This window comes from Paralichthys olivaceus, chromosome 14 (genome assembly GCF_024713975.1).
Source record: "Paralichthys olivaceus isolate ysfri-2021 chromosome 14, ASM2471397v2, whole genome shotgun sequence".
Lineage (NCBI taxonomy): Eukaryota > Metazoa > Chordata > Actinopteri > Pleuronectiformes > Paralichthyidae > Paralichthys > Paralichthys olivaceus.
The window spans coordinates 19327410-19552500 of NC_091106.1; the positions used below are offsets into that span (position 1 = coordinate 19327410).

The 225091-nt window shown below is 41.4% G+C and overlaps 7 protein-coding genes and 1 long non-coding RNA gene across 31 annotated transcripts in view; 3 read left to right on the forward strand and 5 right to left on the reverse strand.

The window, feature by feature from the left end:
- Window positions 1-50738: 50738 nt before the first annotated feature.
- srbd1 (S1 RNA binding domain 1) lies at window positions 50739-94539 on the reverse strand. Its single transcript, XM_069538934.1, has 21 exons — window positions 94438-94539; window positions 93842-93906; window positions 92875-93253; window positions 92451-92690; window positions 92160-92326; window positions 91728-91845; window positions 91456-91594; window positions 91027-91123; window positions 90726-90912; window positions 85735-85838; window positions 84832-84939; window positions 84382-84539; window positions 83419-83509; window positions 83206-83313; window positions 71824-71915; window positions 69233-69315; window positions 60102-60208; window positions 58922-59089; window positions 58157-58306; window positions 53323-53507; window positions 50739-51622 (listed from the first exon to the last, which is right to left on the reverse strand). Exons 2-21 carry the CDS (start codon window positions 93904-93906, stop codon window positions 51330-51332), a joined length of 3039 nt encoding a protein of 1012 aa, XP_069395035.1. The 5' UTR covers window positions 94438-94539; the 3' UTR covers window positions 50739-51329.
- A 3745-nt stretch (window positions 94540-98284) lies between these two features.
- LOC138413665 (SLC35A4 upstream open reading frame protein-like) lies at window positions 98285-101484 on the reverse strand. The gene is made up of 3 exons (XM_069538936.1): window positions 101400-101484; window positions 100741-100839; window positions 98285-100624 (listed from the first exon to the last, which is right to left on the reverse strand). The coding sequence occupies exons 1-3, from the start codon at window positions 101412-101414 to the stop codon at window positions 100427-100429; spliced, it is 312 nt and encodes a 103-aa protein (XP_069395037.1). The 5' UTR covers window positions 101415-101484; the 3' UTR covers window positions 98285-100426.
- Window positions 101485-102196: 712 nt separating this feature from the next.
- On the forward strand, window positions 102197-147134 carry LOC109630212 (inactive phospholipase D5-like). 4 transcript variants are annotated; one of them, XM_069538809.1, is made up of 10 exons: window positions 102197-102608; window positions 130494-130630; window positions 136493-136679; window positions 139257-139365; window positions 139604-139731; window positions 140756-140953; window positions 142234-142370; window positions 142532-142697; window positions 142799-142889; window positions 143773-147134. In XM_069538809.1, exons 1-10 carry the CDS (start codon window positions 102603-102605, stop codon window positions 144321-144323), a joined length of 1710 nt encoding a protein of 569 aa, XP_069394910.1. In that variant the 5' UTR covers window positions 102197-102602; the 3' UTR covers window positions 144324-147134. The 4 variants fall into 4 exon arrangements, with proteins under 4 accessions (XP_069394910.1, XP_019943802.1, XP_069394911.1 ...); XM_020088243.2 differs by lacking the exon at window positions 102197-102608 and adding an exon at window positions 106354-106668; XM_069538810.1 differs by lacking the exon at window positions 102197-102608 and adding an exon at window positions 112499-113072 and having other exon boundaries at window positions 139551-139731.
- Window positions 143771-147706, reverse strand: LOC109630222 (uncharacterized). The gene is made up of 3 exons (XR_011246051.1): window positions 147588-147706; window positions 144246-144317; window positions 143771-143927 (listed from the first exon to the last, which is right to left on the reverse strand). It is a non-coding gene; the product is annotated as an uncharacterized lncRNA (long non-coding RNA).
- Window positions 147707-148031: 325 nt separating this feature from the next.
- Window positions 148032-156323, forward strand: cfap36 (cilia and flagella associated protein 36). Of its 6 annotated transcripts, XM_069538811.1 has the most exons (12): window positions 148032-148379; window positions 149440-149504; window positions 149585-149686; window positions 150157-150271; window positions 150360-150447; window positions 151842-152001; window positions 152223-152315; window positions 152837-152936; window positions 153188-153372; window positions 154104-154271; window positions 154824-154919; window positions 155431-155655. In XM_069538811.1, exons 1-12 carry the CDS (start codon window positions 148274-148276, stop codon window positions 155512-155514), a joined length of 1362 nt encoding a protein of 453 aa, XP_069394912.1. In that variant the 5' UTR covers window positions 148032-148273; the 3' UTR covers window positions 155515-155655. The 6 variants fall into 6 exon arrangements, with proteins under 6 accessions (XP_069394912.1, XP_069394913.1, XP_019942953.2 ...); XM_069538812.1 differs by lacking the exon at window positions 154824-154919 and having other exon boundaries at window positions 155431-156323; XM_020087394.2 differs by lacking the exon at window positions 152223-152315 and having other exon boundaries at window positions 155431-156323.
- A 580-nt stretch (window positions 156324-156903) lies between these two features.
- ppp4r3b (protein phosphatase 4, regulatory subunit 3B) lies at window positions 156904-166401 on the reverse strand. Of its 2 annotated transcripts, none has more exons than XM_069538477.1 (16): window positions 166348-166401; window positions 164714-164769; window positions 164143-164241; window positions 163433-164056; window positions 162729-162806; window positions 162457-162573; window positions 162238-162354; window positions 161750-161881; window positions 161367-161469; window positions 161245-161286; window positions 160566-160724; window positions 160230-160399; window positions 159981-160120; window positions 159475-159620; window positions 159249-159388; window positions 156904-158950 (listed from the first exon to the last, which is right to left on the reverse strand). In XM_069538477.1, the coding sequence occupies exons 1-16, from the start codon at window positions 166394-166396 to the stop codon at window positions 158846-158848; spliced, it is 2277 nt and encodes a 758-aa protein (XP_069394578.1). In that variant the 5' UTR covers window positions 166397-166401; the 3' UTR covers window positions 156904-158845. The 2 variants fall into 2 exon arrangements, with proteins under 2 accessions (XP_069394578.1, XP_019949287.1); XM_020093728.2 differs by lacking the exon at window positions 166348-166401 and adding an exon at window positions 165316-165760.
- Window positions 166402-166668: 267 nt separating this feature from the next.
- On the reverse strand, window positions 166669-173847 carry pnpt1 (polyribonucleotide nucleotidyltransferase 1, mitochondrial). Its single transcript, XM_020086680.2, has 28 exons — window positions 173616-173847; window positions 172815-172875; window positions 172644-172718; window positions 172368-172473; window positions 172241-172290; window positions 172077-172140; window positions 171937-171984; window positions 171717-171830; window positions 171335-171521; window positions 171165-171216; window positions 170927-170984; window positions 170699-170795; window positions 170503-170605; window positions 170277-170347; window positions 169921-169957; window positions 169760-169826; window positions 169562-169651; window positions 169392-169445; window positions 168873-168982; window positions 168678-168749; window positions 168511-168574; window positions 168322-168405; window positions 168166-168249; window positions 167931-168037; window positions 167778-167833; window positions 167588-167666; window positions 167462-167509; window positions 166669-167372 (listed from the first exon to the last, which is right to left on the reverse strand). Exons 1-28 carry the CDS (start codon window positions 173732-173734, stop codon window positions 167217-167219), a joined length of 2313 nt encoding a protein of 770 aa, XP_019942239.1. The 5' UTR covers window positions 173735-173847; the 3' UTR covers window positions 166669-167216.
- Window positions 173848-180921: 7074 nt separating this feature from the next.
- Window positions 180922-225091, forward strand: part of ccdc88ab (coiled-coil domain containing 88Ab) — a 56085-nt gene continuing 11915 nt past the window's right edge. For 13 of the 15 annotated variants that reach the window (XR_011246143.1, XR_011246144.1, XM_069539305.1 and 10 more), the window contains exons 1-26: window positions 180922-181534; window positions 181644-181744; window positions 191786-191894; window positions 202705-202774; window positions 208492-208550; window positions 209296-209379; window positions 209547-209687; window positions 210437-210609; window positions 214149-214230; window positions 214699-214857; window positions 215765-215911; window positions 216085-216229; window positions 216659-216828; window positions 218044-218181; window positions 219131-219314; window positions 219432-219562; window positions 219711-220004; window positions 220171-220353; window positions 220728-221006; window positions 221235-221359; window positions 221712-221850; window positions 222549-222725; window positions 222812-222973; window positions 223774-224051; window positions 224257-224400; window positions 224862-225048. Coding sequence is in view for 13 of the 15 variants with exons in the window: in XM_069539305.1 (XP_069395406.1) it covers window positions 181472-181534; window positions 181644-181744; window positions 191786-191894; window positions 202705-202774; window positions 208492-208550; window positions 209296-209379; window positions 209547-209687; window positions 210437-210609; window positions 214149-214230; window positions 214699-214857; window positions 215765-215911; window positions 216085-216229; window positions 216659-216828; window positions 218044-218181; window positions 219131-219314; window positions 219432-219562; window positions 219711-220004; window positions 220171-220353; window positions 220728-221006; window positions 221235-221359; window positions 221712-221850; window positions 222549-222725; window positions 222812-222973; window positions 223774-224051; window positions 224257-224400; window positions 224862-225048 (3924 nt within the window). In the remaining 2 variants the exon portion in view is untranslated. The remainder of the gene's footprint in view (window positions 181535-181643; window positions 181745-191785; window positions 191895-202704; window positions 202775-208491; window positions 208551-209295; window positions 209380-209546; window positions 209688-210436; window positions 210610-214148; window positions 214231-214698; window positions 214858-215764; window positions 215912-216084; window positions 216230-216658; window positions 216829-218043; window positions 218182-219130; window positions 219315-219431; window positions 219563-219710; window positions 220005-220170; window positions 220354-220727; window positions 221007-221234; window positions 221360-221711; window positions 221851-222548; window positions 222726-222811; window positions 222974-223773; window positions 224052-224256; window positions 224401-224861; window positions 225049-225091) is intronic. The other 2 variants (XM_069539313.1, XM_069539316.1) reach the window with 1 other exon arrangement.

Sequence of the window (225091 nt, forward strand, 5' to 3'; positions counted from 1 at the left end):
TTGTATGTGACCACGGTCTGAAGGTAAGCGTGTCTTTGTGTGTTGGTGAGGTGTCTTGTATCCGAGCCATTGTGATTATAGAGGGATGAATCTCTGGCAGGAAACCACACACACGACACTCTCAAAATCTCTGTCCTCACCATGGAGTGAAACACCATCCCTGCAAAGGGGTAGAGGTGTGTGTGTGTGTGTGTGTGTGTGTGTGTGTGTGTGTGTGTGTGTGTGTGTGTGTGTGTGTGTGTGTCAGAAAGACATGTTTCATGGAAAGCAACAAACTGTCTGAAGCCGTACGATCAGATTTTATTTGATTAATTCAACAATAAAAACGATCAAGAGACAAAAACATGTTTCTGATGAGTGTTTTTACTGACAGATACTGATCAGACCGTGGTTGTGTTCATGTTCAAGTGAACACATGTGTATGTTAGAGTGTGTGTGTGTTTGTATGTCACTGTCTGGGTCTATGTGTGTATGTGCTGAGTGACGGACGCAGCGGGGGTATCCATGACAGTGTGTCAGGCCTGTAAACCCAGACTGACCTGGTCTGCTATGGCCCTCCAGGTCCCTCAGCGCGCGCACACACACACACACACACACACACACACACACACACACACACACACACACACACACACACACACACACACACACACACACACTTCTGCAGATTCTTCTGCAAACCTTTGCTTATTCACCAATGTTTGGAAATTAAAACCATAAACATTTATTTTCCAAGGGGTTGTATAAAGGTTGTGTGTGTGTGGACACATCCAGCATCTCTAAAATATACTTGCCTATATCATTTATGTTTGTTTTTCAATACACCAAAGAGGAGAAGCTTTCCCAATTTAGTTGTATGCAGACATTACAATGGTCAATAATGGTTTTCTGGCAAACGCAGAAATGCAATTAATGTGACGATGAGCTGCCCGTGGTGCTGAATCATAACGTCAGGAGTTTATACATGAAAACTAATTAGATCAAAGTGTGTCATCTTCTAATATATGTGACAGTACAGGTAGTTACTTCAGGGTCTCAAGGTGTTAGTATGAAAACTGCAGAAATTCAACCTCACATACGTGCGCACATGTTTGCATAGGCGGTGTCGGTTTGTTCATAAGTGCCAATAAACAAGCTGGAGTCAGACAAAGTTCAAGTGGACATACTGTGCAGTGTTTCCAACCGCCGAGGCAAAAGCAGCAGAAAAGTTAAATCATCGTGGAACATGTGACCCACGCTCTGGTCTGACATAAAGGCTCATCTGTGTCTCTACTCAGGAAGAAGTTTAGAAAGTTCAGTCAGATGTTTGTTTGCGTCTGTTTGTGCCTGTTTGTGTGTACGTGCGTCCCCACAGCAACATGAGGATTGTTTGTGATATCAAAATGAAGGGCCTCTCAAACTAATAACCCGTGTGACTGTGAGTTTTTGTTGGCTGAAGAGAGGAACAGCAGTGGAGTGCAACATGAAGAGGAAAGATGAGTGAGAAAAATAACAGAGGAGGGTCCATTCATTAAGTGAAAAATAAGATTGCACCCGTCAAAGTTAATTTGCATCTGTGCTCAAGACAATTAATAGGCGATACACCGCTAAAGTGACAATACACAACGTGAACAGAATTACACCTGATGCACGGACCACAGGAGATGCACTTAATGTGACTGTAGATTACACGTTTGAGAAATCAAGACAAGGGAAAATGTGAAGTTCAGGTCAGGTTATCTGTCACTGCATGACAACACACCTGAGGAAATGAATGATTGGATCTGTCGTCTGTCAGTGAATGGTATTAAATTGAGTGGGATTATGTTTAACTCGGTCTGTCACACTGTCTTTCACACTCTGTGCACTGATGAGTGGCGGAAATTAGTCATAATCATAACACGGACAAGTCTCCAAGTTACTTTTGTGAAGGGACAGAGCGACATTCACCGGCAGCCGTGACACCGCTGAGCTGTAGTGTTGCGTTTTAAATGAATATACGTTTACTCAGTGTTTTTATAAACGACACAGACATGGGCAGCCGGTAGAATTCAGGTTTAGAGGACATTAAGATTTTAAAAGGGACAAAATGTACAAGGCTTCATCTGAGTTTTATTCTATTAAAGAGGCAAAGATGAGTCACACGGCTGCACTGGCTAAGTTAGAAAATCCTTATATTCCTTAATGACCACGAACATAAGCATATAGTTTACCTCTGTTTGAGAAAATAAAAGCCTGTTAAGAACTGCACTGACCAAGTGTTTTAGGAAACTATTAAAGCTTTCTAAAAAACATGAAACTAGATATCATGGTTTCTTTTTTTGTGCTTTAGATGATTTTTTTTGTCAGGGAATGGAAATGAAAATTGTTTATTAGCCTATTTTACAATTCAAATAAAGAGAAATGGTTTATATTGGTTTAACAAATAGAATTGACTTCAAAGTGCAGGATCAGCTCGAAGAGATGTGATTATATTATGGGCCAGAACTGATTTGGTTGTATCATCCAAGAAAAACCTACAGAATCTACAGGATCAAAGATTTGTTGTCAGTTAGGGAAAGACAACCTGTGTTATCCTTCAGAGAACCAGCTGAGGCCCTTTGGACACTGAAGTGACTGAAATTAGCAGAAAAGGGCTGAGATTTTTTTTTTATCCAGATGCTGTGACTTCCGCACAGGAAGTTATGTTACTATGAAACCTGGTGGAAGGATGCAGTCTGGGTCAGGGACGAAGAACCCATTGAACTTTGATGTGAATGCGGATCCAGGATTTATTTGACACTTACTTCAACAATTCACGATACGACACTTTTCAACATTCAACATTTCCCCAGGAAATAATTCATAGTTCTTGTTGAAAACAATCTGACAAATTTAAGGAACTGAGAATTTTGTTCAGTTTAATGGAATTTAAGGAAGCTTTGGGGCCTTGGTGGAAGTACGCACTCTACTGAATTGAATTGAATATACTGACCCTACAAGCTTTATTCCAATTGCGTGTACACATTTAACTCTGAACCTGTGGAAAACCACTGCTTAATATCACAGAGTGCATTCACATATGTATTTTTGTATGTGCGTGTGGGATGAGGAGTCGGAGCAAATGAAAGGCGGCGAGCAGAGTCGGGTTCAGTACAGGCCAGACCTCTAGCCCTAATCAGGTTACATGATTAATGAGGGAGGGAAATGGGCTCATGTTGTATTAAGAAAATGTGTGTTTGAACCCAAAGCGGTGGGTATCAGCAGCCTAATGCATCAGCCATCGACTGGACACCTGAGATCCACGGTCTGCTGCGCTGTTAGCTCGGTCCCAGAGGAGAGACGCTGCATCGATTCTCCTGAAACTCCCTCTCACTCACTTACTTTCTTCCTGTTTCTCTTTTTTGTCTCATTTTCTCATCTCTCTGTTTCTTATTTTTTATCCTCTCATGCCTCTTTATGCATTTCTCTCACACCTCGTCTGATTCATTTAATTACCACCATCTCTTTACACTCCGCTACTTTTTCTCAATCTGTCTCGCTCCTCTTTCCTTCCCTCCTTTCACCACCACACTAACATGCTCGCTGGGTTTGCACACACCGCACAATAGAATCAGTGTTTTCAGTGTCTGTGTGATTTAGGTTGGTTTCTGGCATCGGAGCAATGGCCAACACTCAGCCCTCGCAACCCAAACACTGAGCAGTCATTTAATCTCTGTGACTGGCCGCACCACAGGCTTGTCTGATATATTAGCTTGCGCTGCCTCATCCAATAAAGACTGTGCGGACTCAGTAAGTGTGTGAAACATATGGTGGTCGCAAGAACACCAGGTTTCTATGACCAGGCAGACGTTTAGTCATTATTCATGTCCCCAAGTTTCCACAAAAAAAACTTATTAGACTGTTTCTGTGTCAAAACAAGATTTACCTAGCGCAAACAACACAGTGACAGCTACAGCTCTGAGTCCTGGTGGGTAAAAGTAGCTGTTTTGTTAATGCTGGGAGCCAATTAGAGCCTCTGTGGTTGTTTGACTGTATCTTGACTCTCTCTGGGGAGGGGGACTTGTTATGTGCACAGAAGTTGTAGCACATACACAGGAGCTGATGAGTGATTAGTCTGGATTCAAACACAAACACAAGCTAAACCAGAGCCCGACTCGTTTTACCCTAAAACAATATTCACTTTTCTATCTTATCAACAGCAGCGACTGTGGTGCGCTAAATTGTAGTGTTGGATTAATCTACTTGATTCCTGGCTCTGTTGTGTTGAAGTGGCTGTAGTGAGGTGGAGTGGCTGTGGGGAGGAGAAGGCCCAAGTGTCACAGGGTGTACGGTAACAAAACGTGTCCTATTAAAGGCATCAGGTGTTTTTACTCAAAGTGAAAAGTAATAATGTTTAAACATAGAAATAATAATATGGATTGTAGCGCGGACACAAAGATGTTGACACAAGGATAAAGTTGAATTTTTCCTTGTTGTAGTGTTTCAGAGTTTCCTCCCTTGGTGATGGGAACTGATTTATGAATGATCAGAGTGCAGCCTGTGTTTGCTCTCCTCAACTGAACCATCATCTCCAATGAGATAGTTTACTCTGAAAAGTTCAGTTACTACAAAGGAGAAGTATGAGGCGTTCATTAAAACAAAATAACCCCAGGCTGGAGAAATCAAAGCAATAACGCAGACTGGATAAATAAATACATGAATGAAACGAAGATCGTGAAATCAAGTCAGAAAAATGGTGCAGAGACCACAAGCAACCCTGGAGATATGGAAACAAACCTGCAATATATAGACAAACGATTAGGGTACCATGTCATCAGTAAAGATGATTTATTGTTGCACGGCTTTAACCTGATGTACACACACGTGTGCACACATGTACGAGCAGTGTATATGTAAACACGCATGCAAACATGTGGACAAAAATGCATGCAGTGCAAATACAAGCAGGCACACACACACACACACACACACACACACACACACACACACACACACACACACACACACACACACACACTATGGATTCTGCAAAGACAGCAGGGAAAATATCTGTTTTGAAAGTATTACCAGTCATATTTTCATATTTCTTTCCCCCGCTGTTATAATTTTTCCCTGTCAAACAAATCAAAACACCGAGACCAAACGGAGGCTGGGGGAGCGACTCAGATTTTCCACTGTCAGGTTCACAAACGTGCTGCCTTTACAAACAGGCTCTGTGCGAGGAGACGTGACCTGTGTGTGTATTTGTACATCTCTACACTGCTACTATGTGTGTGTGTATGTGTGTGTATTAAATGGCCCGGCATTGATTTTTAGGTGAGTTTGAACTTCATCTTTATCTTTGTAATTATGTGACTTTTACTCTTTAAACAAAACATCAGTAAATAACAATTTTTAAAAGAAATTATATTTTTTCTCAAACAGGCCGAAATAATGCATTATTTTATTGTTTTAATTCTAACCATTTACTTGAATGTCACTTAACTCCTCGAATCAGAAGCTAATACCGACTGGATCCCAAATTATAAAACTAAGTTGTTAATACTGTGACATTGTCCTCCTTCTTTAATCATGATTGATGCTCAGTATAATGCTCAGTGAGTGTTTGTATGATGTAGGAGAAATGTAGTTTAGATTTCTTGACAAGTGATTGTGTCTGGGCCACAGATGTTTAACCGCTTCAATATTGGACTTCAGCTTTTATTCCATGTGGACGTTTTCAGTCCAATCGGTCACTGCAAAGGGAATATTTTCATTTAATGAAGTTAAGAATGCTGTGAATGAAATATTTGATGTTTAGGGTTCAGCAGATAAGATTTAATATTTGATTAATGTTTGTTTTAGTCCAAATAGTGTAATTCTTGCCAACAAGTAAGATGAAAAATCTAAATCCTTTGCACTGTATTGGTTTTTTACTCCACAAGCCTTCTGCCACGCTGGACTGAAACTAAATATATCATCGCAAAAGAACCTGGGATGATGAAGCAAGAGTCCATTTCATCGCCCAAACAGGATGGCCGGGGCGATCCGCTGCCTCCTAGTTACACTTCCCCTCGGAGCGCCATCCGTCATCAAAGGGTCAGGGGTGGGGAGATTCATCAAAACAGTTTGTGCAGTGTGAGGTACACAAAGGAGCCTCTCAGGATTAGAGATGGCCTGCTGTGTTTATGGCTGTCTACATTAAGACCTATCCCATCATCACCCGGGCCGGCTTGGTGTGAACTCATCAACCATTCCAATGGGCTGACACACATGCAGCACTCGCACTGCACTTTTCCTCCTCTGCAGCTTCGCACACGCCAGAGGGAAGGAAACAGTGATCAAGATTTACTTGAGTTACGCGTTTGAGTATCGCTACTCTCTGAGAACTTCATTTCATTTCTTTTTTTTTTCCTTTTTAGGTATTGACACCTTCTGAAGGCTCAGTGGACAGAAGTGGAGCAATAGCGAGAAAGATGAATGAGATTTGTTATGGTGCTTTAAATGTGGGACCTTATCCAGAAGATGGTCATTCAATTATAACATTCATTCACAAACTCAAAAATCAAAAACTCAAAAATAGTTGAAATAGTAAAAATAGTTCTTGTTTTCCCAGATGCTCTAATGTTTGTAATGGTTTTGTTTACAAGCCTCGTTCCACGCTGAATCAACGGAAAAAGTGCACAGACTAGAAATATAAATGTATTTAGTGTGAAAGCACAGACAAATGCATAAATCCCCAATGTGTTTGTCATGTTATTATCTACGTCAGCACAGTAGTGATGCTCTTGCTTATTAGTCTGGCCACATGTTACTCATCCACATGCTACAGTTGATGCCTAATTGTGTTTGACATGCTGTGATTGCTTTGCAGCCGGTGTGGAAGATGAACTAGATAGTACATTATTTCGTTTTTCAAATTTTCCCTTAACATGACGTCTCCCTGGGCTTGTGCAGTAAAGTCTAGAGTGAGAGTTACCAAAACTATCCTCATGATGAATTTGTGACACATTCTGCGCAGAGTTGAAAAATGTCTGCATTAATAAAATGGAGTGCATATATCTCCCATGTGCGTCTCTCTCTGGCCTAAAAATCATGCTGGCTCCATTAGCTGGTGTTTGGACACCTGTAGGGGCTCGGGGCTCAACAAGCAGAGCTGTCAACGAGGGGCTTTGGTAAATCGAGAGATTATCCAAACAGTGGGACACTAGCTAATAAAAACAAGCCCTCCGTTCACTGCATTAGTGCTGCATTAGTGCAGAGAGGACGATGAATGGGGACCCGGGGGTCTGAGTGATGCACGGTCCAAAGCTGTTAAAGGGATCTTCTGTAAATTATTAGTGATTTATTACAGGCTGTAGTTATTAGATCAGTCATTCGAGTGTTTCCTTGTTTGATGAATACTGTACATTGATGTCATATATTTAATCAGCTGATCTGTTAATGAGCTGGTTAATGAGGGTAAAGATCAAATGTGGTGGCAGAGGAATTAAACAAACTTGTGTTTGTTGTTTTTAGGTCCCGGCAATTTCAAATGTATCTTACTTCATGCAAAAATTTGGTAAATGTAGTTCTTATTCATTTTTTGCTGAATGGATTCATGTCTTTGTCATACTTGTATTCAGAATATTTCTGTAAATGAACAGAATCAGAATTAACCTAGTTGAAGTTGCTCCAAGTGGGATTTTTTAATTGGAACAAACATGTTTACATTTTAAATCACGCTGCAGTAAAAAGTGAGAAAATAAATCAGGAGATGACGAAATAATAATTAGGAAGCAGCTTGTTTTACGGTCGGCTGCGTTTGCAACATTTATGCTATTCGTGTGCCGGGCCAGAGAACACAGTGAGCACAGTATATTCTCTGCTGCCGTACAGCAGCCTCGCTCTGGGTGTGTACACCGGTCATGGGCATAAAACTTCAATTTCTGCCCATGACATTTATTAACTCCTACAAATACGACAGCTGCTGCTTTTTTTTTTCTCAAAGCACGGAAAATGAAATCATCTAATTTCCTTCACATAACCTTGGGTTTTTGTGAAGTTTCTCAGGGTGAATTAAGGGAAAGGTTTCAATGCATTAAATCATTTATTTACACAGTAAAATGTCTCGTTTTCCACCAGTGACCAACACAGTGTAGGTGCCTTAACACACTGTAATCCATTTATACACTCAGTTAATATATGGGCAAGGGGTTAAGGGTTTAATTTAAAGCAAATTAGATTGGCTACAATAAATCCGCTTCAAGTTTCTGACTAATATGCAGCCTTCTCACTGTCCTCACGTTTAATTCTTAAACAATCTGAGCATGTGTGTAATATGAAATGTCTCAAAATAAATGCTTGACGGGAATTTATTCATACATTCATTCAGAGGTTGGCAAATAATAACTTTGCATTTACTGTACAAGCAGTTTTAATGCCAATAACTGTTAGCGAGACAGCATAATGCCATTAGGGTATAATTGCTGGTCTCGGAGGTAGTAAGGACACTGCTGGCAATAACACTCGGAGAGAGGGAATTTGCCTTTTATTAAAAACTGCTTTGGTGACTGGGAGTAAATTCATTATCTGACTCTATTAGCTCAGCAGAGTGGGAATAAACTACTGAGGAGGCACCACCGAACACCTCAGGCAATTTGTTTGTGCATCCTCTATGTGTGTGTGTCTGTGAGAGAGAGAGAGAGTGTGTGTGTTGTTTTTTATCACAGCTCATAAACAACAGAGTCTCATCAGATTGACTGATATCAGTTACCTCAGCCGTGGCTTTGTTTTCACTGTGAAATCGGATTTTTTAAAACTGGAGATGACGACCACATTCGTCCTTGAAGAAAAATTTATCGCAAGAAACTGAAAGTCCATGCAACTCGTGTTTGTCATTAATAACTCTTTTTTTTTTTTTTTTTTTGCTGTAATCCTAATACATACAACATATGTGTGTATCTTTTGTATTGTCTACAGTTACACATACCATATGTTCAGATGCACACTCGCATACAGTGTGGCCCTCAGCAATCATTTATCACAGATACATATACAGTCATTTATATCAGGGGGAAACAGGCCGTCCGCGGCTCATCTTCTCCATCCTCCCATCCTGCTTGGATTTACAGCGCGGAGCCCATTTCAAGCCCTGCACATCCACTTATCTTGCACCACTTTACCCAGATCTCTGCCTCTACCAGCCTGTTCCTCCTTATAGCCCATAATAATCCCCCAAAAAGCCTCTCTGGATCCGTGTTTCCCAACTCTTGAGCGCAGAGACACAATGGCAGCTCAGCAAAACGAACGGGCAAGTAGAGGAGATCAGTCACTTTGATGAATGCGCTCACATCTGCTGGAGATTTCCTCTGCAGATAAAATGAACACTTACTGGTTTTTAGCATTTTTCTTCGCCGCAGGTTCAGAACATGTCTGGAAGACTGTATTGTTTCAGAGTAATGAAATGATGATTTTATGAATACTAACATAAAACAAGTTACTACTGATGTCTAACTGTAAGGTCACACACGCTCTTGTGTTAAAAGGTGCCGACACCTGCGCTCCCATTCTGTGGTTTGAAGTCAGTGACATCGTGCTGCTGTTACGCTCAAGTTCCACGTACATGCTAACAATCTACAGCGAATGTAAACTAAAGTCTCTACCGTCTAACAGCTTTTTACATCGGGTTGTTTCATCGCAACATCCGGTGCCACATAACCATCACTCAACCGTTTAACAACACTGCAGGCGGCACCATGCAATCCTTATCGCTACATCTCATGCCAACCGCAGACCTGATACAGGAACGAGGAATTACCACGCTTAATTTAACTTCATCACCATGTCTCCTCTTAACAACTTTTCCATCTTTCTTTTTTTTTCGACTGTGCCGCAGTCCAGAGGTGAGTGATTTGTTTGGTGTGGCTTTGGAGGTAGGAGCCTGCAGGGGTTTAGGGACCAGACTGTGTGGACCTATCAGGTTGCAGTATTGACTCGAGGTCTGCGATGAGATGTAAGAACTTAGAAGGAGAAAGAAAACGGCGGAATAAAATTTAGCCCGGCTGTTTGTGAGAGAAACAGAAAAATAAAAGAGTGTAAATATATATGACTATATTGTTCATTGTGTCTGCAGAATTAAATATTGAGGGATATGTAAAACATTTAAGATGAAAAGGGGAACAACATACTTATTTACTGTAATGGAGCTATAGCAACATGAGCCTGGAAAGCTTTATGGTTGTGACTGTTTGTGGCCAAAACAGAAATAAATCCTCTGATCAAGGTTTCTTGTTACTATCTATATATCATCACCCCAATCCAACAATATGAAATGGAGCCAGTTGTTTTGCATTTTAACTTAATTGGTTGAATTGTCCCTCTAATAACGGGAAGCTGCAGATGAAGGACAGTTGAGCATGAATATTTAGCAGATAACAAGAAAAGCTCAGAATCAGACGTTCGTCTACTTCCTGCAAAAATAAATATTCTGATGTAGATGAAAATAACTTAGATGTTAAAAATGACTTATATAAAAGTCTTGGAAATAGAAAAAATATGAATCTCACAATGTAAACTGAGTTAAATATAGAATATTAAAATTGCTGATGAAACCATTTGACTTGGGTAAATTATATTGCAAGGGCAAGGTGGGAAATACCCCGATTCATAATATTATTGAATACAAGTTTATTAAGATTGAATTATTTGGCTGCAGACAGCACAATCATTTCATTTGGATTTATATTTCTGCAACTTTATTAAACTGTAACCACTCAAAAAAGGACAAAATTCAATTCAGTCTGGTTCAGCCCTCTAGAAAAATAAATGATTGTGTAAAAAAATCACACACCTGAGTGCGTTAGAATTATTCAAAAATCAGTTTGTCTGAATGTTTAGTTTGTAGTAACACTGGTGAACGGATGCTGCAGCGGACAGAGGACATTTTATCTCTACTGTCCTGCTGCCGACTGTTTGGTGACACGTTGCTTCTCGGCTGTCGATGCCTCGGAGACCTGTTGAGCCAGATTTAAAACTTGCTGGTTTGCACAGCAGTTCCCCCCCCCCGCTGTGTTGAGCAGCTGGTTTGACCCCGATGCACAGTTGAGTCTCTCTCGCTCTAATGTTTTACATCTATGTGTCAAGCTCTCAACTTTAAACTGCCTCAAAAGAGAGAAATTCAAAGTCAGATTTGTAATTTATTTTTCACTCTCCCGTCTTTCAGGTTCAAGGGACAAGACTTTGTGAGGCGACTGCCTTCGACGTCGGGGGGCCGATCAGGAACAGATGGACGGGGTGATGACCCCCCCAGCAAGCGAGAGCTGCAGCGCAACTGCCGCTCAAAATCCCAGCGTGTGGATGTGTGCGAGCGCAGAGGAAGGAAGAAAATGGGAGGATGGGTGGGTTGGGGGGGGGGGATTATGTTATGGCTCTGAGGGTGCTACGGCAAACAGGGTCCCCATGATACGAGTGACTGACACTCCACCAACATCTGTTCCACAGAAAACACTCTCTCACTCTCACTGCTCCACTAACAAACTCCCTGACTCAGTCTCTGTCACACTCACACTCACACACAGAGTTAGATGATCTTTTCATTTTACAGTAAAGCCAAGAGGAATGGGGAAATTAGATTAGGGCAGAATAAGATACTCCACTTATGATGTGGCTCTTTGCAGGGTTCTCTGCGTTGTTGACAGAGGAGGCTGCAGACGGCACTGATGCCTTTACCCTTCTCTTCTCCTTCCTCCCCCACTACGTTACCCCCATGAACCTCCACTCCTCCACTCCTCGCTCCACGATCGGGTTTCTCTCTGTCCATCAGTGGCTTAAGGGGGAGGAGAAGCAGGGTTGTTCTGATCAATGGCAGGAAACCAGACGATGGGAAGGGAAGACATGAAATAGATAGGCCCCATAACCTGCCTACCTACCAGGATCCTGCAATCACTCCTCTCTGCGTCCATCTATTCCTACTTGTTTCTGTGATCCCATATGTAATTCTCTCTCTCTCTCACACACACAGAGTTGAAACACATTCCAGATACCACACATACAAACATGCATGTGACCACAAACAGGCTGCAAAACACACAGCAGCACCTAATTTCAGACTCTGATATGCCAACACACACACACACACACACACACACACACACACACACACACACACACACACACACACACACACACACACACACACACACACACACACACAAAGCATACATTGCTTTCCCTTTAGGCTGTAGTCTTACCTATTTACCTGCCCCTTGACTAATAATATACAAAATTAGAATATACTGTATATTTCTCCCAGCTCTATGCAAATCTCTAACATATTGCTTTCTGTCTCCAGAGAGCCGCACATTTCCACACATGAATATACTTAGAACAAAACACGCACACACACACACGCACACACACAGATATGTGTAATTAGGGCAGACAGAGACAATAGCTGTCTCGTTTGAGTTTATTAATTTGTGGTTTTGCTATTAGCTTTTACCGCCAAGCATTTTATGGCCGAAAACACCGCTGCTCATTCCTCGAGGCCCTTATTAGCAAAATGAGTATTTGCTGGTTATTTAAATCCATCCCTCTGGATCAAATTAGGCAGTATTAGATCCTGGCACAGTTATGAAACCAACACTGATAATACAATGGAAAAAGGTGGAGACTTCATTATATTGAAAGACTGGGCTGAACATGATCTGACTGCTTCATGTGTGAAATATTTATTGGAATCGTCTTTTCTTAACAGATGATGTGAATCGTCGCTGTTGCAAATTTTGACAGTGATGCATTGAGTTTGTCCTTATGTGCGTGTGTGTGTGTGTGTAGACGCATGTGTGCATGGGTACTAGTGTGTGTTTCTGATCTAGACGGTGCAGACTACTGAGCTTTCTTACCTTCACAGCTAACTCTTAACTCCTGTCAAAACAGAGCTTTAAATTGAATTAAGACTCCATGCTGCAGTCCCTGCTGAGCCCCCCCCCCCAACCAACGCCTAACACCCTACACTGCTGTGAAACACACACACACACACACACACACGCATGCTGTTCACAGAGCATTTATATTCAACAAAAATCAACTAAATCAAATTAAATTAAAACTAGATTAATGACAGCGAGTGAAACAAAGCATGATTTTCAACAATCGCTTGGACATAGTGGGTGGACACACACACACACACACACACTCGCAGAGGCACAACCAGAGAATATTTTAGGAGGATGAGGCCGGGTTCAGCCTTGAAACTCTGTAGCTGTTAATTCACTGCAGATGAAACAGACAGTGATACCTTTCCAGTGTCCATAATGCTGGAAGGACTATAGACTGAGGATGTGTGCTGCCGTTTTAAATGGTTAGTTGATCTGCAGCATGTGCACTGATGATATGTCCGGCAATCTTCCTGTTGTGAGGACGTCTAAAATACAAATAAGCTGCATTAATAAGTTCATCTCCATTTTGTATTGATTATTTATGTATTGACCACATTGGCATTGATATTTGACACTGCTGTTATATGGAAAATTCATTTCAGGGATAAAAGCAAAAACTGTTATTGTCAACTCTTTGTGCTTTTTTGTTGCGTTCGCAGAAAACCCATCACAGGCAGAATAAGAGCATCGCAAATATTGAATTACTTGCACGTAATGAAAAACACCCCAAAAATGTGAGTTGTTGCAGAGATAGCCAATAACTTATAATTTGTTGCACACCGAGCTGCTTTTTCAGTGTCTGTGTTTTGTCCTCTGCAGTTTAGTTCACGCAGAAGTGTCAATGTTCTGGGTTTCATCCAAAGACTACTCTCCGTTTTGTTCTGCCTGTTGTTGGCAGTTCAAGTTGCTCTATTAGAAATCATGTTAAAACAATATTGTCTAAGTGTGGGAGTCATTAATCATGAGGTTGACAAGAGCTCTGGACATTGTTGACAAGTAATGAGTGTGTTACTAACCTTTAATACATTTGGGCTGCTGTTAGTCAGGTGAATAATTAGTACATTGATGATGGTACAAAAATATGCTGTACAGCCTCAGCTCTGGTGATTATGTGTCATTACTCAAATAAAAGGCAGGAGTTTCATTTCAATTTTCACACTTTGAAAAATTGTATTTTCCCACATATTCCAATCTTTGTAGCAGCAGTAAGAAAAATACATATCTGTGTGATTGTGTTTCAGTATTGATTTCTTATTTAATGCTGTTGAACAACTAAAAACTAAACTGGGTTAAATATGTTTGCAAATTTTAGGTGAAGAGGGTTCAACTAATTAACTATCATGAATTAACTAAATATATTTATGCAGTAAAAAGTAGTAATGTGACAATAAATGTTCACACAAAAAACACATTCAGCAGCAAATCATTCATCTGGGCTAAATGTAGTTGTTAACACTGAACTTGCTCATTGTTAAAGTTTATTAAAAACCTTATTTATGGGGATTGGCATCGGCCGCATGAATTTATGAATGAGCTGTTCTCGTCTGGCTCACACAAATGACAGTTAAGTGGTGTGTGGGACGTAACCTTTGCTTGGGGAATGAGCAAAAGGTTACAGCAGCTTGTGCGAGTGTGTGCGAGTGTGTGCGAGTGTGTGCGAGTGTGTGCGAGTGTGTGCGAGTGTGTGCGGTAAGTATTGAGCAAAGGCCACTGCGATGCAACCGAACACCAGCTCTTTGTCTGGGCAGCCGCTCACCACAAAACGCTAACCAGAGTGTTTCATTTCTTTCCAAATGCAATTCTTTTCACAGTAAATATAATTTTCATTTGAAATGACCGTTACCTCCTAAAATCACATGAGCTTAAATGTCATAATAATGGATAATTAAGTGAATATTATTTTCAACATTCAACTGTTTTTCACCATGCTAATATTTTTATTTATATCCACCCCACACCGTAAGAAATGTTTTGGTTCCGATGTCAGCGGCTGTAATTTTAAAGTAGATTCTGTGTTAATGTGAAGCCGAGCTGGAGATACTAAATGTTTTTTATCACTAACAATAAAATTCACAGGTTTAATGAGCTTTACTGAGTTCACTGAATTTCCCCAGAGACAAAGGAACAACAGGATGTGAAGGTTAAGAGCAGAAAACCTCTCACCTCTTTTATACTGCTCGGACTTTCTTTTTTTTTTTTTTTTACACTTAATAAACCACCTGTCGTACGAACGATGAAAAAACAAACAGGTTAAAATCTAATATTTGTGTTTTCAGGGTGTGAAACTCTGATACTAAAAGAAGTGAGCGTTGCATTTAATCTTCACATGGAGTGTGTTACAAAAATGTTTGTGTGTGTGCGGCTGCTGGTGTGTGCATGCGTTTGCATATGTGTTTTCCGTCCCTCCAGAGACATGATAATTGTTTGTTGTGATATTGTAATGAAGCCCTCAGGCCCTCTTAAACTAATCAGCCTCTCTCCCTCTCTGTGTGCAGATAGATCGGTTGTCAGAGCCGTGGGCAGGACAGTGCAGCGGAGCGCAGCGTCTGCCTTTTGGCCTTTGCCTTGCGTGACACATTCCTGCCTAACACGTTAGCATGCAGCCCGCCTATCAATCAGCCACTCGCCCATTCCAGGCTCCAGCTGTTGTTCCTCGTCTCTCTCTAAATGTGATGATACACGAGCAACATTTCAAGGTAATAAAGCTCAGCAATTCTGCCAACAGTTAGGCCAGAGGTATTTGAAGGATTTTATACAATGAAACATGGAAATGTCATTTTGAGAAGCCAACCGGTTGCCAATTCAAAACATGTTCTGTCACGTCATTTGCCACAGTTACTAAAATATCAAATGATTATATGCTTTGTTATATATCCTCCTTTATTCGAGTCCTCTTCATACTACAGTACATAGCACATGAAGAGTAGTCAGGACGATAGAAGTGCACATATTGTCTCTTTTTCTTCACTGACACCTTCCTATGTCAGCTGAGTAAATAAAGTTTTAGAAGAAGGATTTTTGATTTCGGTTTATTGGCCTGTAAGGTCAACAGTTAGAGGTCAAACATCTACTTTAAGAAGTTTAAATTCAGGATAATATATGGAAGCAAGAAATTACCAAATTCGAGTCCTGTTAGATTTTCTGCATAAGAAAAATTAAACTGTAAAATCATTCTAATAAAACACAATATCAATAAAGAAATATAACAAATGCATCGTGTGTGTTTTCCCTGACATGGATCAATATTCTGCTACACAGTGAATTGTTGAGTACAGGTCAGGGGATCTGGGGATTGAGCTAGCATCAGTTTACAAAACAGATTAACCTCCAGAGAATGAAGTGAAAGTTACACAAACAACAGTAGTGTTAACTCACTCACTGTGGATCTGTGGCATGCACCCTGTGTGTGTGTGTGTGTGTGTGTGTGTGTGTGTGTGTGTGTGTGTGTGTGTGTGTGTGTGTGTGTGTGTGTGTGTGTGTGTGTGTGTGTGTGTGTGTGTGTGTGTGTGTGCAGTGCTCACGTCTGTCTGGATGATGATGATGATGGTGACCATGAATACGGTGATGATGATTGGTTAATTGCAGTCAGCTTGCAAGTGCAGTGTGTGTGTGATCACAGGTCGTAATGAAAAAGAAGTGGCCAGCGGTGGCTGTGAGAGGCATGTAACATGTTTAAATAGGGCAAAGTAGTGTTTGGAGAATTGGTAATTACTTGCATCCTTCTCTGGACTTAGGGACACTGACCAGATCTCACCCCCTCCAGACAGAGACACACACACACACACGCACACACACGCACACGCAGAGTAGTATTTTCAATAAATAATGCCGTCTATGTGTTATCATAAATGTGAGGTGACACCTTATCTACTTTAGAGAATAGCATTGGATCTACCAGTGCTCCTCCCTGCAGGGTCAAAGGTCACCAAAGATTGATTCCCATTGCCCTCTACTGGTTTGCTGCAGCACAACCTAAAACCTCTCCCACTTCAATAGAAACTACTGCAGCAACTTGAAAAAAACATCAATTTCTGGCCAAATAGCAGGTTGTGAATTAAACACAATTAGGAAAATGTTTGCATGAAGGTCAGAGGATTAAAAAACGAACATGTGCCTGTGACCATATTAGTTCTGTTCCAAAGCCTGACGCAAATTATAATCACCACAACATTAGGCTAAAAGAAAGTTTCCAATATTTTATCTGTTTTAAGTCAAGTCCACAGACTCTGGAGCTGCTTTATGAACGAATATTGCAAAACTGGACTTCAGATAAATATGCCTGATCTTTCATCAAGATCCAAACATTATTAAGTAAATGAAGGGAAATGTGAAGGAAAAACTCATTGTGGATCCACATCAAAATTGAATGAGTTCTTTCCTGACCCGTGCTGCATCCTTCTACCGAGTTTTGTGGAAATCCGTTCAGTTGTTTTTGTGTAATCTTGCTCAGAAACAAACCAACAAACAAAACATGAACTCCTCAGCAGAGGTAAGAGAGTTTAGACTAAACTACCAAAATAAAAGAAAGATGCCTCTTATTCTGCCTGATTTTGCCAGTTATGTAAAAAAAAAACTTAACGTGAGACGTTCCTGTGTGTGGGCATGTGCACGTGCACGTGCATGCATGTTTTGGGTGAGAAGGTCACAGGTGGCGCCAAACTCGATTCCAGATTGAGTGTTTAACTTGACTTTTGCGATGTCTCCCTTTTACCACTTCTGGCACTTAACGTGAGTGAGACATCAAGATGTGACCACAATACCACATTCTGCGTAAGAGGACCTTTTTCTCACTCATAATATTGACTCTGATAATGTTTTCATCACTGCACGGCAACGGCAGATCACATGAACAGCATTCTCGCACAAACCAAATACACAGCGGCTGCTACACGGGCGAAGGACAGAGCGACTAATGTTGCTCTTAACTTTTTTACCTCTGAATCAATAAAAGACGCTCTTTCACTTCTTCCTGAGTTGAGAAGCATGTGTGCGCTGTTCGCTCATCAGGACGAGCGCTCGTGCTCGGCTCTCAGAGGTCTATCGTTCTGAGTGTTTCAAGGAAATGGACATGAAAATATACAGAATTGGCCGTAATTATATGTGAAGGTTTATTTAAGTTTGAGGGTAACACGGAGGAAAAAAAAAGACGGACAGAAATCCAGATGAGGGGCTTGTGTGCGTGTTGAGCAGAGTGGGTTCAGCCTGTGTGAGTGTGCGTACTCGTCCATGTATGTGTGTCTATATTTCACATTGTGGCTTGATGATGTTGTCTGGGCCAATCTGCTGCAGTGAATGGTTTGAATTTACTAGCCCACGACAGTCAAATTGTCCTAATCACTAAGTAAATAGATACTTCCCCAAGCTATCAGGGCACATACACGCCGACAGAACTGCCCGAGAGGAGGCGGCGGGGTGAAAAAGGGGGAAACTTTCACGGTTAATTGTTGTTTTCCTTCTTATTCCAACATAAAAACACCCGGTGTAATTATTCATAAGTGCCACTTTGATTTGGGCAAATTTGTTTGAAAGAGGCTTAAGGTGTTTCGCCTGAGTTATTCCCTTACAGAGTTTGGGTTGTGCACGGAGGGTCTTGTGCTCGCAAGCGTTTTCATTTAAATTGAAGCTGAGAGCTGGGGGTCGGATAGAATTACACACCTTGTGCTCCTTTCTGAATGACTTGCGTCTAATCTAACCCAATCTGGCTTTCTGCAAACCTTATGGTGCTATATTTCTTTACATGCGTTAGGTCTTAAGATGGGATAACAACTGATGAAGATAATCCACTCAAGTGAATTAGATTGGTTAAAAAAAAAATGCTTTTAGCTGAAGCGAATCCGCCACCTCTTGTAAACATTTAATTAAAGTTTAAGGTGCATTGTGACCTGGAAGTGGAGTCAACTTCGATTTAAGAGCACAAAGAAATGTGCACACTCACAACACAGGAAATTTGCTGGGATAAGCAATTGCGACAAATAAAAAACAAGCTTCAACAGTCGATCAGGACCAGATTTTAGAGTTTTACCTTGACATTCTACAGTAAACATACAACACTGTGTGCTGATCAGTAATTTACACCATCCGCACTCATACATTTGCAAAATATGCCGATGTAAATACTGTGTACAGTCTTTGGAAATCAAGGTATGGACCAGTCTGTGTATCGTTTACCGGTGATTTGAACATCAGAGTGTAGCTGAGGCCAAGTCAGCAACCGTACACTGCAGTATAGAGTGTCTGTCATGCCTGGTTTACACTGGACTCATGTCTGGAACAGGAGAAGAGAGGATACTGTGACATACTGTGGACTGAAAAAGTGGAGCACGTCTCACATGTAGCGTCAGACGGGAAATTACAAAATATGCTACAGCTGACGCAAATCTGATGTTTGGTCAAATTGCCTTTGAACATTTAAAAGGAGGTGATACTTTGAGGTGATATTTAATTCTAATGCGATGAACAAAATGTCATTACATAAGGAAATATGAGCTAGAGGACCGTTACCATTGCATCATTTTTTTATTAATGTAAAATTAAACTATAAGTTGGCTGAATATCACAATATAATAAATCTAAAATGTCTTGTTTTGACTTCCACATGGTTTTTTTTCCCCATACTGTACATTTTGATTTGAGGATTCCCAAAGGGAAAAACTAAATCTGCCCCGGATCGTCTAGACACTAATGTATCAGATGTCCACATAACGTCTGCTTATAGGCGCTTCCAGTCTTCTTAACGTACCTAAAACGGCAGCCGTGAGCTTTACGGTCTCACATTAACGACCACGCCAAATACCACAGCCAGCGTTTAAACTGTAAACTGTAAATGAGGCAGCTCAGTGCGTCTGTGTGCAACAGAACTATACTAATAGCGTTTAAGCAGTTTGTAACAGAGACACAGGTTTTACTGCGTGTGTGAGCATGCGTGTTGAGAGTGTGTCTGTGTCTGTGTGTTTATGGGCTAATTAGGATTGGAGTTACACCATAATTAGTTTTGTGGCATTCCCACAGCACGGCGTATCACGTTACAGCTCATATGCATAATTAGGGAAAATAAACATCCAGGGCCTCGGCTGGCTGTTAAGAATCTTTCATCACTCTCACTGTTTCACCCTCTTTCTCGGCTCCCTCCTCTCTCTTGTCGTTTCTCCTGTTTTGTCTATCTCACACATTCAACACATCGTCTTTCCTTCCTTCCAGTTTTCCTGTGGTTAGTAAAGGTGAGAGGTGGAGTCTCTGTCCCATTTAGAGTAAAACACAGCTCTGCATCAACACACACACACACCCAAATGCACACATTTGAGTTTACACAAGGGTAAAGGGTATCTATAAAAGACAATGAAGACAGAAAGCAGTGTCCATAAAGGTCTGATTAAGGACTAATTCTGCAATTATGAAAATATAATATAATCCTACGGTTTTCTTCTCTGGTTCTGATTTAACTTTTGAATGAATAAACAATAAACTTAATTGTTGTGTCATTTTCAAAATCCTCATTATAAAGTGGTTTGTAATGGCAGCAAAATAAAATACACTAGTCATAAAATCAATAGTTTTAAAATGGAATAAATAAAAGGTGAGAAAAAACTGAATCTGGGGAATTCAAACTCAAATTAAATCAGGAAAGACTTTTTGGATCAAAGTATGTCTGAACACCTCGTCCACGCTGATTCAGAAAATTATCAAACAGATCTTCAGTGTAAAATGGAGCATTTGGGGAACGATGACATCACAGCCTACTCCCTCTGTTGCCTTGTGAAATGAGTGAACACCAAAACAACAACACAGTGGATATATATCGGTTTCTCTACGTTCGGTTATCACTGCTCGCTCTAATTACAAGTTTGCAGCCAAATTTAGCATCACTGCACCATATTACATTAGTCTCACATCATAATAACAGTGTTCTTCTCTGGTATTCGACGGAACGTGGATGTAGCCTTTATCGCCACCTACTGGCCCAGCATGCTTGTTTGAGTATTTTGTTTTTGTCTTCTCGTCTGGAGATATTTTTTAAAACGATGTTCATGTGGACTGGGACTTTAGAAAATATCTGTTCAAAGCAAATGTCGGCAGTAGTGTTGACAAGGCCTTAAGTGCAAAAGCCCTGTGGCCTTTTGGATTTCAGCTTGCCCCACTGGAACGGATAAAAAAAACCTAGTGAACCCTCTGAAAGGTCAGAGATGTTGCTTGGACAGAGACCAGAGAGACTCAGGTGCCTCCTGAGATCCTCCTGTGGCACCTGGACTTACACCGTCCAGATAAAAATAAGAGCTCGTTATATTTTTATGATACAAGTTCAAAAAATAAAGGTATAAATCATAAATCAAGCAGGATTTCAGTGGGAGTTACTTCTTATGGTTAAAATGTCTTCAAGGGAAAAATAAGTATTTTTCTTCTGAGCCGTTCAGTGTCTCTCAGTCAGCTCTTCTGAGCGTCACACTGTCCCCCGGGCATTTCTTTTTTTTCATACTGGCGCTCCAGAGCAGACACATGATGTCAATCCCACTATTTATTATGTTTATTTTGCTCTCTCACTTCATAACATACTGGAAATGTCAGCCTCAGTTTCTCGCTATGTGTCTCTTGGCTGAACATAAAAAGACGTGACAGCAAGGAGTCTATTTTCCGTGTGTGTGTCTGTGTATTACTGACAGATTTTTCTTTACACTTCATGCTGACATTGACATTAGCCATTTAGATCTGTGTGTATTTGTGTTTCTCCAGAATCACGAACCATGCACACTGCAGTTGTGTGTGTGTGTGTGTGTGTGTGTGTGTGTGTGTGTGTGTGTGTGTGTGTGTGTGTGTGTGTGTGTGTGTTTACAGATCTCTCTAATGAGAAATTATTGAGGTACAGCACTGAATCTTGTTTGAAACAGTCCATTAATTTTTCTAGGTTAGGTCCATATTTCAAAACTGGCTTTTGCTCGATGGTTGAAATCAAATATGGGAGCAAGTGAAAATGTACCCTCCACTTCTTATGTGTCCACTCATTAAAGTTGTGTTTACAAGGTTGATTTTAAAATAGTTGTGACCCGCAGGTGTTTATAAGGCAAGTTAAGCTTGGGAACATCTCAGAATTCACTACATGGCAACAAATGTGTTTCAGAGAGAAGAGGGTGGGAGAGAAGGAAAGGAAAGTAAAGGAAGAGAGCAATAAGGAGGAAAGTGAGAGTAGAGACCAGATGTCCAACTGGGACTGTTCTCTATGTGTGATCATATCTGATATGGATTTGTATTAAGCAGCGGGACATGATTTCCTCCTTGATATACAGATGCATACACATTTTTGTGTGGTGGCAGACGTGTAGAGAGCAGATGTTGAGAATATGCTGAACAATGGACTTGTTGATAATCAGCCTGCCATTAAACGTGCAGGGATTTACATGCATGTGCAGGCAAAAACTTGAGATGTCTACTCTTGAAGCCGTGTCGGAGGGGAGGGGATTAGCTCTCTTCTGTTGTGCACACACACTCACCCCTTCTAATCCATCTTACAGCCTCTGATTCTGCCAAAGTTGATACTTGAAACAAGATTATTTTGTAAGAAAGCTTTTTAAAATAACTACTTAATGTGTTGAAAACAGTTCTCCTAACTTTAAAACTAAACCAATAAATCTAAATGCATTTTAAGATACACTGAGATAAGATCACTGGAATAAACAACATGCAGCTTTAATCACACTATCATCCTTTTAAAACGTAGAATCTTAGATTCTGATTTGCTTACACTAAGAGGTATGGGGGTGTATATAATACGTTTTCAGGACAGTCCATTCAGTCGGGACTATTCCATCACAGAGGATGAATTGAACAGATCTGAAGTAGTTAATTAGAGCCAAGGTCACGTAAACACTGCCCGATAGAATGGATTTGATTTCCATCAAATTCACCAGGGACGGTGACATTTAAATCGACCGCTACGCACACACACGCATGCACGCACGCACACTTCAACACAGACATACAAACACAGGAGCACCTGTAAAAGCTGAGCATTAAAGTATAGTCATTACTTATTTCCACGGAGAACTGCAGAGGTAAAGAAAGAGAGAATGAAAGAAAGAGACAGAGAAAGAAACAGAGAAAGAAAGACAAACTCATTGCTAAGCCCATTTTGTTAAACAGCTGCATTTCCTCATGGCCCCGACTCAGCACATTTCCATCAACCATCTCTGCCAGACCACAACATGCTCCAACAGCAGACTTCAACACACACACACACACACACACACACACACACACACACACACACACACACACACACACACACACACACACACACACACACACACACAAAGTGCATTTGCGTAGATTAATGAAACGTCCTGCTGAACGAGGAAGATAATACCTAGCACTGTGAAATTGCTTGCAGACTGTGTGTGTGGGTGTGTGTGGGTGTGTGTGGGTGTGTGTTGGTGTGTGTTGGTGTGTATGTGTGTGTGTGTGTGTGTCAGAGGCGAGAACAGCATGTTTCATCTCAAACCGTGTTTCTCACTGCTACTACTCTCTCGCTCTCTCTCTTTCCTTGCAGCTCCCTTCGCTCGCCCTCGCTGGCCATTCATTTACACTTGTCAAGAGGTGGCCATTAAGCCCCAAAAGCCTGTGCAGAAATTTTATTACTAAACCATTTGTATCCCTGAAAGAAAAATAAATCCAACGTTCCCTGTGACTGCATTAGGGCCGATGTTTGGCGATTTGTTTAGGTTGATAACACTCACGGGCCCATGAGCCACTCAAACGCTGATGTGACTGGAAAATAACTCGGCTTTCTTTCTGTCTTCCTGAGCGGCCAAACAAGGGCCCTGGTCCGAATGTTAAACAGCTGGCTGTAACACAAAGTCATACTTTATTGGACTTCTATTAGCAGAACAAGACATCGAATGAAGAAAGAAGGAAAGACAGAAAGGTCTCAGTAAAGCAGTTGGACTCGCTCAGAGCACTCGTAAAAGCAAGTGGGCCCAATCAAAATGAATGGGGGGGTGAGGGGGGGTTAGCAGAGCAGATCTTGTCCCTGAAGAGTCCAACTGACTGCTGTGCTTGTCTGCTGATAAAGACCCATTTCCACTACCACCCACTATCATCTAACGTCTGGCTTTTGTCTACGATGGGAATGGATCTGATCTTCATTCACACCCGGGTTATTGTACTGGCTTCAGCTCCGATTGGCACTGGAAAAGGAGTCAATTGCCAGTCGAGACGCTACACTCTTTTTGCATGATGTTGTGACACCTTAGGAAGAAACGTGCAACAGCGATTTGTTTTCTTTGTTTCATGCAAGATGCGTCGAACACGACTCACTGGGGAAAATCAACAGAAAAGTCAGAGTCATCACCTTGGCGGGTTTGCCTGCATTTAAAAATCCTGTGTAAATGTGTAATTTTTGTTTTCTGTGCACATGCGTCTGTTGTCCTAGAATTCAAAATCCACTGAGGTGTTTAACCATTCAGCGTTTGACCAGAGAGCTACACATTCTTCCATCCCCTGTTTAACAACTTGAGCCTGATTTCCAGACCGCTTGTCTGGCTGTTTCATGGTCGCACTGATTTCATGACAGTATCCATACGCAGGCGCGGGCGGACTGGGGTTTTTGTCTTCCTGACATAGTAGCAATTGTGCAATGTGACGGCCTTGGAAAACTAATGGCTATTCACACGGAGCTGCCAAAATGAAACCCAAAGCGAGATGACTGGGGGAATGCTCCCACATCTCTTGTTAAATTGTCTCTGTCTGCTCATTCATTTGTGCAATTGTTTTTCCTCTTTTTCTTTCTTTTCTTCCTTCTTTCATTTGCTCTTGGCTCTCTCTCTCCCTCCCTCTCTCCACTGGGCTTTGTTTGAAGTCTGCTTCAGGCCAGTAAAGGGACTCCCCCATCCTTCCCGTGGCAGTATAAATGACAGCTAGTGAAACACGATACACTGGCCCACTGTAAAAAAAAAAAAAAAAGCCCCCGATAGCCGTGCCGCTCACTCTATTAATCAAATTCGCCATAATTGTCATGTGCAGATTTTTTTAAAGGTCACAGAGGGGAAACCATAAGTCGAACCTCTGAACCCGCAGCCCTGGGGTCAGAGTTTGTGTGTGTCGGTGTCTGAAAGTTTGTATATGGTCATGCTGTGTTAAGGAGCTGCGTTTGAGTCCTGGACAGAGCGTCTCCTGAGGGAGCCCATCGTCCACCCACTCTGTGTCTCAGTCTGCTTGTCTGTTTCAATGTCTCCCCCGTGTTAAATCTTCCCACACTTTCTGTCTGAACTTATCTCTCAGTCTCATCTCCACCAGAAGACTCATCCTTAATGTGGCACATGAGAACATTTTACAATAACAGTTGGTTTCATGTTTTGATCTATTTTTAAGAGCAGGAGGTGAGACAGTAAAAACCTTGTCCTCATGAAGGCTGATGATGCTGAACCAGAGGAGCTTCAGAGAGGACGTGGGCGGACAGCGAGTCGTTTCAGTCAATTAATGTCGTCTGTTTTTCCTGCGTGTTTTTTTTTTTTACTGTCTCCATACCTGCAACTAGCAACACAAGATTTGGACAAATTGTTTAAAGCACAAAGAAGGCTACACACTCTACAATGAAAAATAAAGTATAAAATATGTCCTCATTGATGTTTCGAAGTAAAAGGGTCACGATCCCACATTATAGTGGCTGCGTTGGTTTTAGATCAGTTCAGAGCTAAACTCCAGATTTTGACTCCGTGCCACTTAACAAATTTGACCATTCCTCATTTCCCAGCTCAACCTCGATTCCAAACCGACATGTGGCTCTTCAATCAGCTGGTCGGACGGTCGAGAGGGGCGGTGTATGATCTGTGAACCAATCAGAGCCAATCTGAATTGCTCTTGATTGCAACAACTGATGTTGTGCTATAACCCCTTGTTGTGAAACGGTCTCTGGACTCATTAACCAAGTGAAACATGTTGTGCACCTGTTGGATTCTGATGTTGAATGATGAGTGACGATGATGTGGGAAATCTGAGCACACATTTGTCAGCTGTCTTCATAGACAATGAAGAATAGAAGGGAAAATAAGAAGGCAGAGAGAATGACAATTAAATGAGAATATGAAACACAAGACGCCACCGATAAAGGATTTGTGGTTACGCTCTTTTTCTGCCACCATGGAATCCACCAGGTGAATGAGATATAAAGAGCTGACTCCCACTGGATAACCTGCATGACTTCACAACACTCAGTGAGCGTTTCACAGTGCAACAGACCATATTACAGCACCGGGCAAATATGCACTTTATCGCCTACTCAAGTCCTTTCTGCTCCATTTGGATTGACATAAATTGTGCAATATGCTAGTCTTGATTTCTGCTCCAGGCAGCCGGCTGCAGGGATGAGAGACCCAGACCGTGAGGTAACTTCACTGCAGAAATTCAATTCTGTTCATCTTGAAGCATTCGAATCGAGACTATGAGTCAATGCTGTCAATTCTCACCCATGCGCTACTGACCACATGTTTAACAAGGCGTTACAGTGATCCTGCAGGCACAAGTGTTTACCCAGAGCCCTGACCTTCTCGCACTGACACTTTCACTGCTGATATAAATACCACACACACACACACACACACACACACACACACACACACACACACACACACACACAGCAGAAAAGATGCAGGTAACTTAATCCTCATTGTCCTCCATTCTCTCCATTGGCTGACACCTGTCATATGTCCTTGCTCTCAACCAATCACATCCCACATCCTTAATGATAAAAGTTATTTTTAAACCAAGCACTTGTTGTTGAGAGGCCTTCTGTACAAATTGTGTAAGGTTGGGAGTGGGCTCATATTTGGTTGCAGTATATGCATGTGTGTGGTTTGAAACTGGATAGGTCAGAGAAGCCTGCGCTAATATATCCTGAAGAATGCTTATGACGAGGTGCTAACTCGCAGTGATTGCAACTGCTGGAGGCAGAGAGAGAAGGAGAGAGAGACATGGAGAACGCTCCAGTTTTATTTGGGAGACTGTGGAAAGGTCCCATCATGCTTCATGTTGACAGGACATCCGTCATATCGGAGTGATGCAACTGCCCTATAGGTTCCTCTGTCACGTGGCACTGCTCTAGTTACCGGATATATTTCATGTCGGAAAAATAGGTCAAACATTTGAACAGGCAGAGACGAACTTGATTTGAGAAACAGTCCATTTATATACTGAATTGAAATATCCATAGATCCTCTTCTCATAACTACATAAATTGAGAAAAAATAATTTGATGTGTTTCACACTTTGATTGCACGTCTGCAGTACTACAGAAGTTCCCCTTTAATTTATATAATGATCCTATACAGACAAACCAGTTATAGAAAACATGATAGCATCCTGAAGGTGTATATCAAGATAAACAAGAATATCCAGGAGAAAAATATGTACTTGGTGTCTAATATCATGATGAAGTGCTTTACAGCTGTAAAACTGGCCCTAAAACTTCCCAGCTCATTAACCAGTGTGTGCTGGGAATGTATCCACTCTCACTAACCTCACTGATGGGCTAACACACTCTGAAAGGTCCCTTACAGAGCAAGTAATTGAGGAAAAACCTCCATCGCAAAATGCTACCACTGTGTTAACCGCATGGAAAAGTGTGTGTGTGTACAGTTTGCCTGTGTGCACTTGCACCTGTGTGTGTTTGTGTGTGTGTAGCCAGCCAGCATGCACACTGAGCTGTGGTATTAAGTGTGGAATTTATGTAAAAGTTCTCATATTCAACAGTCACTTCCTTTTGATGTTCAAGCTCACTGTTTCCAAGCAGGATTTTTTTTTGCTCTGGAGAGAGAAACGCAGGGGGAGCGGTGGAGAAGAGGCGGAAAAGAAAAACAGAAATCATTTCATTTCTTTATGGAGCTTTCCGAAGGCAAAACCTCATCATAACCAACTTCTTGTTTCTCTAACCTTCGGTTAGGATACTGGTGTCTGGCTCCAGTGTTGGTCGTAAACCCTGCCTCATCCATGTTAGCAGATGGGACTAGGGACCTAATTAATGAATTAATCAAAGTACACATACAATCAATTTTATTGTCATTTTCCATCTTACCGCACTGATGTATGGAGAATAAGGCTTTCATTAGCTTTTTGATGCCATCTTTACTTCGTCTTTGGTTTAGAACGAGCAAACAAAGACACAAAATATGGTCTTGGTGGAAGGTATTTAAGAAATATGTGTATTAGTTGAACTCTAGTTCATGTTTATTGACAGAGCTAATGGAATCATGTTTATGTCTGTGCATGTTTATTTTTACGTGTCCGTTAAGTTTTCCGCTGCTCGCTTTGAGTGCGTTGTCTTTGGAGTGTCTAAGAACATGTCTGAATCCATCTGCATTTCATTGCATGTAACTGCAGGCATTCATGCTCGTGTCTGTTTATCGATATAGCTAATGGATTTTCTGCTGGCTCAAAGTTTGTTTGCTCAGTAATCCAATATGGCGGTCAGTTTATAAGGCGAGCCTTCTGAATAAAAGCATTACTCACGACTCTGTCTGACACAAGCATCGATGACCTGACATCCGTATCAGGTGGCAAGAGACAAGACGGGGGAGAGAGAGAGGCTATGATCGATAGACCACAGGAAGACACAGAAAAATGAGGGAAGGCAGATGAAAAGGAGAAAGAATAAGAAGAAAGAGGAGGGACTCTTAGGAGTGGTTTGTTTCTGTGAATGGAAAAGGGAGGTCTTGCACATCTGTTGATAATTCAAGATAATTCAAGAAGAACACACATATTCAAACTGCTCATTTAGTGTAGTTATCACTGAGAGAACGATCAGCAGACAAGACGGAAAGCTAGACTGGCAGCAGACAAAGTGTCAGTCACACAAACAAGGTATTCAGACTGAACCGAGCAGAGATACGCCTCCATCTCTATCTCTGTATGAAGTGAGTCACATCTCACCGTCTACGCTAAGACCTCCGCCTTCCCGCTAAGTCTCTGCCCTCGCCACATGAAAGGAGATTACATTTCTAAACCATGAAAAGGATTTACGTTGAGCCGACTGTAAAATGCTTCATGTCTGATGGAACGACTGGGAGTTTGAAAAAAAGCTCTTGTGGCATCGCAAATGGTGACTGAGAGGAAACCATTGCTGCCGAACAGCATCTGGATTTTTGCGCCAAAGCTGGAGAATGGCTACGGAGTAAGACTTCACTGGAGGTGTACGGACGGACATATACAACTATCTATACACTGACTGCTCATGTAACCAGTGCAGTGATATTTGTAAAGTCATCTGTATTATAGTCCAACATATATGTTTGTAGGGTTTTGACTAATATAGAAATTTGCTATGCCCCGTCCACCCAGTTACTGTTGCTTTTCATGTCAAGCTTTTTAATCTTTCATTGCTCATATACAGTCTACAACCACGAGAAAGACAAATACATGATATTGTGCTAAATGACATTATCTAAGTTGCATTTCACAGGACACACCCTCTCCAGCTGACGACCATGAGAAAGTTGCAGCCAGTTGATCCTTGAATTAAACTAATATTATAAATAAATATAATTAAATATCATTCCCTCTAATGTAACCCTGCATAGATGTTTAGCATAGACAATTACTGCCTTGAGGTTGTTTGCTTTTGCCAACCAATTAAATAGCAGTAAATAAGATTAAGACAGTTTTCCCTTTTGTTCCCTTGTACCGTTGAATAGTGAACAAAAATGATGTGAACTTAATGTGTTATGGCAAATGTTGCACTGTAAGTGGAGTTACTAGAGTGTAAATGTCCCCAAAAGACAAGACAGGCCATCATTACACTAAACTCAAAATAATGCAGTTAAGTTGATGCTGCTTAGGTTTGGAGTAGAAAGGACGACTGCTGGGTTTAATGCAACTGGCAAAGGAGAAATTCACTGCGAGTAATTTCTTTGAAAACAAAATGTTTTCAAAATGAATGATCAACAGGAAGGCTTCATTGTTATGGCCAAGTGAAGCAAAGGGTTGAGAGGACCAATAGGATAGTTTGAGAATTTATATGCAGAGTATGAATATAAATATTGATTATCAAGATTAAATGTATTGTTTTAGAGTAAAACAAAAGGACGGAGAGATGGATAGGATAGGTGGGATATGAGAACAAGAAAAGAAAAAGGGGGAAAATAAATTTTGATGAAAGGGATTATAGAGAGCACGGAATTGAATAAGAAAAGATTCAAACTGAGAAGAGAGCACAACATCAAGAAACAAAAGATTGACGACCTGTGAGGAATGCACATAAGTAAATAAGAACAGAGGAATCGAAGGGGAGATGCTCGGCTCAGATTTGGGTTAATATATCTGCAGACAAGGTGGTCTGGCCTGAGCCATGACACGTCACACTATGATTAGCTTCAGCATTTCACCGCTCTCTTCCCCCAGATTCTGCTCTGTCTCTCTCTGACTCAATCTGTCCTTGGCTCTTTTTTTTTTTTTTTTTTTAGCACCAGCACCAACCGTTCCCCTGCATTGTTCTCGGAAAGAAAGAAAAAACAAGGATGGATCGTCTTACCTTTTCAGGAAGACAAAAAAAAAAACCACACAGGCAGAACCTAAAACTTCCTAAAAACACAGGGGAGAAAAGGGGGGAGTGATGGCAGAAGGGCGGAGGGAGAAACATCTCTGATCATGATCACAATTATCTGATAAGGAAACTATTGTCACCACTTGAAATCATATAGATAAAGTAAAATTATGTAGGAAGAGGTGTGTACAGAACCTAAAATCATTTTTTAACAATCTCTCCCCCTCTCACGCACACACGCACGCACGCACGCACACACGCACGCACGCACACACACACTTTGGCATGCTGCCTCGTTCCAATCTTCTTCTGCCACACCGTGACAGCAGCGTGATTCATGACATTAATTACAACAGCTCGTACTAAACAATATTAACGACTTCTCACATTTCATTCCTCACGTCAGTCGCTCACAATGGAATTTCTCTGACCTGTCTGCAACACTGAGCATTTTCAAATGACTGCATCTCAGCCAAGGCTGCAGCAAGCTTTGTATTCACAAATTCATAAAACACAGTGTTCTATTGTCCTTTTCAAAGTGCAGAGGTCAGCACATTGGTTATAATTTCAGCATCCTGTGATTCCAGTAACACAGGACTTATACTGTCTTTCCCACAAGTTAATTTGTTTTGGAAAAGCACAATCGGCTTTTTCTCTTTCCCAAAAAACAAGTAAATAATAGTCATATCATTTAAACTGGGGGGGAATAAATAACAGCTCTGCTAAGAATTTTAACTTGAGTGATAAAATAACAAGTCACCACATGCTCTTGGTGTAGGGTATTTAAACAACGCCTTCATTTGAATGTTTAGAGTTCTTCTTTGTCCACTTGCATGATGTTTTTGGTGAAGAGTTCAGTCGCTGTCTCGCCCTGCCTCTGAGCCATGAGCTATATCAGAGGGACTTTACAGAAAGCTGAAACTTCTCTCTCTTTTCACACACACACACACACACACACACACACACACACACACACACACACACACACACACGATGGATGTTATCGTGATCAGGTATGTATGAGAAAAACGACACACACAGACTCACTTGCCCTCTAGATAAGGAGGTACAAGTTTCCAGATTTCTACTGCAGCCATATCCTGTTACTAATACTACCCTGTGCACGCACACACACACACACACGTGCACACACACACACAAACACACACAATGCCCTGGGGCACAGGAACATCAACTTCCACTGTGGGCCTCAGTTTCTCACCCTTTTGCTGTGTTTCACCTTTCCATCACCTCTTCCTTCACACTCTAACCTTTTCACACCTGTTCAGATATAACTGCAGAGGCAAAGACACATAGACGCAGGTGTGGAAACTGGCTGTTCACAGAATGTGCATGACTCAACAAACACAGAGGAAAAAGAAAGCTGGAGTGCCTGCTTATCTAAGACAATATACGGCAGTGCTTTGACGCACATTTAACGCAAGTCAAGCTGAATGCAAATATTAAATCATCACAACAAATTCTAAATTTAAAAAATTACCTTCTTCTCCAGGTTTAGGAAGAAATCTGAAAAATAGCATTGAGCAGCTTATTTTCTCACACAGCCTCAGAGGCTGCATTTTCCCCTCTGACACCAATAACAATTAACACATGACTGATTTACAGCTAACACATAAACCTGGGACAGGATCTGCAGCTTTCCAACATGACTCTAAATTGTTGGCACATGCATCACTGTCTGTCTGTCTGTCTGTCTGTCTGTCTCACAGTTCAGATGTAATAGGATGAAACCATAAGTGACAGTGAGGAGAGGGAAGAGATGAGCTCTTCACTCTTTCCCTCCCCTCCGTCTGCTTCGATTTATTCGGGAACAGGTGCGACTCACTTCCTCAACACCAGGTTCAGAGGTCACAGCCTCAAATGCAACCTCACGACAGGGATATGTGAATCTGACTCTGAAACTTTATATTTCCCTGCTCCTGTGACACACATCCTGGTCATCTGCATCCTTTCGACCGTCACTTCCATCTTCACTTTACACCAGTTATCTGTCTTGTAGCAGGTGAGGTCAGGTTCATACTTAACAATGAAACCGTATGTTGTCATTGTTAAGTTCATGTATTATAGAATAACTACCTGGTTTGACTTGAAGTAACCTGCACCACTGCTCTACTGAGTGACAAGACAATAAATCACATGAAGTTATTCACATTGAAGATTGGAAATCAGTGTTTTGGAGCATTTGACTTGCTTGAAATCTGTGGAAAGAAAATCTAAGAATACGACAAAGTTTGTTATTAGTGTTGTCAATGACAACACAACTAATGTGATTCAGATAGACAAACAAAATATTATCAGTTCCAATCAGATATGCCTGCTGGAAATACTTTCTGAAATAACTATTTCAAATCGATCAACAGATACAGATTAAAAAGATGTTACAACACAGCTGGTTTTCTATTTTCATTCCCATTAACCTATTTTCCTCCACACATCGTGCGTATCGCCTATCGATAGTGTCAACAAAGAGCTTAGCAGAAGCACCTGGATAACATGACAACCTGTCATCCTGCGCCCAAACCTCTGAACACAGAAATACACGCACGTATACACAACCCGGAGTGAGGTCTTGACATGCTCACTCAATGCCTTAAGAGTGAGATTAGATGGAGCCTATCGACAGTTCAAACACACACGCACGCAAACACACACACACGCACACGCATGCACACACACACACACACACACACACACGGTGAGCGGTTGGATGGACAGCTCCCACAGCACTAAATGGTAAACAGCAGGTTTTAGGTGACATGTCTGGAATGCAGAAAATGCTCTTTCATAATAAGCTGCTCTCTAACACTGCAGGGCAGGTCAATCTCTCTGTTTCTGTGACTGTGTGTGCATGCATGCGTGTGTGTGTGTTCGTGCACAAACTGATGCCAAACCTTTCAGTGTGAGCCAACTTGCCAACTTTATGTGTACGAGTGTGTGTTTAAGTGGTGGCTTTAGCATGATGAAGTGGTTTAAGCCGGTAGAGATTAGATGTGGGAACAGCTGAGCACATGCTGGCAAAATGGGCAACAAATTGAACCCGCACATGTGGTGCCACACATCCTCAATCTAGATAATGCATCTATACTTCAACTGCAACAGGAAATGTAATCGCTGGCTGCATCGTATTCAGAGGCAACATTTCTTTTGAACATTTATTAATGGCAGTGGAGTTCCCAGGAGGTGGTGGGTTGGATCACAAGCTCACACAGCGCACGATGACGACCACATGGCAGCAACAGAAACACGTTGGCTATGGTTACGCAAAGATTGTGATTTTTGCTGTATTTGAAGTCACTGTATTTTACGCAATGCTTTCAGTACTCATACAAAAAGTAATTTAGGGTAAAGTACAGTAAAAATTATTATAGGGATGATAATTAACTTATCATTATTATAATTATTATTATTATTATGTAGGAATGTGTGTGCACTTCCACACTCCCCCGACACATACAGCCTTCCTTTGTTACTTTAACTGAGGCACTTTAACAATTGTGCAATTCATGTTTGTTAATTAGAAAGACAAACTGGTGTGACTACATCTGTCAATTTCAATGGCCTGCAGTGCTTTGCTCCTTTTCACGTTGAGATCGAGACACAGATATCTAATTATATGAAAAAACTGACTCATGCCCTCTACTTCCTGCTTTTACCTGTTTTTCTGCCAGGTGTGTGTGTGTGTGTGTGTGTGTGTGTGTGTGTGTGTGTGTGTGTGTGTGTGTGTGTGTATGTGTGTATCTGTGTGTGTGTGTGTGTGTGTGTGTGTGTGTGTTACTTGAGTAGCGACATACTCAGCAGAATGTCACAGAGAGTTCATCCAACAAGAACAGGAGGAACTGCCAGGACTGTCATGTCTCAACAACTTTACAGGAAAGCTGACACACACACACACACACACACACACACACACACACACACACACACACACACACACACACACACACACACACACACAGAGAGAGAGGAAACAATGTCCTCTGTATTCAAGTCTGCATGTCAAATGTGGCAGATTTTTAGGCTTCAGTGAAAGGAGAGTGGCAGCAGGGACGAAAATTAGATTTGCACTGGGTAGCAGCATATGAGGGAAACAAAAAGCACCTCTGAATGTGTATCAAAAGTCTAGAAACCACATTTTATGTTCCTAAATCTATCCCCATCCTGTTTCCTTAATCTGATGATGTGTATAAACTGGCCTGAGAATGAATTGAAATAGAGAATCACATATATGAACAAAATATGAACTTCCCACACCTTCCTCAGGTCCCTGGAGGTTTGTGGAAGTCCCCTTATGAAAGCTGAGCCTGGATGGGTCTCTGGCCCAGAGAACGAAGCCCTGACCTATCAAAGGCCTTCTGTTTGGGAGTTAAAGACTCCAATTTCTGGGCCTCCCTGAAACGGGCTGCATGGTGGCAAGGGGAGAGGTTCCCGGAGCAGGGAGGTGCTAAGTGAAAGGGAGCCAAGCGAGAGCCTGGGGAGCGAGTAGACAGAGCTGCCTCGACTCATGCTTCCATCGCTGGGGAGAAGAGGAATGTCTGATGAGGGAGAGGAGGAGGAGACGGGGCCTTTGCAAGAGGGACGTGTGTGTTATTTGTAAAGCTGTGTGTGTGTGTGTGTGTGTACCTCGCAGACCCTGGAGACAAATCCATTCAGCACTTCATTCATTATACTCGTCATTCAGCTGTCACCATACTCTCACCTACAGGCATACGCGCAGACTATAACACACTGTCTCTGCCATCCAAGCGTTAACATAACTATGTACACGCAGCAGACACAGACATTAATATTGGTCCTTCAAACTGTTCTGTGTAAAACATGTCACTGATACAGTCAGAGTTACACACTTAAATTCCACTGGGACTTCTCAGGCACAGTGTAGAGTAGATAATTTATCCCACTGAGCCTGACAGAACATGCACCTTATGAATAGCATCAATATCTAAACATCATCCTCCAACAATCGATTAATCATTTTGTCTGTAAAACTGTAAAAATCATCCGCTCACATTTCTCTGTGTCTTGACCTAAATGATGTAGATATTTAATGAGACAAATGGTGAATTCGATGGGATGTTTCTAACAGTAGAGTGAAGAATATATAAGAAAAGGTTTGTCAGCTTGCGAAACCCGAAATAAGAAAAGACAGCAGATGATGTAACGCTGTCAAGACGCCTTGATTGCAGTGGAGGCAGAGATTTATAGACGTTTACCGTGTCAGCACTTGAAAAAAGATGGTGTGAACCACAGGTTGCATAATAGTGATTGTTACATCTGAATAACTCTGAATGTTGCTGCTCTCCCTGCCCCGTGTCCCTCTGTCAATCTAGCCTGAGATCCTCTGATTAGACCCTGTCGATATTTTTCGGTCAAGACTGACGACCAAAGGTTACTTTGCTGTCAGGGCCTTAAGGCTGTGGAGGAGTTCAGCTGAGGTACGTCACTGCCTGTTTTAAAAAAAAATTACTTTTACCATTAATTTAAAATGACGCCGTAAATTCCGGGTCTTTGATTTTAGATTAGTATTATATTGTTTGTTGTCTTTGATTTAAATGATATTGGATTATTTTGCTTGTTGTCTCTAATGTTTTGTATTGTGGTTTTTATGTGTCAAATTACTTAGTGACAGCTGTTTCGAAAGGTGCTATGCAAATAAAATTATAACTATTATCATTTAGCAAAGGGAAATGTTTTAAAAGTTAAATATATATTATATAAGTTAGTAGTTATTAAAATTCATTGTCATTTGATCCAAAAAGTCCATGCACATACATTCACACTTAGTTTTCTGTATGCTTCCCTATCTACAGTACCCACGATATCACATACAATATAAACATACTGTATTTTCAGTGCCAGACAAACATCTGCAAACATTGGTGCATATATCTAAACATTTATCTCAACATCTCACCCCACTCATCGTTACTTGCAGACAATAGAAGACGGAAGGAGGTGGAAGGATGGAGGAAAGGATGAGACTTTCCTGTAAAAATAAACGTGAAACAAAAACCCAGCGGGGGGGGGGGGTGTCAGGTTTCGTTGCTGTGACGACAGTGAACGTGAGGCAAAGGGTCGTCGTAACCGGAGCATTAATAAAATACACACACAGACATTTAGTTCAAAACCTTTTCAGAGAGTGTTTTTGAATCATTTTCCAAAACATGTCAGGAAGACAGCAACTCAGCACATGCAATCACACACATATGTAGGCTTAAACACATAAGCATGAATATACGGATTTATAGAAATACACAGAATCAGCAGAGGCCAGAGAAAGTTGAACAGAACACACCGTGGGACCACCACCCACACGAGCGGAAAACCGGACTGTCAACACAGACAGATACTCACAGATACTCACAGCTACACATGCTACACATACTACACATACCCACGCTCGTTAAATGTTTTGAGTCTTTCCTTGAGAGCTATACATCTTAATCCATGTCATATCCACAGTTAACGAGCTCATTCAGCTCTGGAGGAATGTAAAAATGTGACATGGTCGTTAAAGTCGGGTATCAGTAAGCCGTGTGTGTGTGGGTGTGATGAAAACATAACTCTGTTTCTCGTACTGTTTCCCCTTCACACTCGCCTTCTGTCTCACCTGAGCTAAAGGTCCTGGGAACAACATGCTCACTCCTGTGGTGAGTGACGGCTTATGGCCCTGAGGCAGCCAGCTCCACCTCCAGGTGAGGCCGGACCAGCTCCAGTTTCCATTAAACTCACCGCCCCCCCCCCCCCCCCCCCCCTCTCTCTCTTTTAAATCAAAGCTCTGCCACCTGACATAAAGAAAACAAAAACACAGAAGTGACGTAAACTGGAATAAATATAGCATGACATCACATGGGGAGTCAAACATGAGAAACTTATCAATGCATACATAAATCGATATGTTGTACAAGTACACAAAGAAAGACAGAAATACAGCAAATTATGTGTATCTTTGTTCTTGTGTGTGTGTTTACAGAGCCTCAGGTAGTGGGGTTTCTATTACAGTGAAGTTTCCTTTCCCAGGTGAAAAAGAGAGAGGCAGAGTAAAATCTTAGCCTCAGGAGGATACACCACAAGTCATAACCCCTCATGCCTTTACCACACACACACACACACACACACACACACACACACCAATTCAACTGTAATAAAATAATAACTGTAATGTGGGTTATCTTGTATTAGAGAAGTGCATCATTGTCACTCTCATTCCATGTATCTTATGTATTTTATATCTCTTGGCAAAAAAGGAAGCTTGGCTAACCTCCCAACACATCTCAGTTTCCTTTTTGTGTGTGTGTGTGTGTGTGTGTGTGTGTGTGTGTGTGTGTGTGTGTGTGTGTGGACTCTAGGATGTTCGCTGCAGCACATTGGCATTTAGATGAAAACAACAAATCATGACAACAAGGGTCACTTCAACTTTAGAACTGTACTTTAATGCCTCTACACTAGATATGTTATTACCTCATCCAGGTTATATTTTCACCACTGTCCATTCATCGCTTTGTTAAAGCTGCAGGGCAGATTTCCAGTAAACCTGTTGGAAGAATGGGACATGGGCCAAGAAAGAACCCATAAAGGTTTGACATGGATCCGGACAAATGAGCAAATGCAGTATTTTTTTATTTTGCTTTCTTTACCGAGCTTTTTTTTTGATACTTTCAGTTTTGCACGGTTCTTACTGAAGAAATATTCGGAGGACTTATAACTATGAGTGTGTGATCCAAATAAAGAAATCCAGATCTACAAGATTTCAATGTGTTTTCCTAATCACACTGCTGGGCCTTGAGGTATTGAGTGCTATTCTAGTTAGGTCATGCATTTTTACAGTTGGCTCATCATTAGATCAGAGGTTCCCAAACTTTTTGTACCACAGACTATTTATATATTTACGTTTTCTCTGTGGACTGTGCTCGAAACTCTCTCGCCAGGTCTTTGTTTCCGATTTAGAAACTTGAAAGACATTTCCTGGAAAAGATTTCACATTTTTCCTGCTTTTTGAACAAACTATTTCAATAAAAATACACTAACCATGTAGAGTCGTGAATCATTTTAGCTCTGCAATGTCTCTCCAAAAACGTTCATTGAGCAGTCTGGCTTCCAGCTGCATGGCTGTTATAAGTCAAAGCAAAAGGAAGGAAGGTCACCTACAATGAAAACAAGGGACTCAAGCTGTCTGTATATTTGTAACGGTGCAGTAGTGATTATTTAAGAACAGTATGTATTCATGTGTATGTAGGAGAGGGAGCAGGTGGAATTTGAAAAAGGTGCATTGACTGTCAGTGTGGATAAGAGCAGCATGTGGGGGGGCTGTGGCTGAATGAGGTTAAGGGTTCGACTGTGTCACAGCGTGTCACTTTTTTTGAGCCAATTAGTGACTCTTGATACAAATATGTAGAGCAGAGGTCGGAGGAACGCACACAGAACGAGCTGTGAGAAAATAAAACAAAGGGAGACAGGATTAATCTCTGCCATTTGAATAAAAGTGCCAAAAAATGAGGTCTGAAGAATGTGTAAAGTGAAACGGCCGAACCTCAAGCCATTCATTTCCTGCGGTATCTGGGTAAATATTATGAACTCCACTCTAGAATATGGAGCACACTATCCATCAAGGCTCACACAGGCCAAGTCTGAGTTCAGGTTTTACTCCACTATACCCCCATAATTAGTTTGGAGAATCATAAAGTCTATACACACACACAGTGTGTGTATGTGTGTGTGTGTGTGTGTGTGTGTGTGTGTGTGAGATACTGTTGTTTTGCCCCTGGCAAGTTGGCAAGTTGCAGAAACATATTGCATCATTCCAGGATACTGAGTTCCTGTAACTACAACAGAAAGGCAGAACACCAGCTCCTCATGTACATGAACACACACATAAAGATGAATATTCTTATATAGTTCATCATTCTCCAGCTCAGCGGGCGCTGAATGAAGTTTTAAGTTACACTCTTTATTTTTTTTTATTTTAAATGATTGATGCAGTTTTTTTGCCAAAGCACTTGACTAACTCGAATTCACAAAGACGACTGGTCCATAAAACAACATCTTCCCCTCCAGATGCACCTGTGGATGTGTGCACTGAAGTAACATAAGCTGGTGACACTTCAGAGTGGAAAAGATGTGAATCATCTGTTTCGTCAGTAAACATATTTTTCATTTCCTGTGCAGAACTGATGTCATTAAATGTGTAATGGAACACTGACGATTGCCCAAATGACAATTTAATTATTAATTTTCATATTCTCTTAAATTATTATAAGTTCCCCCAAATTAAAAAAAACCCCACATTTTTGCAGTGTTTCATACTGCAGGTAATCCTGTGGTCTACCAATGTCAAAACTTTAACAACTTATCAGACTACAGAGACTGATTCTCACGTAGCTCAGCTCTGTCCCCTCTCTGCGTGATATCATCTGTAGGAAATATATGACTGGTTATGTCTTAATCTTGCAATAAATTTCACCAGTGGAAACTGAGTCTACTTCTCCCCCTCTGGGATAATTCAGGTGTGTCACCAAGTCAGCGGCTGATCTGGGAACTCCATCACTGTCAGTTGTTCCACCAATTGCAATGTTGTAGATCCTTTTCATAGCAGAACAGCTGATTTGACACTTTTGCCATGTTACCAGATTTCAAAAAACATGGCAACCTATTGTTTTCACAAGGTTTCTGCAAATTTCAAGTTAATACTGAGACTATTAAAATACCTTTTTCAGACCAGGATGAATATAATATAAGACCAATTACAAGTACGACAGATATGAAGAGATATCAGAGTCACAGAATTACTTTAACTTCCCCATGATTGAAGAATAGGTGAAGTAGGCGAGTGAGACCAATTCTGACTGAAACCTTCCAAACTAAACATGTCACCAAAACATTTCTCATTACCAACATTTTTAAAGCGCAAACAGTAGTGTTATATTAAAGTTAACATAATTGAGACCTACCTAAACTATTTAAGACCTAGTGTATAATATTTTAACATCATATTTATAAAGTCTACAACTCTGATTATTAAATTATTTTTTGTTTGAAGTTGTTAAGTGACAAACATGTTGACCAAAGATACAAGAGTCAGCCAGTATTCAGGGGCAGAATGTTCTGTTCTGTTCTTGAGTTTGACGCTAAGCTCCTGCTATGTCATTGTCATATGTCATCAGCTGCCGTAGAAAAGAGACAAAGACGAGGAACCTGCAGACCAGTGCAAGAGTCAGACAGGGAGAGGTAACAGGATGGATTTCTCTCCTCCGTCCAACGCCTCCAACACGACCTGCCAGCTGGCCCGACAGATCCAGAGACTTCTGGGATAGATTTATGTGTAGCGGTGACTCTCAATTGGCCCCACATCGAGATGGCCTCTCACTAAAGCATTAATAATGATGGTTCCTGTTGGACTATGTATGCAGGATTCTGGCAGACTGCACGTCTGGCTTGTCCTCTCTAAGCTGTTCTCCATCAGTAATACCACACAAGCACAGGCAGACACAGAAGCACTCGCAGAGAACAACACACACACACTCACACACACACACACCACGTCCTTATTCCCACTTGGCTCAGGATGAACCGACCGCAACACACAAAGAGGCTCAGGAGAAAGAGCATGATGACTAAAACTGCTTCTCATCCATCTCTCCCTTTTCATCCCTCTCTCGCCTCTTTACTCACCCATCATAAATACCACTGGTGCAAGAAAGTCCATTTCCCCGTGTCCTCACACATGCACACTGTAATAGAGTCATTTCAATGCCTGTCTAAACAATCATTTTCATGTCTGAGCAGAGATGGTTGATACTCGGCTGAAATGTGCTCAATACACCCTGTGAGGGGAGCAAGTGGATTCTGGGGAAGTGTGTGTTTTGAAAAAATGTTTATCTGTCAGGGGCTGGATGGTTTGAAGCAACAGATTGTAAAGGTTTAGAAACAACGGCTAACAGGACAAGTTGAAAACTGTCCTCGGATTATCAGGATTTCAATAAATTATTATGAATCATGGAGGCTGCATGCACAGTACATGCATGAGAAGTTTATACTTCACACTAGCCATATTATACAGTTCTGCTCCTTAAAGGTCCAGTGTGTAAGATTTAGGTGAAAGGGATCTCTTGGCAGAAATTGAATGTAGAATAATCCTCATGATGTTTTCACTAGGCTCTTTATATTTAAATACTTTATATTTACATGGAGGGGACCCTCTCTACGGAGGCCGCCATGTTTTTTACATTAGTCCAGACTGGACAAACTAAACACCTTTTGAGTTTTTATTACAACTGAAGCTACCACAGGTTCTTTTTCATGTTTGGAAGGAGAGGGTGAGGTGAGGGGTGTTCAGCTGCAACATGTAACTTCAACACAAGATATAACTTCAATCACTAAATTCTACTCACTGTATCTTTAAAGAACAACACAATCACCCACAGGGAACTGAGAACTGTCACTGAGACTATAAGGAAAACCATTAACAACAGATCCTGTTCCACAGTCTGTTTGCGATAGAAATGGTGGGTGAAACAACAGTTAGAACAGAGCAACATGGCAAAAGGCTCAGATGTGAGATTCAGAATCATGTAATCATGTGTGTTCATGCAAGTAGATCTGTAACAAACAACGTGCACACGTGGGGCAGAAAGACAAAAGGAACACACATTAACTTGAAGAACTTGCTCATCAACCGTGATCCAACTTCTCATTTATATGACTTAGATGTTAAGACATGAGTCTGTTAAGCTTCTGCTCTAAAGCCATTTTAGTCCAATCCAGCAGAAACACACGTTAGTGCCACAGGCTGTTGATTTAAGTCGGATGCAAAACCATAATTTGCCTCATGTAAACATGTAGAAGTATCTACCATGTTACTATAGGCGACATCTACGTTGTGCACACAGAAATGCAATGTGATATAGCCTGTGTGCAAAGACATACACATATACCTACAGAATATACATAATATTAGTTGTCAAAGACTTTTAGCACAGACACACACACACAACGAAGCACACACAGACACAAAAATACATACAAAGACACTCTAGTGGTTTCCAGTGCAGTTGAAATACCATTATACAGTTAACTGTACATTACAAATGGGCTGCCAACTGTCTCTGGAGTATCACATGACCACCGACGGCTCCTATGATTGGCTGGCTGGCAGAACAGCACGAGTATCGGGTTTGCGATTGATTGGGTGACGTGCGGCAGAACAGATGGAACAGGGAGGAAGTTTATTCCCAGGAAACCACAGCAGACCAGTGGGTTTTTCCACAGGCAGGTGAGGTGGACACACAAACACACGCTAACAAGACAATTCCTGAACACACACCTCGCTCGCTCTCCCTCTGGCTCAGGCTCTTGCTGGCTCTCTCTCTCTCTCTCCAGCCCTCACAGGCCATTTGGTTTTGCATAGATCTTCATTATATTTAATTAGCTTCTCAGGTTTCACTGGAATGAAATCACATGTGTGTGAGTTGGAGGGTCGGTCTTTTCCTCTCCTGATCCCGCAGTCATTTTTAATCTGCCTAAGCGGTGCAATAAATTAACAAAAGAGAAAAAGCAGAATTGATACACACTTTTCCATGGCAGGATTTACATTGGCGTCAAAGTGAAAAATCTGACAGTATGTCTGCTTATCCCTGACGAGACTCGTGTTGTTTCTGGCTGAACATGGAAAACATCAAACACAGCTAAAGATGTTGATACGAACTATAAACGTCTTTAGGACAAGGCAAAAAAAATCCGACATATACGTTAGAACAACAAACATGTTGCCTGGAAGTTATAACTCAACCTACAGAATAACATTTCAGACACAAAGATATTCATACTATAGGGACAATGTGAATTTAAACTGGTGTCGACTGGATTTTAAGTTTGAAGTCTCACATGCAGCCCCGACAGATCATGTCAGGAGAATATACGGAGTTCAGTGCAGGTCTGAAAGCATCTGCAGTGAGTTATGAGAAACAAGTTTTGGCACTTGGCAAAGTACAAATCAATTGCCATAGACACGAAGGCCGTTTAAGAGAAGAGCAAAAATATATTTCAATTTCTTGATTTATTTCTACCTACTGTGAACATCAAGTGACTTTTTGCCTCTAGAGATACTGTAAACAATATAAGCTGTGAGAGCACACTTGACTAACAATGACGTTTTGGTGAACAGTACATTACACGAGGTTAATGGCTCGACAATATTTTCCTTGCATGTACGAGTGTATCATATTCGAGGGCAGACTTGGTTGGGAAACACTGCAGGAGGCAGACAAATTGCTGAAGAAGATGGCAGGCTGATGATTTTATTTACCAAAGAGCAATCTGAGCCAGGCAGCTGAAAATAGTCTCACCTCATTCCCTCTTGGTGAACTACAGTATATAGTATACATTTCAATATTTACTTTGAAAGAAAAAAAATGACTTAAAAGAAATTCAAACTGCATAGCTTCTCTTTCTTGGGTTCATTCCACATCAGTATTTTTCCTCTGCGGGGAAATAAATTGTTCAATATTTCTCCACCATTACACAGAACCCCAAATTGGGGGAAACATAAACAAAAAGCAACTGGAAATAGTCCCAAGGGCAAAGAGCTAAGCAAACTCTTTGAGAAATATTCCTTTTGCTGATGCTGATGATCCAGTTTTACTTCGGGTAAGAGCTGGAAATAGGTAAATGAATTGATCTTTTTTGAAAAGACTGTCACCATTAAACTCAAACAATCATATTCCCAAACTTTTTCCTCTGCAGTCGAGCCTCTCGTTCACAAGCAAACAGCTTTTTAAGTCACTAAAACAGGGAGTTTCTTCACTTTGCTCTGGCCCACTGTTGCTTTGTGTAATGAGCATTCACCACAAACAGCAACAATGTATATCCACCATTTTCTCTACGTTTGGTTAAAGGTCCAGTGTGCGAGATTTAAGTGAAAGGGATCTATTGGCAGAAACTGAGAACAAAATATTAGGGGGTATTCATCTGCAACACGCAACTTTACCACTAGATGTCGCTAAATTCTACACACTGAATCTTAAGCACTGCTATCGGTCTAATTACAAGTATGCAGCTAAATTTAGCATCACTGAAAAAGACTAATAACATTCACAGGCGTCTGGTCTCAAAATATTTCTCGGACCACAGCGTTCTTCTCTGGGATTTGACTGATTGCCTATGTAACTCTATCGCCACCTACTGGTCCGGTGTGCTTGTGTTCTTGTAGACGGAGATATTTTGTAAATCGAAGGTCATCAATCAGCATATCTCACTGTAAATGTCATGTTTTTTTTAAAGTTTAATTTAAGACAGGGACTTCTGTTGGCTGCCTGATAGTGGAGATGCTAGATTTCATAATAATGATGAAAAAGAAACGGTAGCCTATGTAATGAGGATCTGTTTTTTCAAAGGCTGATACCCAACCTGCTAAATAAGGTCAGTATCAGGACCAATACCAATCCAACATGTCAGATTTATCCTCATCCTGCTCTGTAAAAACTGTACAAGCACAGTCAACAACGAGATGCTGTTTAAGTAAGTGAAGTACTCTACCAATAATAAAATCTGAGGTGGTGAAGCTTTGGGCAGAGTCTGTGTGAGCAGGTGTATTATGTTACACTGAACACTTCGGCCATGAGTCAGATGAAACTAATACGCTTGTTGATTGAGGGTCGTTCTAGAAGTCAGATGCAAAAAGCCCCCCCCCCCCTCCTTCTGAACTTCTGCTGCACACAAACATACTCGATACTGAAAAGCAAGTTAAACATGCAGATACATCTCTCCATACAGTACATGGTTCCCTCAGAGTAACACAGTAAGATCCGTTCTGGGACAACAAGGCCTCTTCCTGCTCTCGGGTCATGACCGGGGTTGGTGGCTCGTAGTGATTGACAGCTGAGTGTTTGGGTTAGGCCGCCAACTCTGGGGAATTACCATGAGCGAAGCCTTTATACACATCCAGTTTATAACACTGGAGAGATCTCTCTCTCTCTCTTACACACACACACAGGCTCGAAATGTCAAAGCACAGAGACTCACACAAACACATAGTGTCCAGTCACTCCCCCTCCATCCTCCCTGCTGACACACACACGCACGCACGCACACACACACACACACACACACACATATATCACGTCGACACATCTCCTGTTCATCCAACAGGGAACAAAATCTGAGACCATTGCAACCTTGTGTCGGGGGGGAGGAAGGAAGTGTGAGTTTACAGGGGGAATTCACTTACTCTCAAAAACAGTTAAAGTTATGGAATATTTCCTCAGTTCCTACGTTTCGGGATATTTCCTCTAATTATGTTTTTTTTTTGCATTTTTATGGGAAACTGGGTGAAAAGTTATATTAATTACAGATATATATAAGGTAAGATAAGATAAAGATAATCCTTAATTAGTGCCACAGTGGGGAAATCAAGGGTACAAGGATTTGGCCACTATAATAATATGAAAACATGGTTTGGGAAGCTGCAATTATTGTGGTAATGAAAATGGACAGACACAGCACAACCCCAGTCACTACTTTCACCTAATTTTCAATTTCCATCTTAGTGTGACAAAATGTTGCATCATAACAATTAGCTTTTCAAGCTGCTACTGTATGAAGGGCCGTGTAACATCTCCAACCTGTGTCGACCCTCGGGGCAAAGACATGTGGAGTCCGTAGCAGCGGCAGTTGTTTGTTTAGCTGCGTATTTCAGCAAGCCATTAATACTGAGACCTAATAGTGCTGTCAGAAGCATTAACACACATGGGAGCAATTTCCTTAACACAGATTACACATGGATTTAGACGAGCAAAGTGGTGCTTCCTGGACATGGATTTAACCTGGACTTAAAATCTTAGGAGGTGTGTCGCACCTTTTAGGGGAAACACAGATAATAAATGTAGTGAAAGTGATTTTGTAAATTCCCAGTAGATTTATTTTTAATGCGCCTTTATCAGGAACACTTTAGGAAGACTCTGAAGAACGACTGATGGTAAATTAAGGACATTTTAACAGCTTCTGTAATTAGTTTATTTTAAATCCTACAGTTTTGTCAAATGCACGTTCCCATTATCTTTGAGTCTGAAATCGAGCTCAACAACATGAGTAAAAATCATAATCATTTTCTGAATGGACATTTTGATTATTATAATATTGTAATTGAATTTTCAGTCAGAAGAGAAAGCGATTGGGAAATTTACTTAAGGTCACTGTTATGCTCTATTGATCGAAAAAAACAAAACAAAAAGAAAAACACAAAAGAGTCTGAAACACTGGTGTTTAGGTTTTTCATTTCAATACTCACCAATCATACATCCTTCACACAGCAGGGGCAGTGCTGCTGATAGAACGTGATACTGTCCATCTGGACCTGCACTACAACTCGGGATCCAAGTCTTCCACAGACGTAGCACAGCGCCATCACCCTGCTGACTGGAGCAACTTCAGGTTTGATTTTGGAAATAATCTTTTTGTCCTTTTAAAACAAATCCTTGTATATTTTTGGCAGGTGAGTGGTGTCGAGGGTTTTGAGTCTCCGCTGCGATCCTGAGTGACAATGGGACAGTTTCTTGTCTGATTGTTTTCCTAAGCAATCATTGATTTTATTTTTGGTAGTGAATCTCATACTGGGCTGTTTTCATTTTAGTTTCCAGTTTGACACCTGCAAAATCCTCCTCCTTAATATTGTAGCATGACTCAAAACACTACCTTTCTCGCTTGGCTGCGAGTGCATCAGAACGGCAGATGCATACTGTTATCCTGACCAGCGATATCTGGTGTTCACACAGCAGCTGGATTTCATAGGACATTTTGTAAACCCCCACGGGTTTCTGTAGCAGAGCAGAATTCAGCACAGTGGGCAGCACGCTCAGATATAGTGGTACAGGAGGAGTACATTTGTGCACCAAATTCTTCCCAGATGTGCCGTCATGAGACTCTTATGAGATTAGATGCATTCCTTTTCAAGCGCCACACAGGTATAAAGTAGTTTTGTCCTATAGGAAGCCATCTTCACTTTTTGCACTTTGTGTAGGGGATTAATAATTCAGGAATAATGTTGATCTTTTTTCAGTCAACATTAAGATTTGTGGATTTAAATCGATATATTTGAGTTTGTAAAATTTGGTACCGCTTATTTGAATTATTTGAATGGGCCTTGTCGGAGGTGAGACAGTCATATATGTTTTTTTCAAATTGGTGGTGAAAGGGTTTTATTTCATTACCCAGAGAATCATATTTTCCCTACTATCAGTGTAAGAGGAGAGATTTTTTCTCTCTGCATTAGTGCGTCAGTGACTTTGTCGGGTGTTCTGGTGCGTGATGAAATATGTGAAATGTTGACGGAGAGACTGTGAGAAACGTAACAGACAGAGAGACAAAAACACATGTACTGTGTGATTGTCTCTGAGCCAGTGAATGAAATATACAGCCTGAAGAGTGTGCATGTGTGTGTGTGTGTGTGTGTGTGTGTGTGTGTGTGTCCTGGCACGTGTGAGGTGGTGTGTGGGCGTCGAGAGGGAAAGCTCATAAAACCCATGATCACACTGATGAGGTCACAGGGAGTGAAACCAGAGAAAGCCTTTCATTTCCTGTCTCATTCCATCCCTCGCTCCCTCTCTCTCTCCTACTTCCATTCATCCGTCTCTCCTCTGACCTCCTGCATATTCTTTACTCCTGCTTTTCTCCTGTGACACCAAATTCCAAAGTCTTTCTAACCGTCTGTTCTGGAAATTTTCAATGTGTGCCACCCAACACTGGAAAACTCAGCGTACAAAAGAGATTTGTTTTTTAAAACAACCAATGTTGAACCTTTAACAAATCAGACAATAGAAATTTGTCTTTCACAATAAAAGTCCTCTCGCTTGTCCTAAAACTCAGAGCGTTTATTAGTTACTATGGGTATTATTATCTTGTAGTCATAATAATAGAGATGTAAACAACTAAAGCTAAAACCTCAATCAACCACCAGATTATTTTGCTGGTTAAAATGTTTGGTCTTTAAATAGTCAGAAAATGCTTTTCACAATAAATCCAGAAAACTACAGTCTTCAACTGTCTTGTTATGTCCAACCAAAAGCAAAATACCTGAGGACACTACCACTCCTATGAAACACAGAAAATCTTCACCAATAATGAGCTGCAGCACCAATGTGATTTTTGGAATCACGTTTCAATGTACGTAGAAACCCTTGACTCACAAATACAGCTGTATTTCTTTCCGTTTTTTCCCCTCCTCTAAAAAGTTATTTCCAGGCAACATAACCACACACACTCTACTTGATTCATGTGAAGGGCATCAGAGCGGCACACAGAAACAGATGTTTGAAACGCAAACTGCAAGTTCGTCAGCACTGCAGGAAAACATAAAATAAGTTAAACAAGTAGATGAAGTAAAAGAAACTATCTGAAAGCACACATTTATTTCAGGTGGCCTGCACTGCAAAGCTTTGTGTTAGTACACACACAAGATTACAGAATAGTGTAAATCAATAGAGGGTTGGTTGTTGATTTCATGGAAGCTGCAGACAGTTTGACAACCATTGGGTTTGGCCAAAGTGAAATGCAGATTTGAGCCCGTCATCAAATGCTGAAAGTTGATGTGAGCACAATCTTGTGCAGCACTGTTGTTATAAATGTGTAAAGAACCAATACAATTTTTAGATACTATAGTATATCGTAGTAGCAGACGCAGCCCAGTGACAAGCACTGCAGCCTTCAGCGGTTGTTGAGTGTTACTCTTGTTTTTTTGACAGGCGGTCGGAGAAATCACAGATCAACAGAGAAAGATATATTCTCCACTCAACGCTGGCTTGGCAGGACACGCTTACTAGCTGTGAGAGCCATTCCCTCTGCTACTGTGTGGAAAAAAGTTAAGATGACTTTGTATCCACCTGCGTCTCCGTGGCTGGATCCCGGCGCAAAGAAGAAGATGAAGGAACAGAGCCCTGCATGACCACTCAGGATATTTTTCTTCGCTAACTTGACTTCTAACAGCCTGGGGACTTATGGAACAACAGCTGGCCAGATGTCTCATGAGTGAGTCTGTGACATTCATTTAGTAGCTTGCTTACCACCAATTTCCTTCACATTTCTCGAAAACCTCACGGCGCACCTGATCTCAATCCATAACACAACAGCAGAGAAACGGTGCAGCAGAGGACAACAGAGAACTACACCCGCAGCCGCTCTGCTTCTTATCACAGGCTCATTACTGGTCAGTGTTTGACAAAAACTCCAAGGGGCAGCAGTCGCTGGCTGCCAGATTGCCTCTCCCGTCCGTGCGCTCACGTTTAGAAGAGGGAGGAAAATTAAAGGTGGGAAAAACAGGAATGATGCTGAGGGAAGCTGTGTTTACTTGGACAAATCTGTGTGTTCCCGAAGAAAAGAAACCACTGGAAACATGAAAAAAAACAAGAGACGATGCCAAACTACGATGCATGAGATCAAAAGAAATAAGAGACAACAAAATGACAAAGGGAGTTAGCATCAGATAAAATCAGGCACCTTGATTACAAGATGAAATTCCTTTTTCTGAAAAATGACTACGTAGAGAAAGACAATGAAATAGAGGATGTGATTGAGTCTGTGTGTGTGTGTCTGTGTGTAGTTTTCTCAGATCATCTCTAAGCAAACTGCCACTTCTGATTAATCTCGGTTGAAAATCTCTGTTTGTGTCTACAATATATTCCATTTGTTTCCCCAAGGGGAGATACCAAAGCAGCAGCACAAGCAGTGATTAGGTATTCTGCATTCAGTATAAGGTTTAGCACAGGGGACCTCGGGCCTTCTCGGAACCATATTTTATGTTTTTTATTTATCTATTTTTATTTATTCCAGTTTCATGAGCACAAACAGATTGGATAATGTGGATGGGGAGTCTGGGATTAATTTTGAAGCAGCTGATTAGAGTGCATTTGTGTGTGTGTGTGTGTGTGTGTGTGTGTCCTGGGCTAATTGTGTCTGGGACCATGCCGAAAAAGCCTGGAGGCTTTGCAGCAGTCTGGAAGATAGAAACACACACTCCTCCTCCTCCTCCTCCTCTCCCCATCTCTGTGTATCCCCCCTACAGCCCACTCAATCTGTTTTTTCACATCTTCCTGATGTCTGCAAGAAAAACTTCACTTGTGTTTTCTCCCGTCTCTCCAGCACTTCACTAATCCGCTGTTGGTTCGACCACCGTTACTTATTTCCCTTATTTCGTTCCATCCTCCATCTTTTTCATAAAACTCCACCCATTCTCTCCATTGTTAATTAAATCACAACACTGAGTACAAAAGAAAAATAATAAAAGTAGGTATATAAGAAAGTGATTCATATGTTGAGTCGTTCGAATGTTTTGTTCAAGTTTCCACAATGACTGTGACATCTGCTTTGAATAACAAGACTCAAAATGTGTCTTTTTAATGAACCATTAACAGAACAAAACAAAATTCTTCTTGATCTATTAAAGCATGTAATAACGTCTACATACCATTTATTTTTGAAAAAATGATCAACTTTGAAGTTATTAGAACTGTTCTGCTAAAGTGCAAAATTAAATGGGTTTCATGGCATCTCAGCCTATTACACTGATCTGACCGACAGTGTGTGGACAGCTACCAGGACATTAGCCCTAAATTAAAGAATAAAGTTTAGTGTTAAATATCATAAAACAGTACATCACAAATGCACAGGTAGTAACTGAGAAAGAATGCAACCTGAGGAAATAACTTCAGGTTTCCAAGCCATGAACATGGCAACTGTTACTACTGTTTGAATTGAACTTAGAAACAGTCTTTAAATGAACCATTTTGCATAAAAAATACAAAAACTGCAGAATGATTATTGTCAGAACCAAAAATAACTGTCACTGTCATTGTCACTGTAATCATCATGAAGTCATTTGCTTTGCAGGTCCTTGTGTAATTCCCAGTCAAAAGTCAAATGCAGTTACATAATGTTAATGATGCATATGAATTTATTTATTCTAGAACCCTGATCAGGTCCAGGCCGATCCGTCCCCTCTGAGGGTCCACATCCAGGACCCGGACCTCCACCCGCTCTCCAGGTCCCAGAGCAAGGCTGCGGCGGCGCTGGCTGAGAGGCACCTTGTCCAGCGTGATGTTGCTCTTATGGATGAGGCCTGGGCGACCCACGCCAATATCTACAAAAGCCCCGAATAGAGCAGTGTTGTCCACTCGGCCCGTCAGCACCGCACCCACCCGCAGATCACTCATCGACACAATGCCCCTCTTAAAGTCCGCCTGCCCAAAATCTGGCAAAGAGAGACATCAAGAGAGAGAGTATCAAAAAGATGAGGGGGCTAGATGACACTGAGGCAGGAAGACCTATGACTAATTCAAGTATGAGCTGCAGCTTGCAGAAATGTTTGGGAAGAGAAACGGGAAATGTGGACGCACGAAAGTGGGGTGGGGGTGGGGGGGGATAGAAATGACAAACAGGTATAACATTTCAGGCGGTAACCAAATACTTGTGTCTACATACTTCTACGTTTCTCTGCATTCTCTCCTACCCTACTTTCCACTGGGCCCGCGCATGAGAGAACTTTTTCCTCTCTGTAGCATTAACACAAACAAGGAAGGCTCGCGCCCCAGGAAATAGTCCGGTCCAATTATCCTCCCCACAGCACTGATTTCATGCGGTAGTCTCGGCCCATCTGTTTACTCAGCTGAGCACCGGCTCGGAGGCCAAGCATAGTGTGCTGCAACCGAATAGGGCCAACCTGAGAATGAACCTCGAAGCTGCGTTCCTTAATTTTAAAAGGAGTTCGCTCGCACTCACTTGGTATCCATGCTGTACATTGTTCCTCTCCATATGAAACTGTGTGGAAACGGATAACACCTGATTCGCAACAGTATTTTTCCACTTTCCGTTTTTGACTTAAATGAAAAAATGTAAAACGGCCCTGTTCTATATAGATTAAGTCATTCTAAAATTATACTTCGAGAATCAGTGAGTACACAAGTGCACGTATACAGTTATAGTGACCAACTAAAAGTTTCTTATTTTCTTCTCACATATTTTCATCACCCTCTCAGTGTCTTATTTGTCAGACTTTTTGCATATAGCACCATTACTGTCAGACTTTTACTTTTACATCCTATTAAGATAAAATAAGCTTGTTGAATATAGCATACTGTATATTATACAATACATGGCTCTAAGCTAAATGCTTTTATATATTTTTTTTTTTTCCAGAAAGTAGACAGGGAAAAGAAAACAGAGTGAGGGATGTGACAAAAAATTTCAGAAAAAGAACCTGAGGCACAGCAACACCGCTGAAAATTGAAATGTTTGTGACTGTTTATGATTTTATTGCTATATTTATGTGTGCCCGGACTCAGGAGCATGTGATTAAGGAGAAAAACAGAGGTCTTTTGTGTATTTGTGTCTCTGTAAAGATATTCTGTCCAACAACGCTGTCTGCTGGACCCATCACACCCTGTCAGAAACACACTGCTGGTGTTGTCGGGCCACGGGGAGGAAGCCGCAGCACTGTCAGTTCCTATCAAGTTACACTGCCAAGATGTGCCTATTATAAGACAGGCACAAGGCGAGTCAGTGTGTGTGTTGTAACTAGCAAACCAGTCAGATACAAGTTTCTATCAGTCAGCAGGGACCTGCAAAGAACATTATGTCGGAAAGACGAGAGACTAAGAGAAGTTACTGTGGCTGCTAGGTTGCTTTCACTTTATGAGTGTCTATGAAATTTTATATGATGAAAAACACTGATAGTTTGAATGTGCAGAAGCAGAAAGCAACGTTGTTAAACTCTTCTCACAATCTCGTATATCAAACCATTACAAGACAATGTTACGTTAATGTTGAGTTTTCATCGGCGAATATGTTTTTTTTTTTCTCAAATGTTCATTATGTTCTTGTTTTTGTTTCTGTGTCACATAAAATGAGTTGAGGTCAGTTTTTGAGTGCTGCTGTGAATGGCAGGAGTCTTACTTTGTCGTATGTCAAACCCAGGGGGCTGCGTGAGGCCGTCGATGATGAGTTTGAGGGTCTCAGGTGTGGTGTCCAGTGTCCAGGCCAGTTCCTCGACACTGCTGGTCCTAACCTTGCTCTCCAAACACTGTCGCAGGCCTGCGGTGCCAATCTGGTCTGCGCTGCCGCCCACAAAGGACAGAAATCTACAGAGAGGGATGATAGGTGTGAAAATTATACTTTCAAATCCACACTAAAAAAAACACTTTAATTGTTTTTGGGGGCTACGGCATGTGCACCACATCTTTAAAGCATGCTTCATATAGTTTCTACATCAGCCAGTCCACAGTGGATGGTCCAGATACATTATGATTATATTGTTTAACACTTTGCCTGGAATATGGGCTCGGGTACGCATTCGTGGAATGCCATACCATCGCAGATCCTCATTTTAGTATAAATGGAACAGCAGGCATGAACGTACAAATGGAATGAGTACGCAACTCTCAGCTGACACACAACTCGGAAAGTATGGTCAACCCTCTACACTCTGCGGGAGAGAACTGGGCCTATGGGGGGTGTAGTCAGAGAAGGAAGGGGGAAGGGTATAAGGAAGGCGGAAAGTGATGACAGACTAAGAAGAATTATGAGGAAAAGAATAGTAGAAGAGTCCAAAAAAAGAAGAGGAGAGAAAAGCTAAGTAATAGGAAAGAGGGAAAGAAAAGTTAATGCAGGTAAAGTGAGAGGGGAAGGAGGGAGAGGTGTGAGAGTAATTACACACAATGTCAGGAGCTGCAGAGACCTGGCTTTCTGTTCTGAAAAACACACGGGCCAAAATACCCACATTTATTTTTACCCCCTAGTAAATCAGATAAATCCACAGTGGGCTGTAAACGCCCCAACACCTTGTCTCAGGAAAGTGCCTCCACTTTGCTGAGGTTGGACTGTTTGTCTGTCCGTCAACCGCTAGGAAAAAATCTCCTTACATTACTTTATTCTAGCAGGATGTTCCACCTCCATAATGTCTAGACGGTCAGTCAGGCTGCACCACTTAAAATTCACTGAGCCCGAGAATTAAATCCAAACTAATTAGCTGGTGGACAATCAAAACAGACTTGGTAATAAACTGGCAAGGGAGCCAGAGTTGCAAATATGGAAAAATGTAGGATGTGTGTTGAGTGCGTGTGTAATGTGCACTCTGTATAAATTATTTACAGTAGGCACTTTCCAGAGTTGGTGATAGATGTGATTGCATTTGCTTCTATGCATGCATTCATATGCACACCAGCTGGGTAGCGACCGTGATGGATGTCGCTCACTGGCAGCTTGACGCCAAGCAGACTCCGCAGCTGTCCCCCCCACCCCATGATGGACAGAACAGGTGGACACACACACAGGAACCTACACACAAAGTTGATTCATACAATGTGTTGTTCGGAGATGCTTATTTGGCAGTAGCTGGGACAGTGCGGATGTAACGCGACACGGCTTGTGTACAAACTATGTATGAGACAGCTGTGAGCGGAGAGGCCCCCTGCCAGCGAGGTTACCATCTCGCGTCGAGGAGAAGGAGACAAACAGAATCAATCCCTCAACACCAGCGAGCCAGATCGGTACAAAATAGTAGCTAAGTATGTGCCAGAAATGGCTCAGTAGTGAAGAAACAACACCTTTGGACCAAAATGGACGTCTGTCTAACACAAGGATCTTCCCTCCTGTGTCTCCCTGCAGGCTTCTCAGCTTTCCAACCAAATATATCTCTTTACAGGGAAAGAAATATTTGTGCCTTGGTGGCCTGGAGGTCTGAGACAGAAACCACATAACTCCTCTGAGTTTGTATCCAGCCTTGGACCTTTGTTTACAGTCATCCCTCTTCCTTTCTCTGACACTAAATATTTCCTGTCTCTCTACTTTCTCAAAAACTTGTAATATATATATTTACACACATAAATAAAATAAAGCTTGGAGACAGGAGGTTTAACATCACTAGCGTATAACATGTACTTCAGGAGGGTATTTTTCCTTCTACCAAGGTACAACAGACTTCAAGTTTATTTCTTAAATCGATAGACTTATCATACTACTGGAAATTTAGCAACTGTGTCTCGCAACAGGTTAAAATATTGTTAATATATGTTGAGGCAGAGAGTCTGGCTCTAAATCTTACAATGCTTTGTGGATGGTGGGTTATATTTTCAGGTGTGTGTGTGTGTGTGTGTGTGTGTGTGTGTGTGTGTGTGTGTGTGTGTGTGTGTTGCCCATCTCATTTTTCAGGACTGTATGTTAGTATTTAAGGGGTACCAGGGGTCTAGGGGCCCACACCACTGCTGGGTTCATACTCATATAATTACGACCAACACTGAGTGTGTACGTGTGTGTGTATGTGTGAATATGGGGTTGGGTGGGCTAGGATATAGATTTTATCCAGGCCCACATCAAGAACCTATCTTAATTGTATTATAAAGATATTGGGCCCCAACTGTTACATATCAGGGAAATATTCATCATGAGTGGACCCCCAGAGTAATACAATACACTTCATTGATATTTTGATGTGAAATATTCTGGATTGTGTTCCTCTGATTATTAACATTCTTTACAGAACATTTTCACTGTTAGATGTTGCAGATATGTTAAATTTAATCAAACAAATCATACCAGATCTGAAACAAAGGGGGACAAACTGTGCCTATGCCTTTGTTTCCCTGCTTGTGTGTGTGTGTGTGAGTGTGAGTGTGTGTGAGTGTGTGTGTGTGTGTGTGTGGTGGTATATGGTTACAAAGAGGAGATGATGTGTGGGCTGGGAGCAGTGATGGAGGATCCAGTTTCTCTAATGTGATGAACATGATATTCCTTATAAACCATAAAGACACACACACATACACACACATTCCTTCACAATCCTCACTCCAGACCTCCTGTCCTGAGCTGTTGTTCGTGAGGACGTGTGAAAAGCAACGAGACGTCCTCAAACCTAAAGCTCTATACCCAATTTGAGTTCTTCAGTTAAAGAGGTGTTAAATACAAGATGATTTACCAACTACTGACTGTACAGACAAAGATTAACTTTCAAAATGTAGAGTTAACAGAAAAAAATACGACTGGCATGACACTAAAATTGGTAGTGGAGTGGAAACCCCTTCAAATATTAAGTGCAATCTCTCTGCTCTGGCCACCACCTTCTAGATCCTAATGAACTCACCATTACAGCAACATTTTCAAACAGGTGAATCAAAGCCTAAACATCACAGCTGTAATCTGAGGACGTTGTGAAAAGACAGCACAAATCACACTCAACTACACACTCACCAAGTTCGATTGTCTTTTGTGCAGAGGCATGAAACACTCCCAGATTTCAAGTATCAGGTGATTCATATTCCATTGTATCAAAACTACACATGCTTTCAAAAGTCCTAGGAAGAGCAAGTGCTGACATGCAGGACTTTTCTCACCATCCAACGTCGTTAACATTTAAAGCGGAACATGACATACTGTAAAACCACAACACGTGCTTTGAGAAAAAAAATAAAACATATATATATATATATACACGTCTCTCAAATTCTGCAAGACCTTATAAAAATGAGACCATCACAAAATATGTGCATCGAGTGAGATATTCATCAGATATCAATCATTGAGTAAATTCCCAGACAGGGATTAGAGGCTAGTCAAAACAAATGATACAGCCCTCGACGACACAGGGTTAAGAGTTCTGGGCGGTAGGGAAAACTTAAAAGCTGAGAATGATAAGTAGAGTGGTGAGAAACAGGAGTAAGATTTAATTATGAAGTGGAAGTAGTGCCACCTACTTGACTAAATGTTGAAAATTTTATGAACAAATAAACCAGTTGAAAAGTGTTTTCTGTCACAAAATACAACTAAGGAGACTTGGAGTATAAAGTCATTTTCACTGTCCCTGATTGAATTGTATTAATACATTCCTACACTTATATATACGAATGTAAAAGTTGCATCAAGATTTCTCAAGATCTTTGATTAAAATAAAAAAACTGAAAATCAATCAGCAGTCAGTGGAACAAGACAGAGAATGAAAGAGGGAGTGAGAGATGGATAAAATCAAGACTGATGACTTCCCAGACAATAAGTTGTGTGAATAAGGTGTGTACATGTTCTGTGTGTGTGTGTAAAAGAGGACAAATATCAATAAAGAGAGATAAAGGAAGAGAGGGTGTTTTTCTTCTCTTATACTTAAGCCTTTGAACAACTCTACAAAACAGATGTACACACACAGATCGCTGAGCTGGAGCAACAATCGAGGGGCATGGGCAAAAACATGGTTTCGTACAAGCAGCATTGATCCATCTTCACATGTGCACATAGAGACACGTCCACCCACACACATGTACCGAGCCCATTAGAGCGATGCTTAGAACCACTAGTGTCAGAACTTATGTAGACTAAACACAGTTGAGTGACTACAGCTGTATAAGAGAAGGCCCGCCCTCTCTCTCTGTCCGTCAGTCCTGCTCTCACACACAGGACACAGAAGTCTCGGGTGGATGTTCAATGTGCTTTTGATATCAGCATCGGCAGCGCTAGCAATCATTTCTCACACAAGGACACACACAGAGGCGTACAAACACACACGTACAAAGCCAATGCCTCCTCTCTTATCCCATGTCTGTGTAAATCAAATCAGAGTCCTCCACCACTGTAACCAGCCCCATATGAGACGTTGTCAAAATCAACTCCATCTCAGCCCGAACACGCTCCGGCCGATGGGCTGGGTTGTGTGTGTGTGTGTGTGTGTGTGTGTGTGTGTGTGTGTGTGTGTGTGTGTGTGTGTGTGTGTGTGTGTGTATGTGTATGTGTGTGTTCATGTGTACTATACCTTTGTGCCACGTGGTACGACTCAGGGTGAATACAGGTCTGGTCCAGAGGGTTAAATGAGGTTGATACATTGACTGAGGTCTTTCCTTTGCCCCTCTTGGTCACTGGTTTCACTGGTACTGATGGTGCAGGGTGAGGTGAGGTTTTCAAACTGTTTGGAAAAGAAAGGGAGTTTAAATAAGAGGAAGTTCAAGTCTTAAATAGCTTGAATTTTAAAAAAGATCACCAAAAATAAAGTAGCTGAGGCATAGTTTCTAAAGAATTTCCTTGATTCTACCTCTCTCATCCCTCTTTTTTCATACAATGTAAATGTAACAAATTATTTTATTAATACTATGAAATTGTATTATGCAATGAAACTTGCTATGTTCTTTTTCTGTACCTCTGTTGCTCAGCGTAGCATGGACAGAGCTACATCTGCATTTCTGTGCAAACCTGTAATGCATAATGTCAATGAAACTGAACCTGTCTATAGCTTTTTACGTGCTGTTAATAATATTATCATAATAAACTATTATTTATATAGAACTTTTCTTAAGAGACTCATAAACCCCTTAACAGAACAAAAATGGAAATTAAAAGCAGAGCGATCAAAACAGGAGAAAGACATTCAGTTCATAAAACAGAAAACCAAACGTGTCACACATTTATAAAAGCGATGCAAAACAAAAACGTGATTAAAAGACACTAAGGATGTAGCCCGTCTGATCTCAGGGACCTGGGAATAATCATAATGTAGCCGTCATATATACACGTGAAGATGTACCTGTGTAGGGTTTGTGGGTTGATCCTAATGAAGCCGGCACACTGCTGGTAGGTCTTGGGCCCCATGCCCTTGACCAGTTTGAGCTGCTCCCTGTTGATGAAGGGACCCTTCTGCTCTCTCCACTCGGCTATATTTTTCGCCTGGCTCACATTCAGGCCTGCCACATGCCTGGGAGATAAAACAGACGGCAGATGCTACCATAAGAAAACACCACAGTGAAAACGTTAATTGAGGATAAACTAAAGTTTAGTGTCAAAATATCTACAAAATTACTAATAACACACAGCTCTGAAACGTTTGCTTCACACACTGTCCACACCAGATTTCTACAATACACAAACAAACAGAGTTAGCGGACCGTGACCTGGCACTTCAGGCGAATCTGGGCGAACAGTCACAAGAGACACACACGAGCCAATATTTAGTGAGTGTATTTGTCCAGTTTTGGCCGAGCAAAGACGAGAGGTGATTTGAAACTCAATTAGGTCGGCTCCGTTAATGTCCACGGTGACTCACTCATGCTAAAACACATCGCTATGTCAACACTCCACATAATACCTCAGTCATCAACATGTCTAAGTGTGTTTAATGTGTGTGTGAGTGTGTAGCATAACTTCTGGCAGGAGTGGAAAAAGCTCACTTGCAGAGCAGACAGGTAAACAGATGACCTGATGCCTGCCCTGCAGCCGATGCCAGCTCGTTCCACACTGTTTGTATGTGTATATCGAATGTGAGGACTTCCTGTGCTTGTCCTGTACATTTCATGGTAAATATGTGTGTGTACAGATGTTTGTAACTAAATGAATACATATATGTAAACGTTTCCTTCTCTGCATGCGCGTGTGTGTGTGTGTGTGTGTGTGTGTGTGTGTGTGTGTGTGTGCGTGAACCTTGCCCAATCCCCTCTGTTGATTCCAGTCAGCCTAATAAGTGAGGCCAGGGTGTGAGGCATTAGTCTAAACAGAAAGCTGGCGGGTCGTCTATATGTGCGTGCATTGAGAATGCGTCTGTGCCCAAGTGTGAATGAAGCGTTGCCATGTTGTGACTGCTGAGGGAAAGTATGCCAGAGGTCTGAGCCCTATTCATCTCACAATTAGTGTGAGGAGGAGAAGCTGCTCAGGTGTAACACCTGCACTTGCTTATGAGGACATAGATAAACACGTCTTTATACATTGCCTACCTCATCAGGGTCTCAGAGCAGATGTTGATGTCCACTCCCACAAAGCTCACACACTCCTGCACCACGCCGTCCAGCGCTGCCTTCAGAGCTCCGGCTGACACATCGTGCTACAAACACACATTTTCATTTTATTTAAAAGTGAGCTCACACACACTTAGCAACATGTAAATTATGAGAGGTGATTAAATATATATTAAATCTTTATTATATTCTTTTTTTCTCAATGCTCAACTATTTGTACACTACTACAGCAGTGTTGGCAAAAAACATAACACGCTGAGAGTTGACAGACAAGTAGTTCAGCAAGTAATAGAAAAAGACAGGAACCGTGAAAGCTGATTGACAGACAGAGGGAGCACAGAAAGAAAAAGAGGGTGAATGTTTAGTTTGGCAGAGTATCTCTCACTCTCTCTAACACAGTGTTCTCATTACTGTAGCTCACTGTCCGTGTCCATCAAGATACTACAGATGAACTCTTCGCACTTCTCAACCACCAGCCAATCAAACACTTATCAGGACATATTCTCTAAAGGAGCTAAATCCTTTTCCTGATAGGGAGGATGGATGAGATAAGAGGAGAGAGTGTACAAGTTTTTCATTCAATTGCAGTAATTATGAATATTACATTCCCTCCTTCTGAAGTTGGTTTGTTAAGTTGTAGGGCAACACAGATCAGAGAACAGAAAAGAACGGAAACTCAAAGGTCACAACATTTTTTTTGGCTACTGAAATATGATTTTGTTAAACTAGAAAATTTGGAAGACGAAATGTTTCTCAATACAATCAAGGCCATTTGAATTTTTCAATCTACTTAGTATGGAACCAATAATTGATAATATATATATATATATATATATATGTATATATATGTATATATATATATATATATATATATAAAGTTACAGGTCAAGAAATGATTTGTGTGAACATTAAAAGAGACAGTACTTCAAATAACCTTGATAAAAGATGATACACAGTTCTGCTGAGCCCGACTGGTGAGGATTACACAACACTCCCTGAGCTACACTACTGTTGTGTGTGTGTTTGTGTGAACCTGACCGGGACTATCATGGGTTGTGCTGTAACATGATCTCGCTCTGAACAAACCTTTACTTGTAAACAGATAACAAGCAAACGCACCCCTCTCTGTCAGCAATAACAGGACAATGGGACAGATGAGGACAGATGAGGACAGATGAGGACAGAGAAGCTCACATGTTACTGTAATGCAAAAATCACAATGCTCAATAAACTCTAACATTATACACAGATAAAAAGAAAATGAATAATGAATAACCACTCGGGACCCAAACTGGCTGCCTAGTAATATTATCCTGGAGAGTATAAAAGGTCTATGAACAAGCTCCTTCAAAATGTAAGTGCCAGAGGACTAATGACAACAGCTCCACTTCTATAAAAAAGAAAATACTGCTACTTTTAATTCAATATATCATCCACATGCTGTTGACATTTTTAAATGACTGGATCAACATACCATTTACTGCTTTATTTAATCAATATCAACTGTTGAACATGAGCTCAGGTTTCATTTTTGCTCATCCTGTTGGCAAGTTCTACCTTGAATGAACTTTAATTCTAGCATTAGCATATTAACAGTTTAAACCTCGCCTGCAGTGAGCAGGATGATAACTAATGCATCATTAAGAAGAGATGGGATAACAGATAAAGAGAGGAAGTAGTAACAGAGACAGCAAAGCAAAGCAAAGCAACCCTGGTGACTCCTTCTGTGACCTGCACACTGATTCTGGGTGAGAATCTTGACACTCAACAGCCGGAGGCATATGGGAGACAGTAAAATTTACTTTCCAAACAATAAGAAGTTCCCATTAAAGTTGGACTGAAAGATTTATGACTTCCGATGAGAACATATGGCAGAGGTGAGAGACGAAGGCAGAGAGAAGAAAGAAAGAGGAAATCACCTGTAATGTCACACCGGAGAATAATGCTTTCACGTGAGAAAGGTGTAGGTGTGTGAGGCAGCGTGAGTTTTAACCTGCAGTAAAGAATATGTTCTCAAATTCTTATTGAAACCTTATAGAGGTGGGAGCAGCACTAGAGGATTTCAGGTTTTGCGTTTGTTGACACAGAGGTGGCATGTGCACGACAGAACATCACTGAACCTCTTTATCGTCTTTATCGGTATTAATTTCAATCCAATTAAAAACTTGGTGGCAGAGGTGACGAACACCAACAACAACTGATTGCTGCACAATCCTTGCTCATCTGGAAACTGTTAAGGTTTATGAAGCACTTTTCTTTTAGCAAAGTCTTTTCAGTTGTGCATGTACCTCAACTGTTCACGACAAAGGACTGTAATGATTCTATAATGATTTGCTGAAAGACATAAGTTCCATGCCGTACGAGGTGAGTGGCAAAACCAAAACAGAGTGATGCCGACTTGAGACTGGCGTTGAAAAGTGTGTTTTTAGTATCATTTATTACCAAAACAAGGTAAATGTTAATAATGTAAAGATTATCTATGTGAGCTGGGCAATTACTAACTTGAATATGCTGCTAACTTCTACTAGCAGTGCTTTAATTTCCCTGAATTTTACAACCAACAGAAGCTCAAAGCTCTTGGATTTGGCTTTTATAAAACTAAAAAGATAAGTCATGGAAGAGCAAGTTGTCTTAGAGGTGTAAGAGGATTACTCAAATTCAAATCAAGAAGAAAAGAGGACAATCAGCCAAAAACAACAACAAACTATTTTGTGATGGGATCAGACCAGCCATTAGCCTGTCAACATGTTGACATTCTGACCCATTAGTACTCTGTACTCATTGCATGAGTAATACACACTCTTATGCAGGGTAACACCCATCATTGAACTTCATTTGAACTATCCACCTATTAAAGTTTTGTAACTGTGTCTTGCTACACACATGAAGACCTGCCAAACAACTAAAACACCACGGCTGTGCGCATGTCAAGCTGTCAAACAATCCATGTTTCTTAATTACATTTGACAACAAAAGTCAAAGGTCACAATGGTACAACACCCACAAACCTAAAACAGATTTTCAGATAAACATTATCACACATCATCAAACCATCATTAATCTTGACCTACAGACATTAGAACATCTTGCTACCCTATGACCAGACCTCTGCAAACATATCCCATCAACCTCGCCTGCAGATACAGGACCACTTTTACAACCACCTTCACTCTCTCTCATTCCGTGGTCCCACTGCCCGAACCCACAAACTCATCCACAACCAATGGACTGGATCCCTATGTGCGAAGGTCATGTTTGAATTGGCCAGAAAGCTCCTGAAGCCAGCCAACCAACACCCAAAGACAAAGTGTTTCTGTCTGCACCTCCAGCACTTAAATGCTGCAGTTACCACATGTCAGTCAGAGAAAGATGGAGCAAAAGAGAATGTTGAGAAAGAGAGAGCGGGTCCGAATGACAGAAAACCAAACAAGTCGCTGTGAGTAATTTCACAGAGAAAAAGAAAAACATGAACGTCCTTTTCTGTGATGCAGAAATACACACATACTGTATATGTAGGCAGTAAACACACGCTATGAACCTTTCACAGGGATATTGATATCGGCCTTTGCTTGCTGATGTGCATCAATATGAAAAATTGTATCTTACAGAATGAACGATGCATAAAAGACGTGCATTTAAGTTTACATTTAATGTAATGTTTCTACATATGTTTCTACATACTTGGTCGTATTTCTGTTTTCTTTTTATCCATAGTTATTTATACCAGTGTGTGTGTGTGGGTGGGTGGGTGTGTGTGTGCAGTATAAATGTGTTAAATACCAGCGTTAAATACAAGTTATAAATCAGCAGCTGAAAGTGATATGACAGTGAGGAGATGGATTTATGTTTGCAATGCTTAATGGCTATTTCTCTGCTTCCTGCCTACCAGACACATACACACACACACACACACACACACACACACATTACCTGAGGGACTGCAAATCACAACATGAGAAATTAACAGCTCAATAAGGCACAGGAAGTGCAAATGACAGGACTAAAATTACCAGGATTTATGAAGTTAAGTTAAAATCAGTCAAATACTCAATTACATGAAAAATTTAGCAATTTAGGCATTTTTTTATGACATAATAGTTACAGAAAAACTTTGTAAACCAAGATCAGCATTTTAACCACTGAAATACAAACATCCTTGCAAATAAACTGAGCACTCAAATTTGATCCATTGTTGAATCAGTAGACAAGTGGTATTTAACCTGTTTAAATCTATCATACAAGCATAATTACAAAGCCTGTCTCATCTCACCTCCCCACTCACCATTAAAAGACACAGGCAGACAGTGACATACCTAATCGAAATAATTAAAATAGTAGCAGATTATGTTTGGCAGCTCCTGCCACTGATCAAATTTGTAAGAGCTCGATTGTTTTTCCCACGCCTCAAATCTCGGAGGCAGAAACCATCAGTCACTGTCAACGCTCCATTTCTCACTCTCCTTCCTGTCTGCTCCTGTCTCCCCTGTAGGCACAACCATTCAGGAATGAAAGCATGCTCAAGCGCAGACACACACACAAATACACACACACACAAATACACACTCACACACACACAGGCCGTGGTGTGACTGTGACATCACTTGCACTGAATTAAAACGTCAATTCAGTCACAGTTTTGAACAAAGTCTCAATTTACTTCACTTGTTTTCTTGTGGTATCGGGTCAATCAAGTACCAATGAGATATATTTAATTATTTTAGAGGCAGACACTAATATATGGATGTCGGCCTGTGTCAGCCAACAACCACAGCACATAAATGCCAGAGATATGTACTTTTGGCTGACATTTAGTTTTGAAACCCTCAAATATCAATATTGTTATCAGTCTCAACTGATCCATGGCTCTAATAAACTTTGGTGGTTGCAGCAGCCAACATCTGCCTTATCCACTTTGAAATTACATAACATAGCATACAAATCTAATATTAGACCTTTGTATGCATTACACAAAAGAGCAATAAGCCACATGTGTTGAAACTTAAAGATTTAGCTGACTTGAAAATATTATTGGTTATGTGTTAAGCCAGAAATGGGCGCAACCTGAAAACCTAGAAAAGCTGTTATCAAAAAAATGCATTCTCTGGAGAATGATTGAAAATGTTCTTTTTTTTAAATAAAAAACTAATGAAACAGTGTAAACGTATTGAGTAATATTTGGTTTATACTGATTTAATGTAAAGCTGAAATGTTAAGTGACTGTTGAAAAGAAAGGAAATCAAAAAAAAGTGATGGCCATCCGTATTTTTGTTATATTATTTATATGAAAGGTTAATGTAAGATTGAAGAAAGCAGCAGAAGAAGAGTCATTGGGACGACGAGTGTGAAAACTCTTGTAAAGAATGGAGAGAGTTGTAAGAGTTGAGGGGAAGACTGACAGTTTCTTCAATATCCGGGTGGCAGGCAGTGTTTTCTTGCACAGCAGCAGTGTGTGTCTCTGTGTGTATTTTCCAGTAGTTAGTCTCACAGCCCTAGGGATCACTCAGCTGTCAACAGACCATAGCAACATGAAGGGCTGATTGACAGATGGAGGAGCAGTCCAAAAGCCACACCCACTAAGCATCTAATTATAAAAGGCTCCAGACTCCTGAAATGTTCTGAACTTTAAACACGATTAATCTCAAATCTTCACGAATATCAGCACAATTCTAATGTACAGGAAACCACAAATATTAGCAAATACTAAAAACATTGTCAATTCGAACAGACGTGTATCTGGCAAACTCCAACATGCAGCGAAACCTGTCCGTCAGTGGTGCTGCAGTGAGAACCAGAGTTCCCACACCAATAGTTACGTCCAATCTGAATTTAATGGGCCTCACCTTTTCAGCCCTCAGCTCATTTCCTCCTTTCTCTCAGAGCTGTCACTCACTCGGTCAGCAGAGGGAGATAGAAAGAGGGAGCATGCTGTGCCAACTGTCTAGAGTTACAGCTGCCCTTATGCTTTTTTGGGTCTAATGCCATTAAACTCTCAGAAAGCTCAAAACACCGTGACTCACACAAAAGAACACCAACGTGCATGAACGCACTTTTCTCACACAAGCACCAACACAAATATACACACACATGCAAGGACACACACTAAAAAAAAAAGGATGTGTGTTTGTGTGAACTCACATGTAGGTCAAAGAGATGTCCCATCTCATATCTGTCAGCACCCAGAGTTTATTTACCTGGTTATATTATCATTTGTTGACCTAGTCACATGATCTGAGAGCGGGAGGTGCAGAACCCCCGGCACCCCAGAGAGCCCAGTCAGGACATGATGAGAGAAACGGGCCTGTGACCTAACAGCCACACATGCATACGCACAACCACATGCACATGTTGACCTCCTCATTTTCTCAGATCTCCATTTTTCCCCCCCCTCACCCTTAAATCTCATCGTCATCCCTTTTCCTTTGACTTTTGTCACCCTCTGCTGTCCTTTCTCACCCCCCGTCTTTTCTTCTCCTCTCCCTCTCATCTCGAGTAGTTGTCCACTGAGGCTCTTTCTTTACGCTGCTGGATTCTTGTTCTTGTTAACACTGTAATGGATGCTCTGGCAGCCAACACCAACAAATGACAGTATTAAACACACCACAGAGTTTCAGCTGCTAAATGTTAAAAATATTTTGACACAGAGGGAAAAGTGCAAATTAATCTCAACCAGCGTATCTCTCATCTGTTGTACATGCTGTGAAAAAACTGATTTAGTGTACAAGAGTGTCCTCTATAATCTAGATGTAGATGATTTCCCCTCAGTCCATGGTAGAACCGACTGAATACCTCACAAGATTAAACCAACAAAAAAAGGAACAGTAATCATTTTCATAAGGGATTCATTTTTATCATAGATTTTCTTCCTTTTTAGATTAAGAAATTGAAAAAATAGATAAATAAATAAAATCCCAGTTTGAAACTTCAAACTTCTTGTTCAAAAGAAACAAGGAAACACTTTTCTATAATTTGCAATTTTTTAACAAAAACTGATTACATCCCTGCCAACTAAAAGTCTCTCAGCCTTCGAGCACATTAACTCGTCTCTCTCATCAGTTTCCAATGATTAAATAGCCTTGGCATCTGAGGAGAACAGCACTTCTTCACTGAAGGATTCATGGTCCCACCTTCTTCTTCTTCTTCTTGTCTTACTTGAGCCTGATCATGCTCCAGTTTTATCCAAGAAAAAGAATAAAAAAAGATGATTTATCAGATCTGGAAGCTTCGACTTGAACCTCACTATGGCTGCGTGTATAAGTAGCAGTCTGATAATATGACTATTGTTTTAGCTCTGCTGCTGAATTATGAGAGCCACTGCTGAAATTTCACGCTTCATTTATATTCACAAAGAAAATATAACCACCCCAACTTTGCTCACTGCTCGCAGCTGACTGGTGATATAATAAAACGAAGGGATCCTACTACACACTCACCGTGACATCCCCAGTTAGCAGTCGAACAAAGTGCCAATGCACGAGGGAGTGGCAGCAAATTGGGACTTTACTGAGCCTATTTCAAAAACCACTGTGATACCTCAAAAAACTTCATATCCATTACTCAAGTTAGGAAAATGATTAAACAGATTATGAACTGAATTACGTTGTAGAGAGAACTACTGAACCTTGTGCACACTCTGCAGCTACAATCCACAAATGACAGCACGTGATCAGGAGATGAATCTAACCAACCATCTAATTTATTCGTCACAAAATAAATACAAATCGTAATAAAATGTCTTTGCACAAGTTTTGAGAAATTAGGTGTCTTCTACAGCAGCAATCAATTAACACCCAAGTGATTTTAAAATGGTCTCTTTTTTTTTTACATTGTTCACATTAATTATTTATTCATTATTATTATTATTTCTCAATTTATTTATCTGAAGTGTACTGCCCATAACTGGAGAATGAAAAAGATGAGAAATTAGAACATTTGCTTGTAGAAACGATGTGAAAACTAATTAAAATGCTTAAATAAATAAATGTTTAATTTCTCAAAAACAACGCGAGTACAAATGTCTTTTTGCCTTTCCGATTAAAACAAAACCTTCAACTTCAAAGAGGTGCAAACTTAAACTTAACCGCTGCAACTTTGTCCCGTACACTGGTTCTGGTATTTATGCTCAACTACCTGTTTCATTCCTCAAAATGTTTTACTGTAGCTATGTGGGCATCCACAGCCAGAGTCAAAAACAATTCTCTGTTTGTTTTAAGCTATTCCTCCTCAATAGCTGATGTAAACAGTATGCACACTGACCTTATGCTCATCTTAACTTTCTCACACAACTACACAAACGCACACATGTGCAAAGTCAACATTGAGCTGACTGTTGTTTCATCTGCAGAAGCACATCTGAACACATGGAGCAGCACACAAGCAAAAACAAATGTCCAAACATACGTCATGCCTGAACTTTCATTAATTGAATTTGCTGTCAGCATGAACATCATCTGTTGACACAGGCCTTCGCCAAGTTTATCTACGTCCCCGCTCGCTGCGCTTCTCTCAACCTGTTCCACTTTTTCTCACGTTAAATCCTCTTAATCCTCTCTCACATTCACTTAATGCTTCGAGCCTCAGTTTCTGCCTGAAATAGAGAAGTCCCATCAAAAGTCTGAAAGAAGTCTCAGAAAAAAGACCAGGGTATAATAACTGCTTTGAATAAAAAGATCTTGCCAGTTTTAGTTTAGCTTTTTTAATTATTGTGTATATTATTTTAATTGAGGAAAAATCTCCTGCACACTGTCCAACTTGCAATCAGTGATTTATTTCAGCTATTTTGTCTCATTAAACAAAATTTAAGCAAAATATATTGGCAATTCTGCTAAAAAATATATAAATAAACAGCCTTGTCTGAAAACCTTATTTAGATTACCACAATTACAATGTGTTTTAAACTGTTAAATAAATGACAGAATAAAGAGAAAATGAAAAATACACATCAAATTGTACTTTTCATGGGTACATGTGTATTGTTGTACATGCTCTCACTCAAGCACACACTTGTCCGCTGCCCTCTTTACTCAAGTCTAAATCAAGATGCTCCACTGCCCAGGGACAAGAAGCTCTAAGCCACATAAGCATCTCAACAGAAAAAAACAATTCACAATTACCTGGTATGTTCCGATGCCTATGTGTTTAGGATCAATCTTCACAAGCTCAGCTAGTGGATCTTGGACACGTCTTCCAATGGACACTGTTGACAAACACACAGACAGAGAGAAGAAGAAGGGATTAGATTTTGTCTCAAGAGATTCTATATTTTGTGTCTTGATGAACTAAGTATCTGAATCTGAGATATTGAACATGCAAATCTATAATATTTATAATGACCAAATATGTAAATTGTCATGCAAATTATCAGGCTGGCCTGAGGGGAGGACAAACCTAATTGTCATCCCCCGCCCCCACCGGCTAATGGAGTCCCTGCACCTGTCATTTAGTTTCCTGATCGATGCTGGAAACATGAACCTTGAAAATCACTGATTTTGCCCACAACCGGGTACACGCAGCCAAATGTAGCGCCAGATAAACACACACATGGTCTGTATTGACCAAAATAAGGTTTGCTTTTAACGATGGAGTCTGTAAGGCTTCAGCCTGCTGCTGCACATGAAGCCAAATGTCTTTTCCATGAATATGCTGGCTGGGTCCAACGACAAGGAGAAAAATTACAAACAACCCGACTCTCTCTCTCACACACACACACACACACCATAATACATGACATCAGCCCTTAACACACACACAGGCACACACACACACAGTGAGGGGGGAGAACAACATAACCTAACAACTGTTCTCAAATCCCTGTAACAGACAAAGGATATGCAGCTGTGGGTGTGTTATTGCCATTATTTGCAATGTAGGAATATATTCTTTCCGCCATCCTTTCTGTGACGGGCCGTACGTATGTTTTATAAGTCTACATTTTGTGTCAGTGGTGGACACTGTAGCACGACGCATGAAACATGTCAGGCTTGGATCTCCGAGGCGGAACCGACAGACAAAGAGAATAAGGAGGATGGGATGTGATAGAGTAAGGGAGCATGTCTGGAATCAATGGCTTTCCTCTCCTCTCTCTCCTCTGGCTGCGGTGCGAGGCGGCTGCCTGAGATAATATTTAGACAGGGATGGAGTTTCAACCCTGGCCTTACTCAATGCACCACCAAAACTCTCCAGCACTCTTTCCATCTATTCCGTCTGAGAATCCCTCCCTCTGTCGCTGAGCAGAGCCGGAGTATAACTCCTCAGCGCTTATTGAAAGTTTATGAACCATATACAGCCCTGCATGAACAATGAAGAAATCAGTAATGGAGGAAGGAGGCATCGCTTTGAACAACGGGAAGAAGGTGACGTGCAGTGCTGTGGTGAGGCAGAGGTGAGGAAATGCTACCTGTAGCCACCAGGTGTCCCTAGATTTCCTAGTTCCATGCTTACAGTGTTGAATGGCAACTTGTGTAGACAGAGTCAGAAACACTCAAACGTCCACAAAGGCAAAAGAGATGCACACAAACACCGTCACAACATTCAAATCCGTAACAGCAGCATCCTGGCTCTTAATACCCATGCAAAGTCATTAGTCTGTAGTTTTCTCGTGGCTTTCATAAGAGGTATAAATATGGCTTTTCATGGCTCTCTGTGCTGCTGACCACAGGAAACTAGTGAGGAATAATCCGGCCTCATGTGATTTATGGCTTTTATAGAGGAAGTCTGCTGGAAACATTTGTTCTCCAAAACTCTGAGTGATTCTTTTTTTGTTCTGCTATGTTTTTTAGCGATGTAGTGTGGGGAGAGGGTGAGGGGAGAAGTGGCAAGTGAGAGAAAAAGGGGGAGGACGGGAGACACAAGGAAACAGCAGAGTTTCACTGATATTGTGAAAATACAGTATTTTGCCTGTAACAGGTTGGAAATAAACTAATAAAATGGAAACTGACTACTTAATTTATTTAAGGCTGCTCACCTTTACAAAATAATGTTGATTTCAGTATTATTCCTTTTTTTTTTTTTTTTTTTTTACTTGGCCCAAAAATCCAACAGGAATTTAACAGAGACCCGTATTGTGTAGAATCTTTTGCTTTTCAAACTCTGATTCTTACAGTACATGAGTTTAAGTGACAAATCTAAAAGAACAGGGTGTGTCTACTTTGAGACGAGAGTAACTAGATAATTAAACTATTAGATGTAAAACAGTTAAGTCGGTTAAGCAATTAGCCGAACAAAATACAAGTTAATGGCCTGGGGCTTTTTGATTGCAAGTTGTAGAAAACAATATAGCTGAATGTAGTTGAATAGCTCTCCTTGGACTCAAGATAACATCTGACAGACAGAAATAAGTGGCTGTTTGGTAATTACATTAAAATGACTGTTAGTTGTAACCCTACACATAGTTCCCTCTACAACACTAGTAACTTTGCCATAGACAAAAATATCAAATAAAATGTTGAATCACCCTCACACGAAAAGTCAGCCTGTCTCCAGTTATTTGCTGTTGTTTAAACTGAATTATTGTATTTAGTGTATGTTTACATATTGTACAACAATGCACATATTTCTTACAAGCATTTTATACTCTTACATTTCTTTTTATTGTTATTGTCTTGGTATGTATATATTTCTTGGCTGGAGTGAATGTATCAAAACCCCATTTCCCCCCGCGGATCAACAAAGTATCTCTAAATCCAATTCTTCTTTGCAAGCGTACCTGCACTCCTAAGGTTGGGGTCCAGGTCTGGCATCTCTTTGACTGCCTCAGGACTCACACTATAGATGGATGCTCCCGCCTCATTGGTTATACTATGGAAAGAAAAGGAAGGACAAATAATTAAACCAGTGAGACGAAGAAAACGCTGAAGACGACAGATGACGAGCCCTTTTCTACAAATGGGAAATAAGAACCAGGGTGGTCAGTGGGGGAGAAAGTGATGAAGACATGGGTGCATAGGGAAAAAATCTGGGAGGTGAAGGGAGACAAAAAAAAAACAGTGACAAGTCATGAAAAGATGCAACTGGCTTGGAGCGCAAATATGAATGGTAAACACATTCAGACTCAGAATAGATGGATTAGTGAATGAGATAATAGAGTTTTAGTTTAGATAATTTTGCAATGCACCTTTTTCACGTTGACAATTAAATAATCAGAATCCAAATGTATCCGTGTGTGTGTGAGAGAGAGATTAAGTACAGGACATAGAGGGAGGACGCCTCTGCAGTGCACTTGCATTTTATGTGACACTCTTGCCATCTAGAGGTCATTGGGGGGTACTGCTATTATTGAGACTCGAGATAATAATGTGCTTTTCTTCATTCTTGTGTAGACCTGAAGACAAATAACATCCCAAACTAGATTTTTATATATATATTACTCTATATTCACTCTCAATTTCTCACTGTCAGATTGCCCGAAAACATGCAGATTCAGAGTATCAGGCAACAGCATCAACCTGTGAAGAGAAGCAAGTGTGAAAGGCAAAGATTTGATCGGTCTGTCTCCACAGTGCGTGCTGTGTTGTTTCTGCAGACAGCTGCAACTGCCTGATACTCATCAGTCACTGGACAAGAACTGAAACAATTCGCAGGATCTAAAAAAAATGAATCAAGATTAAGACACTGATTGTTTCTGAAATATCAAAAGATAGAGCAAGATTCAGCATTCAGGTGGGTAAAAACAGAAACTTGAAACGTGTTGTCTGTACAGTGAGGTGGAAAAAAGAAAAGTTCGACAGAGCAAGAAGAAATAAATTAAAAGCCCCTTCATAATTACACAAAATGATTAATGAACTTTGTTTAAAGATACTTAAAAGATGTATTGCTTTATGGCAACCATTATTCAGGTTTATGTGGCAATTTCAGTGTTGATAACGTTGATCTGGACATTTAAAATAATTCTGCATGGCAACATTGGTTTGTTAATGTATTCAGTTAAAAGTAGGCCGCTTATCGTCCATCACAACACAGACAGGATGGTGGTACAACAAAGCCAGTGATACCCGCACTAATGCTGCCGACGACGGAGCTGTCGTATTGTTTAGTCCTTCTGCTCTCTCGGCTGAATGGAGAGAGAGAGAGAGAGAGAGAGGGCGGACTGGTGGAAGAAAGGGGGGCTTTTTCCTCAGGGCTGACCAATATGATGAGGGGGTCAGCACCTCCCCTGTGTGCAAAATTCAGAGTGAGAGCCTCTGTTGTGTGTGTGTGCACACACACACAGTCCCAGAGGCCTGGACCTTGCCAGAACAACCTTGCCAATTATAAGTATCTTGTTAATGAGGAGTGGCAGAGGCCTTCTGATGAGAATCACATTTAAATGAACTTGTCCTCGCTCCCTCTTTCCCATCCTCTGCATTCATCCCTTCCTCCACCCCACTGTTCTTTTTGTCAGCTCCTTATCCATCGCTCTGACAGCTGACATATCGCCATGGTGACGCCACTAACTAGCACTGGCACATGACCTTCAAAGAGGTCAACACGGAGCTGGTCATTACCCTGACACACACACAGTCCATCGCACATACAAGCACGCACACACAGAGGCACAGGCACACACATAGAAGATATACACAGGAATGTTGTTCAAAAAAGTCCCCTCTACTCCGATCTCATGCAGCTCTCTTTCTTCAGCGTATGCACCAATGGACTCGGCCTTCAGTTAGTTCGCTCGGAGAGAAAACCTCCCTCTCTGCCTTCATTCAGAGACTCAAGCACAATGGAGGTCAAGTGAAACAGTGGCAGCATCCCAGCAAGTTGTTCAAGAAACAGAAACAGTGACAAAGAGAGGAAGAAAAGGAGAAATGGGACAGGCAAAAATGAAGTAGAATAGGGAATGAAAAGAAAGAGAGGCCCACCAGCCCCTATCATGTCTAACTTAATTAAGGCTGCCGCTGGGGCAGCTGGGTAACAGCACTGTCATGGATACAGCTCTGAGCTCTCGTTGCCACAGCGTCCGTGGCTGTCGCCATAGTGAGGGCATCGTCCTGGCAGCTAACAGAAGGTTGTCAGCTCCGCAGCTCTCTGGCTAAAGTGGGTGGACGGTCAACGTGCGGACACACACACACTCATTTTCACACACGAAAAGTCAGTGGTCGGCTCTTAATGTAAAGCGATGAAATTATGGTCCCAAGATCATCATTTATTCACACACTCTTTTGCGCTAGTAATAAACACACACAAAAACACACCGGCCTGCCTTTAGCCCTGTCCCATCCTGGGGCAAAGTCAAAAACGGGCTACCCTATCTGTTCCCCTGCTGGTCGTCTCTGAGACACACCCTTGGGCCTGACACACGAACACACACACCATGACTGGCCCCCCCGCTGCCCCTCAAGACACATAACATCGGAAGAGATGGATACACACTTTGATACCTCATTATAGCCTTCTGGCACACACATCTCTCATCTAAATTAAAACAGCTCATCAGATCAGTCAGAAAAGAAGAGGGGCAATAATATCACCAACTAATCTGATACAGAGGACAAAAGGTGGAGGGGAGCGGGGGAGGAGGGAAAGAGTTAAACAGAGAGAGCAGGGCCAAAAAAGAAAACTATTTTATATGAATATGTCAATGGCACTGGGCTGCAAATCAATGCCTGATAATTTGAAAGCCAAAGTTAAGAAAGGCATCAATGTGACTTTTCACAGAAGTTCACATCCGTACTGTAACAGTGCTGTGACAAAGCAGCATACAACGAAGCAATGTTTGGTTTGACAGAATGTGAATATGTGGCTCAAAAAGGATCTTGAAAGTGTCCAGAATAAATCATATCATTTGAAATTAAAGCACCACCAAGAAAATTACCTGACTGTAAATTTAAAAATTCAGGTTGATTCCAGTGCAAATAAGTAAAAAGTGTGTGGCGCCTGCAGGGATGTGGTCGTAGTGATGAAAAAGGCCAATCTCAAACTGCATGACATCTGGAAACATGCTGCTGAACTGGACGAGTTGCAAGGACAAAGCTACTTGGATAAAGTCACTGCTCTTTGGCAGAGTTTGTTGTGTCCAACAAGCAGCTTTCACAAGACCACATTCTGACAGAAACAATGTTATGCAGGCAAAGTTTGTGGTCATTGAGTTAATAGCCAAGGAGCTGAAACCCTGTTCAGAAGGAAAATGTGTTGCTGCCTACGGAGTTACGAGAACCAGACAAAGTAAAATTGCTCCAACGTGTCAGTTTGTCTCGAAGAACCATCGCACAGCAGATTTCTTGTTTTTGAAAAAAACACTGAAGGATACCACAATAATTTTTTTTTTTTTTTTTTTTTTAGCTTTTCCAGTTTCATTTCACTGATACAATGGAGAAAGCCTAAATCTGAGGTACGAGAAATATCGTCACTACCACCTGACATCAGAAACCAAACCAACGAGAGCGGTTCCATAAAAAATCTCTGATACCCAAGGTAAGATAAGACGTACCGTTATATGTATCCATATATTCAATATAAAACATATAGACTACCTGAATATACAAAACCTGAAGAAAGCAGTTGCTTTGCTTTCTTTTTTTTTTGTAGAATTGATGATCTACTAAACTGAACTGCAATATTCTTAACAGGTTGTCAGCTAAGATATATAAAACAAATATGGCATCACATGAAACATATTATCCACAGGTAGACTGCAGTACCATGAAGTCATGGAGGAGGGCAGTGGGAATTGAAAACTTGCTATCTAGATAGCTTTCAAGTTATAAACCTGAGTATTACACACACACACACATTTATAGTGTAATGGCTCCATCTGACATTTTCTGTGACCATAACTCAGTCTGTATTTAACTACATTGCCTCATTTCATTGCCTTAGAATGAGCTGTGATGTCACCTATTACCAGCCCAAAATATATTTTTAATAACACACACACAAACAAACACACAAGTTCCTCTGTCCCGGCTGCTCAAACAGCTTGGGTCCATTGTTCAGTCAGCTGCAAAGCTTGACCTCAGGGAAACAAATTGAGGGACGCACCATCTCTCTCTTTCTCTCACAGACACACACACAGTCACACACACATGCACGTCGGGTCTGAAGACGATGACATTTTTCACAGAGAAAAGCGTCCAAATGGCAGGTGTCAGGGGCCGTCAGTCTCCAGCAAGGCGCTAGAAGGCAGGCAGGCACACACACACACACACACACACAAACAATCACACACACACATAAACTCCAACTGCCAGTGTGAGGCACGTCTGAAAAGAGCAAAGCCTCACAGACACTCATGTCAATCTGGTAGTAGGGAAGGCCCGGCGCTTGTGTCACGCACAAATGCATACACATATACACACAAGCGCACTCACACTCCCCAAAAATCCCAAATACACACATGGCATGTCACACAGACTCATCACACATGCTTGTCACACGCAGGACCATCACTGGGAACAGTGGAGGCCTTGGGGAGGATGGCATGGTAGAAGGAGGGGAAGAAGAAGGGACAGTCAGAGGCTGACCACCACTGAGGCATGGTGGGAGGGGAGAGGTAGGCGTGGGTGATATGGACAAGGCTGGCAGATATTCACTGTACACCACCTGCGAATGCCAAAGGTCCTCAGCCTGACACTGCCCTCCCACGAGGAGCAACACAAACAAACAGGAATATACTTTTTGTTAAAAAAAACATTTAAAAAACATTTGATGGTCCAAGGACAGAAGGTGTTAAATGTTGTACAGTTTTAAATCCTTAGGGGCAAATTTGGGGTTTGAAATATTGAGCTAAATTTTACAATTCAACTATTTGAGGTTTCAGCCTCCACATAAATGTTGTTTCTCTGTGATAAAGACTTTAAGGATTTGATGTGTTTTTTAATATAGTTGCCTATTTTCTTATACTTGTGTATTTCCTTGTAAATCTTTTAACAGTCACAATTTGATTTGAGCAAAATAACTTTCCAGTACTTGGACAATGACAATAAATAATTTTTTATCTTACTCTCACCATATTTTAATCACAAAAGGTGAAGCCTTAGCTTTGAGACAACTACAGACATTCATCCATCAATCATTTATTTGTGTATATCCTCTTCCGATTCAAGGGTCAGGGTTAAACTATATACATTCATACTTTTTATAGCTGCTCTATGATATAATACAAATATTTTATAAATATATTTAAATTTCTGAAGTATTTACATTTTTGAAATGTTCTGCTATTGCAATTATGCCTTATTTATGCCTTTGAATAACATTATGTCTATAAGTATTAAATAACCTTTATGCATCCTGCATTAAGTAAAATACACAACCTCCTTTTAATGCACCAATGGGTACATGTTTTACTTTGGAAAAGAAGACAGACCCATGCCAAGGCCTTTTGCATGTCTCCAAATCCATTTGTCCCTCTGCACCTCCTTCTCTCCAACCTTCAAACCTTCAGTGAGTGCCTGGATCTCACTAAGTCATCGCTGGTCCTGCCACTGTATGTTCATCACTCACTCGGCCTGGCCCTGGAAGCGTGCCTGGACACAGGACATGACAGGGGATACACACACCCGCGACCACGCACAGCCATGAATACAGTCTACACCACTGTCCTCCAGGTCCATCAGCTAGCCAGTAATAATGATCTCATCCCAACAGGAGAGGGCTAGAGGGCAAGACGGTCAAGGACTTATTGTGAGATTGTCTTTGTGTCAGTGCAGATGTACACTGTTGGCTATTTGAATATGTTTCCTGCTGAAACGGCTTGCACTGCCCTGGGACAACTTCAAGTATGAACCAGTCAAGGAGAGAATGATGACTACCAGTGGAAAGAGAGATGGCCAACTACTTTTGTCAGTACAACATCAGGCAATGATAGACCTGCACGAAGGGAACACGCCGAAACAAAGCAAGCACACAGCATCTTTAACTACTGACTGTCATCAGATTGCATAAGTAGTTTCTTCACAACAATATTCATTAATTATTCTCTAGAAATTCTGTGAAAATGTTGAAAAACACAACCCCGTCCTGCAAAGTTAGAGTAAGTGAAAAAATATTACTGCATCCACTGCAAAATGTAATAAATCCTTCCCTGAGCCATGCTGCATCACTCCACCAAGTTTCTTGGCAATCATTCAGTTATTTTTGTGCAATCTTGCCAAAGAAACACACATACACACAGATTTCGAAAAAGAGGTTGTAGCTGGGGTAATCATAAAGCATAAAGATTTTATAGTCAATTCTAAACTTAATTAATTACCTGTAATTTATCAAATAATTAATTAAAGGCTGGGGACTTAAAGAGCCCTGAAGGATGTGTTTGTTTGTTTATGAGAAAGAGTAACGGGGTCGGTCATCTCGTTGCCTTGAGGAGCGAAGGCGCAAGTGGTCAAGAAATTGGATTTCGTTTTTTGGTCGCCTTTAGCTGTGGTCACTGTGTGTGTGTGTGTGTGTGTGTGTGTGTGTGTGTGTGTGTGTGTGTGTGTGTGTGTGTGTGTGTGTGTGTGTCTGTGTGTATGTATCATCACCATTGCCCAAAGATCTCCCTAACCTTACCCCACATATTCTCGCCCTCTGTTTTCATTAACATCAGCCAACCGCTGTCAACTTGTCACTCTTCATGTACACAGACCAAAACACATGCATTAATATTCACATAAATTACAGTTAAATCACAGCATTGTGAAGGCAAATAGAGTTTAAGTCTTGTTTAACAGCCTGAAGCAACCAGATGCAAAAAAAAAAAAAAAAGAATCGATGTGAAGTGAAAATTAAGACATGATGACAGTAACACTCAATCACACACCTTTTTGTGGTTTTGTCTGAGTTTAAGTGTTTTTATTTTAATCAAGAAATAAGGTGTGCATGAGTTTGTGTCTGCTTAGTTAAATACCAGTGTTTAATACTAGTAATAAATCAGCCGCTGAAAGTGATATGCCAGCAGGGAGATGGTTTTGTGCGCGTGTGTGTGTGTGTGATCCCCGCCAATCAGCGGGGAAAAAGCTGACTGCGGTAACTAACTGCTGCACGTCACCAAGCAAAACACACCACTGAAGCACACGCACCACTGAAACACACACACACACACACACACACACACACCTGTCGAGCCCGTGCCAAGCACTCTTATGGGCTTTGACAAAACACACATGCTACCAGTCAGTGCAAAGACAGACTCGGTCGTGCTGTACTGATCTGTCAAGTGCCACAAAAAAAAAACACACAAGTAGGAGTTCTAGCCATGAGCAGGTGTTAATGACAATAACCAGGCCATGAAACACACATATTTGCACACCTACCTCACACACAGCTATACAGTGCATACTTACAGGTTTAAACCATCTACAAAATAATGTAATTAATTCAGCAACATTGTTTTTCTTTTCTTTTCTTTTTTTTGAATCAATATGTCAGAAAGTGACGTCCAGCAGCAGGTCTTTAAATTATTGGGACGCAGCTGTGTGGCAGATAACCTGGTGTGCATTCAGTGGGGGGCACCACAGGCGCAGAAAAACCTTGTCAGCTAAATAAAGCCTCATGCTGTAAAATGTCCTGCAGGATGCAGGTCAGTGATAAAGGCGTTGTTCAGGCTTAATCATGTAACTCACTTTGTTATAAATCTAACACAAGTTGTATCTGGGGATTTTTTTCTCCTCAGACAAAAATAAAGGTTACATGCACGAGATGCAGTTGAAAAGGAGACACGCATAATGCTGAGGTTACACTAGTTAGACTCAGGAGTCTAATACAGAGATCTGTATCACCTCCCACAAGAAGGTTATGTTTCCTCTATATTTGTTTGCTTGTTAGCAGGATTATGGAAAAGATACAAGATTACACTGAATGGTGGAGGGAGCCAGCTACAACACATATTGCTGTTATTCATGCATGAGAGAGATTTAGATAAATAACTTGACGGAACATTAAACTGACCAGAATTTCACACAGATTCACACCTATGCCTCCATCTGCATGATACTACATAGATGTGCCCTTGTTTGGCTGTCTTTAAAAAAGAACACACCTTACAAATTATGGAAGAGGTGACTCACTGAGTACAATGAGTGTACACACACACACACACATGCACACACGTCCCGCAGGCTGCCATTTCTGGCTGTCATTCCAGCTGAGCACTGAGGCAGAAGGACGGAGAGAGAGAGACAGGCGGGTAGAGAAGAAAGGGTGGAGTAGGGTGGGGGTGGTGACACAATGAAGGCTCACATAGGGAGACAGGAAGCAGACGGTGCAAATGAGGCTGAGGTCTTAAATGAACTAATGCACTGTCAAGCTGCAGAGGAGAGGAGAGGTTTAATTGGCTCTACAGACACATGTGCTGGTATAGGTACACATAGTCATAAAAAAACCACAGTCATATAATACCTCTAACAGTACTTCTGCCAAAATTATATATATATATTAAAAAAAACGCTTTCAACACTGGTAGTATAACATTTTACTGGCTGATCCCCACAAGGTAATGATGTTAAAAATCAAACCTGCTCTTCCGTTTGGTCAAATATAATGAAAATGAAACACAATCCCCCCCCTCTCTCTCCCTCTCTCTCATTTTGACAACATTTTCTGGATTTTTGCCTTTGAGCCAAAATACATCTACAAGTGCACAGCTGCTTTTAGTGGCTGAGGATGACAAAGAACGTTTAGGAAAAAAAAGACACGGGAATCCAAAGAAATACAGATGGTAAAGGTGGAGCTGGGATTTTGTGAGCGATTTTATAAAAGACAGTGTTGGCTTCAGAACAGTTTTGTCTAGAGCCTTTATTGATGTTTGGAGGCCAATGCTAATATAAGGGAGCTAAAAAGTTAACAATGATTCCAAGGATGTCATTATCAAATGCTTATGACAAAAAAAATGATTTTTACAGTTAAACCATAAACTTAGTTACAAATTGGCCAATTTTTATCCCCAAGCAATATATCAGTGAGGCTCTAGTGTTGTCTGTGTAGTGCAGGGTTGCTGTATGTTCTGCTGCGTGAGCCTGTCTATGAATGGGATGCCTGAAAGACTTCCTATACGTGTCGATCAAAAACAGTTTGAAGCAACTTGGCTATAAGGTCAACAAAGGAACGTATAGAACGTCCACCACGTCACAAAGTGTTCTAGAAACTGGGTCAATTAATTATATTGGGGACAGTCACAGCACGCACTAAGACCCCTTGCTGTTCCTGATGCAACATGGCTATTCTCTGTCATAGCCATCACGCTTGTTGCTGTGGTAATGAGGTTTCACTAATGGCAGGTCAGGGTCAGCTGTGGGTCAGCCAGTGGGGGAGAGAGACCCTCACAGTTACTAACAACCATCACTCTGTGAGGTCAGTCATCTTCCGCTGACCTCCCTTCCTCATCCATCAAGGGATATTTTGGTCAAAATTGGAATATCAGAGGCCAAGGTCAACGTTCATCCAGGTACCTTGAAGGACTCCAAATTAAAGAAAATAAACTCATATTACTAATAATCAGACACTTGGAGCTGAAGATTTTACATTTTGTTGGGCAATTTTGCGGTTAACTCCACCCAGGTATCACATGTAGCTCATACTGTGTGTAACACTTAAGTGTAAAGTGGCTCCATACCCCAGAGTCTTATATTTCAAGGACATAAAAATGTGGAGGACCACATCTCAGAGGGAAGAATGAGAGTAGACTGGCATTATGTGGATTTGCTAGTCATTCATTTCAAAAGGACATTTAATTGCTTGCAATATGATAAAGGAATTACATGAAGAGGACAGATGATGGGAATGACGATAGTAGCAATAAAGTAAGGAGAGCGAGGACAGCGAGGTGATGAGTTCAGACAGAAATAAACATGGAAAGAAAAAGAAAAAGACAAACACAGTTTTAGCTTTAACATCTAGGTTTCTAAGAGTTCACCAGGCACAGTTAGAAGAAATCAAAGTGAGACATATGACCGGAAAACTCCAGAGTGGTTTCATCTGGTTAACAACAACCATATTTCTATGGCTTCTATAGTTCAAGCAAAAGCTTTTATTCTACAAACCCTGCTTAAGCGACAGCAGAGCATTTATACATGTGTTTCGAGCAGCAGAAATATGGCTAATCATATCAGGTGACAGAAGACATTCAACCAGTAACACATCAAACCAGAAGTCCCAACAGTCTTACGTGTTTTGAAACGCATGAACACCAAAAGACTCAACAAGAGAGACATTATATCAAGATGTGAAATGTTGCTGCTTTGAAGGTGCTCGAGTCTGCTCCCAAGAGAAAATGTCTTTCACAAAAATAATTAAGTGGAAGTTAACTTAATAAACCCATCACTTTGACTGTTTCAGCTTTAGCAAATAGACAGAAATGGAACTTTAGAGAAAAAGCATGGGCTATTAAAGCCGAGGTATGACCTCTGGAGTGTGCATGTGTGCATGAACTCAGAAATACTGAGAAAACTCTTAAATACACACACATTCAAGCAAAGCTCAGAATCATTCTAGGCTGTGGTCCCAGTGCAAACCTCAAGTCAACAAACACACATGGAACTCAGCAGAGGGAGAAGGAGACGGAGCAACGAGAAGCCAGTGGTTATTATGCTTGGATCGAGGTTCTGTGCCGTTGTATTCTGAAGTGAAGACTGGCCTGTTCACAGACACAACGTGCACCGCCAACCTTCAATTGGACCAAAGTGAAACAAAGTCCAGATGGCTTTCATAGACAATATTCGCTTGAGGGACACATTCCAATTTGTCTTCCTCACCATCTGTGTCCCGCTGTCTCGCTCCCACACGTTTTCCTACTCTGTTCTTTGCCCTTTCACATTCCTCACCCTCTCTTTCCTTTCCACACCCTCAACTTTCTGTAGTTTTTTTTTTATACCAACGCCATAATATAATTTCTCCCCATCATTCCTGATCTGACTGACATCCATCTTCATCCCAGAGTCGCCCCGGTGTTGCGTACCTCTCTCCCAGATTGAGGCTTTTGCAAACAATGAAAACTATTAAATGCAGTTTATTTTACTAAAATAAACGTATGTACTGTGGATTATTAAATAATTATACATGAATATCAGAATATGCAATAGAGCAGTGAGGTTCACAGTAGAGTTCATTTATCCATTTTTGACACCACCGTTCTCTATACAGGGTCCAGGGTAACTAGGACCTGCTTTAGCATGCAGTGGGTGGAAGACCTTACCAGTAGGACACGTCCAGGGGGTGAAAGTAGCGCCTGGAGATGAGGTCAGCAAAGAAGGACTCAGTCTCACGACACGCTGTCCCATTACCAATGACAACCTTGGTACAACTGGTATGGACAAGACGATAGAGACAATGAGGAGTAAGAAAGGAATCACCACAAGGGTTTAAGATTTGTTTAGTGTCATGGTTCACTTAAATTAAACACCAATACCTGTATTTGGTCATGAGGTAGCGCAGTTTTTCTGCTTCTTTTGGCTGGTTTGAGCTATGCAGGTATACTACATCGGTATGGAGAATCTGACCTGATAGCGGAGAGATGAAGACAAACGGGGAGAGAGGGAGAAAACACAATGTTGCTGGCAAAGTATTACAAGGGGAGGCTAAATAGAATTAACTCCATACTGTCGGCTAATGACTTTCCACTGAATGATGTCATATGAGGCAGAAATGCTGTAAATGAATAAAATAATTTATGATTTCCACATCTGCACTGCCTAATCCTCCACAGGAAGTCCATTCCCTGCCAGTTCCCTGCTTCCTTAGAGTAAGTATAGATCTGAAGGGAAAGCTCTGACAGGAAGTCATGTAGGCTTGGGCCCAAACCTGCGACCATAGCATGCTCAGCCTGGCACGTGATATATATATACAGTAATATGCTGGTGTCTGTCTGTTGTAAGTGTGTCAGCGTGACTTGTGGCCACACAATCAGTCACCCAGAGGGTGGGATCTACCCCTGCACAGTGTGAGGCCACACCCACTGAGAGACATGCTGAGACCTACAGTGAAGTACAGTGGACATACAAAAAAAAAAAAAACACACGTGCACACACATAATCCACCCACCTAGGTCACGCCAAGTGGTATCTATTTTATGACATGCACATAAACACACCTCAGTGGGAATAGCCAGTCTAGTGGTGCCTGGTTACATGAAATTATTTTGGAAAAAATACTTAATTACTGATTTACATATGTAAAATAACAGAATATCTCTTTTCCATTAGTGAATTCTTTTTTTTTCCTTTTCTGTGTTATATGTGAATGCACTGCTGAAAATAATCTTGTGCTCTGTGCAATGACAAAGGGAATCTACCTGGCAACCTACCTACATACCCACCTATTGACCCCAGTGAATACTAACCATAAAAACCAGTACACTCTTGAGTTTACTTACTAGTAGGGGAGAGAATAGCCAGCTTAGAGCCGTGTCTAAAGCCAGGGTCCACCCCCAATACGATACAACCCCTGACTGGAGAAACAAGCAGCCGCTGGCGGAGGTTCCGCACAAACATAGCAATTGATTCCTTCTCTGCTGCAACTGTCAGCTTAGTCCTGATGAGAGGGAATGAACGAGAAAGAGAAAAAGGTTGGGACATAGAAAGACAGGGAAAGTAGTGCATATCAACAAAAGGAAAGCAGAGAGTGAAGAGGAATGTGGAGATGTTGGTTGTATGGTGAGGGTAAAAAGAAACAAAGACTGAAAGTGGAAATTAATTTACGGAGAAGAAAGAAGAGGTGAGAGATGAGGGGGAAAGGGGACTAATAGGGACTCAGTGTAAATGAATAAGTGGTTATGTAATAAAGAAAAGCCCTGAAAGCAAACACACAAGTACTCTTTAAGTACCTGTAACTCCTAGTGAGGAAAGGCAGAATGAGCCTTTTATAAGAGTCCTCTACTGCATTCCTGATGATTGCATGATGCTCCTGTTTCGCAAATGTCTTCGGCCTCCACCTGTATTTAAGTAGCAGAGAAAAAAAATAGAGAGGTAATTTTTTTTGTCTATACAATCGTGATAAGTAGATGTGATGAGAAGTTGACAGATGACATATGTCAGGAAAGTTCTGATTCACTCACAAACATTTTTCATTTTGTGTTTTACAAACTCAAAACATATAATATGCTGTTAAAAATGTCTCATTTCCTGTCTAAATTAAATTCAAGCAAATGGTGCGGCAATACAGACTGTGGAGAGGGCTTTAAAGCTATGCTTCTATAAACTGTACTTGTGAAAATAAAACACAAATCCATACAAATTCTTTGAGTTTCTGCTTTCTTTTTTCATTCAACTCAATTATCTTTCAAGGTAAACTCTCCTCTAAAAAACATCAATTCCAAACCTTGACCAATGAGTGGATCGTATTAAAGTGAGGAGCTTTTATATTTGTCATGGTGAAAAAGCAATTTAATAGTCAATATTTCAGCACCAATCAAGTGCTAATTCACTGCTTGAGTCCTTTAATAACAAATATCTATTCATTATCTGCAGTTGTGTCACTACACTTATTGTCAACCTCAACCACTTGGACTTGGCGTGGACCAAAGTCAATGATCTCTCCATATGTTTGAATATACTTTATGAAGTACTCTCATAAATCAATGACTCCATTATTAGAATATAAACATGGACCTGGTTATCTCAGCCCTGGATATATAAAAGTGTGTGTGTGTGTGTGTGTGTGTGTGTGTGTGTGTGTGTGTGTGTGTGTGTGTGTGTGTGTGTGTGTGTGTGTGATCGTTTTTCCTGACCTGTTGTTGATGCACCACCAAGTGAAGTCACTCTTCACCCTGTCGGAAATGTTCACCTTCACTGTCAGAATCTTCAGACTCTCCCCTCGGTTAATTGCCAAGGTCTGTACACGTACACACAAATGCATGAAAGTAAGCGCACACACACAGACAGACAGAGAGACACACACACACACACACACACACACACACACACACACACACACACACACACACACACACACACACACACACACACACACACACACACACACACACACACACACACACACACACACACACACACACAGACACACACACAGACAGACAGACACAGACACACAATTCCACTGGTTAATGCAATATAGAAAATTATAAAAGCAGTGAGTATAGACACATGTCAAGTATGAACATTATAAAACTGTCCAAAAAAAAACTATCCATAAAGCAGATTACTCTGCAATTGTGGGTGCAACAAATGAATTCTCAGATTTATTTATTCTTTATATCTACAATTGTATTTGTAGTTTGATCATTTAGCTTCAACATTTGAAAAATATTATTTTCTTGTTCAAATGTTCGGTGAATTTAACAACATATTTACATAAAAAGAAACTTTTATTTTCTTGATTCAAGTTCTATTTGGTTGTGTTTATAGATATTTATAATAAAGCCTCAATTACATTTGGTTGTCGTAAGAGTTTGAAAAGGACATCTTAGGATTGCCATTTTTATATGTTCATGGGCCAATGTACATCAGAAATGTCTTTCTCTGATGTTGTTATCAGCATCAGCTCTAAAAAATTCCTATCACTCAGGCTCTAATCTGCACATATGAAGGGTTTTGATATATATTTATTTAAAAACATGTGCTCCCAAACCTCACACACCCACAAAAACAAAACTCTCCACCCACGTGTAAAAGTGATGAGCCTAGCTGTGTATCCTGTGGCCAGGCCTGTTATGTGCGGGTCCCCCTCAGAGGAACTGTTACATGCTGTTAAGCAAACAGTAGTAAGTGTCTGACCTTTTCAGTGGGGAACCTTTAGCCCGCCACAGAACAGGGCCAAGAAACAAGACGTCAATCTGGAGCCCAAGCGGAAGAAGCGAGCTGACAAATGCCACCACTACGCCACCATCAGCGCTGAGACCGCAAGGCCTACCCCCACTGAACCCAAATCACATACACACACGCACACACGGTGCCACAACCATTACCACTCAGCAGCACCCTCGGATGCGCTGTGCCCGTGTGCAACTCGCACATGAAAATAAAAAACACAGCTAATGGCGTGGCAGACGCAAGAATTAATGCAGCGAGCTTCTTGACTTATGATGAAAGTAAAATGTCTCTTCTGTTGGCATGTTTCTGCCTGGGGCCGCCGCAGTGACTGTGATGTTATTTCTAAAACAATCTTCATCAAAGCACTGAAGTTTAACATGCTGTCCAAGGAATGAGGAACAACACCTCTGTCTGGTCTGGACTCTCGGGAAAAGCCACGAGTGACATTAAAGTGGTAAATAAAAACACTGCTTTGCTAAATCGGTTTTTCAGGGTTCGATGTTTGATCATTTTGTGTGACGACGAATGACTTTCTCAACACTATCAACTGTCTGTTTTAAGTATTTATGAATATTCTGTGATTCAATGATTTGGTCATCATCCATCATTCCAACATGTTTTTTTAAGACAATACAAATGAGCACTGCTAAAAAAACTTTTGCTGTGCATCCTGAAATTTAACTACCAAAAATGTCCATCTTCTTTAACTGGCTGCCAAATACCAACGGATGTACGCTTTGTGTCTTTGCTCTGTTTTCTCTGGGGGTTGGCCACTGTCCTTGTTAATGATAAATAACGAAGTGTCTATGAGTAAATCTCTCAGTTTCCGCCTGCATTAGGTCAATGGCGGGAGACAGAGAGCGATCTGAAAGGAAGGGTGATGTGAGACAGAGTGAGAAGTGTGTGTTTGCGTGTTAGACGGGCCAGGAGTGACAGGTAGCCATGTGCTGGCCAAACCCTGACGAGACCAGACAGACTGTCTCCTGGATGCCCCCTTCATCCTTCCACCAGCCCCGAAGGGAGGGCAGTCGGCCAACGAGCGTCCTCTCTCTTTCTGTCTCCTTGTCTCTCTCACCCTTTCTTTAGAGGAATACTGTCATCAACACATCTATCCATCCAACAGAGCAGGGATAAACAAACACACACAGACAGATCCACAGCAGTGTCAGCCAGGCCATAAAGTGGGTGGCAATCTTACTTGTATGAAAACAGTTGAGCAAAGCAGACCTATACTACAAGGTAAGGCTTTGCTCTGCTGGTGCAAGAGGATTTTAAAACCCACTGCACAGATGCTATAATTTTCTTCATAAACACTGAAATTATAGCATTATACGAGGGATCATTGTTCCGCATGGATAATAAAAGTTTTTAGTTGATTTCATTACTCAATTGCAAATACTGAATATTGAAAAAGAAGGTAGACGGGGGTTAAATAGACGGATTGAAAAAAGTTTTGTTGCACATCTTTTGTTAGGATCATTGGCATCATAAAAACTATAACTGCTGTATGTTGTTGTAAACTCTCTTGATAGTTTACTTTATATTAAAGTAGAGACGAATTATATATGTTAAGCACCACCTGAAGCTAGAAAATACACACACACACACACACACACACACACACACACACACACACACACACACACACACACACACACACACACACACACACACACACACACACACACACACACACACACACAATTACTAGTATTTGTGTGAGAGGTTGACAGTGGAAATAAACTTGTGTTTTTTTCCACCTGCCCATCAAAAATCAGTGTTTAATTGATGAAGCAGTTCCATTTACACGAGCTTCACTGCAGGGGAGCCCCAGACCGGAGCACTAAACTACCATTTGATCGCAACGTAAATCGCATTAAAAGTAGCTCACTGCACATTCAACAAATCCAGTCTGGCATTCTCCAGCACATACCAGCTGCTAATAGCTATGAGCTAAATGTGTAGCCTTCGAAGACAGTTTCAAATCAAATCTGACGGAATTAAATCAGAGATATGCATCTCAACCAGATATGTCATGTAGTTTATGCTTTGAGACACATTGAATACCAGAGCTTTGTATACACTAAATAAAAAGTTACTTCACAAGGCATACATCAGGAAAGTTATAACATTCCATTAAAATAATAAATGTCCCGAGCAATCACAAAACATACAGTCTCAGGTTCCAGCTTCTAAACTGTAAAATATTTTATCTTTTCTTTGTCTTATTTAAGTGTAAAATATACATTTGGGGGTTTTAGAAAGTAAGTTGGGCAAATCAAATCAGATAATATCATCCTGTGCATTTTATAGACCAAGTAATTAATCAACGAACAAAAGCATTATCTGCATATCAATTAAACATTTTGAAGAATCTGCATCAGTCACAGAAATATATTTCTATTCCTTAAGTGCATTTAAATCAGATAATGAAAAGTAAATGTTCATGTTTCATCCATCTTATACCTCTTTAAAAATACATATTTGTCTTTGTAAGTCTCAGTTTTAACAATCTACAGGTGAACTTGTCTGTTCACTGGACCAAATCTATGATCTCTTCACTGATTCATTCATACAAGGCCCCATCCTGCTTTAACAACCAGGCAAGTGTGTACTCACACACATGCCCCCTGTCAAAACACATCTCCCACCTGCTCCCACTTCCCACCAACTTGACGGCTAGAAAAGGTTCATTTTAGCCGGAATCCGACAGCTAGCAGGGTCACAGCAGCCTGTGGATTAACACTCCGTGACAAAGGCGAGTCATCGAATTAAAGGCCTCGCATACTCAGGAGAGGAGAGGGGAAGAGGGGAGGTGAGCAGTGGATTGGAGGGCTTCATCAGAAAGAAGAGGGAGGGAGGGAGTCAGATCAGAGCAGAACAAGAGCGATAAGTGACGGACGCACATCAACGTCGCTCATCTGTTCATTCTCTCCCTCCCTTTACCGCCCCCCACTCCCTCTCCACACCCCTCCGTCCGCCTGTGGGCCCAGCAGCAGTGGCTGTCACTACAGGAGCGCGCCTGTCAATCAAAGCTTCCTAATCCAATGGCATGTCGGCAGGGGACATGTCACATATGTTAAGAGGATAGAACGAGGGGACTTGCAGGGTGTGCTTTGTGTGTGCTTTGTGTGTGAGCAAGTGTGTGTGTGTGCGTGTATGTGTGTGTGATTGTATGACTGTAGGGCAGAGTGCGGTTGCCAGAGAGTGTGATGTGGCAGAGAGGCAGCGGGTGATGGAAGTTATGGTGACACATGAGGCCCGGGACCAACTCTGAGTAACCCACCAGTCACTAGAGGGACAGGGGGGAGCAGAGGAAGCACAGGAGGGGTAAATGTGGAGGCGCAGACAAGGCTAACTGCGACTGACATCGCTAGCATTCAGAAGCAGCACACACGAAGGAGACAGAAATGGCACAAACACAAACAGATGGTGTGCATTTGTGTGTGTGTGTGTGTGTGTGTGTGTGTGTGTGTGTTAAATACAATATACAGGACTCTAAGAGTAAACAGGTTATAGTACACTATTAAGAATTCACAAGAATTTATTTTGGATGGATATATATATTTTATATATAGAGAGTTGTCATTATACCAAAATTTCAGACTTACATATTTATTCAATTAATTAATACCAGGAATGGATGTACACAAAAAACTGTCCAGACGAGTCTGTGACAAGCCACAGGTTGAGGTAAGTTGATTCTTTAATGCATCCTTCAGTTGAAAATCAGACTTTTGATGTGGCTCTGTATTTTCTGAAACTATCAAAAGTGAATCTAATGGAGATATTATCATTTTAAACATGTGGTATCAAAAAAACATCAAAGTATCCCAACTTTTGACAAACCTCGAAGAATGTCACTTGTATATAGTGTGCTATTTTCACACATTAATGTTCCAATTCATAGTAATAGTGCTGTTGAATGAAATAATGAACGGATGACTACCTGATGAGCTTGGATGCGTTGGATGCTGCTGGTGAAGTCAGAGTAGAGGTGGAACTTGTCAATGTCTATGTTTTTGTTTTGCTGGGCCCCCGGTTTTCGTCGGCTCGGATCAGTCTTCTCCTGCTCTTTTCCCTTTAGTGCGGACTTGGACACAGATGAATGGATGGTCACAAAATTGTTCTCACACCTGACACAGCAAGAGAGACATTCAGAGAGAGTCAATTGAGTGTGAAATACTTTGATCCCAGAGAGACAGGGTTACAAAGAAAAATAAACACTGTGTGCATGTGGAGGTTCTCACAATGTTTTTACATAGGTGAGTGTCTCCGGGTCTTTGGCGATAATATCAGCCAAGATATGCTCCACACCTGTAGCCACTTCTTCCACCGATGACAGACCTGTCACATAAACACAAATACTGTAAATCAAAACAGTTCTATTGAGACTTTTAATGAGCTTTATATATCTGCAAGTAGAAATTTAATTTCAACAGGGTGTTAATAAATATTTGATAATTAAATATGATTATATATTTGTGCATGAATGTGTGTATAAGTCTGCACATCTAAACCATTTGAATAAAAGCAGAAAAAACATGACCTCTGAATTTAAAAATTAATCTCACACAAGAAAAGGTCAACAAATCCAGAGAGCAATCGTGCTTTCAGAGTTAATTCACATTTACTGTCTACAAAACTCCCCATTTTGAGTGTGTGTGCTCATCTCTTACCTTGAGTATCAGGTTTTACCCATGTCTGCATATCCAGAGTGTGAGGTGTTTCCATCAGAGCAGTGGCAGCCACCTCAAGGCCAAGGGCTTTGGCTTTGCGAGCCTTTGTAAGCTTACTTCCTTTTTTATAGGGAGAATACTACAGACAAAGGCAGAAGCATGAAAGGTGTAAGAGACTTGTTCAGGTGTAAAGAAATTATGATTAAAAATGACACTGCATCCAAAATTTTGATCTCAAATTAAATTAATGGAATTAAAAATGTGATTCTGACCACATGATCCAGATCATCAGCGGATCGACAGCTCCTCAAGTTTTGTTCCAGCTCGGTTGTCAGAACTCCGTCTTTCTTCAGGGTCTGAATCACAGACTGGGTCTTCTTAGCCAGGGCGCTGAAGCAAAACACACACACACACAAAAACAAAGAAAAAATTATCAAATTAAAAAAATTAAAACATACACACAGAAGATAAAATTGTGCACATGTAAAACAATTACACACGAAACTGATTCAGGATTTAAAGCTTGAGCACGAGCACCATCTAGTGGCAAAAGTCTGGAAATGACCCCAGTCCTGCTCAGCTTATATGAGAAAAAAGATTGAATGGCTGTTGCTGCTACATGAAACAATTGTGCTAGCAAATTAGTGGATGAAAAATGTGTTTTAGTGTCTTTTCCTTCTGGTTTGACTGAAGATGTTTCCTACCATAACCCCTCAAATACCAGCTGGACGTCCCGGACTGCATCAGCATCCATATGGTTTATCATCTCTTTGCGGTAGCGCACCATGAACGGCACTGTGTTCTCCTCCCGGAGCAAACCAATGATATTTACACACACCCAGTTCTCCACACAGGTCATGGTGGACAGCAGCTGATGGTAAAGACATGCAGACAGTACAATGATACAGCTCTTTGCCCATTTTTAATATGCAACACTGCTTCAACCATGTAACAAAAATATAGACTAACACTTAACACATAAAACCCAACAGTACCTGTGGTAAGTTCCAGTTCATATTGAGCTCATTCCTAAGAGCTTGTGCAACTGGCAGTGGTAAATCAGTCGGTCGTCCTTGGGAGGCACTGCTGGTCTTCTGCTTCTTTAGACAGGGCTCATCAAATGTGAAATCCTCATCCTCTACTTCCTCTTTCTTTGCTCTGAGGCCAGCAAGTGATGACCCCTCATTTGCCCACCTGTCTGCCTCATTGGCTTCTGACACAATAAATGACAACCTCTACAAAACAAGAAACAGAAAGATACAACTGAAACTGAACTTTAAAAGGCTCAAAAAATAAAAAATCCAATATTGGATTATTATTGGCTATCAACTTTGTTGAAAAGTAACATCAGCCTATTTCATCTACTTGCTGGCATGTGTATTTGAGTATGCATATATCCATATATACTCTTACACCTACCTCATCTTTCATTCTAATACTCGGCCCACTTTCTTCAGCCCTCCAACCCCCTGTGCTTTCTCCTTTGTCTTCTCCAACCTTAGTTCCAGCCAACCCAGATCCACCAGAAGCCTTAAGCGCTGCAGACACCCGTGGTTTTCGCTCTGCTGCAGGTTTGCGTGGTGCCCTTGGCTTAGCAGCTTTAGGCTCTTTAGGCATTTTGGGAGCTTTTGGTTCTTTGGGTGGTTTTGGCTGCTTTGGTTTCACAGCTCTCTTGGCAACTGCTTTCCTCCCCCCTGCAGCAGGGGCGCTGGCCGTCTTGCTGGGTGCTTTCGGCTTTGGCTCAGATGGAATCCACTCCACACTGTCCTCATCACTACTGATTATCTGGCTAGATGACCTGAGGGTAGAGTGTGAACAACAGAAAGGAAAATCAGTATTACTCCAACAGGTTCTGGCCCTTTACCATATTCAGTACGTTTTTTCTCAGGTAGTGGGAGGCTTTGGCTCAGGTACAACAGGTCGTCCACTAACAAGAGGGTGTGTGGTTCAATTCCCGGCTCCTCCATCCCACATGTGAAACTGTCCTTAAGCAAAACACTGATCCCCAAATTGCCCCTGATGGCTGTACCGGCAGTGTGTGAGTGTTGTTTGACATAGATGCAGTGTATGAATGTGTGCATGTCAATGGCAAAACTGTATTTGTATATATATTGATAGATAGATAGATAGATAGATAGATAGATAGATAGATAGGAGACCATTTAACTGCTCTCATTAAAACTCTTAAAGGTTTAGGCTACACAGTTTTATTTATATTGTATCATTTATACTAACATAGCATATGCATATATACATTTCCATCCCAACAGTGAGGATAGACCTCAAGCTGCCCCAGAGACCCTGGACACACAAATTATATTTAACATTAAATGGATTATCCTTGGAAAAAACAACTGCTATGAATGAATGAACACAAGTCACTTACAGGTCAGAGTCCATGTCTCTGTACTGTTCAACTTTGCAAGTTGTTGTTCGGGGTCTTCGCATCATCTGTGAGAAAAAACAAGTGCAGTGACGAAGCTGAACATTAAGGTTGTAGCGTTAAAAAGTAAGTCACATTATTTAGTGACCATTTAGGAAACAAGCATTTATAACGTGACATGAGGCTCCTACACTGCGACACTGGACTTTTAATCACGTGAAGCTCCGACTCGCTGATAATGTCCATGATAGAAATAACACCGAGGTGTTGTTAGCGTGCTAGCATCAACAGGTGCAACTTATCCCACAGCTAAGCTAGCGTTAGCAACATGCCACTAACCAACAAACTGGAATCGAACAGAGAAGAGAGCAGGAACCTGTTATCGATGCTAACTCTATCAGTTCCACACTGACCGTGGCGGAAAAGTATAAATGTTTGCTAGCTATGCTATCGCGGGGTTCGGTTAGCCGCTATTTCAAATTTGCCGCCTCACGCTGACGCCGCCAGAGTTATCCGGTTAACCGGAACCACAGCTTCACATGTTCACTGATGTCTGTGTTTACTCGCACAGTGTGAAGCGTGTTGAATTACCGCTTTACCTTTATGTCGCTTTAAAGACTGAAATTGTTTGAAGACATTCGCAGCCGCCGTGTCTCCACTTCCTGCAACATCAGGGTTCAACCAATCACAACGTCCGGAACTCTTAAAGGGGAAGTACCTCCTTTTTTCATTAAAGAGACCGCGCTTCTGATATTTTCAAACTAAAAACTTAGATAAAAACTTTTCTTCATTAATCTGGTGATTCATTCTTCCTCAGTGAAAAACGTGGCGTTAGGGTCTATAATCAGTCTGTGATGCAGGGATTTATACATTCTAAACTGTGAGATAATACCATACAGTCTATGGATAATACATATAATTCTATATCAATAGCAAAGTCCCTTAAACCTTCAAACTGATATTAGTTTATTATTCTGAAAATGACAAAACAATCAGTCGATTCAACCAATTAGTGTGAATTAATATAAATATATTAATATCTGTATAAACTGCTCCCTGGTAACAGATGATGCAGCAACATTAGCTGCCAATCAGAAATTCAGATGAAACCAAATCCAGACAGATTCATTTTAAAAGAGTGAGTTTCCACACCCATCACTTTCAGTTCCTCCTGCTCTCCACATACATAAAGGTAAAACCCCGCACCATTCTGTTATTGATATTAAAACAGCGAACAGCCTTTCCTGCAAGAAAGAAGGTATTTGTTGTGTGTGTGTGTGTGTGTGTGTGAGTGTATGTGTCTTGTCAGTATGTTCCCTCTGTTGAAACACATTTTGTGATTGTGTATATCTGTGTGTTTACAGGTTTTTGTGAAGATGTCAGAGACCCAGACTCTACTCGGGGCCCCCAGGCAGCAAACAGCAGTCGATGTAGGAGCACCAGCTCAGGGGTAAGGGTGTGTGAGAGAGAGAGAGAGAGAGAGAGAGAGAGAGAGAGAAGATGGTGAGTTTATTAGCTGTAGATTTATCTAATGGGTTTAACATCAATTTATTACAGAATGTTAATGTCAGTTTGTCAAATCTAATAAAAGAGAAAGGACACGTCACCTGAATTAATGTTTTTTTTAAAGGTATAAAAAGGGGAAGTTAAAAAGGGAAATGGCATTTTTACTGATATGCAAATTTCCTAAACTTTCATCATGTCTGTTTGGCCACAACAGATCTCATTGTTCTGTTGGTGGTGACGAGCACAGATTTCCTAATTTCTACAAACCAAAGTACCTCTGCTTCCCCCACTTATGATCTACTTCCCCCTCTGTCTCTCCCTCCATCGATATGACGTCACTGGCAATTAATAAATATCAGTGTTTTCCCCCTTTTTGAATCTGCAATCATTTACAAATAAATAATCAGAGAAGTCAACCAGGTTTCGATCCTCAATCTGTATCAATGGCTCCTTTTTATTCTTCATTTCATCCCTCACACTCATCTTCCACTGCCTCCTCACCTTCTCCCTCGAATCTTCCTCCTCTTTCCTTCTTTTACAGTGGTCGTTCCGCCAATGCCTATAAGGTGGTAGGTTTGACCGTGCTGGCCTGTGTCCTGGTCATGAGCCAGGCGATGATCATCTACTTCCTCGTCAACCAGAGAGGTGACATCAAATCTCTGGAGGAGCAGCATAGCGGCCTGAATGAACAGCTGACGAAGGGAAGATCTGGTGAGGGGAATGAATTAGTCTTAGATTAAAAACTGTGGGTTTTAAATGTATGTGACAAAACAATGGGCTTCATGTGTCTAAAAACTGATGAGCAGATAAAAAATCAAATATTCAGACAAAATACTGGAGACCTTTACTTTAAGATAAGTAAGTCAAATAACAAAAAAACAAAGGTTGTGACAAAGCGTGTATGTCCCAGAGACAGAACAGCCAGTTATGTCAGTGGAAAGGAAAGAACATATCTATTTCTGTTCGACCTCTCACACACACTGTTTCTCTTTCTGTCTGTAGCTTCCATGTCGATGCAACTCCCTTCGTCCTTTCACTCCTTGACCTTTGACGAGGTAAAACAGTGCAGTCCTGGATTTCTGAGGCTGAAATTAATATTTAACACTCCTGTTGTGATATATTGGTGAATCAACATAATTCACCCCGCAAACCCACAGATACTGATCATAGCAAATATGATCCAATACATTATATCTGTTAAATGCAATCGCATCAATTCAAAAAAATCCAGCTTTAATATAGCGACAGTTTATTTTTTTATTATTTCTCTAGTGGAATGAATCCAGTCTAATTCTTGTACATTCAAATCAAGATGTGGGTGTCATGTTCTTCTAAGTTCTCTTTTTTGTTTCACTGATTTTATTGCAGAAGTCGTCCACCAGGGCACCAGAAGAAACTGGTATGTCTACATCAAATATTCACACACACACACACACACACACATCTTTTTGAATATTAAATTTCATTTAAATTGGTTACAGTTAGAGTTGTATATTTATAACAAAGCTCCTTATTATTAATTTCACAATGTTTTTGTAAGACAGAGCTGATTTAACTCCTCTCCTCTCGCAGGCCCTCCACAGGCCACCCAGTGCCAGTTGGAGGCTGCTGGTGAGAAGCCTGTGCAGGTGCCAGGTCTCCGCCCTGACTGCGATGAGCGCGGCCTGTACCGGCTCAAGCAGTGCTTAAAGCACCGGTGCTGGTGCGTAAACCCAGCCAACGGAGAACAGATCCCTGGATCACTGGGAAAAGAAGACGTCACATGCAACAAAGGTGTTCACTCCGGTGAGACAAGAGAACTGGTCACAAAGTCAGCTTGAGTAGAGAAACATCATTTCTACACAATGAACTATACAATTTATATATAGTAGGTTGAATAAATGGAAACAAACATTTATAAAGTGTATTTTCCCATCACTTAATCATAATGGAAGCTCTGTTTCATAGAAAAATAAGATGGATTCACTAGTACCACATACATGTTGTTAGAATTTTACCTTCCACATTGCTTGGATAAATACTGAATTTATATATATATATATCAGAAATCTTTAGAGAAACTGCAGAGTCATTTAATTAAACCATGGACCATTATATAGAAATGTATTATTATATGATATATTCTTTTATTTATTACATTATACTTTCTTGTATGTAGATTAGGATTCTTTAGGAAGCCAGATTTAAACTGCACTGTTGTTGACAGTCAAACATCTGTCTTTGTAGTCGGCCTGGACAAAGTGCTCTAAGTGCCGACATCTGATACTGTGGTGAGTACACGTATGATGTTGCTCATTCACTGTGTGTGCTTCCATATCTAAACACTGTAAACATGCTTAATACAAAAGAACATGTTTTGAATTATGTTTCCTGTTTTCAGATTCTCAGGTCATTGAAGCTGATGAAATCTTCAGATCAGCAACATGATGACGTGTCACAACTTTTAATCAACATCATTTAATATTAAAATATCTTTTTAAGTTCCTGGCTGATAAATTACAAAATCATAACCATTCATCAGCTTATTTACTCTTTTTATCTGCGACCAAAATTATCTTTGCTATTGATGACAGAGGATTTTAACATAGCGTGTTGTTGCTCTGCAGATTAAAAAAGGTTTGCTTATCATTTGTTATGGGGTGTTGTGACATTTGTGAAGTGGAGTGACTGAAAAAGTAAAACTGAAGTGAGTAGAAATTAATTTAGTGAGAGCAAAGGGAAATTATTAATATATTTTTGTGCCTTTTTTAAGTAAAGATTTTTGCCAATTTCAAAACTCAGTCCATCCACTGTCTCTTTACATTATTATACGTAATAATGAATTATCAAAATAATGAACACGGTGACTCTGAGGACATATGGCTAAAGTTATAGGACTGAAGCAATGACTTAAAGTATTGTCACACATTTGGACACAATCAGGAACAACTGAGACAAGTGTAAACTGTATTTTCCCCTTTTATTCAAACAACACAAATAAACCTGATAAAAGACAGTTTCACTAGTTTTCATTTACAAAGTCGTGATGGAGTTTCACACTGAGTTGAAAACGTCTGTGTTGACGAACAGGAGTGAAAATCATTGGATGAAACAGTGAAATAAAGCACAATCAACTGACCCGTCTGGCTTTGAAATCCACAGCATGTAACGGCTTAAAGTAAGATATAGAATAAAGAACAAGAGAAAACCAGCAAACACATGATAAACAGGAAATACAAAAATAAGAGCATGCAATGTAAGGACAACAACACAATGATTGTCAATAGGCACAAGTTGTTTATGTGTTCCAGTTCCTAAACATTTAGTTCGCGTATTTTCCATCACACTTTCCAGTTAAAGTAAAAACTAAAATGATCATAACCTCAGACTGAACTCGGTTTCTCATCTATGGCTTTTTGGCTAAAACTTAACACAGGTGTGACTGTGCAGATTAGCAATGTGCGTAAATGTCAATGGCAACAATACACAGTACCTCGATAAACTATCGATGTCATGTAAAATGTAAAATCCATCTTAGTGCAGAATATTTATCTTTAACATCTTTTTATTTATATTTCTTTGCTTTGATAAGAATTTATTTTATAATGTGCTCAGATGCTTAGACAAGGTTTAATTTTTTTCATCAGTATATACTCTCAGGTTGACATGTATAATAAATACTTATTTGAGAATATGACCTCATTTACAATGAAATACTTGTATCTCAAATAACAGAGTTGAAATTAAAGGTGGAGAAAAACACATATTTCTTTAGGTTATTCACTTTTACATCATAAATAAACAACCTCCCTGAAGCCAAACAAATTCAACTCTTTACAAATAAAACCTAATTTTAGATTTCCTACAAGACATGACAGACTTTAATTATTATTATTAAATTTGCGACTGTTCAGGTGTTTTTCCGTGCGTTAGGTTTCAGATTTGTGTCCTAGCGGTTTGGTAAAGGACATTAATTAACTAATACAAATGTGTATCAATTTTATAGTTAAACTTTCTCTTCCTCTAAATGAAAACAAAACCTTGCAGAAAGTACTTTACATCAACACGTGACACAGAAACCACATTTTTGATAAACTGAAATGTCAAAATTTCACAGATTTTCTTTTGATGGTTAAATCAGTGATTTCCGTACAATAACTTTAAATCCTAAAATTTCAGAAGTGCAAAATAATCAGTATCCAGCATATGAAGTAGGCAGCCAGAACCCATCAGGAAAAGGCTATTGCACACATGGCATGAGATATTAAAATCAAGTCCACACAGCGTAGGCACTGTTGATATATACTTTACATAAAGTACTTAAACACACATTTCCATGTTTGGTTAAAATTTTCAAGTGCAACAAGAAACTATATTTTTGCAAAATATAAATTTGTTTATGTTTGTATTTTCATCTGACAATCTAACTATCTCCCAAACTCTTTTGCAGGAAATATTATATTCATAAGAATACTTTATTTTACTATTATAAAAATGACAGGTCTCTAAAGTAAACCTTATATGAATTTTCATGAACATCCACAGAGATGAGGTCTATAATTCAAAATAGAAGTTATTCAACATGAGAAAAATTGACCTATAACCACATGGAGAAAAAAACAAACATATTCTAAATAAAATGATAAACTTTAGACTTCATCCACCAGCCTGATTATACTACTATATACTCTAATACTATACTCTGCTGCTCTAAATCACTATTTGACACATGATGAGACCATTTGTTGGTCTTATGTATCTTTGCTAAGGACATATTGTAGTTTTAAGTACGACAGAGTCATTGACCACAAAATGAAGAAAACTGGGATCCTGTGTATTTAAGTGAACTGAATTATTTAGTAGTTTGATATCTCCCATTTAACAAAAGTTCAGATGAACAAGATTGAGATGAATTTAAAACTGAAACAGAAAAACACTGACTCTAAAAGCTGATCTGACAGAACAATTTACCTATTTACTTATCTTTGTCTAACAATGTAATAACATTTGAAATACGTATCTGTTCCCGTCTGTTGCTGTACTGGTGCCCTCTTCTTGTTTCTCTCATCCTCCCCCTCCTCTCTTTTTATTCTTTTCCTCTTCTCACTTGCGTCCTCCTTTCAGGTTGTTAATGTAGTCCTTGATGGTGTTTTCTATGTTGGGAACGGCATAACTTTGTGCTGCATAGATTCCTGTGCATGTTCCCACGGCAACACCAAGCAACGCTGAGGAGCGTAGCCTGGCGACAATGTACCCGGCCAGAAAACCCTTCAGGAAAGGAGACGCGAGCAGACTGCCTCCCTGGAGAAGAAAGATGAGGAGAAATCAAATCAAGTACTTGGTAGCTGTGTATCTTAATCTCCTGGTGTCGAGTTTTCATGTTGTGACAGCTGCCTGAACATGTACTTAAGACCTACTGGAGGAACCCCAGCCTGTATCTCATCCTCCATTCGTCTCTGGATGTCCTCCAGCTGGTCCTTCAACTCCACCAGGTCCTTGAGCTGGCCAAGAGGACTCTGCACACACACACACACACACACACACACACACACACACACACACACACACACACATTTTGGTAACTTGGGTTTTAAGATTATACCAGTAAACTGACATTAACTTGACCAACACCAGATAAGTGGAGTAAAGTCAACACTAACATCTTTATGTGTTTGCTGTGTAGCACATGAAGTACAGAAGCTCACGTCTGTCTCACTTTTTGAACGTCACACTAAACTTTAAACTAGTGACGTAAAATCGGCTAATTCAGCGTTGAGTTAGCAGTTAGCCAACAGCTAATTCTTCCATTCACTTCAGTTGCTGTAAGTGTCTTGTTAAAACAACACACACCAAGATTCTGGCGTAACTTTCATTCATTTACATACGCTAATAAGACCACTAGCATTAAGCTAACAGTTAAGCTAGCTGAAGAAAAGCCTGACTACATTTTGTTTAACGTCACAGAAGCTAGTTGATGCTCGTGAATGAAGGTGTAAATGTGACGCACTCATATATAATATAGCAACATTACCGATCAGCACGGTTATATTATATATATCATTAAAAAAGCACCGACCTTGTCATTAGCCATAGCTTCAGTGTTGTTGATGCTGACGTCACCTGTCTTCTTCTCTTTTATCAGAGTTTGTTGAAAATGAATCTTACCGCCCTCTGCTGGTTTCTTCCCTGCACTGCATGTGCTTTTAGATTTTCTACATTTTAGAAGCAGCTTGAAAACTTGAAAACTTCACTCACTGTGAAAACTATAAACCGTATGAACAGATACAGGTTTAATATAACTTCAGAATATTATTCAGAAAATTATTTAACCAGCAGACGCTCACTTATTCCAAACATGAGCAATATCTACATACATATCTACCATTTTACAAAATATCCCAGATAAAGTCATTGATGTTGTTATCAGTGAAGAAGCCTTCGTGCATGTTGCATTTCATTTCAGATATTAATCGTTGAGAGTGGTTTACACAAACCTCACAGCTCAGAGGAAACTGTCTACTTCGCTTGAACTTCCTGTGAAAACTATGCAGTGTGAGCTTATTACTGGTGCTGGAGATGCGTGAGAGAGCAAAGGAAAGAGCTGGAGTAAATAATTAGAGAGGAAGTGTGTCATGAAGGCAACCAGGTGCTTGAGTTTACACCAATATGTTGCCAACACTGCTGCAGCTCCGTGTTAAGATGGAAGAGAGATTGTGAGGAATGAAAAGTACAATACAATACAATACAATGACACAATTTTAGTGACGTACAATGTGTTGCGTGGGTTGAAGTAAAAACGAATGGGTCACATTTCCTCTGCACTGAGAGGGTGGATGACGGGCCGCATATGTGATTCACATGGAGGCTGTTATGGTGAGAGTGAATGACAGAGCTCGGAGTCACAAGGCGAGAAAGAGAAGAGAGGTTGTGTCAGAGAGGATGACTGAGAGATGGGACGAGACTGGAACTGTAGGAGAGCACGGCCTGTGACGCTCTGTGCTTTGGATTCATTTTAAAAGATTAGTCTTGCCACAAACAATTATTACTTTTTAGACTGTACTCTGCGGTTTCCTCCAGAGGGCCTCAGGAAATGTTTAATCCTCACGCTCGGCAAGACACAGAGTCCATTAACCTTTCCTTAATCGGTCTTATCACAGGACCAACCTGCACTGGATTACAATATTTAATGGTCTCTTCAAGCTGGAATTAAACAGTTTGCATACTTCTTTTCCCTGAAACTGAACGCTGGTCTGCGGGCGTGTGGGAGCTGAGCGGAGTGATGGAGGTAAGGTTGGCTGTTGATGGTTCGGGGGGGGGGAGGTTATTGATTTTGGCTGAGGCATAGTTGGCTGAGTAATGTAAAGGAAAGGTCATTGAAGCATTCGGGGGAATCATCACAGGGATGTGCTTTAGTACAATGTGCATTCATATGCCATAAACTTCAGGGGCAGCAAATGGATTCACTGTATGTTGCACTTCCTTCTGTCAGCTTGATTTTAATGATTCATTTGCGGCTTTGTGACTAAAGCCTCATGTATTATTTAACACGGCTTGCTGAGTTATTACTTTCATACAAAGCAGGGGCTTTGTTTTAATAGCACAGACATAAACCTCAATTGTTGTTTGTGCAGATATAACCTGTATAACTCAAACGGTGGGAGGAGACAGCCCTGAGCAGTTTCAGGACATAAAAGCAGGAGAGTGTTTTTTCCAGTACACTTAAAGTAGTACTTTAAAATGTACTTCATTGTTAATGCAATGAGTAAATCAGAATGTCTTCTGAAAGTCAGTGACTGGTGGGATTTAACCAAGTACATTTACTTTGTTACTGCGCTTATACATTTTTCATGGATCTGTACTAATCTGTACACTTTGCAGTACATGAATGAATATCAGCAAATATCTGTACTTTCTACTCCTTACATGTACACGTTGTTTTTTAATTTTCAAATATATTCACTCAGTGAGCGTAAAATGGGGACAGAAAGTGAGGAAGGGTCACAACTGAAATGACCCTGCAGTCGCTGCAGCCTCAAGCCTCTGTATGCTTCCAAGGATCTTAAGTTTATTTTAACGCAAGTATACTTTTACCTCAGGAAGAGATATTTGGGTTCGTCCTCCATCAGTGATGTTATTGCAGCAGGAAAGTCAGAAGATGCACTTATTTAATTGAGTATTTACATAAATAGGGAGATTAAATGGTTCTTAAGGAGCAAACTTGAGAAGAACATGAAAGTACACATGAACATCAGTTCTGTGGCAGGAAGCTGATACAGTATGAAACTCTGATTAAAACTGGCACTGTGCTGACTTGTTGAGGAAAGGAAATCAACAAAAACAAGACATCCCTCGGTGGGAAAATATTATTGATTGGTTTCATTACATGCGAGTGAACCAACTGCTCCCAGCTGCCCCTGAAATATAGTTTCATAACCACTCCTCTGCCTCAGGAACCTCTGCTCTGCTGTATCTTCTCATGTTGTCATGGATAAACTGATCCCTGTGGTGCTTTACATTGTGACGCACTGAGGTGCAATGGTTCTGCATAGTGAGCAATGTTTTTTATCTTCTTATGTAATCTGGTTCACACAAAGCTTTTCCTCAGTGACACACCTTTATAGTCTGCCACGCTGTGCGATGCATTATTTCATGGTTTAAACCTGAGAGCCTTTTAAAGTGGCTGTGTTGTTGGGGCTCGAGTTGGCCCGTGTTCAGTTAACTTCCCTGATCACCCTCGGTGTTCAGTATTCAGCGTGTGTTTCCTCTGATGGTCACTGATACAGCGCGCTCTGCCAGCTCAGAGATATGTGATTGGAATAAATCAGGACTGAATCAGAGGGAAACGATTTTTTAGAAGGAGCTAGATTTTTTATTTATTTAGTTTAATCACAAATGTGCATGACACAGCGTTATTGAGAGGGGATGAAAAAAAACACCTCCCACTTTACATCATTAGAAAACACTACATTTACTGAAATATGGATTCTTTGTCTCAGTGAACTGATAAATAAGCTAAACAATACTGACACAGATGAGACGGGGATATTTCCAAATGTCAGAGATAACACAGATTCACTGAGTGTCTGAGTTTGTGGGTAGTTAGGTTCCAGTCTCAGGTGATGTGATTCTTTTACTGATAATATAAAATTTGAATTTCTTTCAGTTTACTTAATAACAAACACAAAATGTGTTACAAACACTTGTTCACTTACTATCCAGACAGACCTGCACTGCTGAGACACGACTTAATTGGATACAGATCTGATGCTCCTGTGTGTTCGCTTTCAGAATTGAAAACCCTTCCTGATTATCACCCTGATGATGAGAAGAGTTCAAATCTTAAGGCCCAAAAGTCCCTTTGACTTCAATCCAGCTGCACCAAATTGCACACAAGCACCAGTCCCCTAATTATAATCATTCCCTGGGAAATCTGTCAAACATTGTGCATTAAAAAAGATTTAAAAGCTTCTCCCTTGTCCCAGCCTTCCACCAAGTTTCTTGAAAAGCCATTTAGTTGTTTTTGAAATGTATCAATTTACTTTTCCCACCGGGCTCTTTTGTCGCAAAACAAAATTTTTGGCCACAACTCATAAAGAAATAATGTGATGGTTGTGACAAATTTCCAGTCAAATGTTTGACTGGATTAACAAGATGGAGTGATAAAATCTTAATATCTGAACACTCAAAGCTGAACTTCACTGTGACTTCATGCTATTCTGCAAAAACACCCCTGGGGCCATTATTCAACACTACAGTATATCTCAGGAACAGAAGAGGACCATGCCTGACCATTGAACCATGAAGTGGCAGCTCTAGCTTCCTTATATTCCTTTAATATAATTGGACACCACTTATATTTTTTCATATGATAATAAGCTGTGGATCTTTGCAGCAGTATTCTGTGGCTGCTGAGGGTAAAGCATTTCAACAGCAGTTGCTGTGAGTGAAAGCATGCAATTAAAATGGATTGTTTCCATTTCAAAGACTTGAGGTGCTTTGGCTTTTTGCCACTGATGATTTCAACATTTAGATCTTAGTGTGTGTGTGTGTGTGTGTGTGTGTGTGTGTGTGTGTGTGTGTGTGTGTGTGTGTGTGCATGCAGCCTGTATGGGTTTGCCCATATGCCATCTATAAGCTAATTAAAGTTTTTAAGCTCTGTTGCTTGTTTGGCACACGGAGCCAAGCCAAGGAAAGGAAGAAGGGCTGCTGCAGCCCCACTGCACCACTCTGATGTGATGTGCCAAGGTGTGTGTGTGTGTGTGTGTTTGTCTATATGAGCAGTCCGAGGTGCGTGCAGATGTGTTGCCATCCTGTCCATCGAACCAAAGGGGAGAGCAATAAGTAAAAGAGGAGGAAAACTTCGGGAGTTGGGAGTGCTGAAAACCCACCAGACAAAAAGTCTTTGCATGCAGGCAGCAAACAAGTGTGCAAGAGAAAGAGAGGACAGGTCGAAAAAAAGTGATATAGAGTAGTGAGAGAGAGGTCCGCAACAAAGCTGTGACACACTGGTGCCTCTTTCCTTTCTCTCCATCATCTGCATCACCTCCCTCTGTCCTCTCGCTTATTCTACCTCTTCCTTGGAGTTTCTCCAGCCCTCCCTACTCCACTCTCCTCCTCTCCCTCACACACACACACACACACAACACACACTGGGGATACCTGAATCAGTGGAAGCCCCGATCAGAATGGTCTGAGTCCTTGAGCCTAACAGGTCTGTGATCAGCTGTCAAGAGAAGGTGAAGCTCAGCTTTGATGGAGGAGAATTTTCAACAGCCTGTGGACGTTTGCCAAAACTGGTGAAGAGAGGGATGCCCCCACGTTACGAGCACAGGGGTGTGAAAGCTACTTCTCATTTCACTTGAAGAAGGTAAAGCTTCAAACTAAGATCTTGTGTCTTTAAGTAAATTGGTGGTAAAATAAGGCGAGGACAAGGATATCCTGTGATATTGTTTCTGCATTCATCATCTTGGAGCTGGATGCTTGCAGCAAACACCACCTTTTACTGGATTATTAATTTTATCGATTTTTCAAATTTTCCACGTTACGCTGACTTTACATGATGCCTCCCAAAAAAGAAAAGTTTTCTCCAGCCATCAACACGAGATTAACAAATTAACCAGTTTCTTCATCAAGACTGAAAGAGATCGGCGCCAACCATCCGAGTATCTAGTTATATGGAACTGCGAGGGACCCGCGGGCCGATGGGTGGCCAGGACCTGAGGGGTCAGGGGTTAGGTTTCGGCATCGCGGCCCCAGGGACCCCGGCCAGTTCGATAATAACAGCAGTGCAGCAGCAGGAATACTCAGCCAGCATCTGGCTCCGCAGGAGAGACAAACTGGAACACGTAAGTTCAGAATGTTATGGAGCTGAGGTCTGAGAGACAGATGGAAAAATGTTTTGCTCTGAGTCGTTTATCTAAAGTATAAATATTCAAGACATGCAAATGTGTTTGTGATGAAATATGAAATCCTTTGAATTAAAGGTATAGGGAAATGTAATTTAATTGATTGGAATAAGCTGTAGTGGTTAAATAGTTTTGTTGTAAAGCAAAGAAAGTGGCTGTTTTGTAAAACGTGTACAAAAAATGATGCATTCATTCATCTGAAACATGAAGAATAAGAAAATTACACTTTTAATATCTGGATAAATTAGCAGAAAACTGGTACAACAATGATTGACAGGTTCTGATAATGATGCCGGGATCATACTGAGTACAACTGGCTGTCAAAAATGGTAATATCTGAATGGACTTTGGTTGTGGTGACTGTGAGGTCTGGACATTATGCATACAGTTTGTTAAATGAAAAATAATGCACGTTGCATCAGGGCTGAGAGCCAGTGTTTGGATTGCAAAATTTTATATTTTGAAATCAGCTGCAATTTTGATGATCATAACTTGCTGGTCCCAGTATTTGGTTACTTGCACTTTGTTTTCCATAAGAGAGAAGTTATAAGGTCCTCAGCAGACTTGCAGCTTGTAGGTAAACACTATCAGCATTCTACAGAGGGCTGCTGCATGGGTGTAGAGATGAAGCGTCGGGGAAACGACTGGAAATAGGTGTGTGTTGAATATTTGATGCTGGAGGGGAACAGAGCCACATCCAGGGAGCTGCTTTCTAAGCGCGTCTGCAAAGGATGATGAATCAGCCCATCCCTCTTCCTGCAGACACACACACACACACACACACACACGGTGATGATAAATGTGGAGTAAGTAGAAGGAGAATGAGGTAAGAGGTGTGACAGTGCTCCAGCCACATTAACTTCTGCTGTCACACGAGTCTCAAGTTCAGCATCAACGTGTTTAACAGTGAATCAGTCACGAGTCTCGGGTTTTGACGTTTTCAATTACCGAACAATAACTGATCACAGAACACAAATCCAATGAACCAGTGAAGTGACTGACAACAACTGAGGGCTTATGACATCGATAAAGTCCATCCATCCATTCTTCCATATATATAGAAAGCATCAACATATGAAACATAATGTGCAGGTGTCTTGGAGCACAGACTATCGCTGACTGATACATTTCAGCTCCTGTGCACTAAGGTCACAGAGGTTGCTTTTCTGAAACTATGTAAGTGCATCTAAGTGGATTCAATGCCCATAAGAATCAGGGTAATGCCTCTATGGTTGTATGTTACATTACCTCTGCTCTGCACTCTGACTAATGACAACTTATGATTTGCACGCTTGGTTTCTGATGTGCATTTGCTCTGTGGTTAATACAGAGTTACAGTTTGTGTCGTATTGGACGCAAAGTGTGTTCGCTGCTTTCAAGATGGAGGAAGATGAGGCAGCAGCTGACGGACGGGCAGACACGGAGACTAACTCTGCATGTGAGATGGTAACTTTAGGGTTTGCCAGCTAAAAGTGGATCCGCTCTTTGCATTTTCAATTTCATGGTGACTGTGCTGATGTATAGACATAAGTCTGTAGTAATACTGGTCAAACTACATAAGGCCCGAGGCTTTTTCTCCTTGAGACCAGCTGGACAAAGAGATTTATTTTATATCTCACCTCAGGTTGTTGGAGACTGAGGCTCGTGATGAGGAAGACTGCAAGAGGGAAGTTAATTACTTCAAACTGAAACAAGAGGGACTCATGCATATACTGTCATTATAATTCACTGTGATGAGCTGAGCTTTAACGCGTGGAGCTTCACAGATAGTTTTAGTTTTTCCTGCTTAGGTGTTGAGATCCACACTGGATATTTCTGCTGCCACTCATCAAGAGAGGGTAGATACAACAATCAAACTTTGGTGAGGATCAAGAAGCAGATCCAGAATTTTTAGTTTCACTTTTCTGTAACATTGGGAGAAAAGAGTGATTTAGAAAATCGGGCAGGTTTAGGGGACTGATGCCTGTTTGGTGCAGATCAAAATAAAATAGGATTTAAATGTGGTTTGATAAGGAAACTGGAATATTCTCCTTCACTCCTGTTGCTTGTTCTCTAGATTTAGATGCAGACATAGATATAGTCAGAAACAGTTCTTTATTTAAGCCAGAGGGTAATTCCACAGTAATGTCAGATTTACAGACATTATCAAATTCACATAAACACTGATGAGTTTCGAGGAAAGTTAACTAAGTTACACATCTGTTCTCCCCTGCTGATCTTCAAAGATTTCCAGTCGTCAATTTAATCGCAACAAATCCCTCTGATAAATGGTGATTACTCCACGAAGAGCGCAGAGTCTCATTAATGCTCCTGTGGGCATTTGCTCCGAGCTGAACAAAGCTCTGTGAGCTGCTCCTCGCTCTCAGTTATCCCGTAAAGACTCTTTGTCTCCAGCACAGATCCAACATGTCTCAGTTAACGCTGGACATGCTGTGGACTTTTGTTCTGCTTTTCTTTATGAACTGACAGATATTTCTCAGCGGGCAACCCTCATGTTAAGATCCGAGCTGCTACTCACTCTCATTGTGTTATCGAGCAGACACGTGATCTGTCACAGAAGAGTGTGATTTGTTAATTGAGTGTGTTTTTATACCAATTAGAGAAGAATTCAGTCTGTGCCAGTGACAGGAAGCAGTAAAATAAAAGACGTTTCAGTGCTTTCACAGGTTACATGGATCTTCAGCAGAAACTCAGACAGGGAGAGAGGTTTCTGTGAAATTGCAGCAGACTGGACGTGGTCTCTGTGGAAGCCTTTGGCCACAAGCTTGCTGTCGTCAGTCATCTACTCACATCATTGTATTGGTAACTATTCAAGTGATGGTTCCGGGGTATTTGGCTTCCTGTTTGACAGTTTGGCTCAAGTTCATCTCCACTTTACTGCAACAGCAACTTAATTTAAAGCTTCTGGCTGTAATGAAAGGTGTCTTCTTTGCTGTGTGTGGTGCCAATGTAGAAGATTTAATCAAATTATTTCCTTTCTGTCCGTCAACTCATGCTGCTCTCCAGTCACTTTAATTTCATCGAATCACCTCCCACTCCAGCCAATTGGACATTCCTCAACATGTCAGACCAGCAGCCCAGTGAAACGGCTGTTGGTGGGTCACATGAGGCCACTGTTTAAAAATGCAATGCAGTGCACACAGTGGGTGTGTACAGTGCAGACTGCATTTGAACCATTTTGATCATATGAGCAGCAGAGGGAGCTATTGCCTTTACTGTACAAACAGAGGAAAGTTGATTGTGTCTCTGTGTGTTCGTTGTGCAGGTGTGTGTTATATGTGCTGTGATAATGACCATGACTGAGCGTCTCTCCAGGGTTTGAAGCATGCTGGACGTCAGCTTCCTGTATGTGAGCTTTTACGCAGACAAACACGCTGGAACCACATGGTCATGGATGGTGAAAATTCTCTCGAAGCCACTCATACTTTTTCATGAGGTGAACTAATTATGCAATTAGCTGAGACTCATTAGACTCAGTGAGTGTGTGTGTGAGTGTCTGTGTGTGTTTCAGAAAGAGAAATTATAACTGAAGTGTACTCGAGTGTCATTGTGGTGTTCTTGTACTGAAGTACTGAACAGGGATTTACCCGTATAGCATAAATATCTTCTCCTCCGCATCTCTAATGAACTCTTCAGCTCAACATGACTTGAAGAGAAGAGAATAATCATTTCCTCATGAAGCTTCTCTGCTAATAAAAGTGTGAGCACACAGTGTAAACAGATGCCGTTTATCAGCTGATGCGTGCTCATCACAGAGGTCTGGAAATGTCTCAGCTCGTATCTCAGTGTGCAGCAGGATGTTGAAGGGTAAAAAAACAACATCCACATGCTGCCTGGCTGTTACACCAGTGTTATCTGACACTGGCCAGAGAGAAGCTGCAGCAGATTGACCTTTCACTAAGCCCACGGCAAACGCAAGAGCTGGAGATGATGCCTGAAGACCGAGAGTGAAACGACCTGAAACACGGAGCAAACTGTCAATTCGCAAAAAGACTCCCCACAATCCTCTCTAACCTCCCAGTTTGTCGGCATGTTTAAGCTGCAAAGATTTCCCATCTCTCCCTTTGCTTGCCACTGCCTCTGCTGCCCTGTATGTAGGTATCGCCTCCCCTCAATCACCCCAGCACCCCCCTTTAGGCTCCAACAGTCCCCATTATATCAATGTAATCTTATCTGGGGACCTACATTCTGCTGCTGCAATAAACATTTCAAAGGTGAGTTGTGTGACTGAACTGTGTTTAATATCCTCTGGTGTTTTGATCCATATCCTGTTCTTTGCTGCTGCTGTAACCCTGCAGTGTCCCCTCTGGGATCAAACCTCAAAGACACACACAGAGAGGATTTTCAGCGGGTTCAGAGGAAATCACAGCAGGTAGAGATGGAGCCAATCACACATTCTGACATCAACCAATTAAGCAACCTCAGAGAAGTGATCAACAGCTTATATGCTGTAGATCCCCGAGAGGCTCTGACTTCAACAAACAGATTGTGTTCTTTAATAATGTGAGACAAGCTTTTCAAAGAGTTGCCAGGGAAAACACTTCATGTCTCGATGATTAAAATCAGGCACATTTGGAGAACTGATATCTATGAGAGGGCGACTGCTCCGCTATTCAACAACTGCCATTCTCGTTTTTAAGTGTTAACTGTTCTGTTAAAGAGAATTACACAGAGTGAGAAAATAAGGATGCCCCGGTCACCTACTGTTGAAATAAACAAGAAGAATACCCCATAATACAGATATGCAGCTCCATCAATTGGAAAGAAAAAACAATCTTAAATGTCACCCCCCGTAGTGATTTGTGAAAGTTGGCTGGGTGAAGTAATTATGTTTGTGTTTGGATTTTTATTGCCAGTGCAGTAAAGCTGGAGGGTGGTGAGCAGCAGGTGGATATATAACAGTTTATACGAGCTTCAACAGTGGAAAACACATTTCCTTCTATATATTCTGTTCTTTCCTCCGCATCATCTCTTTTTTATCTCCCTCTCTCTGGTCTGTGAAGTGTGACAGCACCCTCTGTTGGTTGTACTCTGTCTGCACACAGCTGCAGGGCAGAATGACTTTAAAAGATTTACTATCCCTGCTCTGCATCTGAACAGGAGCTGCACTGCATTTCAATGTGCTGCCAATATTACTATTGCATACTGAAGAGAAAGAGACAACCAGCGAGCATCAATTTATGGTGCATGCGTTTGATGCCAACTCTCTGACTCTGAGATTCACTCCTGGACATTGTGTAGAGCATCTCCTTCTGTACGCACAACCTCCTTTTTCAGTGGCAAAGCTAATCAGGAAATAGGTTGCATTAGTGTGTGTGTGTGTGTGTGTGTGTGTGTGTGTGTGTGTGTGTGTGTGTGTGTGTGTGTGTGTGTGTGTGTGTGTGCACTTTGTAATACTTAGTAACTGTTAAATCAATAAGATCTTGTCATGCACATTTGTTTTATTTCCAACCTGATTCATCTGAACAAATCGTATTAAAATAGAATGGGTGTGTACAATCACACAGAGATTAATTAAACAAGAGGAAAGAGAGGACAGGGCATAGCTCACCGTGATGCACAGTGAGAAGAGAGAGGAGATGGACAGTGAAAAAAAGAAAAGAAGAGGAGCATCTATTTATTCAGTGTCCGTATAGGAGAACAGGGAAATGTGAGCTTTCTATTAGAGGGAGAGGGTGGGGAGATATAGAGGGAGGGAGGGAGAGAGAGTCAGAGGTAGGTGGACGAACACACGATACCATGAGATGAGACGAGGGGAGGAAAGTGAGACAGAGATGAGAGGGGAGGAAAGGAGGGAGGACAAGGAACATCAAGAGCGGAGAGATGATAGAAAAACAAAGATGATTGACAAAGTGTAGGTAGGTAGATAGATAGATAGATAGATAGATAGATAGATAGATAGATAGATAGATAGATAGACAGACAGACAGATAGATAGATAGATAGATAGACAGACAGACAGATAGATAGATAGCAGCATCATGATAAGATTTAGGTGTGTCCTTCTCTGTTAGAGTTTTCATTCATACAACAGCAGGAGAGGCGAGAGGGAGCAGCACTTTCCTTCTTTCTCCATCACACACACACACTCATCTGACACACACACACGTGCATTTACAAACAGCAACACACATTTTCGCTGCGGAGAGCGACGGACTCTCCTCCCCTGAGACTCCTTGTGTTAGAAGCGGAGAGGAAGCGACATATTTTGTAGCTGCAGACGTAGACACACACTCATTACACACACACACACACACACACACACACTCATTACACACACACACACACACAGAAAAGCACATGTGTTTCATAGTGGACTGGAAACTGAGGGATGCATCATGAAGGTAAGCTCTCCCCTGTAAATTGTATGTGTGTGTGTGTGTCTGAGGCATGTTCTATCTATCAATCTATCTATCTATCCATTTATCTATCTATCTATCTATCTATCTATCTATCTATCTATCTATCTATCTATCTATCTATCTATCTATCTATCTATCTATCTATCTATCTATCCATCTATCTCTTACCTATAGTTCAACCTGTGCTCTGTAAATGAGAGAGTGATAATGTTTCTGAGTGGAAGTGTCAGGTGTTCAGTCTGTTCTCTGTTTCACACTCAGCTGGTGAGAGTGGGTGTGTGTGTGTGTGTGTGTGTGTGTGTGTGTGTGTGTGTGTGTGTGCGTGTGTGTGTGTGTGTGTGTGCAGGGAGTGAGTCTTGAGGACATCTGTGTTTGTAGCGTTCTTTTGAGCTTTGATACTAAAAAGCAGATTTATACATCTGATGCAAGCAACTCAGAATTATTTCAATGTACCGTGTGTAACACATGTTTTTGTCAATGAGTACTTAGTGATGCGAACTCATCAAGACGTCCATGCATCTGGAACAATGTGGGGATATTGACTTGTTCAGTGGTGCTGTGACTTCTCTGCATCTGTTTATCATGTTAAGGATTGCAGGTCACCAACCCTGATGTATAACACTATATAAACTACATTTGAATGCATGTTGATGATGATGTATATGGTAAGATTGGTCGAATGTATTTTAGCTGAACCACTGTGGTATCAAGTATCAGCTCCTCTCATGAACACGAGGAGACAATCACCCTCTTGGAAGAAGTGCATGGTTAAACTTGTTTGGTGCATAGTTTGCTTACATGGATGTTTACAAGCTTAAACATTGGCAGCAGCTGAAACTGTAGTTTAACATATATTATTTATTTATATACGATTGTAATTTCTGCATCATTTATTAGGGAAAATGCTAATGCATGGCTCATGAAAACCTCTTTAACTGATGCAAGTGCATTTCTCTATGGAGGATTTGAAAACATATTATAGCTAAGATATGATCTTATTGCAATCATAGTGGAAGATGTCATATAATCTGTGTACCAGAGACATTTTTCAGCTGTTAAATGTCTCACTCAGAAACTTGATCTAGTTTAATAAATCCTGATCATAAATGTAAGATCCTTTATGATCTATATACATTTACTGTTTCTATTAGTTTTTATAGTGATTAAGAATGGAAATGACTAACAGCCAGTAAAAAAAATCATACTTTAATGGTTGGGCCATTAAATTAATCTTGCCCAGTCTTAAAACTACATTTAGAAACATACATAAATAATCATTGACTTTACTGGAGGCTGGCTGCAGCATGTGTCATAAACCACGCCTCCTCCATGTTGGCAGATGGGACATGGACCAAACTAAACTTTTTCAGTAAGTTTGTTTTTATCACTTCTTTGATAAAAAATAGGCTGAAAAGTCTTGATGGATGTATCCAGAACATCCAGCTTCATTTTCGAAAGCATCGTCCAGCTTCACTTCCTGTCTGTGGTGCCACTTTGCATGACTAATACAGGAGCATGTTTCCTCTTAAGAGAAATCAAAGAATGCGGGAAGGGGACAGACTCAGCTCGCCCCTGTCGTCTCACTGTAGACTGCCTGGCTCTCATTGGCTCCTTAGGAGTGATAAGTGCACTATACATGACTCAGACCCATTATCAGGCAGCAAGTATTACTGTAGTAGTCAGATCATTATAAGGCTAGAAAAGCTGAAGACCTTTACATTCTGCTTTCCTCTTTACCGTGACTCCTTCTTTCTTCAATTCTTCCTCCCCATCTCTGTCCCTCTCTGTCTCCTGCTGCCGTCAGTCGTTCAGCATGGGTGCACAGATCACTGCCGCAGAAGTGAGCTGCTGGGCCAAAAACAGGCCAACGTCCAAGTCTGACCTACTACTCTTAGACGGTCTCTCTGTGGAGAGGAGGGCAGAGAGTGATGGGATTTGAGGAAGATGGGAAATGGGGAAGATGGAAGAGAAGAGAGTAGAAGAAATAGATTGAAGACTGACAGAAAATAGATGGTGTGGCAAATGTATAAAAGTCTTGTGTATCTTGTGTGTAATTCTGCTCACATTCAGATTGCGCCGTACACACACACACACACACAAAACACACACACACACACACACACAGACCCAGAAGCCATCCGAGTGTGCCGGCAGAGAGGAGAGCCTGAAAACACCTGAAACTGTATCCATGGCAACCAAACTACTGGCGGCCGAATGTTAAACAATGGGACAGTTCTAGAGTTGGTGATATTTTTTCAAAGACATCTTCTTCCTGACCAGACATCACGTTCTGAAGAGCCTTGTTGGGATAATTTGAAGTTCAGGATTAAACAGGTGGTGGAGCCAGCCGATAAACTGCCCTCTAATAATGAAAACCTGATAATATTATATACATGTATAATACATGCTTCCTGTTCCAGATAATGCCTCCGTGCAATGTGGACATCTGTGAATATAAGCACTGGACTGTTTTTCCACGATATCACAAAGCAAAATATCGTCATCAGCCAGCTTCACATTTGCCAGTTTTATTTTAATGCATGCAGGTTCACATTGGATGCAAATTAAACTTGCTCCAAATTATTTTATTTCATTATACTGTGACAAAGGATTAGAGGTTTGTGCAGCAGCATTATGAGAGCCTATAGTGTCATGAGGTAATGAACTTATAGAACGAAGCTGCTGTCTTAGCCGTTACGCTCACATACGTCCAATGTTTGATATTCTGTCATGAAATATTTCAGCAGTGTGAACAGCTTTGATTTATTTGTTCTGTCGCCTGAATGAAGTTGTAGATAATAAGCTAAATATGCAGACACAGAACTTAATGCTGGTGCCTGTGCTTTTTAAGCAAGGACATGAAAAGCATGAAAATGTTCATGAAAAGATCTATCACCTATTGAAACAACCACCATGTTAAGATAGAGTGCGGTTAGGTTTCAGGCAATTACACACACACACACACACGTTTCTAGCTTGGGGAAGGACACGTTATCAGTCATCTATGAGCTAATAATGTTTAAGCAGCCAAAACAAACAACACCTCTCAGAACATAACAAGATCTCAGCAGAGAACACAGTCTTATTTATCAAAGCATCAATAATGGATGGACGTGAGGAGAGGAGAGGATGTGGACTTTTAATTGGTCAGAAATAAATATGATTCACCCGATTCGTATTTAAATTACGTGAATGATCACTTTTCATATATAATGTCATGTATAGATTTCTACTGGCTACACATTTTATTGATATGCATGAACTTAGTTTTGACACAAGAGTGAGAGGGATTCAGTTTCACTCCAGTAATAATGCATGAGTATAATTTTATAGTTTTATTGTTGTCATCTAAATGACAAATGGCTTCATTGTAGAACTTGTGATGTGGATTTCTTGCAGCTGTAAATTCTGCAACTTCTTGAAGTCTGGGATGTGTGAATCTTTGTCCTTGATGTTCTGTGTGCAGGCAGAGCACAGGCTCGTCCATCATGTTAATGTCTTAGTGCACAACACAAGTACACTAATCATCTCCTGCTTCACTCTGCGATTCTCATTAACTGTGCAATAAACAGCTATGTTCATTTCATTTAAATTAACACTGGGGGATACAATGTGCGCAGAGATTATTAGTTTCACAAAAAGACAGAGGCCACGTTAGACTTCAGAGACTCGAAAAGTGACCTTGTCTTTGTCTCCCAGGGGCAGAACAATTTTATGTGCCGCTAAAAAATGTAACACATACTTTTTAATGGCCACATCTGGACGGGGCTCGGCAGGACTGCAGACAATGTGCAGAAATGTCTTTATGTGGGTGTGTTATTGTCACTGCAGAAACCTCTAGATTCAGGGATTTTTAAAAGTTAGCTCCCTGTCCCTCTGCTCTGCTGCTAAACTTCTCAGTGTGCCTGCTCATTACATCAGCAGCCATGGGAGGAAGGCCAGAGACACAGAACGCTGACAGGTGTTCAGGGCCATGCACACATAAAAATCCCATCATGCTCTCTGCTCAAGGTAAATAATACAGAGTCTTCAGCATTTATGGAGTCATGCCAACTGCTATGTACTAAAGCAGCAGCATTGTGAGCTACATGCCAACACGCTTACATGTTAATTGTACATTTAAAACTTTGATTGCAAAGCTACAAGTGTGGGAAAAACTTGAATTCTGACCTGATGATGTTGTTGGATGAAAAGTTAATGTTCAACCATCATCATGATGCAGTATTAGGGACATATGATAAAAGAGAAAGGTTTAATATTATGAGAATATAGTCGTAATAATAATGTGTGGTTTTTGCACATTAAAATAAAACATTTCAAACATATGCCCACTTGCATTTCATGGATGTAAGGCAGAGGGGAAAGGTACACATGTGCACAGACAGAATAAAACTGCTGGAACTGCTGTGAGTTCTACTTTGCAGAAAGTGGTTGGGACTACAAGTTTCTGAAAAAGGTCGTAGTGAAGAGTTGTTGCTCAGCTGTATTTTAGCTGCACTGCAGATATTGTGCCCAATGGATCTGCTCCTGGAGAGCACTTCATCTCTCTGTCCCCAAGGTGAGAACTTTATTCAGCTAACTAACGCTGACTTTGAAGCAGGGGAAAATAAAGACAAAGACATCTGGTCCTGAATTAAGTTTAATCAACTGATTTGAACTTGGTATAAGCTCGTTTTAATTTCTGTTTAGAAAGTTCTTGCACAGAAATCTGCCTCATCAAGTTCCACAATCAAAACACTTTAAAATAAACAAGGGGAGACACAGCTGAGTCTTTATTGACGATTGATTCGTGAAAGGCTTCCTCTCTCACACTCTGTTTTTCTTTGTTCTCTGCCATCGTGCTAATTTAGCAGAGCCCTGTAGCTTGTCAAGGGATCAAGCCCAAGCAGCTCTACTGGCAGCGCTTTAATGAAACGCCTTTGGCTCCCAAAGAGTGTGTGCATGTGTGTGAGTGCACGCAAGTGTGTGTCTGTATACACTTGCTGAGCCAGTGTAATTGAACATCCTGCTGATTCCATAACACAGCAAATGCACAAGTGGTGGAGTGAAGCTGGTAGTGTCGTGAACAGTGGCAATAGTATACAGTCGCTATAATAGATGTGCAGAAGAGAAGAGAGCGGTGGCAGGAAACACCACTGGATGGTCCGAAGTGTGGAGGAAAATGCTTGGGTCTGCAAAAACATCTTGTTTTTTAGTAAGACGAGAAGACTGTGGTAGATATAGTACTGTATTCAACACAAAGTGTTTGTGCCAAGCAGAATGACATAGTCAATCTGCAGAATCTAAAAAAATCTCTCAACACAACACATTCAGTACTGCTGTGTGCGCTCACATGCTTTTAGAATGGACGGAGTATAAAGGTTGGAAAGGGTTGACTGGATGGTTGGACAGGGGGCTGATTAGGTGGGATAACGGAGGGCTCAGGTCCCATTATGGTCAGCAGGGCGCTCGTGTCATTTTAATGGGACTGTAGTTGACATATTGATTGTGAGAACCCAGCCAGGATCAATGGAAGTGAGGGAGACATGAAGAGAGGGAAAGAGAGGAATAACGTGCATGACAGTGACTGACATTCAGTGGTAATGGCTGCAACGGGGATAGCGATGACATTTTATCAACAGTATGTACCGCAGGAATATTAAAGGGCAACGTTATGAAAGATACAAATGGTTTTTCATGCAGACATCTTCAGGTCTTAGGTACAAAAACCAACATGAAGTAACACAGAACTTCTACATCAGCCTTTAAATGAATGTACAAGACTTTCAACGTTGAAGACATTCAAACTCGGTGGCTCTGGTCTGCAAAAAGCCTTTTGTACAGCGTAAGGTGAGAAAAACATTGAAAGAGTTTTCAGACGATTTTCTCCTCAACTATTCCCAGTGGTGCTGCAGATAGCTTTAGTATCTCGACTGGAGGTGGAGCTGAGTGCACATTTTAAAAAGCAGCAGGGGCAGTGTAATGGATACCTGGCTCACAGTGGAACTGGTGCCACACAAGAGATGGGTGCAACTCCATATTTACCCTACAGGCACCAGATTGGTATTGATCTTCTGTTCTTCCTAAACAGTTTATTTCCAAATATGTGATTACTTTAAAAGCCAATAGAGTAATACAACATTCTGTAACAGTAGAGCACATCCCTCCACCAAGGCTGAATACTCCTATTAAATGTAATTAAGGTTTAAAGCTAGGTCAATAAAACAATGCTAATCATGAAATCATAATCAACATTGAGAAAAAATGATTTGGTTGATAAAAAGACAAAGAAAATGAAAACTCTATGAAACATATTTAGATCTGGATTTTTATTTGGATCTACGCTCTTAGATATCAGTCACCTCATTTCTTTTCACAATATCCATGAATTATTCTCTGGGAAACTGGTGAAAATGCAAAACATCTTGCAATGTTTAAGAAATTGATTAAAAATATGAGAAGGGGGAGTCAAGAGTCAAAGAAAGTTGCCTTCTATGTGTGTAAACAGTACTGGAGGGCAGCAGACAGGTTTGAGGCATCTGGTGGGAGGAACGAGGACATAAATAACAGGCTGAAGTAGAGTCAGAAGAGTAAGAGGATGTTTACAAAATCCAGAGGTCAAATAAATATTTTTGCAATTGGCACTGTGCAAGCACTAAGATCTTTCAATAAATATACAGGAAGCACATCAGCAACATGTCAGAGTTCTAGCTTCCTGTCCTGGTGTCATCTCTGCCACTTGAACTTCTGCAAGAGCTGATGTGCCAGCTCATCACTGGCACCAGCATCCCCAGTGACACAGAAAGCTGACAGACTGTCAGGGTCCTGCACACAGTGTAACTCCTGTCATACACTCTGTTTAAAAAAAGTGTCAAGCAAAAGCAAGTGAGCGTCAGAGCAGGGCAAAGTGTTGAGCAATGAATTATAGACAAGTGCCAAATGTCTCCTCATCAGGGTAACAGATTAAGAAGCTACAGACATGCTAACTGCTCTGTGAGGCTGCACTGAAGCACCACGATGCTTTGAGTTAAACGTCTCACAGCCTTATTATCATCAGAGAGGGAAGGATGAACAACCAGCTCCCGAAATGTTCACACAGTTGAACCATCAACTCTTCAATACTGTTTCAAAAAAAACTTTAAAGCTTTATTGCAGGACTGTTGTATTTCATGGGATTAGATTTAGCTAAGCGTTCCAAATAACAGTCCTTTCACATCAACACAATACAGCCCATAGTAATGTTGTAAGATTGACTTGCCTCCACCAAGTCAAAAAAGTGACAGCACATAAATTGAACCCTGCCAGGCTGAAAATCTTTCGTCTTGCAGGAATTAAGAATCAATACAAGTCGAGTTTCAGACCTCGAGTTCTGTCTGCAACTTTAAATTCGCCATCTTGTCAAGCTTTGAGCTTTTCTTCATGAATCACTCTCACCATTTCTCTGCCTACCTCATACGCTGTCTCACACAAAAACACTTAAACCATTTAAGGAGCGTAGATCATCCTTTTGCAGGTCAGCTTCAAGGCCAGCGCTGGCATTTGTCTTCAGAGGTGGATACTGACCTTTCTCAATTAGGTCTGTTACTGAAAAGGTCAGGGAAAAGGTCAAACCAAAGAGAGGGACAGACTGCACCTTGCAGGCCTTCGGAGGATGATGCATCTCTCACAGTCTTCGGTGTTTGAATGTTTTGGTCATAGTTTTTGTCTTGAACTTTTCTCTGTATTGCTTTGTATTCATGAAAGTCAACTAATATCTGATAGATTTTGTGATTTACACCATCAGTGTCAATTACTGTAGATTTAGATTATTGTAAGACACATGAACATAAACGTCCCCTGTAAGTAGGCCATCACGGAGTTTCTGAATCACTTATCACAGCCATTGAGTACTCATTTATCAGTCCTGATTGGATGGGAAATACAAGTGTCACCGTCCTTTCAGGGGTCGTAGAAGCCAATCAGTTTGTGTTCTCTAGATAGAAAAGTCCATCAGTCACCATCGTTGTTGTTGTGTCTGTCCGTCTTTCAGACATCGTTAACTTTCTGTCAGCCAGGATACATTCTGCGACCACTGCGCTGCAATTGAAATCATAAATTCTGGTTTTCATTGCTACACACATGAGATACACAGCCCCTGTAATTGTCAAAACAAGACATAGAGGATTAGACTGGATGATGGATCATCTCATCCTGCCTCTGAACCATCTCATGTGGTAGCCTTCATTGACAACAAGCCTGAAGTGGCAAATGGGGAATAGATCATGGGATGAAGAGTGCAGAAATGAACAGACTGAGAGGCGGGAGCACAGTTCCCTGATGAGCAGCGATAGATAGGTTTTCTTCCTCAGAGTGTAGGTGTGAGGGTGCATGACTGTCAGAGTAAATCTGGGAGAGATTGGAGCTGCTGGGTCTGTTTTGCTCTGACTCCAACTCGTCCCCTTGAGAAGTGATGGATGGCTCTGCCTGCAGCTTCTACAGGTGAATAAAGTCTTTAATTGACAAAGACGTAATTCAGTTTAGAATCTCTTTATAGCCTCGGAGTAACAAGAATATTAGTCACATATATTAAATCAAGGGAGACAAATATACAGCGTGAAATATTACACTGTCAACTCAAAGAAACAGGATAAGCAGGATCAGATTGTACGCCTGTATGTGTGAAGATGTGCTATAGAATCGCCCGACTCGCCCGTGATTGTTTAACTATTAAACCTGCAACCTCACTGGTTCGGTGAACTTCAATGACTGTATATAAGATGGACGACATTACAGTTCCCCAAAAATGTGTCCTGGAGGCCGGCTGCAGAGTGGGTCACAAACCTTGCCCCCTGTGCTGTGGGACAGGACACTGCTTCCACGCCCTACACCTGCAGCCATTGGATGGTGCTAGCTTTTGCATCACACAATATCAGTGCTTCAATGCATACAATGCTTTATTGTCTCTTTTACCCTATATGGGATGATAATATACTGTTCGATGCTATAGAAATAGGGTGAGAAATCATAACCAGATACTGTATGTTGGCTCCTTCAGTATTCTCAACCCTGCCGTGTGAGTCTACCTGTCTTAAAGATAAATGGTGTGCCAGCTTTATTGATTTGCACTGGTGGTTTTATGTGGATTTAGACCGAAAATGAAAAAGACGAAGAAGTTGGCGTCAAGCCGAGCACTGTTTCTGTGTTTATGGATAGACAGGCAGAAAAAGTGCAGAAAGGTCTAAGTTTATGCTGATCTTTATACAAGGGGAAAAAAATAATCCTTGAGAAATCCCATCATCCATTTTTATGCCTTGTAGGCAGCAGGCCATCCGGACCCTTGGGTGCATCAGGGCTGTTAATCACATCTGAGCTCGCAAGATCAGAAAACATAAAAAATCCTGTGACACAGTGTATAATTAACATAAATCAAAACAGAGCAATAAGAAGGGATGTGGATCATAACACACTCAGATGCCTCCATACAGGGCATGAGAGTCACTGGATGGTTTCATGAATCTGAACATGTTACATCCTTTGTGGACATGTATGTTAAAGAGTTTTCCAGCAGCATCTAAGTTTCAAATGAGGAAACAGCTCACAGTCTCCTGGCTGTAGCTTCTCAGTGCACAGACATTAGGGTGGTATTGATCGTCTCACCCAACTCTCAGCACAAAGACAATGAGAATTCATCCCAACATGTCTGGCTACGTCCACACAAACACATTTTCATTGTTGTCGTGTCCAGAGTCAGGTGAGGACACAAATGCAGGACAGGGAACAGCAATTTCAAAAAGTAAAGGATTTCTACCAAAGATAAGAGAGAACTGTCAGTAAAAGTAAGTGTTACCAACAAAAAGCCGTTTTAGTTTTAGATTCTTTTTGAATGTGACATTAAATGCGTTCAGTTTTATCCTCTGATTCACTTTTTAAGTATGATAAATATCACTTTCCTTGTCAACATGAAATAACCATTCATGGTGCCACACACATTTATATCTATACAAGCAGGTTATAGATGGATTTAGATGTTGGTTAAAGGGATTATGGCTGCGCAGGCTTCTAGTAACAGCTCCTGTTCGACAGTCATCAACACAACTGAGAGCAGATCCATAAATGCACAAGACTTGACAGCGCGCTCAAAGAGATTGATAGTGGAAAATCTTCAAAGACATGTAGCTCCGGGCTTCCTGCCATAACAAAGCAGGCACCAAGAATCTGGTCATCCATTCCTTTCTTTTATTTGACTCGTGGCGTCAAACTGAGATGATCAGTACTTTTTCAAATTAACCAGAGATGGAAAAAGGGCCCTCGGCCAACCAGCTATTGTGCTCTGTAATTCAAAATCAACTGGGTTTGCTTTCAAGACATTTTCTTCTCATTCACACACTTCGTCCTCAGTTGTTCCTTCCACTAAACCCTCTACAGGCCATTTGGCTTTTGTCTTATTGGCCCAGATGACTGATAATCATCATAAACAGTGCTCTCTTTCTCTGTAATGGAGAGCTCTATCGTGATGAAGCCACGTCTTTATAAAGCTGCTGTGATTGTCCTTGAGTAAGGCCAGAGTTGTTTGACTCAACCGGATGGTAGAGCACTTGGAAGCCCTGGGTTCACTCAGGAGACCCTGATCAGAGATTGTGCTGTTTCTCTGGAGAGAAGCCCAGTGTCAGTTTCCATACGGCAGGAGAAGGTAATGGCACAAAGGTGAATGACAACACAGATGTAGCAGCACACTGTCATTTCTTATTATTTCTAAAGGTCAAAGTAGTTACCTCTGCCAAGGAGGTTTGGCTCTAGAAAAGCACAAAGGGAGAATTATCAGACTGAAAGGGTCCAAACACATTGACAGAGTTACCCATGCAAAACATATTTAAGTCAAATACACAGAAGATGGTTCATTGCTGTGAAATAACACCAAACAAACTGCTGGGGTTGCTACGACTGTCACAACGTCCAGTAGCCTGTGAACTGCTCATGCAAATCAGTTTGTGTTGTATCATTGGCATGAAATTGACCAAAGAACCTTTTGTGCAGTCTGTGTTTATTTACCCTAAACGGACTGTGGACTGTTTCCAGAATTACTCCTTTTTTCCCTTTATTGTGCACTACATCACTACACTACCCTGAAAAGCTTCACAGTGGAATAAAACACTATTTTACATGTTATGTACCATAACAGAATTAGTAAACCTGCAAAATGTCTGCAAGAGTTGGGTCAGCTGATGCAGCTCATGACAACATTTCCTACAGTGCATCAATGTCCCTTGTCTATCTGCGTCACTTTTATGCACACTCAGGTTTTCAAAAGAAATATGATTGATGTGTTTTCCGCTCTCAGCAGCTCAGTCTTTCATTTTGACCCCTACATCTCGTACATATGCAAACATTTTGGCCGTGCAAGCACTGAAGTTAACATCCCTTCAACCTCCTTCATTTTGATGAATTTCCCTGGGACCACTCCGTCCCGACAGCCTGGAGTAAAGCCTCAGGTTCACCTTGATCACAGCCAGTAAAAAAGAATTATGACACTTGTGACACCAGATGAAAAAGATGAGTCTCCTCTATCCCGTCTTTGTCTAAATCAACACAGGCACCTTTGAATCACAACATCTAATTATACATCTGTGTCAGGACAGCGTCTCTTCATGTAGAGGCCACTGTAGTGCAGACAGACAGGGCTATATTGTGGAAAGAAGACATTTTTTGTAGCCATAAACTTGGCTTATAGGATCAAACCGTTCACTAAATCTCTCCACAAAAGTGATTACTGGAATATACCTCAGGCAGGAGAAGCAAGTGTGTTACTTTAACGGGGATCAGACGAGGTCACACAGTAGACTTATGTGTGATGTGGGGTCGTCGCACAAAGTACTTTGAAGCTGGGAGCTGGATTTAACACTTTCATTTAATGTACTGCAGCAGGAGAAAACACATTTTGGCAGCAGGGGGCAAACAGGTTGAGCTGATGTATTGACTCTTACACTTGAAGAACATACTTATAAGTTTTTTTATAGAAGCTTTTTTCAGGCTGCAGTCAAGGAGCTGCATGACGGCACTTCCATCTAAACCTCAGCATTCAACAGTAGTGATGTAGTTAAAATTGCAAGGTTCCCAAGAGGGCAGCAGACGTGGCGATAACATGATAATGAAGAGGCAAGGTAGCTGTTTGTTCCTGTGTGTGAAGTTTTTTAACAACTTGCACAGTCTCTCCTCAAAAAGTTCCGCAATAAGTTGGGATTGTAAACTAAACCAAACTATTTGCTACACTGCCCCCCCATGGATTCAGGTGGTAACGCTCTGCTTAGTCTGTTTCTTCAGAAGACGTACACAAATTCAGACAAAAAATGAATGTGGAGTACAGACAGAGGGCTCTGTCCTTCTCTGTACATGTATCTAATCCATAAATGAGCCTTTAGATGACAGTCTGCTGGCTATACAGGATTATTTTCCATGCGAGTCACAGAAGAGCCAGTAAACGTGTAATGATGGTCATAAGTTTATAAACTATATCTCCACACAACACTGAGAGAGAGAGCAGCCAGACAGTTTACTGGAAATTACGCTCATCCAAACACACTCACGAAGAAAGTTGCCTCCTCAGCAGTGATACAACATGACAGCACCCTGTCTGATATATCTGCTCTGTTACTGTCACTCATTCTGCACTCAAGCATTTCAAAGCTACTGGAGATAAACACATCACATGCAAGGACACAAACACGATAAGATAACTGACGAGTTGTATGTGTGTATAGATGTAAATGCTGGAACCTCACAGCAGCTGTTATTTTATCTTTATTAAACATCCACTTCATTGCAACGACACCCTCGTGCAGAATGCACAAGCTTCATAGCAGTGACTTGGTTTAGATTTACCGTATTTGTGTAAGATAAATGTGTGTGTGGTTGTCTATAAATAAGGCATTGTTCTTTGATCCGGAGGGACTCACACTATGGCAGGTGAATGTTTTTCTGAAACAAAAGGAGGTTGTGGTTGTGCTGCAAATATATGTTTCTTCTGTGTTTGCCTCAGTGTCCACACAAGTAGTTTCAGGGAAGATGTTTTTTAAAGAGGCATCACACTCTTACTTTCACCCATGATTTTAAATCCAGCGTTTGAATATTCAGTCTGACAATGTAGTGAAAACATGTTGTAGACCAGGAGCTCTTTATAGGTCATTCATCTCCTGTGCAGTAGTACTGGCTGCTATAACTCAGTGTTATCATCAATCAATCCTGACCTGATCAGTGTTGGGTTGCACTCTCTCTCTTCCTCCTCCTCTTCTTCCTCCTCCTCCTTGTTTCTCTCCTCGTCTCCATAAACATCTACATTCAAACCCCACTGAAAACGAGACTCCAGCCTTCAGCAAAACTCATCCTGTCACCAGGCTTGTGGTGATCTTGTGCTCCACCCATCCTCCTTGCATCTGCACAACATGTGCATCGCTCCGAGTGCTCATTAGAAAAAATTAGAGCTGTTTTTGATAAATTGCCCAGATTCCTGTTGTGCTGTTGGTGTGGGGTAAACATCTCCCCCCCTCTGAGCAGCATGGCTCCTTGTTCACACCATGCATGGACAATGAGGAAACACTCATTAAAGGATAATTGGGCCCCTGATATGTTTCTGTAGGTGGAGTGGCTATATGACTTCAAGTTGATGACCTGATTCATCATTTTAATATTTTTCTCCGGTATTTGATGTTGATAAAGTAGCACAAAAAGAGAATGACACTTATTTGAGAGTAAACCTCAGCCAAGGTCCATCAGTTCCCTTAAACCAAAATCTTTTGCCTCTTGACAGGCTGTACATGTCCGTTAGTGATTACTGAAAACATGTGAAAAGAATGGGAACTATTTAGAACTGATTTGTGAAGTTTGGCCATTTTTCAGTGTTCTGAGACGGAGACGTCATCATAAATGTTATCACTTTTTGTATTTTGCCATTCATCAAAACCTCATGTTCGTTTGGATGTAATTCCAAAACTATTGAAGATAAATACTGTATGATACCAATATTGATTCCCTGCTTATCCAGATCCCTGCATCCTTCCTACGGGTTTTGTGGAAATAGACAAGCAAACATACGGACTGGGGTGAAAACACAACCTCATTGGTGAAAACAATAACAGGAAAAAAGGACAATCACCACATCACCTGTCTGTTCTCAAACTCCACAGAGCCGATAGTTTTCTACATCACTTGAAGAGCAGCTAAATATGTCGTTCATTCAAGACAAAGCAGAGAGCAGATTTAAAATAACTGAGAAGGTTGGCCGAGAGAAAAGCAGACAATCTTAGTTTAAAACATCAGCCTCTGATCTGAGGATATAAATATCCACCCACTCTGGCCTCAGTCTGAGAAACAGTAACAGTGAGTGTGTGAGTGTGAGTGTGTGTGTGTGTGTGTGAATCTGGCACTGTGCCATCCACCTTACACACCATTTTTAGATGGACTCTGGAGGGATTTTTAAAACAGTCGACGACGAGTTTCTCTGAATCTCGAAATCTTTTTTTGCAAGTCACTCAAGGCTATGTTTGCTTGTTGGAACGTCGGATGTAATTAACTGGAACTGTAAACAGCCAAACGTTTTCTTAAAAGCGCTGACATGGGAAAAATATGCACAAATGTTTGCTTAGAAAATGAGTCAGACTGGATTCACAGTTTTAGAGTTATTGATTTAGAGATTGTACCATTGACCAGGCTAATGGATGGGACATGGACCAAACTAAAAAGTCGAGTTTCTCTCAAAGATGGTTTCTCTTATTTTTGTTCTTATCACAGTAATATATGTTCAAGTGTTAGTTTTTGTGATAAGTTTGGTTTTAATTTATTATTTGATTCTATAAAAACTGTGACCACTGAGACTGACTCATGATTGGTGTGTCGGAGGCTCAACAGCTCGATCACTAGAGAGCTGGAGATGGAAACATCTGTAGTTTTAGCTTCTTTCGTATAACAGGAGGAAGTGGAGATGCACCATCTTTATTTACAGGTAGCAGTCTTTCACAATCAGCCACCACATACATGAATTGTTTAAAGGGTGAGTTCACCCAAACTACAGACATTAAACAGATTCTTAATAATATGCATCGTGTTTTTCCAGGATTCCTCGGTAGACTAGATGTAAAGATGTATGTTTGTGGAGCTCACTGCACTAACAAACCCTGGTATAGCTTTTACTTTACTCTTCTATTTATTTGTGGCCATACTATGACTCCATTTAAACCGAGTATTTCTAAGCAGTTACTGTGAGGCAGACTCCTTCCTGTAATCGAAGGTGTATTGATCCAAAACTGTTGCTCCAGTGTCAGGTAACATCATCCCTAGTGCACACTTTGAATCTGACCTCTTCATGCATCTTCCATTATGCTCATTCACATCTGGCCAGATGTGAATGAAGCACAAAAACTGGAAATATGAGAAGCTCACAGTGCTCGAGTCTCCCACAGTTAAAACCTTTATCTTGCTTCTATTCCGGTACGTCAGGCATAAGGTGCGGCAGATGACTGACAGTTTTGATTTAACCTGTGTTTGCTGAGGATGCTTTTGTTCACTGCCCGGGGTTCTTTAACAGTAGAGGAGGCAGAGATCATTTTTCCAGTCAAGTCTGTGGATGCGAGCCAAGGTTAAAGTGAATGAACTGCTGACCATATGCCGTATGGTCAGCAACCTTCATACTGCTGAGAGTGTAAGACCTGGTATGGACTGAATGGTAGATTAACACATCCATTTTAGTAGCTATACCAGCAGCAAACTAATATAACCAAAGCTTTAGTGTTTGTGTGGCTCACTGAGGTCGATGGTGTGTGAAGTGGTAATATTCTCTCAGGATAAGTCGAGTCGAGCTGACTGTGCTAATGATCCGCTGCGTTCAAGGATAATTAGTTTTAGCTCTTCTGGTGCCGTTCAGAGGGATCAGGATGCATTTGTTATTGTTTCACAAATAGCTGGGGCGTTTCCCATTAGCTGGGTCACATCTCCGGTACATCAGCAGCTCACTATATTGAAAACATGAGTGAGGACTGGACACCCTGGGACTGCAGCAGATACTCTAACTTACTTATTGTGTTATAGACTTTAAGTCTTAGATTTGATTCAAGACTTGAATGTAATGAAGTTAAACAGTGTAATTCTCATAGAAGATGCATTAGTTACCTTTTAAAAATAGAAACGAGAGGTTGCTGCCTACAATATGCTCATACAGCATGACTCATGGTTTTATGGTTATGTTTGGTGAAGTTTAGACAAAGATGATGAGCTGATGTTGCACGTTAGACAGTGAAAGAAGGTGAGATAACTTGAACCCGATGAAGGCACCGGTGTTAAAAGCCTTTAGGGTGTTATGGTAACGGAGAAGATGCCAAATAATAGTTCTGCTGGTTGAGGAATCCTTCAACTGGCACCATTTCATAACCTTCATGTTCTGGGAATCACATATATTTACATGTGGTAAATTCAAACATGCAAAACTAAAAGTTTGATTGCATTCTGATTTATCTGCTCTATTCATGTGCTTGTTGTTTCCTGAGGGCATATTTGTTTTCATGGGAAGACACACTGCTACAGAGAGCTTAGCACACTTCTCTGCTGTCTTTTACAAATCCCAGAGGAAATATTGTCAAGAAGCACTAACACTTTCCCACCTTCTGTCAATGAGAATAGATCAGGCAATTTCGCAGCCGGAGTAATTATTTTGGCTGATGAGTGTCTGTTTTTTCTTTCACACATGAGCCAAGATCACATGCTGGTAGAACGACCTGTGAGGAGTGCAGAGCAATTCTAAAACCAAACAATGCTGTCATTGTTATTTTATAGCTGAAGCTGCAGAACATTGAATTTTGTGCACACAGCAACATATAGAAACAAAAAGAATAATTACAATAGCCACCTGCTGTGAAAACGAATTAATATTTAACTTTTAAACTAAGCCGTGTTCACACACATGGGATCAATTATAAAATACATCAATTAATTTGTTTAATTAATAAACTGTTAATTATTTAAATAATTATTTAAAAATCTTATTTTAATATTTTAACCATAACTTTTAAAACAAACACGGTTCTATTTTAACATAGTTATATTTATTTATTAATTTCTTCTTTCTAATGTGTTTCCATTCCAATGTAAAACACTTTGAATTGCCTAGTCTTTATAAATAACCTCATCTTCTCCTTCTTCTCATTGCTGTTGTGTTCTTTATATGAAAGCATGAACTTGCAAGGTCATATGTGGACCTTTCATATGTTTGCATTGAATTCCCATCTGTATCATGTTATAACCTGCTGAGCTGTGCATTAATCAGAGGACAGGTCAACTAGAGAGCATGCGGCGAGCTAATGGGAGCCAAGGTTGGGGCACTTTGGCCATGTTTTTACAGTATAGTGTTGAAGAGTAGAAAATAAACCGCGGAAATCAATGTTGCCCTGCCTCTCTTTCTTGCAGTCTCAGCAGAAGTGCATCGTGATCTTTGCCTTGTTGTGCTGCTTCGCTGTGCTGGTGGCGCTGATTTTCTCAGCCGTGGACGTTTGGGGCGAAGACGAAGACGGGATCACAGAGGAGAACTGCAGCAAGAACTGCAGGTGAGACATGCAGAACCACAAATTTACAATTCGTGGCCTTTATGTGAGACTTTTGTGAACAGTCGGGTTTGAAGTGACAAAGAAAGCAGCATTTCTTTTAAACCCCTAAAATGGATCTCCTGATCCCTATTGGCAGTCCAGACCTCTGAGTAAACCATTGTGTTATATTTCATATTAGATGTTATTTTGCTGATTCAAAATTATTTTTTAAATTTTAATTTATCACATTGGTGCTTTCATAGCTTGTAAGAATGAAATACATACTTACCTCCGCCAAAGAGGTTTTGTTTTCACCTCTGTCTGTTGGTTGGTTGGTTTGTAAGTAAGATTACACACACATTTTTTTTTTCACATCTTGAAATTTGTTGGAAGGATGCAGTGTCGGTCAGAGAACAAGTCATTTAATGTTGGTGCAGATCTGGATCAAGGGGCGGATCCAACATTGTGTGATATATACACAGTATATCTATATATATTTCCCAGGGTATAAATCATAGATCTTGATTAAAGATATCAGGCATATTGAGGGAACTAATGTCTATGAGAGTTTGGAAATTGGTGCAGCTCGATTGAATATAAGGGGACTGTTGGGCCTTGGCAGAGGTCTGCACTCTATGAGTGCCATTCTGATTTGATTTGCCTCGGCCCTGCTGTGTTCCACCAGCTTCTGTTGCAGGAAACAAATTGTTAGTTCCCAGTGTTGCAACCCAGCACACACAGGCACCAGATAAAAGACCAGACTTTTTAACAAAGCTTGCATTAATTCACAGGGCATGTGGAGGTAAAATAATGTGGCAATGCCAAAATATAACAAATCCGTTTCATTATTGTAGCTGCCCTACTGTCCTGAAGTGATTACCAGGCTGTTTCTTTCTACCAGAAATTTGAAAGTTCAATATGGAATCCCCTGATAAAAGAAAAAGCTGTGCAGAAAAACACTGCACTAGTGAATGTCTTAGTGGCCCAGAGTGAAACTGGTTGATCAGCAGACGTTTGGCTGATGCGGCAATCCGTGTTCTCTGTCACCACTTCTGACTGGATCCCCTCTTATCATTCAAGTTACTCTTCCTCCTGGAATTACCTCTCTCTTTGCTTTTCATTATGTTTGAGGCCAAAACTCTCTCTTCTTCCCCAAATTAGTCATTTAACAGCCTTCCACAGAACTCAGTCAAGCATCCTTGTCTTTCACTGAAAGTTTAAAGTGATCCAACTTGTAAAGCTGCATTGGCCTCCTCTGCTCCCCCGAAGGACCCCTCGAGCATGGCGGGAAGAATAAGAAATAAATGCGAGGCTAGCGGAGAGATGATTGGGGGGGAGGGTGAATCAAATGAAAGGGGAAGAAGAGGAGGATATGGGGAGTTGGAATGAGTGAGAGATGAATAGATTCATCTGCTGTTATTGGCTTCCTGTCAGGGACGACAGGGTTTATCAGCCCCGGACTTGACTCCAAACAAATTGACAGTGTGTGGTCAGATTTACAAGTGTGCAGAGTTATTTATATAATGTGGCATGCATCATATAAAACAGGAAAAGTGATAGTTCACCATGAGACTGACACGTTTATAATAGGGTGCAGGGAGCCTTGCTCATCCTCACATTCCTAAAGGTGTTTAAGTCATTAAAGAAAATGTGTCATTTCTTCCACCAAGTGTTCACACTTTTAAAAAGGATCCAGTGTTTAAGTTCAAATGAAATCCAGGACATTTCTAAATGAATGATCTAATTACAGGAGTTCGACCTGCTGCTGACTTGATATGTGGCCTTTTCTCTCACTCTCATTCTGAGGCCACGTAATGACTCAGCAGCTTTTTTTGCACACAGCCGGTTGTTTTGTGGTGTAGTTAATGTAGAGTGAACCACGTCATATATAATTGCACTAAAACCTCATCCTCTTAGTGTTTTTGTTGCATGGTTGTTGGGGCAGTTACTACCCTCTTGTCTGATTTGATGCCAGCCGGATATTTCCCCAGTGTACATGTGTAATTGCCTGGTATCAGATGGCTGATAAGCAGGTTACTTTTGATCTACAGTTGCCCCGCTTCGGGAGAGGATACAGCACTTTAAACATTTTACATCAAATGTGCCTTCTTTATCAGGATGTAAAAAATGTCAGGGTTTGTCCTCCAGCTCGTTTCCTCATAAGAAAACAGCTGATTGCAAAGATTACAGGGGCATATACATTTCATCAGGTGGCAAAGCAAAGCAGGCAATGGTCAAATAATGGTGGTTAATCATTTTTAATATTTAATACTAACTAATCTTTAAGTAATCATGAATTCCCAAGACAACATTAAAATAAAGCTGGTGCAACATCCACACTCTATTGTGGAACATCTAGCTATATACAGCACAGCCTATTAACAGGTCTGGGTTCAGTCAATGCAAACTTTTGACCACCACCCATGTCCCCAAACACCCAGAGCAGGAGATGTGATGTATAAAAAATTAATAAAGTGCACCAGCAGTGAACAGTCGGTCGAGTTTCAGATAATGGATTGAAATTCATATTCTAAGTGTGTTTACCATGACGTCAGTTTGTATCTGGACTTAACATTTACCTATGAAGTGAGTTGCAGGCAGGCAGCAGACCTGCAGCTGCTCCTGTGCTACAGACATTAATGATGTAGTTGCTGCACACTCGGAGCTCAGGGCAGCTTATGAGAGGGTGGATAATTATCAGATGTCAGGGGCTGCCACAATGATTTCCAACATGATCCCATGTTGTTACACTACGAGCTGTAACAGCAACACAAGCATATGGTGGTAATTGGCATAACGACACAGATTACACTGACATGCTTTTGTGATTCATATATAAGTTATTGTTCATTCATTATGTAAACTCCTGGGGTCCCAATCAGACCCATTAGTTGGCTGATAGTTACAACAATCCGGATCAGCAGAGGACAACACAGACTGCATACACGAATGGAAACAACCACTGCATCCCTGATTTCTCCTCTTTTAGTAACAGGGCCTGTCTGACTGCTTGAACTACTCACAATCACCATTCATCATACAGTAAAGCCATTAGAGAGGTCTGAGAGGATTTCTTTCAAGATAAGATTACTGCCCCTCCTCTTCAGTCTGTTTTTCATCCATCCTTGTTTTTCTTCATGCATCGTAGCTGTCCTAGTTTTTGCTGTCTTTTAAGAACAAAGAATCTACACCGTGCCTGAACGATAATCTTCTTTATAATTTAATTTCAGCTCACTGGATTTGTTTCCGTGTGTCTTTTCTCTGAGTACAATCTTCAAGCCGAACAGAGGATTATCCTTTGTAACGCCTCGGTAGAACGTGCACCAGCTTTACCTGCGATTCTCCCAAACTCTGGCAGAAATTTGCATTTTATCCTGACAGAGGGTGCGAGTCCTACAGTTTGACCCTTGGCCACTTTCCAAAACCTGACCGAGCTCTACTTTATCCAAGGAATATTGTACAGCTGGCAACTTGCCTCTCAATGTGATGCCAGTACATTATCACCTGCTGCACATGCTCCCACCAGTGTGCCCTTGAGTGAAGCACTTGCCAGACCCTGAGCTGTCACACTTTGGCTGACCCTGTGCTCCAGCTGGTCGGGAGCGTTATGATCTATTTGGTTTAACAAAGTCCCAACTGGGGCGTACACCAAGGGAGACAGACTATGTTTTATAGTCAGAAGTTGACCGGGGGAAATTATTCTTGTTTCTCACTGGTTTATTAGCACTGAGGTCAAAAATATAACTGAGGTGGTGTAGGCTTCTTAATATGTGACAGTTATTCTATCTTTACCAATGACGTCTACTTTACAGTTAGATCATAAAGTGTTAAACCTATAAAAATATTTTATCAATTAGCTACAAGCAACAATCAATACACATAATTTCTGTCTTTGTGTCCTCTGGTCGTCTTATTTGAACTATTGGCTACACTGCAGCTTCCTCCCACAGTCCAAAGACATGTAGCCTGGTTTAACTGGAGACTATACATCGCCCATGGGTGTGAATGTGAGTGAATCTCGACTCAAATAAACCCTCAAATAATAAGTGGTATAAATAATTGATTGATAGTAGAGACATGATTCCAAATTAATGGAACTGTATGTGATTATATGCAGAAAAAATTGTTTAAAGTCCCCACCAACCATGGAACAAAATAGATTGTATTCATGTTACTCAATCAGAACTCCTCTTTCAGTATTGCTCCAACCTTATCCTTTAAAGTAAGTTAATAAAATATTAAGTATGTTCTATGCTATTCTCTTCTATTTTTCATGATGTGGACAAAATAACAATCAAACTGTGCTGAAATAAGAGAAACATTTTCTTTAGGGTTGAAGCTTCCTTATTTATAGATTAAAGAAGTAAATCATGTCACTTGACAGGTTTTATCAGGTTTGCAGCACATGACTTCATCTCATGACCAACCAGCTAATCTAATTGACCTTTCAGTCATGATGACATCATGTCCATGTCTGCAGTGATAAAATGAATGGTTGTGCTGGTATTGTAATGATTTCAATCATGGCATGTTTAGATTTTACTGTTAAGATGTTGTTTGGTGTATCCACTGATTCACTGCTCTAATGCACACTTTCAGAATGACCTGCAGCACAGTATGGATCATCTGTCAGAGGCACCTGTAAAGTCTGTGCTCTTAACCAAACCATCTGCAGTATATTTACCATAACAGGTCTTACTATAATTCATCCCCCTCACATGGAAACAAATAAATTCTTGAGCTGGATTGGTTTTGTCACTTTCTTGGAAACTTAATCGAGCACAGAGGCGCTGCAGAATTTATATCTGAGCTGGTCACTCAGGCTGATCTCCCTCTCCCCCTTTTATATTTCTCTCTTAAAATCCAGTTGGCAGAATCAATTTCTACGAGGCTGAGACAGAAAGAATGCGGTGAGCGTTGGAGCTTGATAAAAGCCTGAATGGTTCTGTGTGACTGCAGATCTGGGGCGGCCACGGATAATTCAATTTGTTGACTCCGGTGGTAATGTCCTCGTCGTTTTCAGACATCCCGGTGGAGTAAAATGGGAGATGAAAATACATTAGAGAGAGCTGAGAGTTGCAGTTAGCCAGATAACTTGACATCACACCTCGGCAGTAAGTGCAGAGATATTCACGGTGATGTATACAAAAGATTAAAATGAAAAACAGCTTCCAATGAGTATATTTTCCACATCATTTGCCATCCAGGTTGGTGGTACACTTTTGTGATAAGCAGATAATCTCAATGATACAGCTATTCTCTACTTCATGCAATCCACTGAATCTGACATAAAGTAGATTTGTATTGCCTATGTTCATGAATCCATTCCATTATTCATATATTATGGCTGCTGAAACCACATGATATGACTGCAGACTGCTGATGATGACATTAAAATGCACCGTGTGATAGCAGAGGGAGTAGAAACCAACAAGAATACAGCAAAAAAAACTTGTCCCTTATCCCTGACTAGGTGAAACTGAATCTCCACTGCTGACATCTCTGAACATCAACCTTCACGTCTTCTCAGGCTTCACCACCGGCAACCTGTAGAAAATTTAATAATTTAATAACACTTAGCTGGTGTGGAAATCTTGATTTCTCTCATTAATACAACGATCAAGAGTAAGGTCACTTTTAGCTGATTCATATATCACCATTAACACTCAAGCTCTTAAAATTCTGCCTCTGCTGCAAACAGGTAATTGCTTTGACAGACCATGAACCTCACACTCATTTCTTCAGCAGTCTTTCACTAACAAGTCTCTATGGCCTTTCTTAATGATGCTTTTTGTCTTTTTGCATCTTTTTCATGTAACCTGCATGTAAATAATTCTCCCCTCTCATCTTCATTACTCAGTTTTCTCTCATTATTTTCCACAGAGCCGTGCTTGTTGAGAACATCCCAGAAGACATCTCGTTGCTTGACAATGGTACAGCCCACGTCCCTCTCTCAGTGGGGTTGTACAGTTTATTGGACCGGGCCATCAGGGTCGTGGAGATCGTTTCGCCACTGTGGCTCCTCAATTCCTCTGATTATGAATCCAGCTTCCAGCCGGCTGCCAGACAGGTAAAACCAGAGGAAGCCAACAGATACTGTAAATGCTGTTATGTTTTTTTACTGTTTCCTCTATGTATGAATTTGCCTCCTCTACATAATCATTATTCAAATATTTTTATTGGGTTTTGAATTGTAAACACTTATAGACAATTAACAAGTCCCCAAACAGCAACCCCAACATATACAATAATAATAAAGTGACAATAATGACACACAAAAAAAACAAAAAAACTACTTACACTAAAAGATAAACAAAAAAAAACAAAAAAAAAAAAACGACATGTTACAGAGTTACAGAGCCTGTGAATCAATTATGTCCCAGTGTTTCCAGCAGGGAATTGTAAGTCAAAATAATTCAGAAATGGCTGCCAGACCTTATAAAATCTCTGGGTTGATCCCCTGATTGTGTGTTTCAACTTCTCAAGTTTCAAGTGTGCCATTACATCCTCAACCCAGCGCCTGTGAGTGGGAGGCTTATCTGACTTCCAATTGCACAAAATAAGACGTCTGGCCAATAGAGACGAAAACGCAATGACGTCCGATTGTGCACCACTCCTCTACATAATCAACAGTTGTGGCTTAGTTTAAGTACCAAAACAACAATGAGAAAACAGACAGGTTCATAACTGAGACCTTTAAATCCTATTTTATATATCATAATAGCATTACTTGTAGCCTGTTATAAGACAGCATTAGATTGGAATATTTTACATTGGTGGATATATAGTGTAAACTACTGTACATACTATTGTGGAATGGAGCTTCTGCTATGTCATGTAATACACACATGAACATTTCTCACTTTATTGGCATTCAGCCTATTGTTGGTAGATTTCAGCCCTTTGTCTGTTTCCTTCTCTCTCTCCCCTGTCATCTTCATATACAGCCTATATTTGATGATGTATAGAAACTTTTCATACTAATTAATTTTGAAAGCATAACGGACGATTGTAGGTCTAAGACTAGCTCGACCACTCAATGGTGTAACTTCATCAGCAACTCAGTCATTTTACGGAATTTAAAGCTTCCAAGAAAGCAACATTTAATCATTTTCAGGGATATTCATATATACTTATGCATGACTGCAACATCACTGATGTTATCAATGCTATTATGATGTTGTTGTTGTGTTTTAGACTTTGTTCTGTAGGGTACCCTCCCTTCCCACAGCTCATCTGTGCATAATTCAGTCAGTATTAAAAGCAAACATGGCTGAGTTGCGAGTGTCGAGGTTTGTCAGATGCGAGCGCAGAGGTTTTGTTTGTTGTTGTGCTGATGTTAAGTTAGAAGCTACTGAATATTTACAATGCTGCCCTTTGTAGTTGAGTAGAACTATAAATTAGTGAACTGGGGATATTCATGAAATGTAACTCAACTACCTCTGAGCTTCTTTCGAGTACAGTCACATTTCAGCCCAGATAATGAGACAGCTATAACCAGATATTTGATTTTATTTTCAGTGAGGAGGTTAAACAGGTACAATAACTTTTATTTGTCAGATTTAGAAAGGTTGTTTAACTATAAGATATTTTTCTGCTCCAGCCAAGACACAAGATAATGTCTAGGTCCCAAAAAATTGACAGAATGACCTGTGTGAAATGAGCAACTGCCCTTTCAAAATGGTATTGCCAGTAAAAAACAAGTCTATTTTCAGGCTGATTGAAGCGAACTATTCATTTTGGATGTGTGTTATTGGAAGTTGCCTGGAGGGTTTGACCAGGCGCACACACTTCTTCTGTTTTAAGAAATGGAGAATGTCAGGGCTAGTGAAAGCCTGAGGCTGTTGACTGGAACGTAATAGCTCCTCCAGAGGCCTCAGAGCAGAGAACGGCTAATGGTCTATCAGCCTCCAGCAATCTCTCCACACACAGTTTCCAAAAAAACCCCACTTCATTGAGAGGGAGACTGAACCAGAAAATATAATATGCTGTAGCCTTTTACTGAAAAGGCAAAGTTTGCTAGAGGTGCGGATTCTCTTATATCAGGCAAGTGCACTGCATGTCTCAATGTGGTTCTTTGGCCTGAGTCCAGCAGCTGGTCCTCACTTATTGCAATGAAGGGGAATTAAGAAAATTAAGTTTTCCATGTTTCAATTATGAAAAAGCTTTTAAATCCATCTTCAACTCATGAGACAAAAAAGCGAAGGATGTTTTTAACTCTACTTGGTTGAGTATATTTCAACATGCCAGGAATTGGGAAAGTGGTTGTTGAATTAATTAAATGTATTATTGCAATGCTTTACCTCAAAATAACATAATAAATACCCATTGCCATTTGATATACTTCTGTTCAATGTGTGACATCAATACAGTGAACCACTATATAGTTTATTAATCTGTTAAATATACAGCACGATCTACGTTGCAGGTTAGTTAGAATGAGGAATGACGCAAACAGGAAAAAATAGTATCATCTACAAACATGAATACTACATCAAAATAAAGAGACAAGAAGTTGCTGGGTGCCGACAAAAACGGCACATAATTAATGACTGACTCTGACGGACAATCCAAAAACGAACCTGAACACAGTCTTGTCTGAACACCGAGTGAATCTGAAGTGACAGCAGTGATTGGTTTCCATCAGGGCCGGGCTCTGCTGTCCAGGCTTCAGGGGCTGAAAGCAAAAGGGATCCAGCTGAAGATCTCCAGTGGGATGATCGACTCGACCGAGCTCAAGATGCTCGCCAGACACAGTCAGTGCCCACTGTCACTGCATTATACATTCTGTGTGTGCATCTTCAAACATGCTGCAGCTCAGCTCCGTCTGTTTAGTCCGTTGACTGTCCTCTCTCTCTTCACTCACTCTGCATCTCTCTTTTCATCTGTCTTTCTGTCTGTTGTCCTCTCCTCGTCTCTCATGTGTCGGACTTTATTTCAGCCCCTGTCTTTGCTTTTCATTCTTATCTCTGCTTCTATTTCTCTCTTGTCTAGATGCTGAGGTGCACTATGTGAACATGACAGCACTGACCAAAGGTCACCTCCTCTCCTCCTTCTGGGTGGTCGACAGGAGACATTTCTACATCGGGAGTGCAAGCATGGACTGGAGATCCCTGGCCACAGTATGAACCACACTACACACAGAAGTACATACACTACATAGTGTAGTGCAGATTTTTAATACTTGAACATATTCAGATACAAACTTGTGGAAATATAATTATAGTATATTATAAACATTGTTTAAACAGTACTGACACACATTTAGAAAATGGTTACCATCGTAAATCTTAATGTAAAACATGTGTTCTCATTTTGCATAGAGATTTAAGTCAGGGCATGGTGGTGGCATCCAAAAATAGAATGTGGCCATTCTTTCATCTCCCTCTTCAAAGCTGGGAATCATTGGTTCATTAAATCGCGGCTCCATCCATCTTCAGACACCCAAAGATACTAGAGGCCTTGACTTAGGAAGATAAATTGCAGGGAGCTCAATGAGGCCAACAAAACTTATTTGGACCTGTGGTGTTTTATACTGTGCAACTAAAAGTAGTTATTCGAGAATCACTTTTATACATGTAAAGTTACACATTTCACAATTCAGTATTGCTGCCTCTTAAGTCAGAATCCAATTATATCCAATTTACATGAACGTAAAGTCACATTACAGAGTATTTTAGTCTATTTCAGGTGCACGTTGGTCTGTTTTGAGGGAGATGAAATAGATTGTATTAAATAGGCCTTAAGTAAATGGGATCTTAATTTGCTCATGTAAACATCGCATGGAATGGGAGTGAATGAGAGAATGTAAAGGCAATTTTGGAGGGAAAAGTAAAGAAATTATGCTGAGGGAAAAGAGAAAAATGAAAACAGGTGTATTGTGCTGGGACAATGGGTGAAGGCCTGTGATTGGATGAGACAACCAGGACTTAATAGAAAAATGCATATGTTGTATATTTGTAGGTTAATGGGTCTTTAAGACAACTGTGAAAGGAAATCTGATGGGAATGTTGATGGAGACGATGAAAAGCATTTTTGCCGATGATGGTGAAAGTAATGATGACAGTGTTCAGGAGATTCAGATCATGTGAATGTTTCTTGTCTCCATGCTAATGGTGATCGAACACAATTTGTTTTGTTCTCCAGAGGAAGGAGCTGGGTGTGTTGGTGTACAACTGCAGCTGTCTGGCTCTGGACCTCCACAGAGTGTTCAGTCTCTACTACGGGCTCCAATACAGAGACTTCATCCCCTCCTTCTGGTCCAAGCGTCTCTTTGCGCTCTTCAACAAGGATGCGCCGCTGGACTTCACTATTAACAACACCAAGGCTCAGGCCTACATCTCTGTGAGTGACGGTCATAATATTAGGTCAATCAGAGAAAAATGTGGAGTGAAATCTTTTCTAGTATTGTAGTAATGTATGAAAATGTATGTGGTGCATTACAATTCTTTGGCACAGCACCAAAGCTTGCTCAATCATTCACCATCACAAAGTTGTTGAAGACTAGAATGGCACTCAGTAGAGAACATACGTCCACCAAGGCCGGTGGAGATCCATGAATTATAATCTGAGAAATCGACAAAACTGCTGGATCTGCCCAAATGTAATGATTTCTCTCTTGTTAGATTTCCCATCCTTCAACAGCATTTTGTGAAAATCCATCCTGCAGTTTTTATATAATCCTGCTGACAAACAAGCAAACAAATAAACGAACCACCTACTATGGCACTCAGTAGAGCGCATGTCTCACGATGAAACCACATTCATGTAAAATCACTATTCTCACAAAAATTGCATACTCAAAAATACTTTTAATTATTCTCTGAGAAATCAACTAAAATGTGAAAAACATCCTATCTCACAATATTTAAGAAAGTGGAAAAATTCCTGGATCCACACCTTGGGTTATGCCCCACCCCTCCACAAAATTGGTTGAGCAATTTTTGCATAATACTGCTAACAAACAAAGGAGCCCAGACAAAAACAAAACATCCTTATGATAACTGCGTGGATCTACCGTGAGTTCACACGTTTTTTAAAAAGAGCGAAATTGTTGTTAATGTTCCAATTGTTGTTTTTCTGCTATGACAAGTATAAACATCTGCTGTGAGACAGTTTACAACAGAAACTTGGACACAGGTATTCAGCTCTTAAAAGAATGGACTCTAACGTGAATTTGTTACACACAAGTGCAGCAGTCATATCTAATGGAGGCGACAACCAGGTGGGAGAGAACATTATTTACACGCAGTGCCTCTGCAGGACATGGTCTGTCAGCATCCTCTGCTTCCTGGAGATGAGTGATAGTGAAGTCATCCTACCTGCAGCGTACAACCATTGATTTGGGTGTGCTGTCCATAGATGCAAGATTAATATCAAAACATAAACTACACACGTACACTCGGCACACTATAGCACACACTCACAGTTAAACATGGAGCCTGTCAACAAGAAGTTAAAACTTCAGTTTCACTTACAAAGACACACAAACGTATAAAACAGAGGAAGACAACTGAATCCTTGTGTTCCTTTATAAAGAAGTTTAATTAGTTGTCATCATAATTGATAAGATAATTCATTTCCTGATTGTCTTTACTGTCTTTCCTCTTCCTCTTTCTTGACAGAGCTCTCCAGATGTTTTCATCCCCAAACATCGTAGCAATGATCTGGAAGCCATTTCCTGGGTCATCCAAGAAGCCCGCCATTTCATATACATCTCCATCATTGACTACCTGCCCCTGCTCAGCAGCAACGCCCACAAGTTAGACCACTCTGCCACTGCATGAGTTGCTTTCTTTGGGATGATTTGACTGGTGTCAATCATCAAAAGCTTGAACACCTTGCTTTGATTCTAGTGATTACATTCTGTGTATGCCTTCTGGCTATGTGCCTAACTAAAGTTGTCTGTGTGTCTGTGCCAAGGTACTGGTCTCGTATCGATGGCCTTATCCGGGAGGCTCTGATCCTGAGGAAGGTGCGGGTACGTCTGCTGATAAGTTGCTGGGAAAAGACTGAACCACTTACTTTCAACTTTATCTGGTCCCTGAGGAGTCTGTGCATGGAGCAGGCCAACTGCTCTATGGAAGCTGTAAGTACAAGGCCACTACGTACTATTTACAGCTCCGAAGATACACTTCATCAGTGCTCACTGCACCACCGTATGCCTGTGTGTGTGTGTTTGGTGTGTAGAAGTTCTTCAACCCCAGAGTGCAGAGGGATGGCAGTCTCCAGGGAATAAACCATAACAGGTTTATGGTGACAGACAGAGCCATTTATTTAGGTGAGCTCATCCTCTGGATTTTATGACTATGTCCCCACTCACTTCATGCAGATCTAATTTTCAGTTGGCTGAAAGGAGCAGCTCCGCATTTTGGGAGATAATATTGCTTGTTTTCTTCAGCGAAAATTAGATCAGGAGGTTGCTACCACAATGATTTCCCTGTTCAGATAGAGCTCGGAAGAAATTAGCCTAGCTAAGCATTACCGGGGGAGCAGGTCGAAACAGCTCGTCGCTCTCACCAAAGTTAAAGAAAATACAACCACCAGCAACATGTTCATTTTCTTAATTGCTTACTCTGCCAGTACTTAATGAAGTTAATGTATATCTGTTCCAGTGCAGTACCTGTTCTAAACCTGTGTGTTTGGACTTGGCTGTTGGCTTGTCCTAATCCCAGTTGCCTCTAATGCAGAGCGCTGGTCAACTCTTCATTCAAATTGTATTAATATAGAACATATCACATGTCCAAATCGCACCAAACTCACTTCCTTGGGCCCTGAACAACACACAAGTCAAGTGTGCAGCCAGGAAGATGAACAGTTCTCGAGATATGTGAGCGACAGTCAGACAGAAAAAGATTTTGGGAATTAGTATAGTAACATATATGTAAAAAAGGTGCTGAAAGGTATATATTTTAACTGTGTCTCTTTGTTTCCAGTCTTAATGTTAAGTTTAGCTCATCACCTCATGGTTTCAGCTCCAGTTCACGGACCCTAACTGTTGTATCGATCTTTCCATCTAACTCTTGGTAATGAATCGATTTAAAAAAAAGTATTTCTGCCCTTCGAGGAGCAGGATGGTCATTGATTCACAGCTTGATTTTTATTTGGTGCCAGATATTAATTGTGTCTACGTAAAACCGTAGTGACTAATTGTTTCCTGACAGGTAACCTTGACTGGGTGGGGAATGAGTTCCTCTTCAATGCAGGAGCAGGCCTGGTGATCAGCCAGCCAGAGGGTATCGAAGACAGGAACTCCACGGTGGTGGAGCAGCTGCGGGCAGCATTTGACAGGGACTGGTTTTCACGTCACACCCGCTCCCTGCAAGCAAACAAGATCCCTATTTGCATCAAGCACCAGAACAACAGGCCGGTTCCAGGGAAAGCCAGCCACATAGACAATGGGCCGATGCCTATCAGAACAGGCCAACATGATACTGCACCTGCACCAATGAGAAACAGTCACAAAGACGATGGGCACACGCTGGTGAAAACGAGGTACCATGATGAGAGACCGACCAAAATTGATCACCAAGGCTTTGCAAATGGAGTGGTGCCAATTATAGACAGTTATCGCGAGAGGGGACAAGTTAAAATTAGTAACCTTGACACCAGTCAGCTACAAAACAAAGGTAGTTACCAAGACAATCCAATGGATCCACCCAGTCAGTCGGCGGAGAGCAGCGGCAGCAGAGAGATGTCCAACAGATCCCTGTGACAGCAAAGATGGATTCCTTTTCACTGAATGTCTAGAGGACTGCTCTTTTTCAGCAACAGTGGACTTACATCACTGTACCAAAGTAGATACCATAATGATGTTACAGTGGCAACAAAATGAATGAAATGCCTCATTCATTTTCTCAATTAAAATGGATAGAAAACTTGTTTTCTATGCACTTAATTCCAGAAGTTTGCCATCACAAACAATGTCTGACACGTCAGACACACTAATGTCTACTAAACCAATCAGTGTCAAGTATAGCAAGAAGCAGCCCACAAGGGTGATGACGATGGGACGTACATTTCATAGAAAAGTCTGAAGTCTACTCACTAAATTACATGACACCAAAACTAACCAGATCAACAGACAAACTCGACCTTTAATACCACAAACACTAAACAATGTACCGACCCATACATCTCTTTTCTTGAGATCATAATTGAATTAGTAGATGCACCTATTCTGCTGTGGCAACAAGAAACATCGTCTGGCCATTGGAAGATTACAGCCTTCATTACAATATTTTTCCCAGGAGGAAGAGGACCTATTGATCGGAAAGGGTCCTCAGAGAAAGCCGCTGCTTGTTCCATATACAAATCCAAGGAAAAGTCCAGAAGCTGAATGGATATCTATGGTTTCCTTTCAAATGAAGTGTTGTGACTTATTGAACAAATACTAAGGAGCAGTTTGAAGAAGGGGCCAGAGGGTCTCTGCTGTCTGCCAAATCAATACGATGAATTTTTAAAAGAGCTTGACAGTTTAACCTCAAGGACACAGTGGCCTGTAATGTCGTCCTGTGGCTGAATATATATTATCTTTCACATGTGAAGTCAGAGCTTAACATATAGTATTGTTAGCAAAGAGCAGGTCATATAATCTTGACTGAAAGCTTGTGGCAACTTTAATTTGCATTTTTGAATAGCTGCATGTCAAGTCAAGACCTTTAAACAATCTTTTTTCTATGTGGGCAACTTCTGCAATTATACTTTGTGGGTTTATAAGGTTGAAGCCTTTTTAATTTCCAAAGCCATTAATCAAGGAAACAGGGAAACATTAACAGATAGAGCAGCGTAGTGAGTCTTCATCAACACCAGGCACGGGTGTTATCACTTTTTTGTCTCAATTAATTAACTGGGTTGATTAAATAATTTAATTCTGCTGGTAAATGGAATATATCACCGTTAGAATGTATGTATGAGCTAAAACCATGAATTTGTTAATTAACATTAAAATTATTAGCAACTACTCAGTTGATTTTACTCTAAAATGCCAAAAGGTTCCAGCATTTCTAATATTATTCATTATTTAAATACTAATATTAGTATTTTTCTTGGTGCTCTGTGACCAGTCATGGTCTCCATTTTCTGATATTTTACAGACCCAATAATTGATTGATTAATCAAGAAATTGATAAACACCTTAATTCATAATGGTTACAATGTTTTGTAGCAGAACTTATATTATACAACACCTGATTTTTTGTTGAATCAATCTTGTGTTTCCAAAGAATGCATGTACCCTTTGTTCACCATTTGTGCTACATGTCAAAGATAAGCCTCTATACAGACTCAGTCAATATCTTTCCTACACATGTATGTACAGACATGCAGCTGAATCCCAGTCACGGTCAAAAAACACAACTATAATCTGGTCATGATGGATAACTTCTGCCATCTAGAGGAAGTCAGGAGAAAAAGCTTTTCTCACATAATGACATATTTCTCGAAAATAAGCCTTGATTAAATTAACATGTGGGTTTGCAACGTGTTTGTGTCAGTTTATATAAAAGACCTAAAATTCTGTTGAGAGTTTTTATTTTATTGATATCAAGAGATAAGATATGAAGATAATATACAAAACACTAAAGTATAATCATATATCCTAGTAAAAACTATTAAATGTTCAATTATAATGTGCAAAATAATAATTTTATTTCACTTTATTTGCTGCTGTAGTCATTTTCTGAGACACAACCATTAACGCATCCATATACTAATCCAGAAGTCTGACACAAATGCTGATGTAAAGCAAACACAACCACACGTCATTTGTAAAAGTGTCTTCATGCAGAATGAGTCACACGTGAAGAGCGTTCTCCCAATTACCACATCCACATATTTTCTTATAAAGCACTATGTCTCCATGCAATATCGCTTGTGAACTGACAGCTTGTCTGTAGTTTGATTCTCTACTTGATGCTGCTATGTACTATAATCATGTGGGGGCATGAATGCTGCTAATAAGCCTGCACCCAGGTCTTGTTTACTTCTTTAAAAACAATTTTGATCTTTATAAACAGTAACTATTTTATAGTTTGCATGGACCAAGACTAAACCTTTAATGACATATTTCGAATGCAGAGTTACTGTGAGAGAGAGCACAGATGCCAAGGTTGGAAATCAGCAATGGTTTAAAATCTGATACAGGAAAACAATGATGAATGTTTCTGTGTGACCTGTTGTGCACTGTCATCTGTTTCTCCCTCCAGTTAGACTACAGATATGTAAAAGTAGGTGGGATGGAGATAGCTGCATATTTAAAATTGACGATGCTAACTGTAAAAGCTTTTTAATGTCGCCTACCTTTATCCTGTTGAATTTCTTCGGCATGACTGTTGATCGCATGCCCTGCCTTTATGAACAGTACACAGTAGCTATGAGCCTTTCTAGAGATGACGATATTATGGAATCTTATATACCTTTAAAATACAGATGGAATGTATATTTATTGAATATCCTTGTTAATGCACACAACTGGATTATATAAACCGTACATTTTTACTCTTAATAAAAAAATAAGTAATCTTGACCTATAGTTTTTTTTCTGTGTGTGTGTGTGTGCATGTGCGCTGACTAACACTGATTAACACAAAGGATGTTGATTAAAGTGAAGTGGTTTACCTCAGAAGTTAATCCTGAGTGCATTACTACATTGTGGCTGTCAGTCTGAGTGTTGAGGCCTGGGGCAGGTGTCCAGGATACTGCAGGAACATATTGGCTGAGTTTAGAAAGAAAAAGAGACTCCAGGGAGAGGATTCCCTTTGTGCATAAAGAGTAAGTTACCTGCTGCTGCGTTTGTTTCCTGTGTAGGATGCTACTGTGTTAGCTTACTACTCCCACAGACATCTTTAAGGTTACCTGATACAGTTATGTATGTTTCTATTGACAACTTCAGAGGACGATATATAAAAATATCTTTGCAACATTCCCCCACATCAAGTTTTAAAGAGGTTGACACAGATCATGTCCACCAGCCACTCACCTGAGAGACGCAGAGAAACACTGCATCTACACTTCATCTTGCACAGGCTCCATCCTGCGGCTCCGCCCAGCCAGGTGAGGCCGGAAGTGTCCCCCAGAGACCACCTTGCCGGGCGCAACTGCTCCCGTGACCAAAGGTTCCACCTGACAGCTGCTTCCATTTAGTTTCTTCATAACACATCGAAAATACAATGAGGCGACATTCACCTCAGTTATCAATAAAAATACTGTTCAGCTCATAATTTAAATACAATAAGCTGCAGCTCATTTTGGAGTGAGCCACACTTCTTTAAATATCATATTTATTTAAATTATTATATTACATTACACCACTTTAAACCATATTACATTATATCACATTATATTATGTGATGGTCCGTTTCCTGCCAGGACTCAAGCAGCAGCGGACTGACGCAACCGTTGCCCTGGCAACCGATTAGGCGTCACCACTCTCGCCTGCGAATTGATGAGTTCGCAGATCTTCCGGTAGGAGAGGAGGAGAGAGGAGACAAGGAGTTAAGGAGATAAGGAGGCAGCCGCTCCATGGAGCCTGGTTCATGAAACACAGCGACCCCGATGTCTGTCCCCGTGTGTCCGGGCCGCGTGTGTTCGTGCTGTAGCGGAGGAGCTGGACCAGAACAACACCGCTGCTAACGTTGCTAACGCTGCCCAGCGTCTGCAGCCAACATGGCAGAGGACGACAGCGACTGGGTCGTGGAGAGCATCGTGGGCTACCTGGGGAGCCCCGAGTGGGTCATCCCCGTCACGGATTTCATGGAAAACAAATGCACGGGTAAACAAAACGTACCTACTCGCCATGTTCACCCGAGCCGCACAGAAAAGCCTCCTGCACCGTTAGCGCGGTGGCTAAGCTAGCGCTAACTTGTGACTACGACGTATTTACATTTGTTATTGTCTAATAATTCAGCCGCTGGTCACTCAGTACTTTAATCAACAGGAAATGTGAATTTCAGGTCATATGTCTCCATATTTAGCCACAAAGCTCACAGGTCGCAGCACATGTAACGAGTCATATCACAGGAAGAGAAGATTACAAGTCAGGTAGAAACATTAGCCTTCAAACTGTGGAATAGTTTACAGAGAAGACCTCAGTGGAAATAACACTGATTATCTTTGAACAGATGCTTCAGATTTCTAACACTCGTTTTGCTCTGAATGCTTCATGTTTGTTTTGTGTGAATATCTTCTGTACTTCATTTGTTTATGACGCGTGATGTGTTGACTCCATCCTTTTATTTCACTTATTTAACACAAGTGTTTTATGTGTGTGCTGTCCTGAGCTACTGTGTTTATCGTGTGAGTTCAGATACAAGGATGAAATTAAGTTAAGAGTTAATATCTTGTTGATATCAAGAGATAAGAAAATACAACACGTAAAACACTCACAGTATAACACGTGAACAGACACTGTCTAAAACAAGTATAAACATATAATGTAATTATTAAAACGGTTTAATGTGTATTACAACATGCTAAAACTAAATAACTTATATCCGTTTATGTGCAGCTGTGTGAATGCCCTGACATTTACCGTCCTTCAGTGTGAAACACAACCATTACACTGATTCTTAATTCTGACACTGATGCTGATATAAAGCGAACACAACCACGTGTAATTTTCCGAACAGATTCTTTATACAGAATGAGTAGAAATTGAAGGCAAGTATTTGAACAAGAAGTGAGTTACGTGTGTGAGTTTTCCCATGAGTCTCGAGGAAAAGAAAATTAAACAAATGAACGTGTGTGTCATGTTGGAGGTGTTTTTCAAATGTCCCTCATGAGTATAGTCTCAATGATGAGCTACTAACATACGGATGTTCTTCATTCTTCAGTTTTTGATGACGAAGATGAAAATAAGTTATCATACACAGAAATTCATCAGCAGTATAAGAAGTTGGTGAGTACAAGTTGTTTGATTTGTCAAACATTGTAACTAGAAGTGAGCGTCTGTTTTCATGTATCGCTTTTTATTCGTAGGTGGAGAAGCTGTTAGAGAATTACATGCAGGAGGTTGGCATCAACGAGCAGCAGTTTCTGGATGCGTGCTCCTCTCCCTTTGCCAAGTCCAAAACTCTACAGGTATCCTCATACTCATTATTACCATTACTGGTTTCTGTTTCCCTCTAGGCAGATGTGTATTTTGCTAATCAATCAAAAAGTCTTATATGGCTAAACCAGACTATCAGAAATGGAGATTTGGATTTCATTACAATCAGGATACTTGGATGTTGTTATTTAAAACTAAGAGAAATAGTTTAAATCTGCAAATCATATAAAAATCTTTTGATTAAGATTAAGATTAATTTGATTAAAAAAGAGTTTTACACTCGTATTTAAAATGTTCAATTACATCTCATACTCCAACACGCAGTAAATTCAGTTTTTCTATTGTGATTTTGTCAGAAACAAATTGCGGAGCATGTCGGCATCTAGGACATAATGTATAATTCTGCTGCTCATGCTTTTCTCTGCCATGTCTTAATGCCATTAATTTATATTTTGGGTGAAGTGATTTTTGATTCTCTTGCGTTTTTGTTTTCTTTGTTCAGTCGGTTTTCCAGCCAGTTCTGGCCACAGATGACTTCCAAATGTTCCGCTCGCTGATGGTTCAGAAGAATATGGAACTACAACTTCAAGCCCTCAGGGTCATTAAAGAGAGAAATGGTAGACACATACACACAACCACACGCACAAACAGGAAAACATGACTGATATAGCTGCAAGTAATATGTCTGTGTATGTCTGTGTGTAGGGGCGCTTCCAGAGTGTCTGACTGATGGTGTGGATGTGATGACAGAGTTGCAGCAGCAAGAGATGAAAATCCTGCAAGAGGTTCTCAAGTAAGTCACTGATCCGCTTTGTCTCATTCTGTCTTTCTGTCTCTCTTTGACACACACATGCAGACACATACTTACTATAAACACCTTACTGGCTTTTATTTTCTTCCATATCCTGTAACCTAGATGAAGGACATTTGACAGGTTGAATCATTTCCATTATTCAAAGTTTGAATCAAGGAATTTTATGAGTTTTGTAAGATCTGAGTTTTCTCTCTTTTATACTGTTCTGATACATTTTCTTTAGGCGCCCATTGCCTGTATGCGCACGGCTTTTCTTGATGCTCCTGCCGCTGCTCTCTAATGGGATTTTGCTGGTGGCAGCCTCACCAAGTAGAACACATTGAGTCTAATGGGGACGCAGTTAAGCTCCTTAGGGTCCAGCTAATTTAGGTTAGAGAGACTAACACTTAACAAGCAACTGAGAAAATAGTAATTTTAACCCTTTGTCTTACCACCAGACCCCCACAGGTTTGATCTGAAAATCAGCTCAGAGAGACTTTGACACCAACACATTCTTTTTGTGTTTGCTTGTTGTTTTCTGAGATACATTTTCTGAAAAGCTATGCTTTTGTGCAACTTTCCTACAAGCAGCCAATTGCACCATGACGGAATAGTTTTCCTTAGTCCCTGATTGCAACTTTCATCCCACCATGACACTCGTAAATGTTTTCTGTGATGGATCTGAATCACAGCCAAGTCTGCAAGTTGATTTTCATTCTTCACTGACATGAAATCAAGTGGTTTGAAAAGTTGTTCTGACACTCATATTCTTTTAGAGCACAGGTTTAGAGCTGCTACTGAAAAGACTCAAATGCAACTATACTTGTCACATATTTGTCTTGCTGTGAGAAAAGACGAATCATAAAGCCACTGAGAATGTGAATCTTAAATTTTGTAATTTGTTTCATGAAACATTTGTCATATCGAGAAACTTCTCTCTTTTTTACCTGGTCTCTCCCTCTATCTGTACCGACTGGTAAATGCTTTACGGAAATCACCTCTAAGGCAATTAAAGCTGTTAAATAAATCAATTAAAGGATTCGTGTGTGGTGCCTGGGGTGAGCAAGCTGGGGCAAAGTGTGGCCCCTAAAGGAAATCCCTGACGTTCTTGTCTTATTCTAGTATCTAGTTCATTTGAGCCAAAGGTTAACTGAACAATGGAACCTGCTTAACATTAGATTTCCATGGCTATTATCATACCTGGGCTCCTAAACATACCCTGAAACAGTCTAAAGGGGCCCTTGAATGCTCTGTTGTGGAATATTTCTGTTTCAGCCTTTGCCAATGAAATGACTTTTGCTTGAAGTGATTTACATGTAACCCTGAAACAACTGTAAAGTTGAACAGCAGTGCAAAAAAGACTTTATTTTTCTCTCTTGCTACCCTGATCTCAGAAAATCAAAAGAGGAGTATGAAGAGCAAATGTCCAGGAGGCTGCTGTTCAAGGAAGGCGTGGGTTCCACCTCCAGCAACTGCTCTGATATGCCAATGGCAGAGAGCGACAGAGCCCAGAATACCACCTCTGCTCCCAGCCAGCAACGCACCAATGCCAAGGTAAGACATCATGAGCTGCGTTTGCCAAATCAGATCAAGATCTGTCGTCCAGCCAAACTGCAGGACCTCATGTAAACCCTGTGATTCTGCACTGCACACAAAACCTTTCATTGGTTTTCGTGTGGTGCCTGATGCTACCAATGCAAAATTATATTGCCCTTTAAAGTCCCTTGTCATTTAATGTGACACTTTCTCTAATGCGGTATTCATTTCATGCTAAGGCTAAAGCTGAAGGGAACGGTGACAGCAGCAGCAGCAGTAATGGTCACCTCGCCCCACTAGTGAACGGAAACACTGCCACTGAATTTAATCGGGTAACTGTATCATCCATGTGGTGTCATTTAAATCAGTTTTCTGCCCAATCTGAGGATGCACTGATACCGTTTCACAGCAGTAAAACTGAGTATATTTGAATTGGGTAGAAAATGAAGTTCTTTTTATAAGATTTTCTTGGCCTGGTGCTCTGGCATCGGTATGACACTCAAACCCAAGGTATCAGTGCATCCTGTGGACAGGAAACTGTTTGATAGCCTCTGTAGTAAGTTGGTTATGTAGTAGCTTTGTAGTATGAAAGCCTCTAAATTAGGTTACACGTAATGAATAAATGGATTAAAACTGTTTGCTGCAGGGGGACTGGAACATAATGTATCTTACCTGCTGTTAAAGCAGACAGAGAATCAGGTCAGTTTGAGAGGTCCAACATCTGAGGACTGTAGATTATGTTTTAGTTTCTATTTTACAGCATTAGTATTTTTGCAGTAGTGGGCTAAATGTAATGCAAAGTTTTTTGTCGTAGGTGCAACATGTAGTAACGCCAATGGATCCTTGTGTCCAGGTCAACGGCAACCCTGTCAGAAAAGACGAGAGGAAGACAACTGACCCCGGAGGTGGAGATGAAAAAGGTTCAGCCAAGGGCAGGTCCAAACTCATACCAGGTAAATCAAAAAAAAGGTTAACTCCTAAAACGTCTTCTTTTGTTTTATTAAAAGTCCCCACCACACTTAACTGGTTTACTACTTTTATTTTTATCTTGGTAAAACCTTGATTTAATTGAAGTTACAGTTTTCAAAACCTCTGAAGGAAAGTGTGGCTTAAAGGCATTAACTTATTTTAACTGTGATGTCATTTACTGACCAACCTGAGAGAGTTAAAAGTTACCAAACTAATTTAAAACCTGTGTGTTCAGATTGTAGCAGTAACAGTGTGGAGTCCAGAGTCCTTCCAGCAGTGAGAGCTCCAGTAAAGTCTGGCGAGCCCTCCGTCAGCAGCCTTCCTCGGACCACAGAGCAGAGCAGCAGCAGGAGCCAGACTGCAGCCGAAACGTGTCTGGAGGAGGCACATAGGGAGGCTGGCTTCTCTAAGCCATTTACTGTGAGTCTGTGAGCCTGTGCACCATCTGTGAGGTGCCGTGTGTAACATGTCATTCATTTTGTGAGAGTTACACGTGTTCAAGTCGTGCACTGAACTCTGGAGATCTCCAGGAGTTTCTCCAGAGGATGCGTGTGTGAGAATGGGAATGTCAGAGTGACTTCCTCCACCTGGCCTCAGAGTATAAAGTCCGCAGAAAGTCTGAAGTAGCCGATGAGCGAGCTGCAGAATTCACTGTGAGCAAGTTTTTGTGGGGGCGGGTTGATGAAGCTTCTAACGAGCGACAACTTAAGGAAAACAAATATCTTCACATTAAAAGGCCGAACCACAAGAAGAATACACCAACCAAGAATCTGTGTCTGTAAACAAAATCACATGATCTCTGCAGCAGAGATATGTCACATCCTGCCTCCTCCTGCAGCACCACCCCCTCACCTGAACCCTGCAGAGAATTTGTTACTGTTGTGAATGTGTCTGAGCAGAGAACTTCCTGCTGAAGTTTTCTTGTGTGAAAGGCAAACTAGACAAAAATCCAGACCCAATATTCCAGAGATCCTCCACAGGACATGTCTTAAAATGGCTTAAATGAGCTTAAAGCAGCACTTTGCAACTTCTTTAACATTAAACATTCAGTTCCTCTTCAACAGAGTTTGATGGTTGACTGCGTAGAATTCAACACGCTTGCGTATGGATGCTCTAAGTCGCTGGTGCACTTTGTACCCTCTTCCCTGCAGGAGTTGTCAGCGTCACAGCAGGAGCAGCTCCAGCAGAGGGCAGCATATCTGTGTCAGCAGCGAGACAAGCTGCACGCGCTGAAGAAAGAGCAGCAGAAAACCAAGCAGACCACCACATCAGAGCAGGCACCCACACCAGCACCCACACCAGCACCCACCACCACCCCGGTAAATACAGCCCGTTCCTTCTGTTTACCTCCTTCCACAAAAAAAATTCACATTTTCTCCTCTAGGTGTCTCTCATGTTATCGTGATGAACCATATGCTGCAACAATGGATTTTTCTTCACATCTAAACTAACCTCTCTTTGGAACAGTGTGCTGAATTATCCTTAATAATTTGAAGCCACTGTATTTTGTATAATTTTGTTTTCCTGGAGACATTTGATGATAAAGGGAAACAAATACAAAATAATATTATCCATCCAATGTGTGAGGGCTCTTTCATGCTGTAGCTTTAACATTTAATTTGACACTGGCTGTCAGTTGTGCCTCAGTTATCACATTCTAATGAGATTGTTCCAGGAACTAACGATTTACATAAATGTAGTAGTAATTTAAATCCTCATAGTTTCATATTTTTTACTTTAAGTTCTCATTCTATTGTTGATTTTACCCAGTTCGTGACATTTTTCTCCTTATTTCTCTTTTTCTTCCTTCTGACTCATTTATTTATTTATTCCTGTTCTTCACTTCCCTCCGTCTGTGTCTGGCCTGTCAGGAGGCAGTGGGGCAGTCCCAGAGGAATGGGGCCTGTACCCCTCCTCTTCCTCCGCCTACTCCTGCACAGCACTCTGCTAACTCGTCCAGACAGAAGGTGATCCGTCAGCTGCATCTGCCGGACGTGAACACGTGTAGTCGTTCATGGCTGATGTGTTGTGTGTGTGTGATTGTGTGTGTGTGTGTGTGGTTCCTTCTTCCCTTTGTTCCTATTGTCCTCAGAAAACCTCACCTAAAGTCCTCCATCACCATTTCTCAAGCACGGAGAAGGACTTGTTTGCAGTCTGTGCTCTTTTCACTTGGCTTAAAAGTTCAATTTAAGCCCCAAAGTGAAGAGAATGAAGTTTTATTTACTGAAATTACTAACCCCACTAAGAAAAGACATTGGGTACGATGAGGTGGTTAAAATGAAACTGAGAATTTTAGGTGTGTGTGGCATAGCTACATTTTCAAACCCAGCTCGTTTCATATGCTTCTCCAGTTTGTACACATTTTAGTAACCTTCTCGCTGCTTTTTCTACCCTTCAACATTTAGTTTTAAGCCGTGCTGGTTATTTATTATATCATCAGAAAGGGTGTTAACCCGTCTGCCTGGTCTTTTAACACAGGAAATATCTGCTGAGGAGAGGAAGAAGCTCCAGAAGAGAAAACATCTTGCCGACAAGCTGAAAGAGGAAGTGATAAAGAAATAACTTCCCACTCCAACTGTACTCCAGGGATCAAACACTTTGCAACCTTCGCTTTACCTCCGTCAGTCAGATAATTCACTCTACACAACACATTTCAAGATATTTCTGAAAGAGACTTCCAGAGTATGAGATCTTCCCTTCCCTGAGCTTTTCTCCGGGCAATCTACAGAGGAAACCTCCGCTCATACCAGGCCACACAAGTATTATACAATTGGTTAATTACAAATGTTTGACCAAGAGAGTTCGGAGAATATCACACACACACCGACTCAGTCGATGTTACCAGTGGAGAAGTCAGATTACTCTTATTTGACTTCTACTTTACTCGATGTACGAGGCCTGTGTCCAACACATCACTCCTCATTCAGCACAGAGGACGACATGAAATGTGTTCTGTTCAAACTGAATTGCAAAATTTACCCACTACATAATGTCCTCAAAACTATAATTGTATGCATTTGTCAAACGGGCGAGTTAATGTGCGAGAGGACTTCATTGAGAGTCCAGTGTCGAGGCGATGGTAGCATTAGCCACCACAGGTGTACAGTCTTGTTTCCCACTGTCGTTAGCTTCCCCACCGGGAACAGTCATATAGCTGAGAGCACAGTAGCAGCTCAGCCTGGTCAGAGGGCACCGTGCACAGTGTCACAATGAGCACACCGCCGCGTGTTCTTTAAGGGGTCAAGAGAACGGCGCCACGCTTTCTACTAGGAACGCCGTAATCTGCAGTCTTCACTTTAAGCAATCATGATGCAGTTTCTATGTAACGTTATCAGGTATGCTGTTTAATAAATCACATTTTATAGAAATAACCTCGACTCCAGATTTTGAATTTATAGAGACTGAAGCTACTCTGTTGTAATGAGGTTGTTTTTTTCATCTTTGTGGGAGAAGCCAATACATTTTGGTACAAATCTGGATCCAGGAATTTTTCTTAATTTTTGTTAACTTTGCCCGAGGGCGTTCAACATTTTGAAAAAAACAAAATCAGACATTTAGGGGACTGATATGTTGAGTATGTTTTTGGTGCAGATCCAAATAAAAATGTAGTTGTTTATTTAAACGTGGTTTCATAAGGGGACAGTTGTGCCTTGGTGGATCTGTGAACCTTTAGTTACTCTTGTGTTTGTAAATGGTGTTGGCAGCTTTTGGTCTCAGGACTTTACCTGAAACATTTTCCTAACTTACCTATATATTGTGTAGGTTACCTAAAAAAAATTAATTAAGGAATATTGGCAATATCCTAAGAAGACATGGGATTAAATGTATTCAGTTAAATTTGTGAGATTTGATCAGATACAAACATTTTGCCTCAAAATGAACATTTGAGAATCATTTAGAAAATGTAGCTCCAATGGCCAAATCGTGTCTAAAACAAAGCTCAATTCACAATTTCAGTGTCAGGGTCACATTTAATTTCAAAACTTATCAAATTCATACAAATGTTCAATAATGGTAGTAAATGCACTTAATACAAGTTCATCAAGGGAGCATGAACAGTCATATTGTTGGGCAACATGAACAGACAGGAGGAAAGAATTCACTGCTCACCTAAACGCACACTGGGAATAATCTTTTTACTCTGGGTTGTAGATTTAAGTTTGTGATCCAGCAGTTTTATCAAGACTGATTCCTCTCAGCAGCCTCTCAGCAAAAAGATATTCGACGCAAGAAATGCTTTTGACCCGACACTGAAATGCCTCATCGCCCTCCGGCTTTGTCAAACCCATATCTGAAAGGTGTCGGGAAAATTCTCCTCCTGAAGGACAGCTTGACTCTAACGCTGCATGGCATCGACTCTGGAGTTGAATCATCTTAATCATAACTAATAAAAACAGCTCATCCAGTCATGGAGTTTGGCGTAAAATTGTAAAATAAGAAGTTATTTTAATGTGCAGTGGTTTTTGTGGACAGGCCAAAGGAAGACAAACTGTGGAACTTAAATGAAAACTTGGATTGACCTGGACCTGAAAATTGTCGTCCTTCAAACTTGGATAAAAATCGCTCTTAACACACCAGAACCATCTCAGTGAAAGATGAGAAATGTGTGCGTCACAACGAGGCCGCTAAATTCTTCAATCCACTTAAAATACAAAATGTCAGACATCCTCGAAATGTTGGCTGCAAAAATGACTTTACTGCAGTTTAATACGTTATTTTTAAAACCAGCATTTTACATTGAATCAAATGTACTGGACTGAAAGGGCGAACAGTGACTCCACCTTTTTGTGCGACGACAACAAAAAAAATACACAGGTCAGGTAGGAGTCTCTCTCCCCTTTCAAAATCAGATCTAGGGCAAATGATTAAAAAGAAAAAAAAAACATCTGTACAGTACTGTTTAACAAAGTCATGAAATACAGGATCTCTGGCTAACGCAGTCCTGTATGCGAGACGCTGTGTTGTGTTCGGTGTGTGGGTGTGTGTGCCGTGGCCAAACAGACACCATGGCTTCTGAAGGTCTGAGTCCTGCTCCTCTGGGTCCGTTTTCATCCTGGTACATTTTTTTGTCGTTTGTTCCCTCCACTGTCTCTCCGTGTTTTGTTTCTTCAGTGTTGCCTGGATCCTTCTTGTCCCCAACAAGAGTGAATAGTTCTGTGGCAGGGGCGGCGCACACACTGCTTCCGCCAGTCAAGCTTTCTATAACTATAACGGCTAGTCCTGCTAGCCTGACTGGCCTCCTGAACAGTTCGCACACTGGCTGCTTGTGTTCTGGCTTCCTCTGTCTCTAGAGCTCACCGGTTCGGGTTCGAGAATGATGGAAGGGAGAGTTCAAATGAGGACGCACGCGTGAGGAGGGTTCCTGTGGGGTTGGTGTACTACCGCAGCTTCCTTGCCACTGTTGCTATAGCAACAGTGCAGAGTTGGGAACCGCCTTGGCACTGTGTCTCCCCCCCCCCCGCAGCCTCTCTGGTCAATGCGTAGGATGGTGGATTAGAAGGAGAAAGAAAGAAGTAGTTCAGAGAGAGGTGTGGACTGGGAGAACAGGGGAGTGTGGTGAAACAGAGGAGAAGTCAGGAGGAAGAAACAAGGTTTCAGGATCTCCTAGTGGAGGCTGTTGGTAAAAAGGAAGAGGTATAACTGACGGGCTTAAGGAACAGAGGGATCTGTCTTTGTTTCCAGTGAAGGAGAAACTCTCCATCTCCTCCCGCTGAGGAGGAAGAGGAGCAGAAATAGGGAGGGACTGGGTGAGGTGAGAGCTCATCTTTGCCCGTCTCCTCAGTGAGACTGACGGGTGGCGCAGGCAGGCCGAGGACCAATGAGACGACCAAAGGAGGGAAGATGGGAGGGACTCTGTGTCCACCCACCACAACCAAACAGAGGACAATTAGCCTTAAGAGCTCAGACGGGGCCGCTTCCTCGGAGACTGCTCTTCCTCCTCATCTTCTTCCTCGTCATCCTCATCGTCTGGGTAGTCCACCAGACCAACCAGAGCGGTCTGAGAGAAACAACAAAAAGACTCTTTAAGAGCTTGATGAAGGTATTTAGGTAGTAGTAGTAGAGACCACTGTTCCAAGTTGTTTGTAGTTTTCTTACAGCGCATTAATACCTGTATGGTAGAAACACCTTTCTTACCTTTAGTGTCTTTTTTAAATCTTTTGTGAATGTAAAAGGTCTGGCAGTAAAGAGAGCTGCTCCAAAAACAACATTGCGATGCCCTACACCTGCGTAAAATATAATATGAGCACAGTAATGTCTCATTTCACTAACTACTCTAGTGTGTACAGATGCATTACCTTAACTACTGGAGTGGCAGGAAGAGCAACTGTTTTGACAGACGAAGTTGAACTGTTGTTTGGAGTGACGGGTGGTGGTGAAGGTGGGATCACAGCAGCTTTCCCGTTGTTGTTGGCACCATTAGCTCCGTTGGCAGCACCTGCAGGAACAGACAGTGTGAACATCAGAAATGTACAAATGTGAGGAGAGTTTAAAAGATAATACAGTAATACCAGTGAAACGTACCTTTTTTGGCTTCCATGTATTTGCCGTAACTGTCTGAGAAGTCATCCTCCATCCTCTTCTCCACGGCCTCTCCATCGTCATCATCGTCGTCGTCATTGAACCACAACTCTTCATCCTCGTCCAACGACCGTGCATCTCTGCGATATCTATACAAGAAGAAATTGTTTAATGAAGTCTAGTTGTCTACAGAAAAGCATGTGGTAATGTTAGATAACTGCTAATCTGACTAAGCCTGGATACATGGACCTCTTCCTCTTGTTCAGACAGATTTCCATCTGTCCTGAGAAATGTCGGGCCAATCACAACCATTTGTCTAAAATACGTCACTGACAACTTTCAACAAATACATATTTTCATTGCCCTGGGCGACGTCACACGTTTCGTAGCTCTGATTGATTGTACGTAAATCCAATTTTTGGCCAGTGACAGTTGATCAGGCCCTTTGAAAAGTATGTTTTTGGTGATGCCAGCGGAGGTTTGACTTTGTGTCCAATCCATCTACTGACCTGTTGAGCCTCTGACTCAGCCGATCTTTTTCCTGCTCATATCGACCTTTCAAGCCTTTGAAAGTCTGGACGTACTCGATGGATTCGAGAGCTTTGTAGAAATTATCCACAATGTGAGCTATGAGAGATTTGATGTCCTCCTGGAAAGAGAAGAGATGGTAGAGATCACAAACAACCCACTGTCGGTGCCATGTTCAAACACGATGCAGAGCAAAACATCGTTCATTGGGGATTTGTGTGTTTGCTCACCACTTTAATGAACTCGAAGAGCTCTATGATGGCTGAGTTGAGGAGGTTGTATCGGGTGCCGTTGTCCAGCAGGGCATTAATGACAGGCTCAAACAGGTTCCCTTTGATGATGTAGCGGTTGTAGTACTCATCCTTCAGACCTATGATCCTGCGCATGAAACGCAGGGCACCTTGAACAAAAACAGCAGAAACCTTTGTAAAGTGAAGCCATGCTTGTATTTAACACAGCACAAAAATAAGATGTCGTCGATGATGTGAGGTTGAATGCACAGCTGAAAATAATGTCTGTTTACGACTGACAACTTTTAGAAGCAGCAGAAAGGTGTGTGCACTCACAAAGAGCGAGGAAGGTGTGCTTTGAGTTCATAAGCACCAGCACTCTCCTGAGAAGGTCTTTGTTCATGATGTATGTCTTGATGTGATAGGTGTGGTGCTCCACGCAGAAGGTGAGAAGCTCCAGGATCAGAGCCAGCAGCTGAGCTGTCTGGAAGTTGTCTACACAAAAACAACAAAGCTACTTTACACCAGAACATTACAGATACACAGCCCAATGCAGAAAGGACATGCACTTATGTTCCACAGTTGACATTAAATTATACTTTTTTTATATGCAAGCTATATATATTGTTATTTATAATAAAGTTTATCCCAGATTTTTCTATATTCAAGTCACCAATCTCAAACTTTTGCTCTGTCTGCAATTTTTCCAAAATTCCCATTACACACACTAAACAATAAAGGCAAAAATTCATATTTGTGTTATTCAATTCATTCTGTGAGTAATCATAGAAAATGCTATTACATCTTACTATCCAGCTTTAATAAACACACCCTCTCATAATAGCTAGAAACTCTGAAACTGTTTATTTGATGTACATCACAAACAACCTACTTTGAGTCTGTTTTTGATGAGTGCCGCTGATAAAACTGATGAGACCAAACTGAAATGCTACCATCTGACGAATAAGTTCCAGTCAACTCTGACATGGTTCATTTTAAGATAATTAACACTCACCTGGACAGACTGGGTTGATCTTCGTAGATCCCTCCTGCAGATCTGAAAAACACAGACAGAATAGTCATCAAATTCTCTATTGTCTTATTCCAAACATTCCAGTTTATCGCTGTCCAAATTACCTTTTGAGTTTTTGTCATGTGCAGTGTTGGCCAGCAGAGGAGCGGTGAGGACATGCATGCAGTACTTGTAGAAGAAGCTCAGAAATTCAGTCTTTTCCGTTTTCTAAAAGGAAAAGGGACAAGAAACGTGTTGATGTTGTGCTGTTAGGCAGAGCAAATGAGGTTTACAGTTTAAACAGCTGGCAACAATGTGTTTTGGAGGCACTGAGTTTTTCAACAGGAGAATACATTTGACAGTTACCCTACAAAGATTTGTCAGTAATAGTCTTTGTGTGCTTACTTCAGTTTGATAGGCATTCAACAAATAACCCTGACCATACTCTTCATACATATTTTTATAACTAATCTACATTAGAAGTTGCGTGCACATGTGCATGTTTTACATTTGTGGATGCAAGCATGTTCTCGGGGTCGATGAGCGTCCTGAGCAGACCCATCAGCTGGACAGCCCCTCCTAACTCAGGGTCGGAGTCACAGATCATCTGCTTGATGACAACATTTATCAGCAGAACGTCCTAGAAAAACACACAGAAGAAGATTCAGTCAAGATAATGTAGTTTTGTTACAATGGTGTATTCAGATTACAACACAAATTCAACAAAAACGTTTGATGACACTGTAAAATAAAATTTCTCCTTGAGGGATTAATAAAGTATCTCTCTATGCAAATTTAAGCTCGCTGGAAGGACACTCATTTCACAGAATGGTGATTCCATGTCAAACCACCATTAGCCTGTAAATAATGTTATTATACCCAACAACTAGTGCGAATCTGCTGCCTTGTATCTTCTTTGGTTTGAGGTATGTAATCCAGCTTTGACCAAACAACTCCACTGAATCGAAAAAGTACCAGTGAAGTAAAGATGCTTACATCATCTGTCTGCTGTGGTTCCTGCATGACAAACTCTCTGACCATGGAGGGGCTGAATTCCACCAGGTACGAGAAGATGTCTGTCGCTGCTGCTCTCACCTGCAGGTCATCCATTCCCTGAGCAGAAGAATGAATGGTGAGAGAAACATTCCAACAGTTTTTTACCCAACTGTGTATATATAAAATAGGAAAATATATATATATTTTCCTATAACATACCATGACTATTTCTAGAGCAGGTAAGATGCCCAGATTTGCCAGAGTTTTGAAGAAGGCGTCTCTGTTTTGTGGCTGCAACGTTTGGGAAAAAGCACAGAATTCCTTGACAAAATTCACCTGAAGACAAAGAAAGGAGAAGACAGTCATTTAGCATTTAATACATCAATGCAGGTGATATTTTTATCTAATTTCGTTATATATTAAAACACGGTCAAACATTAACATTTTACAAAATTTCATTGCAACAACTGACCAAGAGATTTTTGACTTACAAGCTCTCTCCTTTTACTGTCGTCCGTGGCTTCATCCGTGAGCTGTGCAAAGACCTCTGTTAGGAACTTCTCATCCTCCTAAGATACAGGAAAAACAAGTTTTGAACATCAAGACATCCAAAAAAAAAGACATTTTTAATATACAAGGAAAATGAAGGATGCCAAATAACACAGTATGCGTTTAATTTTTTGAGGCAACAGGAATTAAAAACAACACAGAAAACCATGCTTCTTAGAGAGAGCAACTTCACTTCTTGTTAGTCTTGAAACAATAACTGGATGTGATCTGTCTGGGATGTGGAATAATTGGATGGTAATGCATAGTTAACATCATGATAATGAACAAACTGAAAAATACTTAGGTAATAAAATAGACGTGATGTTTAGTATTTTCTCATTTTAATGGTCAGATCATCACAGTACAAAAGATAATGACACATCTCTCACTAAGCAGCCGTAAATCATGCGTATAAAAACCCAAATTCTGATAGAAAATCAGATATTCATTTATCATAGTGTTATTGTCTTGATCTACAGGGAGGGTCTGTACTCCGGCATTAGTCAAACAGATTTCAGTCTTTGGCAGCACAGTGGAAAATGAGGTACAAGTTAAAATACACCATAGATTCATCAAAATACTGTTAATGCAGAAGTGTTCAACTTCAAACCATTAGATGAGGGTTTGTTGATGGATGAATCCTTACCTGCAACATACTGACAATCTCCACCTTGTTGAAGAAGATGAAGGAGTTGAGTGTGGACATGAAGTTCTCCTCAAAAACGGATGGCGTGGGCAGAATGATGTCCTGGATGTACTGCACCCGGTAGGTCTGGTGGATCTTCTGTCGCAGCTCTGAGTCCGTGATAGGGATCACCTCCTTAAACTTTGCCGTCTTGGTCAAAAACTCCCGGTGGCGTTTAGGCTGAACCAGCGCTGGGTCATACTCAAGGCAGCCGACCACATCCATGATACAGTCGTCAGAGAACATCACCTCAAAGAGGGCCGCTTTGTTGAGGAACAAGACACCCCGGACAATCTCATAAAGGTGATGTAGGCCCTCTCTGTTGTCCAGGTCCTCACATACTCTGAAGAGTCCCAGGAGTTTCTTGATGTAGCCCTCACTCATCAGGGCCAAGGCGAGTTTCTCCCTCCGGATGGGTGAAGAGAGGACAGACGTAACCAGGTCAGCTATCTCCTCCAGTCGGCTTAGTTCGCATGGAGGGAGCTCCACCAGGTGGCTCGTCTCTGGGATCTCCTCAAAACGTTCCTCTTCTGACTCATCAATGGGATCCTGGGTGATGTCCAGGGCAGGGTCCTTGCCTTGAACCTGAGCATTAGAAAATTGGTAAAATAAAATGTATTAAACAAGGAGCATTAATGTGGAACCTCCTGCTAAAACAGAGTTGTTCTTACCTGACAAATCTTCTCCCATATCTCATCACAGCCAGCCTTCTCTTGGAAACTTAGGGCAAGGTCATAGTTATCTGCTTCTGACCAGACAATTAGCGTGTCCTGGAAAAAAGAGGAAACATCAGATTGTACACAATATGCTTATCAGCATAATCACAGGATACACTGCCGTATCCTCGCCTGCACTCTCACATGGAGGTTACATGCTCAAAACCAACACAAAGTGACACAAGCTCTTATTGAGCACACCTCAAGTCCTTCAAAACACAGAATGAGACCACCTTTTACAACAAGATGATAAGATTTGCCTAAGATCAGTTGTGTTCAATTATGTGACTTGTTTAGTCAACATTTTTCTGTAAATACTAACTACTTCCCACCAAGATTCCATTCAGATAGTGAATTTCCACTGTCTGCACTTTATCATTGGACCAGTAACAGTTCAGCAACAAGTCTACATGTTGAAACTATTAATAAAAAACGAAATGAATTGAACATAACAGAGAATTTTGATCCAACAGTTGTGCATGTGAATGCTTCTTTGGCCCACGGGGACTCAGATGATCTGTGTTACCTGTTGTTTCTGATATGCAGTGTTCGGGCTTATCTTCGACTCCAACAGTAGAGATCCTAAAACACAAAGATATGGGTACAATTACTTTACAGTTTGTTTAACTTTAACAGTTCTTTGAGGTAAAGGTCAATTCATGGTAACAGAGTAAATCTCGCGAAGTACACAGAAAATACCAGTGAGGCAGAAAAATGAAATTAACTTTACAATCGAGGAGAGTAATACCCCCATCAGCGGAGTCTAGAATTATATATTTTCTGGGGTCTCTGTATGAACACAGGACGGTTTACTATCCAGAGCAATAACAAGTTGGTGCGTTACAATCGAGACTTTGAGGCCCCACATGCTACTGAGATCCTGTAGCCTGCTCCACTAACGAGCTTGCTAGCACGAGCTAAACGGCTAATTAGAGGCTATTAGCTTCGGGAGAGGCTGACGCCGATAAGTAAAATAATCTAAAAGTGTTTGCTCACAACGCTACAGCACATTTAAAAAACAAACCCCAAGAAGTTGACCAAAGTGAATACAAGAGGAATTCTGGTCGAGCTAGCATGCTAACATTAGCCAACGTAACGTCAACGCGGCTATGCTAACAGGGAACTTACCGTCTGATTCGGCCCGAACTAACAACGAAATACCCTTTAGTCGCTCAACGAATGTGGACGAGACGTGGCCGGTGCCCCGGTCATCCCACTGCCGGTCTTCGTTTAGCGTGTACACTTTCACCCGCCGCCGAGTGTCCGACATGGTTAGCCGAGTCGGAGCTAGCAGGCTAGCTAGGCTGCTAACAAGCTATCACCTCACCCCGTCTGTTAGTGTTTTCCTACCCGCGACCTGTGAACGGTGTTTCCCGCATGTTACGGTTCACAGCAGCGGTGAAATGAACCTGTGGCTGTTTCATAAACGCATAACGCGCCCGACGTGAGGCGGCTCGACCGGAGGCTTCTTCTCCGAGTGTGAATTCGCGCAGAGCACAACAACTCCTGCGGCCTCCTCGCTAACGTCCACACTCCGCCATCTTGTAATCCGATCTTGTGTTCTTTTTCTTCCTCGACGTCAATCAAGCGCTGCGGGGTCTCCGCCCCCGAGCGTGACCAGCCAATGGGAGAGCCGCAGCGTCGCGGGCTCAACGCGCCACCCATAGGCGAAAGGTGGTAAGTGCAGCGGTCCCCTGCAGATGTGAGAGGAGGCAGATGCTGTTTCTTTAAGCTGTTTGTTTTTATTACGGCAGATCTTAACGTGTCGGAGTTATACTACCTAACTACTCACTCATTAATAAAGATAATGCACGTTTATTTGTAAAGAACCGTTCATGCACACACGCACAGATTCAAGTCGCTGCACAGGGACATCAGAGGACCACACACAGGCTAAATTAAAGGAGAAGATAAAATATGAATTGATCCACACACTGAGGAAATTCATCACTTAAAGGGATAGTTCACTGTAAAATAAAAATTCACTCATTATCGACTCACCACTATCCCGATGGAGGGGTGGGTGAAGTGTTTGAGTACACAAAACACATCTGGAGCCTCAGGGGTAAAATATGTGTTGCAGCCAAATCCAATACAATTAAAGTAAATGGTGATCAGTCTTCAAACGTAAAAAAACAACAGAAAGAAAAAATAAAATACCTCCATACTGCTGCTGCGATGTCATCCAAGTTTCTGTAAGCTCTGACATTCAAATTTGATTTGAATACGGTCATTTACACAATGTTTTTCACCTGAATGTCCTCTGTGATCCTCGTCAGCGAGTTCTCGTTTGCAAGTTCCGGCTGATGTCTTCACGTGGCTCTTGGGCAAAAGCATAGAGGAACGCAAATGTGAATGAGGCTCCAAAAAGAGGATCACAGCTCTAACCTGATGACCTTTTGACATGGTTGTATTGGGCCAGCATTACATCTGGTTCCTCATGTGTGCATGCAAAATTTTGCAAGGAAGTGACAGTGAAGCTTAACACAACAACCAGTAAGTGTTTTATTTACATATATTATTAACAAAGCAGAATAAAGAGAGAATATTAAAAAAAGAAAAAAAAAAAGAAGAATTGAGACGTTTATCTCAATTTGCTTGTGAGTTCTTTACAGCAAGATGCATCAATATCACACAGCCAAATAAAACCATTGTTAGATTGTTGTAGATCTGTGGATAAAAGTTGCAACATGACAGTGAAATCTAAAAGAAAATGAACCCTCCACTTGGTGCTGTTGATGCTGACTGGGGTGAAAACAAGACACAGTTTAAGAAGGTGCTTCGATCATATGTCGCACACTCATTGAAGCAGGACACTACGATGATGTTGTTTCAGGAGCAGTTTTATCACGTCCATACCCACAACAACTGGGTAACTTTCTTTATGAACAACGCTGGTTCAGTCTGTGAGAAAATTGGATGATCTTGGTTTGGCTGATTTCTCCCCAGGGCCATTTTGTAGAAATATCAGAGTCAGAGGTTTTTCTTATTTTCGTCTTTCACAGAAGTCAGTCTCTTCTGTTGACGTGTCATGAATCTGTGCCAGTCGTTTGGCTGCCGTTTGAACCCATGGAGATGCTCTGTTTCTCACTTATTGTCTTGACAATGGTTGCAGCAGGAGACTGGAGCACCTTGCGGGAAAGTCTCATTCTACCGTCCGTCGGGTCACGTCCAAAGTACTTGACCTGATGACAGAACTCCAGTTAGAGGCGAGCAGAGAAGAAAAGAGAGGAAACTACTTTTGACAATGCATTTTGCAGTTATGGACACATACCTGTATCTGCTGTCCCACCTCTAAACCTAAAGCACTTGGGTGTTTGATCTAAAACAAAAAAATACAAAGAAATGACCTCAGAAACGGAAACATAGACACACAGCATGCAGAGGCAAATTCACCAACCCGTTTGTGGTCCAGTTGTGAGTTGTGCAGCAGGACGGCGCTCATGTTGGGATAAAGTTTCACCATCACACCAATGTCTCTGTAGCAGGGGAGGAAAACAACTTAGGACTTGTGTCTAAGGTTCTGATGTGTTAAGTGAGAACTGATGACAGGTGTGTTTTACAGTCAAAAACACAATGTGTTCGTTTACCTTATTTCGGTGATTGTGCCGGTGTAGATGGCACCAAACTCCAGCTGCTGTTCCTGCTGCAAAACATAAAAACATACATGTTATGTTATAACTTATGTTGATGAGTCCAAGCAGACAGACAGAGACTTCTGGAATTATTAGAAAGATACTTACATCATCTTTGCAGATCTCACTGATGAAGTCTTGAGCTTCGTTCATGGCTCCCGGTGATGGAGCGAACACGGAGAAAGTCTCCTCATCCATCTGACTTATTGTCACACCTTCAGGAGAAAAACCAAAAAGTTTCTACATTCTGTTTGTGATTCTTCTTCAGTGCCACTTCATCAACAAAGACAACACAGTCCTAGTGGGTTCACTTAAATTAGCTCTTTAGATACATGAGTATTACCTGTTTGAGCTTGTAACCTGCGAAGGTTGTAGCCTCCGGGACCAACAAAGCGAGCTCGTCTAGAAACCGGCACCCGGACAGTTTCTGGAGGCAGAATAATTCTCACATCAGAACACAATAATTATACATTTATATATAATCAAACACAACACCTACCGATAACAGGTCCGTTCTCTTTCCTTGTCCCTCTAGGTTTGACTATACATTTGTTCATGATGCCCAAGATTTCCCTCTTTGCCACTGAAACATAACAACATACAAACAAAGGCTGTCAAACACACTCATTTCAGTCTTGAGTGTAAAATGGTGAGTTTCAGAGTCAGTCACCAGTATGAACAATATTACCTGTGGCCTGTTGGATCGCCTCCATCACCAACTTCAGAGGCAAACCTGGTATCTTCACATCAGCCTGGAGGACAAATCAATCAAAATGGGCCACGGTCAATGTTTTCATAACTTTTTAGGTGAATTTATTCCATTTTTATTCTGAGAGAAGTTGTCAGATGCAGCACCTGTAAAGCAGTGATGCCCTTGTTTGTTCCTGCCAGTTTGAAGTCCATGTCTCCAAGGTAATCCTCTATTCCCTGTTGAGAAAATACAAATAAGTTCTCATTCAACATCTCCAGTATAATCAAACAAGAACACTGGCTACAAGTTATTGTCAGTGGCGATTGGTCACACACTAGCTACAGTAGTGCAGTATCTACCAGAATATCAGTGATTAATCTGTAGTCTTGGATCTCAGTGGGTTTCTCTACGTTGGCCTTGGAGATGAGGCCGACAGCTACACCTGCCACAGCAGAGGAGATGGGAACACCTGGGAGACACAAACACAGACATATGAGCTACATGCTATTACAACACTGCACTTTATTAACTAAACAGCAAAATCTGTGTGTTCTGTGTCTGTTTGATTCGACCTGAATAACGAGAAACCGTCATAAAGCCTCTCAGGGTGATCATATGAATATTCCTTGCAGTTTAATGCTGAATAAAAAATGCAATTCCTAAGGTCTATGACAAAGAAATGGAAACAGGCTTGATATTTTACAGTTTGACAATAAACTTACAAATAACAAATATAGAATTAAGTAAATAAATCATTAATTTTACATAAAATGTAAACATAAACGCAAGTTACAAAAATGTATACTTTTTAAAATTCTACATATAATAGATATTTTAACAACAGATATCATTAACAGCATAAGAGACATTTGTGGTACCTGCATCCATCAGTGCAAGGCTGCCTGCACACGCTGAAGCCATCGAGGACGATCCTGAGAGGAGACACAGAGAGGGAGAAAAAAAGCGATTCTCACATTCCTGTCTGAGATATTTAGCCAGACAATGGTCACATTTCCTGTGACACATATAAAAGTGTCCCCACACTCACCGTTTGACTCTAACACCTCAGCAGTGAGCCTGATAGTGAATGGGAAGTCTTTAGGAATGACTGGTCTCAGAGCCTTCTCAGCCAGGGCCCCTGAGAACCATCAAGAACAAATACATTCAAATCCTTCTAAACACGGTCTCTGTATTCAAGAGTCTTTACAGATGCTGAATACCAGTCAAAGTCAATTTGAATACAAACCATGACCGAGCTCTCTCCTGTTGATGCCGCCCATCTTTCCAATTTCATTGGTTGCATATGGAGGAAACTGAAATTCAAGAAAATATAGTTTTTTGTGTTGAAAGGAAACAGAGTCATATCTAATAATCTATAACACATTACAGATAAAAACAGGTACTCACTTCATAATGAAGCATGAAGTTTTTGTCTTTGATTCCACTGCAGATTAAAAAAACAGAGAATGAAAGTGATGAACAGAGATGAAATGCTGTCTGTTTGTCAGCAGGATCACGCAAAATATTTTGGAAGGATTTCCGCTAAATTGGATGAAGGTTGAGACGTGTGCCGAGAATGAAGCAATTACATTTACAAATCTTTTTCACTGTCTTTAGATGTATGAGAAACAAAATAATCACTTGTATTTAGGGGACTGAGATCTATGAGTGTATGAAATTTGGTGCGGATCCAAATAAAAGATCTAGATCTAGCGGATTTATACGTGGTTTCATAAGTGTAGTTTCACGTGTGAGTGTTCTACCTCAGAGCTGTGGTAATAATATCTGCTTTGACACTGGATTCCAGGGAATCGAACGTGACACTGCACAGCACCTGCAGGAAACAGAGGATGAAACAGAGGAGCCGTCAACGTTAAGAGCTTAACAAAGAATTTCAATGGCCCTCTCCTCCTGCTGTTACAATATGTTATCTTTCAGAATTGCAGAAAAATGAAACATGAATAAGTTAAATTTCAGCTCTTTACACACCTGTGTTTGTCCTCTCTGAAAAAGGGCGGAGCCATGGAGCGGCTTAAAGAGGTCTACGTCGCAAGAAATGTTCCTCAGAGCGTTCAATTCCCTTCCATCACACCTGACCCACAGAAGAGTTCAACATTGATATCAAATATTAAAATACAATGTTTGCATCATGTGTCATGAGAATATAAATGTATTCAATCAGTACCTCCTGTACTCATTCAGCACTAAGTTGCGGAAGATTTCTTTGCTCACAGTGTTGAAGGACTCGATGATCTCAAACGGCTCAGCCTGAGGGAATTTTACTACATAAGAGAGAAAAATACAAGTGCGCAGAAAAGTGAAATCAAATACAAGTTAAATTACTGGTAGAATGAATCAGACAGAGCTGCAACAATATTTAGTTCCATTCACATAAATACTGAGCATGACGCACCTTTCAGGTCCTCTTCTGTTTCAAGTCTAACTTTGTTGATGGCTTCATCTCTAGAAATCTAAGACAAAGTCCAAGTATTAGTTATGGTTCAGGAATCATACCATTCTTCTGAGGTACCTAAACAATCTCATCACAAGTTTTACTCGACAACACAACACAAAATAACAAACAAAAGAAGATTGAGAGAAGAGAAAGCTGAAGCAAAGACAAGCTTTAGGAAACAGAGGTGAGACTTAACCTTGTCGTGTGTGTAATCAGTGAAAACCGCATAGATCCTCCCATTAGCTAATCTGCAAAAAGGAAAATGAAAAACAAAGCTTTCACTAAAACTGTTTGCATCCCTCTTTATCACACAGTGAAGTCAAGTCACTCTAAAATGATGGAAAATAGCTGCATTATGGGTCTTACTGCCGAACGTGTTCCACCATGTCAGCCGGGGTTGAAAAGACCTTGACTGGGGTGCGCTTGGTGACCTTCTGTTCTCGCGCCAGCTGCTGGATGGCATGTATGATCTGCTGGGTGTGTTTGACTCCCACCTTCACCGCATGACAGAAGTCCTGCTGCAGCACGTTCTCAGCAGACGCCTCAATCATCACTAGCAGACAGAGAGTCTCATTAAAGGCAGCGCTCACAGCTTTGAACCCTGATATTAACATCTAATTAACACTCTGTCTGAAGTTAATACCAGATCAGAATAAATTACTATCTGTCCTATAGATGGTCTCAAAGTGTTTCCAGTTCCACAAACCCCTGAGCATCAGCTTGGAGCTTTATCTGTTAACCAACTTACCCACTTGACTGCTGGGGCCTCCAGCCAAAATCATGTTTAGACTGCTGGAGGTCATCTCCGCCCTGGTGGGGTTGATCAGCAGCTGTCCATCAACCATGCCCACACGCACAGCACCTAAGACAAAAGCAGCCCCAAGCTCGTATTAATGATCAGTACAGTCTATCCCAGAACTTAACGTCAGTCAACCAAATATAGGAATAGGTCTGAAATTGTTGCTCACCTATGGGTCCGTTCCAAGGGATGTCAGACAGAGCCAGAGCAGCAGAAGCTTTAATGACAGAAAACATTGTTTTAGCTAATTATCTAAAAATATTAGTTCTCTGTTAAAATCATAAAATGGGTGTGTGAGTGTGAACTCACCGGCATTTATTGCCAGCACATCTGGATCATTCACACCGTCAACTGCGAGCAGGTTACAGAGGATCTTCAGGAGACATGAACACACACACACACACATTTGGAGACGTATTCACATAAAATAATCTTTGTTCAGACAGAAAAATGAAGAAAGCAAATAAACTCACCTGAGTGTCGTAAAAGTAACCGGGAGGGAAAAGTGGTCGTATCGATCTGTCTGAGGACCAGAGACATGAGAGTTAGTTAAAGTACCATCTGCATCACACTGAACAAGACACAGTCATGTCAGCTCACCTATCAGTCTGCTGGTGAGGATCTCATTGTCAGTGGTGCCCAGCTCCCGCCTCAGGTAGTTTGTGGGGATTCGACCTGCAGCAGCAGCTTTCTGCCTGTAATCCACCTGTCAATCAAACACACAAAGTTTATTTTCTAGTAGACTGAATCTCAAATGACTCACGGTGTCAGGGGGGATAACTCTGATATCTTCTACCCGATCCATTTATGTCACATAAACACAACTAGAGACCAGCTCCACTGAAGGACCCCAGCTTTCTGATTTGGAGAACGTACCACAAGAGGCATGAACTGAGACGGAGAAGGTTTGGTCTTGCTCACAGCAGTCGCCATCACGGAGGTATCCCCCAACTTCAGACAGAGAAAAAGATGGAATAAGTTCCCAAAGCTTTAAACATCACCACCAAGTACTTGTTCTATGCTAATGTTGACTTTTGTTTTCTGTACCTGTACGACAGCTGATCCATCAGCGAACCGAGCTAACTTCCCCGTAGAAATCTCCAGTTTCCTACAAAAACAAATAACACAACACATCAACCTCACAATATCTACAGGTGTGTCAGCTTTTTATAACACAACATGTGATGTTGATTTTCTTTAAGTATAAAGAAAATACACAATTTAAGAATACAAAGCATATACTGTATATGTATATATACGTGACATAATCAAGAACAAATAACCAAGATACATCAGGTCTATTTAAAGGTGGAAATCCCCGCCCACAGGGTCACAGGTTACAGAAGACACATGGATGAAAGAAAGGAACGTATAATAAAAGAGAATTTTAAAGAAAAATAAAAGAGGGGGACTCTCTACTTTAAAAGGACATTTGTTGGTTCCAACCTAATCTTTATCAAGTCATAATAATCCAGGAAGGTGTGTGTGAATGGGTGAATCTCGATAAACTGTACTGTGAAGTGTGTGGTCATCAAGACAAGAACAGGTCAATATAAATACAGACCATTTATGACTTGTGCTTTGGTTTCTTAAACTTTTGATTTATAGTCATTCATTTCTTTGCCATGGATTCTGTGAGAGACTAAAGATGAGTTCTATACAAACAAAGCTATAGACACTTTCAAATGTCTGTTTGCAAACCACACATGTGAACGTTTCCCACACACGGCCCAGTCCTCTGCTCGGTGCAGATCTGTGGGCGCAGCAACACTTTTTAAAAAGAGTTAAACACGATGAGCTCAGAAACAGATCGTGACAGAAACCAGGAGCTTGTTAGAGTCAACTCACTTCTCCCCGAGCTCCACCCCCGCTGTCCTGGGGTGAGCGTGGCTGCTGAACACGCTCTGGTGACAGGGACGCACATGGAGGCGGGAGAGAGAAGCTCCGAGCCGCAGCAGGTTCTTCATTTCTGCCCCAACACCGACAAACACTCAGCGATCTCCTCTCACAGCGCAGACACAAGCGTGGAGGCTTCCATGACAGTCCGTCACCTCTGCGGCGCGACGTCAGAGGAACGCGACCGCTGATTGGACGCCACCGAGGTGACGGTGCAACATCGAAAGTGTCCGGAGGTACCACCCGACACACACGCGTCGGTTCCGCTCACGAAAACGATGCGATGTATTGGAAAATAAAATGTTTTTTAAATTGTTTTAGAGAAACGTCACTTTCACAAAAGTAAAGTTTGTTCCAGAAAACCTTTGTTCAAAATCTAAATGAAATGTTACAGCACATACAAACTATTCAACACGTCACAAACACAAAAGCCTTAAAGACTCAACATGTGAATCTCAGTGTTCTTTTATTTTCTTATCTTATTTGTTCTTTTCTTTTCTTTTTCCTTTTTATCTTCTCTTGTCTTTTTTGTTTTCTTAACTTATTAATTCTCTGTTTTTCTTGTGTTTTATATATATTTTCCTTTAATTCTCTTTCACATTGACCTCTAGCATGTGGGGTTTCTTGTTTATCAGGACTCGTCTCTCCGGTGAACATTCAGTGAGTCCAACAGAAACTTTACTTACGTTTGTTTTCGAAAATGTTTCACGAGTGCAGGAAAATCTGGTTTTTGTTTGTATTGTTTTGTATCTTAATTAGTTTGCTTGTGGTTTATCCCTGAAAGTGTTATTGTCTTGTTTGTTGATCTCTGGACTTTTTCTTTGACACATTACATGTGTTTATAGACAAAAATGTTTGTTAATTCAAAATGAAAAGTCTCTTTGTGGTTGAAGTTGATTCAGCGTTAAAGAAATGTTTCTACTGCGTCTCTGTTGAAAAAGAGTGACTGAATCACTAAGGATCATGTTTTTACATTGAAGTAACGTGTAATGAATATTGTGTGACCAGGCAACACTAACAGTGGGGCTGCTGCAGTTGTTATGGCAACAGATCAGATTAACAGCACCTCTATAACACTCTCTAGATTACTGTCACACACACACTCCAGTTAATTTGCAGGGGTGAATAGCAGAATGTCACATGTTTCACACAAACACACACTGAATCACACCAGCACACATTTCCATTATGACAAAGGTAATAGTACGATCTTGTTGCCATGGCTCCAAGACACACTGAGATCTCATTTTTACCACGCACAGCCGTGGACTATTAGTGTTTAATGGACTAGTCCATGTTGTGGGAGAGGACAAGGATCATAAACAGCTCAGTGGAGGTTGTTGTGTTGCTTTGTCTTCAAGGGGTTTTACTGTTTGGAGAATCCTCTTGTATAAATGTCCATCGACCAACACAGATGTCAATTTCTCATCCGTGACTCATCTGTCAAATCGTATAAGTCCCCAATCCTACAGAGACCTCTGTGACCCTTGAAGTGCTCCTTGTAAAGATGTAATGTATTGATGTGTGTGACGGATTCATACATTTACAAACTGACTGAATTTAAAAGACTGAAAACCAAGTCTGACCACAGAACACAAAATTGAGAAACACCAGATTACGTACATGTGTATTTCCTTATTTGTAAAAATGCATCTGTGAGAAGCATTTTTGAGAAAATATGCAAAATAATTTGAGCCACAAGAATGTATCATCAAACTGACAGACACAAAGTGAAAAAACATGAAATCCTTGTGATTTTATTTGCTTCAGTTTGGGAATAAAGTGATGACGTCAAAGGGAAAAACTGTGTGTGCTTTTACTCACACACAAACACACACACACACACACACACACACACACACACACACACACACACACACACACACACACACACACACACACACACTGCTTACATTTCTTCTTCTCTATGGTCAAACAAACATCTCACTGCTCCTCCCTGTCCATGAAAACCCAGGAATTGGATCCACCGTCCTTGGACATGCAAAAGCTTCAGAGCACCACCGTTCAGACAGCTCCTCACTGCTTGAATTGGCAGGGCGTGATTTTCATTGTGACAGGCATGATAATTACATAATGGTGCAAGGCAGAGTTCCACGCTTACAAAACAAAGCAGAGTGGAACTGGAAAAGCTGTTACAGATGTGAAATATTCCACTGAAAATAAAAGGACTCTGTATAAACACTATTAAAATGGATAAATAAATTGTAGCTGTTATCAAATAAAAGTAAAATCCAGAAAATGTATCAAACATAAAATGGCTCAATCTAGAAAACAAGCTCAAGTGAGGATTATATTTTAGGCTATTGTCAGATGATTATTACTCATTAGTATTATTGCCTCAGCAGCATCTTGTTGTTGTTGTTGTAGTTGACAGGGGCAAGTTATTTACCCATTACCCAACACATTCACACAGATTGTTTTGTCCACACCTCAAAATTACTCGAAATAAATATAAAATGAAATGTTTGTTTTGTATAAAAATGACAATAAAAACTGAAATAAACCACTTCAGGACAGACGGGAAAAGTTCTTTGAGTTGCCAAAGGAAAGAACACACACACACACACACACACTACATTTAAACAAATCAGCTGATTCAATGGCAGATTTGCTTTGTCAGTATGAAGCCTCAATAATAAACTAACCTCACAGGAGCAGACTATTGATTGGATGTAGATTAGTGTGTGTGTGTGTGTGTGTGTGTAGACTGCCTGAATAAGATTTATAGATGAGTGGGTCGAAGCCTGAGTGATACATACACAACTACAATGGCACTCAGCAAAGCACATCCTCTGCCAGGGGCCCTATTTCACAATGTTAAAGGAAGTGATAAAAGAAATTCCATCCCTTAGTTGGATGTACATCAGAATTTATTACCCTGCAGCGGCTGAAAAAGGCCCAACCCCCCCCCAAAGACACAACATTGAAATCTGCTAGATCCAGATTTTTTGGATCTGCTACAAATTTCACATATTCATAGAAATCAGTCCCTTAAATGTTAGATTTAATTATTCAGCCCATCTCACAATGTTAAAAAAGAAAGTGACGAATTTCTGGATCTGCTGCTTGGTGGTAGTGGACTTCCTGATTATGACAATCAATCATCGATCAATTGAAGACAGACAAGATTTGAGATAAAGAAAAAGAAAATACACTTTCCTTGGTTTTTAACACTGAGATTTACCACAAAGCAAAGTGTAGTATCTCCAGGTAAAACATTTAAAAATCTTCACAGCATCAGTACTTATTTGTTTTTTTGTCTCACTATAAATATGTTCATGACTAAACTTTGTTTCATTACCGCTCTGACCCCTGCATCACGAATTATTGGCTCCCTGCAGTGATGTTGATCTAAAAACCCTCTCAGGCATAAATCAGACTGAGTCATTTAAAGCCTCCAGGCCTGGATTTGCTAAGAGCTGATTACTTTTGAATCCAGAGCGAACATTAAGACTCGCCTTGAGGACATCGGACTGTGGCTCGTGATTAAATACAGAAATAAAATAAGAAAACAAACCAAGACAAAACAAAATGTGGCAAAAAAAATTAAAATCCACAATGAATGTAGAGCTGGTAAAATGTGTTTAATATTATTCTGGCAGTCGGAGAAGATCTAACAGTCTCGTAAATCTGTGTCTCTATAAGAAAACACATTTAATTTCTCTGCTTTAAGAAATGTGTTTGCATCTTTATCTGGCTCCAGCTCTGTGGTGTTATGCAATTAGGCTTCGACTGTACCACAGGGGTCTCAATCATTCCAGCCGGAGAGCTGATCGTTACAGGAATCGATTTCCCACCCCAGCGTCACGGGATGGAGATGAATGGATGAGGAGTGGAGGGTCAGACTGACCTCTGCTGCCACGACAAAGGTCAGGTCTTTAAATCATGTCGTCAGTCCAGTAAGGTGTGAGTAACGTTTGATGATGGAAAAGGAGGGTTTCCATGGAGATCAGTGATTACTGTCAGTTTCTGATGGATCAGGAAGGAAACTTACCACAGGTTAATAAACTGACTTGATATCTGTTCAGCACGATATCTTTATTATTATCTATCATTAAAAATAAAGATACCAAGAGTTTCATTCCTAATGACTTTGGTCACTCAGACTGGATGATTGGGATGAAACTCAATGATTATTGTTTTACTGTCTTGTCACTTAGAAGTTTTATGTACTTTACTTTCTGTGCACTTTGTTCGCTAACACCGGATCATCCATCCTCTCTCTGTCTGGACTTCTGAACCACGTCAATCCTGAACTCAAACCCACACTTTGGTTTAGTTAAGGATTTCCGAGCATGATTCCTTTAGTATATTAGTCATATTACTTTATCGTTCAACACAGATTATATGTTACGTTTTCTCGCAAGGTTACTCAGCCATCCCTGCAGTCAAAGCCTTAAGAGATCATCTCAGCGCCAACTCCAACTGTTTGTGGTGACTTGTAAATTCCTGTAAACTAACAAACAGGAAGCTGCAGTCGTCAGAACACCAGATTTCATATGAGAGGAGGTCACCCAGTTGTTCAGAGAAGAAATATTCTCTTAGTGTTTAGTGGTCAGTGGATTTCTTCTTTTTTTTTTTTTTAAATCTCTGGGATTGTTGAATAACAACCAGAGGAAAATGTTCCATGTGTGCTCTAGTGGTTCAGGGGAGTTTTAGCCAAAAGAGGCGGTTGGTGGGTTGTGAGTGTGTGTGTGTATGTGTGTGTGACTGTGTGTGTGTGTGTGTTTGTGTGTGTGTGTGTGTGTGAGGAATGCTGCTGCGGTTCTGAACAATCCCTGAGTCATTAGGTGGAGGTGGATGCTGCTTTGTGAGGAAAACTTAAAAGCATCATGAATATTAGATTTTGATGAGGCAGCCAGGAGCAGCCTTTTCAATCCAAGGTTAATGAATCCCACACAAACAAACACACACACACACACACACACACACACACACACACACACACACAATCACTAACACACCAGGCTTTAGAAAATATCCATCTAATCCTCAGTGGTAATTGAGTGGAACATAATTGTCTTCAGGCTGCTGTGTGGGGAAGCAGTCGCTCCATGAACCATGAGAGGTTTTCATTATCTGCGTGTGTTTAGATTTATTCTGGAGTGAGGGGTTAGAAGAAAAGTGAATGAGATGCCTTTGAAAAGCTTTGGTTTTAGATTTTGAAGGAAAATCCCCTTTGTAATTGACATCATTAGGATTAGATAAACTTTAACGATTTCTAAGGAGAAACTGAATCTTTTTGTGAAACGGAACAAAATGTAAAATATATAAAAGACCCTGACAACCTTTGTTCTCTAAGAGCTTGTCTCTCCGAGCAACCGAGGTCTTTGGACTCAACATTTTCTGACAAATTTGTTCAGTTTTGAATATTTCTCTCAAGATGTTTTTGTTCTTCTTCTCACTGGTTTATAGTGGGAGGGACCTGTTCCACGTTTGTACATCTCCTTCAATGACGGAGCCACATTTGAATCTAAATGTGACGTCAGACGTGGAGCTGTTTGTTTGCATTGCCAGACAACCGTCAATCAACTCTGACAAGGCGACGCCCAAAAAGACCTGATGATACAGACGAGCATTCAGAGCTACAGAGAATATTTATTGTTTGAAATAATATAATGTTTGAAGAAGGGATTAGAAAAAAGGGCCAATATTACAATAAAAGAAAAGCTATGGTTGAGTTAATTAAAAGCAAGGTCATAAAAACGAGTTTAAATGTGTATTAAAGTAAGTCTGTCATGACCTGAGGTGCACGGTGGCTAATATCAGCTACTCCCAGCAGCATTTTAAATCAATCCATTAATCGATTGATCAGACATTATTTAAAAAAAAAGGACTTTTCAAACAAACAATGTAACATAAAGTGTATAACAGTCTAAAGGAATACAAACTGAAATCAGTCGGAGGGTGATGCAGATCATAAAATACTGTAATAGATCATTTGAATGGCAGTTTTGACAAAACATTGGAATTTAATTTACATTGTATGATGTGTCGTCCTGATGTGACGTTTACAGTTCATCCTTCTAGTCAAACCCGTTCTGCACCAAACAAGACACAACAGGTCCAGTCAGGATCTCGTTTGCCTCAAGCTGAAGCCGCAGCACCAGTGAACGACCGTTACTCTATATGCAAATGAGAACCTCTCTTCTTATCTGCTTCTGCTGAAATGTGCCTATTCCAACATTTCAGGGGAACGAGCGATAATCCATTTATTTTAACTGTGAGTTGAGGTGAACCAGGACCCAAGTTCCCAAATCAGTGATTGTATTTGAATTGGCCATTTGGCTGCATTGGTCTCTGCTGCATATTCACACCCACAGAGCCATTCATCATCTGTCGATAAGGCGTCTCCTGTTTCTCTGTGGATCTTATCTTCTATTACCTTGCTGCTGATACAGCTGAAAGAAAAACTGTGTCCACCACTTGTTTTAAAATACTGGATACACAGAAGTTCATCAGGCAGTTCTTAGTTTACATTTCTGACTAATAGTTCCATATATGACAGTAAGTCCCAATTACAGATTCCAGCAAGAGATTATTTCAAGTCCTTATTTTAATGACTGCACTGAAAAAGAAAATTGTTGTTCAATTTAAAAACATACGTCAATACCTCATATTTTAAAATTAAAGCTATAAATTGTGTTCATGGAACTTCTTAACTTAAATTTGTTTGTGTGCTACCAATTAAAGTAAAACATTTTGAAGAAAACAATTTATTTGTAGTGAGTATTTTTGTTTGTATATGTATATACAGTATATATATATATATAATTCAGATAAACTCAGAGTGTAATCCTGTAGTATTCTCTCTGTTCATTACCCACCAGGTGTCAGCAGCCTACTTACCTTGTGGCTCCACTGTTACTGAATCATGTCAAAGCAGACAAAGGGTTTATATATTATTTCTTACCAATACTTTAATGAAATAAGAATATTTTCCATCCAATGTTACATCAAATCCTTCACAATAGCTGCAGATTAACTCATTCCCTCTATATCCTCCTCCTTCCTTAATAAAAAACATCCTCGTCCCTCTAACTCACCTCTTCAGATAAACAAACTGCACCAAACGGACAAATCGTCTCCGAGAGGAATTCCTGACACTTTAGAAAATAAATCTAAATTGAAAGACATGCTTTGAGCAATGCCCTATTTTCTTCTTTCCCCTCCTTTTCAGAGGCGGGGAGGCGGAGGGAGAGAGGGAGGCGGTGCTCTGTCCTCCACTCATCCTCCCTCAACTCTCTCTGTTCACTATCATGCAGCATTTGAACGGAGGAGGACGTGGAGGACGAATGAAGGAGCCGCTCAGAAATGACTTTACCTGACACATGAGGAGTGAAAGGACGATGTGAAGAGCGGGCTCCTCTGGAAACATCTGGATCTCGTGCGCACTGGAGATTTTTTTTTTTGTCACTGGATTTGATTGGAATATTTCTCCTTAGTATCAGTGAGAGCTGCTCTCGTGTAGATAAAATACATGCTTTTAATATCCCTGTTTCCTAATTTCCAACAAAGAAAAATGGGATTGCTCGTCTCCTCCATGAGGCAGCCGAGCCCCGACATCTGAAACAGCTGGATCCTGTGGATTTACCTTTTTTTTTTTCCTCCTCCAAGAAAAAAAAACCTTCGGAGGAGCCTTCATCCAAAATGAGCGTCGATTTAATCGAATCAGCTTCATGAGTGGAGTCTGAACAAACGCACATTTCTCCCAGGGAGCGCACATTGTGCTGTTTCCTCCTTTTTATCCCGAAATAAACGGCGCCAGTTTTTCTGGAGAGAAAAATATGGAAAGCGAGGTTTTCACCCCTTTGCTGGAGCAGTTCATGCTCACGCCTCTGGTCTGCTGGGTAAGATCCATAATGACCCATTCAAATACACTGATCCCACCAATTAACCCCCCCCCTCCGTATGTGATCATTGATCATCTTAACACCTTTCTTTTCTCCCACTTTCCAGGTGAAGACAGTGGGCCAGCCCTCAGTGACCGATGGCACCAAATTATCGGAATATATTGAATTAGTGGACGGGATTTACCTGAACGAGATCATGCTGGAGATGTAAGTAACCTGACGCAGTAATGTCCCAGACCGACCCATCTGTCAGGCCCCTGCAGAGGCCAACGCACTGTAACAGGATTGGCCTCTCTGCGTGCATGCTCGGGTCCTCGAACGCACCACGTTAAGAGACTGTTATATATACATGATCACCATTATACTGCAGACACAGTTCGATGTGTGCAGCATATGCAGTTTGATTGCATGCAGGGTCTGTAGATGCTAACTCACCCTGGGGGCTTTTTTGCGGGGTCATCATCCTCCTCATCCCTTCAAGGACTCCAGCCTCAGTCCAGCTCCTGAGTGAATTGGATTGAAGTGAATGTAGGCTATGCACAAAGGGACCTTGTATTGGGGCCAATGAAGGGTCAGACTGTCAGAAATCTTGCAGACTGCTATTGTTAGGATCTGTTCAGACTGTCTGTGAGCATGCACAGTCAGTGGAAGGACGCAGCACCACAGCTTTCCACTGCTGCGTTTTTTATTTCCTCACCTTCCAGTGTCATCTACAGCCGGCTGGGAGACACCCCGCCCCTGGACGCTGCAGCGCTTCCTGCTGTGCTGTAGATTAAACTGGAAATAGAAGCCTTAAGCAGGGATGCAGCCCACACAGCAATGCATCAGCTCACACACACACACACACTCACTTTGTTTCATTTCACTCACTGAAAAGGGAAGTAGGTGCCACTGCAGGTCTCCTGATGGTGACACATGGTGTTTGTTGGCTGAGGCATCAGGTGTCAAATCAGTGACTTTCCGGTTACGAAGCATCACAGAAAACTATTTTCCTTTTTCTTTGTCTGGCTCCAGACTGCCGCTGATGTTGCTTCCCTCTGGCCAAACAGTTTTTCCATATTTCCCACTAATGCATCTCTCAGCATTCAGCCCTCTTGCATTCCCCGTGTAAGTGAGGAGCATTTAACCAAGCTTACTTCCAGTGGAATTGATTTTCTCTTCTTAAGAGATTTTACTGGGTCCCACTTTAATGGGACATCGTCTTGCTTCAGAATCTCACATCTGAAGGTTAGTTTGGCAGATTGCATGTCTTTCTTTGCATTTGTATCTGTGCAGAATTTACTTAAGCATGTAACATGAACTGTTTTGAGAGGGATTACGTTGGAGCTGTGTTGCATGAGGAGCTGATTAACCCTACAGGCTATTTCCTGTCTCTGGTTGGTGTCCTCTTCCTCCTGCTCCTCATCCTCTGCCTTCTTCCTCTGTCCTCCACCTCCCGCTGTTAGGCCGTATCACTCTCACAGGATGATGCTTACCTCCAGATTTCAACTATACCTCTTCCCCCCTCTCTTTTTTGTTTTTCATCCTCCCACTCATTCAGACTGCTTGTAGACTCCCAGAGGACTCCCTCCAAACAGAGAGCGGTGTTTAGGGAGGCCACTGCAGGTTTAGTTGAACAAGCAAGGGCGTCTTTCCTCTTCCACAGGCTGCCTCTTCAAAACAGTGAAGGAGTCAGCAGTATTTTTAGAGTATTTTCCACTGTGTGGCGGAAAGCAAGCGGAAGGATATGAGATGAGACAGAACGAGGCAGCAAATCATTTACCAAAATGGTTAAGAACCTTCAGGGGGGGAGAAAGAAAAAGGTGGCATGCAGAAGTTGTCGGGCCACATGGCAGCTCCTCAGCTCAGTGTATTAAGACTAAGATGTGTGATGAGATTTCTGTCTGTAAATAGATGGAATGAGCTGGACAGGGGTTTCCTGGGGTCGGTTGAGTGCTCCTGCAGAGGACAGTCGGGCGCTGAGCTGAAATGAACTGTGTCTGGCTTAGTAATCGCCTGACAGGATGTCGGGGCTTGCCTGTCACGGCCAGCTCTGTGTGTTTATATTTGTGTGTGCACTTTTCTGCAGGGCTTCTGTGTCTGCGTGTGTGTATCTGTCTTTTTTCCCCCCTGTGCATTTGGTTTTGGACAGAGGCAGCTGTTGGTAGTTGTCTTGCCCAGCCACCCTCCCACACAGAGGGCCTACAGTGTGGGTCAGATGTAATGTTGGTGAGACTGCTCTTTGTTTGCCTGCTTCACTTTACCAGCTCTGTGTGTTCACCTCCAGCAGCTCGGCTCACTTAAACAAAACAGACCGTGTCATTAGCTAAAGTGTATGTTAGAGCTCATGCATCTAAACCTTGCTGCTACTGAGGGAGGCTTTAAAATGGCGACATCCATGGAAAACACATTTTTTTCACTCGTCCTACTCGTGTTTTAAGTCAAAGTTTATTTATACAGTAAGTTTAAAACAACCACAGTCGACCAAAGTGCTGAACCGGCTTAAAATACCAAAACAAAAGCATATGAATAGAGAAGAAATACAAAATATTTTCATTAAACTTGAGATTTTAAGTATTGTACCGTAGCAGATGAAATCGGGTCTTTAACTTGACTCCAGTAAGAATAATTGGGTCTTGAGGAATGAATTAGACGTTTCTAGGGTCTAGGAGCGGTTTGGATATGAAAAGATAAGATGTTCCAGAGATTAGGAGCAGCCACTGCAAAGACCCAGTCACGTCTACTGGCAAGAATTCAGTGTTAAAAAGTAGAAATAAGCTGCGTGTTGACTGGAAGAATAAAATGGCTGTGAATTCATTCCTCCCTTCCTTCGTCGAACACTGTTACTCATTAAAAGAAGCTTACAGACCAGGTGAGTTTTCCACCTTCTTTCATGTTGTGTAGGTAATAATCACTGGGGATTGTATTCACTTTCATTCTTGGGCTGTTGCTCGGCCTCGTGCCAGAAGCTGTTGTTTACACTCAGAAAACACTCGATTTCACAGACTGTGAGAAAAAAGCTGCCAAGAAACTCGCTCGTTTTCCAGAGTGGATGATAAAACTCTTAAAAAGTCACACGCAATGATTTTACTCAAACATCTGTGCACTCAGGCTGAAGAAACATGAGCGTTGCACATTTTTACTGTTGATGCCAGCTGTCGTGGTACAAACTGCAGTGTTACTGTGCGAATGGCTCTGTGTGACACTAAGAAACAGACATGGCAGACAGGCTGGCAGCAGTTGTCGTCAGGGCAGCACGGGAGGGGGAGAAAAAAAGAGAGACCCCAGGATTATCTAACGGTTTGCTGACACCCAGATGGCACCACTGCCTCCTCCCCCTCCTCCTGCTCCCGCCCTCTTGTGAATGACATTACCCAGCCAATTACATTTCCTCCTCGCTACTGTCAAACCAATTAGTTTTTTCCCACTCTGCAAGTTGGGGCCAATTAAATTTCAGTCAGAGTGACAAGCGTCCTGTTGAATTCTTTGCTTCGTTGGGTCAGTTTGTCCTCCGTGACCACGAGTTATATGAGTGAGGAAGTTCATATGTCCTACGTGATTTTCTTGCATGGACGCGCAATCCAAGCTCGATCCCGAAAACGAGTCACAAATTGATTCTTTGCTACTTTGCCTGCAGAAAGTGCACGTGTGAAACATGTGTGGATTACACGCAAAGGATGCAGCCATGCCTGTTGTGAAGGGGAACGTCTCTGTCCAGGCAGATATTTGCATGTCTGTAAATCTGTCCGAACGGTTTATGAGAATAAAATGAGGCGAAAGCCAAATGTCACATTCCAGAATGTTTTTATCTGCATAGTTTTTCTGCAGACGATGGTGCCTGCCAGTGGTTGTCTGTCACAAAGAGGTGAAACAATGAGTCAGTGATTATGCATCTACACTGACTCAAATGTTTTCTTTTCTCAAGGCCACATCACAGTGCATCAACTGTGTGAGGTGATTTAAACAGGATACATTCGTCAGCACGCCTGTCATCACTTCCTGTCTTGACAGAATTGGCTTTTAAACACAAACGCTCACAAATTGACCAATGAGCTTTGTAGAAGAGCTTTAATTTGTTGTTTTCTGTCAGATGCATCGTTTCATTCTCTGGTAATTGTTGTTTCAAACATATGGAGGCTACTATATGTCGGGTCTTGTTGCTCTAGCAGAATATTCCGAGGTTAGAAAACACATCTGTCATCATTTATCATTACAGAGTCTGGATTGAGGCCACAGACAAAGGGATGTTTGAGTCAGACCTTTTCTTTTTAGTTATTACAATCCTACATGGATTCTTTTCTACTTTGAATAAGACCTGCAGGCTCTGAGGAGCGAGGGGATGCTCTTGCTCCTTTCCTGGTCTTTCCTCTCCTCTGTTTTTCTCTGCCCTTTCTTTCTCCACACTTTTTCCTTTTTTATGATTTCTCTCCCATTCCTTGTCCTGCTGTTTTCTTTTTCTTCTCCATCTCTGCTGTTCCATGCCTCACCTCTCCTCCCCTCCCTCCTCTTTCTCCTCTCTTCTTGTTTTCTTTGAGCAGCACGCCGAAACCTTTTGTTGGATGTTTCGAGGGCTGGTTACAGGAGACATAGTTGGGATTCCAGCTGGACTGTAGAGAGGAAGCAGGCCGAGCTGCTGCTGAGGGGGTCGGCCTGTTCGGTTCCCCCCTCCGCTGCTGCTGCTGCTGCTGCTGTTCAGACTGTGGAGTCCACAGCTTGTAGAAGCAAACATTATTCTGCCAACTCTAATAATCATCTTTGTGTCATGGTGTTCTCGCTGTATCTGTCGAGCTGCAGGATGTGTATCAGAGTCAGACAGGAAACAGCAGCTGTGACCTTGAGAGGACAAAACTTTAACGAGGCTGTGATGTGAGACACTCGAAACTTTAGAACCCAGAAAGTGAAGCCAACAGGGACCATTTTAGGACATTAGATGCAGCTTCTCATTAGGTTTTCAGCTGTGGTGATTCAAAATCAAAGTGATTTAAGCTGCATTGCTAATTTAGGATACTTTAAATCAGTAGTTATTATGTATTTAACTTAGCTTGAAGGGTACCAGGCCTTCATTTGAGACTGAGGTGTTTTTGGAGACAGGTGGTTATTTGTAATTTCCCCTTCTTTATATCAGATTATAATTGATCTGCCTCCAGTCTGTGTGTTAATTTGCTGTTGATGCGGTTTGCACTTAATGCAAACTCAACACTTCCTCCATCTGCTTCATGTTACAGCCCCTTCAGTGGCTCGGGGGGGTAATAATCCCTTCTGTTCCCTGGAAGAAATACATCTGCAGGAAGTGTTGAGTGGTCATTAACAGCAGATTAACATTGAGAATATACAATCGAGTGGTATTAATCTGTGACCAGGTTCAATGCATCTGTTAAAGAGAGGAACTGGGAGCAGCAGAGAAGTCGCACCGTACTATATTTACCTCAGGAGCCGTTATAATACACAGTGCTTTCAGTAGAAAGTGATGCAAGTGAGTCCAGCTGCAGTCCCTATGGATACAGTGGTAAAGGAATGGGAAGAGGCCCAGAGGAAACAGAAGGACAAAGACGGGAGAGAAACGAGTCCATGTAAAAGTCGAAACAAGGAAACAGGGTGATGAGACTCCACATACCAGTGGTCGAATCCTCACTGTCTGTTTACATTCTACAGTTCCCAGAGGACAAGGGTGGGGGTGTGAGAAAATAGGATGTATTCCTCATGAGGTTTGCGTTATAGTCAAATATACCAGCAATACTGACAAGTCATTTTTAAAGAAAAGTAATATTAATAGAATAACATGTTATTTATTTGAAGTGTAGTTTGACATTAATTGCGTTTGTAAGTTCTTATTTCCCATTCACCGATAATAAGACACTTCAATAACAAAAATAATGTCAATGTTTTTGGGGCAGTTGTGTATGTAAATGGTTTAATTGAAGAATGCCGTTAAGTTAGTTACGTGGACTGAGTGTTGGTAAAAATGGACAATCTTGATTTTACAGTACGATGTGGGCGGATGAATTGCTCATGTTGGTGTTGCAGTGGTCTAATTTGTGGATGTTACAGAAACACCCACAGATTTATCCTGAACTGAATGTTAACCTTGGCATGGCCTCTGATAAGAGCTCGTCCTCCTGAGATTCCTCTGACTGTAGCTGTCTGGCTTGAGTGTGTGTGTCACATATGGAGGCACCAACACACACACTCCCCTGCAGTGTTTGGACAGAACAGCTCATAAGCTCTATCCCAAGCACGTGGCCAAATGTAGCATGAGTTCTCTCTTTGTGTGTGTGCATTTAGCCTGCTTCGTGAATGTGTGTGTATGGGCATGTGCCTGGCTGCCCATGCTGACTGTAATGTAGCCTGTCATATATAGGTTAGCACTACTCCCTAACCCACCCAGCCTATCGAAGCCAGGAGATGGGAGGAGAAAGCCCACGGGCCCGAGGCTCCACACAAGGCTGCGGTGTCCATCGACAGCATCGGCTTATTGACTCGCCGTCTGGTCGACTCGCTGACTAGTCGTCTGCCTTCCTGGCTGTTTAGCCGGCTGTCAGCCTGTCTAGCCTTAATCTGTTTGTCTATCTTAGGTTTACTTTATCAGCAGGAACACAGAAGAAGTGGGATGTTTGACTCCTGTTAGCGTTTTAATCTGCCTGCTCATCCACAGGGGGCGGATGAGAACCTGCTCATGCTTATATGTGTGGAATGAGAGTCAGAGCCAAAGAAGCGACGGGTGAATTTTAGAGTGTTGTCTTGTCCGCCATGTTCTCAGCTGATTGACTCCGATTGTGATGGAATGTGTGAATGTTTTCATTTGTTTCTCTTTCTCACACACACACACACACACACACACACACACACACACACACACACACACACACACACACACACACACACACACACACCTCATTCACTGCATCGCCCTCCTCGCTCTGACAGGATTACAGCCTCCTCTGTATTTTCTAATTAATGGGTTAAATAGACCCCCTACTATGGACCCCCAAAAGGGGCAGGGTGTGTGGAGTGGGGGTGGATGGGGAGGTCACGTGACTCCTAATTGAGACCCCTATTAAAAAGAACCCTGTGTCCTTCTGATTAGCATTATTGTGTGTGTGTGTGTGTGTGTGTGTGTGTGTGTGCGTGTGTGTGTATGATGGCTGAGGATGACTCAAAGCCTAATTAACCCGTCTACACTGCAGCCAATTGACTCGAGACCAGCTTTTTCATTTGAAACCAAAAATTCTGTCAGTGTTCTTTATTTTGCGTGATACTTCTGGCGTAGTAGAGAACATTTAAGAAAATTCTTGACAACACTGCTTTCTGTGAAACGGATGTACGCTTAGTAGAAACAGGGCAGCGGCATGGTTAATTGACTAGAAAGATTCTATTCAACCAGAAGGCCCCTGTGACTGCAAGCATCCACCAAGCCCAACGTCCTTTAACAAGATGAGGAATCCTTCACATTTGACCTCCTCTCTCAGACGGAGCAAGATAGATGAATATGCATAAAGGAAAACCCTGATTAAAGACCACCTTCGCTGTGTTTCAGGATTGTTTGAGCTGTACACAGATGCAGACATGGTCGTGCCATTCTAGGGTGCAAGACCACAGATGCAGACATGCACACACATGCATGACTACACATGTGCTACACTGCACATGCATGCATACATTCACAAGCAGCCAGGACTCTCCTCCCCCATACTTGCAGCACATTGACCCTTCTATATAGGTCATGGGATGTACATGCTTTGAAGTCTGAAAGGTGTGTGATGAAATAGAGAGTTGCTCTCTCATAGTGTTGATATTGGGCTCTGAAAATCTGAAGTACATGAGAGGTGTTGCTTTACTGGAAAACCCCAAAGCAAATATCTCATTAATAAATTACAGGTAGAGTCATTTTTTTAAAGGAGCGCTGGTGGGATTTCACTGTTTTCCCCCTTTTTCTGTTTGATGCACAATAGATGAAAGATGACACTGTCACAACATGTTGCCCCCGCGGTGCAAGAAAACCAAGCATACTATGAAGTTATCATAACTAATACATTTTCTTATGCCTGTTTATTAAGATACTGCGACATTTATCTTGATAATTGATTGTATAATCAAGCAGTTATGTTAAGAGTCACACTGTTTCTCATTTTACTGCAAATTTAGCTTTGGATGTTACAACTGTTTACACTGGAGCGTGTCACCTGTAACTGGGATAATATAAATTTCTTAGTGGTTATAATTAATTCATATATCTCAACCCACACAGAGAGCCAAGCCTTCGTAGCGCTTCTTCAGCTGTGACAGCTGGTCCGCTGTCGTCAAAATTCTGTAATGATTTCAAATAGATGATGGAATTTACAGCTGAATGTTTCCCACAAATAAAATCGTATTTTAATTCTTTCAATAGATTGTGATACCAGTGAGGATACAATACTTCATTTATAATGATACATGAAGGATTTACACCCAGTGGGAGATTTGTTTTGTTTTCACGAGGGGGAATAGTCCTTTAACCTTTTAAAAATAAACTGCTGATCCCAGGATTTAGTTAACAGCACGTCTCACCTGCTCACACACATTCTCCTCATGCACACAGAGCACTTTCTCTCTCTAAGGGGGGGGATGGGTGGATTAGGTATAAATATTCAGCTCCTGCTATTTTAGTTATTCGACTCATTTTGATCATATTACAATAAAACTTTCAGCTGCAGTAAAAATAAGGCAACATTTATTTTGGGATTTACTGGAAAGTTAGAGATCTACTAGTGGCGTTCCAAGGCACATTAATCCCCAGTGGTGTGTTGCCTGTTTTCTGCAGAACAAACTGAAGTTGGGTTAGAAATAAAAGCCTTCTTCTTACTTTACACCATTACTTTTGGACTTACTGATTTTTGTGTCTCACGCGCTTGTTCGATCATTTTCTCAAGTGTCTGCCACTCAGTGAAACCACGTCAGCTGGAGAGTGACTTTGTCACCGCCTCTGTTCTGTGGGCTGTCTAGGAAATAGGAATTTCCCTCGGGGCATCAGTAAACATGACGTTAAGGCCGATGTCTTGCATAGAGTTAGTCTGTTCAACATTTCTCTTGTAAACACGCTCTTAGTTTAGTTACACTGTAAATGTACCTTCTTGTTTTTGTGAGATGAGGTTTTATATTCTGACGGTGATTTCAATATATATGCAAATTTGTGGGAAATTTGAGGAATGTGTGAGGCTCAATAAAACATGTTGACACCCGTGATAACGTCGCTCGTCATGCATGCCCCTTTTTAAAAGTCCCTTGAGCAACATACAACAACACACAGCATCTGTATTGTACGAGAACTAAGAAGATGTCTCTTGTGTTTGATTAAGACAAACAAGAAGAAATGGAGATCATGAGAGAATCGTTGACCTTATTACTTTTAGCTTAGATGATGTGAACTCCTTCATGAAAACCCCACTCAGAAGAAGTGCAGTCTACAGACGGTGCCTATTTTTGAAAAACAAATATCTATCATCTAATGTTTACTACAAATATAAACGCTCCACAAAAATGTTGAATTGGATTAAACTTTATTTAATTTGAAGATCACAGGAGCCACCAGATGAGAAGAACAGCTTCTTTATTTGTCTTTTCATGTGTCTGCTGTGTCTTAAACAGGCTTATGACACATAAACAAAGGGCCCATTGTCACTGTGCTGCTAATGATTTCAGTCAAACACACACGTCCCATCACACACAGCAGAGCAAACGCACTGAAGCTTTTTTCAGATATGAAATGAAAATGTCTGGGAAATTGGGTCTGAACATTTTCTGGAGGTGCAGCAGGAGATGGTCTGGGTCAGAAAATATCTGGAACATGCACGTGAGAGGTGGCACCTAAGTTGAAGATGCAGGAGGCGACATGACGCATTAATTCCACAGTGGAATCGTCAAAAGCTTTCACATCTTGTTGTCTTTCCAAGTTTACTTCTTTTGTTGGCATCTTCTGGAGAAATTTATTCTTTTTTTTAATTTTTGCATCCATCAGGTGGAGTTTCCACACATTCTTCTGCTGTTTTCTCACATGGGCTCACTCAGACATTTAATCAGGGGGCTGGCAACAGAATTCTGGAGCTACTGACTCAGACATTTGCATTTCTCACATACAACCCCTCTGGAAAGATTTCAGGAAACTATCCGGACTTCAGTGCACGTCTGAAAGCAGCTTCAGAAACACAAGCTTTAAAACAAATCTGTCCAAATCTTCACTTATCTTTGCTATAAACCGTTTTTAAATAATCATATGTGTCATGTTTTTGTCCACAGAAATCCTAAGGCCACGGTGCAGAGGACCAACAAGAAAGTGAACAATGACCCCACACTGCGCATCCAGAACCTTTCTATTCTCATCAGGCAGATTAAAGCCTATTATCAGGTAGGACTTTTGCTTCTTTGAATTTTATTGCAGTCATCTGATGGGAAAGAAAGTGGATCTGCTGATAAGGGAAACATCATGATGAATAATAATTCTATGCTCATGTCTGTGGTCCACATTCAAACATCTTCCATCTTATGTTACAGTGAAGAGACACACACTCACACACACAGAAATGTGTCCACAAGCATGTACCACATAAAGACTTGGCAGTAGACACAGAGATGTATTTGCAGATATGTGTGTGTGTGTGTGTGTGTGGGTGTTTATGTTGCGGTAACATGATCCTGATCCAGATGTTGGAGACGGACCAGTGAATATACAGAGGAACCAGGAATGTGAAACACTGATGTGGTTCTGCTGATAATTTACTTTTCTTTTTTATCTCTAAAAAAACGCCTCGTTCGCCGTTTCCCTCTTGGATGATGATCTTGATCTACGTCTCATTATGGATTCAGTTTGTCCGGTAGCTTTAGTCAGAGAGATGTGAGGGAGGATGGAGGCGCATTTCTCGAGGAAGCTTCAGACATCAATGTTCTAAATGTTAACTGACGAAGGAAAATGCAGATATGTGAAGTGAAAATGTTGGGTCAAAGTTCACAGTTGAAATTCACACAAAGCCACGCTGCGATTTGCCTCGCCGCAGGAATCAAATGTTTCATTCACCCCCTTGCTCGCGCGGTTTGGAAGTGACAAGAGGCGAAAGTTGTCACAGGCCAAACAATCGCCGTCTACCCACAGCCAAACTTTGACCTCCTCCTTCATCAGCGTCTGTTACTGTCGCTGTGTGCAGCTGTTCTGCTCACTGTAAAACCCGTGAGCTCAGCAAATTAAAACGGTGCAGAGAGAATATGATTCATAACGTTGCTATAGTGTCTCATCTGTGTCTCTGATTACAAGTAGCGGAGCATGACCCAGCACGCTGTGGCGACAGTGCAGGAATGTTATCATGTCAAAGCAGCCACACTGACGCAGATTTCCCACACTCTAGATCCTCGGGGCCTAATAATGATCATGTCGCATTGACACAAAGAAATATCAACTTGTATAACAATGATGTGTCAGAAAGCTTTTAGCCAGATTCTCTAAGTGTTATAATAACCCTGAGTGGTTTTTGACGTTTCTCTTTTTAAGTATTTTGATCAATTTTAAGAAATCTGCTGTCAGATGAGAATTGTCTGTGATTGGCCCGTTGCCGTGTTAGATCTCGTTTTCCTTTGATTCTAAAGATCCTGTTAATCACTCCCGAGTCATCTTATTTAAACAATCAGCCTATTGTGTAGACTTTGACGTTATAAGCCTACAAAAGCTGCGCTAGGCCGGCTGAATTATCTCTCTGTGGAGCCGCTGGTTTGGTCAGTGACTCTGCTCGGGTTAAGTCGTGACCAGCAGAGTTGGTGGATGATGAGATGATGGGAGGGGTTAAGGACATTACCGGGGGCTTCTCTGTGACACTATTAGCTACAGGACACACCCTGTGTCTTCATTGTCCAGGGTCCAGCATGTTTGTTGGGTATTACCAACCATTTTTCCAAATTTTCATTCAGAGAATTTGAAATAGGCTTTTTGGCCATTGAATGCAATACTACTGGATAATCCAGGTGGTTAAGTTCCGTGAGGACATTGTAAGTTCATCGACAGTCTTTCTTTAAACTTCTATTTGTCCCTGCATCGCTCTATTTGACCTCGTGGTCACACTATTGTTCAGCCCCATGTGTCTGCTCTGCCTCACAGAGACCACCTACAGGTTATAATCTTTGTGTTCCCGGCTTTGTCTGCGTCCCTTGATGATCTTTTAGGGCCTTTACTCATCTCTGAGTCAGTGAGCGGGTGATGAGATGGATCAGCCTGTTAAAGTGGGTATTTTATTGTGTTTGACAAAAACCACTGTCATGTCATGTGGTTCTTGATTACAAGGGTTATCACTATGTGAGAGTTTGAGGTTTGGAAGTTAACTTTACAGATGGAGCTGGGTGACAAGAAACAACAAAACAAATTATACTAACATACTAATTTTCTTATCAGTCGATATCGATATCTATAATTATAAAGACACATTTTTGCCACAGAGTTACGGTTCTGGTTTTAACTCTTCTTTATGGGCAGAGAATGACAGTCAGTTATCAAATTTGATATGTAATAATAATAATTAATTATAAATTGGACTCTAGTTGCTGGTTCTCTCCCACTGTGTCAAAGAAAGTGATAAAATAAACTCCTGGATCTGATGTCCCACTGTTTCACACACAAGTTTCATGGAGATGTGTTGAATATTTTTTGTGAAATCAAACTGACGAACAAACAAACAAATAAACCAACGGACAGGAGTGAAAACATAACCTGCTTGGAGGAAGTAATAAAAACCACTTAAAGAATTAAGAGGCTTGATAATTAGAATCTAATCAGAGTGAAGACTCGGATTACAAATGTTCAGAAGGAGGCTAAGACACAGAATCCCAGAACAGAAGCGAGTTTTACTTAGAAAGAGACGAACAGATTATCCATCATTTGATCGTCAGTCGACTGGGGCAGACGAAAACAGGATGTCCATGAAGCAGGGCTGCATTAATTCTGTTCAGTCATGCGTACATACAGCTTCATCATTCATGTCTGCATGCTTTCCCCATCTGTAAGTCTAATGGCTTTGATATATGCTTCTGTCGTGATCTCTTTTTCCTGTCGTTGCTTTATCACGCACTGGTTTTACGTTTCCAGAGCCATATGGATGAAGACACTCAGGTCTTAGGCTAATGGATTTAGCAGGTTTTCAATTTACTGTACCACTCAGCACTATGGAGGAGGACTCTGAGCGAGTGGAGGCCCTGTATGGTTGGTTGTTTCAAGTGATTTAATAACATGCTCTCAGTTAAGACTCTTGTGATTTAATTATCTCAGTAATCTTATATCAGAATAGGTTGGAAATCAACAATTGTATGTCCACAGAGAAATTTTTCAGAAAGCCTCAAAGTAATGCACCGACATGAGCTAAGCATGTTACAGTAATGCTTTTTAAACATCCCTGCACTGCCCATAGAAGCATTGAGTCGTCTATTAAATCCCCATATTTCATTTACATTGTCTGGGGAGGAGAAAAGGGGGGGGGGGCACCTAATTGAATTGGAGCCAACTCGCCAAACGATCCTCCGATGTGGAGAGAAAACCAATTCATTAACCTTTCTGAACCATCTGAGCCCGACACTTCAGGACCTTTCCTCAGACCTGGTCCCCCTCCTCCCCCAGCCTGTACCGTGAATACTTTTCCACTCACCCCCCTCCTCCCTGTCCCCTCGCCTCTGAACGAGATGAAATACAATCAGTGTGTGTGTGTGTGTGAGATTTTCCACATGGGCGACGTTTGGAGATCTGCTTTGAAACTGTGAAAATGACGTGAAAAAAAGACAAGAAATTCAATAACAATGGTTCTCATTTCATAGTGTGTGTGTGTGTGTGTTGAAAGTAGATTGCGTGGGAGTCGGTTAATGTCTAGACAGACTGATTTCAGAATATGGTGTACAGATCAAGGCCGAGCAGCTGTAAACGTGTGTGTGTGTGAGAATCCATTTGAAAACACTGTGACATTTTACCATGACAAAGAAGCACACATGATAAATGTGGTTCCATATTTTGAGTAATGTAGTAATCACCTTCCTGCCTCTAGAGTGAGATATTAACTTCTCGTTTCTTTCAGCGCTCGGGGGGAGTTTTAGTTTCTCCAGTGGTCAGTCCAAATATATGCTGGGGCCTCTTTTTAATTTAGTGGCATTGGTTTGGCATTCTTATGGGGGTGTAATAAAAAGTCTCAGCCGACTGAAGTTAACTTCTTTGTGCGTTTACTGGCTTTTCTCAAAGCTTCCTAAGTGAATCCCTTTATCCTGGTTTATGAAAATTTGACTCCGAGAACATCTGGTGCCAGTCACTGTCACAACTGATGGGAAAGAAGTGGACGAATAAAATGGCTTCTCTAGTGAGAGAGTTCCAGTGGATGCTGTTTAATGTCAGTTTGCTGATTTGGTACAGTACAGTGAAGTTATTTTGCTCTGCTGCCTTCTTTTAGTGGAAGTTATTCGATGTTACTCTTTGGAATAAGAGCGGTTCTGTCCTCTCTGTGCCACTGCTTGGGTTTGGTGTGTGGTGGAAGGCTGGCAGCTCTGTAACAGAGGCCACCATTCATGCCAGACGGGCCTGGCCCCAAAGATCTGCGACGTTCATTGGAGAAGCTCTGAGAATGGGTCATATAGGATATGATATCAGGCCTTCTTTAGCTGCTATCATCTGTAGGCTGTTATCACACAGCATGGGAATATTGTGATGCCTCTGGGAACACTGAAAGGAAGTTCCACTGTCCTTTAGGGGGGAAAGGAAACATCTCCTCCCCCATCATTTGAACTTTGCTATGTATTTACTGAGATCTCAGGGTTTGGGTTTGGAATCCAGACCTCAAGTGTTCGTCAGTGGGAACAGTTACAGTCCACGATGGGAGTGGATACGATGGCATTCACTCCCACCTAAACCAAACCTACAATTAAGATCTATCAAAAAGACATTACTGTGTCACTACCTTGTTGTTTCTGTCAAACTCAAATTACTTGATAAGCTTGTTTTCTTCTCGTCTGCTCATTAAACACGATGAATTATCAAGTGTTATATGCATTTTCTGCAAATTTCCTTCCAAATGAACCCTATGTAGAATATTTTTGTGTAAAAATGTTTTATTGGAAATCCCCTGGGACTCTTTTTGTCTCTGTCCCTGTGTGTCAGTCATGAACAAATCAGTTTAGTAGGGCATGTGTTTGGAGCTGCAGGCTAATCTGTGTTGTCATGCAGACTCACAAGCTAGTTAGTCTGAATGCACTGTTGATAGTGCTCAGCTAGCTAACTAGCTTTACAGGCAGCTCAATGTTTCTTAATGGATTTTAATACAATTCATTTGGTGTAAGACATAAAAAAAACTCCAAGCTTTTCAGACTTTTGTTTTGTTCTAGTATGAAACCATATCTGTGTTTGCTTTGGAGAATTTATAAATACTACGACTATAAGGTGAGAAAAATGTATAGAACCATAAAAAATTGATAAATGGCCTCATTAATAATTTGTCACCTACATAAATTCCTCTTGTTCCTGCCAAACCTAGTTTTGAGATTCAATAAAGTTTGACCCACATTGATGAAGAATAAAAATGTATTCAAGGGAAACTGATTTGTGAAAATCATAGTTACAGTAAATCTTCAAATTCCTGTCATTGACACGTTTACTCTTGAACACAGTCATATACAGTAGTTTTTATAATCTTAAGCTGAAGGGACGTCTTCTCTCACGTGTCCTTGTCGTGTCATTTGTTGCTGTTGGCCTTCAAATGATCTGCCCGCTGTAAACAAGCACTAACTCATCCTGAGACACATACAGTACTTGCACATACATCCCAACTCATTTTGTTCATGTAGAGCCGTGTTCCCGTTTACACCCAGAACCGCTCTGCAGTCACATCATATAATCACAGCCTCGAATGGCGACCGAACAATTTGCAGCAGTTATGATGTAGAGTATTTTCACATATGTAAACAGGGAGCTATTTTTAGGCAGCGAGCAGAGTTGATGTATTAAGGGGAAGCCAGAAGCCGGGTTCTTCTTTTCCATCGCTGAACCAGAGCACGGGGGGGGGGGGACTCTATGGTAGAGGGAGAAAAATAAAAAGCAGCTTTAAGATTTACATTAAACTGAAGTACCTGGAGAAACCATGTGCAGACTCCACACAGAAAACCCAACGCCAAACCGGGATTTGAACCACCTCCCGCTTTATAATAACAAATATGCAAATGGAGAAAAGTCAGTTTTCCAACATTCTCACAAACATAATCTCCGAGGTCCTGGTTGAGGTTAGCGCTGTGATGTGAATTATGGTTAGGGATAAGGTTTTGGTTTTAGTTCTACAGTCAATGGAAGTCAATCCAAAGTCCCAACAAGGATAGAAAACCTGCGTGTGGGTGAACTTTCTGAAGCGGAGCCCCGGGGTGATGCGGTGGGGTTAGTGGGGGGGCTGAGGGGTTGTACTCCCCCACCTGCCTCCACCTTTGTGATACGAGCAGCAGGATCAACCCGTCCACTCGTTCAGCCTCGGGGCCCAGTTGTAAAAAGCACTCTGGCTGATAGATAACAGCAGAGAACAAAAGAAACAAGCTCCTAATGGCTCGTTCTCTCCTCCTCCTCATGTAATCGATGATCTGTCCATCTGGGCCACAGTCGACGTCGACTGCTGCTCTTTTCATCGGAGTTTACTGCTGAGCCGACTCAGCCGAGAGCAACTGTTGGTTTGTTTTGTCCGGGCTAATCTAATTAATTAGCTGTTCAGCAAGCACACTGGCTTAATTTTCTAAATTAACTTTTCTTTAAATTAATTTGCACATAACCAGGAATGCCTTGATAAGGAGGATGACTCATCTATTATTCATTATTTTTTTGTGAAAAGTTTTTGTCATTCTGCAGAGCTTCATTAACTATAACTAAAAAAAAGAGAGATGTGGTGTGAGTATGAAAAACATTTATATTGTTGCTGGTAGTGATTTATCGTTATTACTACCTGAGCCAGGGAGGTTGCGTAACGTAAACACTACTCAACCGATTTGGAGGTATTCATATCTTTAGTTGGACAATCACTCTTGGGATCATCGTTGCTTTCCTGTTTAAACACAATTACTTTGTTTGAATAAGACTAAATCAGACCATAAGAACCCATCCACTAAGCCGACGTTCATTACGACGCTGAAGGGCAGTAAAAGCTTTATTTGCATTGATTGTGTTCATGGGGATGTTGTGAGATCAGGTGTTAAGTGGTTTCTGTGTTTGTGTTTGATGAGCGAGAAAGAGGAAACATGCTCCTTCCCATTGTTGGTGGTAATAACCTTTTCAAGTTCATAATCTCTGCAGCTTTTCAGCAGGAGAGAAGTCCGCAGTGCGTGTGTGTGTGTATGTGTGTGCACTAGCACATGCACATATGAGGGGCTGAGCATGTACTGTGTGTGTGTGTCAGTCTCACTGGCATTGGGAGAATAAACCCATCTCCCCGTTTCTATGGTAACCATCCATATCTGCGAAATGGGTGTGTGAAGGCTCTCAGGGTTCAGGCAGCGTTTGCACAAATACACACACACACACACACACACACACACACACACACACACAGCAGTAGTACAATTAGTCCCTTGTTAAAGCTGTGGTGGCAGCGGAACTTGTATTTGGGTGGGTAGACTGGTTGGAGGTGTGTGTGTGTGTGGCTAGTTAACAAACAGGGCTCCTGTGAGACAGAAACACAGAAGCCTTATAACGTTTCCACTGACACCTCTTTAATGCAGACTCACACACAGACACACACATGGTTACCTACTCTTGTGCACAATTTGTCGTGTATTTAACGTGTGTGTGTGAGTGATGTCTACCAGGCCTCTGTCCCAATCAGAACAATACTATCAGAAGTTCCCCATTCAGCCCACTTTTAGCTGAATGAGTAAATTCCATTGTGTTTGACAAGCTCCCCTTTAAACGACACCTCTTATGTCCAAACCGTCTCCGTGGGATGGAAGAGGAGCCGGTGTTGAGGAGCTGTGAATCCTGCTGGAATCAATAATACAGCAGTGTTGTGTCAGGGTGGGGGGATGGGGGGAGAAAAGGGGAAGATGCTGAGGAGAGGAGGAAGAGAGCAGGAGGCAGCTCGGTCCTGCGTGCCTGGAGTGAAAAATGACGGGATCAAAGCTGCGTCTCTCTCTCTTGCTCAAATTCTTATCCGTCCCCCTCCATTAGTATTTCTCCTCCGTCCCTCCCCACCAGTTCGTCCTCCACCTCATCCCTCGCTCCCTCTCTGCGTGAATACTGGCTTTTTTTGAACATTTGAATGACCGGCTGTTCCACATTCCCCATGTGCAATGATTAGATTGTGAACTTTAAAGACCGACACTGAAAAATCCAAGGACGTTTCTGCTGTCACAGCGACAGCAAAGCAGGGAGGGGTTTCTATACGAGTGCTGCATGTGCACGTGCATGTGTGTGCAGCACATCACCATGACATGCTCAGCGTGCTGGTGGCTGGTCTCTCTCTCTCCTGCAGTGCCCATCATGTTTTATGTATGAGAGTTAAGCCTTTGCCAGTTAATCCACGAGGCATATTAGTCGACTGCAGTTTAACTTTGTTAGTAGCCTGCAGCTAATCTGCCAAACATGTTATTAACCACATGCCTCAAACATACAGTACATTTGACTAGCAATGTATTTGAGGCGCTGCATTAGGAGCACATGCATCATCCAGTTTAACCAACATGAAAATAAAGGTGGTTTCTACACAGTTTATGAAGCTGTGACATGCATATTTTTCTGTCTCTAAACTGTAAAGTCAGGTGCAAACAATAGATTAAAAACTACAAGTAGAGCCCAGAACTCCACCAGGGCCCAACAGTCCCTTTAACATTCAAAACTTTCTTCAGAATCCATGAATTATTTCCTTCTTTCTTGGCTCATGTCCCATTCTTCCACCTTGTTTCATGGAAATCAGTTATTTTCAAATAAACTAAACCTTATGGTATGCTACATGCCTTTAGCCTTTATTTCTAACAGTTCCGAGCCAACACCAGAGAAAAGGAAGAACCCCTGACTCACGAGTAGCTCTGTGGCCCTTTAGAATGGAAGGAAAAAAGCTGAATAGTCGACTGAAAAGACAGGAAATCAGTGGAAATGATTCATTTTCAGGTTGAAACAAGAAACAACAGCATCTGATGCATAAACTGAATCTAATCATTGACCGTAATCTTGCCCCCAGTAAACTATCCCAGCTGTGTGAAGACATGGTGATGAATTGAAATGTCGTCACTGTGTGTCTGGGTGGCATGAGAAGTGTGTGTGAAGGCCTGAAATGTTGCGCTGACACAGCAAACACTAGCTGTCATTGAAGGGGACAGGTGTGAGTGGGATCTGATGGGGAGCGGCGGTCAGACGTGGGACAGGTGGTGTGTGTGTGTGTGTGTGTGTTTGCGTAGTCGTGTGTTTCACCCCTGTTGTTCCTATGTTTATTTATAAGTATGATTGCACAAAAACTATTGCACGGATTTCAACGGGGGTGGATCCAGATTTGTTTTAAGTCTCATTCTTTACGCTGTGAGAGCTTTTTTCAACATAATCGGGTAATTTGGGGAACTGATATTTATAAATGTGGGAAATTTGAATTTTATAGCTGAGGAATACACTCTTTGAGTGTCTTTCTAGTTATTTTCTATAAAGCGAAAAGCACAATTATCACCAGAAGAACATTGTTCTGCCTTCATGGACTTGTCTTTTATATAACATCACCATCATTGTCTGTGTTGACATTATCACATTTCTTGATGTCTGTCTGTTTAACATTTATATTTAATTCTGATCTAAATGTATTTTTTAACATATACACTTGTAAAAATATGGCATCAGAATACACCATATCCTCCGTCTCTGCATGCACCACACACAGTGTAAACAGAGAGATGGACGGACATGGCAATTGGGGTCAGTGCTTTTATCACCACTGACAGGAAACCATGGCAACCACACTCCTAACCTAATAACCATGACTGACAATCACTGCCACCCAAAGTTTGACCTTCACCTCAGGTCATAGAGGCCCGTGTGTGTGTGTGGAGGTTAAAGCATAGATCCGATGAGATTTTGTGTTTCAGTGGGTGTTGTATGTGGGGTTGATGATGATAATAATAATAATATAATAATAAAATGTGTTTTCCAACACAGTCCTGATTATTTGAGCAGCGTCACATGTGTCTCTATGTATGTAGGAACTATAAACACATGAAATAATACCAATACTTAAACTAGTGTTGTACATGTTGTTGTAGCTCCTTTCTTTGCCTACCAGACTGTGCTATTATCGGCCTGAAACCAGATGCGAGGGATCTACTGAACCATCTGTCCCCTGATTCTTCACATCTCCCTCTGTAAACCAGTGGTTTTTCTTACTCCGCATAAAATCAAACAGCCGACAAAGGTTCAGACGACCACAGGCGTCAGAGTCTCCTCTGCTGCCAGCTCTGATAAGGCAGATGTAGGTGAATTTGTGTTTGCAGCTGTACAATATAAATTTCTCTCGGCGTGGAGAAACAATGAGTGTGTGTTCCACAAACACGAGTGCTCATAGTGAAGGTCTATGAGAAATAAGGGGAACTGAATTATAGTTCTGATGAAAATCTCGAAAGAAAGAATGGTAACGTGACATTTTAAAACATCTGCATTAATGTGTAGTTGCTCTGTGATAAACTGTGATAAACTGTTCTCCTGCTCACAGAACCTGGAAATACCAAAACCCCTTATCTACCTATTTGAGCCTCTTTGTCATGACTTCAGCACTAACATGCACAGAATAGTTGAACCGTGGCATCAGTTGAGTTCAAGCTGCCATCAGGTACATATGAAATATTCAAGTAACCAAAGCTTCACGTCGTTTTTACATAAAGGAACTGCTTTTAGTTCGGACTGGATTTATACGACTATAAAGGTTATGACTATAAGAATATTTTGCCGGGCTGTTGTTGAGTCGCAGTGGGTCTGCTCGACCTTTTCAAGTGAATGCACTCGGCATCATCGCTTGAATATATGACATTTGAAATGCTGAAATAACAAACAACTCTTGACCACCCTCAATACTTCAATGAAGATATTTAGCCTCAGTTAGCATCATGAAAATTGTATTTCCGTTTTTTGTTCTCTCCATAACTCTTTAAAAACTAAATATTGTCCATTGCTTTCTCCTCCTGACCTCTTTTCTTTTTATGTCTGTGTGTGACAGGAGAGTCTCCAGCAGCTCGTCATGATGCCTTTACCGAACGTGCTGGTTCTGGGCCGGAACCCTCTGTCTGGTGAGTTTCATTGTGCTGAAAATACTGCAAATATTCATACTTTCTTTCCAACATCCCTCCTGTTGAAGCATAAAAACATATATTATACTGATCCCTGTCTTCACTTCAACAATAGAACAATTTTTTAATCACCCATTATTTGTCGATTTTATTACTCAGGTACTAAGTTTCACATTCCTTTTGTCCCTCTGTCCTTGGTAACAAAACTCTCACCACACGGAGCCCAAACCTGCAGACTTCAAATTAACTTTTAACCATTTTACAGCAAAGCCTCGACCTTCTGAACTGAACACAATGTTATTTGATAAGTCTGAGCAGCAGCAGTGTTTTGTAAAAAAAAAAAAAAGATTTACAGCCCCTTGAACCATGCATATTTTATATAAAACTGTAATATGACCATGATGAAGCCTCTGAGCAGTGGCATCGTACTTGTGAAGATAAAAGTTTTGTCTAGATGAAGAGTTGTGTTGCTTCCCAGCCCACATAGATCATTTAAAGGCACAAAACTCTAGGTAAAACCACTACAAGTATACTGGGTTGCAGAAACGTTCATTGCCTTCATCTACTTCCCTACAAACGCAGTTATCAGCTCTTCAAAGTGAATTGTTTCCAGTCGCAGCTGCCAGAGCTTGTTGAAAGATAACTGCACCTTTTCAAGCAGACCAAATAGCCTCTGAATCCCTCAGCTGTCGCACTTTCACCACCAGCCTTTGCTCACACGTTTTGGAGTTTTCATCACTTCTCAGTTGTCACAGTCACCGGTTTAATTTTCATACGCCCCCGCCGGTACGAAGGGTACACAGACGAACAAAAGGCCCAGCACTGAGCACACATGCATTTGTGAGTGTAACATTGTGTCTGATTGTGTTTCTGTTTCGTGCAAGGATGCATAACGTGGCTGTTGATTTAACGTAGAGATAAAAAAACAAATCTACCTCTGTTCTACCAATACACCAGTAAAAACCAAACAAACAATCCATTAATAACTGCAATTAGACCGCAGAAATAACAAATTCTCTAGCACTTCTGTTTACTTCAGAATGGCGAGTGTTACTAAGTGGATCGTGTTGGAGTTGATAAACGTTGAAGAGCAATAACATTTATTAAAGAACTGCAACAAAAAGAAAGACGAAGAAATTTTGGTGAGTCTGCAGGAAATGTGACGCCACCAAGCGGACAAATCCCTCGTCTTAACACATAGTTAGATTTTTGGGGAGGTGCGAGTCAGGCTACGTCGAGAAGGACACAAAAAGTTCATGGCTATTTATGCACCAACGACAATAAGTCAATTGTGTTTTCTAGGATAACGCACAAAAAGGGGCAGCGTCATTGTCTAGATCGCCAAAAGAAGAAACTGTTAGTCCAAGTGTAATGTTTGCATCACTGCCACCAGAGCTGGAGACGATAAAAAACCAGAGTCTACTGCAGAGGCACTTGACCCAGGAGTGAATATCGATTGAATCTATTCCCATTACACACAAAAGTCAGACGTTAGGGGAGTATTATTTCATTTTATACATTTGTAATCGTTGAGGAGCCGATAGAGATTCATTCATTTACTCGTAAATTAACATCCTCTGTTTGAATATGTCATTGCCAATTTTAAAGCGGTACATATCTGAAGATCTTCATGTGCAGCACCTCCCAGATCTACAGGCTTAGCGATTATTGTGAAGTGAATTCAAAAGTAAAACCAGTGCAAATGAGAGTGGAGGGCAGCTCGGAGCAAGTGGACCAGGCCAGAAGCATTAGGCTGCATTCCTCAGGGTTTCTTCTGCCCTTTACCCTCTAGCTTGTCAGATAATCAGTCAGTCAGCCACTAAGTCCGACCAGTGGCTGTGCAGTCTGGCTCTGTGGCTGCCAGCTGAAAGTCATTGGCCATGTGGCTTTTATTATGCTCTCATTAGGGGGGGGCAGGGGACGACGCTACGTGTGTGAGTGCATGCACGTGTGTGTTTAGTCGGAGAATGGGGGAAGGGTTTCTTCACAACGCTGAACAGTGGGAATGCACTGTAGTTGTCCCCCTACCGCCCCACCCCAGGCTCTGATCCACCCCAGTCTGCCTTGTATATACATGCACAGTGACACACAGACCCTCTTTATACCTGGCATCCACCCTGCATGGTGACTGTCAGTGCTCTGTGTCTGTATCCGTAGCTGCTTCATTCTTGCAGTCAGTTGTTGTTGTTGTCGAATCTGGTTTGCATCTGTTATAAATACACAGCAAAAATATGGCGACTGAAATAAATCATTTACTTCTCTACTGAAGGAAAACCCAGCACAGACGACAGATCACCACGTAAAGATCCCAGACGCTGTCCAGATTTATGATTTATCTTATATAAATATAGATGTCACAAATAAATATGGTCCAAAATATGGAAGACCAAACATGACGCAGATTACGGCCAGGAGAAAACCCTCAAACTGAAGGGAGAACAGGAAAGACAACCACAAACCAACGGGCTTGACATGTAAATGCATGTCTCTCTCTCTCTCTCTCTCTCTGTGTGTCAGATGTCAAATTGGAAAGAGAATGTGACTCGGGATCTTTTGGCTGTAGCGGTCAATGCAGGTGTCGATGTGCCGTAACAAAATCGTGTGATTTCCTCAACAGAATATTTACGTCACCTCCTGCCACCCGCTGCCCAGACTCCAGCCCTCGCCAACAAATGTTGTTGTGAACAACATGTCTGACCGGATATTCTCCTGCTGTGTTCTTAGAATGTGAAAGGCAAACACTGGAAAATGTCTGCACCAAACTTTGCAGACATTTCCCAAAGTTCATGTCTAAAAACGGCTAATGACTGAGATGTTAGTGCAGAGTCAGTTCTGAGAGTTGTACGACTAATGAAGATAAACCAGACAGAATGCTGGTTTGTTATTCTGTATTCTTTGTGGTTATTTTCGGCTCGTTCGGTTGTCCGTGTGTGGTTGCGTGCTCCGCTGCTCACGACTCTGACCTCAGCTCCAGGCGGTCTGCGTTTCATGTCTGTCGTCTCTGTATCTTGAATCTCTAAAACAATCTGAAAACAAATTTCTGCTGTCTCTGTCCTCTGCTCCAGTGAAATGGCTGAATACAGTCTGGCATGTTGTCATAGAAATATCAGATCGCATGTACTAGATTTATCACTGATGTGCAGCGTCACCGGGGCCGGAATGACTCCGACACAGAAGAGGGTTGCATTTATATTTTCCTTTCTTATTCACTCACATCCTCACAGACAGATTAACAATGACGCTGCAGGAAGGAGGGTTAGTCACTGTCCCTCTGACCTCTGGTTTCCTGCTATGAGGATGAAGCAGGGAGGTGGAACAGGAAGCGTAGATGATGCAAAGGTGCAGATGTAACAATGCAGAGAGAAGAAAGGAAGGATGGGTGGATGCATGTTGCAGAGAATAAATGAATGAAGGAGGTGAGAGGGAAGGAAGAGAGGGACAGAGGAAATATGAGGCCTGCAGAGGGATGGGGAGCAACCTCATTGAAACCTCATTGCTGCTGCTGCTGCTGCTGCTGCTGCTGCTGCTGCTGCTGCTGCTGCTTGAGGGAGATTTCTTTTCTCTATTTTCAACCTTGCCTCCTTGACTTCCTCCGTCTGTCTCTCCGTTTCTCTATGTCTATATTCTCCCCCTGTGTTTTGTGTTGCTGATGCTCCGTGGTGCTTTCCCCCTTTTGTCTCTCTCCTTCTTTCATCTCTCCCCCTCCTCTAGTTCTCCCACTCTCGCTGTATAAATAATTTATCCTTTAAGGTCCCTTATCTTTCCTCCATTGCTCCAGTAGATTTGCTGAGCTAAATCCCTTCCCTGACTAGAATGGGTTCCGTGGCTCCGACAGAGAACCGTTAAACCCTGCAGCTGGGAGAATTAAGCCTGTCACCCTGCAGATTTTGCTCATATTTGCTTTATATGTTTAATATTTATTTTAAAAATGATGAATGCCGGTGCTCATGGGGTTGTGCATCTTCCTCTTGCTTTGAATAAGCCTGACCAAGCACACCACAATATTAACTTCAGTAACTGAAGCTTTTTCTGACTTTCGAGCTTAAACCTTAAACCCAATGGCTAAAAAGACCGAGAAAAACAAAGTCTGTCTTACACCTGAATTACAGTTACAGCTGAATTTCTGTACTGTGGCAAATTATTGATATATCCAAACATTAACTTAACCCTTATGAGTAAATAAACAGTGAAATATACGTCCATGCACACACAGAGGAATTTATAGATTAAGAGCTCCAGTTTTCTTTCTGCCGTTCCACCAAAAATATACAGGCTGGTGTTATGGCTGAAAGCTCAGTATGATCTGGAATACAGCCGGTTTCTCACTCAACAACTACTCATCCCACATTGGATCCATTCTTTACTGTCATGAGAACAATGTCAAACTCTGCAGGTCTAACTGTCTCTGCCACGTCCCGTCCACAGGGAGGTCTTGGTTGCTCAGTAACACAATGATTTGTGTGTCTCTATTGATTCAAGACGAATGAGAAAGAGGAGACTGATTCGATTGTCGGGGAGATTCTTTAAAATTGATGGATAGATGCTGACAATGGGAAACGTTGTGTTTTGGCACATTGAGCCATCCCATAGGAGCTGCTGGGTGATTTGTCTGAACTGAGGCTTTACACAGACACATTTTCTATCCAGCAATGTCATTATTTGGAGGATTATTCAATCATTTGCAGTAGTTTTCTTCATCTAATTTGATTTTCATTTGAAATCATTTGGAAAGACCCACAGATAGGTTGTATCCATATTAATACATTTTCCATCGACATCAGTAATAAACTCCATCCATACTAAAGCACCTGAGAACACACATCATTCACATACATGTGTGCGTGCCGGTGTAAACAGGCAGCAGATGGTTGGTTGCTTACTTACAAAAAACACTACAAATGGCTGCAGTGGTGTAAAGTAAGAGCAGGGATTTCTTTTCCTGGACTGACCATGTTTTCACCGCTGGTTGTTGAGTCATGACTAATGACATCAGGAAGTTAAGGCGGCGTCATTGTTTCCAAGCGCCTTCATTTCTGTGCGTCCAGATTACGATGCAGCCCCAAAATATTCCGACTAAAATGGAGTTGGCAGCATTTCCAAACTACTTTGGAGTAGTTTGGAAGTTTGGAAATGCTGGTGTAACCATAGCTACAGTGATACATTTTGCTGTAACGTTCGCCTGCTATTAAGCTGTTCCTGCTGTGATGATTGGCCCATTAACAGCAGACCACCCTCCACAGAAATCATGCTGTCACTAATCTGGATTTATTACTATTATTATTAGAGCCGGACAGCATTAGCACTCATTGCCCCCTGGACCTCATGATGAGCTGGCTTATCACACACACGCATGCACACACACACACACACACAGACACACACACACACACACACACACACCTGGTTTACTGTTGTTCAGTCCCAAATCGCTCAGATGAGCTCAGGCCTGTTGAGCGTGATCGCAGCTGTTTCACCAGTTTCTGACAATGTGTCCTGACGTGTAGAAGAGGGGACGTGGATGTTCAGCCTGTCTGCCCCCCGCCCCCCCCCCACACACTGAACACTGAGCTGAATTAGATCCAACCAACCTTCAGAAGTGTTTGAATGAAGGGTTTCGATTCTCCAGGACAGAATTACAGTGATAACAAATCATCTGCTGCAGACATGTTTACAGAGTTTTAACTGTTAGTCACTCAGAGTGTTTTGTGTGTTTTTAGAACAAGGGCTGGAGGAGATGAAGAAACTCTTGCTGCTGCTGCTCGGCTGTGCTGTTCAGGTAAGAGCTCAGTTAACGTTAATGATTCACACACTCCACACATGCAACTACAAAGTAAGTTTATAAAACAGGGAATAGTTTTTTTTATTACTTAATCTTGAAGTTATTTCATTCTGAAGCCAGAAATCTCATTTGGATAGAGCCTCCTTTGATTGCTGCCATTTGCCCTGTTTACAAAGTCTTCATTCAGCTCTTGTCACATTTCCAACAATATCCCTGACCTTTCTCCAGCTCTAAAGACACTATTGTTGTGTCCATGGGACAAACTCTGATTTAATATTGTGTCTAATTCAAGTCTGTATTAAACTCTGCTGCACCTGCTGCTGAATAAGCATCAGCACAAGCTGTAAAAGTAAAGAGAAAAGGACTGAACCATTTCGTTCTCTTCTGCTGCTAAGAGAATAAAAAGATCTTTGTCTGATCCACAAGATAAAGTTGCACTTGAAGACGGGACTTTTTTTCCCCTGAATACAGTTTCTCCTTTTCCGGAAAACTGTTTATCAGATCAACTTCTGCTTCATGTCAGTGTTGACCTACTAACCTCAACATGACCTCCCCTCCACTTCATCTCATTTTATATATATATATATATATATATATATATATATATGTGTCTGTTTGTGTATATATATATATATATATATATATATATATATACACAATCTCCTCTTCTTATAATATACAATCTCCTCTTCCCCTTCCCCTTCCTCTCCTTTCCCTCTCCTCTTCCTCCTCTCCTCTCCAGTGTGAGAAGAAGGAGGAGTACATTGAGCGAATCCAGACTCTGGACTTTCACAGCAAAGCTGCCATTGCGTCCCACATCCAAGAGGTATTTCCCCACCACAATAAACAAAACTCGAGAGTCTCTTTATAATTTATTTTCTTTGGCTCCATTTAAATATAGACATTTTATGATCCAGCAGAAACCATGTGATAGTTCAGTACCAGTTAGAAAAAAAATGAATGTATCCTTAAAAAGCATTCTTTTGATTTCAGGTGACTCATAACCAGGAGAACGTGGTGGACCTGCAGTGGTTGGAAAGTGGGGAAATGCCTCCTGAGGATTTAGACAGTTTGTCCAGAAACCTGGCTTTCCACCTCAAACACCTGGTGGACGAAAGAGACACACAGCTGGAGGTAATGTTACACACACAGTCACACACATACAAACACATGATTGCGTTGAGGGTACGTCATTGTGTGCAGACGTGCATGTGTGGACGTCTGTTACATCTTCTCCAGATTTTTGCTGATAAAAAACATTTGGCTGCGTTTTGGTTATGTGGAAACTTTTCCCCCTTTTTGTCATTACCACAAGAGAACAGCCTCAGGAAGGAAGGAAGGGTTGAAACTGTTAACTGTGTCATGGTTGTTAGGTGTGTGTGTGTGTGTATGTGTGAGAGTGTGCATGTGTGTCTATATGCGTCACTAAATGAGTTTCCAACCCATCGGGTGCAGATACCCACGACTGATACTGCAATTGTGTGTGTCTGTGTCTGTTTGTGTGTGTGTGTGTGTGTGTCAGGGGTTCTAATAGCCTCCAGATTATCACTGTGTAGTCCAGCCGCTCTCAATTAAAATCCTATTTCCTGTCACGGGCACTGGAACAAAATAGGCTGTGTGTGGGACTGTGGATGTAGTTTCTGCCGAGCGCCTCCAGTCTAGTTTTGGGTTGGTGTCCATTTGCTGAACCCATTTATCTCCTCTGCTTTGTTTTGAAGTCCATTCTTGTCCCATTGTTTGATATCTCAACTTTAATAGTTGCCTAAGAACTCAACAACAAGTTCAAGATGATATTATAAAATGCTTTTGACTGTGTGTTTTCTAAATCTAAATCTGGATCCAAATCTCACTCCCTGTCCCTCTTTCTTTCACCCTCATTCCAGACCATAGTGGAGTTGACCCAGGAGAGAGACTGTGTGCAGTTGTCTCCGCTGGCTCCCTATCCAACCCAGTCTCCTGGCGACTCCCCCAGCATGAGAAGGACCGAGAGCCGCCAGCATCTCTCCGTGGAGCTGGCCGATGCCAAGGCCAAGATCAGACGCCTTCGACAGGAGCTGTGAGTGTTTTATCAGCCCGATAAGTAATTACTGAAAATGGGGAGAGAAATGGTGAAGAAACAGGAAATGTAAACAAACCAGATTTGAACTCGGGAGCTAAATTACTTTAAAGACTAAGTCCTGAGACGTTATTGGCTGCAATACGACAGCGGCTATCACTGCTAATCTTGTTTGCTACTAAAGCTCCAGTTGTGTTTCAATTACAGTTTTCCTGCACTTTTGATCTGAACTTCAAGCTCTGATTGCTATCGGCTAATTCTTGTGTGATTCAAAGTCATCAAGGTCAAGCTTCCGTCACTTATTCTGTTTTTAGGAATTAAATATCCCTGATATGTGCATCTCCAGGTGCAATATGTCCACCTACTGGAATGAATTGTAGGATCAGGTACAGATATGAGAAACGCCAAACTGACGTGGACCCTCATTTTAGTATCTGGGCATGTACATGAGACCGGAACAAGTATGGATCAACCCTTAAGTCCCCAAAAATAATTTTGGATTAGATTTCATTGCAATTCTGTGTTGAGTCGGGTATCCTCTATTTCCAACATTTTCATTCTTGAGTGACTCTGATTTCCAGACCAGAAATCCAACTTGGGGGCATAAAAACAAATATAAATAAATGTGACTTGTGACTAAAAGCAGCCTTGCTCATGCAGAACTTTCTGTTGTCCTCCCACTGTGCACCTTAGTGGAGAAACAATGTAAGAACCTCATGCTGATTTCAGCTGTGGATGATTTGGAAAAGGCTGCAGGTCATATTTGAGTGTATTAGTTCCTGTAATCTGTAGAAGATTTCGCTTCGTTTTCTTTGTCAAACAGACAATGGTGTGTGTGTGTGAGCTTAAATAATGTTCTTTTAACTAGTGGTTATAAATCTGAATGGAGTGCAGGTCATCCTCTGTCCGGTCACATGAAAAGAGAGAAAAGCTTCCCCTCTCCAGTGAGTTCAGACTCATTCATTGTGGCTCTCGTGGTGAAAAGCTGTGACGGTCATTATGACGATTTCTTCACTAGACCTAAATAACACCACAGAACAACAGCCAACAGTCGGTTGCTCGGGTGTTTTCTACTTGTTGCTGTGGCGTTTTTGTCATGTGATGGGACGGACAAGGGACAAAGGGTGTCTCCCTGCTCATGTCGACCGGTCACATGATAGCGGCTTCTTCTCTGTGGCAGAAGAGTGTGTGTTTGTTGCGTTCGTGTGCATACATGTTGTCTCTGCATAAATATACAGTCTTGTGTGTGGTCTTGGGTGTGTGAGGGAGTCAGAGCTGGGGGGGGGGTATTCCCACAGTGCTCTGTTAAAGCTACTGCTGCTTTTCTTCCTCCTGTTGCAGCTCAAACCATTAAAATGCATTTAGAGACTGTATTTATTTAGGGATGCAATTCCACTGTGAGGCTTCCTCTTATTCTCAGGCCAAACATTTATTTTGTACTGTTTCCAATTATCTGCCTCTAATAGTCCCTTATTAGCTTGGCTGTAAACACAGATGTAATGTTCCTGTTCTTTGTCAAGGCTGTCAGATATGAAGAAGTTAAACTGTCTGAGAAAAGTCCAGATAGAATCCAGTGAGAGTTCTTTGGATCAGAAATATGACGGAAATTATTGCAAACACAGTAACTCAACAATGAAAACACTGTTTTTATGGAGCATGAAGCTTTTTCATGGATGAAGTGTGTAAAGGGGACAGAGAGCGGGGGGGGGGGGCATTCAGCTAAGGGCTGGCTCGGAGCTGAAGCTTTATCTTGTGCAGGACTTGACAGGCGCCCTCAAACACATGCTTTCAACTATTTAATAAGTCAATTCCTAAGAAACAGAATCTGTAGCAGTGGGAAATCATTACTCATCACTTTTCTGGGTGACCCCAAACTCAACCAGCCAGTACACTCTGAATGTCAGCACAGTGAATTATTAACTTCTGCAAATTATAACTTATCCTCTAAGCTATTTCTAGACATGAACTCCAGACAAGGGGTGAGTCTGGGTACGACGTGCAGGAGGCACCTCTTTTTCAACAGATATTCGTGTCGGTCGGTAGAACATTTATCAGACTGGGAATAAAGTTTGTCTTTATTACTTGGCTTTTTAAACATAGCCGTGCATACAAGTGTCTGTGTCTGAGTGTTAAACCATTAACATAAGCAGCAGAGCCAGCTGCATCCACAATATGAGCCCTAAACTAATCTGCCATGCTAGACTTGACAGGTGTTTGTGATTCGGTCTTAGGGGGAGAGGCTGCAGGAGGTTGATGTCGGGGGGGGGGTGCCAAAGTCAGAAATGGGTGAAGGGACATGAACTGCCTGAATATCAAGTCGAATAACGTCAACTGTGGGAGTGAGGAGACAATACACGATAGCACAAGACATGGAGGCTGCTCTTTTCTTATTGAGATGAGACTGCAAAGAGCTGTAATCAAATAGGCCATCAGATGTTCGGGGGTGTGGTCTCACACACACACACACACACACACACACACACCCACACACACACACACACAGAAGAGCATCTCAGGAATGCAGCGGTTTCCCTTCAAAGCGGTGTGACACATTCTCCCTCTGTGGTCGCACAGATTCTCACAGACGGCACATGTCAAGCTGCCCTGTGAGTTAAACAAGTGATACAGGCGAGCGTGAGCGGGTAGAACCTGGTTTGATTCTGTGGTTTCTGTCCCACTCGCACACAAAGAAAACTTTCTTTTCCCCCTCTCGAATCGTATCTGTTGTGATCTATTCACCAGAATGAAGGAAGGGGATGAGGGGTTTGAGCCACGGGGGCAGATTTGAATGTGTTTGTGCCTGAAGTGGTCACACGGTGCTGTTGTTTTGAACGGCTCCCCCCTTGAGTGTGATGAGGTTGTTTATGAGTGAAAGATATCGTCTCCTGACCATCACAGCTCTAATGCACCAGAAACAATAGATTCTTTTTAACTGAAGAAACTGGGTTTGACTGATGTCTGATGAAATCAACGTGTGAGTTGCTGATTGTCCGTGGCCTGTGTTTGGTCATTGTTCATTCTCTGCTCATTAAAAGAGTTTAACTGTCACTCAGGAGCAAAAGATTGTCTTAAGAACTTATTTAAAATAATAAGACATTTATTTTTCTGATTGTTGTTGTTGATTTATATCGAAATTTCTTTCGGACATATCGTCCAACCCTATTTCAGTGTCCTCGCTAACAGAAGTTTTTATTAGCTTTTCTTCCAGAACTCACCAAAACTGATATAAAAATTGCACTGAAGCTACTGAAAGTAAAGTCAAATTTATTCAGACAAATTCTGTGACCTCGTCTGTGCAACTGTGTCAATAACTTTCCTCCAATAAATGATTTAGCTCCGAGTCCTAAAATGGAAACATCCCTAAAGGAATGTCCTTGTTAATACTCTGATTTGATCCATGCACAAACACGCAGTCTTAAAAAGAACTTGACATGTGATGTTTGTGTACATTGAACAGAAAAATCTGTGTCTTTCTCTTCCTCCTGGCGCTCTCTCTGTCATCTAGGTTATATCACTCTCCCTGTCTCTTTTTCTTTCAGAGAGGAGAAGAGTGAGCAGCTTCTGGACACCAGACAGGAGCTGGAGAACGTGGAGGTGGAGTTCAAGAGGCTTCAGCAAGAGGTGATGCCACAGGTCGACAGCCGACACAAAGCAGGACGCAAACCCAAGGACAAATATTCAGACAAAGCACGGTCTCCTACACCTGCTCCCATCTACCCAGCCCTTTGTTTCTGCAGCGCTGCCAGGCTTTAATCAGCTCGCAGAGGCCTTAGCTCATTAGGGGCTATTAGAGCTATGTTTAGTCGAGCTGCAGCCTCACATGGCTTTTGATGTGCAGCGGGCAGCCGGCTGAAGGTGTAGCTAACAGTCTGTAAACAAGGTGCATGAGTTCAGGGCCAGGAGGACAGTGTGTATTATAGAGGGAGTGAATCCACGCAAAAAATTCCAATCCCCAAATATATATCTAATAAAATATTTGTTCATGGAATTCATTATTTTATTTATTGAATGCTTTTTTGTGAATATCTTAAAATACTAAAATGTATTTGCACATATTCATGCTCTATATTTGTCCGTCAACCCCTGCAGAGCTACCAGCTGCTGTCTGACGCTCGTTCAGCTCGGGCCTACCGCGACGAGCTGGACGCGATCAGAGAGAAAGCGATCCGTGTGGACAAGCTGGAGAGCGAGCTGGGCCGATACAAGGAGAGACTTCGCGATATCGAGTTTTACAAAGCCAGAGTCGAGGTACACAACTCTGCGCATTCACGCATGCACACACACACAGAGCATTGTGTCAAACCAAGAAGAAGGTGTTTGTTAAAGCACATGAAGAGAAAACATATACCAAATATTTACAAGGTTTACATGTTTTAAAACTAAAAGAGGACTCTTAACAAGAGCTGCTCAAACCTAAACAACCAAAACAAAACAAAATCCTTGATAAACAAGACAATTGGTTCACAATCAAAAGACAAACGAAAACCCTGTTCCTAATGTCGCTAACATAGATTCTCAAATAAACAATTGTGAGTGCTAGTGATCAGTATTAAATAGGCAACAGAAACAAGGTTCTCACAACAACAATGGTCCTAGTATAAAGTGGCTAAAGTGGCGAGCTGCAAACACACAACTGCTTCTGCCCAGACTGACACAGCTGGACAGAATTTATACTGACAGCCCTCAGTGATTCATGGTGATTGGAGGTTTGGGGTTGATGCCGCTCCAATCCGGATCTTTGTCTTCACCACCAGCCAGGGAGGAGGAGGAGCATCCGCCAGGCCTCCACCGGACACAGAGATAGAGACATGGAGAGACACAATACACACAAACATGGACAGGGGACAGTTAAGGCAGTAACACTAAGCATCAACAAAAATTGTAAAAATAGCTCCACTTCTTAGGGTTGACCTTCAGTTTTAGGAGACAGACAAGAAAGGGGGGGGGGGCGTCCACATCACCCCACATACGACAGCTTGTCTCCTCCTGCTATATCTTTAAAAAGTTGAGAAACTTGTGAAGAGTAAGAGCAGAAATATAATTTTAAAAACCCTCTGAACCTAAGAACATATGGTTACAACCACTCTACAAGGACGTTGCCTTACATTTTTGTGCTTGTTGCTGTGGTCACCTAATGATGTGTTGGTTCCTGCAGGAGCTGAAGGAGGACAACCAGGTGCTGCTGGAGACTAAGACCATGCTGGAGGTACAGCTGGATGCCAGCAGGACGCGCTCTGACAAACTGCACCTCCTGGAGAAAGAGAATCTGCAGCTCAAGTCCAAGATCCACGACCTGGATTTGGTGAGATGACGGATTTATTATGGACGTTTTACTGTGTCAGTGTAGTGGGATGGATGCAGATTGGAGATGGAGAGTCTGAGATTTAAATAAATAAATAACTTTCAATGCTCAAAAACCAGTTAAATGTAGTATTTGTTCATCTCAACACACTCTAATCCCTCTGTTATATCCAGAAGCGAGACTGTGACCGTAAGCGTATGGAGGAGCTGTTGGAGTTGAACCTCGTGCTTGAGATGGCCCAGAAACAGAGCATGGATGAGTCACTGCACCTGGGCTGGGAGCTGGAGCAACTCTCCAAAACACCCGATCTGACTGAAGGTACGACACAGGCGGAGAGGTTTAATTTGATCAAGGTAATGAACAGGAGACTCAGGGATGCTGAGTTAAAACATCCTGCAGTTGTTAGTCACCTGAGTTGGTGCAGGTTGAAAAGCCTCAGATGGCAAACACACACTCATTGGCTCGTGGCCCTGGCATCATCCCTGTGACCCTCGTGCATTTGCCAGCCTCCACTGGGTTTTCTTTCCACTTGGTTAAGACCTGTAATTAATATTCAGTGGCTCCTGAAGGATAATCTGTGCATTTGGATCATAAAAGCTGGTAAGAGGTTTAACTAGCCAGGGATCTGGTTAAACACTTTGTGTGTGGGGGGTGGTATTGTTTGCTAAAATGGCTCTTTAAAAGCTTTACAGGCTTTGTATTAATTAAATTACACTGATGCGCCTTTTCTTGCCGTCATATATTCAGCCCCCCAGAAGTCTCTGGGTGAAGAGGTGACCTCGAGCCGCCTGTTGAAGCTGGAGAAAGACAACCAGGCGCTGCTGAAGACCGTGGAGCAGCTCCGAGGAGCAGCCGATCAGGACACTGTGACAAAACTACCGAAGGTCGACCAAGAAAACCAGAAACTGAACCAAAAAGTAAGTCATTAACTGTGTATTCCTGCATTCGTCCTCAGTGGGGTAAGTAATTTCGCGTATTTTGCGTATTTTTAAATATTCACATCATCGGTTTGTCACAGTGCACTGATTATTTTTCAGGTGGTGTGCCTCAGGGCTCCATTCTCAGTCCACTGTTGTTTGTAATTCACATCAATGCTTCTGGTCCTAACTGGAGACATTTTGTAGTTTCATCCTCTGCCTTATCAGGGTCACCACTGAGATTAGCATATTGGACCAGCACCCCTCTGTGATATATCGCCCCAACACTTGGCTTTAGACCTTTTCACACAGTGGCAGAGAGAAATAAAAACAAGAAAGAAGGAGAGTGTATAGAGAAGGGAGGATAGGAGGATGAATGCAAAGCTGTAAATCCATGCAGCCCCTTCTCCTTTTCTTTTCCAGTCTGTGACTCTCCAACGCCCCTCACTAAGAGAAGTCTCTCAGCTATTTTCAGAAACATAAGCCTCTCTCTGTTCCCGCTGAATAAAAAGCATGAAATTGTGTTTCTCTGTCTCTCACAAAGAGAAAATCTGAAGTAAGTGTCTTGAGGTCCAGAGTCATAACTCATTAAACTGTGACTGCAGCTGCTGGTGTTTGTGTTTCTGTCACAGGGTAACTTTGGGGACAAGTTTCAGACTTAACAATGGTTCACTAAGTATGACTTGTCCTTTTGGGGACAAAAGTTGTATTCCTATTTTTAAAAAAGACGCATTTAAGGGCAGTGGTTAAGGTTTGACAAGTTTATGATCAGGATTATTCTTCAGGAAATTTAAGTAAGTCCATGTTGAATCCATGAGAAGTGTCCTTGGTCATTTCTTGATTTCCCCGATTATAGATGTGTTTTGTATGAACACAACATCAAAATCAGATCAGCCAGAGTGAACCACCCGACCTGAACACAAATATGAACCCAGCTGGGGTCTGTTGGGTCCAGAGGGGCTGGGGTTGGATATCCGCATGTGTAAAAACAAAGTGTGTGTTTGTTTGCTTGTTATTACAGAATAAGATGATATAAATATGTTTGTATCTTGGATTAATGATTGCATCCGTTTCTCTGTGATTGCAAAACAAAGGAAGTGATGGGAAACAAATTTTAAAATGTTGCAATAAAGTTGACAGAAAGTTATCGTCCATCACATTAAAACTTAATCAGAACAGTGTGACATTTTGAAATGTGTCTTTGTCTGTGTGCAGTTGGAGCAGCTGCAGACTGAGCTGACAGCAGACAGAGAGTCTCTTCGCAGCGCAGAGGAGCTCAGCACAGACCTGATGAAAGAGAAGGCTTTGCTGGAGAAGACCCTGGAAACACTCCGAGAGAACTCCGAGAGACAGGTACATACACTCAATAATTTAAATTCTCATTCTTGTGTGTATTTTGATGTAATTTTTCCTTTCTGCTAAAACTGATTCGATCCGTTATCTTTGAGATGGCAGAGGAAGTTCTCTCATTAGATCTAATATGGTTTAGAGACCAACGTCTTCGAGAATGACTGTAATTACATCAAGCGTTCATGTGCTTTAAAACATAGTTACTGCAGCTGTGTACTGGACGGGTGCATGGTCTGAGACAGACAAACAGAGCTTTGAGCGTGTGCGTCATACAGGCCGCTCTCTTCACAAAACCGCCATTGATTCTCGTTGCCAGCAGCTCAGAGAAAATAACATGACTGGGCTGTGAAATTTACTCCAGTCGATGCTGAGTTTCCCTGAGAGCAGTTTTTGTTCCATTTGGCTCAAAAAAACGATTAAGTGGAATAGCACTTATTTTTTTATTGGCTACACAGGTTTCTGACTCTGGCCCAGATGCAGCCGTTTGGCGTGCGTCCACTGGGACCTTCTAGCTGTTGCACCCAAATCTGACACCTAGGATTAATTGAATCATCTCATTTGTTAAATCCAACCTTGATGAGCTACAGAGGCGGATAAATCACAACATGCTGCACTCACAGAATACACAGGGAAATTCAGGTCGCCCACTAACAAGGTCGGCGGTTCGATCCCTGTCTCCCCCATTCCGTATGCCAAACTAGGCCAAATGCTGGACCCTAAATTTCCCCTGACAGTTGTGCCAGCAATGCATGATTGATTTATGATGGAGAACGTACTGAAAAGTTCATTAGCTCATACAACCAGTCATTAAATCAACCTTGTCCTCTTAAATAAAAACACCAACAGATAGATTTTTCATCTGCCCCAATGATCCACAAGTGGAGGAAGAGACCGGTCTAAGTAATAGCGCCTATAGTATATAGGTCCTTATCGAACTCTGTCTGTTCTCCAGCTGAAGGGTCTGGAGCAGGAGAACAAGCACCTGAGCCAGACGGTGTCATCTCTGCGTCAGCGCTGCCAGGTCGGCGCCGAGGCCCGGGTCAAGGATGTGGAGAAAGAGAACCGCATTCTCCACGAGTCCATCTGCGAGACAACTGCCAAACTCAATAAGATGGAGTTTGAGAGAAAACAACTACGTGAGTGACAGTTTGGATTTCTCGCACCTTTCTTTTGTAGACATGGAATAGCTTTTTTGCTCGTGTTGAATCGAGAGGATCAACATTTTGGTTGTTTGTGCGTCCTTTGTTACGCAGGTAAGGAGCTTGAGGTGATGAAGGAGAAAGGTGAGAGAGCAGAGGAGCTGGAGATGCAGATGCAGAAGTTGGAAAGGGACAACGAGATCCTGCAGAAGAAAGTCGCCAGTCTCGGAATCACCTGTGAAAAGGTCTGGTGCACTTAGTTTTCTGCCTGGTTGCTGTTTGGAAATGTGATGATGATGATTATATTAAACATTACAGCACTACTGATTTTAATCTGTGAGAGCAGCATAAGATAAAGTATGTAACCACCACCATCACTTGTCGTGTACGTAGGTGTCCTCTCTGGAGAAGGAGAATACAGAGCTGGAGGCAGATTGCCGTCGTCTGAAGAAGAAGCTGGACGCTTTGAAGAACATGGCCTTCCAGCTGGAGGCCCTGGAGAAGGAGAACTCGCAGCTGGAGGAGGAGAACCTGCAAATCCGGCGCTCAGCTGAGAGCCTCCGGTCATTGGGGGCCAAGGCAGCTCAGGTGGAAGCAGAGAACAGGGAGCTGGAGAGTGAGAGGAGTCAGCTGAAGCGCAGCCTGGAACTGCTCAAAGCCTCGTCCAAGAAGACGGAGAGATTAGAGGTAAGAGTCCAGGACTGCCGGATATGCAACAGGTTTTTTAGCGATACTACATTTTTTATCATTTTAATAACGAATGTTCCTAAAGGTTGGTTACAGAGGCATCAGGGAGCGGCACAACTAGTTCACAGATGCTTTTAATATCCGTATCTGACTATTACTCTCCCAGGTGAGTTACCAGGGCCTAGATACGGAGAACCAGCGGCTGCAGAAGGCGTTAGAGAACAGCAGCAAGAAGATCCAGCAACTGGAGGTGGAGCTGCAGGAGGTGGAGACTGAAAATCAAACCCTCCAACGCAACCTGGAGGAGCTGAAGATCTCCAGCAAACGCCTGGAGCAGCTGGAGCAGGAGGTATGGGAAAGGTCGTTTCACAGGCATGCATGTAGCAGGCAGTAGTCACAAAGGGCAACCAGTAAATAGGCCATCAGAGTTCAACATCCACTGGCCAGGTTGTAGGTGTTTTACTGATAAAGCGTGTAAATGAGGTTATCTGGCACTTGAGCGGCGCTGCCACTCTTGTAGTTCATTCAGATAAAATTTCAGCATGTTTCCCATTAGATTTGGATTATCCCAGATTATTTGTCGATATAGATTTTTGGCCCTTTGTGTTAATCTGTGTTAACTTTTATCCAAACATTTATCTACAAGGCATTTAGATTAAAGCCTAATCCGATCAAATGATGGTTTATCCATCTGTTCTCCATTATGTCCCATTTTTTCCACAGAACAAGACTCTGGAGCAGGAGAGCTCGCAGCTGGAGAAAGACAAGAAGCTGCTGGAGAAGGAGAACAAGCGGCTGAGGCAGCAGGCCGAGATCCGCGACTCCAAGCTGGACGACAGCAACCAGCGGATCTCCAGCCTGGAGAAAGAGAATCGCACCATGGGCAAGGAGATGATCTTCTTCAGGGATTCCTGCACGAGGGTCAAGGACCTGGAGCGAGAGAACAGGGAGCTGGTCAAACAGGGCACCATCGAAAAGAGGACGCTCGTGGCACTCAGAGAGGTAGGTGGAGCTTTTAGAGGTTCAGAACAGAACTTAGAGTGCTTTTATTTAATTTTATTTATGTGTTTAATTCTGTTCTAATCCTTGCCACTGAAAATTATAATAATATATAAAAATGACTACCATTAAATCTTAATATATTATTTGATTATTGGTTATTTTGTTAATAGGTTTTGTTGTTATCAGTATCCAGATGCATTTAAATATCTTATGTGTGTTTCTGTTTAGGAGCTTGTGAGTGAGAAGCTGCGGACTCAGCAGATGAATAATGATCTGGAGAAACTGACCCATGAGTTGGAGAAGATTGGACTGAACAAGGAAAGGCTGCTGCATGATGAGAACTCAGACGACAGGTATCGACTCTCAAACGCTCACAGAAGCCATTTTATTTACTTTTTTGCGACGGATCTTTAAACTGTTTCAGCCTGGAGCCCAAAATAGGAACTTATCTTTGGCTCAGAATCATTAAAAGTGATCAGTGCAAGTGGGACGCCACATAAATCAGGTCTGTGGCTTATTTTAGATTTGAGTTGAACTCAGAGTCACCCTGAGGGAGATTTCAGAGCCAATATCATCCACACCTGCTAGAACCTGGCCAAGAATTCAGCTGGCTGTATGATGATACACTCCCTTTTTTTAGGATTATAGATGTGTGATCACACACACACACACCAAGTCAACTGAACCTACCTACCTTATTCTCAGGTTCAAGCTCCTGGAAACCAAACTGGAGTCGACACTGAAGTCATCGTTGGAGATCAAAGAGGAGAAGATCGCCGCCCTGGAGGCCAGACTGCAGGAGTCGTCTAACCTCAACCAGCAACTTCGCCAGGAACTCAAGACGGTAAGTAACACATACGCTTCTTTCACACATACACTGAACTCCGGACATTTTTTACAGACATTTTCCAGAGGGGCTTAATGTGAGAACGCAAATATCTGAGTCAGTTGCTCCGCCAGTCCCCAGTCAAATATGAGTGAGTGAGCCCAGGTGAGAAAACAGCAGGAAAACATTTCTGACACGCGACAGACTCAAAACTGAGAAGGATTCAAATAGATGCAGAAGAATAGGTCGACTTGGAAAGACGACAAAAGACAAGAGCCTTTTTTGCCGCAATACCGACACATCCCTTAAACCCCCTAGCAAAACACTAGAAAGAGTGAAAACACTGAGGGCTTCTCAAGGCCGATGCATTATTTATTCTTCCACTCTTCCACTTCTATCGGTCAGTTTATCTATTCATGAGGTGGCAGGAGTCTGGGAGAGGTGGAGTGGAGGACGTTTGCTTTCCTCCAAGAGATGTTTTGTGTTTTGAACTTGTTGACATAAACGCTTAATTATTGAGGGGAAAGTTGAGGCGTGTACTCTGGATGTCAACTGTGAAACTGTCATGGATCCTCTCTGCTGTTATTTTACCTTTATTTAGGTCACACTGTACTGAAGCGGTCTATTTCCTAGTATTTGACATCATGAATTTGCATGATGTTGGAGGTGTTGATTTTTAATTACTGAGGTGTTATTTCCTGTTTGTCTCCCTCCAGGTGAAGAAAAACTACGAAGCGCTGCGTCAGAGGGAGGAGGAGGAGAGGATGGTGCAGAGCTCGCCCCCTAGAGGAGGAGAGGAACCCCAGTCTCTCAGCAAATGGGAGAAGGAAAGCCACGAAGCCACCAGGGAGCTTCTGAAAGTCAAAGACAGACTCATCGAGGTGGAGAGGAATGTAAGTCAGCATGATGTCAGGAGATGGTTTACACACTTTGTACTTCCCCAAGTTTGATATCTTATACTGTATATGTATTTTCCCAGAATGCCACGCTGCAGGCTGAGAAGGTGGCTCTTAGGAGTCAGCTCAAACAGCTGGAGACTCAAAGCTCCAACCTGCAGGCTCAGATAGTGGCGCTGCACAGACAGACCGCCTCCTTGCAGGAGAACAACACGTCGCTACAGACACAGAACGCCAAGCTGCAGGTAACATCCCATCATCCCTCACAAACACTCAGTGTCCAGTAAATAATGACCTCACAAGATCCTCTGTAATTCACTGTTCATACAGTTGTCAGGCTGCTCAGCTCCCTGCAGGGGATTTAGACTCGTTCTCCCTAATTGGCAGAGATTCAAACCCTTCTTATGGGCAACAGGATTTACACTGACCCATTAGAAGCTTCTAGCTGTTTTCGCAGGTTGTTCCGTCTAAGAGCATATGTTAGACTGGTGTGTGTGTAGTTACAGAAAGTGTGTCACCACCTGGGTGTGTCAAAGTTTTAACACTCTCTGATGACAGAAGAGGGATTTGAGACGAGGAAATCACTGTGACCACAAAGGAAACATGAAAAGAAACAGTGTTCCTGCTAGTTTTTTGAGGATGGTTTTGACGGCAACAAGAGAGAAGAAACCAAATAGAGAAATAGCGCCCCCTATAGACTGAAACAGCAATAAAGTCTACTTGCAATACCTTCTTTTTCTTTGTAGTTTGATTTGAGGAGCCCAGTCCTCCCAACAAAAATATGAAACTCCCTGCTCAGTGTTTCCTTCTACACTTTCCCTCTTGTCCATCTCTTCACCTCCATCTCTTCTCCACAACTCTCATAAGCCTCATTACATTGTTATCACCCATTTCTTTCCTTTTCTCTTTTGTCTCCTCTTCCTTTCATCTTCGTGCTCCAGTCATTGTTGTCACATCCCATTTCCCTCAGTATTCATGGCTTACTTCACCTCTTCTTCCAAACCTCCCTCCTAACTTAATTCTTCTCATCCGTTGTCTCCATCAGGTTGAGAACTCCACCCTGAGCTCGCAGAGTGCCACCCTCATGGCCCAGAATGCCCAGCTGCAGACTCAGCAGAGCAGCGTGGAGGGCGAGCGTGAGGGAGCGCTGAAGGAGAAGGAGGAGCTGAGGGCCACGTACGAGCTGCTCCTCCGCGACCACGAGAAGCTTGCGGCGCTGCACGAGAGGCAGGCGGTCGAGTATGAGGCACTGATTGGAAAGCATGGGGGCCTGAAGACCTCCCACAAGAGCCTGGAGCAGCAGCACAGGGACCTGGAGGACCGGTGAGAGGGGGGGCGGGCACATGCTCAAACAACCACTTTGACCTTATTTTGTATTTTAAACACTGAACAATCATAAAAGCAACCATGCCGAGGAACTAGAGGAACAAGAGGAAGCTGCATGATAATGAAAATCTGCTTTGTGTTATATTTCTTTGTTTAACAGTTTGTAATGTGTGTGTGTGTGTGTGTGTTTTCATGAACGCAGGTACAAGCAGCTGCTGCAGAGGAAGGTGGAGCTGGAGGAACTGGAGAAGAATCTGAAGGAGCAGCAGGAGAAGATGGCTCTGGAGAATCAAACACACCGAGACACAGCTGATCAATGCAAACTTCTCAAAGAGGAACACGATAGGTCGGATTAACCTGCGTCAATATTTGTATTTTAAAGATGTATAAATAACAAATGACCCCTTTTACACTGATTAAAATGCATCTCAGCGATCGTATAGTGCTTGAGCACTAAAATTGGAAATGCACAGAAATATTGCAGCCAATAATAACATTAATAATGATTATTGATTATTATATTATTATCATAAAAGGAATAAGATGAAACGTTATTTATACAATTCACCCACAAAGTGCTTTCCATAAAAGCAATTAAAAAGATAAATGATAAAGCAATAATAGGGAAATTAAATTGAATATAAATAGCAGGTTGAGCTCAGACAGGATGAAACAGCCATCAGGTAAAATATTTAAAATAGAACTATTAGTCTTAGTTCTTATTGTGAAGCCACTTTTTCACACAGCTTTGTGTAAACATATATGTTTGTATATATATGTTGAATAGTACCCCTCCTCTCTCCTCAGACTAAACAGCACCTATCGTCAGCTGGTGAAGGACAATGACAACCTGCAGCAGGACCATAAGAACATAAAGAGCCATTTGAACAGCGCCAAGCTGGACCAGACCAAGCTGGAGGCCGAGTTCTCTAAACTGAAGGAGCAGTACCAGCAGCTGGACATCACCTCCACCAAGCTCACCAACCAGTGTGAAGTGAGGGGAGACTTCTTCTCTTCTCATCTCGTCTCGTCTCTTT

Excerpts from the sequence above, each read along its gene's own strand:
- ppp4r3b (XM_020093728.2), bottom strand. The coding sequence starts at position 165,457 with ATGTCGGACACTCGGCGGCGGGTGAAAGTGTACACGCTAAACGAAGAC. Across the intron at positions 161,470-161,749 it reads ACATGCTTGCATCCACAAAT|AAAACGGAAAAGACTGAATT; the intron begins GTAAAACATGCA and ends TTTTCCTTTTAG. Across the intron at positions 160,725-161,244 it reads GATCAACCCAGTCTGTCCAG|ACAACTTCCAGACAGCTCAG; the intron begins GTGAGTGTTAAT and ends GTTTTTGTGTAG.
- srbd1 (XM_069538934.1), bottom strand. The coding sequence starts at position 93,906 with ATGATGCGAAGACCCCGAACAACAACTTGCAAAGTTGAACAGTACAGA. Across the intron at positions 92,691-92,874 it reads GTATTAGAATGAAAGATGAG|AGGTTGTCATTTATTGTGTC; the intron begins GTAGGTGTAAGA and ends CTTGTTTTGTAG. Across the intron at positions 60,209-69,232 it reads TAGGCATCGGAACATACCAG|CACGATGTGTCAGCCGGAGC; the intron begins GTAATTGTGAAT and ends GTGTGTTTGTAG.
- LOC109630212 (XM_020088243.2), top strand. The coding sequence starts at position 106,498 with ATGGAACTGCGAGGGACCCGCGGGCCGATGGGTGGCCAGGACCTGAGG. Across the intron at positions 139,732-140,755 it reads ACTGGAGATCCCTGGCCACA|AGGAAGGAGCTGGGTGTGTT; the intron begins GTATGAACCACA and ends TTTGTTCTCCAG. Across the intron at positions 142,371-142,531 it reads CTCAGCAGCAACGCCCACAA|GTACTGGTCTCGTATCGATG; the intron begins GTTAGACCACTC and ends GTCTGTGCCAAG.
- LOC138413665 (XM_069538936.1), bottom strand. Across the intron at positions 100,625-100,740 it reads TACAGGCTGGGGTTCCTCCA|GGAGGCAGTCTGCTCGCGTC; the intron begins GTAGGTCTTAAG and ends TTTCTTCTCCAG.
- pnpt1 (XM_020086680.2), bottom strand. The coding sequence starts at position 173,734 with ATGAAGAACCTGCTGCGGCTCGGAGCTTCTCTCTCCCGCCTCCATGTG. Across the intron at positions 172,474-172,643 it reads CTCAGTTCATGCCTCTTGTG|GTGGATTACAGGCAGAAAGC; the intron begins GTACGTTCTCCA and ends TTTGATTGACAG. Across the intron at positions 171,831-171,936 it reads CCCTTGGAACGGACCCATAG|GTGCTGTGCGTGTGGGCATG; the intron begins GTGAGCAACAAT and ends CTTTTGTCTTAG.
- cfap36 (XM_069538811.1), top strand. The coding sequence starts at position 148,274 with ATGGCAGAGGACGACAGCGACTGGGTCGTGGAGAGCATCGTGGGCTAC. Across the intron at positions 148,380-149,439 it reads CATGGAAAACAAATGCACGG|TTTTTGATGACGAAGATGAA; the intron begins GTAAACAAAACG and ends TTCATTCTTCAG. Across the intron at positions 152,316-152,836 it reads CTGCCACTGAATTTAATCGG|GTCAACGGCAACCCTGTCAG; the intron begins GTAACTGTATCA and ends CCTTGTGTCCAG.